Source organism: Rana temporaria, chromosome 12 (assembly GCF_905171775.1).
Source record: "Rana temporaria chromosome 12, aRanTem1.1, whole genome shotgun sequence".
Classification (NCBI taxonomy): domain Eukaryota; kingdom Metazoa; phylum Chordata; class Amphibia; order Anura; family Ranidae; genus Rana; species Rana temporaria.
The window spans coordinates 99,828,935-100,047,858 of NC_053500.1; the positions used below are offsets into that span (position 1 = coordinate 99,828,935).

The 218,924-nt window shown below is 45.3% G+C and overlaps 2 protein-coding genes across 4 annotated transcripts; both read right to left on the reverse strand.

Annotated features, from left to right (window-relative positions):
• Window positions 1–11,273: 11,273 nt before the first annotated feature.
• Window positions 11,274–158,686, reverse strand: PIP4K2B (phosphatidylinositol-5-phosphate 4-kinase type 2 beta). Of its 3 annotated transcripts, XR_005744364.1 has the most exons (11): window positions 158,163–158,686; window positions 140,704–140,801; window positions 127,733–127,829; window positions 127,478–127,630; window positions 115,788–115,934; window positions 115,673–115,711; window positions 82,188–82,301; window positions 58,787–59,039; window positions 55,474–55,535; window positions 31,343–31,446; window positions 13,030–13,118 (listed from the first exon to the last, which is right to left on the reverse strand). XR_005744364.1 is itself a non-coding variant. In XM_040329831.1 (10 exons), the coding sequence occupies exons 1-10, from the start codon at window positions 158,307–158,309 to the stop codon at window positions 13,038–13,040; spliced, it is 1,233 nt and encodes a 410-aa protein (XP_040185765.1). In that variant the 5' UTR covers window positions 158,310–158,686; the 3' UTR covers window positions 11,274–13,037. The 3 variants fall into 3 exon arrangements, 2 of the variants coding, with proteins under 2 accessions (XP_040185765.1, XP_040185766.1); XM_040329831.1 differs by lacking the exon at window positions 55,474–55,535 and having other exon boundaries at window positions 11,274–13,118; XM_040329832.1 differs by lacking the exons at window positions 55,474–55,535; window positions 82,188–82,301 and having other exon boundaries at window positions 11,274–13,118.
• A 35,662-nt stretch (window positions 158,687–194,348) lies between these two features.
• On the reverse strand, window positions 194,349–197,505 carry LOC120918313 (the record flags this gene model as incomplete). The annotated part of the gene is made up of 1 exon (XM_040329833.1): window positions 194,349–197,505. A coding segment is annotated over exon 1 (3,087 nt), but the record flags the coding sequence as incomplete, so codon positions are not given.
• Window positions 197,506–218,924: the final 21,419 nt, after the last annotated feature.

A 218,924-nucleotide genomic window follows, 5' to 3' on the forward strand; every position in this document is an offset into this window, starting at 1 on the left:
TGTTGGTCCATCACTTAAAATCCCAATAAAATACATGTTTTTGGTTGTAACGTGGAAAGTTTCATGGAGGTATGAATATTTTTTAAAAAGGCACTGTATCACTCTGTGTGTAATGTATCTATATAACATGAGTTTCACTTTATGAATTGAATATTGAAATAAAACTTTTTGATGATACTTTAAATTTTATGAGAAGCACCTTTATATAACTGAATATCCATGGCTTGGCTACAGATTCACTGCAGGAATCGCACCGCAAGGGCCTTTCACACGAGAGGACACATCGGGTCTGCCTGACAGTTTTACATGCAGACCTGATCAGACCCATCATTGTCTTCCATAGAGAGGTGGATGGAAATGGACATCCAGTCTGATCCGATCAGCTAACAGACAGATAGGGATCTATTCTCCATTTGTCTAGCAGATAAGATGGCAGTCGGGTGTAAAACGACAGGTGGTCTGCTTACATCCGACCGCCCATAGAGGAGAGCAGGCTGTATTCATGTCCACTCTGCATAAGCTGAGCGGATACCGAACCAGCCATCGCCCTGCTCAGCGAAGATCAGCGGACAGATTCCACGCTGAGCCGGCCGGCCGAATGAAATGACATTCAACTAACATATCTATTACACGTCACAGGTTTCAGGCATGTTAAAAAAATTGCCAAGTGAAAAACACCACAGGACAATAAATAACCAAGAACACTCATTTTTATTGACAATTTGTACATTTAATGAAGGAAAACAAATTTGGCAAAACTGCTGTCACTGGGATCATTAACACTGCCCCTGCATATACATAAAGTTACTGCTTCTGCAGAAGTGTGCAAATTTCCCCACTAATCTAAAGTCTTTCTACATTCTCTCTATAATTTTGCCCTCTCTTTGAAAGGATAATGATTTGGAGGACATTTAACATCAGTATTCAAATCACAGGTTATATAAACAAACAAAATAATTCAACCATATATACCATGATTAAATTGTATGTAAACCCTAACAACTCACGGCTCCCTTTTGGTCTGTTAAATATACCATGGAAAGCATTTTTGATATCAGTTCGACAAGTGCAAAAAATACCTGTTGATTCTGCCAGAAATCCAATAAGCTCATAGCTTCTTGTGCATGCTGCCTTTGCTGCATTGAAATCTCAAGTAGTATTAGCCTTACCCAGTTCTCCCCATAGTCTACAGAACACCCCTCTGTGTTATGAAGATGATGAAAAGGGGAGGTTTTCTGATATTAAAACCACACCTCCATAGGTGACTACACCTTCATAGATATAGTACAGTAAGTGGGCATCATCACCCTAGCAGAAGAAGTGTTATTGGCAGGATTTCTAGGGGAAAGTGGAAAAAGGCCTGAGAAAAAAAGTAATGCAGAACATTCAAGGACTGTTAAGCTGCAATTAATTACATTTTTGTTTTGGATCCAGATACAGGTTACTATTAAATAGGTTCATTTAAAAAACTAAAGAGGGCCAGGGAACCACCTACTCTGATGCTGAACCTACTATTCTTAATAAGCTTGTGTTATCCCAAATTACTTAAGGCACTTTCACATTGGGTTACTTCAAAACTGCTAGTAAAATGCCTATGCATTAATGAAGTGCTTTTGCTGCACATTTGGTGTGGGGTTTTAAAAGGACATGCGGCTCAAAAACTGCACCAAAGATTTAGTAGGGGCATTGTTGAGGCGGTTCCCATTTATTTCAATGCAGAGGAGTTATTTTGGTGCACTTGTTTTATCTCCCCAAACATGCTCCAAAGACAGGATTTTTTTCAACCCAACAAAAGAGACCTGCCCCAGCGTGAAAACATTCATCGATTTTAAAAGGGAGGCATTTTTCTTGAGCTTTTCAGGCACTTTGACACAAAAGCGCTTGAAAAACTTCTCAATGTGAAAGGGCCCTTAGTTTAGGAGCAGACACTGGTAAATTAAAATCACCAACTGGCGTCTTATATCTTGAAGAGACTTTTTCATTGATATCTACCTACCAAATCTGTTTCTGCCAAGGAGTCTCTCTCCTGACGTACTTTCAATAACTTGAAAAAAATCTCAAGAATCACACAGCTTGCAAACGGTCAGGGAACTCAAGTTCAGTGATACAGGCCATAAAGCTACAAGACTGTCACTGTGTAATTCAAGTCATTCCCATTTATTCCAAGAGGCCTGACCCCTTCATTAACATGACAGCGATAGGACCTGTGGCACCAGAACAGCCATTGTAATAGCCTGCTTTGCCCTGTACCCAGGAGGAGAGTAAAATAAAAATCCCTTTTTTTTTTTTTTAACAAAAAATATAAATAAAACAATTTCATTTAATTAATAAAACAATACTGTCAAAACATTATGTGTAACATTATGCTACTTTATGTGTAAACACATCACAAAATACTTCTATTAAACGAGTTATGGATTGGTGGCTCAAAGAAAAACAGGGCTTTATTATGGCAACAGTGAGTTTACATCATCTGCTGAGCAGGTTGGTTGGTGGTAATGTCAGCCAATCAATAGGCCCATCACCTACATAAATATATTAATATAAATAATCTGCAATATTGAATACATTTGTTTTGTTCAACATCATGAACTGCTTCAGCAAGAAAAACAATTAAGCTATAAAAATGGATAGTTTACTTAGGGCTATGCATACATTGCCATTTTTCTTCTCTGTTCCTGCTAAAATGTAAGTGAAGGAAAAAGATGAAACTATACAGAACAAGTACACCGTCTGTGCCCCTTGCTTCCAAACAAAGAAAGAAATGTATTTCCCTACTATGCGCATGCTATACGTTGACCTGTCTGCGCACTGGCTGACCAGTCTCGTTCCTTCCCATAAAGGAAAATGGGGTTCAGAAAAGAAACACCAAAAATACACAATTAGCAACCAACATATACAATTCGCATCCCTAATGTGGACCATCAGAATCTACAGAAATTCTGTACAGAGGACTACCATTGCCAATAATGTCCTCACAAACAAAACTGTAAAATCATTTTCTTGTCCGGTGAGGAACATAGGATTCTTACAGAACCATTTTATACTGCCATCTACAATAGGGCTGGACACTAATGCTGGACACACACTATAAAACTTTTGTTTTTTGATTTCCTTTAGATTGACCTTCAACTACCTGATCCTCTTCTTCTGGGGTCCCTCGGCGGCTGTCTCAGGTCCTTCGGCTTCTGATGGACAGCAGCGCTATCATCAATCTATCCAATGAAGAGCCGAGATCAATCACGTTTGACACCTTTTGAGGGCTCAGGTAAGTAAACCGGAGGGCTGCTAATCAACGGATGTTTTTTCACCTTAATGCATAAGATGCATTAAGTTGAAAAAAAAACATGAACCATTACAACCCCTTTAATAGACCCAGGTAAAAGGATTTTACAGCGAGTCCAAAAATCCTATTTTCTCCCTTGTCCATTACTGAACAATTGGGATGTCTAAAGGCAGTCTAAGGAGTTGGCAACAGACCCCAAAAAAGAAAAAGGGAATGCTTGCAGATAAAACAGCTGCCTGTAACACTTTTAAAAATTGCATCAGAAGAGGAGGCAGCAGCCTTAAAAACAAGGGGAGGGGGCAGTCTTAAAAACCTGGAAAGCATGATGAAAAGCATGATGCCATTCACAGTCTTGCTGGAGGTGAACTTTGCCAGTTAAGAGGGGAACCCAATCCCTAAGAACATGCACTCAATGTTTTAAGAGATTCACATAGAAATAGTGGAAAACTAGAAACCTGGATTGAAGGAGGCCATAGTGGTATCGTTTGTGTGAGGTGCTTTGCAGACATTTTGTATCTTTTAGATCTACTACGAAGTGGGAAACTTTTAAAAGGTACAATTCCTGAAATGGTCAATCCAAAATGTTATACATCTCCTTGAATGTGCATGCGAATTACAGTGTATGTAGGTCGCAGGAAGCATACCTTTGCTAATTGAGTGAAGAATAAGATTATTAAAAAAGGAAAAAGGAGTATAGCCTTTCATTGTTAAAAAAAAAAAAAAAGGCACAAGGATGTAAGGAATCTCAAATTCTTGGCTATTCAGCAGGTACGGAATTACTTTAGGGTGGGGATTCTATGTTAAATTGCTAAGACAGTGAATGGATGTTTAGACTGGGGCATTTCACTAGAGGGTTTTCAGTCCTGACCTTAGAGGGGTTATAAAGGTTTTTTTTTCCCCACCTTAATGCATCCTAAAAAAAAATCCTAAAAAAAAAAAAAAAAACTGGCAATGACGGCCCCCCCAGCCCCACGGTTTTACTTACCTAAGACCAGAAACTCCGTGGGCTCGTTCACGCGACGGTTTCCCCCAGCTTGAGTCGGCTCGTCATTGGATAATCATATCCAATGACGCGGCGCACTGGGGGATGGGGCCGAGTGATACAGCGAGCAGCTATGGCTGCCGGCTGTATCACGGGAGCCCGCACGCAAGAACTTTCCACCATGCGAGCTCACTCGCATGAAGGTGGAAAGTTCTTGCAGGGGGGAGCCGAGACAGCCGTCAAGGGAACCCAGAAGACCAGGTTCGGGGCCACTCTGTGAAAAACGAGCTGCACAGTGAATGCAAGTATAACATGTTTGTTATTTAAAAAAAAAAATGTTTTCTCTTTAGTGATCCTTTAAAGTATGGGGTTTATAACAGAAAAAGAAAAACCACCCACACATTCATTCATACTCGCCTCTATGCTGCAGAATCAGTGTGATCACGCTGCTTTAAGACTGAACAAGCGATAACATGACCGCTGATCGCTCAATTCTCACTCTACTTGTTCCTCCAGAACTCAGAGTGCCAGGCTGGAGAGGAGCTGGGCGCAGCTGGCTCCGCCTCTTAGGCCAGCGCGGTCAGTCAGCTGTCAATATTGTCTGGATCCTTTTAGAGCCTGGAGCGGTTAAAGAGCACTCCTGAGACCTACAAGAGAAGTATGGCCAAAAAAGCTTTGGTCATAATTTTTTTAATATTAATTGTTACCTATGATTTGCAATTTGATTTGTTTACTGAGGGAGTTCAAATGTAATGCTCCCTTGTAGTGGTTTGCTTTGGAAATCTCTATTGGTTATACCTGGCATATTTAGGACGAGGTCATTGGAAATTTTGCATTTGTATAACTTTGAACCATCTGTAGAGAATTTGCCTCTATTTTAGTTGCAAAGCAAGATCAGAGCAGATCGAGTTTAACCCCTTCCCAACTGTCACACGCCGATTTACGTTGGCAGAATGGCACGGGCAGGCAAATACTCAATGTTCTCCAGCGGCCCATGAACGTGACACGGATAGGCAGAACGGGGAGATGCCCATGTAAACAAAGCATTTCCCCTGCTCGGCCTAGCAACATGACAGGGATCTACTGCTCCCCGCCATCGGGAGCACTGATCTCGGTCATCCAATTATGGAAATGTCTTGTGAGTGTAGTAGTGCTAGCACCTTTGTGAAAATTTGCATTCTTGATGTCCACAGAGGCTAGAAAATCTCCTGGATAAAGGAGGATTTCATATGGGACTTTACTTCAATGAAAGCATTAAGCACTTCCAGAGTCAAAATGTTGTGAATACAATTTTCCTCTGGGCATGTTGAACAGGTTGGAGTAGAAATCCCTTTCCAGAACGATGGCGATGATTCCTTGGAATAAAAGATGTGACAGCATAAAGCGGCGTGGAGGTAAAGTTAGAAATCATATCTTGTAGCCCATGGACACCACATCTCTCTCCCATGCATCCACTATGTGTAGGTGATTGCAAACCAGACATATCCCAACTTTTAGAAGTGGAGGTGTCCCCTCACTGTAATGAGCACTTTCTCCCAAGTTTGGAAAGTTTTGGCACGCCAAAAGTTTGTGAAGGGGGGGGAAAAAATTGGCCTGTGTGTTAAGATGTCTGGTAGAAATTCAAACAACTCTTCTTAGTTCCAGAAGTAGGTGGTTTAATAGCCCAAGCCTTAGTTTACTCTTGCCGCTGTAAAAGGGGACCCTTTCTGCACACATTTCCAGCTAGCATAGCATAAGTTTCTCCTTGCTTCCGTACCAACAGATTCCCCTGCCTTCCCCTCCCCTCCTAGCAAGTGATCTACTTCAGCTGGAGCCCACGCTGCTTCTTTGTGCTTCCTATACAGAAGGTCAGGAAAGTGTAAGGAAAAAGAAAAAAGTACTGTGTGGGAAAACAAGTACTGAGAAATGTTTGATTATTTTAATAGTAAACATTTAAAATAAATAAAACCATTACTTCAAGGCAAAAATTTACAGGCACACAGGAAGGGCCTATTTAAACACTTCCTTAATAGGATATTTTTGAGCAAAAAAGGGCAGCTTGTCAGAAGAGGAACAGTAGCCATACAAAAATGGCTGTAGCAATACAATAGAAATGTTTGAAGGAAGGGTCGACTATTAAAAGGAAGCCCAGACTGGCAACTTTAGAAAATTCAGGTGCAGGTGGTTCAATATCTAAGAATGAACCTCCTCAAGCACAAAGTCATCCAAAACAGATTAGACTCATCCTTGGTTGCGTGTGCAGAAGCAGATATATCAGACTCTGGCGGAGAAGGTGTAGACTGACTATTGCGGCTCCTGCATAGTGAGTCAGCCATCAAGGCAGTGATTTTACCTATAAAAATCTGACCCCACACCAGTCAGAGTTAGGATAACTCCGGAGCATGTGAATCCAAGTAGGGTACAATGATTTAGGCAGTCAGCATTCGGTCCAAGAAAAGAAAGAAAAAGGCAGATGGCACACATATGGCCCAGGTACACAGGGCTGTATAGTGCAGGTGCACCAATATAGCACATGTGACGCATTATAAAAAAAAAAATAAAAGTGATGTTTAATGTCACTGACACAAGTATTGTGTTGCAGGACAGGAGTCCAAAGTGTCAGCCCCATTGGGAAATAGCAGAGCTTATGCACTTACTGCAGCACTGCTCGCAAGTATGGTGAGTGCCCTGCTTCTGACACAGCAGTAAAGTAACAGAATGCATCAGGGCAGGACCCAGTGAAAAGGTCCCTTAAAGCGGAGTTCCACCCAAAAGTGGAACTTCCGTTTAAACCACTCCTTGCCCCCTTACATGCCACATTTGGCATGTCATTTTTTTGGGGGAGGAGTGGGGGCTTCAGTAGGAGTGGGACTTCCTGGCCCACTTCCTCCTTCTGCCCAGGGACCGATTAGGCGATACATCATGATGGCCCCTCCTTGTAGGCGATCGCCTGGGACGTGTGACAGGTCCCAGGCGATCGTCTGACCAATCACACAGCGCAGCTCTTGCATGGGCAGTAAGTGCCCGGCCATGAAGCCAAAAGCGGTCACAGCCGAGTGCCCACACTAGGAATGAAGACGCCAGCTGGAGAGGGGGGGAAAAGAGCGGAGCGTCACTTGACCGTGGAGCAGGTGAGTATATGTTAATTTAAAGCCAGCAGCTACACTTTTTGTAGCTGCTGACTTTAAATAAACATAAAAAAAGCCTGGAACTCCCCTTTAATGAACGACTAGGTAATACTAATTCCCTGGCTATCTTTGGTCTACATCAGGGATATGCAATTAGCGGACCTCCAAATGTTGCAAAACTACAAATCCCATCATGCCTCTGCCTCTGGGTGTCATGCTCGTGGCTGTCAGAGCCTTGCTATGCCTCATGGGATTTGTAGTTCTGCAACAGCTGGAGGTCCGCTAATTGCATATCCCCGGTCTACATATTTTAAACCACTGATACTAAACACACATGCAGCTTTAAGGACACAACTTCTGACCAAAGTTGGTGTCTCAGAGTATTGCACCCTTTCCATCAACAGTCAGGAAACAAGCATTTCCATAAGAGCTCAGTCAACATTTTGTTAGTACATGTTTGCATGAAATGGATATTTTATGAAAGCATTGCAAGACCACATTGTAACACTGAGTGACATTAAAAAATCAAATGCATTCACTGTGGTGCGTCACCATTAAAGCAAAACCTTTCCTGCAAATGCTAGCTGCCTGGTTGTCATGCTGTACCTGCGTCTCTAGCAAGTATACATTGTAATTGGGTCTTTACTTATCTGCCTACTTTTTAGGGTAACTCAAAAAGCATCCAGCGAGTCGGCAAAATAGCCAACTAAAGGTTTGGGGTGGTCATCAGTAATAGCAGCCTTTGTGTTTCTACAGGACATAACTTGGTGGGTATGGTGAACACCATAGTTTAAACAGAGAAATCAGTTAGTAGCAACCCGTTTCTCGCAAATATTTATAAAAATCCTACTTAAAAATGAAGTATCACCACAAAGAAAAACAGGGCTACCAAACTCCTTACCTATTCAGAGTCTGTGTGGACTTTCAATATGAAAAACTAAAAATAATTCAGCATACACTACTTCAAAGTTTATTACAGAACCAAAATGTATAGCGACGTGTATAACAAATATTAAATGTAATCTACCAAAAATTTTCAACAGTTAAGTAATCTTTAAGCCACTTATTACACAAGTTGTACTTTTTCCATCCTTTAAAGAATAATTCTATGCATGGCTATAATATACATAGTTACATGAACACTTTATATTTATTGAGAAACTGCAAAGTATTTCCTGAATTGCACCCATGCCAAGCAGCTGACCTACTGTGTTCTGACTGCATAAGGCCAGCAGCTCCACGTGAGACCCAAAGTGGCGTCTACTTTAGTGATTTCCAGTTTCCAAGGGCATTAGCCAGGTATGGTATATACATAGTTTCATTGGTCCAAGCTGCACCAAATGTAACTATGTATAATATTGGCCATTATTCTTTAACCAACCCCAAGTCCACCGCTCTTCCCCCTAGGACACACATATATTTCATATAGTTTTGTGTTTTCCAAAGCATAGGAACACTCAAAAATTACCCAACATCCTCCAACTTGAATATAAATTGTAACCCCCAAGTGGTTACAGAATCCGGTGCTCTTATACAGGCATAAAGATTATATAATGCAATTTGTTCTTTTATAGCAAGATACCAAAAACAGTTATTGAGACAGCAGCTAAGCCAACAGTGTTTGCCTCTGTGCAGTTGTTCAGTTAAAATAACAGGCAAGTAACATGAAAACCCTTCTTTTATAAAGGAAACAAAATGGAACCATCTTGTATTTTCTGTGTAATAAATGGTCTAAATATGCTCTGTAGAGTGCATGACAGTTGTGAATTTTTGGTAGATTACAGTTGATTTGATTATATGTTTAGCTATACATTTTGGGTTCATTGTAGCCTTAATAATGGTGTATGCTGAATGTTTGGTATTTTCCTAAAACTGAAGTACCCATGTTTTGTATTATATAGCTACATCAAACTTACTTGAGTTTGCCAGCTTCTGTCATATATCATGACATGCCAATACAGGGTACAAAGCTAATGAGGTGCGATCCTTGTCACATTTTAGAGAAAAGTGTAATCCAATGGCATCTATCTCTGACTTACAGTTAATATTTAACAGGTATATATCTGGCGACCATAATCCGGTAGGCCAGGCCACAAAAAAACAAACAAACAAACAAACAAAACACAAGACCTATGCCAGGATGTGACAGAAATGAAAACATTTTATCATGTGTGCTTAAGATTTTTTTGAAAGTAAAAACCCAGAGCAAGACTCATATGCTGCTTTTGAAACGGTCAGTTTTAATGAATGAGTTCTATGTGTCGCAGATCTAAAACTGGCGTGAACAGAGAACAGTTAACCATAGTAAACCTATCCATATCTAAAATCCACTTTTGCTTCAGCTTTCATAAATTGCCTCTTCTCACAGTAGTTTTTGCATACACCATACAAATCTTTGTAATACTTTTTGGTTTGTATATTGTTCTTGGCCCAAACCCAAATGTATATATGATCTGTAAGAATTAAAAGGTTATTTTATCCAACACTGATGGCAAAAACTGCTCTAGAATCCACAGCAAATTACATTTAATTTACTGACTAAATTTTTAGGTCATAGTAAATGCTGCATTTTACTGTATGGTAGTGAATAAGGCCCGAGGTGTCTAAGCCTGCCACCAGCAGTGTTTGTATATAATGCCTGCACACATTATTAAAGATCTGGCTCAGGGTTGAAGCAGAGTATTCCGCACAGGTTCTCAGCCTTTAATCTGTATATAAAAAATAAAAAATAGCGGTACAGAATAGTGCATTCTCTTTAAAGGTCTATGGGCTCAAATTCCACCTTTTTGGTGAATATCACATTTTTAAAATATCATCTTAGCCACTTTTCACACTTGTGCTACTTAGGATCCAATTTTTCAGACCCAAAGTTGCAGGACATGTAAAAAGCCATGCATCTCTATGAGACGCTACTGAAGTCGCTGCGACTTCAGAAAAGGTTCCTGCACTACTTTGATTTAACTTTAAAACACGTGGTCAATGCCAGAGTGTGTAAAATTAGTATCAAAGTCGGACTCCAAAGTTGCACTGAGAATCGCACAACTTTGGAGTTGGATAGTGTGAAAGGAGCCTTAAACTAACTAAATGCACCCTTGGTTTTACCCTACTCCCAGCAAGACATGACTAGCGTACAGAGCAACTTGTCAAATTGTGCATTAAAGATTGAGAGGGAGTGCTGACGAAACTACAAGATAATTAACTGCAAATACATTTAAACACGCAATTTACCTTTAAAAAGTGTATGTAAACCCTAACAAATGTCTTTTTTGCTCCATTCAGTCTGCTATATATATTTATATTATATATATATATATATATATATATATATATATATATATATATATATATATATATATATATATATATATTTGAAAGTCTTTATTTATATTGGTTTGATAGAAATTTTTTAGCTCAGATTTTTTTGAACCTATGTGGTCTGCCTGTGCTCAAGATGGGGATATGGAGATGAGCAGAGGTCTGTTTTTTGTAATGCATTGGAAATTAAGTAGGCAGGGATGATAAAATGAATCAGAATTCAGCTGCAAAAATACAATGGAGAGAATTTACTAAAGCTGGAGCAGACAGAATCTGGAGCAGCTGTGCATAGCTTTTATCTTAAGCTTGTTCAGTTAAGGTTTGAAAATAAAAGCTAAAAGCAGATTGGTTGCCTGCTCCAGATTCCTTCTGCTCCAATCTTAGAAAAGCATACTTTAATTCTGGCATATCAGTTATTTTTCTGTACTTCGTGTTTTAAAAGGATAAAGCATGGGAAATTGTGCATATCTTGCAGAGCTGTGTAACATTTTTATTTTTGCTTTGGCACATGCTTTAAACCACCATTATGTTCTTGTGCTGATAAATGTGACCTTAGCTCAGTTAGAATCTCTAAAACACATGATTTTAGTAGTAGCCGTGCAGGTTTTTTTATTGGCACAGGGACGCACAGGTGCTGTGTGCATCCTCGTGCCAGCAGTCCCACAGCTGTCAATTGGGATGCAATGGCTGCATGCACACAATTGACATCTATGCAGGTGCATGGCCCCGAATGCACTCGGCTACCAGGCATTTTTTTAAAATGATAAAACAGATGTAACAAATCACTTTCAATACTATATACAAACAGACCAAAGGAGAGCAAATAGGATAAATATATTGTTGGAGTTAACATATACTTTAACCTAATCCCCCCCCCCGCCCCTCCCTTCAGATACTTGCTTACTTGTCCTGTGACCTCCCACAGTGTTTATATTATGTGCCCTAAACTCCTAACCAGTGTTGGCTGGACAGGAACTCTCCAACGACTCGAAAGAATGTTTTACAGCGTCTCCACTGTAGCACTACAGCCCAATTCAATAGGGAGTTACTGCACATGCAGCTCTGGACAAGACATTAAGACGCAGGATGTGAACACCGCAGGAAACTGCTGCTTTCAAAGAAAGGTAAGGGTGGGGAGTCCTAAGCTAGGGAGCTAGACAGGATGGCCTATTTTTAATAATGCTGTCTGTTTACCTGGAAAAGAATTCTAAGCAGAAACTCTATTTGGAAATGTTTTAATGGATTTCTGTTTTGCTTGTTAAATAATGTTTCGTTAAGCTGGCCATAAACTGATCAAAATTTGACTGGTGCAGAAGGGACCAGCCAAATAGTGATAAGTGGGTGGGCTCCCTTTCTTGACAGCAAGCCATATGAACAAAGACGGATATGATTAATTTACACACTCATCTCTTCCTGCTTTACAATCCCCTCTTAATGCAGAGAATAATACTTAAACATTTCAAAGCTGAAAAGCACAGAATTAAAGAAATGTACATTTAACAGTTGTTGCTGGAGGAAAAGTACATTGTTTGAAAAGTATCTGAAATTGGTAAAAACAAAATGTTTGTTTGTACTTTAAAGAATAACTCTAAGTGCTATAGTCATTTAAACTGAGAAAATAACATTGCAGTGCAATTCAAGAATAAAAACCCTCTGAAAAAAGAAAAAAAAAATACTGTTTATGGTATCCCTAGCCTCTAACAGTCACATACATGTCAAAGAAATAAAAAAAAATAAAGAGCCTCTCCTCCGTACGTGTTAGCTGTCATCTGTATGGGTAGGCACAAAAAACAGAATGCCTCCCACTGATCTTACAATACAGTGGGCACAGAAAAAAAATAGTTCTGGTTTAATAGTCCAGTTGATTTGCATATTAGCAGCCTCCCAGCTTTAGAAACAGACAATTGTTAGATCATTTGTTTTTTCTTTTACAGTAAGGAAGTGCTGTTGCTCCAGTCACTTAAACAGCTGCAAGTGATGAAAAAAAAAAAAAGGGGGTTTTGTAACAACTATTCTATCTCAGCAGTAACATAGTACAAAATTCTTAATATTTAAAAGGAATGTAAGGTTGGGGAGCACTTACATTGTGACCTAAAATCCTGGTGTAACCAGTTTAAAATTGTGACCTTGAAATGTAATATCACAAACCTTACAGTTAGAGGATGGGAAATAATTGATCTTTTAGCAAAATAGGGGGACAGGAGGTACAAATAGGATGGGCGTGCAAACACACCACTTCACTCAAACTCATGTAGACTCTTGCACACAGACCTGGAGGGTGAGGCTTATCCCTGCATAAAGGGAAAGGGCAAGTGCAGAGAAGGACGGACGGAGAGGGAGAGAAGAGCTATGCCAGGATATTCGACATGAATTCAATGAAGCGCTTGGAATACTGCTCTGGATTCACTGTGGAAATTTCTGCTCCAGCCTGAAAAAGATCAAAAAGATATACTAAACAGGGAGTTCCAGATTTAAAAACCCTAGTAATATAAATACATTTTGAAAGCCAACTTGAACATTAAAAAAAAAAAAAGTACATAGGTATAAGGGAGTGTTATGTCAGGTCTATTTAAAAGGGTAAGTTAAAAAAATAAATGCACATATTTTCGCAGCCCTGTAGCTTTTACTCCGTACCCTTATTCAGACTGTTTGAAAGCGGCAAGGCTTGGGAAATAAACCAGAGCTCCAGCTTTTCTCTGTGGAGAGAGGAGAACCTTCCAGAAGAACCACCATCTCTGCAGCACTCCACCAATCAGACATGTATGGTAGAGTAGGATCCAAAACCAATAGAGAAGAGAAGGGATCACCGCTCCAGGTGGGTCACTATGTAGAGATGGACTGACTCAGGATACCGTGGGTGCTGGCGATGCACTGACCGACGCGTTTCGCACTGAGCTAGTGCTTATTCATGGCCATGATTAAGCACTGGCTCAGTGCGAAACGCGTCGGATATCTACCTGTTCCTTTGTTGCACCTTGTGAAGTGATGTACTTGCTGTGTTTTTTTGAATAAAAGACAACCGTTTGGTCATTGGAGTGCGGCTATCCATCCTCTTTCTTCGTATCTTATGCATGTATGGTAGAGTAGCCAGACGGAAACCACTCCTCAGTAAAAGGCACATGACAGCCTGGCTGGAGTTTGCCAAAGTGCACCTGAAGGACTCTGACCATGAGAAACAAAATTCTCTGGTCTGATGAAAGATTGAACTCTTTGGCCTGAATGGCAATCCTCATGTCTGGAGAAAACCAGGCACCACTCATCACCTGGCCAATACCATCCCTATAGTAAAGCATGGGGTTGGCAGCATCATGCTATGGGGATGTTTTTCAGCGGCAGGAACTGGGAGACTAGTCAGGGTCGAGGGAAAAAATGAATGCAGCAATGTACAGAGACATCCTTGATGAAAACCTGCTCTGGAGCGCTCTGAACCTCAGACTGGGGTGAAGGTTCACCTTCCAACAGGACAACGACCCTAAGCACACAGCCAAAATAAAAGTAGTGGCTACAGGACAACTCTGTAAAAGTCCTTAAGTGGCCCAGCCAGAGCCCAGACTTCAAACCCAAATGAACATATCTGGAGAGATATGAAAATGGCTGCGCACTGGCACTCCCCATCCAACCTGATGGAGTTTGAGAGGTCCTGCAAAGAAGAAGAGCAACTTGGTGCCAAAGGTGCGTCGACAAAGTATTGAGCAAAGGCTGTGAATACTTATGTAAATGTGAGCACAGGAAGAGTCAAGGCAGAATTACTCACATTAGGGTTAACAGAGACAAAAAGGTTTCATTCTTACAGAGACTTGTAGAAGGGAAAAACCCTTTTGAATACAAAGGGGTAGACTCTGCATGGGAAGAAAACGCAAATGAAGAGAAACTTCCTGCAAGGAAGCGCATGACGAGTGCAAAGAAAAGGTGTTAGGAAGAGGATATGCAAGGCCTAACCAAGACCTGCCGATACCATGGGCTAGATTCTGTCACACTAGGTGAGAACTACCTAACACAACAAACTTCAAAGTATTGAGGAAGCATTCTGAATACCCCCAAGGAAAGAGGGCACCCAATCTAGAGGTTGGAATTTGCCTAACTGGCAGATATCAATGAATTCCAGATAGTGAAATATCTTTCAGAAAAAGTCTGTAGAGCAGCCATATAACTGGACGATTTTTGGTGAGAGAAGCAGGCAAATGTCATGACAGCAGACCACATGTAGAAAGGGAAAACATGCAGATAGGAAGTATAGAGCACATAGTCAATGTAACCTTTTCAGTACTAATCCAGTGTATGGAAGAAGACTGGTACAAAGGCCAGGTTTTTGAGAAGGCAAGAGTGTGAAAGGGAAAATTAGTAATATGCAACCCTGACAGGGAAGGAAAGAGATATCAGAACTCAGGGGTTTTAAGCCAGGGAAAAGTGTTATGGCAATAAGAGGTAAAAAGGTTCTAGATAGTGGAGCTACCCTCCCCACAACATGAGGATGGGAGCTCTAGTGAACCTGAGTGATAAAGAAAACAGAAAAGGACCAAGTCTGCAACAAGAGAGGCCATCAGCAGAACCTGAAGCGGCAACCAAGGTGTCAACAAGAGTATGTTTTGAACATAGGACCAGACACAGACAAAAATGCCACGATGAACAAAGAATGTGAATTAAAAAAAAATACATAAATCACAATTAGACCCACCAGATGATATAATGTCAGGGGGAGGAGCCCATGAAGGATATGTGATCAACCGAAAAGGAAAGCCTTGTAAAGGTCTCCAAGGCACCCTGGGATAATAATAATAAAAAAGGGCCAGTAGACGTCCCTACATCTCCAGGGGAGAGAGTGAACCGTCACATTGTGAAGGCGGCTTCTGAGCAGGTCCAGTGGGCTTAGACATGAAGGGTCTGCCAGGTGAGGAATGGACATGCAGTAGACGACATTGGAGGAGGCAAACATATATTCTCCATGGAATCTATGCAGCATAGTATTCTAAAGAACATGATTATCCAAAACCAGGGGAAAGTTAAGGTCTCTAGTCCAGTGCACCATAGTCTAAGCCAGCCTTTTTCAACCACGGTGCCTTTTGGGTTCTTCAGGGTTGCCTCGGCAAAATGCCTAAAAATTGCGTACAAGCCAGAAAGTGGATTAGGCCTTGTTACGCAAAGCCACAGGTTTTTACTGTGTAACATTACAACCCTAGGCACTGGGCAGGCCAGCCATCAGCATCCTAACAACTGCTGAAGTCATTGGTTGATAAGGAGGACATTGAGTACCTAGCACCCGCACAGCAGCCTTGTCTGCAGCCGAAACCCCACCACCCCACCCACCTACCTTTGTCAACACTGGGGACAATGTTAGCTGCACAGGGGAGAGAAACCTTGGTATTTACTAGTGTTCCAATATTTCTTCTTCCTGTTTACAAATGTGTATTTGCTTTGAAGGAGTAATTCACCTCTAATATTGGGTGTTCTGTGTGTATGGATGCTGCTGCTTAATGTGAAAACTATTTTAAAGGGTGCCTTGACTGGAAAAAGGTTGAGAAATACTGGCCTAAGCAACTGACAGAGTGAAGCAAAGAATTTTTAATTCCTCTACCATAGTTTTGAAGGCATAATACATGCCAGGAGGCGTCAATCTCTTGGAATTAGGCCAATCATCAAATAAAGCCTTGATCAGCTTGATCAAGAACAGGGAAAACGTGCTTTCTTCCTTGCAACTAAAAAAATGTGTGAAGGCTGTACAGAACTACATGTATCTAGACAGAGACTAGTATGCACTGAATTAACCATTCCACAGTAGGCAGAATATGGCGAGAAGCCAAAGAATACACTTTGCAAAACTTTAGTGGTGGTGAAAAACTCCCTCTTGCCTTCTGCAAATGTAAGTGAGCCAGGCAATTCAGGTTCCAGTGCATGAATATAGTAGGGGGGGAGAGAGACAGAATACCATTCACAGCAGCTGGCATTTGCCATTTCCAGGAGTGAGGATAACCTTTGGAATAGATCAGATTTACATATAAATATACCAGAATAAAGTGCAGCACTCTGGTAAAGATGTACCCAAGCTAAGAAAATTGGATATTGTCATCATACTTGCCTGTAAAAAGTACATCATTGGACACAGAATTAAGCCAATACTCATTACCTACTGGGTTATATGCCATCTCTAGGTGATTAGACACTGGTAGACAACGTCTTAGACAGGATGTGATCCCCTACATAATCCCTCCCATACAGGAAGTAATTCAGTTTTGTAGCAAGCACTGAATCCTCAAAAAAAGAGGGGAGGGATCTCTGTGTCCCATGATGTACTCAAAGAAAAGTATTTTAAAGGTAAGTATGACGAAAAATTCCTATTTTCTTTTTTATCATTCAAGTTTTTTATTTTCATTAGAATAGAATCATTAAATAGAATTATAAGATATCATTACAAAACAATGTACCAATATTATATCATAGTACAATAGATCTAAGGATATAACATTTCAGTAAAGAGACATATTCACTGAAAGACAATCATTTAAAAAAATAAACAAACAATTGATTTTTACACACCATAAAGGAGCATCTTAGTTTTTCTTTATTTTTCTTCTTTTTCCGTCCTCCCTCTCTCCCTATGTCTCCCCCCCCCCCCCCCCCTTATCCTCTGTTACTTTTCTCTCTCTCTCTCTCTCTCCCCACTCCCTTCCCCCTTTCGTATTAATCAATATTATAATATATTTTATATATTCCACGCTATATACCTATACAGCTAATAAGGAGATCCCCTGGCCCCCCTAGACACCCCTTAAAGGAGCATACTGTGTCTGAAATCAATACAATAACCTGAGAAGTCGTAATATAACAGCATAGAACTCTTATAGAAAAAAGAAAAGAAAGCCTACCTGCTCAATGTAAACATCAAAAGTCAGCGATTGGTGTTAGCAATTATATGGGGTGTAGATAAATTCCCATAAATTGAGCCCAGGGTTCCCATATTGCATCAAATTGTATGGTTTTATCTAATAAGGAACAAATAATTTTTTCTTGTTCCATAATCCAAGAAACTTTTCTCTTCATGGCCAAAAGGGATACTGTTGATGTTTTCCATGCTTTAGCAATGGTCATTCTGGCACCCGTCAAAATTAATAGAATACATTTTTGGGTAACTTTAGAAATATGTGGTAAAAACCCATTAAGTAAAGCAATCGCTGGGGATTGATGTATGGTAAAACCTGTGATTTTTCTTATAATATAAAATACTCTATTCCAAAACCCTCAGATCCTGGGGCACTCCCACCATATGTGAATCAGAGCCTAATCCTTGACAGCCTCTAAAACAAAGGGGTGAAGTAGATGGATACATTGTGGCTAATCTTGTAGGAACCAAGTACCATCTTGTAAACATTTTTCATTGACCTAGACATTTTTTCGTACCAGTCCTTCAGATCCCAATCATTTTGGAGTTCTTTCTCCCACGCTATCATATGAGGCAGTTTAATAGCGTTGGAAGCAAGTGATTTGTAGATCATGGAGATCCCTCCCCTCGACTCCACAGCCTGCTCACACCTAACCTCATAAGACGTAAATCCACCAAACTTAGAGTCGGCCCTCCAAAAAATCTGTAAAAAGTCATAGATTTGATGAAATCTCGATCTCTCAGAAGAAGGGAGATCAAGATTATCAATAAAATGTTTTAACGGAAGAGGGCCGAAATGAGAAAAAAAATGTCCAATGCGATACAGCCCTCTATCACGCCACCACTTAAAATTTTCAATATCCATACCTGACATAAAGAAAGGATTCTGAAATAGATAAGCTAGTGGTTGAAGCTTAGAGACCAAGAAGGGAAGACCCCAAAGTGAGTCCCATAAAGCCAGGGATTGCGAAAGAGCTGGTGACATAATGGCAGGCCCCATTTTCTTTTTCATACATCATGGGACACAGAGTCAGGCTAATATTCATTACCTACGGAGACGACCCAGAGCATTAGCCTTGAGGGGAGGGAGACACCTTGCCTAACAATAGCCATCCAACCTTATACGGCAGCCCACAGTACACTGCGACCGAAAGCCGCTTGAACATCCACCTGATAAAATTTTGTGAACGTATGCACTGAAGACCAGGTAGCAGCCTTACAAATCTGAGCCACAGATACCTGATGGCGAAACGCCCAGGAGGTTTCTACACCCCTGGTAGAATGAGCCATCACCCTAAAGGGAGGAGCTTTAAGTTTCAGACCATAGGCCTGAATGACCAATTGACGGACCCAATTGGCAATGGAAGCTGCCTGCCCCTTCTTGGGTCCTTTTGGTAAAACAAAAAGGGAGTCCATGGATCTCTGCATGTCTAGACAAATAAACCTTGAATGCCCGGACAACGTCCAAGGAATGCAGTGGTCTCTCTTCCGTCGAACGAGGCTGAGAGAAGAAAAGTTGGCAAAATAATGTCTTGATTCAAATAAAAGGCTGAAACCACACTTTTGGTAAAAAAGATGCAACAGGTCGTAAAACACGACCCCGTCGTGGTGAAGGATCACGTACGATTCCCTTCACGAAAGGGCCGCCAACACCCCTCTAGCTGAGGTGATTGCCATCAAAAAGGCTAGCATGCATAGCAGCAAGTCTAATGGAATTTCCTTGACAGGCTCAATGGTTGTTTCTGTAACACAGACAGCACCAAGGACACATAGGCGACCTAATGGGGGGAAGCAAACAAGTTGCCCCCTGCATAAAGATTCGGACCTGCAAATGGGAGGCTAAAGGCCTTTGGAAGAATACTGACACAGCTGAAATCTGACCTCTGATTGTACTCAAAGACAATCTGATTTCCACAGCCAAGTATAGAAAAGAGAATTCTCCCAAGGACGTATTTCCAAGGATGCCATTTTCTGGCTTCACACCAAGCAAAAGAAATCTTCCAAACCTTATGATAGATCTACCTTTAAATAGCTTTTCTAGCATTCACTAAGGTAGACACCACTGGTCCCGAGATGCCACGGTCCTTCAACACCCTGGCTTCAATGGCCATGCCATCAAATTTAGAGACTGTAAATTGGAGTGGAATATAGGACCTTGAGACCGTAGATCAGGGCGACTTGGAATCGTCCATGGCCTGTCTAATGTCAGGTCTCACAATCTCTCCAAGAACCAGGGCCTTCTGGGCCAGGCTGGCGCCACCAGAATGACTGGAACCCCCTCTCTCTGAATCCTGTGCAACAAATGTGGAAGGAGAGGGATCAGAGGGAAAGCATAAACTAGTACTGGCTCCATGGAACTACCAGAGCATCTGCGTCGATTGCCAGAGGATCCCTTGTTCGGGACACAAACTGCTGTAGCTTCTTGTTGAACCTGGATGCCAATAGGTCGACTTCTGGCCATGCGCAATGCTGGAAAATTTAATGGAACACCCCTGGGTGTAAGGTCCATTCCCCCGTGCAGATCTGCTGGCGGCTGAGATAATCTGCCTTCCAGTTCTCTACTCCCGGGATATGGACTGCCAATAGAATCGGCACACGTCCTTCTGCCCAGGCCACTGCAGTGGCATTGTCAGACTGAACCCTGATAAAGCAGTTCTGAAGCTCCACCGTCCAGGACTGTAGGGCCAGACGTACTGCCTGTAATTCTTGGACGTTGATGGGCAGGATCTGTTCTGTCTTTGACCATCTCCCCTTAACTGTGAGCCCCTCTATGGTCACTCCCCAGCCTGAGAGACTGGCATCTGTAGTCAATACTCTCCAAGTTACGGGAAGGAAGGATCTTCCCTTTCACAGGTTCTGATTCTGCATCCACCAGTTTAGGCTTAATCATGCCCAAGAAGATAACGAAGAGGTCTTGTTGTATAGGCCTGGAGTGGAACTGGGCATAGGGCACTGCCTTGGAGGACACCATTTGGCTCTTTATCAGTCTTCTAGGAAGGATGGAGGGTTGTCTGGTGCCCCTTATCTGATGTGAGAGCGATCCAGGATAAGGGGTCGGCCATTGGTTTCTGGCCACCCCCCTTGCGATCGCTCCCAGCGAATGACCTGCTTCCCCTTCCTGTGTAATGTAAACACAGGCAACGGGAAGTGATGTCGCGCTCCTCAAGGCGGTCTTTTTGACCGGAGCTTGAGGAGAGAAGACATCACAAGTGAGTTGCACCAACAGCACACTGACACATTACACATAGGCACACTTTCATCCCCCAAGTAACAGTGTCACCCATTGCAGTGATTTATTTACAGATCACTGCATTTAGTGTCATTTGTGACTGTAAAAAGTGTTAGGGACATTAGTGTTAAGACCCTTTAGGTCCAGGGTACCCCCCGTAATAAAGGTTTAACCCCTTGATCGCCCCCCAGGTAACCCATTCACCCCCTATCACCAGTGTCACTAAGCGATCGTTTTTCTGATTGCTGTATTCGTGTCGCTGGTGCCGCTAGATAGCCAGTTATTTTTTTTAGGTTCGCCGCCAGGTTTTTATAGCGTCAGGTATCCCCATATATTTTCTAGTAAAAGGTTTTAACCCCCTGATTGCCCCTAGTTAACCCATTCACCAGTGATCACCGTATAAGTGTTACCGGTGACGCTGGTCAGGTACTTTGCCGTTTATAGCATCAGGGCACCCGCCGTATATAAACCAATAAAAGGTTTAACCCCCTGATCGCCCGGCGGGTGATATCAATTAGGTTTTAGCGTCAGTCAGGGTCTGCCTTGCCCCAGGCAGTGTCAGGTTAGTGCCAGTAACGCCAACACCCACACGCAAAGCATACACCTCCCTTAGTGGTATAGTATCTGAACAGATCAATATCTGATCCGATCTATACTAGCGTACCCAGCAGTTTAGGGTCCCCAAAAACGCATTGTTAGCAGGATCAGTCCAGATACCCGCTAGCACATGCGTTTTGCCCCTCAGCCCAGCCAAGTGCAGTATCGATCGATCACTGTCACTTACAAAACACAACACACATAACTGCAGCATTCGCAGAGACAAAACTGATCCCTGCGATCGCCAACAGTTTTTTTTTGTAGCGTTTTCTACATTTGCTGACAGGCCAGGTACTTTTTTACCTGTGAATCCTTACTAATGTACCACTAAATTTAGAGCCCAAAATGGCAAAGCGAATGTACACTAGTAAAGAGGCCTACGAGTTTCGGAGCCTGACAGATAGTGAAGAGGAGGTCACAGATCTGTCAGATTCTGGCTCAGAATACAACCCCGTAGAAGACAATCGGCTCCATGTCAGATAGCTCCGACGACAACGAAGAGGTCCCTGCTAAGGGCAGGCGTACCCGACCCCATTCTGTTGTTGAGGTACAAGAACTGCAGGTCCCTCGTATGGAGCAGAGAGACAGTACTAGCGCCGCTATTCCTTCTGGTGAACTGGCAAGCACCAGCGGCCTAGTACATCCTGGTTGTTCATCCAGCACTGCAGTATCACGTGGTGACGTGGCGAGTCCCATAAGTGCAGTTCAAGCTGGCGAGGTGGCAAGCACAAGTAGTGTCCCGCTGCCACCAAGAAATCAAAGACAGGCCCGTCGTGCCCTTCCAGCTGCATTCGCCAATCCCGATTGGGTCCCCACCACCTCTGCAGCACCCGTACTTCCCCCATTCACTGGCAAACCCGGTATTTAGGTGGAAATATATAGATCTATTGTGGACCAGACTAATTTGTATGCTGGTCATTGCATCGCCATTTGTCCCCAGTCCGCCCTTGCCAGGGAATGGAAACCACTTACGCCTCAACATGGGCATACATAAATTCCCGAAGTTGCGGACGTATTGGTCCACATGACCATATGCCCGTGTTCTCTGCTTCCATGGCCAGGAAACGATACGGGGCAATCTTGCGGTTCATGCATTTCAACGACAATAAACTTTGTCGTCCACGTGGAGACCCTGAATACTATCGGCTCTACAAAATTCGGCCCCTCATAAACCACTTCAACAAATGTTTTGCAGCCTTGTATACTCCCCATCAAGTTGTCTGCGTTGATGAGTCCCTGGTTAAATTTTCTGGCCGCTTGTCTTTCAAACAGTACCTTCCCAGCAAGCGTGCCAGATACAGGGTCAAGCTCTATAAGCTTGTTCTTACCTCCCTTCACGCAGACACGACAGTACAAATTCGTACGGCGGCTGGTGTTGTGGAGGAACCCCTCTGTGTCCACAAATATAACCTTAATATGGGAGAGGTGGACCTCAACGACCAGTTGTTGGCGCCGTATCATATTGGCCGTAAGGCGAGACGCTGGTACAAAAAAGTGTCTCTATACTTATTTTCAATTGGCTTTGCTGAATGCTCATGTGCTATACAGAGCTTCAGGACGGACTGGATCCTTCCTTCAATTCCAGTATGAGATCGTCACAGCACTCCTGTATCCAGGCGGTTCTGCACCTCACCATTCCCAACCAAATGCAGGAAGTCGACTGCATGAGAGGCATTTTCCTTTTGTCCTGGAGAGAACCCCTACCCAACGAGCCCCCCAAAGAAGATGTTGTGTCTGTAGCAAGCGTGGATATAGGCGTGAAAACCGTTATTGTCCCTGCTGTCCTGACAATCCTGGTCTTTGCATTGGGAAAGGTTTTGAACGCTACCACACACTAGTGAAGTTTTAGCGTAGGGTACAGCATTTCACAGGGTCTCCCAAGAAGCCATTGCATTTTGAGAGACCCAAACCTGGAACCGAAAAGTTGAACAGTTACAAAAAAAAGTAAAAAATAAAAGACAAAAAAAAAAATATATAATCTCTCTCTCTCGCACTTTTTTTTTACTTTACTGTTTTCAGGTACGCCATTCAGTTGCAGCACAGTTTTTTTTTTATCTTGACAGCAACAGCGTTTGCTCCCACAAAACATAAAGCCATGACTCCAACGCTGTAGGAGGTGATTTCACCACCACATTTAAAAAAAAAAAAAAAAAAAGAAGAGCATATATACCGAAGCATGGGGGCGGAGGAGCGATTTTGCTCCTAATGAAGCGTACATGTGGTCGAAATTCCGACAGAGGCTTGCCCGTGGAAAAGATCGACCGTGTGTACGCGGCATAACTTTTTTTGTGGCCGAATGCCCCCATGCTTCGGCATATATAAATGGTGCATGTATGCCCATCATTAGAAGTGGGTGGATGAAGGGAGGTATCCTAATGGTGGGCATGCCCAACGATCAATCTCTTTTTCGCTCAGCATGAAAAAAAAAAAAAAAGGATTACATGTCCAACAAGGACCATCAATGTACTGGTATGTTGCTGGACTTTGAATGGTTATACCAGAATGATGCCTGGGGGTTTAGGTATCATCTTGGTATCATTCTTTTCAGCCAGCGGTCAGCTTTCATGTAAAAGCAATCCTAGAGGCCAATTAGCCTCTAGACTGCTTTTACAAGCAGTGGGAGGGAATGCCCCCACCCCCCGGATATAAACAGCGCCATTGGGAAATTGGGAAAGCATTTTATCACACAGATCTTGGTGTGGTCAGATGCTTTGAGGGCAGAGGAAAGACCTAGGGTCTAATAGACCCCAATTTTTATTTATTTTTTAAAAAGAGTACTTGTCACTAACTATTGCTATCATAGGGGATATTTACATTCCCTGAGATAACAATAAAAATAGTGTAAAAAAAAAAAAAAAAAAAAAAAAAAAAAATGGAAGGAACAGTTTTTTAAAAAAAAAAGCACCCCTGTCCCCCCCCTGCTCTTGCGCAAAGGCGAATGCAAGCGTCAGTCTGGCGTCATATGTAAACAGGAATTGCACCATGCATGTGAGGTATCACCGCAAAGGTCAGATCGAGGGCAGCAATTTTAGCAGTAGACCTCCTCTGTAAATCTTATGTGGTAACCTGTAAAGGCTTTTAAAAATGTATGTAGTTTGTCGCCACTGCACGTTTGTGCGCAATTTTAAAGCATGTAGTTTTTGGTATCCATGAACTCGGCCTAAGATCATCTTTTTTTATTTCATCAAACATTTGGGCAATATAGTGTGTTTTAGTGCATTAAAACAAAAAAAAGTATTTTTTCCCCAAAAAATTGTTTGAAAAATTGCTGCGCAAATACTGTGTGGAAAAAAAAATCCAACACCCACCATTTTAATCTGTAGGGCATTTGCTTAAAAAAAAATAGCTTTGGAAAGTAGACACCCTAAGCTATTTGCTGAGAGGCATGTCAAGTCCATTTTGAGTTTTTTTTATATATAATTTGATGATATATTGCTCAAACATGCCATGGGCATATGTGGAATTACACCCCAAAATACATTCTGTTGCTTCTCCTGAGTACGGGGATACCACATGTGAGACTTTTTGGGAGCCTAGCCGCGTGCAGGACCCCAAAAACCAAGCACCGCATTCAGGCTTTAAATTTGTGATTTCACTTCTCACTGCCTATCACAGTTTCAGAGGCCAAGGAATGTCCAGATGGCACAAAACCCCACAGAATGACCCCATTTTGGAAAGTAGACACCTTAAGCAATTTGCTGAGAGGTATGGTGAGTATTTTTGCAGATCTCGCTTTTTGTCACAAAGTTTTGAAAAAAATACATTTTTATTTTCTTTAATTTTAAAAAATAAATGAGAGCTGTAAGGCGGTGCTTGGATTTTGGGGCCCCATAGGTGGCTAGGCTCCCAAAAAGTCCCACACATGTACTATCCCCAAACTCAGGAGAAGCAGCAAAATTTATTTTGGGGTGCAATTCCACATATAACCATGGCATGTGTGAGCAATATATCATTTAGCAACAACTTTTTGTACATTTTTAATTTTTTTGGTCATTATTCAATCACTTGGGGAAAACAAATTAAATATTCAATGGGCTCAACATGCATCTCAGCAAATAGCTTGGGGTGTCTACTTTCCAAAATGGGGTCATTTGAGGGGGGTTGTGTGCCATCTTGGCATTTTATGGCCTTCAAACTGTGATAGGTAGTGAGGAGTGAAATAAAAAATGTATACCCTTAGAAATCTTGAAGGCGGTGCTTGGTTTTCGGGGTCCCGTATACGTCTAGGCTCCCAAAAAGTTCCACACGTGGTATCCCCATACTCAGAAGCAGCAGAATGAATTTTGGGTTGTAATTTCACATATGCCCATGGCATGTGAGAGCAATACATCATTTAGTGACAACTTTGTGAAAAAAAAAAAAAAAAAAAAAAGTTTGTAATTTTCCCGCAACTTGTGTCAAAATATAAAATATTCCATGGACTCGACATGCCTCTCATCAAATAGCTTGGGGTGTCTACTTTCCAAAATGGGGTCATTTGGGGGGGGGGGGGGGTGGCGGCTTGTGCCATTTTGGCACTTTATGGACTTTGAATAATGACAGTAATGATAATAAAAAAAACAGTTTCAATCATTTGGGACAAAAAATAAATAAAAAATATTCCATGGGCTCAACATGCCTCTCAGCAAGTTCCTTGGGGTGTCTACTTTCCAAAATGGGGTAATTGGGGGGGGGGGGTTCTACTGCCCTGCCATTTTAGCACATCAATAAATGAGATAGGCAGTCATAAATTAAAAGCTGTGTAAATTGCAGAAAATTTACCCTAGTTTGTAGACGCTATAACTTTTACGCAAACCAATAAATATACACTTATTGAATTTTTTTTTTTAAACTAAAGACATGTGGCTGAATACATTTTGGCCTAAATGTATGACTAAAATTGAGTTTATTCGATTTTTCTTATACCAAAAAGTAGAAAAAAACGTTTTTCAAAATGTTCGGTCTTTTTCCGTTTATATTGCAAAAAAACACGCAGAGGCAATCAAATACCATCAAAAGAAAGCTCTATTTGTGGGAAGAAAAGCACATTTCGTTTGGGTACAACATTGCATGACTGCGCAATTACAAGTTAAAGCAGCGCAGTGCCAAATAGTAAAAACACCTTGGGTCTTTAAAGCAGGGGTTCACAGTATGCCTGTCTTAATTTTTTTATCCCCGTACTCACAGTGTAATCGTACATAGAAGATTCCAACTGCCCATGGGGAATGGGCGTTCCAATCCAGACGGAAGGTGATTGACGGCCGGCTCTGGCGCGTCACGCTTCTCCGGAAATAGCCGAAATAGGCTTGGCTCTTCACGGCGCCTGCGCATAGTCTGTGCGCAGGCGCCGTGAAGAGCCGAGACCTACTCCGGCTGTCTTCGGGGAGCGTGACGTGCCAGAGCCGGCCGTCAATCACCCTCCCTCTTGAAAGGAACGCCCATTCCCCGCGGGCAGTCGGAATCTTCTATGTACGATTACACAGTGAGTACGGGGATAAAAAAAATTAAGACAGGCAGACTGTAGCTCGCGCTACTATGCCAAATTTTATGCTAAAAAGTTGTTCTGCAGGGTGAAACACCGCTTTAACCTGCATAATGGTCCGGGTCTTTAGTGGTTAAAAGACCCAGTACTGGTGCTAGGACATTTGTCAACATCCGGGGGGGTTGTGGCAAGCCCGAAGATTTAAGCCACAAACTGAAAATGACGTTCCTCTACTGCAAATCGCAGGAACCTCTGATGAGGCTGAAAGATATGTACATGTAAATACGCGTCCTTTATATCGATGGAGGCAAGAAAGTCTCCCGTCTGGAGTGAGGTTACTACTGAGCGGACAAACTCCATCCAAAAGGACTGGATTAGTAGATGCTGGTTCAGGGATCCAAAATGGGCCTTGTGTCCCCATTTGGTTTTTGAACCATAAACAGTTTAACCCTGTGCCCCTTTCGGATACAGGAACTTGTACAATCACTCCTTGATGCACTAAATGATGTAGTGCCTGAAACAGTAAGTTAATTTTTGGAGGATTCCAGGGAACGCTGGATCTTAGAAACCTCTGAGGGGGAATCCCCCACAACTCCAGCTTGTAACCGTAGGATAAATTTGAGGTGACCCACTCACCTTCAAATGTCCGCAAAGTGCAGCAGCCTTCCCCCCCACCCGATCGATTGGGGGCATCCCCTAAAAAGGAGGGATTAGTGCTGGGTTTAGAAGAGATTAGGACCAAGGGCTTTTTCTGGGCGCAGAGACACCTGAGAAAGCAGTCCCTGGTGTTTTAACCAAGGGACACCTGGTGCTTTTCTTCCCAGGAAGTAGAGAACTCTTCCCTCCGGAAATCTTTTGGATATATTTGTCAAAATTATCACCAAATAAACATTCACAATAAAAGGGGAATCCTGCCAATAACGAAGAAGCTCGGCTGACCAGTTCTTAAGCCCAAAAGTCTGTGCATATGTACAGACAGAGAGCCAAAAGGAGAAACCTACTATATTGAATCCTTTAAGGCATCATCAACAGTAAAACACAGCGGTCAAGGAATATCTGTCTTATTTTCAGCCAGTCAGTCTGGCATGCTCCACTTCTTAAACTTTTCATCCATGGGATATAAACAGGGAAAACCTCTTAAGAGGAACAAAAATCCTGTCAGGATGTTCCCAATCAGCATATGCTGCCTGTTTCAACAGAGGGTGTAAGGGATTGAAAGCCTGTGCTGCCTGAATAGGCCTCTGGGACCCCAAAGAGGACCAGGGGGGCTCAGAAACCTCTGCAGGAGGCAACTTAAAAGGCAGAACCGACCATCTCATGAAGAGTCTGGATCAAAAGCCTCTGCGACTGAGAGGCAGACATCAACTGGATATCTTCTTGTCCAGATTGCTCAGAAGCAGACTCATCCATCAGGCCCTCCACAGAATCCTGAGCTTTTAGCTCTTCCCCATCCTTAACCCATTCCTGCTCCAAACTAGGAAGCTCCGGGGAGGGGGATCTGTCAGGCTTCTCGCCACCCTGTGGGATGGAGGCAATCATGCCAGCAATCCTGTGCTCTATCCTGACAGTTCGTCCTTGGTGATTAAGGGTGAAGCAGCAGCGTTAGTCCCACTTCTCTTTTTGGAAGACATTTACAAGTCACAAAAAGGGAGTACCTGGGTGTAGTGTTAACACACCTCAGAAGGGAGAACCCTTAGTAGGGCTTCACCAAGTCCCTATGCAACAATCCTGCTAAGCACCTTAGCCCGTCAAGCAACACCTGGTGACTCACGTGACCCGGGTAAGGAGAAATTAACTGCTGCAAATGCCTGGTTCAGAGCCTGCTCTGTGTCCAACAACTGCCTTCTGGAAGCACTGCATGGTTGGCATACACAGCCTAAATAAGCTGGCTGTGCGCTGGAACGATCTGCGCCTGCATGCGGCCCCGCAAAAGGCGCGGCTGAATTCACGTATGACGCAAATCTTTGCACACCCAGGTAAAGGCTATGGCTACATTGTACCACTACCCATTTACCTAAAAAAAAAAAAAAAAGTTTCAAACGCACAGGTTTTTAAAGTAATTTATTAAGCAGCTCCAGCATCTCTTCGCTCTCTGGTTCTTCTCCCTCTGTCTTCTGCTCTTCTTCTCCCTCTGTTATTCCAATTATGACACAACGCTCTCTCCCTCTCTAATGGCAGGTGCACGGTGTGCATCATCTGGAGGCCCCACCTCCTTATGACGCCAGCGCCCGGGAGTGACATAAGGGGGTGGGGCCTCCGTATGATGTCACACAGTGACCCCAACCCCCTGGGTAAGAAGTGGCACACCGCGTACCTGGCATTAGAGTGGGAGAGCGTTGTGTCAACATCGGAAGAACGGAGGAAGAAGACAGCAAAGACGACCGGGCATAAGAGCGAGCAAAAAAGACAGCGGAGGAGACCCAGCAGAAGACAGCGGATAGAGGGAAAAGAACCGGAGAGAGCAGAGAAGAGGCAGAAGAGCAGGAGAGGGGAGAATAAATCGGAAGAGACGCTGGAGGTGCTTAATAAAAATTACTTTAAAAACCTTTGTAGTTTTACAATGTACCCCATACTCATTCACATAGGGTGGGGGACGGTGATCTGGGGGCCCCTCTTGTTAAAGGGGGCTTCCAGATTCCGATAAGCCCCCCACCCACAGATCCCGACAACCAAAAAGCAGGGTTGTTGGGAAAAGCCCCTTGTCCTTATCAACATGGGGACAAGGTGCTTTTAGGCACCCGCCCCCCCTTATGTTGAGGGCATGCGGCCTGGTACGCTTCTGTGTAGGGGGTTCCCCTTAAAATCCATACCAGACAAAAAAGGGCCTGGTATGCTCTTGGAGGGGGAACCCATCGTTTTTTTTTTTATTATTTGGCTTGGAGTTCTCCAACATCAGAGCACAAGTCGCATGCCAAAGTCGGAACAGTCAAGACGGCCATCGGACTTCAGTGATATTCAATGGGCTGAAGTAGGATCAAAGTCGGACCAAAGTAGTGCAGGGAGCATTTTCAAAGTCGGACCAGTTAAGACCGCTCTCATAGGGAAACACTGATTTTCACACGTCATGAGGTCCCAATGTCGGAGCGTTTGTCCCACCAGTCTGAACCCGGCCACACGGATATAATACAGTGGGATCGATTTACTAAAACTGGAGAGTGCAGCTGTGCATGGTAGCCAATCAGCCAACTTCAGCAGGTTCAATTAATCACTTACCCCCTTTACGACCAGGGATTTTTAGATGTTCAGAACTGCTATTTTAAAGGGGAGGTTAAGGTGTGTTTATTTTCCAAATACTGTAGGTTCCTTTAGGCTAGTGCATTGTTGGTTCACTTACCCTTTCCTTCGATTTCCCTTCTAAATGTATTTTTTCTTTGTTTTCTTTGTCTGAATTTCTCACTTCATGTTCCTCCTCAGTAAGCTGTTCAGTAAGCTGTTCTGGCTGACCAACCACCGCTTGGATGATGGTGGCAAGTTTACTGAGGAGAAACAGGAAGTGAGAAATTCAGACAAAGAAAAAAAAACACTTAGAAGGGAAATTAAAGGAAAAGGTGAACGAACAATGCACTATCTTAAAGGACCCTATTTAGAAAGAAAAAAAAAAACCTAACCTTTAACCCTTTAACTGGCAATTGCACCGCCATGCAATATTGTATGCAAATTACATTTTTATTTATTTTTTCCCCCCACACAGGGCTTTCTTTTGGTGGTATTTGATCACCATTGGGCTTTATTTTTTTGCGGTATTTAAAAAAAGAAAAAGAAGAAAACAAAGAAAACAAAATTTGATAAACAGAACAGTAGTTTCTATTTTAGGTCATAATGTAAAACAGAACCATTAAAATCAAATTTCTTTATGAATTTAGGCCAAAATGTATTCTGCTTTGACAAAAACGAGAAGCGGATTGGTTTCTAAGCAGAGCTGCACCAGATTTCGCACTCTCCAGTTTTAGAAAATCAACCCTGTGTACTACAGGTCCCAGCATCAATCCTACAAGATATGTATAGCTAGGAACTGCTATGTAAAAAGTACATGGAAACCCTGTATTGCCTTGTCCACATTCCTGGTTCCATCCAGGGTTCATGCTTCAACTGTCACAGTAGGCAGTCTTCTGGGTTAGGCACCACAGCTCTTTATAGCCCCCTCCGGCTAATTACAAGGTGAGTGCTGAACCAAAGATTGAATGCCCACAGTAAACTTTACTGGCTGGATCCACTGTCAGGGTGTCCAATTGCCAAGATAAACACTCAGGGTGCCCGATCAGGAAACTGCTAGTGAGCCAAAAGGCAAAAGCAGTCAGATCTTGACACAAGTGTCAAAAGAAAACTTGTGAAAGGGGAAAAAAAAAAAAAAAACACTAGCAAAATCCTGGAGCCAGTGTCCAACCACTCCAAGGAAGCAACATATAACCTATGGTCCAGGAATCGGGTCCTGTATTATTAGGATGTACTTTAACCCTGCAGTGATAAGGTTACTGCAGTACTTCTGCTTACCCCATGTTTAACTGTTTTGGCAGCATGTGCAGCTTTCTTCTTGGCATCATATGGTGTCAGGATGTCTATGATGGCCATGAAGTAGACTTCTTTCTTGGGTGCACCTTGGAGAAAAAAAAAATATATATAACTACCAGTTACATTGTTATATACTCTAATAATATGACATCAAATTAAATTATTAACAAAATATACACCTTATAAAAAGGTTATGCTTGGTATCCTGCCAAAATCTAAAGGCATACAATCGTTAACTTTAACCTTCACCCCCAACACACTTATTATTCAAGGCCTGACTGATCTCCTTAAATTTAGTATGTAAATTGTTTTTATTTTCACAAATGCAGAATTAATCATTAAAGCAAAGTTCCACTAAATAGTGGACCTTCCGCTTATCCGTCTCCTCTCCCCCTTCGGTGCCACATTTGGCACCTTTCAGGTGGGAGGGGAGAAAAGGGTACCTGTTTTTTACAGGTACCGTTCCCCACTACTGGGAGACCAGGCCGCGGCCCGGTCTCCCTGATGTTCGGCCCCCTCCACCAGACCAATTAGAAAGTACAGAACGCTTCACGCACGTGCAGTAGGGAACCGACACTGTGAAGCCAAAAGGCCATGGAAACCAAGGTATGCCATAGCAACCAATGTGCATTTAATTTCTGTGTCCAAAAAAATAAAAAAAATAATAGATTTTGCAAAGACAATGCATTTTACACCAAAGGGTGACAATTCAGTGCGATAAATAACGGCTGATCTTGTGCAGTAAAATACCGCATGCAGCAAAGCTTATGCAAGTTCAAGAAAGAATTGTAGTTAGTACCAAAACGCTGTATTTGTTCGATTTAGCGGTAATTACAACAAAACAATTTACCGCATTAAGTTGGCTGCTTAGTGTAACGGAACATCCCGCACTCCGCTTGAGTGCTTCCATCATATACCACTTTCCATCAGTCTGGATATAGATATCAGATATTCCAGCTGCCCTCAACACACAAGACGAGACTTGTTTGTGTGCTAAACATAGAGTGTTTAATAGAACCAAGAATGCAACTTTATATACAGTTTAATAAGAAGGTAACCAGAACATAAATTAACATGAGCTAATTAACTAATCATTTACCCAGACGAGGTGACTCCGAGATATGACCTTTCAAGGTAGACGTCCCATCTCCTCTCACATGCTATACAATACACATTATCATAAGTGTAAACACAGGACATCTTGACACAATAGCAGGGTCAATTAGCACAGAGAACAGAGAGATGGCTGGAGGCGAGGACATTAGCATCTAACAGTATGAAGGAGTCACTCTTACAATTAACCCGTTGAGTTCAGAATCAACAACCAGTAAATAGTTCTTTACAGATATCCTGGAATATATTGTGGATAATAATTACATAATCCCATCTCAGGTAGTCCAAGATATAATTTCTCAGTCATCCTATGCCCCTAGTGGACATAGGATGGTTTTAGACATAAGAGGGTCCGAGTCTGTCACACTTAGAAACAGGCCGCCACGTCCTTAACAACCGATGACTTATGAGGGTCCTACCCTCAGTACATAACAGGCTCTTATCCTGGCAAGCAGCCCAACAGGTCAGAAAAGGAGGGGGGTTTACAATCGGCTGTCAGTTGATGACTCGCCGATTGGTATGGACGTGGCAGCCAGCTTCCTGGCCCACTGCTTAGCAACCAGCTACGTGTCAAAAAATCAGGCTTGGAGTCACCAGCAAAACCTTGCTGTGAGTAATTATCGCATGCTTTTTAATGCTCTGCTCTGTTTTGTAAATTGGACGAAGAGCTTTTATGCGTTCTCCCCCCCACCGCATCATTTTTTTTTTCCGGTGAATTGGACTTCGTTTACACCGCTCCTAAAGTGCCTCAAAGAAGCTGCTTGCAGGACTTTGACATCCTGCCAGCGCAGCGCCCGCGTGAAAGCACTTGGGCTTTTTTACACTGGGATTGTAGATGAGGCTTTTTTCAAGGGCTTTACAGATGCTATTTTTAGCGCTATTGTGCCTGAAAAACACATGCATCATACATACTAGGGGGGGTACAACTGAGGGAATACATAGTGGAGAAGGATCTGAGGGTTTTGGTAGATCATAAGCTTAATAATAAATATCAAGCAATGCCAAGCTGCAGTTTCCAAAGTGAGCAAACTCCTAGAAAGAGATATTATTTTGCCCCTGTACAAATCATTAAGACCTCATCAGGAATATGCAGTTCAGTTTTTGGTACCAGTTCTCACAAAGGATATCAGGGAACTGGAGAAAGTGCAAAGAAAGGCAACCAAACTGTTAAGAGGCATGGAGAAACTCAGTTATGAGGAACGTTTAGAGGCACTGAATTTATTCTCTAAAGAGGAGATTTAGAGGGGATATGATAAACATGTATAAATGCAAAAGTGGTCTATATAGTGAACATGGTGTAGAGTTACTCACTTTAAGGTCATCACAGAGGACAAGGAAGCACTCTATATCCAGAGGAAAATAGATTTAATCTCCAAATACGGAAAGGTTTCTTCACAATAGGAGCTGTGAAAATGTGGAATAAAACTCCCTCCATAGGTGGTTCTGGCAAGCTCAGTAGATTGCTTTAAAAAACGGCCTGGATTCTTTCCTTAACGCAAGTTATAATATAACTTGGTACGAACATTTATAGGTAAAGTTGATCCAGGGAAAATCTGATTGACCCTTGGGAGGGGGGTGGGGGAATCAGGAAGGAATTTCTTCCCCTGCTGTAGCAAATTGAATCATGCTCCCAAACAAATTGAATCATGCTCCCAAACAAAATTGGCGTCCTTTTTTTCCCCACAAATAGAGCTCGGACCCCCCACCCGCGGAAAGGAGGGGACGTACATGTACGCCCATATGCCTGTACGTGCCATTCTGTGGACATATATATATACACATGCGGCCGGCGTTAAACGGTTAAGCTAATGCATTGTTAGTTACCTTTTCCTTCAAATTTCCCTTCTTTTTTTTAATTTTTTTTTTTTTTTATTATTATTAACAACATTCCATACAACCTTGTACTTTATAAAAAAGTATATATATCACTGTGATATATATATATAAAGGTGGGACTTTAAATGAGACCGCGACTAAAAAGTACACAGTTCTCCATCCCTAATATTTGATGGAAATGATCGATGAAAAAAGGGGGGGATGGAGTGGGCAGTGGGACTTTGTATGAAACACAAAAACTGAGGTAGATTGAATCAAATAAAAATGTCTTAGTTTATTAAAAAGGTATAAGAGAGCATATGCAGTGATGGTGTCAATAAAATTTCACTGTATAATACCGAATATAACCGTCAACATGATTGGTAATCACATATTTGTAATATCACGTGATTGGTAATCACATAATATTTAATAACATCATAAATAATAAAACAATTGGTTATACATGAAATTTGATAATCCAGCACTTACTCCAGCGTAAATGGTAAAACAATATAATAACAATAATACATTAATGATTCAAACATGTCAGAACCCATAGTAGATGCATGACTGTTGTACTGGGGTGACAACCAAAAGGGAGGCTCGACGCGTTTCGTGGACTCTATCCACTCATCAGGAGCAACTATACATTGGGGGTACCTAGAATAGATGACAGAATTGGTAATCAATGGTAATTGACTAGCATAGGAAAAGAGCACCAGAAACCTGGAGTCTGAGTATTCTTACCTATATATGATATGTAGAGGTAGGTATGTCATGGTACAAAATATAGGGAGCAAAGGGGAGTGGAAAGTACCCCTCCGGGAGTTGAGGTGGAGATCATGTAGCGACAGGGTGGCCAAAATTGGTGAGTGAGTGAGCTTCTTGTGAGAGGACAACACTCGTGCAGAGTTGGAGTGATTGATGGAGCAATAAATGCTTCTAAAAAAATTATATAATAATGATGGTATTAGCAGGTGAAAAATAAAGATTGGCTGAATAATAGCCCAGGAAAAGCCAGGAATATAAGGGTGGGAGACATTGGAAACCCACCAATGAATAGCCTGGTGAAGTGCAGAAGAAAATAAATTAGAAAAACCAATAGTGCATTTAGAAAGTTCAATCACCAAAGGAAGAAAGACCCGGGCATAATATACCTGAGAAAGTGCAGAAGAAAATAAATTAGAAAAGCCAGTAGTGCATTTAGAAAGTTCAATCACCAAAGGAAGAAAGACCCGGGCATATTATACCTGAGAAGTGGAGTGATGTGGAGACATTGAGGGAAGTGCTCCATGGTGGTGTGTTAAAGAAGTGGCCCATCTGTCGACAAAGCTCCACCAACGTCACGCAGGACGTGCACAGGGGGAGAAGGCAGCCCAAAACAAGCGACAAGCGCCTGTTAAATAGGCGCCTAGACTCCCTCGTGGTACACGCCAGATGGACACAGAGACGCCGATGTGCGGCGTCGGGGAATGACGTCACAAGTACGGCCTCTGGGCGTGGCGTCGACGCACAGCGGGTGCACGCCCCCAACCCCGCGGTCACAAGGATCGCAGCATCAGCGGAGAGCCGCGGTATGCGTCGCAACTCCCAGGAGTGACACAGACACTCCCAAAATGTAGCCCAATAGAACTGACCCAGTATAGTATATGCCTGTGCTGGCACCAATTGTCAATCAACAGAACGTCATGAAATGAAATAAAATAGGCAGTTTGTGTTTCCATCCCTAATAGCTTGTAAAAAAGTATATATATCACTGTGATATATATATAAAGGTGGGACTTTAAATGAGACCGCGACTAAAAAGTACACAGTTCTCCATCCCTAATATTTGATGGAAATGATCGATGAAAAAAGGGGGGGATGGAGTGGGCAGTGGGACTTTGTATGAAACACAAAAACTGAGGTAGATTGAATCAAATAAAAATGTCTTAGTTTATTAAAAAGGTATAAGAGAGCATATGCAGTGATGGTGTCAATAAAATTTCACTGTATAATACCGAATATAACCGTCAACATGATTGGTAATCACATATTTGTAATATCACGTGATTGGTAATCACATAATATTTAATAACATCATAAATAATAAAACAATTGGTTATACATGAAATTTGATAATCCAGCACTTACTCCAGCGTAAATGGTAAAACAATATAATAACCTTGTACTTTATGTTCCATCGTTTACATAATAGACACAAAACTAGACAAAATTGTCTTAAGAGCATTATCGATTATTCTACCGGCCCCCCCCCCTGCCCCCAAAACAAAAGAAAAATTAAAAAAGAAGGATTATAATTCACCTCCCCCTCCTCCACATCTCCCCTAGCTACGGTGGAGTATGTCTGTTCTAACCCTACACACTCCATTCCTTCTACTTGAATCGTGTGTTCTCCTACTGTGTCCTTCTATACCCCGAGAGAAAAAGCAGAAATGAAAGAGGGAAAGAGAAAAAAAAAATATAATAATATATATATATATATATATATATATATATATATATATATATATATATATATATATATATTCCCCACCATCCTACTACCAAGGAGGCCACTAATGGCCATTGTGTCTGATCTTTTTGTGTAAAAAAAAAAAGAGATTAAAATATTAGTTAAAAAAATAATAATTAAAATTGTGCCTCGTGTTTGACTATTGATCGCCGTGATTATATGTGTCGGCCCTCATGGCCTATTTCCTAAACTGGAATTACACCGCGCAAATTTAGAGAGAGAGAGAGAGAGAGAGAGAGAAAAAAAAAAAAAATATCCAAAGAGAAAGAGGGGAAAATCCCCTTACCTATTTCCATGTGATTTATTTGTCATTCCCCCCTCCACCAAAACCTCATAGGAGGCCACTAAAGGCCATGGTGTTAAAGATATATATTTATACTAGGGTTGTCCAGATACTGATACTAGTATCGGTATCGGGACCGATACCGAGTATTTGCGGGAGTACTCGTACTCGCGCAAATGCTCCCGATACCTAAATAGAATACTTTTTTTGTATTTATCAACATGTTCTATGAAAATTCTTTGAGTTTTTTACTACTGCGTGACAAGCAAATAAAACATTTTTATTCATTTTTACTCATTTTTATTCTTTTATAATGTCTTGAGTTAGAGTTCTTCATAATTCTAAAGAAAATATCCTTAGTCTGTATTGTGGTTTGAAAACTGTCACATGACATTTAAAAAAAGTATCGGTATTCGGTATCGGCGACTACATGAAAAAAAGTATCGGTACTTGTACTCGGTCCTAAAAAAGTGGTATCGGGACAACCCTAATTTATACCTTATGATGGAAATATCTTCAACAGTGTTTACCTTCCAACGGTCCTTCTGACCTACTTCCCCTCCCACTTTAAGTGACATACCCATCTCTAGTCCCCCCTCCCATATAATGGTTAAAAAACAAAACAAAAAAAAAACCACAATATCCTATTGGTGACAGTGTTCAACCTCTATCCTAATTCTACTTCAAGTCCCTCCTCTCTTATATTACCCTACTCCTATTACTCCCCCCCTACCCCTCCCTTCCATCCCTATGTCAACATTAGGTGCAGACATCCTACTCCACACTATCAAAGCTGTAAAAAGAAACTCCAAAGGAGGTCCGTAAGGTAGTAAAAATGAGAGAGTGAGGAAAAAAAAAAAAAAAATTAAATATATATATTTATTTCAATTCTGGTCAAGGTTCATGTTCTAGCTCCTTATTCTTCCGTAGCTAAAACCATATGCGACTACACTGGGGACCTCATGGATCTGTTGCGCCCCCAGCTTTCCCATTCCATTTCTCTTGTCCTTAGCCCATTTCAGGTGCATACTGTATCCAGCCTGCCCATGTCTTCTCAAATTCCCCCCTTTTGTCCTTTACTACTTGAATCCACCTTTCGGCTTCCATTTTTCGATTGACCTCCTTTTTCCAATCTACTAAAGTTGGACAGGTGATCCGTTTCCAAAATCTGGGGATTAATAATTTCGCTGCATTCAGTAAGTGTGGTATAATACACCTCCTGTAGGCTTTAATGTCCTTTACTACTTGAATCCACCTTTCGGCTTCCATTAGTGGTGGAGTAGGACACTCCGGACCTTCCGCTTCGAGTCTGCTCTCACCCAGGGACCAGACAGAAGCTAGGCAGGCAGGCTCCTGTAAACCCTGTGCTGCACGAGATAACCGCAGCTCCTAGGACCAGCTCCTTCCTCCCCTTGGACCCCCTCTTCTCCGCAGGTAAGACCCTGTCTCTCAGGGCCTTCCACCCCCGGGAACCATTGACTCAGATACACTGGATGCCATAAATGCAGCCCCATTACAGGCAGCCGACTTAGTTGCACCGAAACGCAAAGCCCGCATCCGGAAAAACAAGTCCAACTGGTTCAACAACCAGCTGTCGCTACTGAAGCAAGAGCGCAGAAGGGCGGAAGCCGCCTGGAAAAGAAGCGCTTCAGAGGAAAACCTCTTCATCTACAAGGCAATAACAAGAAAATACCATAAAGAAATCTTCAAAGCCAAGAAACATCATTTTTCTATGGCTATCAACAGCGCCTTAAACCGCCCCCGCGAACTCTTCAAGATGGTCACCCAGACCATGAATCCAGGATGTCTTGAAGCCCCCAACTCAGATTCCCAAGAATTTTGCGATGAATTGTCGGATTTCTTCATCAACAAAATTGAGGGAATCCGGGAAAGCATTCGGCAAAACAATACCCCCTTCAACCCCCCCCCCCTCAATCAACCATATAACACCCACGAAAACTTTCCACAATCTACAATGTTCATTCTGGAACCCACTTCCATCGATGCCACAAAAACTATCATTGGTGCTTTGCGAAACAGCACAGCACCTAATGATATTATTCCTACTAAACTGCTGAAGGAATGTGCCGACATCCTGGCACCACCCATCACGCAGCTTATAAACCAGTCATTTAAGGAAGGCACAGTGCCCTCCCTGCTGAAAGAGGGCACAATCCAGCCCATCTTGAAAAAACCTACCCTAGACCCTAAGGACCCAACTCATCGCCGTCCCATAACAGGTCTAAACGTTCTCTCCAAGGTAATGGAGAAAGTAGTGGTACAACAGCTACAACAGCATCTAGATACCCATAATCTACTTGATCCATTTCAATCAGGTTTCCGTCCCGGACACGGGACGGAAACAGCATTACTTAAAATATGGGACGACGCTCTTGAGGCCGCAGACGAAGGAGAATCTTGTCTCCTGGTTTTGCTGGACCTAAGTGCAGCCTTTGACACGGTAGACCATAAACTGTTACTGACGCGACTGGCTGAAGTAGCCAGAGTCGCAGAAGGTGATTTACCATGGTTTTCCTCCTTTCTAGAAAACCGATCACAAACAGTGAAACTGGGATCTTTCACGTCTGAAAAGCGCACGGTGTCATGTTGAGTCCCCCAAGGGTCCCCCCTGTCGCCGGTGCTTTTCAACATCCATCTTCGCCCTCTCTTTGAAATCATCAGTAGCCAAGAACTACTCTATCACTCATATGCAGACGATACGCAATTGTATTTTCGCATCTGCAACAAAAAGGATCATCATCTCAGTTTAGAGAAATGTCTCTCTTTGATAGAAAACTGGATGACTAAGAGCTATCTTAAACTCAACAGCTCTAAAACAGAACTTCTCATGTTTCATGCCAGCCGCAAGAGTCAACTGGCACCAACCTGGACACCCCCGCCCATTCTGGGCCAAATCATCACCCCTAGCTCCAAAGTCAAAAGTCTCGGGGTCATCTTCGACACCTACATGACAATGGACGCACAAATAGGGTCAGTAGTCAGCGGATCGCACCATTTGTTGCGCCTACTACGCAGACTTATTCTATTTATTCCCAAAGAAGACGTAGCAGTCGTGGTGGGAACAATTGTGAACTCCAGACTGGACTATGCAAATGCCCTGTACCTCGGACTCCCAAAGTACCAAATCTCTCGTCTGCAAGTCGTTCAAAATACGGCCGCCAGACTTGTGACTGGGAAAAAAACATGGGAATCAATCTCACCTTCGTTGAGAACCCTTCACTGGTTGCCAGTAAAGGACAGAATTGCATTTAAAGCACTCTGTCTGACACATAAGTGCATCCATGGGAAGGCTCCGCAATATCTTTGCGACAAGATAGAAGCTGGGTACATCTGATTTAACCTTACTGGTGTCCTATACCACCTTGTCATAAATGTATAGGCCATTTCCTGCACATACAAGCTTATACTGTAGATGTAGATTTAAACTTTTTTTTAATTTGTTCATCTGACAGTACCTTATTTAATTCTCTTTCCCATTCCCTGATAAAATATGGTACTTTATTATTTTGGGAGCCTAATATCAATCTGTACATCTGACACAACAAATGCTTTGCATTCCTCAAGTGCACACACTGACCCTTAAACTCTGTCATTGAGTTTGATGATCTCAATGGGGGTTTCATCTTGTTGAAGAATCCTGTCATTTGATAATATCTCCATCCTGCTGTGGGTATGTTCCCTAAAGCTGTAACCAAGTCCGGGTATGTTGCTAGGGTTCCCTGCAGAGCGAATTTACCACATGTGGTATCTCCCACCCAACCCCATGTCCCCCAGGAATCCCCCCCTGCTCTCCGTGTGGAAACCATGGAAATCCCTCCAGTGGAGCCAAGGGGGACACCCGGGGTGAATACTCTCCCCTTTTATTCAACCTATCCCATATTAACAAGGAATTCCTGGTCAAAGGGAATGTCCATTTTGAGAGTCCTCTTGACATACTCGGAATCCAGGGGGCCCCTGTCAGGTTCCTCCCCACTATAGTTTTTTCTAATGGGACCCACATTTTATTAGAGGAGTCATGGCACCAGTTCAAATTTTGGACCAACGACATTGCCTTGTAATATACTGATATATGTCTGGCAATCCCATTTCTCCCTCTACCTTACTTCTACGCAAGATGTCATAGGCCAGCCTTGGTCGTTTATCATTCCACACAAATGCTACAAATGCCTTCCGTATCTGTTTAAAAAAAGGTTTCTGGTAATTTAATCGGAACTGTATGTAAATAATTCTGGGTAATATACACATTTTAATAGCTCTCACTCTTCAAAACCATGTCAGATAATGTCCTGTCCATTTCTTTAGGTCCCCCACTATCCTGGCCAATAGGGATACGTAGTTAAGATTATATAAAAAAAATTGGATCTGCGGTGATATGTACCCCCCAAGTAGAACAAGGAGTCCTTCTTCCATACGAAGGGGTACGCCCTCCTCAGCGTCCTCGCCATCTCTTGAGGTACATGGCTGGGTAAAAGTATTGATTTTCCAAAATTAAATTTTGAAATTGGACAGATGCCCATATCCGTCCACTTTCTGCATTAGAGCTGTTAAAGATGTCTGTGGTGTTGAGGTGAGAATATCAAGTCATCAGCATAAGCCGATACTCTATGTTCCACATCCAATACTTGTCCCTACTATTTCCCCGTTACTTCTAGTCTTACAAAGAAATAGCTCTAATATTAAAGCAAATATTAATGGTGAAAGTGGACAGCCCTGTCTTGTTCCATTTCGTATATTAAGATAATCCGATATTGTGCCATTTACTTTAACCCTTGCTCTTGGGTCCGCATAAAGGGCCATTACCCATCCCATCATGCGGTCCCCCAGGCCCACCCCCCTCAAGACTTCACTCATAAAGCCCCAATTCACCCTATCAAAGGCTTTTTCAGCATCCATTGAAGAAGGTTAAGTGCCCTGATGGTGTTGTCCCTTGCCTCACGTCCTTTCATAAATCCTATCTGGTCCGGGTGAACTAAGTCCCCGATATGTTCTTGTAATCGCAGAGCTAGAATTTTGGCCAGCAGTTTAGTGATCAATTTCCCTTCTAAACATTTTTTTTTTGTTTTATTTGTCTGAATTTCTCACTTCCTGAGGAGAAACAGGAAGTGAGAAATTCAAACAAAGAAAAAAACATTTAGAAGGGAAATCGAAGGAAAAGCTAAGTCAACCAACAATGCACTAGCTTAAAGGAACCAACTTAGAAAATAAAAGACGAACCTTTACAACCCCTTTAAGCTGTCATTGATGTTAAAGGGAGCAATACACGGAAATTAAACTTTTGATCAGGGTCATTTGGGAAGTTTCTGTTGCAATTATGATTTAAAAAGAGTAAACACAGTTGGTTCATAATAAATGGCTTTAGCGAAACACTAACCATAAGCGAAAACTTTTTTGTGTTATTCATACTCTGAAAAATGGCCAATAAATCTAATTCTGCCAGGGTATGCAAAGTTATGAGCACAGCTATAAATAATCAGCTATAAGGCTGGGGAACAAAATATCTAATCCACTCTGAGAATAAGACAGAAGCGATGTATATACTATTAGAGGTTGAATCTGGTACATATCAGACTCGGATCAAAATTTATCAAAAAATCGTTTAAAAAAAAAAAAAAAAAAAACTAAAACACTGTTTTACAAAATTTTCAAAAAGGATTGTAATATAAATTATGCATGACATACTCCCTTGCTATAGGCAGGTAGCTTGATACATGCTCCCTGCACCTGCTTTCACTTATGCTGCTCATACACTAACATTTTTCCATCAAAATTTTTCATTTAAGAAGATTTGTTCGATTTTCTAATTGTTAGTGAGGTCAAATCAACATTTGTTTTCAAGCATGGTGACGAGAAAATTTGATGGGAGCAGAAAACATCTGAAACTAATTTTCAGACAGTGTATGTGGTCTTCGTTCAGAAATCTTATTGTTTTTAACCACTTTAGCCCTGGACCATTTGTCAGCCTAAGAACCAGAGGTGTTTTTACAATTTGGTACTGCGCGGTTTTAACTGGTAATTGCGGCAGTCATGCAATGTTGTGCCCAAACGAAATTTGCGTCCTTTTTTCCCCACAAATAGAGCTTTCTTTTGATGGTATTTTATTTCCTCTGCTATTTATTTTTTTTGCGATATAAATGTAAAAAGACCGAAAATTTGGAAAAAAAAAATATATTTTCTACTTTTTGTTACAAGAAAAATCTAATAAACTCAATTTTAGTCATACATTTAGACCAAAATGTATTCAGCCATGTCTTAAGTAAAAAAAAGTCAATAAAGCGTATATTTATTGGTTTGTGCAAAGGTTATAGCATCTACAAACTAGGGTACATTTTCTAGAATTTACACAGCTTTTAGTTTATGACTCATTTCTTGAGGTGATAAAATGGCAGGGCAGTACAAAACCAGCCCAAATGCCCCCATTTTGGAAAGAAGACACCCCAAGGAAATTGCTGAGAGGCATGTTGAGCCCATTGAATATTACATTTTTTTTGTACAAAGTGATTGAGTAATGACAAAAAAATAAAACAAACAAATTACAAAAAGTTGTAACTAAATGATATATTGCTCAAAAACATGGCATGGGCATATGTGGAATTACACCCCAAAATACATTCTGCCGCTTCTCCTGAGTACAGGGATACCACGTGTGGGACTTTTTGGGAGCCTAGCCGCGTACAAGACCCCAAAATCAAGCACCGCCTTCAGAATTTCTAAGGGCATACATTTTTGATTTCACTCCTCACTACCTATGACAGTTTTGAAGGCCATAAATTGCCAATATGGCACAACCCCCGCCCCCCCCCCCACCAAATGACCCTATTTTGGAAAGTAAACACCCCAAGCTATTTGCTGAGAGGCATGTTGAGTCCATAGACTATTTTATATTTTGCCACAAATTGCAGGAATATGACAAAAACATTTTTTTTGCACAAAGTTGTCACTAAACGATATATTGCTCACACATGCAATGGGCATATGTGGAATTACACCCCAAAATACATTCTGCAGCTTCTCCTGATTACAGGGATACCACATGTGTGGGACTTTTTGGGAGCGTAGCCGCATACGGGACCCCAAAACCAAGCACCGCCTTTAAGATTTCCAAGGGCGTACATTTTTGATTTCACTTCTCACTATCACTCAACGCAGACAACTTTATGGGGACTAAACAAGGCTTCAAAACGTTCGCTGAAGTGGTTTATGAGGGGCCGAATTTTGTAGAGCCTATCGTATTCAGGGTCTCCATGAGGACGACAAAGTTCATTGTCGTTGAAGTGCGTGAACCGCAAGATCTGCTTGTACGGGTTGTGGACATTACAGTGGGGGGAGACAACGTGGACATTACAGTGGTGGGGGGGGAGACAACGTGAACATTACAGTGGGGGGGGGGGGGGGAGACGACGTGGATATTACAGGGGGGGGGAAGACGACGTGGACATTACAGGGGGGGGAAGACGACGTGGACATTACAGGGGGGGGAAGACGACGTGGACATTACAGGGGGGGGAAGACGACGTGGACATTACAGGGGGGGGAAGACGACGTGGACATTACAGGGGGGGGAAGACGACGTGGACATTACAGGGGGGGGAAGACGACGTGGACATTACAGGGGGGGAAACGACGTGGACATTACAGGGGGGGAAGCGACGTGGACATTACAGGGGGGGAAGCGACGTGGACATTACAGGGGGGGAAGCGACGTGGACATTACAGGGGGGGAAGCGACGTGGACATTACAGGGGGGGAAGCGACGTGGACATTACAGGGGGGGAAACGACGTGGACATTACAGGGGGGGGAAACGACGTGGACATTACAGGGGGGGAAACGACGTGGACATTACAGGGGGGGAAACGACGTGGACATTACAGGGGGGGAAACGACGTGGACATTACAGGGGGGGAAACGACGTGGACATTACAGGGGGGGAAACGACGTGGACATTACAGGGGGGGAAACGACGTGGACATTACAGGGGGGGAAACGACGTGGACATTACAGGGGGGGAAACGACGTGGACATTACAGGGGGGGAAACGACGTGGACATTACCGAATTTTGTAGAGCTGATCGTATTCAGGGTCTCCATGAGGACGACAAAGTTCATTGTCGTTGAAGTGCGTGAACCGCAAGATCTGCTTGTACGGGTTGTGCGGGTGGTGGACATTACAGTGGGGGGGGGGGGGGGGGGGAAGACGACGTGGACATTACAGTGGGGGGGGCACAACGACGTGGACATTACAGTGGGGGGGCACAACGACATGGACATTACAGTGGGGGGGGACGTGGACATTACAGTGGGGGGGGGGACGTGGACATTGCAGTGGGGGGGGGGGGGAGACGACGTGGACATTGCAGTGGGGGGGGGGGGGGAGACGACGTGGACATTGCAGGGGGGGAGACGACGTGGACATTGCATTGGGGGGGGGGGAGACGACGTGGACATTGCAGTGGGGGGGGGGGGAGACGACGTGGACATTGCAGTGGGGGGGACGACGACGTGGACATTGCAGTGGGGGGGGGGAGACGACGTGGACATTGCAGTGGGGGGGGGGGAGACGACGTGGACATTGCAGTGGGGGGGGGGGGAGACGACGTGGACATTGCAGTGGGGGGGGGAGACGACGTGGACATTGCAGTGGGGGGGGGGAGACGACGTGGACATTGCAGTGGGGGGGAGGCGACGTGGACATTGCAGTGTGGGGGGGGGGGAGACGACGTGGACATTGCAGTGTGGGGGGGGGGGGAGACGACGTGGACATTGCAGTGGGGGGGGGGAGACGACGTGGACATTGCAGTGGGGGGGAGACGACGTGGACATTGCAGTGGGGGGGAAGACGACGTGGACATTGCAGTGGGGGGGGAAGACGACGTGGACATTGCAGTGGGGGGGGAGACGACGTGGACATTACAGTGGGGGGGAGATGACGTGGACAAAACAGTGGGGGACTATATATGGTGGTGATCCGAAAAATGATCCGATCCATGACTGATCCGAAGGAAAGATCCGAACCCTGATTTTTTTGATCCGTTGCACCCCTAGCTATCTGTCATGGAGCCGCTGTCTACAGGATCATATTCCGAGCCTGAATCTGACAACGAGTGACCTCCTCCTCACTATCTGTCATGCTCAGAAATGTGTAAGCCTCTTCACTAGTGTACCTTCGATTAGCCATTTTGGGCTCTAAATTTACTGGTACAACTAGTGTGATTCACAGGTAAAAAAGCACCTGTCAGCTACCAAAAAAAAACTTAGCGATCGCAGGGATCAGGCCTGACTCTGCGAACGCTGCAGTTATGTGTTTAGTAAGTGACCGTGACCGATCGATACTGCACTTGGGTGGGCAGAGGGGCAAATGCAGGTGCTATCAGGTATCTGGGCTGATCCCGCCAACACTGTTTTTTGGAACCCTAAATGACTGGGGATGCTAGTATAGATCAGATATCTGTTCAGATACTATACCACTAAGGGAGGTGTACGCTTCGTGCGTGGGTGTTGGCACTACTGGCACTAACCTGACGCTGCCTGGGGCGACACAGACCTTGACTGACGCTAACATTTTATTGATATCACCCGCCGGGCGATCAGGGGGTTAAATCTTTATTAGGTAATAAATGGCGGGTGCCCTGACGCTATAAAAAGCAAACCAGCATCACCCGTAACATTTATACAGTGATCACTGGTGAAAGGGTTAACTAGGGGGCAATCAGGGTGTTAAAACCTTTAATTAGGTAATATATGGGGGAACCTTGACACTATATAAAAACCTGACGGTGAACCTAAATAACTAACTGGCTAACCAGCGTCACCAGTGACACCAATACAGTGACCAGAAAAACAATCGCTTAGTGACACTGGCGACGGGGTGAAAGGGGGTTAACTGGGGGGGGGGGGGGATCAAGGGGTTACACCTTTATTAGGGGGGTAGGGGGCTACCCTGGACCTAAAGCTAACTGCCCTGACTTTTTTTACAGTCACAAATGACACTGCATGCAGTGATCAGTAAGAAAATGACCACTGCAAACGGTGACACTGACTGTGGGTGCAGGGGGTGATCTCCTCGAGCATGTCATACTTACCTGCTCTGTGTAATTGCTTTGCACAGAGCAGCACCCCATTCTTGTCTTCTGGGGTCCCCCACCGCCTTCAGAGTGCAGAGTATAGAGTGCACCTATAGCAAGGTACAAACAAAACAAAAAAACAAAAACAAACAAAAAAAACTTTGCCTTTAGAATCACTTGCTTCCTTGAGTGCATAGTGTCACCTTGGCTATCTTTAAAAGCTTTAATTCCCATTATGACATGTGGGACTAAAAACTCAACTGATATTAGTCTTTATGGGACATTTCAGTTATTTTTACATTTATATATTTGAAGTTATACACCTATAATATTGTATTATCGTCACTGTGGTAATTAACACATATTTCACAGATGTCTATGCCAGCTGATGTCCCATTTCTAGAGAAAATGTGTGTTGATATAAGCGCTGCACTGTAAGAGCCCTTTCACACTGGTGCGTTTTTGCAGCATTTTTGCGGTAAAAATAGCGCTATTAAAACGCTCCCCATGCATCTCAATGGACCCTTTCACACTAAGGAGTTGCGCTGGAGGAGCGTTGAGAAAAGTCCTGCAAGCAGCATCTTTGGAGCAGCTTTTGAGCGCTGAAAAAAAAACGCTCCTCTCCATTGAAATTAATTGAAAACGCGGTAAAACAGCACTAGTTGTGGGATGGTCACATGATTGCACTGAAGTGTAGGATGCTGGGTAATCAGGAAATCCTGTTTGTAGAGAAGTATAGAAGCAAGATGGAGCTTGTCAGAGACCAGCAAGCAGAAGAAATTTCTAAAAAAATTGGCCCAGAAGGAGACCATATGAACCAGAGGAGTTCATCAACACTATGAGGGGTTTTCCTGAACTATGGGATCTCAAAAACGATCATTTTTCAAATAGAATCAAGAAAAGAAAAAGCTGGAACATGATGGCACAAAAGGCACATACCCGACTGGGAAAAGCTAAACAAACAAAAAACAAACGTGAGTACCAGAACTGCAGAACATCCCTCTTCCACTAGTCCCAAATCCCCAACCCTAATCCCGCTCCCAATAGTCCCAAATCCCTAACCCCGCTTCCACTAGTCCCAAATCCCTAACCCCGCTTCCACTAGTCCCAAATCCCTAACCCCGCTTCCACTAGTCCCAAATCCCTAACCCTAATCCCGCTTCCACTAGTCCCAAATCCCTAACCCTAATCCCACTTCCACTAGTCCCAAATCCCTAACCCCGCTTCCACTAGTCCCAAATCCCTAACCCCGCTTCCACTAGTCCCAAATCCCTAACCCTAATCCCACTAGTCCCAAATCCCTAACCCTAATCCCGCTCCCAATAGTCCCAAATCCCGCTTCCACTAGTCCCAAATCCCCAATTCCACTTGTGCCAAATCCCTAACCCTAATCCCACTAGTCCCAAATCCCTAACCCTAATCCCGCTTCCACTAGTCCCAAATCCCTAATGCCGCTCCCAATAGTCCCAAATCCCCCTTTCACTAGTCCCAAATCCCTAACCCCACTTCCACTAGTCCCAAATCCCTAACCCCACTTCCACTAGTCCCAAATCCCTAACCTTACTCCCAAATCCCTAACCCCACTCCCAATAGTCCCAAATCCCTAATTCCACTTCCACTAGTTCCAAATGCCTAACCCTAAACCCACTCCCACTAGTCCCAAATCCTTAACCCCACTAGTCCCGAAGCCCTAACCCTAACCTCACTCCCAATAGTCCCAAATCCCTAACCCCACTCCCAATAGTCCCAAATCCCTAACCCCACTTCCACTAGTCCCAAATCTCTAACCCTAACCCCACTCCCAATAGTCCCAAATCCCTAACTCTAACTCTAACCTCACTCCTAATAGTGTCAAATCCCTAACCCTAATCCCACACCCAATAGTCCCAAATCCCTAACCCCACTTCCACTAGTCCCAAAGCCCTAACCTTAATCTCACTCCCAATATTCCCTAATCCCACGTCCACTAGTCCCAAATCCCTAACCCTAATCTCACTCCCACTAGTCCCAAATCCCTAACCCTAATCTCACTCCCACTAGTCCCAAATCCCTAACCCCGCTTCCAATAGTCCCAAATCCCTAACCCCCACTCCCAATAGTCCCAAATCCCTAACCCCAATAGTCCCAAATCCCTAACCCCAATAGTCCCAAATCCCTAACCCCACTCCCAATAGTCCCAAATCCCTAACCCCACTCCCAATAGTCCCAAATCCCTAACCCCACTCCCAATAGTCCCAAATCCCTAACCCCACTCCCAATAGTCCCAAATCCCTAACCCCACTCCCAATAGTCCCAAATCCCTAACCCCACTCCCAATGCACTAACCCTAACCCCGCTCCCAATAGTCCCAAATCCCTAATCCCACTTCCACTAGTCCCAAATCTCTAACCCTAACATCACTCTCAATAGTCCAAAATCCCTAACCCTAATCTCACTCCCAATGGTCTCAAATCCCTTACCCCACTCCCAATAGTTCCTAACCCCACTTCCACTAGTCCCAAATCCCTAACCATAACCCTAACCCCACTTCCACTAGTCCCAAATCCCTAACCATAACCATAATCTCACTCCCAATAGTCCCAAATCCCTAACCCTAATACCAATAGTCCCAAATCCCTAACCCCACTCCCAATACACTAACCCTAACCCTGCTCCCAATAGTCCCAAATCCCTAACTCTAACCTCGCTTTTAATAGTCTCAAATCCCTAACCCTAATCCCACACCCAATAGTCCCAAATCCCTAACCCTAACCCCACTTCCACTAGTCCAAAATCCCTAACCCTAATCCCACTCCCAGTAGTCCCAAATCCCTAACCCTAACCCCGCTCCCAATAGTCCCAAATGCAGAACCGAAATCACATTCAGTATTGATGTTTGAAATGTATTAATTATATAATTAAAAGAAAACAAATTTACATTTATTATGTTTATTACAAGACAAAAATAATCACACAATATACAGTATGTAGTACACTCAAAATACTATATACTCCAAAAGAGACAGAAGGATTAATATATTTTAAAGTATGTTAAAATAGATCTAATAATGAATATGTTTATACCACTGTAGGTTTATAATTTGGGACTATTGGGAGCGGGATTAGGGACTATTGGGAACGAGGTTAGGGATTTTGGACTAGTGGAAGCAGGATTAGGGTTAGGGATTTGAGACAATTGGGAGCGAGATTAGGGTTAGGGATTTGGGACTATTGAGAGCGAGGTTAGGGAATTGGGAGCGGGATTAGGGTTAGGGTTTTGGGACTATTGGGAGTGGGGTTAGGGAACTGGGACTATTGGGAGTGGGATTAGGGTTAGAAATTTGGGACTGGGATTAGGGTTAGATATTTGAGACTATTAGGAGCGAGGTTAGGGATTTGGGAGCGGGATTAGGGTTCGGGATTTTGGACTATTGGGAGTGGGATTAGGGTTAGGGATTTGGGACTATTGGGAGTGGGGTTAGGGTTAGATATTTGAGACTATTAGGAGCGGGGTTAGGGAATTGGGAGAGGGGTTAGGGTTTTGGGACTATTGGGAGTGGGGTTAGGGAATTGGGAGTGGGATTAGGGTTAGATATTTGAGACTATTAGGAGCGAGGTTAGGGATTTGGGACTATTGGGAGCAGGATTAGGGTTAGGGATTTGGGACTATTGGGAGTGGGATTAGGATTTGGGACTATTGGGAGTGGGATTAGGATTTGGGACTATTGGGAGTGGGGTTAGGGACTATTGGGAGTGGGATTAGGGTTAGGGATTTGGGACTATTGGGAGCGAGATTAGGGTTGGGGTTAGGGATTTGGGACTATTGGGAGTGGGATTAGGGACTATTGGGAGTGGGATTAGGGAATTGGGACTATTGGGAGCAGGATTAGGGTTAGGGATTTGGTACTATTGGGAGTGGGATTAGGATTTGGGACTATTGGGAGTGGGATTAGGGACTATTGGGAGTGGGATTAGGGTTAGGGATTTGGGACTATTGGGAGTGGGATTAGGGAATTGGGACTATTGGGAGTGGGATTAGGGTTAGGGAATTGGGACTATTGGGAGTGGGATTAGGGAATTGGGAGTGGGATTAGGGATTTGGGACTATTGGGAGTGGGATTAGGGAATTGGGAGTGGGATTAGGGTTAGGGATTTGGGACTATTGGGAGTGGGATTAGGGAATTGGGAGCAGGATTAGGGTTAGGGACTATTGGGAGCGGGGTTAGGGATTTGGGACTATTGGGAGCAGGGTTCGGGTTAGGGATTTGGGACTATTGGGAGCAGGGTTAGGGATTTGGGACTATTGGGAGCGGGATTAGGGTTAGGGATTTGGGACTATTGGGAGCAGAATTAGGGTTAGGGATTTGGGACTATTGGGAGTGGGATTAGGATTTGGGACTATTGGGAGTGGGATTAGGATTTGGGACTATTGGGAGTGGGGTTAGGGACTATTGGGAGTGGGATTAGGGAATTGGGACTATTGGGAGTGGGATTAGGGTTAGGGAATTGTGACTATTGGGAGTGGGGTTAGGGAATTGTGACTATTGGGAGTGGGGTTAGGGAATTGGGACTATTGGGAGTGGGATTAGGGAATTGGGACTATTGGGAGTGGGATTAGGGACTATTGGGAGTGGGATTAGGGACTATTGGGAGTGGGATTAGGGATTTTGGGACTATTGGGAGTGGGATTAGGGTTAGGGATTTGGGACTATTGGGAGTGGGATTAGGGAATTGGGAGCAGGATTAGGGTTAGGGACTATTGGGAGCGGGATTAGGGTTAGGGATTTGGGACTATTGGGAGCGGGATTAGGGTTAGATATTTGAGACTATTAGGAGCGAGGTTAGGGATTTGGGACTATTGGGAGCAGGGTTAGGGATTTGGGACTTTTGGGAGCAGGGTTAGGGATTTGGGACTATTGGGAGCAGGGTTAGGGATTTGGGACTATTGGGAGTGGGGTTAGGGACTATTGGGAGTGGGATTAGGGATTTGGGACTATTGGGAGCGAGATTAGGGACTATTGGGAGTGGGATTAGGGATTTGGGACTATTGGGAGCGAGATTAGGGTTGGGGTTAGGGATTTGGGACTATTGGGAGTGGGATTAGGGACTATTGGGAGTGGGATTAGGGTTAGGGAATTGGGACTATTGGGAGTGGGATTAGGGTTAGGGAATTGGGACTATTGGGAGTGGGATTAGGGTTAGGGATTTGGGACTATTGGGAGTGGGATTAGGGTTAGGGATTTTGGGCCTATTGGGAGTGGGATTAGGGAATTGGGAGCGGGATTAGGGACTATTGGGAGTAGGATTGGGATTAGGGAATTGGGACTATTGGGAGTGGGATTAGGGTTAGGGATTTGGGACTATTGGGAGTGGGATTAGGGTTAGGGATTTGGGACTATTGGGAGCGGGGTTAGGGATTTGGGACTATTGGGAGCGATATTAGGGTTGGGGTTAGGGATTTGGGACTATTGGGAGCGGGGTTAGGGATTTGGGACTATTGGGAGCGGGATTAGGATATAGATACTTACGTTGCAATGCTCATCCGAGTGCAATTTCTGAACTTGTCTGGGTTCACTCTCAAGTCCTCATATAGCAACGCAAAGCTCCATAAACCACATCTTCTTTCTGTACCTTCTCACCTTCACGAGATACCAGGAAGTAAACAGGAAGTGATGTAGAGGTGGCGGTTGTCCTTTGACGCCAATGCTTCAATAACGCTTGTAAAACGCTATTAAAACGCCCGCAGCGTTGTGGTAATTTTACCGCGAATGCGGTAAAAACGCAGTGTTTTACCGCTTTAACGCTCCGCTATAGGCGTTTTCAGTGTGAAAGGGCTCTTATGATTTTAGGTTGCAATAGTAGCCATGAAACCTTTTGGTCTCTGGAACCAAACACCCCCCCCCCCCCCTCATTTAAGGCTTGGGGTCTGGATTTAAAGGCTTGAGGCTCCAGCAATCTTTTCTGAAAATAATAATTTTTTGCTTTGCACCCAAGGACCCATTCTTGGTTACAGATGAGGATTAGTTCTGTCACCTCTTTAAAGTGGTAGTAAACCCTCATTTTGATTTGTACCTACAGGTAAGCTTATAATAAAGCTTACCTTAGGTAAAAAGATTATATCCTAAATGTGCACCATTTACAAGTTATTCTAGCAAACAGCAGGTAACATCATTACTACCGCTTTAAAAAGGCAAGGGTGCCCTTACCTCTCAAATATATAAAGAGAATTGCCAAAGAGGCGTTTGCCTCAAAAGGCATACATTCCAACTATTTTTTTAAGAGGAGATTTGCTGGCCAGAAAAGGGCAGGAGAGGGTAAAGTCACAAGAGCTCCTGTAGACATAAACCTAGACTGATTACAGCTGTACCGCCATAAATCCGCACCCAGGGACATAAGAAAAGAGTTTCCAATCACATAGGGGAAGTCCCCCCCTACAGCCCGCAAAACAAGGGAACAAGCACAGAAGGACCAACACAAAAGGGGCAACAAATGCTTCCTAGAGCCAGAAGACTGTCTTCACCATGCCCACATTAGGCATAACCTCTGCAGTGTCTTTAGAGACTGGGCTCTGCAACAGCATACTACGGACCTGGACCTTTACAGTACCCTGCCATCTAAATCAAGCAATACAACGGTCTGCCAAGGTGTGTGCCAAAACATGGGATTCAGTGCAGGCTAAACTTACAGTCCTTACCTGTTCTTCTATATGGGGTCAAGGTACAGCACCTTTAACCTCCTGGGCGGTGTTCCCGAGTCTGACTCGGGGTGAGATTTTTGGGCAAGGATCGGTAACCCCGAGTCAGACTCGGGCTCGCCTCGCTGGATGTACAGGGAGTTTCACTTACCTTGTCCCTGGATCCAGCGATGCCACCGCGCTGTGTGAGCGAGCAGGACCTCGCTCGATTCACACAGTGCCTCCGTGTGACGCCGATCTCCGTTCCCTGCGACGTTACGACGCACGGGGACGGAGAACGGCGCCAAATTCAAAAAAGTAAACAAACACTATACATACAGTATACTGTAATCTTATAGATTACAGTACTGTATGTAAAAAAAACACACCCCCCTTGTCCCTAGTGGTCTGTCCATTGCCCTGCATGTCATTTTATATAATAAAAACGTTTCTTTCTCCCTGCAAACTGTAGATTGTCCATAGCAACCAAAAGTGTCCCTTTATGTCAAAAATAGTTTTAGATCAGCTAAAAAACAGCGATAATAAATTATAATCACTTGCAGAATTGTGCGATAGCGATTTGTGGGGAAATTCGTCATAAAAAAAAAAAAATAATGACAGCAACAATTCTGCAACTGAGCAAATTTCAGTGATTTTGATTTGATTACATTATTGAATAATTTTTATTATAATTATATTATTATTTGTTATATTGATTTATAATTATTTATTATATTATAATTTATAATTTTGTTTTTAAAAAAATTTCATACCCGGGATGCCTATTAGAAGCTTGTTTGGTCAGATTTAAGTGAGTTATTTCTAAAAATGACAGACCTACAATATAAAACGCCAAATTTCCTTGCAAATAATGGTACCGCTTTCAGCATGTTTTTTCTGAAAGAATCATACCGCCAGGGAGGTTAAGAATCAGTAATCCATAGGTGCCAACCCAAACAACTGTAGAGCACTGAGGCTAAGCATCTCAATGGAGTAAAAGTGCGCATTACAAAACCCCTCTCAGAGAGAGACGGGTCCATCAACTACAAACACTAGCAAAAAAGTTAGGCAATGCCAAGAGTGGGAGGGGTTATCCTGGGTGGTGTCATGTCTTGCCAATTGCCAGTGTCCTGGAAGTAGAGCCTGACCCAACAGTCTAAGCATCATCTCTCCCCTTACCCTGTGATGTCAGATGAAGAAAAGATAATTAGGCTCTGGCACCCCGAGAAAACGCAAGAGGCTTGCGAGACCGATTTAGAGGTGAGCAGTTTGGCTGCCCAAGTAGCCAGAGTACATGCATTATTAAAAGGAGCGTCACTGTAGACAAAGCTGAACACCAGGCAGATATAAAAGGCACCCATTATTGCGACTCTGTAATCATTAAATGTATTCTTTAAAAGCAAGCTGTGCAAATTACTAAAAATTTAACTGATCAGCCTCTTGCAGTCAATTGTACAGTCTGTACAGGAGAGCTGAGTAAGGAAAAAAATCAGCAAAAGGAGATAAGTGCCCTGCAGTGCTAAGGGGTCATGCTGATAAGAGGAGAGAACAGAGTGGCAGAGATGACTTCAACAGTTTCTGCTGCTCATTTCACTGTCTAGTCACAGGGTGGGGGTGAAATTGAAGCAGAGAAAATAGAAGCTACACTAACCGATAACAATGTTTCCACAAAGTGTCCATGACAGCACAGCAGGAGATAGGGAATCCACCCACCTAAAAAAGGGACAGGAAACAGAACAGCATAAATTTGTAACTCCTCCTAAACTACCTTACTTAAAAAAAGGAAACAATTTAGGTAACAAAAGGAACACAACAGAAGGAAAGTAATTAGCTTGTATGGTTATTACTACTACATGTGGAAGCATTGTTACCGGCCAGTGTAAATTATATTTTACCCCATGCTCCATAACAACGAAGCACAAGAAACAGGACAGCAGTAAGAAAAAAAAAAATGCCCAAAATTGGCCAGTATATGCTGTAATGTCCAACTGGTAATCTCTAGGTGGAGTTTGACCTAAATGGCTACCTGGCAAATCTGCTTTAGTGGCACTGAAGGCAACAATGCCCAGGAAGCTGATCTTTTGGTTGTGTGTGCTTTAACAACCATGTTTATTAAAGGCAGTATAAGCCAAAGAAATCAAAACTTGTTAGGACAAAGGCTGGATATTCATAGACACTGGTTATAGGCTTCTAACTTCAGGCGATTGGACACTGGCAAAAAGGTTGATATTCCCCTCCAGCATCCCCCCTAAAACCCTACTCCAACTCATGAGAAATGCAGAGCAACACAAAAAGAGAAAGGTAAATTGTGTCCTGTACTGTACGCCAAAATATGGACTTTATGGACAAGTCAAATCTATTTTAATGCTCACACTAAATTATACAGTACAGACACAGGGTGGATATTCATAGACCCTGGGATGTCCCCTAGGCAGCAATCAGAAAGGTGGGCAACACCAATGGGCGCAACAAAAAAGAGACGCGTTAAAGACTTGACTCAAGAGTGCTATCGAATGAGCCTATGCGGCCAAAAGCTGCATCTGCATGGATCTACCTGGAGAAGTTGGAGAATGTATTGACTTTAGACCAGGTTGCAGCTTTACAAAACTGTTAAACAGATGCTTGATGCTGAATGCCCATGAAAGGCCCGCCTATCTGGTTGAGTGAGCATGTAAGGGTACTAGAGGTACCATTTCCTTAAGAGTATAAGCTATAGTGTACTTGGAAGCAGGGTCTTTTTTGGGACCCTGCTGGCAAGACCCAATCTGTTTTTAAAGCGGCGTTCCACCCAGGATTGGAACGTCCGCTGATCCGGTTCCTCCCGCATATCCATCGAATCCAGGTATTTGCTCCCACTTCCAGTGAAACAGCGTCGCAGAACCCGCGGCGAAGGACGCCATGTCCGCCCCCCCCCCCCCACAGGTCCCAGAAGACAGCATGGACCATTCAGAATGTGCAGTGCGACTCTCGCATGCGCAGTAGGGAACCAGGCTGCAAAGCCGCAAGGCTTTGCTTCCTAATTTCCTTACTGAAGATGCTGGTTCCTCCACCCGGAGCCGAGGGACAGGTCGGCTTTGGGTGAGGACATCGCGGGCGCTCTGGACAGGTAAGTGTCCTTATTTTAAAAGACAGCAGCTAAAGTATTTGTAGCTGTCGACTTAAAAAAAAATAAATAAAAAAAAACTCCGCTTTAAGATATAGGCTGCCACTACATCCAAACAACGGAGAAGAATTTCTTTGGGGGGTGTGTCTCAGAAATGGGCAACCCTGGATGTAGACAAGCTTGACCAATTTATTTGCTTCACCAACAGATGTGCCTGCTGGGAGCGCTGTATGAACTGTATGTAGCATTAGCAACAAATAGCAAATAGCAACAAACACTGTTTTTTCTGGAGACTTCTCTGTACTGTTCCCAGAACAAAATCAATTCATTCACAGGAAGCTTAAAGGGGTTGTAAAGGATTTTTTTTTTTATATATAATAAGCATCCTTTACCTGCAGACATTCCTCTTTTTTAACTTCCTCATTGTCAGTTTTTGCTCAGAAGTTGCTCTATTTCTTCTCTGTTCACTTCCTGCTTGTCTGATTTTACTGACCACCATGATGGGAGGCTTTACTACGGTGGTCAGTAATGTGCTCACCCCCTCCTGGGAACTACATCTGTGCGGCAGGACGCTCTCTACGTGTTAGAGACTTCAAGGGAGGTGAGAATTACTGGGCATGCCGCAATTCATACTGGGAAATGTAGTTCTTACATGAACGAGTGATGCAAACCAGGAAGTGAATGAGAGAACAGAAACTAGAATGCCGGAGGTGATATAGATGAAGGAATTTAATAGGTATTTACTCTTTTTTTTAAACAGAATCATTACACTATTCTGTCTGTCTACCTTGCAGACATTAATTTTAGGCAAACATTTTTTTTCCTTTACAACTCCTTTAATCCAGATTGTCCATTCCGTCTGCTAGAGAAAACAATTTAGAGGCTTCCGAGCAAAGCAGAAGTGAGGAGGCAGGAGGCTAGAAGCCTTCCACAGCCTCCTCTAACACTGCTTGTGGGGAAGAACACCCCTCCAGGCTCACCTGCCCTCTGCATATCCATAACAAAGCATGTGCTTCCACTGTGGAGGCTCTCAAAATTTGGAGAAAGGACTGCAGATAATACTGGGGTGCTGTGAAGTGGCTCTGCAGCTTATGCATGTATTTGCAAATGTGCGCAAACTAACCCCGTTTTTAACACAGATGGGATCATTTGGTTGGTTGCAGACTAGTTGGTAAGTTAAGCTGGGAATGTTCTTGGTTTTGTGACATGCTTTGCCCTTCCATGTACTTCTCGCTGCAAAGGCCATAGGTCGGGGAAGAGGCCATTTGTTTGTAAGGGTGAGGGTATTCCCCTGTGGGGTACTCACAGAGTAGGGAGCGGAATATAGGGTGAGCATGTCTGGAAGAAGTATGCAGTAACCCAGGTGTAGACTGTCCAGTAGAAAATTCCTCTTGATGAAAGGTCAGAAAGAAGCTCCTGAGTACCTTATAAGAGTTTTAGACAGAAGTGGTGTAAAAAGGCGAGACCAGTAGTATGAGGTCAGAACTGTCAGCGATAAAGGGTGATCCTGTCCATAATGCTGGGCTCTACTTAGAGTCCAAGCTTCACTTCTCACAGTGGACATAGAGCCGAAGGGGTCTTTAGGGTCTGGGTTTCATAGGGATGGACCAGAGCCCTGGATCTGTATAACAGCATACATTTTTCCTTTGAGTGGCTTCTAAACTTTGTTGTTTACTGAAGACTCCAGATAGTGAGTGGCAGAATTGTAGGTCTATTTTTTCAGGTTCCTTTTACTAGCAGAATCACCAGGTGAAAGGTGAACTTGAAATAAGAAAACTGCAACCATCACATCTAAAGACTGGCAAGCTATGATGTATTAGCATTTTTGCTCTTGGGTTTAAATATACTTTAGTGTACTCACTTTCATGGCTCTTCATTGCGTAAACATCCACAGATGGGTCAAATTCCCCTGGTCCAAAGAACCGAGGAAAGTTAAGGGGGTTTCCAGGGCTGTCTGGAGGAGTGCCATATGAGCATATGGGGATTCCAGTGCCATCTTCACATTCTTCCTCCTCAGCCCTTTCTTCTACTTCCATTTCCTCCTGCTCTGCCCGATCCACATCATGCAAACCAACTAAGAGGCTGTAATCCATTATCTTCAAAACAGAGAGGAACTAAATTTGGAAAGAAGGAAAACGGATTATAGGTGGTTTTGCACCTAAAGTACTGTTGGATAGGCAAAAAAAAAAAAAAAAAAATCATAATAGAATAATCATAATACATTTGGGAAATTCCTAAACACTGAAGAGAAAAGTCTAACGGAATTTTTAAGATGTCAACATTGTAATTCAAAAGATAACAGCATCTGCCGTGCCAAGGAGGAGGTGTAACAGCAGTGATTACATCATATCTCTCTACTCTCTCTACAGTAAAAGGAAACTACAGTTTACAACCACTGGGAATTGCAGTGAATGTAGGCAGGTACAGTAGGCCTGTTCATGTTGAATGTGTACTCGCCCACTTTAACATAAATCACGCCCCTTCACTCTTCAGCCACACTGCTCAGCACCACACAGCAGTACAGTTAGGCGACAATCTTATAAAATGTAAAGCATGCATGTGCAAAATGTTTATTTCCAAAATAAACATTTAAATTTGATCTCCTCTAGATTTTCCGTTTTTGGCTATGGTTGCGATCTTCACATGCAAAATCTATCCCTACAGCCACAACAGGAGAAAAAAAATGAACTGCCCTTACACGATTTAATCATTAAAAAACTGTAGACACATGGCCATAATTACAGTACACATTATACCCACTGTTTCAGTTTTATATATATTCCTCCTCCTGTAGCTTTGAGATACAACAGCATTCAGTGTAAGTATGTGAGCACATCCATAGTTACAACACAGAAAGAGCAGGGACATGCTGCTTCACACTGGCATGAGGCACAAGTAAACATTGGCATGCGTTTAAAAAAAAAAAAAAAAAAAGCAGCACTACCTTACTAATTTAACAATAATGGTGGAACCCCAATGTATAAAGGGTCACTGGCGCAAATTTTTTTTTTTAAATTGGATACCAAGGAGCTGCTGCAATAATATGTGCACCTCGAAGAAGTGTAAAAAATATAAGCGAAAATGTGTTACTGCGCCAATCCCATCATAGTAAAGTGAATTATATTTAACCACTTAAGCCCCGGACCTTTAGGCAGCTAAATGCCCAGGCCAGGTTTTGCGATCCGGCACTGCGTCGCTTTAACAGACAATTGCGCGGTCGTGCGACGTGGCTCCCAAACAAAATTGGCGTCCTTTTTCCCCCACAAATAGAGCTTTCTTTTGGTGGTATTTGATCACCTCTGCGGTTTTTATTTTTTGCGCTATAAACAAAAATAGAGCGACAATTTTGAAAAAAATTCAATATTTTTTACTTTTTGCTGTAATAAATATCCCCCAAAAACATATAGAACATTTTCTTTCCCTCAGTTTAGGCCGATACGTATTCTACCTATTTTTGGTAATAAAAAAAAAAATCGCAATAAGCGTTTATCGATTGGTTTGCACAAAATTTATAGCGTTTACAAAATAGGGGATATTTTTATTGCATTTTTATTAACTATTTTTTTTTTTACTACTAATGGCGGCGATCAGCGATTTTTTTCGTGACTGCGACATTATGGCGGACACTTCGGACAATTTTGACACATTTTTGGGACCATTGTCATTTTCACAGCAAAAAATGCATTTAAATTGCATTCTTTATTGTGAAAATGACAGTTGCAGTTTGGGGGGCGCTGAACGTGTTAGGCTTCACCTAGTGTGTGTTTACAACAGTAGGGGGTGTGGCTGTAGGTCTGACGTCATCAATTGTGTCTCCCCTATAAAGGGGATGACACGATCGATGCGCCGCTACAGTGAAGCACGGGAAAGCCGTGTTTACATACGGCTCTCCCCGTTCTTCAGCTCCGGGGAGCAATCGCGACGGAGCGGCTATAAACGAATAGCCGCGCCGTCGTCCCGGATCGCTCCCCGAGGTAAGCCGCCCGCCGCGGAGGGGGTCCCGATCGGACCCGCGGAAAGGCAAGGACGTATATATACGCCCATCTGCCTGTCCGTGCCATTTTGCGGACGTAAATAGTCGTGCGGCGGGCGTTAAGTGGTTAAAAGTGCTATAAACTCAATCCCCTAAAAAGACCCCCATAAATATAAAATAAGTGTTCAATATTATACAATATATACAGAATGTTTGGGGGAAAAAAAATATATAAAATATATATATGAAACGTCTCTGGAAAGTATCAAAAGTTAATCCAACATGGAAAAAATTCGAATGAATTCCAATTCAAATAAAGATCGAAAAGTCCAATGCTCATGGTGCTCCTTGTAGTGGGTATATGGATAAACGTGAAATTATTCTTCCCCTAAAATGGACACTCACCAGACCCAGATTAACAAAACGCCTCAAAGTATTCCTTTCCTTATAGCCACTAGAGCAATCCTCCTCCCTTGTGTTCATAGGGTTCATGATGGTGCCTTAATATCTCAAAAACAAGGGATTCGTCATAGTGCCGTCAGGTGGCACAATGGCACAATCACACACCCCCCCCCCCCCCCCAGCACAATCACCATCTAAATCCATTATTCCAGTCCGGCAGCAGGACCCGTTCACATGTTCTGCACCAGGCCTTCTTCCTGCCCTTACATCAGAGACCTCTGCAGACTGATGCAAGGGGAACTGTTGCAGACTCTGGTGTAAAGTTTAACTAAAATTATACATAGTTAAAATATTGAGGAACATAACCAGTGTATAATTTATGGGATTTTGGAATAAATGCATATGCATCGTTGTGATTAATATTCAAACACGCAAAAAAAAAAAAAAAAAAGTATAAATACATTTTAAGCATGCATGATCATTTTGGGGCTCTATATTTTTTTAGCAGCACTGCACTTTAAAAAAATCATAGTGGTGTGGAAACACATGTCACTGCTGGCCAGCTGCTGTTACATGTATTTTTGTATGTAACAGATTAAATGTTACAGAGTTTCAACCACTGAAGTTATTATAAAATAAAGAAACGTAGCACTACACCCATACACTGTATTGAAAAATTGGCTAACTGTCCACACGCAGACCAATCTTTAAGACTCCTTTCAGACTGAGGCACTTAAAAAAACTGCCTAAAAACCACTGAGCGTTTTTTCTGGAGTGAGGAGTTAGCAGTGTGCTTTTTTTGAAGGTCACGTGACTCAAAAAACGGCTGCAATAACCATTTGGAGGTGCTTTTGAAGCTCTTAATATTCATTTCAATGGAGAGGGGTGCTTTTTGTTTAGCTCTTCAAACATGCTGCTTGCAGGAGTTTTTTCACCTCTCCGCCAGCGCACTGCCCCAGTGCATTCATCGATTTTTTTTTTTTCTTTTAACCAACAAAATTTTATTTAGTTTGCAGAGGTACAAGGCATACAAAGTCCCCTCGACATTGCAAGGACAGATATGTAAAAAATAGAAAAATAACCAATACATACAAAGCATCTATAATCTGGAGGTAGCCCCCCCCCCCCCCCCAAACATTTCAAACATCACCCTCCTGGCACTTATCACAATCCACGCCTCACCCAACATTGATGCCCAATAGCCTATCCATCACCAAGTCCACCGGGGCCAGACCCGGTACATCCAACCACTTTGCCCACAACTTCTCAAACTTGTGGGGATTATCCCTGTGTTGATATATCACTTTCTCCATTCTCAACACTGTCCCAATATTAGCAATCCATTCAGCCAGGGTCGGAGGAGCCTCAGCCTTCCAGTGAACCATAAGCTTTCTTGCCTGGAATAGAACCCTCTGTATCGCTTCTCTGTCCGCCTCCTCCCATTCGTACTCCTCCAGAGCCCCCAAGAGACATGCCCTCGGGTCCTGTGGAAGAGCCACGCCAAATGCCGAGTTGACGGTACTCACAACTCCCGCCCAATACGTGTGGAGCTTTGGGCATCTCCACAGCATATGGATCAGATCTCCATGGTCTCTTACACCGTGTACAGGTAGGGTCGAGCTGCGGATTCATCTTATGGAGCCTGTGTGGGGTATAATAGGTTCGCAACAGAATATACAACTGGGTGAGCCTTTGTGAAACATTCAACGAGCACTTGCTTACTGCCTGAAAGATTTCCTCCCATTGTTCACCATCCAACTCCCCCGCGTCCGTCTCCCACCTTTCCCTTATCTTCAGGGGATGCTGCTTCATCACATACTGCAGCAGAATGGCATAGCACTGGGAAAAAAAAGACTTTTGACGTCCCAGCATCCCCCAAAAGATCAAAAACAGGGGTTGGCGACAGGCACCACTCCGAGGAGCGACCCTGTGCCGCCACTGCGTGTCTCAGCTGTAAATATAGGAGAGGTACATTGACTGCGGCAAGCCAAACGCCTCCCGCAGTGCAGAGAACGTGCGTAACACTCCATTACGGAATATGTGTGTAATCCCATACCGTTTACACCTGGTCCCCGATTGTAGCTTGGCCAGTTCTGTGTATGTGCCATTTTGCCATATAGGACTGTATTTTGTAAAGCCTTCCTCATTCTGAACATACTTGACCTTGTTCCATACCTTCTGGATTAGACTAAAAGTAGGAAGCTTCTTATGCGGTTTAGCAAAGGCTTGCGCCTCCAACGCCCCAGGGATCGGACTTCTGCCCACGGTGTGTTCCAGAAGCTTCTGAGCGGAGGATCGCACCGTCGGCCGAAACATACCGACCAGCTGCTGCATCTGGGCCGCTAAGTAGTATAGCCAGGGGTTAGGCAATGCCAATCCCCCGCCATCTTTAGGTCTCTGCAGGTGTTCCAATTTAATCCTAGGAGTCCTATCCTTCCAGATGAGACCGCGAAAGATACTGTTCACTGTATGAAAAACCTTTAAGGGGATAACCATGGGGGTGTTGTGAAGAAAGTACAGCAGTTGCGGCATGAGTATCATCTTGATTAGATTCACCCGGCCTGCAACCGACAGGAGCAGGGCCTTCCAAGTTTTAACTTTGTCCCTAAACCTCAGTAACAAGGGAGAGATATTGAGATGGATGAAATCTCGTGGCCTAGCCGTGATCTGTACCTCTAAGTACTTAAAGGATGAGGTAATAGGTATGGGGCATACGGGGTTAATAACCTGCGTGTCATCGCCATCCAGCAAAAGCAATGCCGACTTCGACCAGTTTATAAGCAAGCCAGAGAATTTTCCAAAGTCTGAAATTGCCATCATAGCCTCCCTGAGGGAGGTATCCGTGTCTCCCAGTAAAAGAAGGGCATCGTCAGCGTATAACATCACTTTTTCCTGCATGTCACCATAACAGAATCCAGTAATGCGGGAGTTAGCCCTAATACTAATGGCCAGCGGCTCGATAGCCAAAGCAAAGGGAGGGGGAGAGGGGACATCCCTGCTGCGTCCCCCTCCTCAATGCAAAGCCGCCCGACAAGGAGCATAATGTCCTTATTGCCGCCTGCGGCTGGCTGTACAGCAATCGCACCCAGGAAATATAAATAGGGCCAAATCCAAATTTCTGCAGCACAGTCCAAAGATAGTTCCAATCTATGCTATCAAACGCCTTTGTAGCATCTAAGGACAGCAGTGCCCTGCATTCATCGATTTTAATGGCAAGCAGTTTTCGTGACCTTTCAGACGCCTTTTTTAAAACGCAAAATCGCTTAAAAAAAAACTCCTCAGTGTGAAAGGAGTCTAAGCAATATCGAAATTGACAAAAAGTGCAAAGTACAGCATACAGTATAAAGTGTTAATTCTCTATACACAGACCAATCCGTAAATGAAGGCTCAATCTTTAATCAATCATATTCCAAAAATCTGATTCAAAGTGCAAATTGTCCATACAGTGGCCAATCTGTAAAATAATGAACGACCTTTAATTGCAAATAAACATTTGTAAACGGTGTCCAAAATAGTTAACTCCTGTGATCTCACTCCAAGGTGAGTTTCTGATTTTCACACTTCGGAAATATTTCACACACACACACACACACACACACACACACACACACTCTATAAAGTGAACACCAACACCTCCAATCTTGAGCAAATATAAATAAATCAACAAGCCACTTACCGAAATGAATTGACCATTAAATGTAGCATGGTCAAATAGCGCTTTATATAAACAATGCCTTCAGTAGGAGCCAGGTTTTGATACCGCTCACCAAAGCAGATCAAAATAAAGCACATAGTGTAGTATTTAGAAACAAACTTATTAAAAATAAAGTGTACACTCACATTAAAAATAACACATAAAAAAAACTCTTTCCTCCATCCAACCAGGCAGACTCAGAAGCCGATCCAAATCTCCAGTAACTGTGTATGACGTCACCTCACGACCAAATGAACTTTATATTTTCAAACGATTGAAGATTGATCGTTCACTCACTGATCGGTCTGTGTATGGATAATTAGCACTATATGTTACACTTTGCACTTGTCAAAATTTGGATATTGCTTACAGGGTGGCCAGTGTTTTGGGACAGTCTGTTTTTCAGTGTTTAATCACAAAAAATATATATTTTGATTAATTTAGGTTTTCAATATAGTGTATGGGTATAGCCTTCCTTTAGCTACAGTGGGGCAAAAAAGTATTTAGTCAGCCACCATAGTGCAAGTTCTCAGACTTAAGATGGGAGGCCTGTAATTGTCATCACAGGTATACCTTAACTATGAGAGACAAAATGTGGAAACAAATCCAGACAGACAAATCACATTGTAGAAAGAATTTATTTTCAAATTATGGTGGAAAATAAGTATTTGGTCAATATCAAAAGTTCATCTCAATACTTTGTTATATATCCTTTGTTGGCAATGATAGAGGTCAAATGTTTTCTGTAAGTCTTCACAAGGTTGTCACACTGTTGCTGGTATGTTGGCCCATTCCTCCATGCAGATCTCTCCTAGAGCAGTGATGTTTTGGGGCTGTCGCTGGGCAACACAGACTTTCAACTCCCTCCAAAAGTTTTCTATGGGGTTGAGATCTGGAGACTGGCTAAGCCACTCCAGGACCTTGAAATGCTTCTTACGAAGCCACGCCTTCATTGCCTGGGCAGTGTGTTTGGGATCATTGTCATGCTGAAAGACCCAGCCATGTTTCATCTTCAATGCCCTTGCGTATGGGAGAAGGGTTTGCACTCAAAATTTCACTATACATGGCCTCATAAATTTTTTTATGTACACGGATCAGTCGTCCTGTTCCCTTTGCAGAGAAACAGCCCTAAAGCATGATGTTGCCACCCCCATGCTTCACAGTAGGTATGTATAGTGTTCTTTGGTTGCAACTCAGCATTTCCTCTCCTCCAAACACAACAAGTTGTGTTTCTACCAAACAGTTCTACTTTGGTTTCATCTGACCATATGACATACTCCCAATCCTCTTCTGGATCATCCAAATGCTTTCTAGCAAACCTCAGACGGGCCCGGACATGTACTGGCTTAACCAGGGGGACACATCTGGCACTGCAGGATCTGAGCCCCTGGCGGCATAGTGGGTTACTGATGGTAGCCTCTGTTACGTTGGTTCCAGCTCTCTGCAGGTCATTCAGTAGGTCCCCCCCGTGTGGTTCTGGGATTTTTGCTCACCGTTCTTGTGATCATTTTGACCCCACGGGGCGAGATCTTGCGTGGAGCCCCAAATCGAGGGAGATTATCAGTGGTCTTGTATGTCTTCCATTTTCTAATTATTGCTCCCACAGTTGATTTCTTCACACCAAGCTGCTTGCCTATTGCAGGATTCAGTCTTCCCAGCCTGGTGCAGGTCTACAATTTTGTTTCTGGTGTCCTTCGGCCGCTCTTTGGTCTTCACCATAGTGGAGTTTGGAATGTGACGGTTTGATGTTGTGGACAGGTGTCTTTTATACTGATAACAAGTTCAAACAGGTGCCATTAATACAGGTAATACACAGAGGAGCCTCTTGAAGATACAGGTCTGTGAGAGACAGAAATCTTGCTTGTTTGTAGGTGACCAAATACTTATTTTCCACCATTATTTGCAAATAAATTTATTCCAAATCAGACAATGTGAGTGTCTGGATTTGTTTCCACATTTTGTCTTTCATAGTTGAGGTATACCTACGACGACAATTACAGGCCTCTCATCTTTTTAAGCGGGAGAACTTTCACAATTGGTGGCTGACTAAATACTTTTTTGCCCCACTGTAGATGGTAGCTCACCTCCTCATAGAATGTTAATAGATTGGTTTGGCAAGAACGATTCTTCATGAATCTTATTTAAATATTGATGCTACATTTGCTTTTCTCCAATCTGCTGGTACCATTCCAGTCAGTAGACGGTCAGTAAAAATTAGGAACAATGGTCTGGCAATCACTTGACTGAGTTCCTCCTTAAGGACCCTCGGGTGTAAGCCATCTGGTCTCAGTGATTTATTAGACCCCTTTGACACTGGGGCATTTTTCAGGCGCTTTAGCGTTAAAAACAAACAAAAAAAAAAACCCTGTAAAGCGCCTGAAAGAAGCCTCATCTGCAATCCCAATGTGAAAGCCTGAGGGCTTTCAAAGCCCTTTCACACTGCCAGCGCCCAAAAAACGTTGGTAAAGCGGCGCCAAGACCCCTTTCACACTGGGGCGTTTTTCAGGCGCTTTAGTGTGAAAGCACTTGGGCTTTCACATTGGGATTGCAGATGCAGCTTTTTTCAGGCGCTTTTTTTTAACGCACAAGCGCCTGAAAAAACGCCCCAGTGTGAAAGGGGTCGTAATTTTAAGTTTTTCAAGTCTATTTCTAATTCTATCCTACATTAGCCATGAAGGTGCTTCCTATGACATGTCAGGAGGATAAACATTGCAGTGCTGGTTACAGAATCCCCTGTTTCCCTCGTGAAGACTGAGGAGAAATATAATAAATTCAATACCTTTGCCATCTCTCCATCCTTAGTAACCAAATGCCCTTCATTATTCTTTATGGAAGCAATATGATCTGACCTCCCTTTCTTACCATTTATGTACTTAAAGAATTTCTTGGAATTTGTTTTACTCTCCTCCGCTATGTACTTTTCATGTTCTATCTTAGTCGCTCTGATTGCGATCTTACATTACTTGTTGCATTTTTTGTAAAGATGTAATGCCGATAATGATCCCTTAGCCTTGTATTTTTTGAAGAAGGCCTTCTTATTTGCTTTATATGCATTTTTACACTGGAGTTAAGCGATCCAGGACATTTATTAGCTATTTTAAACATTGGGATGCACTGGTTGATACCGTTATTTAAATATGCTCCTAAAGGGGGGCGTGGCCAGGCAGCAGATGTAGCCGGACGTGTCTGAAGTGAGCTCCGCCGAAAATCCTTCTAATCATCCTGCGGAAGAAATCTATACTCACCCACAGCCACACCGGAGGATTCCTTGTTGCTCGGGGAACACGTACATACCTTTCCTGGTGTCCTGGTCCCGCGATGTCGTCCGGCAAACGGCAGCTGGTGAACAAGCCAGCAGAGCTCATGGTCCAAAATGGCGCGTATGCAGGCCGCACAGCGAGGGAGAAGCACCGCGAGGCAGCCGAAAAGCTGTTCTCCAAGCCACTATTGAAAGAACCTACGGCTTCCTCCAGCACTCCGGAGGACTCACCGAGCGGAGGATCCGAAGCGGATGACACAGTGCCCCTGGAGGACTCGGTGCAGGCCGGACTACTATGGGACACAGTGAGTACTCCAGAGCAGGCCCCAGATAAGACACAGGGCCCAGGGAGTCCTACCATAGAGGGAGAACCCACGCTGAGAGACATATTTACTGCAGTCACTTCATGTAATGTATCCCTGGCAGTATTGACCACAGAAGTAAAAGGGATGAAGTCAGAAATCTCATTTCTCAGACAGGATGCCCAAAAAATGAGAGAAAGAACCTCGGCATTAGAGGAAAGGGTGAGCACCATTGAAGATGACATGGGGCCTATGCAGAGGGACCTAGCCTACAATAACCATTTAATAGACCAACACTCTTCTCGTTTGGAGGAATTAGAGAACAGGATGAGAAGAAATAACGTAAGGGCTATAGGCCTACCTGAGAAAATGGAAGGAAAAAATCCTGTGGAGTTCATTGAGAAGTGGCTGATCGCAGCTTTTGGAAGAGAAGCATTCTCCCCTATGTTTTCTGTTGAACGGGCACACAGGGTGCCATCTAGACCCCCTCAGCCTGGAGCACCGCCTAGACCATTCCTGTTTAAATTCCTACATTACCGGGACAGGGACGCCACTTTACACAATGCCAGAATTAATCCGGCAGCACTGAAGGTTGACAATACTAAAAACCTATTCCCAGACTTTTCTGCTGAGCTACAGAAGAAGAGAAGCAAGTTCCTGGAGGTGAAACGCCGCCTGAGGGACCTCGACTTGAAATACGCCATGTTGTACCCGGCCCGCCTTCGGGTAGAGGTTTTTGGTGCTGTCCAATTTTTTTGATTCCCCGGCCACTGCAGCACACTGGCTGGATCGTGAAGAGCAATCCATCAAAGAGGCGAGGGGTAGACGACCGGCAGACTGAAAAAAAGTTTAATCTGATGACCCAGCATATTATGTGCTCACTTTCCAAGTTGCCTTTGTAAGGCGGTTTTTGTTCACTTTGGTCACTAAGGCCCGGAGTTTTGCTGTTGAGAAGCTCTAAGACACTGTGGTGCGCTTCCACTGTTGCCCCCAATAGGGTTGTTTCAGGCCCTAACTTGCCCCCTGGAAAAATTTCGTTAGCCATGTTGGCTACACTACATATGGTACTAAAGAGCGATGATCCCGCCACGCTCTGCTCTCAGGAAACTGTTCTATATACTTTTTTGTTGTTTTTTCTGTTTTTTTTACTATTTTTTTCTATGCTCTCCCTAGCCTATAGCCCACATGATCACGAAATAGGGTTCCCTTACTGCAGTAGACAGGGGTCCCAGAATGGTAGTATGCTTAGTGCTTGTGATATGCCTCTAACCTCCAAGTTGGTCAAAGATGTTGCTTTAGATAATTTTTACTTATACGGGATAAGATTGTATTCTCCTGCTGATATTGAGATTCCGGTAGTATGTCTAATATAACTAGGTGTCTGTCGTGGAATGTCCGAGGCCTGAATAGTCCGGTGAAGCGCCTTGAGGTACTGCGCACTATTAAAAGACTGGGCGCTGAGGTAATCTGTTTACAGGAGACTCACCTCCCCCCGGGTTCTAACCCAAAACTGGCAACTAGGCAATTTTGCCACCAATACCATTCTACCCACACGGTTTACTCGAGAGGAGTGAGTGTCCTGATCCGTAGTGGTACACAGTACACACTTATAAATGTTAAGATAGATCCGGAGGGCAGATATGTCTTTTTATATTGTTCCCTTTATGGGGTTAAATGTGTGCTAGCGGGAGTGTATATCCCCCCACCATTCTCATCTAATGTATTGAAAACACTGGCTGAATTTGTGTCCTGTCTTCCTGGTATTCCAATCCTAATACTAGGGGACTTTAATAACCTAATGGATCACGAGAAGGACAAACTTAAGACTGGTGCGGGACAGGGGGGGGCAGGATAAGAAGGGTCCCACACCTTTTGCCCGTTTAATTGAGGAATTAGGCCTGTTTGATGTCTGGAGAATGCATAACCCTGATACTAGAGTTTATTCCTGCAGGTCAGCTTCCGTAGGGGGATTGTCAAGGATAGACATGGGTTTCGGTAATGGTCTATTACTACCATTGGTATGGAACTCGGCATATCACCCGAGACACACTTCCGATCATTCCCCGTTTACGGTAGATCTGGGCCTGGGTGTAAGAAGAGGTAAAACACTGTGGAAACTTAATTGTTCTGGCTGTCTCTTATTCCGGAACCAGACCCAATCCCGGCATTACTTGGGGAGTTCTTTAGGGATAACTTAGGCACGGCAGACATTCAGGTGGTGTGGGATGCGGCTAAAGCCTTTATGAGAGGCCAACTTATTAGAACTATCAACCAAATTAAATCGGGCACTAAGGAATGGGAGACACGTGTGTTAGAGGAAGCTCGCAGCTCAGAGGCAGCCTATGTGGCAGACCCATCTAATGATAGCATAAAAAGAAAGTGGATGGCCTCCCATACCATGCTTAAAGACCCATCGTTTCAACTTGCAGAAAACAAAAGGTTCTTCTTACAACAGAGACACTTTTAGGAGGGGGAAAATACAGGTCATATGCTGGCGATCCTGGCTAGATCGCAGCAACCCCCTTCTCATATCGCAGTGGTAGCGGATGCGGGGGGGGACACTATGCCATTCCACACGTTCCATTATAACTTGCTTCCAAGAATTTTTCCAAAACGTATACTTATCTAAGGTCAGCCCCACTAGCGAACAGCTGCACTCTTTCTTGGATAAATATCAGCTACCAAAATTTCCTGGGTCGGATGTAGCCATGCTTAATGCTCCCCTCACCAGTGAGGAACTTCTGGAGGCACTGGCGCAGGCACATAATGGGCGAGCGCCAGGTGCTGACGGTCTTCCCTCTGAGATTTATTGCAGATACTCTGAGCAACTCATCCCCATTTTGTTAAAAGTTTATAATACAGCTTTTGAAACTGGAATACTACCCCCGTCTATGAATGAGGCCCTGGTTGTGGTTCTGTTGAAGCCTGGTAAGGATCCTCTCTCACCAGACTCCTACAGACCGATCTCTCTCTTGACATTTGACATTAAATTGCTGGCTAGAGTTCTGGCCACCAGACTCTCCAAATGTATTCACCAAGTAATACATAGGGATCAGTCGGGCTTCATCCCTACGAGGTCCACAGCACAAAACCTGCGTAGGTTATTCCTAAATATACAGGTGCCGGTGGACAACCCAGGCAATAGAGCTATATTCTCTCTAGATGCGGCCAAGGCATTTGATAGTGTTGAATGGCCTTATCTTTGGGAGACTCTGCATAGATTTGGGGTGGGACCATCCTTTCTAAAATGGGTCCAACTACTGTATAGCTCCCCGACTGCAAGAATGAGAATTAATGGGGAGGTCTCTGACTCTTTCAGGCTCTTCCGGGGCACGCGGCAGGGGTGCCCCCTGTCGCCCCTGCTGTTTGCCCTAGCCCTAGAGCCCTTGGCAATACATATGAGAGCTTCACCCGACATTACAGGTTTCATCAGGGGTGCAGGGCGGGATGTCATCTCTCTATTTGCAGATGATACACTGCTGTATTTGGGTGACACTCAAAAGTCGCTGGGGAATGCGATGTCCTTGATCGCAGGCTTCGGCGAACTATCAGGATTCAGCATTAACTGGAACAAATCAGTACTTATGCCTCTAGACCCCCTAACAGACAGTCTGCCTGACTGCGCCAGGGATATTGTGGTAGTAAATGAGTTTAGGTACTTGGGAATTCTGGTCACGCCGGACCCCTCCCAATATCTCTTTGAATCTGGCACCATTGCTACAAAAATTCAGACAGAAATGTGCGTCCTGGAAAAAACTTCCACTATCAGTTACAGGCAGAGCGAACCTCATTAAAATGGTGTGGGCCCCCCAGCTTCTGTATGTTTTCCACAATACCCCGATTTGGATTCCCCACAGGTGGTTTGCTCAGATTGATGCCCAGTTCAGAGATTTAATTTGGGGTGGCAAGGTGGCACGTATAAAACTTACCACACTACAACTAGCCAAGGACCAAGGTGGTTTAGCTGTCCCTCATGCTCGCTACTACTTCATAGCATCACAAATACAGCATCTAGGAGACTGGGGGGAGGTAGACCTCAGAGACCCAATACGAGCCATACTACTCCCGTCGGGGTCAATACTACCGGCGGTGTCTTACTTGGAAGCAGGGCTCACACACCTGGACCAGACCCTACCTACAGTGGTGCTGCTGAATACGCTGTGGAAATACGTTCGTTCCAGTCTCAATGTCAGGGGGGTATGCCCCTTTACTCCCATTTGGAAAAATTCCTACTACAGGGAACTTTTTAAACTAGAAGGCTTCAGGACCTGGGTAAATGCAGGTATACACTATATCACACAATTGTTTAGTGGCCCAACCCTTAAATCGTTTATTAATCTGCAGGAAGAGTATGGTCTGGACAGAACTCAGTTCTATAAATACTTACAACTAAGACATGCAGCTCAGAGGGAAGTCAGGCTATCTCCAATTTTGCTAGTGAGGCACCCCCTTCATAATGATGTGCTTTTTAATGTAGACAAGAAGGGCATGATTTCTCTAGTATACTCCAGACTGCTTAATGTAACTCATGATGCATCGGTATTACCGTGTAGGAAAGGGTGGGTATCGGACCTAGGTCCCATCGACGGGGATACATGGGAGCTGTGTTTGACCTCTGCCCCACTGGTCTCGGTATCGGCGCAACACAGACTTTCTCATCTATTTCTCCTCCATAGAGTATATAGAACACCCACTCGTCTACATAAATGGGGTATACGGGATTCCCCAATATGCCCAAAATGTAATGTGCAGGAGGGAGATTTATTACACATGATGTGGAAGTGTCCAAAACTCTTCCGATACTGGAACTATGTTATTGATACTATATCCCAGGCTTATGGCTTTCCGTTGCCTCATGACCCGGTGGTGTGCCTGCTGGGTGGCCTCGAGATACCCTCGCTGTCTCCCAGTGGCCATACAGCCGTACTTAGACTACTGTATGTTGCTCGCAAGGCCATCGCCAGATATTGGATCACTCCCCGAGTGCCTTCAGAGGGTCAGTGGGTAAAGCTGGTAAATAACCTACTGATAAGGGAAAAGGTCACATACCAACATAGAAATGCTCTTAAGAAATTCTACTCATTATGGCAACCCTGGCTGGATGTGCCAGGCCTGGGACCCACGCAATTGATTATGGAAAGGCTATTGCAGGGATAAAGGGGCAGGATATGAGTGGAGATGGGCTGGCAAAACGTGGGATGAATACTGCTCAAATAGTTTTTGATCCTTGGAGCGGAGTGTGGGGCGAGGGATTCAGAATCAGGAGGTGGTTTAAGAATCAATGTGATTGTTACAATTGTAAATGTTATTCCTTGCATTATGATGGGGTAGGTTAAACAATTATTGCAATCAGAGGGTAGGGTAATTCAGGATAGCAGGCCTGGATGCATATTGAATAATATTGTATCCGAAGTACAGGTAGACTATGGCTTTTCTTGGCTGCTGTCTAGTGGGGGTAAGCCCCTCACATGTTTGATTTAGCTCATGTAATTATAATTGCACGAAGTTTACCTGCCTTTCTCTTAAATCGTCATAGGATTACCCTGAATGTAATGATACTGTCTGTGTATGTATCCTAAAGTATTGTTTGACTATTTTTTGCATCAATAAACCTTTTTCTTGATTTAAAAAAAAATATGCTCCTAAAGCATACCCATTTTTCCTCAGGTTTTTTTTTCTTCCCAAGATTTTATCCCATTTATATCTTCTAGTAAGGATTGCAGTTTAGGGAAGTTGGCTCTTTTAAAATTCAGCGTCTGTTTCAGATTTATGTGATTTATCCTAAAACAAATTGAGCGTTTCCTTAAAGGGGTTGTAAAGGTACAATCAGCGTTTTTCAGTGTGGCTTTTTTTTTTTTATGGATAAAAAACCTGCAAAAAAACGCTGGCACCGGAGTGTTTGAGCGGTTTTTGGCATTTTGCATTTTTTCCGCCGAAAAACAGCAAAAAATAAAAAGTTAAATTAAAAAGCCAAAACGCCAATAAACTACAGTTCATCAGCTTCAGTGTGCATGGAGCCTTAAGGCTTTGTAGCTTCAATATGTTAGCATTTTTTTGGTCTAGTGGATACTCTAAATATTTTGGAGTTTAATGTTAAAGCGGAGGTTCACCGCTAAATTGCTATTTTTACCCTTAGATGGATGCTCATTTAGTCTAGGGGAATCGGCTAGTTGTTTTAAAATCGAAGCTGTACTTACCCGTTTAGAGAGCGATCTTCTCCGCCACTTCCGGGTATGGGCTGCGGGACTGGGCGTTCCTTCTTGATTGACAGTCTTCCGAAAGGCTTCCGACGGTCGCATCCATCGCGTCACGATTTTCCGAAAGTAGCCGAACGTCGGTGCGCAGGCGCAGTATAGAGCCGCACCGACTTTCGGCTACTCGTGATGCGATGGATGCGACCGTCGGAAGCCTTTCGATTGTGACGGAGAAGATCGCCCTCTACAACGATAAGTACTGCTCGGATTTTAAAACAACTAGCCCATTCCCCTAGACTAAATGAGCATCCATCTTAGGGTATCTAAGGGTAAAAAAACATTTATGGGAGAACCCCCTCTTTAACCAATAAAGTGCAACAAGAATCATAGTTTGACTCCCATTTACAAGGTACCAAGAGATAGATAGATATAGATATATATATATATATATATATATATACACACACACATACATATATACACACACATACACACACACAAACACACACACACACACACACACACACCTTATAGAAAAGGGGTTAAAAGGTTTTTAAATCTACTGCTAGAAAATGGAAGTATATTGATGTATATAAATGGCAATAATAGGATTTTTTTGTACTCACCGTAAAATCCTTTTCTTTGTCGTCCATGGACAGATACAGCCTTCACAAGTCTTGACAAGTGGGTTATGTTCCTGTTCATAGGAGATGACTAGGCAGAACGTTAAAGTAACATGTTTTTAAATATCTAACAGAATTAAACAGCCCCGCCCAGGGGGCGGTCCCTCCGGACATAACCCTCCTCCCTGCAGCATGCAGCCTCAGTTTGTAACAAACAGTACAAACCTAAAAAAGGAGGAGGAGTGGGTGCTGTGTCCGTCCATGGACGACAGAGAAAAGGATTTTACGGGGAGTACAAAAAAAATCCTATTTTCTCTTATAAGTGGGACGTCCCCAAGCAGTGTAAAAAAAACAACAAGGGGTGGGAACAGTATCAGTAAAAACAAACAACTTCACCCCAAACAAGCAGAGCTCTCCAAAGGAGCAGGTGCAACTTTAAACAGCCGCCTGCAAAACCTTGTGGCCGAAGGAAGCATCTGAAGATGCACTCACAGCAACCTTGTAAAATTTGGAAAAGGTATGAACGGACTACCAATTTGCCGCCTTACACAACTGTGAGACAGACGCTTGATGTCGAAAAGCCCAGGAAGCACCAATTGCCCTGGTTGAATGTGCCTTGACCGGAAAGGGGGGTGCCCGCCCCTTAAGAGCATTAGGCCTGTATGACGGTCTGCCTGATCCACCGAGAAATGGTGGACGACGAGACCACCAGGCTCTTTTGTGGACCAGACACAAACACAAAAAGGGAGTCAGATCTCCGAAAATGAGCCGTAGCAGACAGGTACACCCGCAAAAATCGTACAACGTCGAGAGTATGTAGCGTAACCTCCTTAAGATGCGCTGGCCGAGGACACAAGGAGGTACAATGTCGTTAAGGTGAAAGGCCGAAACCACCTTCGGAAGAAAGGAAGGTTGTGGGCGCAACACCGCCTTATCCTTATGGAGAACCAAGTATGGCAGCTTGCAAGACAAGGCCGCCAACTCAGAAATACGTCTGACAGATGTAATGGCCATGTTCTGAGATAGTGTCAAGAGAAAAATCTCTCTGATGTTTTCAAAAGGAGGGTCCTGAAAAACCGAGAGCACCAGATTCAAATCCCATGGAGGAAGAGGTGGTTTAAGAGGGGGGAAGTATATGACGAACCCCCTGCACAAAAGGTACCCACCAGAGAATGGGCCGCCGAAAGAACACAGCCAAGGCCGAAATCTGTCCCTTAATGGTACGTAAGGCAAGTTTCTGATCCACTCCACTCTGTAAAAACAGCAGGACCCTAGAAACCGAATAAGTCTGTGGACACCACTCCATCTCTTCACACAAAGAGATGTAGGCCTTCCAGGTACGATGGTAGATCTTCCTGGAAGAAGACTTCCTGGAAGAATACCTGGCTTTCAATAGCCATGCCGTTAAAGCAAGCGACTGTAAAGCAGGATGAAGTATGGGACCTTGAGACAGAAGGTCATCCCGTATTGGCAACCGCCAGGGTACATTCGCCACCAGGCACACGAGATCGGCGTACCAAAGACGCCAAGGCCAGTCTGGAGCAATTAGAATCATCGAGATCCCCTCGGCCTCCACTATGCAGAGCAGCCGAGGAAGCAACTTCAATGGGGAAAAGGCATAAATTAGTCGATACTGTCCCCCAGGGCCACCAACGCATCTGCCCAGTGATCTCTGGACCTGGCCAGAACCACGACACCTTGCGGTTGAGGCGAGAGGCCAGCAGATCCACGTCCGGTATGCCCCACCTCCTGCAAAGGAGTTGAAACGCCTACGGATGCAATGTCCATTCTCCCTGGTCCAGCATCTGGCGACTCAGGTAGTCTGCCTGCCAGTTTTCTACGCCCGGAATGTAGACGGCCGACAGAGCCAGCACGCTTTTTTCCGCCCACCATAGGATGTGAGCAACCTCGGACGCTGCAGCCGAGCACTGTGTTCCCCCATGATGGTTGACATAAGCCCCCACCGTGGCGTCGTCCGACTGGATCTTGATTGGGCGACCTTGAAACCTCCTCGACCACGAGGAGAGGCATAGCCTGATCGGCCGAAGTTCCAGGACATTGATCAGCAGACAGGATTATTTTAGAGTCCAGCAACCATGGGCCTACTGGACCCCCCAGACGCCCCCCAACCCGTGAGGTTGGCGTCCGTCGTAATTACCGTCCACTGGAAGGGAAGAAACGACTTCCCGGACCGAAGAGCTGGGGATCTCAGCCACCAATTCAGAGAGACTGACTAGGTGGCTTACCTGAATCTGACGATCCAGAGACAATGGAGATTTGTTCCAGTTGGACAGGATCTCCTGCTGCAACACTCGAGTGTGGAACTGGGCATACAGTACTGCCTCGAAGGAGGCTACCATCAGACCCAGGACTCGCATGCAAAAACAGAGAGACGGCCATTTGCAGGATGCCAACAGCTTCACTGCAGGCTGAATAGTCTGCAATTTTTCCAGGGGAAGAAAGACTCGCCTTCGAGGAGTCCAGAATCAACCCTAGGTACTGCAAGCGCTGAGTCGGTACCAGGACCGACTTCTGGATGTTTAACACCCACCCGAATTCTTGTAGGGTCTGGCTGGCTATAGACACATCCACCTCTAATTCTGAGCCAGAAGCTGCTCTCAGAAGAATATCAAGAATTTGAGCGAGAGACTATTGAATTGGGCTTTGAGGGCACACAGTACAATTTGTATAGAAAACTAGAAATTTATTAATATGAAATATCATAAGATCAGACAGACCTAAAATCAAACCATAGAAATTAGGTCAGTAACTGGTACTACAAGGGTAATAGCAACAAGTATACAATCTTATTATGCACAAGCTTCGTTTACAAAGCACAGTTACAGGTACAGTGTTGAGTTGTATATCCCATGTAGTATTCCGGAGGTTAATGGAGGGCTTGCTCTACATGTTACGCGCTTAGCGCTTCCTCAGGAGCATAAGATATTGCATAAGTATTGCATAAGTAGTAGTGCTGAAAATACTGGGCTGGTTGCAGGTAAGGGAATAGGTAAATCTAATGAGGCAGTCTGTAAATCCTCATTCCATAAGGTAGAGGATATAGTATAGGACTACCAAGACAAGATCCTGCAGCCCAATTAGCACACGAGTCCACGCCTGTCCCCAGTGGAAAGGATGACGCCGATGTCATCCTTTCCACTTGGTAGTCTTATACTATATCCTCTACCTTATGGAATGAGGATTTACAGACTGCCTCATTAGATTTACCTATTCCCTTACCTGCAACCAGCCCAGTATTTTCAGCACTGAACCACCACGCATGCACACCCCTGGATTTGAATTTTCATTGCTTACCAGCAATTGACTGCCCGAATACCTTTATAAATCCGTGTTTATGATAATACCCCCACGTTAGACTGGACCGATACATTCTGTGTATACCCAGCCACTGTGGGGTTAATACACGATTGTCGCTTGTTTATTCCCAATGCGGCCTACTTATGCAATATCTTATGCTCCTGAGGAAGCGCTAAGCGCGTAACATGTAGAGCAAGCCCTCCATTAACCTCCGGAATACTACATGGGATATACAACTCAACACTGTACCTGTAACTGTGCTTTGTAAACGAAGCTTGTGCATAATAAGATTGTATACTTGTTGCTATTACCCTTGTAGTACCAGTTACTGACCTAATTTCTATGGTTTGATTTTATGTCTGTCTGATCTTATGATATTTCATATTAATAAATTTCTAGTTTTCTATACAAATTGTACTGTGTGCCCTCAAAGCCCAATTCAATAGTCTCTCGCTCAAATTCTTGTAATATCGGGGCGTTGGCACACCATTTATAGGTGCATTCGCAGTACCACCCTGCGACATATGCACGTTAAAACAGGCCCTGACGCTAGTCCAAAAGGGTCTTCCCCTATCGCAAAGCACATAAACCACTGGTGACCTGCGCAAATTGGGAAATGCAAGTATGCTTCCTTGATGTCCAAGGATGCCAGAAAGTCCCCCAGATGGAGCGCAGCCACCACCGAGTGAATGGATTCCATGCGGAACTTTCTTACTCTCACAAAGGAGACTACAAACAGATTTAAATAAAAACCCTGAAACCTCTCGGAACGGGTAAAATTACCCCGCAACTTAGCAAGTCTTGCACTGCCCCCAATAGGGCAGACCGACGATCCGGAAGGAGAGGGAGAATGAAGGGAAAGAATCTGTTCGGTGGAGAGGAAAGACACTATCTTGTACCCCGAAGAAATCACACCGCAGACCCACTGGTCAGAGCAGCGAGGTCCACCGGGCTGTGAACCTGCAAAGTCATCACCCCACCCATGAGTCGGGCAAGGGCAAAACTTCACACGGTGGCGGGCTTGGAAGCCGGTTTGTTCGGCTTACGCACCCAGCTGAGCCCTTGTTGGCCTGGGAGGGTTTACCCGTGGACACCGACTGACGAAAATACCTCTTCTGAGTGGGAAACGAAGGACCCGGCTTACAACGCGGCTATTTCCCCTTGGTGGACTGAGGGAGGAGAGTGCTCTTACCCCCAGCGACATCCTTAATGTCGTCCAGCGAGGTACCAAAAAGTCTCTCACCCCTGAAGGGTAAATCAGCCAGGGCTTTTTTGGATGCTTGGTCAGCGGACCAGCATTTCAGGAAAATCAGGCGGCGTAAAACCACTGCCGAAACAGAGGCTCTGGATATCAAGGGGGCTGCATCCAGCGTAGCATCACAGACATATACAAGGCCCTGGACCAACTGGTCGGCCAGTCAAATAAATTCAGGAGGGAGCTGGTGCTCCTCCACAGTCTGGTGCAAAACCTTTGCGCATTCAGTGAGTGTCTGAGAAACTAAGGTAGCAGCCACAATACGTTGCAATGCAGACCCTAGCATGGTAAACATGGAGCGGGTCAGCACCTCGGACCTCCTATCAGTATGGTCCTTGAAGGCAGGGGTCACTTCTATAGGGAGAGTGGTCACCTTATTTAACCGGGCATACGGGGGGCCAACCACCGGAGGAGAAGCCCGTTTTTTCAAAAGGCTGTCCTCAAAAAGGGACCGCCAAGCGCTGAGGAACCACAAAGGACTTCTGCGGCTTTTCCCATTCCTTATCAATGAACTTGTCAAAAAGGACACAAGGAAAAACCTTAACAGAGCGGTCCGACATGTAGGACCCAAAAAAAACTGAACCCTCAGTGGATGACTCAGCTGCACTATCCAGCTTAAGGGAGTCCCTTACAGCACTGATAAGCGCACTAACAAGTGCCCTGTCCTGTACTGACCCAAGTGAGGAGTCTTCCTCACAAGGAAGGTCCTGGACCACATCCTCTGACAACCCAGAACCATGGTTCTGTGCCGCAGCCAGGCCCCGGGTCTGAGTCAGAGCATTCCCCAGGAGATGGTGGGGGAGGGGGCACTTTTTACCCCCTTACGCCCGCACGCCGTTTCCACCATGGCAACAAATGTTTCCATGGGAACTGCAGGTGCAGGAGCACTGGCTGCCACCTCTGGCATGTTTGGGGAAGTAGAGCCAGATACTGACTCCATAACACAGGGACCTATTCAAGAACTGAAAAAGCCCACCCTCCTTGCTGCGCTGACCGGGGGGGGGGGGGTTACCCAGGGGACTCACAACCCAACAAGAGACTGCTTAGCGCCGCTGCCCGCCCTCTGTACAAAGCGTGTGCTGTGAGGAAAAAGCTGTGAGGTAAAAATCTGTAAGGAGATATGTGCTGCACGCCGTATAAAAAGCCAGCACTAGAGGCCAAAACCCCACACAAAATGGCCGCCGGACGCCTCAGAGAGAACAGGGCACGGCCACAGTAAAATGGGAATTTTCAATGCAAACAGCAGACTGCAAAAAAATGGCGCTGGCAAAATGGAGGCGAAACGCGATGTGGATGAGAAGGCCGAATGGGGCTTTCCCAAGGCAAAGCACACCCCCACAGCTAAAAATGGGCCCAGACACCCCACAGTCCCCCGGGTGGGAAAAGGAGCCCCCCCACAGGTCCACCCCAGTAGCAGCGGTAGCGCAGCAGAGGAAAATATGACAGAGTGCAGGGAAAGGAAGGATAGGAGGACCCCCTAACCCCAGGAAAGCGCAGCCGTACCGACCCGCCGAGGCAGGAAGGACTGTACTTACCCGTCCATGCAAGGACCCCCTGGCGCATTCCTGACAGGCATACAACCGTGTTGGAGTAGCTGTTGGCCCGGTCCACTGTGAGTGAGACAACACCACAGCCCAGTCATGTGTGGACCCTGAAGCAACAAGCTCACCGGCCACTCCCAGAGTCATGGGGTATGTCGTGGCAGACCCAGCCCTTAGCAATGGTGTGCTCACGCTCGCTGGCCGGACTGAGGAGACTACAAGGATCTATATTATCCAGCCTGTCACCCAGCCGGCAGTTAATAGAAGATTCTCAAATAAAGAAAATTAAAAATAAAATAAAAACGAAAAATGTCCTCAGGGCCCTGGGCCCAAAGGGAGCCACATCCTTCTCCTTTGCTAGGCAGAAAAAAAACTGAGGATGCATGCTGCAGGGAGGAGGGTTATGTCCAGAGAGACCGTCCCCTGGGCGGGGCTGTTTAACTCTGTTAAAGTAACATGTATTTAAATATCCAACATGTTCTGCCTAGTCCTCTCCTATGAACAGGAACATAACCCACGTGTCAAGAGTTGTGAAGGCTGTGTCCTTCCATTGACGATAATATAAATTGTGTTTTGAGCTTTCAAAATGATTGTAACAATGGCTAAACTGATGACACAAGGTATTTTGAGCTGACATGCATGTTGCTGTTGGTCATTAACACATTCCAAAGTTACACTTTAATAAAAGTGTCATCTCTCACCTCCACATCTCTTTTTAGCTTTTCAAGAAATATCTTCTTGTTTTCTTCACCTACATGCAATTTTTGTCCTTCGTTTAGGAAATCATTATCTTTTAATGTGGGCAGATCCTTGGCCTAAGGATTAAGCAAAAGTTAGAAAAATGTCAGCATAAGTGATTTGTGAAAGTAAAACTTTACTTTGAAACACGTGTCATTCTGAACATCAGTTAACTAGTAATATGCTTACAAAAAAAAAAAAAAAAAGTGTAGTCAATACAAATATAAATCAAATTTTTGTTCTCACCATACATTCTTCTAAGAGATCATTGAGGGATCCAGCCATTGATAGAGCAATTAAAATCAGTGGCGAATAGTTCCATCTGCAGGGGATACACTGCTAGTCACAAGTAAACAGCAGCTAAGAGGACTGCTGCATTTAGTGCTCTAGCTCGGGCAGTGAGTAGAACACTTTACAAAGAACCCACACATTGGCAAATGACCCAATAACAACAAGGAGGGGTGGGAGTGGTGTCCTCAAACTCAGAAAATTATTTGACGAATACAAAAATGTTATTTTCTTAAAATTCATCAAGGGCTAGAAATTTCGATCGACAGATCATACACAGCCATACACTGGGACATCCACCAGCAGCACCTAAATTAAAAAGGTACAAGAACGTTATCTGTGAATTTTTTTTTTAGAACACTGGTCGTATTTTTTTCCCTTTTTTGTTCCTGCAGGTAGGGCAGCCCACTGAAATGAATCTATTGCCCATCATGCAATACATAATACACACACAATTTTTAAAACATTCTTTACATCAAAATTGATCAGCATTTGATCTTTAACTTTTTTCTGTTTCAATGTATTTATTGGTTTTCATCATTCAGTGTAAAAGATTCAGTGTAAGCATACAAGTTGCCCACGCAGGGGGCAAGTATTGATCAAAAAGTACAAAAGAGCCCATAAAAAAAAATAAAAAAAATTATAGAGATTATAGAATTATAGAAATTATAAGATAACCATCGAATAACAATTATGTACTATAAATGATTGTATCAAAGAATAATGAGTGTTGAAGAAAACAGGCAATTTTTTCACGGATGTCCCTGGGTTGGCACAACTTCTGCCATCAATCCCAGAGGACAGCCTTGGTATAAACAGACAAGAGGAGGTACCAGAAAGAAGGTAGAAGAGAAGGAGGAGAAATAAGATCCAGAGAAAGAGCAAGAAAACCTTAGACTTGCCGGTAACTATTTCTACGAGTCTTTTAGGACAGCATCTGGAGAGAGCACAGCTCCACCCACTTCCCAGGAAACACTGCAATCATTCCTTTAGAGCCTGGACACTTCCACCATGGCCTCAGTTGTTATCGAGTACCTCTGGCCATGCGAAAATTATATAAGCAGAACATAGCAACCATACACATTAACATTTATAAACAAGGGTGGGCCATCGGTGCTGTCCTGAAAGACTCGTAGAATACCGTTACTGGTAGGTCTAACTAAGATTTTCTCACCTCGTCTTTCAGGACAGCACCTGGAGATGATAAATGAGTACTTACTCTTAGGGTGGAACCACCGCCTGCAGGACCTTCCTGCCAAACGATTGCTCTGCTGCCAGAGCAAGTCCATCCTATAAATGACGAGTAAAGCTGGATTAACTCGTCCAATTGACCGCCTTGCAGATTCGCTCTGATGAGGGCCCAGGACGTTGCTACGGCCCGTGTTGAATGGGCCACTCCCCCTGCGGGAGGATATATTCCTGCAGCCACATAAGCTTTGTGGATAGCCACCTACCAAACGTGCTTTTAGAAGCTCCGTAACCCTTACGAGGCCCAGAAAATAAAAGAAAGAGTTAGACCTTCCAAACTAATTTGTTACTTCCAGATAGCGTAAAGTGCATCTCTTGACATCCAGACTAGAGGTCGACCAATATGTTTTTTTCTCTGGCCTATGCAGATATTTAGAAATTTGGACGGCCGATATATGATGCTGATATTTGTGGCTGATATTTTAGGCTAATTAAAAGAAAAAACTCAGCCACTGCTTCCTGCTTGCTTCTGTCACTCTAGCACACACTTGATGTCCTCAGTACAGGTGGCACTGGCAGGTTTCACACTGAGGGGGGAAGAGAGAGAGAGAGAGATCCGCCCACCGCAAGCTCAATTTGACGGCTCTCCTCTGTTACTTGTCAGCTTCACACACTCAGTGCTTGATGCTTGCCAGAGCCGCCGAGTGTGGAGAAGGGAGGAGGAACGGCGGTCAGTGTTAAATATCGGCCTAATTTTGATAATAATCGGCCAATGCCGATTTATAAAAAATTGCCAAATATCGGCCGATATATTGGTCGACCTCTAGTCCAGACTATGAAAATCTTTCTTTAGGGCAAGTTGGAAACAGATAGAACGTTGGTAGGACTATCTCTTGGGATCTGTGGAAAACTGAAGCAACCTTCGGCAAGAACCCCGGGTCTGTCCTGATAACTACCCAATCTGGGAAAACTGTCAAGAAGGGCTTAATGATGGATAACGCCTGAAGCTCACTGATCCTTCTGGCCGAGGGGACTGCTACCAGCAGTGTTAATTTTAACAACCAAAACAATTGTGGCTTCTTCTGGTGGTTCAAAAGGTCTTCTATATAGACCTTGCAAAACAACTGATAATTCCCATTTGGGAAAAACACTCAAATGGTATCGAGCCTAGCCCTAGCTAGTGCCTTGAAAAACCTAATGATTTAAGAGTCTAGAGATAACCTTCTCTCTAGAAAAACCGATAGCACAGCTACCTGAACTTTTAAGGTGCTTGCTGCCAAACCCTTCTCCATCCCATCCTGGAGAAATTCCAGAATGGAAAAGGTTCACCTGGGAGACTTATTAGAAATGCACCAGAAATTGAAGCACTTCCAAGTCTTAAAATAAATTGCCCTTGTGACCTTCTTCCTGCTATTTAGCAGAGTACAAATGAAACGATCGGATAAACCCTTATTTTTCAGGATTTGCTCCTCCGTAACCAAACTGCCAGTTTGAGATGACCTTTGTTGGGATGCAGAAGAGGACCCCGAGACAGCAGGTCCCTTCGAACTCTACCGCCAACTTCAGTAGGACTGAAAACCACGGCCTCTTGGACCAATACGGGGCCACTAGAATTAGGGTTGTCCCTTTTTTTCCTGTAGCTTCCTGAGCACTAAAAAGGATCATTTGCACAGGGGGAAACGCATAACACAAACGGAAGGACCAGCGAGCAGTCAGTGCGTGCAGACCCTCTGCTTGGACCTTTGTGATGCAAAAAGGTCTACCTGGGGCGCTTTCCATCTGTCTACTATCCTCTGAGACACCTCTGGATTTAGGCTCCATTCGGACTCTAGTACCCTTCTCCTGCTCAAAGTCAGCTGGTTTAGGTTGCGCTTCAAGTGCACTGCGGTTAAAGATGCCACGTTGTCCTCTGCCAAAGTCAGTCTGTAGGGCCAAGCTTAGAAGACACCTGCTTCTTGTGCCCCCCTGCCTTAAAATATAGGCCACTGCTGTGGCATTTTCTGACAACACCTAGATGTGTTGGCCCCTGATCGTCTGTCTGAAGGCCCACAAACCCAGAAAAATGGCCCTTAGTTCCCTCCAGTTTGAGGACCTCCTGGATTGCTCCACTGACCAGGACCCCTGGGGCCATCTGGTCTTTGAGATGAGCACCCCACCCCCAGGAGCTCGCATCTTTTGTCAGGATTTTTGCTGTGGGGAAGGTCCATAACAGACCCAAACTCAGATTTGTTTGCCTTCACCACCATAGTTTTTTTTACTGGAGATGGGATCCTGATCCGTTTCTCCAGAGACTCCTTGAAGGTCCAATTCTGTAGAATAGCTTGTTGGAGGTCTCTCTCATGGATGCAGGCCCACTGAACAGCTGGAATTGAGGCTGTGAGAAGTCCCAGCGTGGACATGGTTGCCCAAACTGTAACAGATAGGTTTGTCTGCACTCTCTTTACTGCCGCCTGCACCTTTATAATTTTTTTCCTCTGGGGAGGAAAATTTTCTCCTGCACCGAGTCGATGACAAAGCCTAGGAAAATGATCACCCAAGAAGGAATTGGGTTTGATTTTTCTCTATTCAGAATCCAACCCAAGCTTTCTAAATGGCTCTGTGCCCTTTTCAAATTCCTGCACAACAGGTCTTTTGAACTGGAGAACAGGTGGACGTCCAGATAGGGTACTACAGATACCCCCTCCAACCTGAGCAGTGCCAACGCTTCTGCCATGATCTTCGTAAAGATCCTTGGGCAGGAAGAGAGACCGAATGGAAGAGCCCTGAACTGAAAGTGCCTCACCGCTCCTCCTGCTCTGATTGCCAGACGCAGATATTTCTGCGACGTCTGTTTTATTGGCACATGCAAGTATGCGTCCCTCAGATCTATGGAAGCAAGAAAGCACCCTGTGGGAAGAAGTTCTCACCGAGTAAATTGAGTCCATCCAAAACTTTTTGTATCGAATTGACCGGTTTAAGATTTTAAAAATTCAGTATTAACCTGAATTTTACCAAAGTTTTTTTCACTAGAAATACATGTGAACACCACCCTAGGACCTTGCTCCTCCTGGGGCACTGGGATGATTACCTTCTGTTGAAGGAAATCTTGTAATAGTGATGTCATTGCCAAAGACCTTTCCTGATCTCTGGGTAGCTGTGTCATATAAAACCGACACTGTGGGCTTTCCGAGAATTCCAGTGCGTAGCCCTCAGAGATTACTTTGAGAGAAAAACACACTGGATGTTGCCCCCTCCCACTGTGGAAGAAACGACTGGAGCCGTCCTCCCACAGTCGGGAGACCATCACTGAGCCTTTGCGGGTTGGCTGGGGGGGGGGGGGAATGAAACAATACCCCAGACTTCCTTCAACCTCTCTGGGACCGCCAAGGTCTTTTTTGTTCTGTTTCATTTGAGTCCCGGGTCTGGTAAAAAGGACGACATTTTTTAGGTTGTGGTGTCACATTATTGACTGGAAATTCTTTTTTCCCCCCATCTGCTGTTCTGTCCAGGGGCCGAATACCAGGTCCTCCTCAAAAGGTAGCCCACACAGCTTAGTTTTAGAAGCTGAATCGCCCGACCAAGTTTTCACCCACAAAGCTCTTCAAGCCGAATTAAGGCCGCCCCACAGTGCCCACCCCACAGTGCCCATCAGTGCCACCCCACAGTTCCCACCAGTGCCACCCCACAGTTCCCACCAGTGCCACCCCACAGTTCCCACCAGTGCCCACCAGTGCCACCCCACAGTGCCCACCAGTGCCACCCCACAGTGCCCACCAGTGCCACCCCACAGTGCCCACCAGTGCCACCCCACAGTGCCCACCAGTGCCACCCCACAGTGCCCACCAGTGCCACCCCACAGTGCCCACCAGTGCCACCCCACAGTTCCCACCAGTGCCACCCCACAGTTCCCACCAGTGCCACCCCACAGTTCCCACCCCACAGTGCCCACCAGTGCCACCCCACAGTGCCCACCAGTGCCACCCCACAGTGCCCACCAGTGCCACCCCACAGTGCCCACCAGTGCCACCCCACAGTGCCCACCAGTGCCACTCCACAGTGCCCACCATGAGTGCCCACCAGTGCCGCCCATCAGTGCCGCCCATGTGTGCCCATCAGTGCCGCCCATGTGTGCCCATCAGTGCCGCCTATGTGTGCCCATCAGTGCCGCCTATGTGTGCCCATCAGTGCCGCCTATGTGTGCCCATCAGTGCCAACTACCAGCGCCGCCAGTGCCACCTCATCTGTGCCCGTCAGTACTACCTCATCGATGTCCATCAGTGCCATATCATCTGTGCCCATCAGTGCCGCCATATCAGTGCCCGTAATTGAAAGAGAAAACGTACTTATTTACAAAAAAAAACTACAGAAAAAAATAAAAAACTTAATTTTTTTTCAAAAGGCCGAAGACAGAAGGATGGAAGAACAATGTCCTTATTCCGGTGAAAGGCTGAAACCACCTTCGGAAGAAGGGAAGGTCGCGGGCGCACCACCACCTAATCCCTATGGAGGATCAAGCATGGCGGCTTGCAAGACAAGACCGCCAACTCAAAAACCCCTCTAACAGAGTTGTAAAGGCCACTAAAGGGGCCACCTTCTGAGATAGTGTCAAGAGAAAATCTCTCTAAAGTTTCCAAAAGGAAGGTTCCTGAAGAGAGCACTAGAATCAAAACTCATGGGGAAAGAGATGGGCCAAGAGGGGTAGTATATGACAAACCCCCTGCACACAATAAGGGACCCACCAGGGAACGGGCCTCAAAAAGGCCACTGAAAGAACACAGCCAAGGCTGAAATCTGCCCCCAATCTGCCCCCAAACGGTGCTTTAAGCAATTTTTAGATCCACTCCAAGCTGTAAAAACAGCAGGACACTGGACACCGAGTACGTCCGTGGACGTCTCTCCATCCCTTCACACCAAGAGATGTAGGCCATCCAGGTGTAACAGTAGATCCTCCGGAAGAAGACTACCATGCCCTCAGCATTGTTGAGATGACAGAGTCAGACAGACCCCGGTCACTTAAAGTCTGGCTTCCAATAGCCATGTTGAGCAAGTCAGTGACTGTACAACAGGAGGAAGTATGGGACCTCGAGACAGAGGGACCTCCGCTACCAGGCGCCCGATATTGGCGTACCAAGGAAGCCAAGGTCAATCTGGAGCGATTAGAATCATTGGGATCTCCTCAGCCTTCACTCTGTGGAGCAGCCGAGGAAGCAACTACAATGGAGGAACGTCAAAAAGTTGCCTATACAGACCCCACAGGGCCACCAGCGCGACTAATGCGCCTGTACCAGATCACTAGACCTGGCCACTAACTTCGACAAGCACGAAACACCCCAAGCAAAAAGACCAGTCGCCCTGGTCAAGCATCTGGCGACTCCAGTAGTCCGCCTGCCGGTATACCCGATGGTAGACCGAAGCCACGGCCGTGGCGTTGTCCGGCTGAAACCAGATCGGACGACCTTGCAACCTCCTCGACCACGAGGAGAAGCATAGCCTAATCGCCTAAAATAGTAGGACAATGAATGGTAGACAGCACCTGGTATTCCCAGGCGGTCTCCCACCCAGGCACTAGCCAGGCCGACCCTGGGTAGCTACCCAGACCAGACGAGAGCGGGCACATTCAGGGAGGTGTGGCCGTAGATCCACGCAAGTCCAGCAACTCAGGGCCGACTGGACCACCCAGGTTCACAACCCGTGAGGCTGGCATCCGTCGTAAACACCGACCACTGGAAGGAAGAAACAACTTCCCGGACTGAAGAGTCGGGGATCTCCGACTAGGTGGCGCAGCGGAATCTGATGATTTTAGAGACAAGAGATTTTTACCACCTGGACAGTATTTCCCCTGGAAAACCCGAGTGTGGAACTGAGCATACAGTACCGCCTCGAAGGAGTCTACCCACAGGCCCCAGACCAGCAGGAGCCCGGAGAGACCACCGATTGTGTGATGCCAATACCTTCACCGCAGACTGAAGAGTCTACAATTTCTCCAGAGGAAGAAGGCCCTTCACCACCGAGGAGTCCGGATCAACCCTAGATACTCCAACACTGAGTCGGAACCTAGAATGCCCAGATAACACATCCACTAAGTCTGAGACAGAAGCTGCTCTCAGAAGAAAGTCGTCCAAGTAGCCAATAAGGCAAATCCTCGCTGTCCCAACAAAGTTAGGATAAGTGCGAGCTCCCAGCTGAAAACCCATGGTGCTGACGCCAGATCAAAAGGGAGGGCCACAGGCTGACAGAGACCCTCTCTCATCACGAAGCACAGAAAAAAACACTGAAATGCGCAAAACGGGACATGCATGTATGCGTCCCTGATGTCCGAGGATGCCAGGACGTCCCCCAGGTGGAGCGCAGCTACCATATAACTAATGGATTTCCAGCGGAACTACCCGACGTTCACAAAAGGTATTTAGGGCCTGAGGACCATAGAAAACCCCAAACCTCTCATCCTGCAGGAAAGGTAAAATAACCCCACAGCTTAGCAAGTCCCACACTGCCCAAGGCAGACCGACGGGTCGCGAGAGGAAGACACAAGGAAAGAACTTCGTTCTGTGGATAGGAGGAAACCCTATCTAGTACTCCGAAGAGACCACTAGTCGGAGAGCAGGGACCCACTGGTCAGAGAGCAGGGAGTTTTCACTGAATTGTGAACCTGCAAGCCACCTCTCCAACCTAGAGACAGGAAGGGAAGGCTACAAACATTGGCAGGATTTGGGTGCCGGCGTGATTGGCTTACGCACCCAGGGACGGATTAGTCCCCCAGCTGGGCCTTTGACAGCCTGGGAGGTTTGCCCCTAAATAATACACACACACATAATGTGTATGTATATTACGTAGGTGTATGCACACATGCCTTTGGAGGAAACCGGAGCACCCGGAGGAACCCACGCAGACACAGGGAGCGACAATGCAAGCTCCAGGCAGATTGGCGTCAGTGTCCAGATTTGAACCAATGACTCTCTTGCTGCCAAGTAATGAAGTTAACCACTACACCACCGTGTGCATAAAGCCATTCTGAAACAGAAGCCCTGGATAACAAGGGCGCAGCATTCAATGAAGCATCACAGACCTATATGAGGCCCTGGACCAGCTGGTCCGCTAGCCTAATAACTTTGGGAGAGAGTCAGTGCTCCTCCACTGTCTGGTGCAAAATGCTCATTCCGTGAGTTGTATACAGCACTAGGAGTCAGGACTACTCCAAGATGGCCGCCGAGCGTTCAGAACGTGGCCACAGGAAAATGGCCGACCGCAATGTAAGCTGCGCCATAGCGCGGCTACGACAAAATAGCCGACAATGGGAGTTTTCAATGTAATTGAAAAACCTCCCATAAAATGGCGCCAGCGCCGACTGAGACCCCAGAGTAGTGGCCACAAAAGGCCGCAAGTCAGACCCCAGCATGGTAAACATGGAACGGGTCAGTACTTCGGATCTTCTATCAGTCAGATCCATACAAGCGGGGGTTCCCGCAATAGGGAGAGTGGTCACCTATACATGACACCCAGAGGGTCCACCACCGGAGAAGAAGCCCACCATTTGAAAAGGCTCTCCTCAAAAGGGGCATTAAACCGCCTGGCGGTGAGGGACTACAAAAGCCCTCAGCGGCTGTTCTCATTCCGCCTCTTATCAAATTATCATAGAAGGGCACAGAAGGAAAAAACCTACACAGAGGGATCGGATTTGTGTGATCCAAAAAAGACCGAGCTCTCGGCGGAAACCCAGCTGCACTATCCAGCTTAAGAGTCCCTTGCAGCAGTGAGCAGCGCACCCATTAACGCCTTATCCTGCTTTTTTTTTTTTACTACCCAGGTACCTGGTCCATGGCTCCATAACAGAGCATTCCCCAGGGGATAACGGGGGAAGGGGGCACTCTTTTACCGCCCATCCGCAGTCCATCCCCACCCTGGCACAAAACGTGTCCAGGACTAACAATGAAACCTCTGTGGGAATCCCAGGTGCCAACACCTGCTGCCACCACCAGCATGTTGGGGGAAGGACCCAGATACTGACTCCAAATATTAATAATATTTACATAGTGTGTATGTATAATATGCACACCTGTCCTTACAAATAAACAAAAGCTCCTAGAGCCCTATTCAGGGCCTCTCACCCACTTGCTGTGCTGATCAGGGGTACCCAGGGGACTCATCTCAGGAGGAGACTGCCCAGCGCTGCCGGCCGCTCTCAGCACACAGTGTGTGAGAGGAAAAGAACCGTGAGGTAACTGTGCAGCATCTGCAGGGACCTGTGTGCCAAATGGTGGCAAAATGCTGTGTTTAAACAGGAAAAGCCTCCTAGGGCCTTTAAACAGTGAAAAACCCCTCACAGGAAAGCCCCATACAAAAAAAAAAAAAAAAAAAAAAAAAAACACAGGCCAGATAACAGTCCCCTCAGGAAGGCCCCCTCCCCCTGACAGCGGCAATGTTAGCAATGCAGCAAGGGAAAAGGAGCAGAGAAGGGAGGAGAAGAGGACCCCCGAACCCCAGAAATGCCCAGCCGTACCAACCCACCGAAGCAGGAGGGAATGTACTTACCCGTCCGAGCGAGGACTCGCTGACGCATTCCTGACAGAACTACAACCGCAATGGAGGTAGCTGTTGGCCCGGTCCACTGTGAGTGAGATAACGCCACAGCCCAGTCATATGTGGACCTCGGAGCAAAGCTCACCGGCCACCCCTGAGGTCATGGGTTATGGCGTGGCAGACCCAGCCTCTTTGCAAAGGTGTGCCCACGCTTGCTGGTTGGACCGAGTAGACTACAAGGATATATATTATCCAGCCTGTCTCAGCCAACAGTTGAAAGAAGATTCTTCAAAAAAAAGTAAAATTAAATTAAATTTCTCCTCAGGGCGCTGGGCCCAAAGGGAGCCATACGTCCTCCTTGCTAGGCAGAACGAAACTGAGGCTGCATGCTGCAGTGAGGAGGGTTATGTCTGGAGGGACCGCCCCCTGGGCAGGGCTGTTCAACTCTGTTAATGTAACATGTATTTCATTATCTAATTAATTATTATTACTTGTCAAGATTTAAGGAGCTGTGTCCGTCCATGGACGATAAGAGAAACATGCTTAGTCTTTCCTTTAGCTTTCTGAAATACACCAAGCCAACAAACACATTGTCAATATATACACATTGCATCTCCTCCCCAGCAGATCCCAAACAGTCAGTGAACAAAGCATACCCCACAAAACCACTGCTATAAACAACAAACACACTACCCAGAGAAGTCACCGTGTAGTGTGAGGCAGGCTCCCTTCCCCCACACTACAGGGGAGGGACAGAGAACATACATAGCCCAGGTAACTTAAAACAGAGACCACTGCCTCTTGCTACCTGGGCTGGTGCTCGTGGCTTCTGCTCCCACCACCGCTGCTGGTTCCTCTGGCTCCATTCTCCCATAGTGCAGCAGCCGTCTGGCAGCTTTTATTTCCGGTCTATTACGCCGCAGCGAGGACCAGAAATAGCACCGCCGAGGCCACCACCCCCTGCTGTGCTCCAGCATCTGTCTGGAAGCCGCTGCACACAGCCAGAAGTCCCACCTCATCCGGAAATGACATCACCCGACACTCGGACCGGTCTAGAGCAGACACAAGAGACTCCACACTATCCAGCATGTGGATTCCCCCAGCCCGGGCTCTCCGGCCTATCGGTGCGGGACCTCCGACAGCCTCTGCCCTCACCAGGCTTGAGAAGCAGGGAGACACCAGAACATCCCCCACCCATCAAGGGGAGTGTTGGGCTGGCCTAGAAAGAAACAAAAAAAGAAATAACAGATATGCACTTACCCCACTCCACCTGGAGAGAGTGCAGCACACCTAGTCCCCTGCAGCACACTCCTAGTCCCCTGCAGCACTTCCACCATGGCCGGAGGAAACACTACAACTGAGGCCATGTTGGAAGTGTCCAGGCTTTAAAGGAATGGCTGCAGTGTTTCCTGGGAAGTGGGTGGAGCTGCGCTCTCTCCAGGTACTGTAATGAAAGAGGTGAAAAAAAAAAAAAAAAAAGGAAGAAAACTCAGACTCCGGAGCTTTGCTGTTGACAGTGAGATAAGGCCCAAACAAGCCAATTGGAGAAGGAAAATTCATAGGATATCCATGGTTCCCAGATCTGGAGAAATTTGGAACAAGAATCATTAACAATACTGGACATCTGCTCATGAAGCATTAGAGCAGTAATAAGTGACTTCACCCACTGCCCTTCAGCTGCACGTAGAGACTTCCAGGCTTGTGCTATGGTCCGTTTGGCCGAGATAAAAAAGGTAAGTGGCCAGCTATCGGGCAATGCAAAAGGGCCAACTTAGCATCTCTGCGGAGCGTTAGATGGAATAAAGTCTAGAGCAACCCGAAGACCCAGGAGCAAAATCCCACCAGTCTGGGACATGACCACCAGGTATAGAGCACATCCCCTCTTTGTCTGCAGTTACGAAAGCATCTGTCACCACTTCGTGGCTAGGTAAAAACAAGTTGGGCAGGAGCCAAGTAACATCTTAAAAAAGGACCTAATTCGCAGCTTTAAGCGTATTTGTATTAAAGGAACATTTTGCAACAGTTTTCCAAGCCTTGCTCCAGTCTGCCAGATCTATTGGGGACTGGAGGTCCCGCTCCTATTGAGACATGTAGGAGCCCCATCCCTCTACTGATGGGCGTCCGTTTAAAGATGCATAAATAGCAGAAATTAGGCCAGGGGCCCCCAAGGCATGCCGACACATGCTTTCCCCCTAAAAAATTCCGATATGGGTAAAAAAGACATGAGGCGTAGGGCAGCAATCCAAGGTTTACATTGGAGAAAATGAAAGCGATCCCTTAGCGGGGGCCTAATGCGTCTCTCGGATTGCCTCCCAGGATGGGAAGGTGTGGGAGGAGAGAAAATCCTGTACCCGCCATAAATCCTCGGGAGATCAACCAGGAGAAAGCCTAAGGCTCCGATAAGCCCGGAGGAAAGAGGGGGTTGCGAGTAATAGGAAGGAATGACAAAAAGGGGACATCGAATTCCCTGAGTAGCGGACCAGTTCCCCCACCCTCAGACTATGCTACATCATGGGGTTCAAAGAAGGGGGGAGCCAGAGCAAGGTCTGTATTGAAGACAGATCACACGTGAAGCATAGCCAGCGGGGAAATATGTGCCACCGTATAATATCGCAAGACGTTAGGCACCCCCAAGCCATCTTGCAGCCCGTGAACATAAAGAATGGATCTAGGGACTCTAGGGTGTTTCTGGGCCCAAATGAATAGTATCTGGTTTTGTAGAGGGCACTCTCACTGGTAGCATACGGAAGTAATATAGGGCCTTAGGAAGGCTCGTAATTTTGATGGCAGAAATTCTCCAAATCCAGGAGAGGGAAGGATATTGCCAGGAATGCATAAGGAATGCTCAATAGAGTGCAGCAAAGGATAATAGTTTTTGGAGAATACGGTTTAGTAGGAAGGTGTCAATTTGATACCTAAATAAGCGTTTGAGGTGCCCAGCAGTACAAGAACAAAATAGTTGAAGGTGTTCCGTGCCCTCTGTAGGAAGGTAAATGTTCAGTGCTGTCAATTTGGAAGGGATAATCCAGAGACCCGTAAATGCAGCAATCAAGTGTGAGCTGCAGGTTGGGGAGGGAACAACCGTCAACTTTATGGTACAGTTTATTTTTAAATAACCACATTCTGTTACTTTGCAGCTCGAAATGGACACCGTTTTTTTATCTGGCTGTATTTACTAGTGCAATTCATGACATCCAAGCGAAAGATAAAAAACCAACATGTCAAAAAAAATAAAAAACAACAGAAATCAGAGTTGGTAAAAAGGATCACCCTCCTTATGTCTGTATTTTGTTGAACAAACTTTTGCTCCAATTACATCCTTTAGTCTGTCAGGATAGGTGTCTACTAACTTTGCACATCTAGAGTTCAGGTAAATTTGATGGTGACCATTTGTGGACTGCAGTCTTCAAATCATTTCACATATTTTCAATGGGGCTTAAGTCTGGGCTCTGACCAAGCCATGCAAGGACATTCACCTTTTATGCCTTCAACCACTGTTATTAATTTTTGCTGTGTGCTTTGGGTCATTGTCATGTTGGAAGGTAAACCATCTTTGACAATTTTCTGGCAGAGGGCAGCAGATTTTCCTCAAGAATTTGATATTATGTCACATCCCCGTTTTCTTATATCCCAACATATTTTTCAGGTCCTGCTGCAGAGAAACACCCCCATAACAGGATATTACCACTTTCATGCTTTACTGTAGGAGCTGTATTGGATTTCCACCAGATATTGTTTGGTATTGAGGCCAACCAATAAAATTTTGGTCTTATTTGATCATAACACCTTTATCCATGTGGCCTCAGAATCTTCAAGGTGTGTTTAACATGATCAGATTAGACTAAAATTTAATTATGTGCCAAATATTTTAAATTGGTGAATGGTTTGGACTGCAAGCAGGCCAGTTAAGTGCCCAGACTCTTCTACTACAAAGCCATGCTGTTTGTCATACATGCAGATTGTGGTTTAGCATTGTCCTGGTGAAATATGCAAGGCCTTCCATGAAAATGACATGGTCAGGGGATGGATCATACACTGCCTCGAAAACTTGGATTTATCTTTCAGCACTGTCTGTGCCTTTCCAGGGGTGCAAGCTGTCCCTATTCCATACGCACAAACGCCCATCATCAGAGATGCAGACTTTTGAACTGAGCGCTTCATGTTTCGCACATCTAACCTCATCAGGGGTTACATGTGACGTGTTGACAAAATGTGTTGGGTGTTGTCGAGCGCGATACATCACTTCCGCACATAGTTGAGCGCAGATCCGCGTCCCTGCTTCCACCTTCTTTTGCATTTATGTACACTTGTTCAAGTGGATTTTTTAGCGCCATTTTAAACAAGACATACGTACTTCACCATGGGAGATTGTTCCTTCTTTACATTTCCTTATTGATGTCTGGAGATCTGGTGACTTAACCCGATTTCATGTTAGGAGGCTTCAATGCTAAGCTACTGAGACAAACATCTTGAGTAACCCTATACCCATCTGCTGTATATGACTCCTGCAACGGGGGTCATGTAAATCTGGCAAGTAGGCTGTGTGACCGGTGTTGGTGGAGGAAGACCGAGTCACTCGTTTATTAACATCTTTAAGTTTTTTGGACACTGCACTTTATATTTGTCACCCACTGGAAATAGGTGGCAATTCCTATGCATGTTTGTTTATTAGCACTTATAGTATATTCATTTAATTGTATTACACCAGGGGTGGGGAACCTTTTTTCTGCCAAGGACCATTTGGATTTTTGTAACATCATTTGGGGGCCGTACAAAATGATCAACTTAAAAATTAGCCTAGTATAGCGGGGATTAAACGTGTGTCCCCCCCTGCATCACTGGACCCCTTTACATTACACAGCACCTTGCACCTCTGGACCCCTTTACATTACACAGCACCCTGCATCACTGGACCCTTTACATTACACAGCACCCTGCATCACTGGACCCCTTTACATTACACAGCACCTTTGGACCCCTTTACATTACACAGCACCCTGCATCATTGGACCCCTTTACATTACACAGCACCCTGCATCACTGGACCCCTTTACATTACACAGCACCCTGCACCTCTGGACCCCTTTACATTACACAGCACCCTGCATCACTGGACCCCTTTACATTACACAGCACCCTGCACCTCTGGACCCCTTTACATTACACAGCACCCTGCATCACTGGACCCTTTACATTACACAGCACCCTGCATCACTGGACCCCTTTACATTACACAGCACCCTGCATCACTGGACCCCTTTATATTACACAGCACCCTGTACCTCTGGACCCTTTACATTACACAGCACCCTGCATCACTGGACCCTTTACACTACACAGCACCCTGCATCACTGGACCCCTTTACATTACACAGCACCCTGCATCACTGGCCCCCTTTACATTACACAGCACCCTGCACTGTGCAGGACATTAATACATGAGTTACCATGACCATTGACCAGTGCAGGACATTTACCTAGGGTTGCCACCTGTACGGGATTGACCCGGACAGTACGGGTTTGAATCATGTGTCCGGGTCTCCTTCCGCCTTCTACCCGGACACATGATTCAAACTGTACTGTGGCTTAGCTGGTGGAAGAACACTAGTAGTTAAAGTTGGTAGGGGACTGTTCTTATCCTTATACAGCAGTTTGGACAATTTAATCTGAGCCCCAATGTCCTCTTCTATACAGATACACTGAGTAATGTAATTGCCGGGATCAGCAGCACAAGGATTACTCTGCAGGGACTATTTTATGGTTTTCGGGCTCAGGCGGAGTAATCCTTGTGCAGAGGTTCTCGGCAATTACATTACTCAGCCAGGGTATCTGTATAGAAGAGGACGTGGGGAGATTAGATTGTCGGGACTCAGAACTGCTGAATAAAGATAAGAACTTTCCCCTAATGACATTGTGATTTTTTTTAATATGCAGCATGGGGGGAGGGGGTAAATGTCCTGCACTGGTCATGGTAACTCACAGTGCAGGACATTAATACATGAGTTACTATGACCAGTGCAACTGTGTAGGTAGGACATTTACCCCCTCCCCCCCGCCGCCATGCTGAATATTAAAAAAATCACAGACAGTCATCACAGTTAATAATCTTCAGACTGCATACAGAATGATGCAGTCTGAAGATTATTAACTTTGAAGACTTTAATATGCAGCATAGCGGCGGGGGGAGGGGGGTAAATGTCCTGCACAGTGCACAGGACATTAATACATAAGTTACCATGACCAGTGCAGGACATTCAACCCCGCCCCCCCCCCCACATGCTGCATATTAAAAAGATCATATTCATCATATTTACATTTAATAATTTTCAAATTGAATCAATGATGCAATTTGAAAAAATTTGCCGTATTTTATGATGCTGTCAGCATATTTATGGCTGCCTTACTTGCTGCTGGAAATGGTTCCTCGTCTGTGGCGCTGGCTAGTGCCATCCCAGCCAGCCATGAATGTAATCCCCGCCCGCCGCGAGTGACGTCACGCCGCCGCCGGGCGGGGCTGTAAGCCTAGGGGAGCAGCTCATCAGCTGCAGTGTAATGGCTGGAGGCTGGCGCCGGCTAACAGGGGCGGGCGGAGTAAATGCTATTGGCTGGAGGCTGGCGCCGGCTAACAGAGGCGGGCCGCAGGAGCGGAGTAAATGTATTGCTAAACACACGGACAATGAATAAATGATCGCCATGATCATTCATTCATTGTCAGTGTGTTTAGCAATACATTTACTCCGCTCCATAGTGACAATCGGCGGCGCTTTTTTTCTGATCGCATGGGGGGCCGCATGGAATGATTTCGCGGGCCGCAGGTTCCCCACCCCTGTATTACACCTTTCCATAATTAATCCACTGGGGGCCTCTAGTGGTCATTTAGGTTATTGCACTCTTTGCACTTTATTGTTTATGTTGTGTTGATTAACCACTTACCCACTGTGCACTTAAACCACCTTTCTAACCAGACCAATTTTCAGGTTTCAGTGCTTCCACATTTTGAATGACAATTACTCAGTCATGCAACACTGTAAACATATGATTTTTTTTTCATTTTTTTATCCACAAATAGTTTTTTGGTGGTATTTGATCACACAGAAAAGACAGAAAATTCAGTAAAAAATAAATACATTTCTTCGTTATAAAATTTAGCAAATTAGTAATTTTTCTTCATAAATTTTGGCCAACAATTTATATGGCTACATATTTGGTAAAAATAATCCAAATCCATGTATATAATTTGGTCTTTGTGAAAGTTATAAACTAAGGCTACCGTGTCGACAGCGGTAAAGCACTGCCATTTTTAGCGGTGCTTTACCATCCTTTTTGTAGCGCCATTTGGCCGCTTTTAACCCCCGCTAGCAGCCGAAAAGGGGTTAAAACCGCAGGCAAAGCATCGCTGCAGTGGCACATTGCCGGCGGTTTAGCGGCCATGCCCAACGATTTCAATGAGCAGGGGCGCTTTAGGAGCGGTGTATACACGACTCCTACAGACCCTCAAAGATGCGGCTGGCAGGACTTTTTTGGAAGGCCTGCCGGCGCACCGCTCCAGTGTGTAAGCCCGAGGGCTTTCACACTGGAGTGAGAGGAGCGGCTCTTTCAGGGCGCTTTTTTTTATCTCTATAGCGCCTGCAAAGTGCTCCAGTGCGAAAGTAGCCTTAGAGTCTACAATCTATGGTGCCAATAATTGAAAATTGTTTGCACCTGATGTACCGACGACCCATCTAATTTCTTGAGACACTAACAAGTTGCAATTTTTTCCAACAATTCTTTGCAAAATATAGGATTTTTTATTTTTTTTTCCACAAAATCATATTAACAGGTTATTTCCCACGCATATGCATAACACATATTACACCACAAAACACATTCTACTACTCCCGAGTATGGTGATACCACATGTGAGACTTTTACACAGCCTTGCCACATACAGAGAGGTCCAACATGCTAGTAGCACCTCTGAGAGACTATCTCTTGCACTTTTGAAGGCCCTGGAGCACCAGGACAATGGAAACACCCAGAAAATTACCCAATTTTTGGAAAGCAAAACTTGACACAAAGCTGTCCATTTATACAAATGATTCTAACACATAGCATGTACATAGCCAAAATTACACCACAAAATATATTCTGCTACGCCTCCCAAATAGAACGATACCCAATGTGTGAGACTTTTCCACAGCCTGGCTACATACAGAAGCCCAACATGCAGGGAGCACCATCAGGTGTTCTAGAGTGCATAAAATTCAAATCCAATTTCCTACCTATTAGGCTTTTGTGAGGCACTGTAGTGGCATGGATGAGACATGGATGGGGGTGCATGAGCACAGTGCAGCGGGCACTACAGATCCAGCCCACATCCAGCCGATCTCTCCCCTCTCTTCACACTGTACCGATCCATAAGGAGAGGGTAAAGTGTAAAGCTGGGCATGCACCGGCTTGTTTACAACTGATCGCTCCATCATTTGACAGAGCGGTCACATGGTAAAGGGCCGCTGTCATCGGCCCTTAACCATGATAGGAAAAAATATTAAAATTTTAAATATGGAAAGGTTTCCTTGAGAGGAAAAAAGATTTCATCTCCAAATACGGAAAGGGTTTCTTCACAGGAAGAGCTGTGGAAATGTGGAACAGACTCCCTCCAGAGGTGGTTCCGGCCAGCTCAGTAGATTGCTTTAAGAAAGGCCTGGATACTTTCCTAAAATGTACAGAATATAACGGGGTACTAACATTTATAGGTAAAGTTGATCCAGGCAAAATCAGATTGCCTCTCGGGGGATCAGAAAGGAATTTTTTCCCCTGCTGTAGCAAATTGGATCATGCTCTGCTGGGGTTTTTTGCCTTCCTCTGGATAAACTGTGGGTATAGAATTTGGTATATGGGATTGTTCGATGTTTATTTTATTTATTCATTTTTTTTTTTAATGGTTGAACTGGATGGACTTGTCTTTTTTCAACCTGGCCAACTATGTAGCACCAGGTCCGGTTGCGGAAATTTCTAGGGCGGGCAGAAGTGCAATTCTGGGAGGACGTTCTAGTACGCCCTCCCATTTATACGACCACACTGCAGATTTTTTTTGGCTATGGCGCGGTCGGCAAGAGGTTAATAGGGTGCACGGTTCACTGGCATTTTTCAATAATATAAATCAAGATTATACAAGTCAGACCATTTGAGGGCTATTAAAATTTGGCAAAAGGGCAAGTTAACAGTGATAAGGTGAAAGAAAGGTACAAAGGCGTGCAACAAGTGTAAATAATGTCCATATAAACACCAATAAATTATTTAATAAAAAAAAAGGCAGATCCCAAAAAAAAAAAAAAAGTTAAAATAATTCCAAATGTAGAACTGGTAGCGAGATTGCCGTGTTCCAGATTTAAGCCCCAACCACCGTGCTCTCAGAAAGTGCAACGTGCATATTAAAGTACTTCACCCGAAATGACAATCAAAATGCGCTCACCAATTTAAAGCGGCAATCATTGACCTTCAGGCATATAAAGATTCTCTCAGGATCCTTCTTGATATCATCTCTCCCAAATAGGATCAATTTCCAATAGATCCAACACAGATGGCTCCTTAGTGATAAAACTGTGTGTTCCAATCATTCAATCGGGAAAAATTCAAAATGGCTCCATCGCAATGAGCCACAAAAACGGGGATAGTGTAATACCGTTTTTATTCAAAAGCTTTGCAGGGTAAAACAGTGCATACAGGCAAGTACACACAGCTATGAAGGCAGCGGCCGGGTTTTTCACAGTGAGCAATATACACCCCGGCATGCATCTAAGCTGTTTAAAACTTACAAACACATCGCTCCAGTGTGAAGGCATGCTGTGTCAAATCTCCATGCATTTTGCGTATCTCGCGTCATCAATTTTCCTTATTATTGGCACCATTTTCCACATTTCTCTCTAAACAGTGGTAAGTTGCCTTAGGGTTGAATTCGAGAAACCTGGCATCTCTAGTCCAGGATAAAAAGCCGGAGAGACGAAGAGTTGGAGGGAAATGCAAAATCCCCAAATAGGCCTAGTTTTGGTAGACAATCCCATACACAGAGTATGGGCTACGAATGTGGATAATGATTTCGTAGGGGGCCATGGATTGGGTAGGGTCTATCTGCTGACATTTAATTTTTTATTTTTTTTGGACTGATGATCCTTTTTAGCAGTCTAAAACTCAACCACTCCCCTTGCTCCCACCAATGCAGGTTATATCTGAACCCACTCCCCCCCCCATGCCCAATTCATCGAAGGATATGGAATGGATACTTTATAAAAGTATTCTAGTGGAACTGTAATGTGGTAATAGGGGATTCTATAATCAGAAGGACTGATAGAATAATTTGTCGCCAGGATCGCTTCAACCGAATGGTTTGCTGTCTCCCTGGTGCCAGGGTTCGGCATGTGGTGGACCGGGTGGATAAATTACTGGGAGGGGCTGGGCATGACCCAGCTGTCTTGGTCCACGTTGGAACCAATGACAGTATACATGGAAGGTGGAGGCTCCTTAACCACTTAAGCCCCGGACCAAAATGCTGCCTAAAGACCCAAGGGGTTTTTACAGTTCGGGACTGCGTCGCTTTAACAGACATTTGCGCGGTCGTGCGAAGTGGCTCCCAAACAAAATTGGCGTCTTTTTTTCCCCACAAATAGAGCTTTCTTTTGGTGGTATTTGATCACCTCTGCGGTTTTTATTTTTTGCGCTATAAACAAAAATAGAGCGACAATTTTTAAAAAAATGCAATATTTTTTACTTTTTGCTGTAATAAATATCCCCCAAAAACATATATAAATTTTTTTTTTCCTCAGTTTAGGCCGATACGTATTCTTCTACCTTTTTTTGGTAAAAAAAAAAAAATCGCAATAATCGTTTATCGGTTGGTTTGCGCAAAATTTATAGCGTTTACAAAATAGGGGATTGTTTTTTTTTTTTTTTTTTTTTTTTTACTACTATTAGCGGCGATCAGCGATTTTTTTCGTGACTGCGACATTATGGCGGACACTTCAGACAATTTTGACACATTTTTGGGACAATTGTCATTTTCACAGCAAAAAATGCATTTAAATTGCATTTTTTTGTGTGAAAATGACAGTTGCAGTTTGGGAGTTAAACACAGGGGGCGCTGTAGGAGTTAGGGATCACTGTGTATGTGTTTACTAGTGTAGGGGTGTGTGGCTGTAGGAATGACGTCATTGATCGTGTCTTCCCTATAAAGGGGATGACTCGATCGATGCGCCGACACAGTGAAGCACGGGGAAGCCGTGTTTACACACGGCTCTCCCCGTTCTTCAGCTCCGGGGAGCGATCGTGACGGAGCGGCTATAAACAAATAGCCGCGCCGTCGTCCCGGATCGCTCCCCGAGCGGACCCGACCTCCGCATGTATGGGGGGGGGTCCCGATCGGACCCCCCACCCACGTCTAGCAGAGGACGTACAGGTACGTGATTGTGCCTGTCCGTGCCATTCTGCCGACGTAAATGTACATGAGGAGGTCGGGAAGTGGTTAAGAATCAATTTAAAGAACTAGGCTGCAAGATGAAGGGAAGGACCTCCAAGGTGATATTCTCTGAAATATTGCCTGTGCCATGCGCAACACAGGAAAGGCAGGGGGAGATTAGAGAGCTGAATGCATGGCTAAAGACCTGGTGTAGGAAGGAGGGATTTGGGTTTCTAGAGCACTGGGCTGACTTTTCATTGGGGTGCAACCTATATGCTAAAGACGGTTTGCACTTGAATGGAAGGGGGTCTGCTGTGCTGGGGGAGAGGTTTATGGGAATGCTGGAGGAGTATTTAAACTAGGATTGAGGGGGGAGGGTGAATTAGAATTACATCGAGCAGACAGGTCAGTTAGTGGTCAGACATTAATGGAGAGTGGAATGGGGATAGATGGGGGGAGGGTTATGGCAGGTGACAAGAAAGTTCCCATGTTGCAAACAGCCATTGGAAATAATAGTGCCATTTGTACTACTATAAATTATATGAAAAACACCAGAGAAAAATGTAAAAATACATTTAAGTGTTTGTTCACCAATGCCAGAAGTCTGCCAAGCAAAACAGGTGAGCTGGAAGCTCTGGTGCATGAGGAGAGCTATGATGTAATCGGTATTGCTGAAACTTGGCTTCAATCCTCACATGACTGGGCTATTAATATTCCTGGCTATGCTCTCTTTCGGAAAGACAGGGTAAAAAGGAAAGGTGGAGGGGTCTGTCTATGTGAGAAGTGACCTCAAAGCAAGCGTGAAAGAGAACCTGGTTGATGGAGAGTGTGATGAGGCTGAAGCATTATGGGTGGAACTGCATACAGATGTGCGTAGTTCAAAATTAATCATTGGAGTTTGTTATAAACCACCCAATGTTAATGAGGAGGTGGAGACTCAGCTCCTTGCACAGATGGAAAGGGCTGCAAGGTCTGGGACGGTGATAATAATGGGGGATTTTAACTACCCAGAAATTGACTGGATTAATGGCACTTCTGGGACAGTTAAAGGACAAAAATTTAAAAACCTATTGCAGGACAATTTTATGGTGCAGTTTATTGAGGCCCCAACTAGGAATGATGCCCTGTTGGACCTGATAATCTCAAACCATGCAGAGCTTATTACTAATGTTCAGATAAAGGAACACCTGGGTAGCAGTGATCATAACATGATTTCATTTAATGTTAACTATAAGCAAGAAATACATACAGGAAATATTAAAACACTAAATTTTAAGAGAGCAAATTTTCCAAGGATGAGGGCTGCTCTCCAGGACTTGGACTGGGAGGGACTATTGGCACCGATGAACACAGAACAGAAATGGAAATTCTTCAAAAAGACTGTGTGGAACCTCACTGCAAAGTATGTTCCCATGGGCAATAAGTTTAACCACTTGCCGACCGCCCACCGCCGTTATACGTCGGCAAGTTGGCACGGCTAGGCGAGAGCACGTAGTATAACGTCCTCTCTCCCAGCCGCCACTAGTGGCGCGCGCCCCCCGCTCGCCCCCGACTCCCGTGCCCGCCGGGCACACGCGATCGCTCGGTACAGAGCGGGGACCGGGAGCTGTATGTGTAAACACACAGCTCCCGGTCCTGTCAGCAGGGGAAATGCTGATCTTCGGTTCATACAATGTATGAACCGAGGATCAGTGTTTCCCCTAGTGAGGCCACCCCCCCCCCCACAGTAAGAACACACCCAGGCATACTTAACCCCTTCCCCGCCCCCTAGTGTTAACCCCTTCACTGCCAGTGGCATTTTTATAGTAATCCAATGCACTTTTATAGCACCGATCTCTATAAAAATGCCAATGGTCCCAAAAATGTGTCAAAAGTGTCCGCCATAATGTCGCAGTACCGGAAAAAAAAACCCGCTGATCGCCGCCATTACTAGTAAAAAAAATATAATAAAAATGACATAAAAATACCCCCTATTTTGTAAACGCTATAACTTTTGCGCAAACCAATCAATAAACGCTTATTGCGATTTTTTTTTAAACGAAAAATATGTAGAAGAAAACGTATCGGCCTAAACTGAGGAAAAAAAATGTTTTTTTATATATTTTTGGGGGATATTTATTATAGCAAAATGTAAAAAATATTCATTTTTTTCAAAATTGTCGCTCTATTTTTGTTTATAGCGCAAAAACTAAAAACCGCAGAGGTGATCAAATACCACCAAAAGAAAGCTCTATTTGTGGGGAAAAAAGGACGCCAATTTTGTTTGGGAGCCACGTCGCACGACCGCGCAATTGTCTGTTAAAGCGACGCAGTCCCGAATCGCAAAAAGTACTCTGGTCTTTGGGCAGCAATATGGTCCGGGGGGTAAGTGGTTAAAAGGCTAAAAATAAAACCTATGTGGCTCACGGTCAAAGTTAAAAAAAAAGCTATAAACAATAAGAAAGTAGCTTTTAAAAAATATAAAAATGAAGGAACACTAGTGTTGTTTAAATGTTACAAAGAATATAACAGCATATGCAAAAAGGAAATCAAGGATGCAAAAATTCAAAACGAACGACAGATTGCAAAAGATAGTAGGACAAACCCCCAAAAATTCTTTAAATATATTAATAGTAAAAAAGGTGAAGTCTGAGCATGTAGGCCCCTTACAAAATAATCTAGAGTGGGTGACTGGGGACAAAGAGAAGGCAAATGTATTAAATGTTTTCTTCAGCTCTGTGTATACAATGGAGCATGGGGGAGCTCATGTCCAAAATGGGGGTGGGAGTGACACAGCCTCAAATCCACAATGGCTCAAAAGTGATATGGTCCAGAAATATTTAGACAGAATAAAGGTGGATAAAGCACCTGGACCTGATGGCATCCATCCACGGATCCTAGGTGAGTTGAGCTCTGTCATTTCAAAGCCACTGTATCTAATATTTAGGGACTCATTAAAGACAGGAATAGTACCACTGGATTGGCACAGGGCCAATGTGGTGCCCATATTTAAAAAGGGAACAAAGTCTTTACCAAGTAACTATAGACCTGTTAGTTTAACTTCTATAGTTGGGAAGATACTGGAACGTTTAATAAAAGACCACATGGATGAGTTCTTGCTGGAAAAAAACTATTTAAGCAGCAGACAACATGGATTCATGAAAGACAGAAGTTGTCAGACAAACCTGATTTCCTTTTATGAAGAGGTAAGTAAAACCCTGGACAGAGGCGTGGCTGTGGACGTGATATATTTGGATTTTGCAAAAGCGTTCGATATAGTTCCGCACACACACGGCTCATGTGTAAGGTAAGGTCTACAGGATTGGATATATCAGTTTGTAAATGGATAGAAAACTGGCTGAAAGACAGAATTCAGAGAGTCGTGGTTAATGATTCTTACTCTGAATGGTCCAAGGTTATCAGCGGTGTACCCCAAGGTTCAGTGCTGGGACCCTTACTTTTCAATATATTTATAAATGATATTGGGTCTGAGATCAAAAGTAACATTTCTGTCTTTGCAGATGACACCAAGCTATGCAGTGGAATAACGTCCTTGCAGGATGTCTCCAATTTACAAGCCGACCTCAATGCTCTGTCTAATTGGGCGACTAAGTGGCAGATGAGGTTTAATGTTGATAAATGTAAAGTTATGCACTTGGGGGCTAAGAATATGCATGCATCATACATGCTAGGGGGAGTACAACTGGGGGGATCTGTAGTGGAGAAGGATCTGGGGGTTTTAGTTGATCATAAGCTCAATAATGGCATGCAATGCCAAGCTGCGGTTTCCAAAGCGAGCAAAGTCCTTTCTTGTATTAAGAGAGGTATGGACTCCAGAGACAGAGATATAATTTTGCCCCTGTACAAATCATTAGTAAGACCTCATCTGGAATATGCAGTTCAGTTTTGGGCACCAGTTCTCAAAAAGGACATCGGAGAACTGGAGAAAGTGCAGAGAAGGGCAACCAAACTGATAAGAGGCATGGAGGAGCTCAGCTATGAGGAAAGATTAGAAGAACTAAATTTATTCACTCTTGAGAAGAGGAGAATAAGGGGGGATATGATCAACATGTACAAATATATAAGAGGTCCATACAGTGAACTTGGTGTTGAGTTATTCACTTTACGGTCAACACTGAGGACAAGGGGGCACTCTTTACGTCTAGAGGAAAAAAGAGATTTCACCTCCAAATACGGAAAGGTTTTTTCACAGTAAGAGCTGTGAAAATGTGGAACAGACTCCCTCCAGAGGTGGTTCTGGCCAGCTCAGTAGATTGCTTTAAGAAAGGCCTGGATTCTTTCCTAAATGTACAGAATATAACTGAGTACTAAGATTTGTAGGTAAAGTTGATCCAGGGTAAATCCGATTGCCTCTCGGGGGATCAGGAAGGAATTTTTTCCCCTGCTGTAGCAAATTGGATCACGCTCTGCTGGGGTTTTTTGCCTTCCTCTGGATCAACTGTGGGTATGGAGTTGGGTGTATAGGATTTTACTGTGTTTATTTTATTTTTTTATTTTTTGTGGTTGAACTGGATGGACTTGTGTCTTTTTTCAACCTGACTAACTATGTAACTATGTAAGTGTGAGAGTACACACACACATATATATATATTTTTTTTAAGCCTAACTATGTAACTGGGTGGCAGGATAACCTGACTGTATGCGGTGTCCCTTATCAGACAAGGAAAAGAAGAAAAAAAAAAAAAGTCTGACAATATCATGCACACCTGTCAATTGGTTCCTCTATGTAACTGGTGCATACAGTTCTTGTAGCTCTATTCCTGATTTTTTTTCCATGGACTACATATTTATGTTAGGACTCAAACTTTCAAGTCCTAAGCTACTATAGCCAGGCCTTAAGAGTTCATCCCCCACCGGATTTCTCACAAGCGACAATCTTAGCTCGCAAAAATCTAAACTCGATCACTAAAGTGCTGAGAAACCATGGCATAATTTACAAATGGGGCTTCCCCACAAAAATTCTGGTAGATTTTAAAAGCACCTCATACACTATTAACGGAATGGAACAGGGTCTGAAAATCCTTCGCTCATGGGGTCTACTCCCAAACCAAGAAAATACCAAAATGGACACTACTACACCTGGTCCCATTTCCCAGGACTGGAAAACAGCTTAAAAATCCTCTCATGGCGATTAAAAAAAAATCCTCTCATGACAAGTTTTAATGTCCAGGCACAAACTGAGGCCTCACAAATCTCTTATGCCCATGTTTAAGGGCCTTTTGCAGCTCAGGGAATCCAGATTTTGAATAATTCCTGACTGGACTTCTCTTCAAGTTTTTACCCCCAATCGATTGGAAGTACATAGTCATGTACACAGGAGTTGGAGCACAACAACTCCTATTCTTTTTTCACAGTTTTACTAAGCTTTTGTTGATTTTTCTTCCCTGGTTCGTTCACCATTTTCTTTTTTTTTTCTGCTGCCTGTACACTATTTCTAAAGCAACACCACCATCTACTGGCAAAACAATATTACTACGCCACAATGATATACCATCTACCCACAAAAAAACTATCTCCTACAAGACTGAATCTACAACAAAGCATCCTCAACTGATAAGATATGCCACTTAAACTCATGTCTTTCAATGTCAAAGGCTTGAACAGCCCTCATAAAAGAAAAGCATTGTGGACAGATGCAATAAAATTCGGAAGTGATGTTGTTTGCATCCAGGAATCCCATTTCGCTAAGGATAAAACACCTACCTTCAAACATCATAATTTTCCCCACATTTTCCTCTCCAGCAACGAAAGAAAGAAAAAAAAAAGGGGTGGCTATAGCTATCAAAGACACGGTCTCGTTCCAACAAATAGATCTCAAAACCGACACCCAAGGAAGATACATAATTCTGGTTGCCACCTTAGACAACGTGACATACACTATTGTCAATATTTATGCCCCCAATAAAAATCCCCACCAATTCATCCAAAAAGTGATTGGGAAGACAAGAAAAATTCAGAAAGGCCACCCCTCTTAATCTGTGGAGACTTAAACGCACCGATGGATCCTGATATGGACACCTCCAAGAAAGGAAAAGCTCCCAGAAAGGGTCTTTCCAACATTTTCTCAGCAGAAGACCTGTACGACCCCTGGAGATGCCTTCATACCACAGAAAAAGACTTTACTTTCTTCTCCAATGTTCATAAGACGTACTCCAGAATAGACTATTTCATCACAGATAAAAATCTCCTCACAAAAGTAGCGAATGCTAGTATTCACAACCTAACATGGTCTGATCACGCTCCAATCACTCTTGATATTAATTCGAACCAAAATTGCCCCAACAATTATCTTTGGAGAAACAATACATATATCCTCTCCCAGGAGAAACATAGATCTGTGATGAAAAAAGGTCTAAAATAATTTTTTGATGTAAATGATAATATGTCCGTTAACAACACTACTCTATGGTGTGCCCACAAAGCATATGCGAGAGGTCTCTTAATTCAAATCACCGCTAGAGAGAAAAAAAATAGAAACAACACGATGAACTCAATACTAGTAGAAATTTCCAACCTTGAAAAGTTACACAAAAAAAAAACCCAAAACATAATCTTAGAACGCCAACTCAATAACCTTAGATCTGATCTTAGATCCTTATTAATTGCTGACCATGACAAATATCTTAAAAAACTAAATTTAAAATACTACTCCCAAGGTAACAGAGCAGGTAAGTTAATGGCCTCCCAAATAAAACTTCGCCAACAAAAGGAACAAAATTCATAAAGTAACCCACCACACCTCAGGCAGAACAATCCTCAATCCTAAAGAGATAGCAGATACTTTCTCACTGTACTATGAGACACTCTATAATCTAAAAAATGACACTCTCACCCCCCAACCAAACGCTGATAATATCTCATCATTTTTAGACAATATTGTCCTTCCTTCCATTGATCCTACATCATTAGAATTACTCAACAAACCTATATCAGATAAAGAAATTATTAAGGTCATACACAAACTACCAAAAAATAAATCACCAGGCCCAGATGGCCTATCAGAATATTATACTGCCTTTGAAGAAACCCTAGTCCCCTATCTTTCCAACCTATTTAATCAAGCAGCTAACTCAGAAGCCCTCGCAAAAGAACTGCTAGAAGCAATAATTATCACTATACCTAAATCAGGCAAAGATCCCACTTCCCCTTTAAACGATAGGCCCATTTCCCTACTAAACTCAGATCTGAAAATCTACGCAAAGATACTGGCGAATAGACTCGTTAATATAATTCCCACTCTAATTAAACCAGATCAAGTTGGCTTTGTTAAAAGTAGACAGGCCCCAGATAGCACAAGAAGAATGCTCAATATTATTAACTCTATACACAATAATCGAACCCCGGCCCTGCTCTTAGCTTTAGATGCTGAAAAAGCATTCGACAGAATGCATTGGGAATATATATCAAAAACCTTAACTAAATTCGGCTTTAACGGTTTTATCCACTCAGCAATCATGGCATTATATACCCAGCCCAACGCAAAGGTCTACACTTCAGGTATCTTATCTATAAACTTCCCATTAACTAACGGAACTAGACAGGGCTGCCCCCTATCCCCTATAATTTTTGCCTTAGCTATAGAACCCCTAGCAGAATACATTCGATCATCCCCAAACGTCAGAGGTGTTACGATTGGCCAAGACGTGCACAAACTAGGACTATTCGCAGACGATATCATATTGACACTGACAGAACCTGATATATCTCTGCCTACAATACACGCAATACTAGAAAAATTCAAAGATGTCTCATACTATAAAATCAATCAGGAAAAATGCTTTATCCTACCTATGAACATACCAGACTCGACAATCAACTCTCTACGCACAACACATAAATACAATTGGGACAACAAATCGATAACATACCTAGGGATCCAACTCACATTTCCTCCAACAAAAATGTATGATGCCAATTTCCCCACACTTTTAGGCCAAATATCACGTGACTTATCACATATTCAAAAAACCAACTTATCCTGGGTTGGTAAAATAGCCGCTTTCAAGATGCAAACTTTACCTAAAATGTTATATCTCTTTAGATGCCTCCCCATACCAATTCCTGCTAAGTTCTTTAAACAACTAGACAGCAAACTTAGACAATTTATCTGGAAAAAAAAAAAAAAAACCAGAGTTGCTTTCTCGATCCTTACTACTAAAAAAAATTCCGGTGGAATGGGCCTCCCAGACATTAGAAATTATTATTTTGCTTCTATCTTAGATCAGATGAAACATTGGTTTAACCCAACAAATGACAAATTATGGGTTAACATTGAACGTCTAGCCACACACAATTTTGACCTCCCTTCTCTCGCAATAGCTAGCGCCATTATCCCCAAGATAACAATCCCCAACCTAATAAGCATTAGAACTACTTTATTCGCTTGGAAACACATTCTCTCAAAAACCAGACATGTAGAGAAAAAGGCTAAATTACATCTTCCCACAGAAGTCATTAATTATTGCAGAATCAGATTCTCTGTAAACGAGTGGATCAGTAATGGATATAATCTATACCAGAACCTACCCCCTAATGTTAAGAACATCATCGAGACTAAGATTGGTAAGTGTGCCCGACTGAAAGATTTCTCTCCCAGTAATTTGATCGAAATCCCTATGAACCTTTGGGAGTTCCTCTCTCCTCAGAAAAATGATAAAAAGAAAGGTATATCTTTCTTCTACGATGTGTTATCCTCCCAACTCTTTACCAAAAACACAAATATGCTGAAATGGGAAAAGGATCTGGACCAAATTTTTTACCCGACTCAGTGGATTAAAGCATTTCAAACAATAAGTAAGTCATCCTCTTGCATTGAACACTGGGATAATGCCTAGAAAATAATTAATAGATGGTACTTAACACCATACAAGTTATCCAAAATGTATCCAACAGCATCCGACATCTGTTGGAAATGTAACGAGCAAACGGGAAACCTCCTGCACACGCTTTGGAGTTGCAAGACTCTAAAAAGTTTTTGGAACTCTACTTCATCCTTTATCGCCAATCTTACGGGCAACCTTACCAAGCTTACTCCTACTAACGCATTATTAGATATAGATCTAGACAAATACCCCACTTTGTATAGGACTATTGTCTTACATATTTTGATAGCCTCAAGAATTACAGTGGCCTCTCTATGGAAATCCGCAGACGCCCCAAACCTACCAATGGTCATCACCAGATTAAACACCCAAGCTCAATTAGAACTATTATTAGCCTATAAGAATGATTCTATAATCCCCTATCGTAGAAAATGGAAAATGTGGTTAACCCACCCGAAAGCTTCCAAATATTTAAAAGATTCCTTACTTTAATAATCTTCCTATAGTCTGAAGAATAACAGTATAAAATACTGAATCTTTGGTATAGATAATGACTAACGGCAGCCTTTATTTCAGTTTTCTCCATCCCTTCCCCCCCTCCTTTATTTGTCTTTACTTTAGCTGTATAGGTGTACCTCTGATCATCTTGGTGACCTCCCAGTCCTACAGTTTGTACCCAATTGGGGTAGACTGGCCTAGGTCGCTGAGTACCGTATTCTTTTTCTGTTAAATGTTTGCCTGTACATGGTGATTTATACTACTCAAGTTGTATATTGAATGCAACTATCTCAAGTGTTGTAAATTGATAAACCCAATAAAAATGTATTGATAAAAAAAAGAGTTCATCCCCCACCAGTTTCCCCACCCAACCCACCCCTAAACACACCCTCGTAAATTATCTCATGAAATTATAGTGTTAAATGTTTTATGCAGAATTGTTACAAAATTGTTAACTTTATCAGCACTGCTTCAACCATGCAGCCTATCAGTACCCATCTGTGCAGCCTCAATCGGGAGGAGAGCCAGCCAGATCACACAGGGGGGGGGGGGGATCTCCCACGGCTCCCATTCAAACCTGCCTGCCAGTCGCACCCACCCCCAGCTTATTTCCCCTCGCCAAATGCAAGCAGGCACGTGGACATTTTGAGGGCTTATATATGTTACATTTACATCCAATTATACCATGAGCTTGTGTGGGATTGACCCTGAACATTAGTTCCTTGACATCGTAGCATTGCACAGGTTTGTACTTGGTGCCACAGATTTAGCATTGAATTGTGGTGCATTAGCCTTTGTAGAATTAATCAGACAGTGGGGTTGGAGTACAACCATAGCATGGTCACTAACAGCAGCTGCTCTTTAGGTGTGATCTGCAGGGTTCGGCTGTCACTAACAGCTGATCTTGTTCTGTGTATCAGGAGGGTTGACAACATTAGCTCCTGGGAGCAAGGCAGGCAAGTCAGTGTTTATAAACCTAGTGGCAGATTGGAATATTTGCTTATCAGAGCCTGCCCATTAAGTGATCCATTACTAAGCAGGCACTAAAGTTCTAGTAGTGACTTTGGAGTCAGGTGGAATGATCTCCTGCAGAACACTGCATAATACATCTCAGGTAAATAACCATTGAAACTAGGGTTGTCCCGATACCGATACTAGTATCGGTATCGGGACCGATTCCGAGTTTTTTCGGCGGTACTCAGACGCCGATACCCCGCCCGATACATAAATAGAATACTTGCCGCCGACCGCCGCCGAACGCCGCCCGTCCCCACGAAACGCCGTAATCCGCCGCCATTTGCCGCATCCCCGCTGCCGCCGACTGTGTAATACGGGCGGGAACATTACAGCTTTGAATAGCTGTAATGATTCGCACCACGCATAGACACTCCCCCTCGCTCGGATGAACTGTCCAATCCCGAGCGAGGGGGAGTGTCTATACGCAGCGCGGCGCCAATCATAACAGAGATTCAAAGTTGTAATGTTCCCGCCCGTATTACACAGTCGGCGGCAGCGGGGATGCAGGTAAGGGAGACGCTGGCTGCATGGGGGGTGACGCTGGCTGCATGGGGGGTGACGCTGGCTGCATGGGGGGTGACGCTGGCTGCATGGGGGGTGACGCTGGCTGCATGGGGGGTGACGCTGGCTGCATGGGGGGTGACGCTGGCTGCATGGGGGGTGACGCTGGCTGCATGGGGGGTGACGCTGGCTGCATGGGGGGTGACAATGGCTGCATGGGGGGTGACAATGGCTGGGGGAATACATTGCTGGATTGGGGGATACATTGCTGGATGGGGGGTGACGCTGGCTGCATGGGGGGTGACGCTGGCTGCATGGGGGGTGACGCTGGCTGCATGGGGGGTGACGCTGGCTGCATGGGGGGTGACAATGGCTGCATGGGGGGTGACAATGGCTGCATGGGGGGTGACAATGGCTGCATGGGGGGTGACAATGGCTGCATGGGGGGTGACAATGGCTGCATGGGGGGTGACAATGGCTGCATGGGGGGTGACAATGGCTGCATGGGGGGTGACAATGGCTGCATGGGGGGTGACAATGGCTGCATGGGGGGTGACAATGGCTGCATGGGGGGTGACAATGGCTGCATGGGGAATACATTGCTGGATGGGGGGAGACAATGGCTGCATGGGGGGAGACAATGGCTGGATGGGGGGGATACATGGCTGCATGGGGGGAGACAATGGCTGCATGGGGGGGAGACAATGGCTGCATGGGGGGTGACAATGGCTGGGGGAATACATTGCTGGATGGGGGGTGACAATGGCTGGATGGGGGGATACATTGCTGCATGGGGGGAGACAATGGCTGGATGGGGGGAGACAATGGCTGGATGGGGGGAGACGCTGGCTGGATGGGGGGAGACGCTGGCTGGATGGGGGGAGACGCTGGCTGGATGGGGGGTGACGCTAGCTGGATGGGGGGTGACAATGGCTGCATGGGGGGTGACAATGGCTGCATGGGGGGTGACAATGGCTGCATGGGGGGTGACAATGGCTGCATGGGGGGTGACAATGGCTGCATGGGGGGAGACAATGGCTGGATGGGGGGATACATGGCTGCATCTGTGGGGGGACATCGCTGCATTTGGGGACACATTTTAAAAAAAGTATCGGTATTCGGTATCGGCGACTACTTGAAAAAAAGTATCGGTACTTGTACTCAGTCCTAAAAAAGTGGTATCGGGACAACCCTAATTGAAACCTACCTTTTCTTTGTCACTGGCTTCTCTGCACACAGTAGAGCCCTGGAACAAAAAATGTAAAACATATTAGATGGCCACAATACTTGTCGTAGTAAGCAATTATATAGTGGCACTATACCTTTAAATCATATTTGCGGTGAACCCCAAGACGATGGCTGAACACATTCCTTGTGACAACCATGTAGGTCTCAACTCCATCAACTGTTAGCCGGTACATGCCAAGGAACTGAGGAAGCAGAGTGTTACCATGACACTCCACTATAAACTGTTGTAAAATAAAATGAGAAAAAAAGTCACTATTTTATGATTAATAAAAAAAATGTCTAGTATACTAATGCACCACCTTCTTGAAAGCCTATTAGTATAGACCCCACGTCTCATCACCTTATTGCTAGTGCCATCATCTAATCCAAAACCTATTTTACCAGTCAAGCGGTCCAAAGAAGACCCTCCTTCAGCTCCATTCCCACTTTATTTTTTTCTTTAAAAATACAATAAAGAAGAGAGCACACCAAATTGTACAGGTAATTATTAAAACAAGATATCAAAACAAAAACGGTGTCAAAAAGCTCTCCAAGTTCTCGACACTCCCTGCAAATGGATGAGACTGCGCAGATGGGTCTCACTTTTACAAGAACGATAGACCATGGGATGCTTGGCGTCAGGCGCATCTTTGAGATGTAGTGAATGTCAATAGGGACAGGTTAATCATAGCCTGAGATGCAAAGTGCCTCCACTTTTGCATTTTGGGCACGTCTTTCGATTAAGGTGTAGAAGCTAGAGTGAAAGGTTCTGAATTTAGAGACAATTAGATTCCATTACTATCTCCTGTGACAAAAAGAGGCTCTAGCATTGCTAAAATGAGGCAGACAGACCGAATACAGCCTCCAGAGCTGCCACAAACCAATGATGATCTTTAAAAAAAAAAAAAAAAAAACACGCACATGTGAGGTTTGTAGGATATGAAAAGTTTGGATATTTAAAATAGGAACACCACACTTGCATCTTGAAGCCTCGCCTACATGCAAGAAAAAAAAAAAAGAAAAAAAAAGTATCTTGCATAGCGCAACAGTCAATAGGATTTGAAAATTATCCAATGGCGATAAAGCGTCCTAATTATCCAAGCAGAGGTGTAGTTCAATATGAATGTTATGCAATAAATAGCATAACGTTTTTTTTTTTTAATACTGAGACGTTGGCCGAGGTAATGTGTAAAAAGCCACTGAAACCATTATGAAAAGACTTGTGATGTAGTGATAAAAAGGGCTGTTCTTGTTGGGGGTTATATTGCATGAAGCCTGCACTCAAAGTAATGTTCATTAAAGCGGAACTTCAGCTATGGGTGCTATGGTACCACCTACCCTACCCACATCCTCCTGAGGCCCATCAAGGTGATGTTTATTTAAAAAATAAAAAAAATTAACATAACTTTTTCTACATTCTTCTAGCCGGTCCAGTGACATCACAGGAGCTTTCCCTTCTCTGCGGTGGTGGGGAGGCACACATTCCCCCAATACAGAGCATCACTTATGTATTAGAATGCAAGCACCAGTCCTGAACGGTTTTTAGCCTGCGTGATGACTTGCTCCCAGGGATGTGTATGCCAACGACAGGCTGAACTCACAGGAAATAGGCTGTCACAATGACTTCAAAATACTGTGAAGAAGCCTCAAGGCAGCACCCAGACCCCCCTGCCTTATCCCGTGGTCCAAGCCAAGTCCCTGTGAGTAAACCTGCCACTTAACAGGTGAAAGACCCACCTAGGGACATGCCTCCGTGGATGATTTAAAGCAGGGGTGTCCAAACTTTTTTCAAAGAGGGCCAGATTTGATGCATGAGGACTGATCATTTTGCCTGACATACTTTGAACCATTAAGATTAAAAACGCAAATGAACTAATACACTGCCCAACAAGAATTTCCGATATTTAGAAATTGGGGCGGCCGATGGACGATATAAGATGCCGATTTTTGTGGCCGATTTTTTTTTTTTTTTTTTTTAATCGCCCTAAAATAACACACCTCACCCACTTCACTCCTTCCCGCTTACTCCTGTCACTCTAGCACACACTTGATGTCCTTAGTACAGATGGCACTGGCAGGTGGCACTGGTTTGGAACTGACAGGCACTGATTGGCGGTGGCACTGGCAGATTTCACACTAAGCCGAGTGTAACAGTATGAAACTAACGGAGAGGAGAGAGGAGCTGTCAGCTCGATGTCGGGGGTGGGCGGGACCCAGCAGCTAAATTACACCAGCCTATGTTTGGGCTGCTTCAGAAAGGGGGCGGGTCCACATACACATAGCGGCCCGCCCAGATACCATCCCATTGGCTGGTGTAATATAGCTGCTGGGTGCAGCCCACCCCGACATCGAGCTGACCGTTCCTCTCTCTCCTCTGTTACTTGTCAGTTTCACACTCAACGCTTGATGCTGCCAGAGCGCCCGAGTGTGGAGAAGGGAAGAGGAATGGCGGTCAGTGTAAAATATCGACCTAATTTTGATAACAATTGGTCGATTTATCAAAAATGGCCAAATATCGGCCGATATATCAGTCTACCTCTAATTTGGATATACCGTATTTAACCAGCGTATAACACACACCTTCACTTTAAAAAGGTATTTTTTTAAATTTTAAATAAAAGGACTGTGAAGCAAAATAAGGGTCAGTGCCCATCTGCAGCCTCACCAGTGCCATGCCATGAATGCAGCTTGATTCATATGCCCATCTGCAGCCTCGAAGGGCACAGGGAGGACGGTGGGACAAGCGCCAACATATTACATATAGAAGAATCTCCTGTTTAAATCAGTGGCCTCTAATACAAAGTCCCGCCTTCTATGATACAGAACGGTTCTCCAATGCCAGCCCAGGAGACAGGACTTCCTATTACAGAGGCCTCAGAGTAAGCAGGAGATTTGCCTGTATGTACTCTGATGGCACTCGTCACATCCCTTCCCTGTCCCCTCCAAGGCTACCAGAATGATAAATACGGTATATATATTTTTTGTGGCCCTGCAACGAATCCCCGAGCAGCGCTTTGGGATTTTTTGGGGGCCACAAAACAGGATTTTTGTACTCACCGTAAAATCCTTTTCTCTGAAGTTCATTGACGGACACAGCAACTTAAAGGGTCACTAAAGGAAAAAAAAAATTACGCTAAATAGCTTCCTTTACCTTACTGCAGTACTGGTTTCATGTTCTCATTGCTCGTTTTTGCTTTGAAGTAGCTGTAATTCTGCTCTGATCTCCACACTTCCTGGTTGTCTGGCTCCTTATGAAAAATCTCATGGGAGCTTCTCACTGTGGTCTAAGCTGTGTGTCTAAAACTCCTCAGAACCAATCAGATTAATTTTAAAAACAAAACACTGCCCTGGATTTGTTTGTTTTTGTTCTGTGGGTCTCTTTACTTCACATAAACATTAAACCAGGTTAAAACCGAAAGTGAAACTACAGGCACATTATATGATAGAATTTAATCTATTTTTAATCATTTTTAAAAGGAAATCGGTTAACTTTTATGTCTCTATACCCTGTAAACAGTCATTTCAGCAAAACAAATTTTTTCCTTTAGTGACCCTTTAAATCTTGACCTTAGGGTTATGTCGCCACCTTCAGGAGAGGACTAGGCAGAACATGTTAAAAACAGGAAAACTGCACAGTACCACCCAGATCCTACTGGCTATAACCCCTCACACTGCATCCAGCAGCTCAGTTCGTCAAAAAGCAGTACAAACAGAAAAAAGGGGTGGGTACGGTGTGTCCGTCAATGAACTTCAGAAAAAAGGATTTTACGGTGAATACAAAAAATAGGATTTTTTGTACTCCCCGTAAAATCCTTTTCTCGGAGTCCATGGACAGATACAGCTCCTTAAATCTTGACAAGTGGGTTATGTTCCCTGTTTACAGGAGATGACTAGGCAGAAACATGTTTGGTAATGTAACATGTATTTAATTATCCGAGTTGAACAGCCCCCGCCCAGGGGGCGGTCCCTCCAGACATAACCCTCCTCACTGCAGCCTCAGTTCGTAACGGGCGGGGCTGTTCAACTCTGGTAATGTAACATGTATTTAATTATCTAACATGTTTCTGCCTAGTCCTCTCCTGTAAACAGGGAACATAACCCACTTGTCAAGATTTAAGGAGCGGTGTCTGTCCATGGACGATAAGAGAAATCCTATTTTAAACATTACCTGTTTTCTGCCCAGTCCTCGCCTGGTTGAAGGCTGAATACCCACTTTGTCAAGAGAGTGCCGTGTTAGTCCATGAACGAAAGAGAAAATAAATTTGTAGAATGCTGGTTACTGGAACGCTTTGGTAAAGAGGCATTCACTCCACTATCCGCGGTTGAAAGGGCTCGTCGTACTCTGCCCTGTCTGTTGTCTCAAGTGTACCCAAGACCTATGCTGGTGCGCCTACTCAATTATAAAGATCGAGAAATTATCCTGCAACTTGCTACATGTCATGGCTGTCCTCAAGATCTTCGGTGCGAACATTGGTGACAGTACACCTAGTTTTTATAGAGCCGTTGCGATTTTTTTCAGTATGCAATTTCCTTTTTTTCCTTTATCCAGGAACTTATGCCCTCATGTACCATACAAAACGGAGACAAATCAGCGCAAACCAATATAATGAAATGAGCAGAGATAATTGCAAGCTGGACACCAATAGGTAATCACAAAGCCTAAAATAGATATACAAAACAAATGCTAAGTGCAGCGCAAAAAAAAGTAGAGAGAAAGTCCATTCAACAGGCAAAAGGGGACTAGAATAGTACCAAGGTTGAACGACAAGATCCCTCGTGAAGAAAGATGAGGTGTGATCCACTGATAAAAGTGCGACAGGGTCCTCCACCACAAAAAACTGTTGCGCTTACTAGGTGGACCTTTGTGCAACAAAAGGTTATAAACGCATATATCCACAAAGGGATGAGGATGGTGTTCAGCACAATTGAGATGCCTCCAAATGGGGTAAGCTGGATCTCCAAAACTGACCTCCAGTGTCAGTGATCTCCAATGTAGCGGTGGTGGACAAGCTGAAGATGGGACCAAATAATCCAAAGAATATAAAATCAAGGGAGAAAATCTCAGTGTACTCTATGAGGATTATTAAAAAGGCATGTAAAAACTGAGCACAAAAACAGCGCACTAGTAAAATGCCAATACACAGCAAGATCCGATGATCAAGCATAGAGAGATTACGAGTATATGAAAAAGTCCACCTCATCTGGTAAGCGCAACTGTTATTTGTGGCGGAGGACCCGTCACACTTTTATCATAAAGACTTACACCATCTTTCTTCACGAGGGATCTTGTCGTTCATCCTTGGGACTATACCAGTTCCTTTTTGCCTGTTGAACGGACTCTCTCGGCTCTTTCTTGCACTGCACTTACCATTTGTTTTGTATATCATGTACCATACATCTGCGATCATTTCTTTGGCTTTCCACCCCCCTTGCATCACCCTACCAGGTTTAAATCATCTGCTTGGATTTCTTGGATGTTGCTGCCCGCTGTATATCCACCCGATGTGGAGCGGTTACTCGACTGCCTACAGAAACTCTTAGTATTGATTACTTCCCATTGCTCTAATGTCTACACCCATAATCTCATGGCATGCCAGAGGCATGAATAACCCCTTGAGGCATACTAGGATATCCTCCTGCCTCCGAAAGTTTCATACTGCCATAGTCTGGCTAACAGGAGACTCCCCCAACTGAAGAGACTACACGTTGCTTGCAGTATTCCTGGGCCTGTAAAGTCTATCAGGCCACAAATAACGCCTACTTCCTTACGCTACTTTAACAGTAGCTCAATGCAAACAACTCAATGCTCCCATCACGTTGGAGGATCTTCAGAGGGAGACTGGTTCTTTCCGTACCCTGTAAGGCCCTGGGGGGGGGGGGGTGACAGTATCCCGATTAAGGTGCATAGCTGGTATTGGGGGGGGGGGGGGGGGTAGGGGATGTACTCTTACTGCAATTGTTAAAAGTGCTCAAGGTCTCCTTTGTAGTACGATGCCTTCCTGCATCCATGTCACGGGCTCTGGTGGTTCTACTTAAACCTGGCAAGGACCCACTAGACCCGAGCTCGTATAGGCGATTTTCCTTGCTACAAAGAGATGTTAAAATCCTGGCAAAGGTTTTGCCTCTTAGACTGAATGAGGTTATATTGTCTGTTGATCAATACCGAGCAGGCTTTATGCCCCAAAAATAAAAAGCAGTTAATTTGAGGAGACTTATTAATATGCAAACTCCAGCGGATAACATGAGCAGTAGAGCCTTGCTGTCCCTCAATGTCAACTAGGCATTAGATAGCATTGACTGACTATTTGTGTCAGGAGTTGGCCAGATTTGGAACACAGTTCATTTCTTGGGTACGTCTCCTATATCATGAACCATGTGATTCCATATGTCTAGCAGAAAGGACCTTAGAAACATTTACACTTGATAGGAGACAATCCTGTCTTGTAGCTCTATCAAAATGTATTTTAGCCCTGGGCATTGAGCCATTAGCAGCTCCTTTTTGGACCCAACTTATATCACGGGACTTAAATATGGGGATATACATGGGGGAAAAAAAAAAAAATGATGATACCAGTGCCACAACTCCTATAGCAACTTCATAATTCGCCTACTGCAATCCCTCTAAAAACCTTTAGGAGTAGTGAATTCTAATTTTTAAATGTCTGCTGTGGGGCAATCACCCACCAAGAATAAAGCTAGAACAATTGCAACACCCTAATGACTAGGGGGGGCCTAGCCCTCCCCAATCCTTGGCTTGATTATGCATCGGCTTAATTATAAGCACTTAATAGGCCAGGTGTTTGCCACTACACATTGCCCACAGTGGATAAAATTCCACCTACAAACCACATTGTAGTTGCCCACATTCCAGAGGATCTCAAACAAGACTAAAGTTTAAGGGTTTACGAAATATAGTCCATTATGGCATAACGGTAACAATGTGGAGGTAGCTAAATTACATCATAGTGCCCCCTGGATGGTGTATGTGTCACAGTTTTTTTTTAAAAGAAGGTGTATTGGTACCTTTTGCTTCCCTTCAGGCCACATATTCTTGACCACTCATATGCATTTCTTTTACATACAATTGAAATGTGCCATTAGGCTAAAGGCCAAGTGAGCGGGTGGCATCTGTCTCCTATGCCTATTTGCAACTTAATTCAATCAGCTGAAAGTTCCAAAGGTTTCATTGCTCTATGTTATAATATGCTTTTATCAATATTCCTTAAAGACCACCCTAAAAAGGCGAGAGCAAAATGGAAGAGGGATTTAGGGCCACTGACAGAAGACCAATGGGAGAACGAGTTCCAGACCGTGATCATGTGCTTACATGATCATGTGCTTAACCCCTGCCATACAGGGCATATTTTCACCCCCTTCCTGCCCAGACCATTTTTTTTTTCAGTGCTGTTGCACTTTGAATGACAATTGCGTGGTCATGCAACAGTGTACCCAAACTAAATCTTTATGTTTTTTCCCCCCCACAAATAGAGCTTTCGTTTGGTGGTATTTGACCATCTCTGCGGTTTTTATTTTTTTGCTCTATAAAACAAAAGAGCGACAATTTAAAAAAACAAACAAAAAAAAAAAAAAACAATATTTTTTACTTTTTTATTTAATAAATATCACAATTTAAAAAAAATAAAAAATTTTATTTTTTTTCCTCAGTTTAGGCCGATACGTATTCTTCTACATTATGTTATACTCACTGTGGAACCTCAGGGGTTAATCCTCTGCACTGTGTAAAAGGCTGTTTGATTCTATATGCACAGATCCTCCCTTCATGCATGGTCTCCAAAACATGTCCAGATAAGATGTCCAAGTGCTACTGAGGAAGACCTGTGATTGGCCGATACGCGTCTAGAGGGAAAGAGCTGATAACGCGACTTCTAGCCAGGCACCATGTGTAAGACGGCGGCGCTATTGTGGATTTTTTACATGTGGTTTTAAAGTTTTTATCCTGCAAGTGCGATTTGTTTTTGGGGGGCTTTAAATACATTTTCTATACAGAGAACACTATGGTATCTCAATCGTTTACATGCCCTGAAATCCCTGGAATCTTGAGCAAAAGCTGAGAGGTTGTTTGTTTCCCTGGAAGCAAATGTGCTGAGTTGCCAATAAGAAATAGCTGGATTACCTGCCATTGATTGTTTAAAGGAGGAGATCAAGTGAACTCGAGGGGAGATCTGTTCATGAGTTTTAACTCATCTGGGAGGTGAGCGCGCAATTTTATTGGTTGTGGTGTGCACTCTTTTTGTGGACAAACGATCACAATGGTGGATTAGCGTTGAAACACTGATCATAAGAAGAGCCTTTATTTATTCAATTTAATTACTCATGTTATAATTCACGATTATATGCACATTTATTTTATTAGATAGTAATAGGTTTATACACACAGCGCTACATTTATTCACAAATTTTTGCAACCAGTGTGGTGTATTACTTAGAATGTTAAGCAGATGTGCACGTTTATTATAGATTATTAAACACTAGGATTTAGTAGCATGATATTTATAGCAAATTTTGGCGCTGATTGTTTTCATTTATATGTCCAGATAACAGTTACTGGAGTTAGGCTGCACATGCTCAGTTTGGTGTGTATTGCTGGACAGTTATTTTTTTGGGAGAGATCTGCACTGTCCAGACAGAGGGTCAGGGGCCCTGCATCCTGAAAGGACAGTCAGTGCAGTAAGAAAACTCCTCCTACAAGCTTTAACCAGGCACCGATAGAAGTTACAAGACTGCTATATACTGCTGATGAGAAAAAGGTATTTAGCAGATTATATTTATTTATTAAAATGGTTGCATTTCCATGTTCTGTGTACTTTGGGAAACCAGATATAGTGAATGCAGGGTCCTGGGTTTAGTAACACTTTAACCACTTGCCGACCGGCCACCGCCGTTATACGTCGACAAGTTGGCTCGGCGAGAGCACGTAGTACGACGTCCTCTCTCCCAGCCGCCACTAGGGGGCGCGCGCGCCCCCCCGCTCGCCCCCGACTCCCGTGCATGTGCCCGGCGGGCGCGATCGCCGCCGGGCACACGCGATCGCTCGGTACAGAGCGGGGACCGGGAGCTGTGTGTGTAAACACACAGCTCCCGGTCCTGTCAGCAGAGGAAATGCTGATCTTCGGTTCATACAATGTATGAACCGAGGATCAGTGTTTCCCCTAGTGAGGCCACCCCCCCACAGTAAGAACACACCCAGGCATACTTAACCCCTTCCCCGCCCCCTAGTGTTAACCCCTTTCACTGCCAGTGGCATTTTTATAGTAATCCAATGCATTTTTATAGCACTGATCACTATAAAAATGACAATGGTCCCAAAAATGTGTCAAAAGTGTCCGAAGTGTCCGCCATAATGTCGCAGTACCATAAAAAAAAAAATCGCTGATCGCCACCATTACTAGTAAAAAAAATATAATAAAAATGACATAAAATACCCCCTATTTTGTAAACGCTATAACTTTTGCGCAAACCAATCAATAAACGCTTATTGCGATTTTTTTTTACGAAAAATATGTAGAAGAAAACGTATCGGCCTAAACTGAGGAAAAAAAATCTTTTTTTATATATTTTTGGGGGATATTTATTATAGCAAAATGTAAAAAATATTCATTTTTTTCAAAATTGTCGCTCTATTTTTGTTTATAGCGCAAAAACTAAAACCTGCAGAGGTAATCAAATACCACCAAAAGAAAGCTCTATTTGTGGGAAAAAAAGGACGCCAATTTTGTTTGGGAGCCACGTCGCACGACCGCGCAATTGTCTGTTAAAGCGACGCAGTCCCGAATCGCAAAAAGTACTCTGGTCTTTGGGCAGCAATATGGTCCGGGGGGCAAGTGGTTAATGTGTCCCAGAAACTCTCCGAGCTCTACATTCTTTTGAGGTCTTATTGTACAGTGCGGAGCCATACTGCCAAAGATGGAAAAGAGACAACAGGGAATTAATTTGTTTGCTTTGGCGATCCCCCAATCTCCATCTTTATTGAAGGAAAGTAGTGGACACTGAATACAGGGTTTCAGTTAAATAACCCTAATGCCGTCTAAGTGTCCTTGAGAAGGTAGTACAGGAAGACTGTCGCACGATAGCCATAGGTCACGCCATGCCCCAAAACAAAAAATATTACAACTTTGAAAATCCCCTGATCGCCCTACACAAAAATCTTGGGTAACCTCCATAGGTAATTCACTATGACTCGAAAGTCATATTTACCAACGCAGGGGCTGCCCTGGTAAATTTGAAAAGTTATGGGGACCATGGATCGATATCAATGGATTTCTATTTTGCTACAGTTGACCTCTAAGATGCATTTTAACTTTTTATATGTGGGTACAGCAGGTTTCTCATTGTAGAGATGTCCCGTTGGAGAGGTGTTAGATGGCATTACATTGTTTGTATCCACCTCTTTTACAAATGGCCTTATTTCCAAATTGAAATGTATTGCTCTGTCCTGGATTGCTGTACTGTTTATTTTTATTTTGAACAAACTTTCTGATTTAAAAGAAATAAAGGGTAATACAATTCCAGATGCTCCTGCTAAAGACCTGTGGGTGGCCCATTTCATTGAACTTTTTATGTTTATTTTCATATAGAAAGCACCTAGGAAAATGCAGGTGTGAGAAACTGCTGACTTTTGGCATATACATTATACACCTTTTCCTTCATTGGGGGTCTGGATTTGGTCAGTGGAGACCGGATTTAGAACCCCTATGTAGTTCTGCAGCAACAAATCACTTCCAATACTGATCTATTGCTGGCTAAAGTCAGCCAGCATATCACTTTAAAGCCTCATACACACAACAAAGCCGTGAAATTGTTCTGCACACAGACTGCAAAACGTTGTCAGGCAACAAATACGAAACGCAATTCCCGCCTGAAAATCTGATCAGGTGTATGAGGCATTACAGTGATCTACTATTGCAGGGAGAATATGGCTAGATCTGTAGCAGCTCTGCACAATCTCCATGTAAAAGGGACCATTGCATACCCTCCTACCCCCGTCCATTCTCTCGCCACTTCACAAATTCAAGAAGAGAGCATGTCAGATTACAAAGAACAGAACTTCATTTTTTTTATTCTTAACAACAAATTGGACAGGTTAAATTGTATATGACAGGCTGTAGCTCCTAAAGAGTCACCTTAAAACTCTGTGTCAAAGAGCTTTCCAGCTCCTCTAAATGGCTTTAAGTCAGACGGTATCTTACATTCACAATGCTTACTGCCATGTATCTTGGAGATGCAGTAAAAGATAGAGGGAGCAAGCCAATCACAGCCTGAATGCACAGTGCCTCCATTTACTTTTGGGCAAATGCCTCTTGATCAGAGTAGAGGCAGAATGTCTAGACTTATGGACCCCATCACCAACTGTGCCACAAGCAGGCTTCAAAATTACACACTAGCAAAGCATAGCTAGAATGAGATAGCCAGGATGTGGTCTCCACATCCTGGCTATCCGCAGCTGTATACACAAGGCTGCAAAATCCTTTAGCTGGCTAATCGTAGCTTTTTTTGGTAATCATCTGGCCTGTAATACCATTTGGCTGCAAAATATTGGTTTCGCTTTTTAAAATAGGACTGACTGGGATCATAGCTGTCATTTATCGCCACCACGCAGCAAGTTTGAAGTAGTTACTGAGATGGATTGTCTCAGCACATACATAATATGGGTGTGTGTAAAAGTTAGCAAAAAACTATTCCAGAATGTAAAGCTGACCTGAAAAGGATTTGTTGCTTCAAGTACAAAACTAATTTTAAGAAAAAAGTTTAACAAAAACACAGCTACCTGATGGTATTTCTTCAGAATATTGTGCATCTCAGCAACATCTTCACCAGATATCGTCTTTATAATAAACCTCCGGTCAAATGTAGTAAGAAATCGAGATCCAAACCGTCCCTGGTTTTCACTGTTTACAGGAGCACTGCGTGTCAAAGAGTTCTGAGAATGCAAAAGCCAGAAATAACACATTAAGAGAAAGCATGCTTATAAAAAGGTGTCTAAAAGCAAAACAAACAATCATTAATATCCCTACCCATGTACCTGGTAATCCTGATCATCGATCCCAAACCTCTCTCTTAAATTTCTGAACACCATGGGACAATATTCCTTAAACTTGAAACGACTTGGAAGGTTCTCCCTGGGGAAATAAAAAATAAATAAAAAATTCCGCTTCAAGATTTTATCTTCTGATATAAAAGCCGATTTCTCACGTGCAATGTATATAATGCAACAATGTGCAATGTAACATATGCTAAATTTAGTTAAATAAAAAATACATTTCAGAAAACAAGGTCAATTGAATATTAAATGCCTTGCCACGTTTTTATTATACAGGATTTATATAGCGCCAACAGTTTGCGCAGCGCTTTACAATGTAGAGGGGGGACTGCACAAATTACAATACAGAAGGGACAGTAGGGACCATGCTCATGGAGCTTTCATTTTAAAGGGATGGGGGGGTGGTACGGAAATGTAATAGCTGCGGGTAGCTCAGATACAGTTCTTAGGTGGGTGTGGGATAGGCTTCCCTGAATAACCAAGTCTTCAAGGGATCTCCTAAAGGTGGACAGGGTAGGGGCTGACCGGACATACCAGGCCAGGGAGTTCCAGCGAATGGAAGAGGCTCTGTAGAAGTCTCTAGAGAGCAGGAGGTCTTGGGAAGAGCGGACAATTTGGGAGATATTTGCAGATGAGGTTAAAGATGTAGCTGGGGGCAAGGTTTTGGATGGCCTTGTATGTTGTGTTTAGTATTCTGAATTTTATACGGTAGGGTAGGGAAAGCCAGTGAAGGGACTGGCAGAGAGGAGCAGCAGTCCCGGATCAGTTAGTGAGGTGTATGAATCTAGCAGCAGCATTCATAATAGACTAAAAGAGGGGCTAGCCCGTGTAAGAGTAGGCCATTGAGGAGAGAGAGTTGCAGTAGCTGAGGCAGGAAACAACCTAAAGTTGTGGTGTCGTAAGTCAGGAAGGGGCGAATTCTGGAGGTTAAGGTGGCAAGATTCAGCCAGCGATTGGATGTGGGGGCTGAAGGAGAGGTCAGTCTATACAGTTCACGTCCTAATCCATAAAATGTTCCTGCTGAACATACAGGGAGCAGGAATACAAGGTATGACATTTTTAAATAATTTGCATATCCAAATTTTGGTGGAAGTGCAAATTTTAACATTTTCATTCCCTGTATGTTCAACTGGAACATTGTACAGATTAGGACGTGAACTGTATAGACCAGATATGTTTTAATATTCAATAGAGATTTTTCATATATTGCTGCAACATAGTCCCATGGTAGATATCTTTTCAATGGTCCCAGAACAGATATACAGCATCTAGAAGTGACCAAAAGCTGAGGACCTGGTGAGAACACTTTTGGATCTTTATGAAGCCACATATCGAATAGGGCTTGGAGGTTATACCTCAAGGCATTGGACATACCTAGGTTGAAATATCTTTTAAAAGTACCAATATTTAAGACCAAGTACAACCCTAAAAATTCCAAAAAGTTGGAATAGGGGAACGAAGAGCTGGCAAATTACAACCCCCAATTTCCAAAAAATTGGGATAGGGTCATGTTTACCACATAGTGGCATCCCCTTTTCCTAAACACCACTCTACTCTGTAAATGTCTGGGGACTGTCGTCTCATTCTTGCCTGAGAATATGCAGCTATAAAACCTGTATCTTTTTTTAGCTTTGATAGTGGCTTTCCAGTGCAAGTTTCCCATTCCACATGCACCAATGAACCCCCCATACCATCAGACATGTAGGCTTTTGAATTGAGCACTGATAAGCCAGAAGGTCCCAATCCTCTTATCCACAGGATGCAGCACCCATGGTTGCCAAAAAAAGATGGTCAGTTTAAATTTGTATGACCACAGAACAGTTGTACATTTGCAATGGACCATTTAAAATGAAGTCTGGGGCCATGAGAAGGCAGCAGCAATTCTGGCTCATGTTCAGAAATGGCTTCTTCTTTGCATTATAAAGCTCCCAGTTATTGATTTTTGGAAGTATTCCTGGGCCCATGCAGCAATATCCAATCACAGAATTGTTCATGTTTTTACTGTAATACTGTCTACAGGGCCCAAAGATCATGGGCATCCAATACTGCGTTTCGGCCTTGGCCCTTGCGCACAGAGGTTTCTACAGATTCTCGTAATCTTTTGATCATATGTACTGTAGATGATATATTTGAAGTCTTTGCAATTTTATGTTGAGGAACATTATTCTGAAATTGTTCAACGGTTTTTAGATGCAGCATTACATGGATTAGTAAACCTCTGCCCATCTTTACTTCTGAGACACTGACTTTCTAAGATGCATTTTTCATACCCAATCAGGTTACCGACATGTCACCAATTAAGGTAATTCAGGACTTGACAAGTTTGCTTTGAATCTAGGAGCCAGCTAAAAAAGTTACGAGGCTGCACCGATGGTCACCTTATGGAGGCTGCACCGATGGTCACCTTATGGAGGCTGCACCGATGGTCACCGATGGCTCATCGCACTGGCTCCCGGCTGTCCAGACCCAACTGAGCCACAGTTGGGGCTGTCTGGGGGGAATCGAAGTGCCTGGGGGGGGTCCCCTGTGAGAGGGATGTCTGGCTCAGACATTTCCTCCAACAACTCATAAGGGCCCAACCTACCCCATACACTTTGACCCCCTTTGAAAGCATTTGCAGGGCCCGACCCCACTCTCCGGGATTAATATCCTTAATCTATTCCTCATCTCCTCTAGGAAGCACCCAGCGAGAGCGTATATTCAATGGGAGAGAGACCTGGGTAAAAAAAAAAAATAAAATAAAATCGGACCCAGAGGACTGGCAGATCATGACAGTATCCCTTATAAAGAGCTCCAGGAATGTCCTCACTCTGGAGAATGCATACAAAGTCTTTTATAGAGGGTATTCTACACCAGCCAGGATAGCTTGTTTTATTCCTTCCTACGCCCTAATTGTTACCGTTTTGAGGCAGTTAACTACTTGCCGACCGCCCACCGCCGTTATACGTCATCACTTTAGAGATGAATATCTCGGTAACGGTAGCAGCTGCTGCCACAATCGAGATATTCATCTCTTCTGTGGGCGGCCGTGTTAACGATAATGGCGGTCTCCGCGGCGAATCCGCCGCGAGATCGCCGTTATCGGTGGCGGGAGAGGGGCCCCCCCCCCTCCCGCCGCTGTTCCGCGCCCTCCGCCGCTTACCGGAGCCGTCGGTAGCGGCGGAGGAGATCGCGACCATCCGGCAGCTGAGCGGGGACGAGACTGAAGGAAAAATCTCCTTCGCCCGTCCCCATAGCTCCGCTGGGCGGAAGTGATGTCAAAACGTCAGTCCCGCCCAGCGTCTTAAAGAAACATTTTTTTTTTTGTCATTTGAAAAAATGACATTTCCAAATTTTTTTTTTTTTTTTGCATTTAAGCCTAAATATGAGATCTGAGGTCTTTTTGACCCCAGATCTCATATTTAAGAGGACCTGTCATGCTTTTTTTCTATTACAAGGGATGTTTACATTCCTTGTAATAGGAATAAAAGTGATAATTTTTTTTTTTTTTTTTCAGTGTTAAAAATTGTAAAATAAATAAAAATAAATGCGAAAAGCAAAAAAAAATTTTTTTAAAGCGCCCCGTCCCGACGAGCTCGCGCGTAGAAGCGAACGTATACGCGAGTAGCGCCGACATATGAAAACGGTATTCAAACCACACAAGTGAGGTATCGCCGCGATCGTTAGAGCGAGAGCATTAATTTTAGCCCTAGGCCTACTCTGTAACTCAAAAAATGCAACCTGTAGAATTTTTTAAACGTCGCCTATCAAGATTTTTAAGGGTAAAAGTTTGACGCCATGCCACGAGCGGGCGAAATTTTTAAGCGTGACATGTTGGGTATCATTTTACTCGGCGTAACATTATCTTTCACAATATATAAAAAAATTGGGCCAAATTTATTGTTGTCTTATTTTTTCATTTAAAAAAGTGAATTTTTTCCAAAAAAAGTGCGCTTGTAAGACCGCTGCGCAAATACGGTGTGACAAAAAGTATTGCAATGACTTCCATTTTATTCTCTAGGGTGTTAGAAAAAAAAATATATAATGTTTGGGGGTTTTAAGTCATTTTCTAGCAAAAAAAAATGGTTTTGTCTCGTAAACACCGACTCTGAAAAACAGGCCCGGGGCTAAAGTGGTTAAAAACCGCATGAATGAAATTATGATTAACGAGAAGACAACATCCCTCACCTCTGACACCCACGACAAATTTCACAGGGTCTGGCAACCATGGATAGCAAACAATCAAACCTTTAGGTTCAATACTCAACTTTCCAGGGGCCTCACAAAATAAACCCAAAAAACTTATTTCTCTGTTCCACATGTTCATTCTGCAGTTGATTTATGAATACAGTGCCTTGCAAAAGTTTTCAGCCCCCTTGAACTTTGCGACCTTTTGCCACATTTCAGGATTCAAACAAAGATATAAAACTGTATTTTTTTTGAAGAATCAACAAGTGGGACACAATCATGAAGTGGAACGAAATTTATTGGATATTTCAAACTAACAAATAAACTAAAAAATTGGGCATGCAAAATTATTCAGCCCCCTTAAGTTAATACTTTGCAGTACCTTTTGCTGCGATTACAGCTGTCAGTCACTTGGGGTATGTCTCTATCAGTTTTGCACATCAAGAGACTGAAATGTTTGCCCATTCCTCCTTGCAAAACAGCTCAAGCTCAGTGAGGTTGGATGGAGAGCGTTTGTGAACAGCAGTTTTCAGTTCTTTCCACAGATTCTCGATTGGATTCAGGTCTGGACTTTGACTTGGCCATTCTAACACCTGGATATGTTTATTTGTGAACCATTCCATTGTAGATTTTGCTTTATGTTTTGGATCATTGTCTTGTTGGAAGACAAATCTCCGTCCCAGTCTCAGGTCTTTTGCAGACTCCATCAGGTTTTCTTCCAGAATGGTCCTGTATTTGGCTCCATCCATCTTCTCATCAATTTTAACCATCTTCCCTGTCCCTGCTGAAGAAAAGCAGGCCCAAACCATGATGCTGCCACCACCATGTTTGACAGTGGGGATGGTGTGTTCAGGGTGATGAGCTGTGTTGCTTTTACGCCAAGCATAACGTTTTGCATTGTTGCCAAAAAGTTCGATTTTTTTTTCATCTGGCCAGAGCACCTTCTTCCACATGTTTGGGGCGTCTCCCAGGTGGCTTGTGGCAAACTTTAAACACTTTTTATGGATATCTTTAAGAAATGGCTTTCTTCTTGCCACTCTTCCATAAAGGCCAGATTTGTGCAGTATACGACTGATTGTTGTCCTATGGACAGAGTCTCCCACCTCAGTTGTAGATCTCTGCAGTTCATCCAGAGTGATCATGGGCCTCTTGGCTGCATCTTTGATCAGTCTTCTCCTTGTATGAGCTGAAAGTTTAGAGGGACGGCTAGGTCTTCGTAGATTTGCAGTGGTCTGATACTCCTTCCATTTCAATATTATCGCTTGCACAGTGCTCCTTGGGATGTTTAAAGCTTGGGAAATCTTTTTGTATCCAAATCCAGCTTTAAACTTCTCCACAACAGTATCTCGGACCTGCCTGGTGTGTTCCTTGTTCTTCATGATGCTCTCTGCGCTTTAAACAGACCTCTGAGACTATCACAGTGCAGGTGCATTTATACGGAGACTTGATCACACACACACAGGTGGATTCTATTTATCATCATTAGTCATTAAGGTCAGGGCTCGACAAATCCCGGGCGCCAGGTCGCCATGGCGACTAGAAATGGTGTCCTGGCGACTTGGCTTGGAAGGTGGGCTGGTGCCATCTGGTGGTGAGCCGTTGGTATTACAAGTTAAGCATTACAAGTTAAACAGCAATTCTAATGTAATTTTTTACTATTTTTCTCTGCCATCTTCTTCCCTCTAATTAGAACCCCCAAACATTATATATATTTTTTATCCTAACACCTTAGAGAATAAAATGGCGATCGTTGCAATACTTTGTCACGCCGTATTTGCGCAGCGGTCTTACAATCGCACTTTTTTGGGGAAAAAATTACACTTTTTTTTAATTAAAAAATAAGACAACAGTAAAGTTATCCCCATTTTTTTTAATATTATGAAAGATAATGTTACGCCGAGTAAATTCATACCAAACATGTCACGCTTCAAAATTGTGTCCGCTCGTGGAATGCCGACAAACTTTAACCCTCTAAAATCTTCATAGGCGACGTTTAAAAAAATCTACAGGTTGCATGTTTTGAGTTACAGAGGAGGACTAGGGCTAGAATTATTGCTCTCGCGCTACCAATCGCGGCGATACCTCACATGTGTGGTTTGAACACCGTTTACATATGCGGGCGCTGCTCACGTATGTGTTCGCTTCTGCATGCAAGCTCGTCGGGACAGGATGCGTTTTCTGGCACCTAACTTTAGCTGGCTCCTAGATTCCAAGCAAATTTGTCAAACCCTGATTTAGGTCAACATTGGATCATTCAGAGATCCTCACTGAACTTCTGGAGAGAGTTTGCTGCACTGAAAGTAAGGGGGCTGAATAATTTTGCACGCCCAATTTTTCAGTTTTTTATTTGTTAAAAAAGTTTGAAATATCCAATAAATTTCACTCCACTTCATGATTGTGTCCCACTTGTTGTTGATTCTTCAAAAACAATTACAGTTTTATATCTTTATGTTTGAAACCTGAAATGTGGCAAAAGGTCGCAAAGTTCAAGGGGGCCGAATACTTTCGCAAGGCACTGTATATGTATATTTTATTCATTTTTTCCTCTCCCCTTTTTCTTTTTTTATTTCCTTAATGTATTAATGAATATTGTACCATGTATATAATATCCCGTTATTGCAATTCTTCTCTTACCATATGTTTGATGTATCCATCGCACTTTTGCACTAATCTGTTGTGACTACTTTTCAATAAAATCTTTGTAAAAGAGAGGGATGTCTGGCTCTGGGCCATTGCCGAGCCTGTTCAGCGCCGCCGCTTCCTGCTCCTAGGTGAGGCCGAGATTCTCCCTGGACTACCCCCCCCAGCGATCCACTGTCATGGTGTCACTCTGAGGCTCCGCTCCTCCCCTGACCCTCCCTTACCTCTTCCCTACAGTCCCACATCTCATCTAACCTGCTCTTCACTGTCCTGCCCCTCCCTCTCCTTTAACCTGCCCTCACAGCATCGCCACTCCCCACCCGTGTCTCATGCTCAAACGAGGCACAGCGACACCTTCTGGTCCGCCACCCGGCTTTGACAGGACTGGCATCTGTTCCACCACTCCCGTTTAGTGACTCCCATTGCACGCGCCTGCCCCCCCCCTCATGCTGTGCCACTGGGACTGAACCGTCAAGGTGCCAGGACACAATTTCTAGTCGCCATGGCGACCTGCTGCATGGGGGTTTGTCAAGCCTTGATGCAATTGGCTGCAAAATGTTCTTCCAGCTCTTCCTTGTTAGTACCACTTTGGCAGCTTTTTGTTTCCCTGTTTCCAGCTTTGAGACATGGGAAACTTTTTCTAAAGATATATAAAAAAATATGTAATGTTTTCAGTTTAAAAATCTGATATGTTTTCTATTTTGAATAAAATTTGAGATTTGCAAACCATCGCATTTGGATCTTACACAGCATTCCAATTTTTTTGGGAATTGAGGTTGTCTATCAAAAATGCACCCAAGAAAACCAACCTGCCAGACAAATCTCAATATATGATCTCTAGTCTAGTGTCCAAAAAAGTCAGGGAGAAGCAAAAAAAACAAAAAAACTTGAGGATGATGTCCTGGCCCATTGTGTCGAGCACAGAAAAAGTCCCAATTGTCTTTATTCTTTGTACTACAAAATTAAAAATACATTTAGAAACTGTCTAGGCACACCAATTGAGTGGGGTTCAATTTGATCAATCATTAGCAGAGGGGGAGTGCTCAAAATCACAGTATGTTTTTACACATCCAGAGAAAGGGTGGGGTTGGCTTGGCTCTTTAGCCACAAATCTCATAATTGTAAATAGGAGAGAGGTGTAGACAGTATGGCGAAATGCTTTTGACCGCCAACACATGGATCGAATCCATCAAGCTTATAGGTGTATATATTTTTGAAAGCTCTCTTACTTTACAGTCTTGCTACACAGTACCAGGTGAATAAAAATCAATGATAAAGTTGTAATCAAATTTATTTTAATAAAATGATTTTGAAGATTGTTTTCTATTTAAGATACATAATATATAACATAATAAGATACATAATAATTTAGTTTATTCAGCATTAAATGGAGCTTAGTTATGTAGCACAAGGCTGTACATTCTGCAAGATTTACATTTTTTTTATAAACTCATTCCATGAATCCAAGCTCTGCAAGCTGAGATTTACAAAATTTCACAGTAACTAAATAAAACACAGTTCAGGAATATCCCTTTATCCCATTGTTTTGCAAATCTATGTACACTACAAACTGCACAATTATTTGAAAAGAAATGCATCTGTACCAGGCTCTAAGGCCCCTTTCACACGTGCTGACAGTATGTCCGTATTTCACCCATCCGGTTTCAAATGAAATACGGACATACATGTATCCCTATGGGATAGCGGGTGTAAGCGGATGAACATCTGCTGACACCCGATCTCATCGGTCCCCGCTATGCTCCGATTCTGCAGACGGAAGAAAATACTATTTTTACATCCGTCTGCAGATCGGGTGAACACAGACAGATGATCCATGTTCATCCGATCCCCCCCATAGAGGAGAGCAGAGATCTGACAGGGCGGTTCCCTGCACAGTGTGGACTGTCTGAACCCGAGTCCCACTGCGATCCATTATTTTCTTGTAAGTGTACATCTGGAGGAGGGGGTGGCTGTTTTAATAAAATTGTTATACAGTATTACACTATGTGCACCTCTCTTTTTTACTCTAAGTAATATCCAGATGGAATGGCGATCCTGCAGCTCCCGTAAGGATTTCTATACAGGCATTAATTGATCACCTGTCTGGCGAGTGTGATACCATAAGGGAGAGGATTCACTGGGTGCAGTGACAAGAATCTATTCAGATGCGTTTTTGAGAAAAGACAAACATTTGATGGACTTTATTAAATAAACCACTTTGGATTAAATAAGGACACATTGGGTGTAGATTCACAGCTCATACATCTCTGCTAATGTTGTACAATATTCTATGTAGTGATTTTGGAGTCATTTTAAAACATATTGTTTTTAAATTGTATCGTTATAGTAGCCGTTTGATGTGCATTTAAAAACATTTGGAAATACGTGTATATCTAAGCGCTGGGAGAGAGGATAATTTTTAACTGATGTTGATTGATCCACTTGCTTTTTTTAATTAAATAAAATAATTTGGAGTAGTTCAACCATGTGCGATTAACCTAAAAATCGGTTCCGATATCGCCGTTTTACTAACTTGATAGCTTATTATTCTACATAGAAAACATTTATTTTGTTTGCAAATATTAAAAGATTCTAACTACCAGCAAGAATGAGTCTTTACATTTAAAAGAGCACTTGTCATTTCAGATCCATCATGGCAGCACCTTTTAACGAGCATCAACTCACCTGCTACTGCCATGTCCTTGTGTCACTGCCGCATCACTAGCTGTCCCATTAAAGTGAATAGGACTGTCTGAGTCAACAGCAGGTCAGAGGAGGAGCGGGACAGAGATGACAGTTGCTCATTAAATAAAATCATGATTTAAAATCAACTTGATTTAAAATCAAATCCACCCTGCACAGTACTGTATGTAAACAAACAGTAAAGCACGGATATTTAAAAACGTGCCTCTTGTGGTACTACAGGGGAAAGGCCGACAAGTTTCTCACTGGAAAACGCAGAAGATTCGCTCAGCCTGGAGTGGGCCTGCAGTCCACCAGGTGGATGTGACGTCAGGTGGGATTTCTTGGCTGAAAGTCATAGGGGGTAGAAAAGGGCCAATATGTTTAAGGTGAACCATCTCCCACTTCATTATAATTAGTGGGAAATTAAAAAAAATGTGGGGGAGTGGTCTGAAGATGGCGGAGTAGAGAGACACACGCTCATACAGCCGAGTCCATCTTCCCGGCTATTCACGTTTCTAATGCAGCTACACCCTTGAGTTGTCTGGCCATTTCTGCCGACATCCAGCCCGGAATGAAGGGAACTCCCTTTTTTTGGTTTTGAGGGGGTTTAGGGCATTTTGTAAAAGATAAAAGAGGAGTGTTGGAGAATTCAGGAGGGAAATATGAGATATTGTGGATAAGAAGTTCAAGCCCCTGGACCACTATGCAGGTGAAAAATAAAGGTATATGTGTACATATAGGTGTAAACACTGTGGAATAGCAAGTAAGTTTGAATGTTATAAGGATGGGGGGAAAAAGATTACCGTATTTATTGCGGTATAACGCGCTCTGGCGTATACCGCGCACCCCCAAAGTGGCCCCCAATCCTGTGGGAAAAAAAGATTTTTTGTTATTTTGTACTTACAGTTTTGATGTCTTGCGCGGCGTCCATCTGCGGCCTCGTCGGGTGTCATCTTCGGCGGGTCCGGCGTCCATCTTCGGCGGGTCCGGCGTCCATCTTCGGCGGGTCCGGCGTCCATCTTCGGCGGGTCCGGCGTCCATCTTCGGCGGGTCCGGCGTCCATCTTCGGCGGGTCCGGCGTCCATCTTCGGCGGGTCCGGCGTCCCATCTTCGGCGGGTCCGGCGTCCCATCTTCGGCGGGTCCGGCGTCCCATCTTCGGCGGGTCCGGCGTCCCATCTTCGGCGGGTCCGGCGTCCATCTTCGGCGGGTCCGGCGTCCATCTTCGGCGGGTCCGGCGTCCATCTTCGGCGGGTCCGGCGTCCATCTTCGGCGGGTCCGGCGTCCATCTTCGGCGGGTCCGGCGTCCATCTTCGGCGGGTCCGGCGTCCATCTTCGGCGGGTCCGGCGTCCATCTTCGGCGGGTCCGGCGTCCATCTTCGGCGGGTCCGGCGTCCATCTTCGGCGGCGTCCTCCCGCTCGTTTCCCGCCACGACTTTGAATACTGCGCCCACATATAGCGAGCGCAGTACACTCGTGAATCTTCGGCCAGGCTCGGGCGCCTCTCGCACTGACGTCCTGTACGCTCAGGACGTCAGGACGTCAGTACGAGAGGCGCCGAGACTGGCCGAAGATTCACGAGTGTACTGCGCTCGCTATATGCGGGCGCAGTATTCAAACTCATGGCGGGAAATCGGGTATTGGCGTATACTGCGCACCCACGATTTTGCCCTGATTTTCAGGGCAAAATAGTGCGCGGTATACGCCGATAAATACGGTACATATGCAATTGATGGAATGTGAAGTGATAATGTATTCTTTACCATCCTTTTTGGATTAAAAAAAAAAAAGTAGGAACAGAAGATCAGTCTCCTCACCCCTACAAATGGAGATCTGTCCATTTACACGGACAGAACTCAGTTCTGTCCTTCGCAGGAGCAATCACGGGTAGCCAGCGGCCATGCACATTGGCTCCTACGTCACGCGAGCCCCCTATACTCCTTAAAGCGCCTGCCGTACAGCTACAGTGATTCGCGCAAGGGTGCCATTCTGCTGTCGTCAACGGCAGGCGGTTGGCAAAGGGTTAAATGTAAAGACTCATTCTTGCTGGTAGTTGGAATTTTTTATATTTGCAGACAAAATGAAGCTTTCCCATTGAGCTGCACGATTCTGGCCAAAATGAGAATCACAATTTTTTTTGCTTAGAATGAAGATCACGATTCTCACGGCATAAAATCTTTTACATTTAAAAAAAAAAAAAAAAAAAAAAGGGTTAACTTTACTGGCTATTTTTTTTTTTTTTATTCATTAAAGTAATTTTTTCCAAAAAAATTGCATTTAAAAAAAAAAAGACTTCTGCGCAAATGCAGTGCAACATAAAATATTGCAGCAACCGCCATTTTATTCTTTAGGGTCTCTACTAAAAAATATAATGTTTGGGGGTTCTAAGTAATTTTCTAGCAAAAAAAAAATGATTTTAACTTGAAGAGCTGTCAGAAAAAGGTTTGGTGTTTAAGTGGTTAAACGTTCCTAACTTACATACAGAAGTTTATTCCTTTGATGTACAAGTCAATGTGATACACTGTTTCCACTGATAAAGAAAGTTTTTAAAAACTGGCAGGCTTCCCAGACTTTGACTTTTGGCTGACAGCAGACAGGAAATTCTTTGCATACCAAAGTGCAGAGAGAAAATTATTTTCATGTCAAAGATCGTGAAACCCTGTGTCAAGAATCGCAAAGGAAAAAGATCGAACGATTCTTGACGATTAATTGTGCAGCTCTAGTTTCCCATTTAGAATAAGCTGTCAGGTTAGTAAAACAGCGATGTCAGAACTGATTCAATCATACATTTTGTAGTGTACATAGATTTGCAAAACAATGGGATAAAGGAATATTCCTGAACTTTGTTTTATCTCATGATTAATGTTATATGATATTGAGTGATTGCATTAATGCATTGCATTTACCAAAAGTGTAAATACTGCAGAATATACAGCCTTATTCTACATAACTAAGCTCCATTTCACGCTGAATAACCTAAATTATTAATGTATCTTGAATAGAAAACTTTTTACTCCAAAAGCATTTTCTTAAAATAAATTTGAATAAAAAAATAAAACAAATTGTGAAAAAAAAAAACACAAACACACACACACACCCCAACATTGATTTTTATCCACCCCGATTTATATATTGAATACTAGAATCTAGTAACCCCCTTGGGAAGAGCGCTTCCCAGAGGGGGTTATCAAAAGCGGGGAGGAGCCGAGACAGCCGCTGAGGGACCCCAGAAGACGAGGATTGGGGCCACTGTGCAAAACGAGCTGCACAGTGGAGGCAAGCATGTTTGGTTATTAAAGAAAAAATATTTGAAGCTTTAGTAACACTTTAATGTATCCAATCAAGAGTCGAAACAATGGGCAGAGGGTAATAGCGCATCTCCGGCATGGGAAATACAGGGTTTAGATGAGTAAACCTGGGGGGGGGGGGGGGGGGTTTAAAACCCCTTTAAGACCACACTTACTTGTTGAAAAGGTGGTTATCCACTTTGATCTTGCTGTAGGCTTTAAAATCATCCGGCATCAGCATAACAGGAACTGGAACATTACTTAACTCATTGATCTGAAACCCGAAGATGAAAGAATTTAACACAGATAGCAGAAATTAAATGGATTACATCTTATCTATCCAATCAACAAAAACTTATAATAAACATCTTTGCAGTCAATATCTATAACCCCCAAAAAATAAATCTACATTTATCATTTTTAAAATTCCATTATTAGCCATTTATCTTCATAACTGCTTGAGGTTGACCTGTCATGGCTCAATAAATTCTGGGCACCACACCTTTATTAAGAATGTTGGCAAACAGAAAATGGTATACCCCTGTGTCAGACTACAGTTGTAAGGAAAAGGGTGTCACTCATTCCCTACAAAAAAAAACTATTTAAGCTTCATGCTCTAAGATGAAGGATATTTTAGTTTCGTCAAGAAAAGACAGACAATCATTCAGTTTATTTAAGCGAATTTGGATGGAAGAAAATTAGCCTGCCAGTATATTTTTGTATTGGAGGGAATACACTGAGATGGAGACATCTTGTGATAGGAGTTGCTCTTCTTCCTTTACTTTCCCATAGGGCCAAAACAACTAATCGATTATAAAAATTGTAATCTATTAAATTTCATAATCGATCAGTAACATAATTAGGTAAAAAAAAAAAAAAGCAGCCCTTTATAGTACAAAGAGAGAGAGCAAATAATCGCTACCATAAATATTACTTTCACAGTTCCACAGTAAAAAAAAATGAACCCCCTACAGTAGCGATTATCTTTTTTTTGTACTATAAAGGGCCAATTTTAGTTTTTTTAACCCCATGTTACTAAATGTCTTAGGCCTGGTTCACACCTATGTGTTTTTTGGTGCTTTTTGCAGAAACGCACTACACTTCATTTACATGTCCTATAGGACACGTTCACATCTATGCTTTTTTCAGCTGCTGCGTATTTGGAAAGGGTCAGGAGCTTTTAATGCAGAACCGTGCTTTTTTTGGTTCAATAGATTTCAATGAAGAAACTGCAGAAAAGCATGTAATGCATTGTTTTGCAGCAATTTGTTTTTTAATCTGCTGAACAACAAATTGGGCAAAAAAAAAAAAATCACATTCGCAAAAATCTAAAAACGCACAGCAAAAACAGATCAAAAGCAAACTGCATAGGTGTGTACCAAGCCTTATGCTGGCCACAAGGATCAATTTTCAGACGAGAATATTCATACGAAAAATCTTTGTACATTCGCTGAAAGAATGTTTGAAATTTTCACTTGTTTTTAACATTCTATTTTTAAAATTAATGTTATTTCTGAATGAAAATTCCTTTGACCAAGAAGTTTTTCCCTCACTGTGGTTGAAAACAAATGTCGATTTGACCCCAGTAATGATTAGAAAATCGAACGAACGTTCCTAAAATATACATATTTTTTTTAAAGGAAGATTGTTTTTGTATGGCCAGCACATAATATATTACAGTTCTGTTTAATAGTATATACTGTATATATCTCCTCTAATAGTATATACAGTATCTCTCTTCTGTCTGTTATTCTCAGAGTGGATTGGAGACTTTGTTCCCTAACCATATAGTTGGTTATTTAGATTTACAACTGCATATTGATATTCAAGTATAAAATTGCCTTTATTTAAACTTTACATATTATTAAATAACTTTTTTTTTTTTTTTTTTTTTTAAGGTATTAACCAAAAATCGGCCAACTAATCAATTATGAAAATAATCGTTAGTTGCAGCCCTACTTTCCCACAGCTTTAGGCCACTACGCAATAGTCCTTTGTGAACTACAATTTCCGTCATGCGTAGGTATCACGCATTCGCATTGCCGCTTCCCCCCGCCTGCTTGATCGAGAACGAGCCTTGTTTTTGATAGCTAGTACAGCCTTCTGTTCACGCATACACCTAGCAGCCACAGCCCATTCCCACCTCCCCAGCACGCCCATCTTCTGCTTGACAGTAGAGCTGCACGATTAATCGCGAAAAGATTTTGATCTCGATTCACCCCCCCGCAATCTCCAGGCTGGATGACCTGCGATTTTCGGGTGTGGCCATAGTAAAGTCCCTGGCTTCGGCCTAGCTCCGGAGCGGCGGCCATCTTGGTACACCCGGCGGCGGCTGTCTCGTCAGGAAGGGACGTTTCATCGCCGCCATCTTGCTCCACCCCACATTCCTGCACAGTAATGTTAGTGAGAAGGGGGCAAGCGCACATCTTGTTACACTCAACGGAGTTTTAGCATTCACAGTTATTTTAAAACACAAAACGGAGCTTATGTGCTTAAATACAGTATATGTAAATCTGACAGACTGTTTACATGTTACATTTTAAAAGCAGCAGCAAACCTTACATGCTTGCTGATGTGACACAACACCTCTGATTTTCACATTTAGTTAAATGTGAAAATCCGAAGTTAGACTTACCGGTAACTTTTTCTAGGAGTCTTCCAGGACAGCCTCGGTGACCTTCCTCCCTCTGGGCCAGGAAACACGCATACCCATTTCTTTAAAGGGTGGTCCTCCAGGCTTCCTCCTCAGTTTACCTGAGAACTACCAGAAGGTCCTGAAAGACATAATACACTAACACAACGTCAGTTCATAACTCCAATACCAGTTACACAACAACACCGGGTGGGAAAAACCCTGGCTGTCCTGGAAGACTCCTAGAAAAAGTTACCAATAAGTCTAACCTTGGTTTTCTCAAATTGTCTTCCAGGACAGCCTCTGAGATGATAAGCAAGAACTTACTTGTTTAGGGTGGGGCTACCATCTGGAGGACTTTTCGTCCAAAAGTTTGTTCCTTGTCCGACAGTAGATCTAAACGATAGGGTCTTGCAAACGTAGAATAGGAAGACCATGCCTTACATATATCCTCCGGGGAGGCTCCGGCTTTCTCCGTCCAAGATACAGAGACTGCCCGGGTTGAATGTTCCTTAACCAAAGGGGGTTGCTTACCCTCTGACTGATAAGCTTCTATGATTGCCATTTTTAACCACCTAGCAATGGACGATTTGGATGCTCTGTACCCCTTGCGGGCACCCGCAAAATTAACGAAAAGTGAGTTGGAGCGCCTAAAACCTTTAGTGGCCTCTAAATAAATCAAAAGACTTCTTTTAACGTCTAGCAAACTTGATGATTCCCCCTCATCCTCTTCTGAGGTGGAATGAAAGGTTGGCAGGACAATGTCCTGGGTCCTATGGAACATAGAAGACACTTTCGGTAGAAAACTAGGATCTGTTTTTAGGATGATCCTGTCATCCAAAACTAACAAAAAAGGCTCCCGAATTGATACAGCCTGCAGATCACTCACCCTCCTGGCTGATGTGATCGCTACTAAAAAAAAATGTTTTTAGAACTATGTTCTTCAGTGAAGATTTCTCCAGAGGCTCAAAAAGGATTACCCGTAAGGGCCCTAAGGACCAAGGACAGGTCCCAGGTGGGGCAGGCTCTCACCTTCACTGGTTTGGATCTCATCAGGGCCTTGAAAAAAAATGTTACAAACAGATTTTGCTGGAGTGGAATCTGGAGGAAAATACTCAGGGCTGCTGTTTGAACCTTAAAAGGTACTGATAGAAAGTCCCAGATCAACCCCTGTTTGGAGGAAATCCAACACCACTGGAATGCCGGGATGATCCAACCCTTGCTTTGTCAGCCAGGAACTAAATTTCTTCCAAACTTTGGCATAAATTGCCCTGGTTACAGGTTTACGACATTTCAGCAGCGTTTTTAACCACCCTATCTGAGAACCCGTGATCAATTACAATGCAATCAATTTTAGAATCTCTACATGCAGGTGAAGGATTGGGCCTAGGGAGATTAGGTCCTCCCTGGCTGGAAAAATCAATGGAGGATGGATGGCCAGCTTCTTCAGGTTGGCAAACCACGGCCTCTTGGGCCAGAATGGTGTAATCATGATTAGGTCCATAGACTATGAGGAATCTCTGCAGAACCTTGGCTATCAGCCTCACGGGAGGGAAGGCATAAGCCAGACTGAAATGCCAAGGATTGGCAAAGGCATCTATCCCTGTGGCTTGGTCGCGCGGGTGGATGGAAAAAAATTGCAGTACTTTCTTGTTCTCGTCTGAAGCGAGGAGATCCACTTCCGGCTGCCCCCAGTGAGACACTATCTCTCTGAACATTTCCCTGTTGAGGGACCATTTGTCCTGGCTTAGGGGCTGCCAACTGAGAAAGTCTGCTAGTGTATTCTGGGAACCTTTCAGGTGAACCGCTGATAATGAAGATAGGTTTATCTCGGCCCAGCTTAAGATCCTGTTTGCTATGGACTGCAGGGCTTCTTGTGCCCCCCTGTTAGTTCACATACGCGACTGCTGCCGCATTGTCTGACCTCACCTGTAGGTGTTGTCCCATTACCTGGGATTGGAAGGCTTCTATGGCTTTTAGGATCGTGAGAAGCTCCCTTTGGTTTGAGGACCGATGGGATTCCATTGGTGACCAGGATCCCTGGGCTAAGTTCCCCTCCAAGTGGGCTCCCCAACCTAGTGCGCTGGCATCGTTTGTTACCACCAAGGCCGAAGGCGTGCTCCAGGACAAACCCTTCTCTAAATTGTGGTGGGTCCGCCACCACCATAAGGTTCTTTTGATTCTGGCGGAAATGGGTATAGGTAGGTCTAGACTTTCTTTCTTGCCGTCCCAATGACTCAACATGAAATTTTGTAGAGGTCGTTGATGAAGCCTGGCCCATGGCACTGCTGGAAAACAGGCTGACATCAAACCTAATACCCTCATCACATCCCCTGACTAGGGCAACCTGGTTGGTTTGAAGTTGGGCTACTGCCAGCTCCACCTTCTGAACTTTCTCCTTGGGAAGAAAAACTCCACTGAGGAGATTCCGTCTCAGGAGGTCCTGTACCTGGGATACAGAGTCAACTGGGACTTGTCCCTGTTGACCAACAAACCCAGAGACTGTAGAAAAATCTGAGATTCCTGGAAGTCTTTTTCTAATTGGGGACTGGAGGAGGCAATGAATAGGAGATCGTCCAAATAGGGCATCACAGTAATTCCTTTGGTCCTCAATGGTGCCAGGGCCTCTGCTAGAACCTTGGTGAAGATCCTCAGGGAGGAAGACAGGCTGAAGGGCAGTGCTCTGAACTGGTAGTGTATCACATCCGAACCTCTCTGTACCGCCAACCTCAGAAAGTTCTGCATTCCAGATGTATGGGAACGTGTAAGTAAGCATCCCTGAGGTCTACTGTGGCCATGAAACAGCAAGTTTGTCACCGAGAATATTGACTCCATCCTGAACCGTTTGTACCTTATGAATTTGTTCAGAAGACGGAGATTCAGTATTAACCGGAATTTTCCAGAAGGTTTCTTTTACGACAAATACGTGAGAATATACCCCCTGGCCCTCTTCCTCCCGGAGTACCTGAACCAAGACACGTTTGTCTAATAGATCCCCTAGTAACAGACCTAGGGCTTACGCTTTTTCCCGGTCTCTTGGTAAATGGGTGAGCAGAAACATTGGGGGGGGGGGGAGTTGCATCGAACTCCCACCTGTAACCGTTCCTTATAATGTCGAGGACGAACAGGCTTGGAGTTGATTTTGTCCACTGTGGAAGGAACTCCCCTAGTCTTCCTCCCACGGGGACACAGGCATCACTGGGGTTTGGGGGTGGCTTGAGGAGTATTAAACAGGATACCTCCTCTTCCACTCCCTTTTTGACCCGTCCAATGTTTTTTGGGCCGGGCATCCCTCTAATTTTGACCTTGTTGCCTGAAGCCACGAAAAAAAAAAAAAACACTTATTCTCGTTTTTCTTTTCCTTTTCAGGAAAAGATTTCTTCCTATCTTTCCTTTCTAGTGCCTCCTGGAGGCCAGGTCCGAACAGGTGGTCGCCTGAAAAGGGCAACCCACAGTTTCAGCTTGGAGGTTGAGTCGCCCGTCCATGTTTTGAGCCAAACTGCCCGCCTGGCCGCATTTAACAATGCGGCCGACCTAGCTGCCAGCTTGACCGACTCCGCCAAGGCGTCTGCTAGGAAACCTACTGCCTTGAACAGCAAGGGAAATGACTTCAGTTGCTGCTGCCTAGATGCAGAGATATGAGATTGCAATTGTGTGAGCCAGCACTCCAGGTTTCTAGCCACACAGGTGGCTGCAAGGGCTGGTTTCCACCCTATTGAGGAGGCATCCCATGCTCTTTTAAGCAGAACATCACCTCTCTTGTCCATGGGGTCTTTCAGTGACCCCAAGTCGTCAAACGCCAGGTCTGTTTTCTTAGACACCTTGGCCAAAGGCGCATCCAGTTTTGGAATTTTGTTCCACAAATGGGAAACATTGGCCTCAAAGGGGAACCTCTGCTTGAGACTACCCGAAAAAAAAGGGTCTCCTTTCCGGCTGTTCCCACTCCAGTAAAATTGACTCAATTAGCGATTTATGCACGGGAAACACCCTGGCTTTTTGAGCACTGCACCCCTGATACATCTGGTCGTGCTTGGAAAGTTGGACTGGCTCCTCACGAATTTCCAATGTGTCGTAAATTGCTTTCAACAAATCACTCACGTCATCAAGGGTTAACTTATACCTTGACCCCCTGGAGGAATCTTCTTCCGCCTCAGAACCGGACGCTGAGTCCGCCTGGAAGAGGTCTGTGATCTGGAAAGCCTCTCCCTTTCCTCCTGTGCTGCTCCCACCTCTGCGGGTTCAGACAGGGAGGGTGCACTGGCTGCCCTGGAGAGGGGGAGGGCATCTGCACCCTGTGCATCATACCCCTGAATGATTGGAAGATGGATGCTAGTTCGTCTTTAACCGAAGTCAAGATTTTTTTGGCACTCTGCCACTGAGTCATCTCTGACGAGGTTGTTGACACAATCCGGGCATAGTGGCTTCCTCCAATTAGATATAAGTGTAAAAAACCTGCGCTGGGATACCTGAGGTAATGGTCTGCTGCCTCCCTAAAAACTATCCCCTAGGGGACAAGAGTAAATATTAAATGTAAAGGTAGGGATGTTGGCGCTGCCTGGGTAGACAACTGTCCACTGAGCACCCTATGAGTGGTCTGCCTGCTAAGGGCAGCGGTGACAGGATGTCAAGTGACCCCAATATGAGTGGTGCAATCCCTAGTCACCTGATAGAAGCCCCCGCTTGGGGTAACGTGCATATATCTGGTGAGTGGGGAACCCTGAGGGGAGCACCGGGACCACACCGCATTGTGTTTTAGGAGCACCCTATCCACATCCAACTTACCAACTGGACTCCTAATGTTTCACCAACAATATCTATAAGTTCGTGTTATTCGCATGAAATATGATCTAGGGGCTACGGATGAACTACAGATGCAAAATCTTCTCTCTTAAATTAAGAATCTCAGACATTGACCTTTTATTGGCATCCGACACTTTGGTGTCCTGTTGATTATTGCATTACTGGTGTAGATTTCTCCCCTACAGGGGGCAGCAGCCCATACACTATCACTGCAACCGGAACTTATATCATACTGTATGGACTTATGTGGTATATTTTATTATATATATCTGCCATTCAGCATCCTTTGCTTTTAGGTTCCGGATTAAGTTTTATGATATGTTTTTTATGTAAGGCTTTTCCCTACAGGGGTCTCTTTACAGAGGGCAGTTGTCTGGGCACCTGCTTGATCCATTTATTTATTTTATTTTATTTTGTCTGTGTGATTTATAGGGTGTTGTTTAGAGGCAGAGTCCTCCTTTTGCTATTCAGCAATATACCCTGTGATACAAGGGTATCCCACATACCTTACTGACTGGTATCACACCGTTCTGTAGAGTGCATGGTCTTGTGCATATGGCTACATATTCTACACAGCACTAGAGAGCTGCAGCCCAGCCACCAGAACACAGTGCCTGCCTATAGCAATCCCAACAGGTCATTGGGGCCTCTATTTACATACGGCCCCATCCAGGTGACTAGGGATTGCACCACTCATATTGGGGTCACTTGACATCCTGTCACCGCTGCCCTTAGCAGGCAGACCACTCATAGGGTGCTCAGTGGACAGTTGTCTACCCAGGCAGCGCCAACATCCCTACCTTTACATTTAATATTTCCTCCAATTAGAGCCTAACTTAGCCCCACAGATGGCACATTTCTTCCTAGGTATCTGTACAGGTGTCTTGTCCTGGGCTTTAACCTAAAAGTCAAACAAACCAGAAGACAAGGTCTAATTAGAATACCTCCGTGACCCGTTCCACCTCTGTGTCTGAGTCAGTTTAGGAAGTGCCCCAACCCATCACCTTAGGTTCCCCACCCAGGGAGGGAGTACATAGGTCATGAGGACCCTGATCCCCCAGTGTAAGAAGTGTTCCACCCTCACCACCTTACCTGGGAGATGCCAGAGCCTGTTGAACCAGAGTCTGTAGCCTGCCCAGCTTCCTCCATGGTTCCCAGTGTCTGCGCAACCCCGCCGAGCCTTAAACACCGCTCCCGATGCCTGCTATCCCCTGCTGCGCCACTGATGGACAGGAACCGTGACCAAGTGGCGCCCTTTGATGACGTTGTTCCGCCGGCAACCGTCACTTCCGGCCGTTGGAACGCAGAAGCCCTGCCCTTCGGCGCCGTCACGGCGGTTGGATCGGCGTGGCCGGCCTGCGTCTCCCGCGCGCCGACCACGATACTCGGCACCACCGGAAAGCTGCACTACCCGCAGGTAATCAGGGCTGGGGGTCTTGTCAAAAACGGGTCCTGCTCCCCTGAGCAAACAACAGCGATGGGTATGCGTGTTTCCTGGCCCAGAGAGAGGAGCCCAAGGTCTCAGAGGATGTCCTGGAAGACGATTTGAGAAATCAGAGGTGTTCTTTCACATTAGCAAGCATGCAAGGTCAGCAGGTTTGCTGCGGCTTTTAAAATTTAACATGTAAACAGTCCGTCAGATTTACATATACTGTATTTAAGCACATAAGCTTTGTTTTTGTGTTGAAAATAACTTTAAATACATTTTTGAGAATCGTGATCTTCATCTCATGCAAAAGAATCACGATTCTCACTTTTCCCAGAATCGTGCAGCTCTACTGGACAGGCCTACACAAATTCATCTCTAGCATCCAAGATCATTCCCGCCTCCCCAGCACACCCATACTATGTGTAGGGCTGTCCAGCAGACGATGGGCATGCTGGGGAGGCGGGAATAGGCATGGCTGCTGGGATGTGCATTTATGTGTAGTACTTGGTATTTTTCTTATCTTTTTTTTCCTCTTTCAATTGGTTTTTCTACCTTGTATTTATTTTAAAATGCCAACTCTTTCTAATTTTTTTTTTTTTCTAAGCTGGACACCATGATTGACGCGGACTTTGACGGATGCCATAAGTGATCCATAGGACTAAGCTGGTTAGTGTGATTGATGCTGACTCACAGTATGTGGATGCTATGTTATGAAGATTACTTCACTGTATTGTGTGTACCTGTGTATTGTTAAAACCGGAGTATTGTGCGAGTGCACGTGGGCATTAGGGACCTGTGTATTGTAAAGTATTAGTGTCAGGAAGCTGCTTGTTAGTTCATTTGGACAGGGTATAATCTTCAATCGCCATCAAATTAGTAGGTATGATGCCCAGCGGATGTTGGAGATGCGACTCGGTGTACATCTTGCGGCAAGTATGCGTTCTTTGATCAACCGATTAAGGGCGAATACTGCTGTGCAAAATGTAAGCACATTGTTTTTCTGGAAGCCCAGGTTCTGAATCTAGGGATGCAACTGTCCCTGAGAAGACCCTCCACACTAAAAGAGTTGGGATCGTACCTAGCAGAGGCCAGCACAGAGGCGGGTGGAGATAAAGAGGGGCAGGCACCAAAGCAGAGTAGATGGGTTACAGTCAGGAAGGGTAGAGGGGAAAGTGCCAGGAAGGCCGGTTCTGGGCTAGAACATCCCAATAAGTACACCCAAACCTCACTGTTGAGTGACATTGGTGAAACCAGTCAGGGATCAGAACTGTTGGAGCCGAGTGACTCCCCTAGCTGCCAGGAAAATAACTCCTCCAGTGAGGCTGGGAGTAAAGCCAAGGGAAAGGAAAGATTGATTCTGGTGGTAGGAGACTCAGTTCTTAGGCAGAGAGGGCAATTTGTCACAAAGACCTAAAGCGCCGAACTGTATGTTGTCTACCGGGCACTCAGGTTCGGAACATCACGGATCTGGTGGACACATTACTGGGAGGGGCTGGGGAAGACCCGGCTGTCATGGTGCACGTTGGTACCAATGACAAAGTCAGTGGCAGATAAAGTGTCTTAAAGAACGATTCGAGGGACTAAAGCCCCTTTCACACGCTCGGACCGTTCAGGTCCGCCTGTCAGCTTTGTCGGCGGACCTGAACGGCCGCTCCATGCAATCCTATGGAGCATCAGATGTCAGCGGAGACATGTCCGCTGACAACCAACCGGATCCACCAATATCAGACGTATGGCGATATGTCCCCATCTGTCCATGGCAGATCGGATGAGATCTGATGAAAACTGACATGCTGTCCGTTTTCATCAGATCTCTCCAATAGGAGACAGCGGCGCTGCACAAGCCCCTCCCCGCTCTGTGAGCAGAGAGGGACTTGTCATCCGCCGGCTCAGCGGAGAGCCACAGAGAGATCTCCCGCTGAGCTTGTGTGAAAGAGGCCTTAGGAGCTAAATTGAGGGAAAAGGACCTCCAAGGTAGTATTCTCAGAAATACTATCAGTACCTCGAGCCACACCAGAAAGGCAGGAGTTTAGGGAAGTAAACAAGTGGCTGAGGAGCTGGTGTAGTAATGAGGGGTTTGGGTTACTAGGAGAACTAGGAACTAATAAAAAAAAAAAAAAAAGGATCCTCTATTTAAATGCATTTGACTATGTTCTTGCTGTGAATTGATGGTAGTGAACGCATTGGAGTCTAATACAAGAAGGATGTTTTTAAAATAAATAAAATCACAGCACATCAGCAAAAAAAATTAAGCCCAAGACAGATGTTATCCCAGGACCAGATGTATTTTCAGGTGTTCTACTTAACCAATAAGTTTTGGGGAAGGCGTGCTTTGGCCTAAATCTATTCATAGGTCAAATACTGTTGATCACTCAGTTCTTGGTCCTAAATGAGCGGAGAGCCAGTGACCAACAGTCATTGGCTTTCTGCTCTGCCCTGCCCTCCAGCGCTCACCATGTGTGCTGGGCTGTAAAGGAGGTAGAAGCAGCTGGCTCAGTATCCCAGTGGCTCGCTGAGAGGTCAAGCCAGCTGCCAGTCCCAGCATCTGGGTGGATCCCGACCAGTCGAGATCAAGCCAGAGCCTGGACCAGCTGAGTGATGTCAGTCGACAACAAACTTTAAACTGCAGCTGGCTGAAAAGGGGTCACAGAAGTGAAAAACAAAGTGCAGTCCTGTGGTCCCCAGAAGTAGGGCCAAGAGAGCTTTGGCCCTACTTCTTTGACCACTTAAGGACCCCTTCACGCTGATATACGTCTGCAGAATGGCACGGCTGGGCACAATCACATACCTGTACGTGTCTCTTTAAGCCCAGCCGTGGGGTCGCAAGCCGGCAACGCGCTCGCGACCCGGTCCGAAGCTCCGTGACTGCGCCCGTGGGACCCGATCGCCGCCGGTGTCCCGCGATCGGTCACCGGAGCTGAAGAACAGGGAGAGGCGTGTGTAAACACACCTTCCCTGTTCTTCGTTGTGGCAGTGTCATTGATCATCTGTTCCCTGATATAGGGAAAGACGATCAATGACGTCACACGTCCAGCCCCGCCCCCCTACAGTTAGAAACACATATGAGGTCACACTTAACCACTAGGGGGCGCTGTAGGGGTTAACTCCTAAACTGCAATTGTCATTTTCACAGTAAACGGTGCATTTTATAGCACTTTTTGCTGTGAAAATGACAATGGTCCCAAAAATGTGTCAAAATTGTTTAATGTGTTGCAGTCAGGAAGAAAATCGCTGATCACCGCCATTAGTAGTAAAAAAAAAAAAAAAAAAAAATTAAAAATGCAATAAAACTATCCCCTATTTTGTAAACGCTATAAATTTTGCGCAAACCAAATCGATAAACGCTTATTGCGATTTTTTTTTTCGAAAAATAGGTAGAAGAATACGTATCTGCCAAGACTGAGGAAAAAATATTTTTTTTTATAGATTTTTGGGGGATATTTATTATAGCAATAAGTAAAAAATATTGAATTTTTTTCAGAATTGTCTCTCTATTTTTGTTTATAGCGCAAAAAATAAAAACCGCAGAGGTGATTAAATACCACCAAAAAAAAAGCTATTTGTGGGGGGGGGGGGGGGGGGGGGGGGGAAGACGCCAATTTTGTTTGGGAGCCAAATCGCACGACCGCGCAATTGTCAGTTAAAGCGATGCAGTGCCGAATCGCAAAAAGGGGCAAAGTCCTTAACCTGCATAATGGTCCAGGTCTTAAGTGGTTAAACACTTAAGCTCTGGAAGGTTTTACCCTCTTCATGACCAGGCCATATCATGCTATTCGGCACTGGGTTACTTTAACTGGCAATTAAACGGTCATGGAAAGTTGTACCCAAACTAAATTTATATCATATTATTCACACAAATAGAGCTTTATTTTGGTGTCGTTTGATCACCACTAGGTTTTTTATTTTTTGAGATATAAATGGGAAAAGCCTGTGTAATTTCACCTTACAGATTTTTCTGTAGGGGGTGGACATACACTTTAATTCAACAAGCTGAGGTTAGAAGCTGGCCAGTTTCTATGCAGAAGTGAGCCTAATTTTGTGCTCTTCGGCTTTATTAAATAAACCCCATAGTGAGAACTGACTAACTGCCACTGACATCTCCGTGACACTAATACAGTGATCAGTGCTAATACTATACACTGTAACTGTTTTAATGACACTGGCTAGAAAGGGTTTAACTGTGTGCCTAACAAGTGTTAATATGTGTACTATGTGCTGTTTTTACGAAGCAGAGAAAAAAATAAATAAATAAATAAAAAAAACACACGGGACACTGCTCAGGGTCCTGTGTTGTTTACCAACACATGGCTCTCTTCCGTCATTTGCTCAGCCGATGCCAGACATAAATCATTGGCCAGGACCTGCTGATCGGCTTGTGCTGCAGCGAATGGCAGCTCAAGCCTCTGGGTGTGCATGTGCAAGCGGACCCGGAAGAAAGATGTCATGTGAGGTACATAATTGTGCCTGCAAGAGCCGACCTGCTGCAGTAAATGTACTGCGGCGGGTTTGGCAAGCATTTCAGAAACCGCAGGCAGCTAATGTGTTTTTTTTCTTTTTCTTTTTTTAAACGACAGAGGAAACACTAGTTGCCTTTCCCTGCTTGTCGGTGATAAAGTAGACTGAGCTGCACATGCGCAGCTCCGAGTACATTTATGGCACCTGCTCTGTGCAGTGATGAAGTGACACGTGGGGAGTGATGTCATCGCAATCCAGCCATTCAAGCAGCTTAACCGGTTCTGGACCGGCTAACGTACAGAGCAAAAGTTTGGACACACCTTCTCATTCAAAGAGTTTTCTTTATTTTCATGACTATGAAAATTGTAGATTCACACTGAAGGCATCAAAACTATGAATTAACACATGTGGAATTATACATAACAAAAAAGTGTGAAACAACTGAAAATATGTTTCATATTCTAGGTTCTTCAAAGTAGCCACCTTTTGCAGCAGACACATCTCTAGAACTGGTAAGAGGAGACTGTGTGAATCAGGCCTTCATGGTAGAATATCTGCTAGGAAACCACTGCTAAAGAAAGGCAACAAGCAGAAGAGACTTGTTTGGGATAAAGAACACAAGGAATGGACATTAGACCAGTGGAAATCTGTGCTTTGGTCTGATGAGTCCAAACTTGAGATCTTTGGTTCCAACCCCGTGTCTTTGTGCGACGCAGAAAAGGTGAACGGATGGACTCTACATGCCTGGTTCCCACCGTGAAGCATGGAGGAGGAGGTGTGATGGTGTGGGGGTGCTTTGCTGGTGACATTGTTGGGGGTTTATTCAAAATTTAAGGCATACTGAACCAGCATGGCTACCACAGCATCTTGCAGCCGCATGCTATTCCATCCGGTTTGCGTTTAGTTGGACCATCATTTATTTTTCAACAGGACAATGACCCCAAACACACCTCCAGGCTGTGTAAGGGCCCTTTCACACTGGTGCGTTTTCGCGTTAAAAATAGCGCTATTAAAACGCTCCCCATGCCCCTCGCCATTGAAATTAATTAAAAACCCGGTGTTTTACCGCGATTTTAACGCTCCGTTTTTACCGCGGTTTTTATTTCATTTCAATGGAGGGGGCATGGGGAGCGTTTTATGAGCGTTTTAATAGCACTATTTTTACCGCAAAAACGCACCAGTGTGAAAGGGCCCTAAGGGCTATTTGACCAAGGAGAGTGATGGGGTGCTGCGCCAGGTGACTACCTCTTGAAGCTCATCAAGAGAATGCCAAGAGTGTGCCAAGCAGTAATCAAAGCAAAAGGTGGCTACTTTGAAGAACCTAGAATATGAAATATATTTTCAGTTGTTTCACACTTTTTTGTTATGTATAATTCCACATGTGTTAATTCATAGTGTTGATGCCTTCAGTGTGCAATCTACAATTTTCATAGTCATGAAAATAAAGAAAACTCTTTGAATGAGAAGGTGTGTCCAAACTTTTGGTCTGTACTGTATATATACTGCGGCAGAATGGCACCGCTGGGCGAAACCCCGTACGGGTACATCTTCCCCTTTAAGAGAAGCCAGAGGGCGCCCGCTGCACGGCGGGGGACCCAATGCGCATGGCCAGCGGGCACAATTGCGTGCACAAGTGCCAGCATGGGGATTTGTATATGTAAACACACAAATCCCTGTACTGTCAGGGGAGAGGAGACAGATCGTGTGTTCCTACTAAGTAGGAACAAGGATATGTTTCCTCCCCCAGTCAGTCCTATGCCCATACAGTTAGAACACAGTGAGGGAACACATTTAACCCCTTGATCAGCCCCTAAATGTTAACCCCTTCCCTACCAGTGACATTTACACAGTAATCAGTGCATATTTCTAGCACTGATCGCTGCATAAATGTCATCGGTCCCAAAAATGTGTCAAAGGTGTCTGATCTGTCCGTCGCAATACTGAAAAAAAAAAAAAAAGCCATAAATCTTTCCCATAGTTTGTAGACACTATAACTTTTGCGCAAACCAATATACACTTATTTTTTGTTAAAAAAAATGCAATATGTGGAATATATAATTGGCCGAAACTGATGAAGAAATTTGTTTTTTTAAAAATAATTTGGGGGATATTTTAATATAGAAAAAGTAAAAAAACTATTTTTTCAAAAAATTGTTGCCATTTTGTCTAGGGGGAAAAAATAAAAACTGTAGAGGTGATCAAATGCCACCAAAAGAAAGCTCTATATGTGGGGAAAAAAAGAATGCAAATTTTGTTTGGGTACAGCATGACCGCGCAATTGTCCGTTAAAGCGACGCAGTGCCAAATTGGAAAATGTTCTCTGGTCAGGAAGGGGGTAAAATCTTCCAGGGCTGAAGTGGTTAAGGCCTGGTTCACACCTATGCAGGTTGCATATTCCAGGCGCATTTTGTATTTTTCAAAACACTTTTTTGATCCATTAAAGCGGGAGTTCACCCAATTAGGTTTTTTTTTTTCTTTTCCCCTTAGATTCCTGCTCGTTTTGTCTAGGGGAATCGGCTAGTTGTTTTAAAATATGATCCGTACTTACCGTTTTCGAGATGCATCTTCTCCGTCGGCTTCCGGGTATGGGTCTTCGGGAGCGGGCGTTCCTTCTTGATTGACAGTCTTCCGAGAGGCTTCCGACAGTCGCATCCATCACGTCACTAGTAGCCGAAAGAAGCCGAACGTCGGTGCGGCTCTATACTGCGCCTGCGCACCGACGTTCGGCTTCTTTCGGAAAATCGTGACGCGATGGATGCGACCGTCGGAAGCCGCTCGGAAGACTGTCAATCAAAATAGGAACGCCCAGTCCCGCAGCCCATACCCGAAAGCGGCGGAGAAGATGCATCTCGTAAACCGTAAGTACGGATCATATTTTAAAACAACTAGCCGATTCCCCTAGACAAAACGAGCAGGAATCTAAGGGGAAAAAGTATATTGTACTGGTGAACCTCCGCTTTAAAGTCTATGGAACCAAAAACCAGAAAAAAATCCCTGGTCTTCTCCATAAAATGCACAGATGAGAACACAACCCACAGAAAACCCATGTTAAAGCGGATGTGCGCTGAAAAAAAAAAATTATTAAAAGCCAGTAGCTACAAATACTGCAGCTACTGACTTTTAATATTAGGACACTTACCTGTCCTGGAGTCCAGCGCCGTCAGCAGCAGAGGACGAGCGATCGCTCGTCACTCTGCTGCTCCCCCCACCATCCACGGTGAGGGAACCAGGAAGTGAAGTGCTCCGGCTTCAATGCCCGGTCCCCTACAGCACATGCGCGAGTCACGCTGCGCCTGCCGATTGGCTCCCGCTGTGTACTGGAAACCGAGTGTTCCCAGCACACAACGGGGGGGGCGGGGGGTGACGTCATGCCCGCAGTCTGCCCGAGACTGTTGTGGCCGGAAGTGGGTGCAAATACCTGTCTTTAGACAGGTCTCTGCACCCCCCACCCCCCTGAAAGGTGTCATGTGACACCGGAGGGGGGGAGGGTTCCGATCAGCGCGAGTTCCACTTTAGGGTGGAGCTCCGCTTTAAATGGACTGTAGTGTGTTTCTGCAAAACTGAAAACGCAAAAAAAAAAAAAAAATGCATAGGTGTGAACCAGGCCGAACAGAGCAAATCCAGAAGAAAGAGTAAGAAAAGGTGGGGAAGCATCCGAACAATGGCAGTGCAATGCTTCCTTTGACAGGTAAATCCTAATGTGCTTGTATGTGGTGCATAGCAGCACAATATGACACAAGCCTACAGGGGCTCATTTATAACACACTAGGTGACAACTCATTTTTGCAGTGAGCAGCCCTACACACAAAATAAGCAATGGATCCCATTTTTTAAATTGGGGTGTCATTATGGAGCATGCATAGTATGTGCCAATGCGCTCTGACTGTGCGATTAAGCCCTAGTTCACACTGGTGTAATTTGACATGTCAAATCTGCGGCAATGGCACCAATTGGCGCAGCGCCACAAATAGTTTCTGCACTACTTTTTGCGATTTCCATTGACATGGGTGCAGAATGGCAAGCTTTGCACAATTTTTTTTTTTACGCCGTCTGTCAAAAAACGCATCACGTTTGGGGTGCCATTAATAATTGCCACCCAAAATGCACACGGTGTGTTTTGTCACAAAGTCTGTGCAATTTAAAAACATGCCGATTCCAAATCGCTAGGTGTGACTGGGGCACGATACACGACCTGCTTGTGTCTCTTCACCTGTATCAGGTGTGCATGAAGCCCAAGTACATCCATGTATATTATGCGTGCACATAAATGTAGCACAGCAGGTATAGATGAATTGTAGGTAGGTCTTGTGTGTACTTACCGTGTGGTTGACCCCCCACATGAGCACACTGAGGAGGGGCTCGCTGGCTCGGAAGAGCTTGACTTTCTGACAGACGAAATGTTTCTTCTTGGTTTTGGTTTTGCTGGCGCTGCCCGCGGTGGTGGTGGTGCTGCAGTTGGAGGCCATGGTGCAGGCGGAGGGATCCCGACTGGAGGTGCAGGCCTCTCCGCCACCCCCTCCCCCCTCCTTGGCACGAATTTAGAGGCCGGGAACCCCTCTTCGGAACATTGGCCGCTACTAACAAGAGCTCATGCCCCCCACTCCGGTCCAGCCGGTGTAATCCCCGGTGATGTCAGTGCAGTGTGCCGCCCGTCAGCTGTGAGCAATGGCCGTGCTCCATACAATTCCCCACAAGACGTGTTCTATAGACGTGTCCGCCACCTTCACACCGTAAGTCAGCTTTTTTTTTTTTCTGCAAGTCTGCGTCTGCAGGCCACTATACAGCCGGGTCCGGTCCCCTTTCCGGACAAGATGGCCGCCTCTGGTGGGCGGGGCTACCCGTGGTATGTGAAGTGGGGAGGGAGTGACGCTACATCCTCCGCACATGGAACAGACCTTTCACAGGGAGCGCACACACTCTACATAGGCCTGCTGCTCAGCCTCATTGCTACAATATGCTTTATACATCTCAATAAGGTCTTCCATGTGGAGTAGCAAGAAAAAGGAGGATTGCTAGCAGCCCAGAAAAAGACTGACCGACTAGGCTCCATTCAGACCTCAGTGTTTTGTAGCCTTAAAGTGGAGGTTCACCCTCAAAAAAATTTCTGACATCATACGGAGTCGCGCCATCCTACCGACAGAATGCCGGTGTTTTTTTTTTTTCTCAGCACATACCTCTTAATCCCGATTTTCACCTCACGGCAATCCCGCGGGAGTGGGCGTTCCCAAGCACTGCCTGTGATTGACAGGCTTCCGAACGGCGCATACTGCGCGTCACAGGTTGCCGACAGAACCCGAACGTCGGTGCGCAGGCGCCGTATAGAGCCGCACCGTCGTTCGGGTATTTTCGGGCAACCTGTGACGCGCAGTATGCGCCGTTCGGAAGCCTGTCAATCACAGGCAGTGCTTGGGAACGCCCACTCCCGCGGGATTGCCGTGAGGTGAAAATCGGGATTAAGAGGTATGTGCTGAGAAAAAAAAAAAAACACCGGCATTCTGTCGGTAGGATGGCACGACTCCGTGTGATGTCAGAATTTTTTTTAAAGGGTGAACCTCCACTTTAAAACGGAGGTTCACCCTAAAAACATGTATATACCATTACATTCAGCATACTTCCGACATGTACAGTATGCTGTTTGTTTTTTGTTTTTCGTTGTACATACCGTATTATTGTTCTTTTCCACCCGGTTTCCGTGTACTCGCTCCAGCGGGAGTAGGCGTTCCTATGCAGCGGCGCAATGTCACCTGGGACTTAGCCCAGATGATTGATTTGCTTGATAAAAACTTCCCCCCGGGGGATAAGGCGTGTCACGAGTTCCGAAAATAGCCAAACTAGGAGTCGGCTCTATACGGCGCCTGCGCAGTCAGCTCTACACGGCTTCTAGTCTGTGCGCAGGCGCCTTATAGAGCCGACTTCCAGTTTGGCTATTTTCGGAAACTCGTGACGCGCCTTATCCGCCGGGGGAAAGTTTTTATAAAGCACATCAATCATGTGGGCTAAGTCCCAGGTGACATTGCGCCGCTGCATAGGAACGCCTGTTCCCACGGGAGTGAGAAGCCGGGTTGAAAAGAACAATAATACGATATGTACAGCGAAAAAACAAACAGCATACTGTACATGTCGGAAGTATGCTGAATGTAATGGTATATACATGTTTTTAGGGTGAACCTCCGCTTTAAGCCACGTACACACGATCGGATTATCCAACGGGAATTGTGTGAGGACAGGCTGTTGTCAGACAAATGTGAGATAGCATGCTTTAAAATGGTCCGCCAACAAACGTGAGTTGTCATACCTCCCAACATTTTGAGATTGGAATGAGGGACACCTATCAGCAAATGTATGCAGGCATAGGACACCCCCCCTGGCCACGCCCCCTTAAAGGAGAATTGTACAAAAAAATAAGTTGGGTTAAAGCGGTGGTTCACCCACCATAACAACATTTTAGCATAAAATTAGGCATAGTAGCGCGAGCTACAGTATGCCTGTATTTTTTTTTTAGCCCGGTACTCACTGTGCAATCGTATATTGAAGATTCCGACTCCCCGCGGGGAATGGGCGTTCCTATCCAGAGGGAAGGTGATTGACGGCCGGCTCTGGCACGTCACGCTCCCCGAAGACAGCCGGAGTAGGTTTAGGCTCTTCACGGCGCTATACGGCGCCTGCGCACAGACTATGCGCAGGCGCCGTGAAGAGCCAAGTCCTATTTCGGCTATTTCCGGAGAAGCGTGACGTGCCAGAGCCGGCCGTCAATCACCTTCCCTCTGGATAGGAACGCCCATTCCCCGCGGGGAGTCGGAATCTTCAATATACGATTGCACAGTGAGTACCGGGCTAAAAAAATAAATACAGGCATACTGTAGCTCGCGCTACTATGCCTAATTTTATGCTAGAGGAAAAAAATGTTTTTTTTTTGTTTTGTTTTTTATAGGGTGAACCCCCGCTTTAAACCCACAAGTGCTTTTTTTTTACCAGCCTTTATATTGGCTTTTGGAATTTACAAATGCAGAAATTTAGAAATCAGATGAAAGGTTTAGCGCTGGAAAACACTTTTTGATAGATAAAAAGTGCATTTTATATACAACTATATAGATCAGACCAAAATTAGGGGCAAATGAGGAGGAATGAGGGACATTGATCCAAATCAGGGACAGTTGGGAGCTATGTGTTGTTGGATTTTCCAATCGTGTGTACACAAGTCCGTCAGACAAAACTCCAAAGTACAAACACGCATACTCAGAAGCAATGCTTACCATAACACAACATTAGTAAAAGTTGCCCAAAGGGTGGCGCTAAAGAGCTGAAAAAACACGTAGTTTCATGTTTGTTGGCTGACAATTCTTTGCCGTTTGTATGCAAGACAAGTTCCCGGCCGCCGCCTTTCAGACTAAAGTCCTACGCTTTGTCTGCTGAAAATCCGATCGTGTGTATGAGGATTTAGTTCACATGTATGTAATACGAGAAACACAGCAAATCCTGTGCATTTCCCGCACAACATTGCAATCGCATGGCATCCATACGATCTGCTGTTATCCCAAAGCAGAGTTCCACCCAAAAGTAGAAGCTCCGCTTATCTGCCCCCCCCCCCCCCCAGGTGCCACATTTGGCACTTTTCGGGGGAAATGGATACCTGCCAAATCGGTGGCTATTGCTGGCAATGGCACTGTCCAAATTGATGCAGCGCCACCAGTGGCGTAGAGTGGGCTGTCAGCGCCCGGGGCAAGGTAAGTAATTTGTGCCCCCCTAATCCGCTGACTTTTCGCACGCCCCGAGTCCATTCCTTTCCTACAATAGTACTGACCTGCCTGATTCCTATACTGACCACTACACTATACACTGACCTTATTCCTATACTGACCCTTACACTAACCCACCTGATCAACCACTACACTACACACTGACCTTATTCCTATACTGACCCTTACACTAACCCACCTGATCAACCACTACACTATACACTGACCTTATTCCTATACTGACCCTTACACTAACCCACCTGATCAACCACTACACTACACTGACCTTTCTACTGACCCTTACACTACCCTGATCACCTACACGACACACTGGCCTACCCGATTCCTATACTGACCACTACACACTGATTACTACACTACCCACTAGCCTACCTTATTCCTATACTAACCACTACACAATACACTTCCCACAGACTGCTACACAATACACACTGACCACTACAAAATACACACTGACCATAGACCACTACACTGACCGCTACACAATAAACTACCCACTGACCGCTACACAATACACACAGTGACCGCTACACAATACACACAGTGACCGCTACACAATACACACACACTGACCGCTACACAATAAACTACCCACTGACCGCTACACAATACACAGACTGACCGCTACACAATACACAGACTGACCGCTACACAATACACTACCCACAGACCACTACACAATACACACTGACACTACAGCATTGGTGCATTTTACTATAGAGGCATTGGTGGACTACAAGGCCCAGCATTTTACTATAGGAGGCACTGGTGGACTACAAGGCCCAGCAGCTGGGCCTTGTAGTCCACCAATGCCTCCTAAATTAAAATGCTGGGCACATATACTTTCCGGCTGCTCCCTCCCTAGTCTCCCCAGCAGGGGTGTACCTAGAGCATTTGGCACCCAGGCGGATCCTATATCTGGTACCCCCCCCCCCCCCTTACTTTAAAATGTAAAAAACACCCCACTGTGCCCCCTGCATACCTCTGCATCCCCCAATATCTCTTTGCCACTACTTTGTACCACCTCTTCACAACTGGACCCCTTTACATTACAAAGCCCCCCCCCCCTGCAGCTCTGGACCCCTGCACATAACACAGCCCCCTGTACATCTGGAACCCTTTACATTACACAGCCCCCTGCATCTTTGGATCCCTTTACATTACACAGCACCCTGCATCTCTGGACCCCTTTACGTTACACAACCCTCTGGACCCTTTTACATTACACAGCACCCTGCACCTCTGGATCCCTTTACATTACACAGCACCCTGCATCTCTGGACCCCTTTACGTTACACAACCCTCTGGACCCTTTTACATTACACAGCACCCTGCACCTCTGGACCCTTTTACATTACACAGCACTGCATCTCTGGATCCCTTTACATTACACAGCACCCTGCACCTCTGGACCCCTTTACTTTACACAACCCTCTGCACCCCTTTACATTACACACCCCCCTGCACATATGGACCCCTTTACATATCATGGTGATTACCTACAGATCCCTCACTTTATTTGAGGCAGTTACCTGATTGAAGTAATGGAAGATCTGGCTGGAGGATATATAATTTTACCCTTCACATTAACACAATTTCCATTAAGTTAACATTGCACTTTATTTTAAGTTATTAATATACGGTATGCAGGTCACATAAATATGTTAGGTTATCCTATCTTAGTTTTATTTTTTCCATATATATTTCACATATACCTATTCTTATGTTATGTAAGGTATTTAGGGCCAGATCCACAAAGCAGATGCGCCGATTTAACCCGAGATACGCGGCGTAATTGAAATTTACACCGCGCGTATTTTTGCGCCTGATCCTCTAAACGAGATACGCCTTAAAACAAGGTTTTTCCGTCCTACCTAAAATAATTACACCGGCGCTTCTTCGCACGCAAAATACGCTAGACACGCCGCTGTTTTGATAGGTAAAGATGCAAATGAGGGAGATAAGGCGATCCACAAAATTAAGGGCCTAATCCACAAAAACCCGGCGCAACGTATTTTTTCCTGTTTAAGTTACATTGCCGCAAAATCTCTACCTAAGTGCCCGATCCACAAAGCACTTACCTAGAAATTTTGAGCGGTGTAACTTAAATCCGTCCGGCGCAAGGCGTTCCTAATTTAATGGGGCGAGTCCCATTTAAATTAGGCGCGCTCCCGCGCCGGACGTACTGCGCATGCTCCCGACGTCATTTTCCCGACGTGCTTTGCGCGGTTTTACGTTGCGCCGGGTTTTGAGAATCGCGACGGGCGTAAAAAAAAAAAACGAGTTGCGGCGGGAAAAAAAAAGACAGCGACGCGGGATAGAAGGGTCTACTTTTACAAGGTCTAAACAGTTTAGGCCTTGTAAAAGCAGCCCTAATATTGCGACGGCAAACTAATACTTACAGAGAAAAAACTAAGCGTAAAAGCTTTGTGGATCTCCGTAAGTGCTAATTTGCATACCCGAAGTGGCATTTTGACGAGAAATGCCCCCAGCCGCGGCTGCGGTACTGCATCCTAAGATCCGACAGTGTAAGTCCCTTACACATGTCGGATCTTCTGCCTATCTATGTGAAACCGATTCTGTGGATCAGTTCCATAGATAGAAACAGGGATACGACGGCGTATCAGTAGATACGCCGGCGTATCCCTTTTGAGGATCAGACCCTTAGTGTGTGCGGCGTAGATTACGCCCTGTGCGCTTCTGTTAGTTTCATGGTGTAAATTTACACTTTATAAAAGGTGCCCTAATTTTACACAAGCCCTGTAAAGGTCAGCTAAAGCAACACCATTAAGGAAGAGCTGAGCGCACACACACTTGCAGGACAACAATCTGTATGCCAACATGCCAGGGGCATCCATGCGCATAGCTAGACTAGTGACTTTAGTAACCGTGGGTACCCCCTCTTCTGAGGGAACAGCAGTCAGGAGACGCCTCGCAGAATGCATCTTTGCACAGTAAACACACACATTAATTATGTCACAATGAGAATGCATGAATGCACACCCACTGTGGTCCCTAGCACAGACACATCACATGCACATCGAATTGGATTAGATCCAAGTACCCCCCCAATGGTACTTGGGAGCAGAAAAACGCCCCGCCACGGCTCCAATTATGTCACTGTGCAATCATACACCATTCAGGGACCTGGGATCACTTCTCCCTGGTCCTGGGGATCCCTAATCCACCAAAATTGAGGGTGACACCCTTATTTAATCAGGAATGCCACCCCCACATTCATACATCATTCACACACATAAAACAAATCATAAGTACAGTATACCAAACAAAATCATAAAAATAAAAAAACAAAAGTACCCCTGCAAACTTAACGGCGGCGGCGATTGCTACGCCTGGGCCACCCACGGGCACGGCCACGGCCAACCAGAGGAGCCTCCTGGGGGGGGTTGTGAGCAGGGGAAGGAGGATCATCCTGGGGGGGGTTGTGAGCAGGGGAAGGAGGATCATCCTGGGGGGGGTTGTGAGCAGGGGAAGGAGGATCATCCTGGGGGGGTTGTGAGCAGGGGAAGGAGGATCATCCTGGGGGGGGTTGTGAGCAGGGGAAGGAGGATCATCCTGGGGGGGTGGGTGAGCCCGGGAAGGAGGAGCCTCCCCTGGTGACTGTCCTCCTGCTAGCCTGCCCTCCAGGGCCACTGCTATCCTGGTCAGACAGTTTGTGAGGGCAGCCGCATTGGCCTGGCCAGCCCGGGTATTGTCCTGGACAGCCTGGGTCAGGGCACTCACCTCCTGGGCCACGCCTGTTGTGGCGGTCTGCAGGTCACACAAGCATGTGATGACCGCCAAGGAGTTTGTGGCCCCATCAGTGATTGCCTCCTTCATTGCACCCAGGCTTGTCTGCATCTGGCTCAGAGTCTCTTTTATCTGAGCCAGATTGCGGGTCTGCCGGGCATTGTCCCTCTGCAGATTGGCCGGCAGACGCTCGGCCACCCCCCTGGTCTCCTGGGTCGCCATCCTGCCTGCAGCTGAGGCTTGTGCCCTTGGAGGAGGGGAGAGAGAGTCCCTTGTGGGTTGAGGCCTGTTGGGGTAGGAGTGGGAGGGGCTACCCCTGATGGTGGCCTGACTGCTGCCAGCCTCAGGGGTAGCCTCAGGGGGAAACAACTCCGAGGCCAAAAGGACTTCCCTGCCAATCTGCATATCTTCCTCCTCAGCCTCCACCCCCTCATCCTCCTCCCCCTCAACCTCCTCATGAGGGGAGGTGTGGCCACTCCCCTCCCCTGGGGACTCCTGCCCTTCTTGGGACTCCTCAGCAGCCTGTTGTCCAGGGGATGGTGCAGCAGCCTGGCCTGATAGCCCAGCAACCTCCTGGTCATCTGTGGAGGACACAAAACAATCACAGGTTTGAGGATCCACACACTTGGCACATCTTCCCTTCCCCCCACCCACACATGCTAATCACCAGATAGAAAAACCAAAAACGTACCTGTCCTCACAGCAACATCGGATTGATAGCCAGGCCCACCACCTGCTGTGGGTGGAAACACCGGGCCACTGCCCATTCCTCCTCACTCAGCCTGACGGGGCAGGGTCCCCCTCCTCCAGTGCCCGTGGCATGGGCATTGATCCTGGCCATCTTCTCACGGACCAGGCTCTTAAGATTGTTAATCTTCTTTTGTATGCCACTGGTGGTCCTCGTCTCCCCCCCCCCCCCCCCGCCGCATTTATCTGATCCGTGATTTTTTTAATGATCTCCCTCCTCTGGGCCGGGGAGGTGTTCCGGCTCTCAGGGCCATGTAAAAAACGCCCATATTGGACGATGGCCCGACCAAGTATTTGCTTCTCTATGGTTGAAAAATTGAGCTTCCTTCCCTTCGGTGCCATCACACCCACCACTCAACACCAACAAAAAACAAACACAACAAACAAACAAAAATACTCACACAACAAACAAAAATACTCACAGAAGAAACACACACAAAAATCTAAACACACAAGCAGACAGCTACTACAAATTCAAAAACAAACACGCAAAAAACAAACAGAAAATACACTCAGAAAAAAACAAACAGAAAATACAGTCAGAAAAAAAACAAACAGAAAATACACAGGAAAAAAAAACACCAACTACAATCTACTACTCCTCCAAAACTTTTATCTCACACACAACTCACCAACACACACCAACAAACGACAGAGCAGAAGCAACTTGCTCTAGGAAGGGGAACACAGGGATATACTTTTGCAAGGGAAGTGTGTTTGTCTGGGGCTTTTTATACACAGGGCGATCCTCAAACTAAGTACGCTTGGCCTTTTACCTATCTCACTGATTGCGCCGAGCCAAGTTCTGCACATGCCCAGTGAGCAGCAGATTCGTGCACGCATGCGCAGTACGGCCGGCCCTTCATTTGCATGGGGTCACGGCTCATTACAATGAAGCACGCCCACTTCCTTCCCACTTGCAATAACCCCGCCTTACGTCTCGGAATTTAAGTTACACTTGCGCAATTTTGGACGCAAATGCGCTGTGGATACGGCACTTACGACACAAAAATTAGGGCGCCGTAACTTAAATGACATAAGTTTTGACTAACTTAATTTGGGCCGCTGTTTGTCTGGCCCATATCTGTTTGTCTGGCCTATATCTGGCCCATATTTAATATACACAGGTGCCCATTCACTTAGGGCTCTTTCACACGTCCTTTCAGTTTTTGTGTCCGCTCCGTCGGCTCAGCGGGAATCCCTGCTGAGCTCTCGGCGGATAGGGCGGTCCCCGCACACTGTGCAGGGACCGCCCTGTCTCAGCTCCGCTCTGCCCTATGGGGAACCGGATGCAGACGGACCGTATGTCCGTCTGCATCAGTTCCGTTCCGCCGGACGGAAGAAAAATAGGGTTTTCTTCCGTCCGAAAACCGGATCCCGACAGACGCGGACGCTAGCGGATGCTCCATCCGCTAACGGACGCGTTCCCATAGGGATTCATTACAAGTCCGTTAACGGACTTGTAATGAACGGACAGGCGGAGCGGACGTGTGAAAGAGCCCTTAGTTCACCAATATTTCCCTAAAGGAATATATCAGTTTTACCTCTGGCCACAATATGTTAAACATCTAGGTAATTAAAGCGGTGGTTCACCCTAAAAACTACATTTTCTTACTCTACTGCCCCCCCACATTACAATTCGATTAAGGCTCTTATTATTTTTTCCATGCTGTACATACCTTAGTACAGCATATTCACCCGTGCATCCGGGTTGTGAGTCCCGCGGGAGTGGGCGTTCCTCACATGTGTTTGATTGACATTTTGCCCAAAAACGAGGTCCCCCCTCGTCGCGTAAGCCGCGTCACGATTGGCGAAAGGAGGCGAACGGCGATGCGCATGCGCAGTATAGCGCCGACTCGCCGTTCGGCTCCTTTCGCCAACCGTGACGCGGCTTACGCGACGGGGGGAGCTCGTTTTTGGGCAAAATGTCAATCAAACACATGTGAGGAACGCCCACTCCCGCGGGACTCGCAACCCGGATGCACGGGTGAATATGCTGTACTAAGGTATGTACAGCATGGAAAAAATAATAAGAGCCTTAATCGAATTGTAATGTGGGGGGGCAGTGGAATAAAAAAATGTAGTTTTTAGGGTGAACCACCGCTTTAATAATAATAAAAATAATAAAATAATAAAAATAAATAAATAATAACAACAATAATATATAAATTGCATATCTATATAATAATATCCATGATTTCATCAGGACGCAGTCGATGAATAATTACTACTACCATTACCGTATTTATCGGCGTATATTGCGCACTTTTCCCCCTTAAAATAAGGGGAAAATCGTGGGTGCGCGATATACGCCGATAGCCGCTTCCGGCGCTTAGTTTGAAATCCTGCGCCGACATATACCGAGTGCAGTACACTCGGGAACATTCGGCTAGGCTCGGCTTCGCTCGTGCTCACGCATAAACGTCACAGAGCGTGAGCGCGAGAGAAGCCGAGCCTTGCCGAATGTACCCGAGTGTACTGCAGTCGGTATATGTCGGCGGAGGCGTTCGAACTGAGCGCGGGAAGCGGGGACTCGACTTGAGGCGTGTGCTGGAGAAGCCGGGAGGACACCACCAAGGCTGCAGACGGACGCCGGACCAGACGATGGACACTGGGAAGACACCAAAACTGTAAGTAATAAATCATATAACATTTTTTTTTACAGGAAATTCGGGGGCAACTTTAGGGGTGCGCGGTATACGCGGGAGCGCGCTGAACCGCAATAAATACGGTAATTGTTATTTTCAGACCTCCCTGTACCCAGAGGGGCTATTCATGTACAATATACCAAGGTGACACTGTGGGGATAGAACAGACTCTTTATAATCATAAATCATAAAGTCTCTTTATAATCAGGTACATGTTTGTATATTTATATGTATATACACACAAGTAAAAATATCTATAGTCCAATATATACCACCTGGCCACTTCATGTGGACCAGAATATGAATACACTGACATATGTCTAATTTAAATATTTTTACCCAGGTTGTACCAATTTATGTGGGTCATCCTGCATTTTTGTGTCCCCCAGGGTGGGTTGCTTCCCTGGACCGGGTTCTTGGCCACCTACCTGACACAGCATCCACAGTGAGATTGTCTTGAATAATGGTTATATATTGGCAGATGGATGTACTCTTATCTATATAACTGTAAATAATAATATATTTTCCACAATGTATAAAAATACAAATGTTTATTTCTTTGTTTTTAGTTTTGTGACATATTCCATATACATCGTTTAATAAATTATGTGCCCATGAGGAAGCGGACACCAAGTAACCGCAAAACATGCAACATGTAAAGTTTATATACAATGCACAATATTTGATGTTTTGTATACATCATTGTTAATACAATGTTAATGATAAGCTGATTTATGGTTGTCGCAATCAATATTTTATTGTAAATGTTTACTTTGTAATAAAAATATTTTGAATTATAAATTTGACTGTCTATCAGTTGCTCATACAATGCCAGTATAGTCCAATACAGCCTCCCTTTTCCTTACAATATGACCCCTTTACATTGCACAGCACCTCTGGACCCCTTTACATTACACAACCCCCTGCACCTCTGGACCCCTTTACATTACACAACCTCCTGCACCTCTGGACCCCTTTACATTACACAACACCCTGGACCTCTGGACCCCTTTACATTACACAACACCCTGGACCTCTGGACCCCTTTACATTACACAACACCCTGCACCTCTGGACCCCTTTACATTACACAACCCCCTGCACCTCTGGACCCCTTTACATTACACAACCCCCTGCACCTCTGGACCCCTTTACATTACACAACCTTCTGAACCTATGTTCCCCATTTACATTGCACAGCACCCTGCACCGTTGGACCCCTTTACATTACACAACATCCTGCACCTCTGGACCCCTTTACATTACACAGCACCCTGCACCTCTGGACCCCTTTACATTCCACAGCACCTTGCACCTCTGGACCCCTTTACATTGCACAGCACCCTGCACCTCTGTACCCCTTTACATTACACGACCGCCTACACCCCTGGACCCCTTTACATTACACAACCCCCTGCACCTCTGGACCCCTTTACATTACACAACCCCCTGCACCTCTGGACCCCTTTATATTACACAACCGCCTGCACCTCTGGACCCCTTTACATTACACAACACCCTGGACCTCTGGGCCCCTTTACATTACACAACACCCTGCACCTCTGGACCCCTTTACATTGCACAGCACCCTGCACCTCTGGACCCCTTTACATTACACAACCCCCTGCACCTCTGGATCCCTTTGTATTACACAACCCTCTGCACCTATGTACCCCTTTACATTGCACAGCACCCTGCGCCTCTGGACCCCTTTACATTACACAACATCCTGCACCTCTGGACCCCTTTACATTACACAGCACCCTGCACCTCTGGACCCCTTTACATTACACAGCCCTCTGCACCAATGGACCCCTTTACATTGCACAGCACCCTGCACCTCTGGACCCCTTTACATTGCACATCACCTCTGAACCCCTTTACATTGCACAGCACCCTGCATCTCTGGATCCCTTTACATTACACAGCATCCTGCACCTCTGGACCCCTTTACATTACTATACGATGCCAGTATAGTCCAATACAGCCTCCCTTTTCTTTACAATATGACCCCTTTACATTGCACAGCACCTCTGGACCTCTTTACATTACACAACCCCCTGCACCTCTGGACCCCTTTACATTGCACAGCACCCTGAACCCCTTTACATTACATAACCCCCTGCGCCTCTGGACCCCTTTACATTGCACAGCACCCTGCACCTCTGGACCCCTTTACATTGCACAGCACCCTGCATCTCTGGATCCCTTTACATTGCACAGCACCCTGCATCTCTGGATCCCTTTACATTACACAGCATCCTGCACCTCTGGACCCCTTTACATTACACAGAACCCTGCATCTCTGGACCTCTTTACATTACACAACCCTCTGGGCCCTTTTACATTACACAGCACCCTGCACCTATGGATCCCTTTACATTACACAGCACCCTGCATCTCTGGACCCCTTTACATTATACAACCCTCTGGGCCCTTTTACATTACACAGCACCCTGCACCTGTGGACCCATTTACATTGCACCTCTGGACCCCTTTACATTGCACAGCACCCTGCACCTCTGGACCCCTTTACATTACACAACACCTTGCACCTCTGGACCCCTTTACATTACACAACCCCCTGCACCTCTGGACCCCTTTACATTACACAGCCCTCTGCACCTATGTACCCCTTTACATTGCACAGCACCCTGCACCTCTGGACCCCTTTACATTACACAACATCCTACACCTTTGGACCCCTTTACATTACACAGCACCCTGCACCTCTGGACACCTTTACATTAGACAGCCCTCTGCACCAATGGACCCATTTACATTACACAACCCCCTGCACCTCTGGATCCCTTTGTATTACACAACCCTCTGCACCTATGTACCCCTTTACATTGCACAGCACCCTGCGCCTCTGGACCCCTTTACATTACACAACATCCTGCACCTCTGGACCCCTTTACATTGCACAGCACCCTGCACCTCTGGACCCCTTTACATTGCACATCACCTCTGAACCCCTTTACATTGCACAGCACCCTGCATCTCTGGATCCCTTTACATTACACAGCATCCTGCACCTCTGGACCCCTTTACATTACTATACGATGCCAGTATAGTCCAATACAGCCTCCCTTTTCTTTACAATATGACCCCTTTACATTGCACAGCACCTCTGGACCTCTTTACATTACACAACCCCCTGCACCTCTGGACCCCTTTACATTGCACAGCACCCTGCACCCCTGAACCCCTTTACATTACATAACCCCCTGCGCCTCTGGACCCCTTTACATTGCACAGCACCCTGCACCCCTTTACATTGCACAGCACCCTGCATCTCTGGATCCCTTTACATTACACAGCATCCTGCACCTCTGGACCCCTTTACATTACACAGAACCCTGCATCTCTGGACCTCTTTACATTACACAACCCTCTGGGCCCTTTTACATTACACAGCACCCTGCACCTCTGGATCCCTTTACATTACACAGCCCCCTGCACCTCTGGAATTCATCACCTTACACAACCCTCTGGATCCCTTTACATGACACCCCCCCTGCAGCTCTGGACCCCTTTACATTACACAACCCTCTGCACCCCTTTACATTACACAGCACCCTGCACCTCTGGGCCCCATTACATTACACAACCCTCTGCACCTATGGACCCATTTACATTGCACAGTACCCTGCACCTCTGGACCCCTTTACATTACACAACATCCTGCACCTCTGGACCCCTTTACATTACACAGCACCCTGCACTTCTGTACCCCTTTACATTGCACATCACCTCTGGACCCCCTTACATTACACAACCCCCTGCACCTCTGGACCCCTTTACATTGCACAGCACCCTGCACCTCTGACCCCGAAACATTGCACAGAACCCTGCACCTCTGGACCCCTTTACATTGCATAACCCCCTGCACCTCTGGACCCCTTTACATTGCACAGCACCCTGCGCCTCTGGACCCCTTTGCATTATACAGCCCTCTGCACCTATGAACCCCTTTACATTGCACAGCACCCTGCACCTCTGGACCCCTTTACATTACACAACCCCCTGCACCTCAAGACCCCTTTACATTACACAACCCCCTGCACCCCTGGACCCCTTTACATTACACAACCATCAGCACCTCTGGACCCCTTTACATTACACAACACCCTGGACCTCTGGACCCCTTTACATTACACAACACCCTGCACCTCTGGACCCCTTTACATTGCACAGCACCTTGCACCTCTGGACCCCTTTACATTATTGATTGATTGATTGATTTAATGGATTTGTAATGCGCCAAATACTGCGCATTACACAGCACCTCTGGACCCCTTTACATTGCACAGCACCTTGCACCTCTGGACCCCTTTACATTACACAACCCCCTGCACCTCTGGACCCCTTTACATTACACAACCCTCTGCACCTATGGACCCATTTACATTGCACAGCACCCTGCACCTCTGGATCCCTTTACATTACACAACATCCTGCACCTCTGGACCCCTTTACATTACACAGCACCCAGCACCTCTGGACCCCTTTACATTACACAGCCCTCTGCACCTATGGACCCCTTTACATTGCACAGCACCCTGCACCTCTGGACCCCTTTACATTGCACATCACCTCTAGACCCCTTTACATTACACAACCCCCTGCACCTCTGGGCCCTTTTACATTGCACAGCACCCTGCACCTCTGGACCCCCTGCACATTACCCCCCCCCCACAGCCCTGACTGGACCCCCTGCATATCCCCCCCCCACAGCTCTGACTGGACCCCCTGCACAATACCTACCCCCCCCACAGCCCTGACTGACCCCCTGCACTCTACCCCCCAACAGCTCTGACTGGACCCTCTGCACATTACCATCCCCCCACAGCTCTGACTGGACCCCCTGCACATTACCTACCCCCCCAAAGCCCTGACTGGACCCCCTGCACTCTACCCTTCACCCCCCCCAGCCCTGACTTAACCCCGCTGCACATTACCCCCCCCCCCCCCACAGCTCTGACTGGACCCCCTGCACATTACCCTCCCCTGTCAGGGAAATGGCCAAAAAAAGGACTGGCAATTCTGCCCACAACAATTATGGCCGCCATGGTGACTAAGGTGGGCGGTACTTCCTCCTTGTAACCTGAACAGATCACATGACCAACTCCCTGGTCTATTTAAGCCTGCTGCTGGAGCTGTTTATTGCTGGATTATCTATTCAGTCTCCTGTGTACCTTGACCTTGTTTGACCCACGGCCTGCTTCTTGACTCTGCTTCCTGACCACCCAGCTTGACCCTCGGCTTGTACCTGAACCCTGCTCGTGTATGACCTTGGCTCGCCCCTGTATATGATCTGGACTGACCTACCTGTGTTTGACCCCTGGCCTGGCTTCTGGTATCTCCGTTCATTTAAATACTACAAGTTCAGTTCTGCCTGTCTCAGCCATCCCTCAGTGGCTGAGCTCATCAGACAGCAAGCACCTGGCCTACAATGCTTCTGTGGGCACCGCGCTTCCTGTTCCCAACTCCAGGGTCGCGCTGCACTCAGCTGCAAGGGGAGCCCTCTTAGCATCTCGATCTCCATACTCGTTCCTGACACCCCCCCCCACAGCCTTGACTGGACCCCCTGCACACTAACCCACCCCCCCCCCCCCCCAAAAAAAGCCCTGAGTGGAGCACGTGCATAGCTCTGTCAGTTCCTACCTTACTCTGCACTTTTGTATTGAAAAGACAATGATTGGATGCTAGGACCACCTAGCAACCAATCACCTACTACTTTCCTATGCCCCACAGTCTCTTGCTCTTCCTCTCCTGCTGTACAAGTGAGCGAGAGACTTTATTTTTTTTCCTGCTCTGGCGGCACCCAAGTAGCGGTACAGGCCGCACCCAGCTCGGGTACCCCCGCACTCCCCTCCGCTGGACTAACCTCTTACTGTGCACCTCTTACTGTGCGCCGCGTAGTCAGCGTGTCATATTGCGCTGCAGTACCAAGCCCGGCCGCCCGCTGTCATTTTTCTATACAGGGGAGGGCGGGGGCGCAGCCTGACACCCCCTCCGATGTGTGTCACCCAGTGCGGAACGCCCCCCCCCTGCCCCCTAGTTAGTACACCACTTGTCCGGGGTAATTAAGATGGTAATTATACAGTGACCTAGAGTGTTCATCCTCATCCCTATTGGGAAATGGGTATGGGCCATAATGGGAATCGTATGCACCTTCATCATGAAGCAAAGCATAACGGTTTTGAGTACGTACAGGGTATTGTAAGCATACCCCCCTCTAAGCATACCCCCGATCTATCATCACGCCAAACTCTGGGCGGTCCTTCTGAGTGGTCATTATAGTGAGAATGACCCCTATCGTTGTAATTTTGGCCTCTGCCTCGATGTGGAAAACCTCTACCCCTGTAAGTAGATAGGTGTCTACCCCTACTGTTATCACCATACAAGGGAGGGTTAGGATTTTTATTTCTAACTGTATTATTGTTCTCCCTGTTGGCTGGGGATCCCCATGCGGGGGTTGTACTGGAGGCTTAAAGGTCAATCTCTTATCAGGGATAGTATCTGTAGGTTCAGATACTTCCATGGTTGGAGAATTCTCCATGGGGTTACTATTAGTGGCAATCTTTTTTTGCCAATTAAAGACCATTTTTGTCTTATAATCAGTAATATCTCGATTTTTTTTGTATTTTATTTCTCTGGTCTTTCTCCTCTTTTTCAAGCATATTTTTTAAACCGGTCGAGAGGGTGACATACTTAGAAGTACCACTAGGGGGAGTACGTTTTTCTCTAATCTCCTTGTCCAAAATGGATAGTCTGGCCTGTTTTCTCTCCACCAAAAATGCAATGAGTTTTAACCCTGCTTCATTAAAGTATTTATACCACATGTCTAAATCAAGTTCCCCTTCTTGTGGGAAAACATCCCACCTAAGACCCCTAGGAACCATGGGCCAGATCCACAAAAACCTGGCGCAACTTAAAAAATCCCATTTAAGTTACACTGCCTTAAAATTTCTACCTAAGTGCCCGATCCACAAAGCACTTACCTAGAAATTTCAGGCTGTGTAACTTAAATCCGGCCGGCGCAAGGCCTTCCTATTCAAATGGGGCGAGTCCCATTTAAATGAGGCGCGCTCCCGCGCCGGCCGTACTGCGCATGCGCGAAGTTACGTTACGCCGAGTTTTGTGGATCGTGCCGGCTTAAAAAAGTTGCGTCGGGAAAAAAAAAAAAATTGACAGCGTCGCTCGGCATGCATTCCTGAGGGAGAACTCCATGCCAATTTTCAAATAAAAAACCGGCATGGGTTCCCCCCCCAGGAGCATACCAGGCCCTTAGGTCTGGTATGGGTTGTAAGGAGACCCCCCCTACGCCGAAAAATCGACGTAGGGGGTCCCCCTACAATCCATACCAGACCCATATCCAAAGCACGCTACCCGGCCGGCCAGGAATGGGAGTGGGGACGAGCGAGCGCCCCACCCCTCATGAGCCGTACCAGGCCGCATGCCCTCAACATGGGGGGGTTGGGTGCTCTGGGGCAGGGGGGCGCACTGCGGGCCCCCCCACCCCAGAGCACCCTGTCCCCATGTTGATGAGGACAGGACCTCTTCCCGACAACCCTGGCCGTTGGTTGTCGGGGTCTGCGGGCGGGGTGCTTATTGGAATCTGGGAGTCCCCTCAAATAAGGGGGCCCCCAGATACCGGCCCCCCACCCTAAGTGAATGGATATGGGGTACATCGTACCCCTACCCATTCACCTGGAGGAAAAGTGATAGTTAGTAAACACACAACACAAGGGTTTTTAAAATAATTTATTAGTCTGCTCCGGAGGCCCCCCCTGTCTTCTTTATTAGCTCTAATACCAGGGGGGGCTTCTTCTTCCGCTCTCCGGGGGTCTTCTCCGCTCTCCGGGGGGGGGGCTTCTTCTTCCGCTCTCCGGGGGGGGTCTTCTCCGCTCTCCGGGGGTCTTCTTCTATCTTCGCCGCTCTCCGCTGTTGACTCGGCGCACCCCGGTTCTTCTGCAGCTGTCCGGTGCCTTCTTCTTCAGCGCTGGCTGCCTGCTATCTTCGTGTGTTAGCTCAATTACTAGCAGGCAGCCAGCGCGGTCTTCTGTGACGTCATGTTCTTCTCTTCTGTTCTTCTCCCCTCTTCCGATGGTGACTCGACGCCTCTTCTCACTGCAATGATGAAAGCGCGCCTTGCATCCCATTTATATAGGCATCACCGTCCCATCATGCTCCGGTAGGTACCCACGTGGTGGGTGCCTACCCACGTGCACCCACCACGTGGGTACCTACCGGAGCATGATGGGACGGTGATGCCTATATAAATGGGATGCAAGGCGCGCTTCCATCATTGCAGTGAGAAGAGGCGTCGAGTCAACATCGGAAGAGGGGAGAAGAACAGAAGAGAAGAACATGACGTCACAGAAGACCGCGCTGGCTGCCTGCTAGTAATTGAGCTAACACACGAAGATAGCAGGCAGCCAGCGCTGAAGAAGAAGGCACCGGACAGCTGCAGAAGAACCGGGGTGCGCCGAGTCAACAGCGGAGAGCGGCGAAGATAGAAGAAGACCCCCGGAGAGCGGAGAAGACCCCCCCCCGGAGAGCGGAAGAAGAAGCCCCCCCTGGTATTAGAGCTAATAAAGAAGACGGGGGGGGCCTCCGGAGCAGACTAATAAATTATTTTAAAAACCCTTGTGTTGTGTGTTTACTAACTATCACTTTTCCTCCAGGTGAATGGGTAGGGGTACGATGTACCCCATATCCATTCACTTAGGGTGGGGGGCCGGTATCTGGGGGCCCCCTTATTTGAGGGGACTCCCAGATTCCGATAAGCACCCCGCCCGTAGACCCCGACAACCAACGGCCAGGGTTGTCGGGAAGAGGTCCTGTCCTCATCAACATGGGGACAGGGTGCTCTGGGGTGGGGGGGCCCGCAGTGCGCCCCCCTGCCCCAGAGCACCCAACCCCCCCATGTTGAGGGCATGCGGCCTGGTACGGCTCAGGAGGGGGGGGGCGCTCGCTCGTCCCCACTCCCATTCCTGGCCGGCCGGGTAGCGTGCTTTGGATACGGGTCTGGTATGGATTGTAGGGGGACCCCCTACGTCGATTTTTCGGCGTAGGGGGGGTCTCCTTACAACCCATACCAGACCTAAGGGCCCGGTATGCTCCTGGGGGGGGAACCCATGCCGGTTTTGATTTTACAAATTGCCGTGGGGTTCTCCCTCAGGAATGCATACCAAATGCCGTCGCTTGAATGGGCTTTTACATGGTGTTACTAACTTTACACTTTGTAACACCAGCCCTAGTTTTACACTTGCAAACTAAAACTTACGGCGAAAAAACGAAGCTGAAAAGCTTTGTGGATCGCCCTAAGTGCTAATTTGCATACTAGAAGCGGCATTTCGACTCGAAATGCCCCCAGCGGCGGATGCGGTACTGCATCCTAAGATTCGGCAGTGTAATTCAATTACACATGCCGGATCTTCTGCCTAACTTTGGAAAACTGCTTCTGTGGATCAGTTCCAAAGTTAGGACAAGGGATACGATGGAGTAACAGCAGTTCGTATCTCTTTTGTGGATCTGGCCCCATGTGTTCCTTAATGTATTGTTCAAGAAAGGCAATGTCCCATTGAAGATGTAATTCAGAGACCATTACGTTCTTGAGCCTTACAAAGAGGCCACTGATTTCAGTGTCCATGGTATTAATAGTAAATATCCCATGAGTATTGAAAGACCTTGATGTCCTATACTCAAAAACATGCATTAAAGATGATAAGGAAGCTGCAGTGAATAATGTGTCAAAAGTAGAAAATGTGAAATTGTTATCATTTTGTTTCTACAAATAGATCTTTCTTTTGGTGGTATTTGATCACCTCTGCAATTTTTATTTTTTGCGCAACAACTAAAAAATACAGACATTTTTAAAAAAAAAACGTTTTTATTTTTTTTCTGTAATTCTTTTTGTAAATAAGTAAGTTTTCTTCTTCAATTATGGGCACTGATATGGCGGCACTGGTGGGCACCAATGAGGTGGCACTGATGGGCACTGATAGGCAGCGCTGGTATGCTGCACTGATGGGCACTCATAGGCGGCACTGATGGGCACTCATAGGCGGCACTGATGGGCACTCATAGGCGCACTGGGCACTCTTTGGCGGCACTGATGGGCACTCATAGGCGGCACTGATGGGAACTCATAGGCGGCACTGATGGGCACTCATAGGCGCACTGGGCACTCTTTGGCGGCACTGATGGGCACTTATGGGTGGCACAGATGGGCACAGATGGGCACTGATAGGTGGGCACTGGGCATAGATGGGCACTAAGAGGTGGCACTGATGGACACTGGGTGGCACTGATGGACACTGGGTGACACTGAGGGGTGTTTCTAATGGCATTGCTGGGCACAGTCAGTGCCCATTTGTGGCCACTGATTGGCATAGATTGCATTTAATTTTTTTTATTGTTTTTTTTTTAACTATTTGTGCTCTATTGAGCACTGGGGGGCACTCCCTGGTGGTCCAGTGTGGGTATCCGAGGGAGGGCTGCGCTGATAAACAATCAGCGCGAACCCCCCCTGTCAGGAGAGCTGCCGATCAGCTCTCCTCTACTCGCGTCTGTCAACGGCTCTTCCTGTTTACATCGTGATCAGCCGTGATTGGACACGGCTGATCACGTGGTAAAGAGCTTCCGCCGGAGGCTTTTTACCGAGATCAGAGATGCAGGGTGTCAGACTGGTCGGGTTGCTATGGTCTGGTTGCTATGAACTGGTTGCTATGAACTGGTTGCTATGGACTGGTTGCTTTGGATGGTTTCTATGGACTGGTTGCTATGGACTGGTTGCTATGGATGGTTTCTATGGACGGTTGCTATGGACTGGTTGCTATGGACTGGTTGCTATGGATGGGTTGCTATGGACTGGTTGCTATGGACTGGTTGCTATGGAGGGTTGCTATGGTTGGGTTGCTATGGTCTGGTTGCTATGGATGGTTGCTATGGAGTGGTTGCTATGGAGGGTTGCTATGGACTGGTTGCTATGGATGGTTGCTATGGACGGTTGCTATGAACTGGTTGCTATGGACTGGTTGTATGGACAATGTACTGCACAGACAGTATATCACAGGGGACAGGTGCAGTGCTGGTGAAATATGCAGATAGTCACCTATATATTTCTGTCCCTATAGCAAATAGCAGGAACCTAGCCCTAAACAATGTACTGGACACACACAGTATATCACAGGTGACAGGTGCAGTGCTGGTGAAATAGGCAGAGAGTCACCTATATATTTCTGTCCCTATAGCAAATAGCAGGAACCTACCCCTAACAATGTACTGGACACACACAGTATATCACAGGTGACAGGTGCAGTGCTGGTGAAATACACAGAGAGTCACCTATATATTTCTGTCCCTATAGCAAATAGCAGGAACCTAGCCCTAAACAATGTACTGGAAACACACAGTATATCACAGGTGACAGGTGCAGTGCTGGTGAAATAGGCAGAGAGTCGCCTATATATTTCTGTCCCTATAGCAAATAGCTGGAACCTCTCCCTAAACAATGTACTGGACACACACAGTATATCACAGATGACAGGTGCAGTGCTGGTGAAATATGCAGAGAGTCACCTATATATTTCTGTCCCTATAGCAAATAGCAGGAACCTAGCCCTAAACAATTAACTGGACACTGAGAAAAAGGAGTATAGAGAAATATCCTCACATGTAGTGTACATGTGCATATTAGGTCATATAGAAATGTGCCACGTCCTAGTATATATGAACAAGGAAATAACTTGGGGCGAGTTTATTGGACTTTTCAGGCACTATAGGTTGGTGAGAATATAGTCACACAGAGAAATTTTTCTCTAAAAATGTATTTTAAATTTATTTAAACATAAAAGATATACAATTCATATTAAAAAGGGGAAATTGCCATTCCCACAAGGCTAACTAGTAAACCAACTTAACAATGCAAGGTACCTCCAAAATAACACAGGAATAGATATATTAATGGTCATACGTGAACATACAAAGTTTCAACAGTAGGGTCAAAAAAGCTTTCTAGTCAAAAGCGACAACCCATTTTTGAAGGTTTGATTGTCCTGGATATTGATGGAGGTGCAGACATGTGAAATGTCTGAGAAGATGGAGCTTGCAGTGTTTACCGACTCGACCGGTTTCGCGCCTGGTGCAGCGCTTCCTCACGGAGTCTCAAAAGTATGGTTTGCTGCAGGGTAATGATAAAACACAACATCGAAAAACAAACATATACAAAGTAAATTAATTACATGATGAATAAATTCACTAAATGCATATAATAGATGAGCATGTGAACAGAGCCAAGGAAAAAATGAAAAAGGGGGTGAAGAAAAAGGGGGGGATAGAACAAAGTGAAGAAATGAAATAGAAATGGTCCTCAGAAATGGACCCAAGAAAGAAAAAGCAGTGTGAAACCATCACACTGGGCATTCATTCATTAGTATAGTGGGGGCGGGATATATCGTGGTATAAATATACTGTAATAGGAAGGAAAAATAAGATATGTTTATATATTGACATGAGAATAATTATTTTAAAAGGATTAATGTACTTACAGGTAATATTAAAGCATTTATGTCATCCAAATATAGATACATAATATAGGAGGGATAACTTCCTACACAGGGCTGCTGAACATTAGATAAATGTGTACAAAACCCTTTAGGGCAAGAAATCTGGAATGTAGATATGAATAGATAGTTATATATAAATGGAAACGTATGAATTTAAATATAGATCAAGGTATTGAGAATATCAATGTATTACCTTCAGTGGAGAAGAATAATGCCAGAGAGAAGGGGAGCCAGGACTGGCATCCCTGGTAGCAAATACAGGGGTAGTGTTAGTGCCTGGATATCAGCCTTAGATGGCTGCTGGGCCAGACGCACTAGTAAACCTGGTAAATTGAAAAGCAAAGACAGACGATTGCTGTCAGTATAGCTTTTTTAAAAAGGAAACACAGGAAATCGAGAGACAAAACGATGAAGCTGCAAAAGGCTAACCCAAGTAGTAATCGCGGTGGCAACCTTCATCCACAAGCCTCCCGGGAGACTGCAGCGGTTGGCGTCTACAAACTAGGGGCTTAAATAGAGCCCTACTCCATGCGGTGACGGCGTACAGCACGGCGTGGCCGTATGACGTCATCCGCAAAGGCCGCAAAGAGCCTTCCAACGTAGGCGTCGCATAAACAAAGGCGGCGCACTGCATGGGAGGCAATACACCAGGACGGAGGCTCCATCTAGTGGTGTAAAAAGATATCTCCAGCCCAGACCACCCTAGGGATGTAATTTGTAGGGTCCATTTTTATGCGATTAAGGATGCCATCATGCAGGCGGCTCGCACGCAGGAGGCTATTCTCTTTAATGAGACCCGTGTCCATCTATTACCTGATGTCTCCAAGCTGACCTTGGCCCTGCGTTGGGCCCTGAAGCCTCTCACTGGAGCCCTACAGGCTAAACACATCAAATACTGTTGGGGATTCCCCTTTCACCTGTCTGCCTCTCATGAGGGGAAGTCGGCGGTGTCCTGCATTTTGGGTGATCTCCCCAAATTCCTTGGGACTTTTGAACTGCCCCAGATGCCACTCCCGGACTGGCCACTACACGCAGCTACCCCCAGGTTTCAAGTTTCCTCCGGCTAGCGGAAACAAACCAAGAAGCCTAGACGTTCCAGATCGGAGGCCTCCAAGTCGACCGCCGGATGATTGGACTTAGCACATCCTTTGTTTATCTTTCTCATTTTTTTGCAAAATTTGGACTGCTGAGATCCTCCCTTGTTGACATCTATGGTTCTGTTGGGGGCGCTCCTTTACGCTAGGGACTGTTGCATTTTGTCCATGAACTAGGAATGTCTGCCCCTACACTAAGGGGGAGCATTCCTACTTTCTTTGATGGTGTCCCTCTCCAGCATAGTTGTCCTCCATTGATCTGATTCCCCTTTTTCTTTTCTTTTTTTTTAGTATACGGTTTATGCCCCCCCCCCCCGCCTCCTCCTCCCAGTTCCCTTCCCCAGATTATAATTTTTCATGCTGTTTTGTCGCGTCCAGATGTTTTTACCGGGACCCTTTGGGCTACTGAAATTCTATAGTATCTGTTGGGGGTTAAAACCCCCCTGACATATACGCTCAGTTCACTTTACTGTACAGCCCTACAGGGTCCCAGGTTGCTCAGCTTGCCGTTATTGTTCAATGTTTATTGTTGTATTTTGGTGTGCAATGACCGTGACCCCCACTTAGGACGTTCAGCTCTCCTTGTGGTAGTAGCTGACATGTTGCTAGCAACAATGTTACGATGGCGGTTCCGGCCTTGTCTTTTCACTTCTTTTTTCTTTCTTCCTCCTCTCTTACTTTCTTTCCTCTGGCTCTCTGTCTGGAGCTGTCCTTTTTCCCCTCCCCACTCCCTGGAGACGGCGTGCTCAATCCTCGCAGATGCTTGCTTATCCCCTTTACTGTTCCTTCCATGGCTACGCCTACTTTCTTGTCAGTCTCATCCCTGAACTGCAGAGGCTTCAATACCCCTGAGAAAAGGAGGCAGATTTTATTTCACTTTCATAAATTACGCACCCAAATCCTCCTCCTTCAGGAAACCCACTTTAGGTCTGACTCTATCCCTAAGCTTCTTTACAAACATTATCCCATATGGTTTCACAGTACCAATCTTTCTGCAAAATCTAAAGGGGTTTCCATAGCCTTCCACGCCTCATTCACACCAGATGTTCTTGACACTTATGTAGATGTTGCAGGGAGATATATTTTTCTTACATTGTCTTACAAGAATGTGATTTATACTGTTATTAACGTGTACTCTCCTAACCAGGATCAGCTGCAATTCTTCTCCTCTGTGATCTCGCGCTTGAAAAAGTTTAGCACGATCAACATGATCCTGGGTGGTGACTTCAATGCTGCTCTGATACCTCGCATCGACACGTCGACCGGTAAGTCCTCCACCTCCCCGGCTTCTCTGACCAAGCTGCGCGCTCTCCTTTCCGATCTTTCCCTAGTAGATGCGTGGAGGGTCTTACACCCCACTGCCAGGGACTACACATACTATTCCCCTGCACACTCATATAGCAGACTGGACTATATACTAATTTCACAGTCCCTGTGTGATCTCTCCCCTAGAGCATCTATTGGCCTCAAGCTTTGGTCAGACCATGCCCCAGTACACATGTGCCTGGGGAAGGTTCCCGCCTTCAAACCCAGATCCTCCTGGAGACTTAACGACAATTTACTCTCGGACCTGGTCTGTACTGACGATATCATTCAGACCATCACACATTTTAATGCGGACCATGCTCATGACGACACTAACCCGCTTACGAAGTGGGAAGCCCTCAAATGTGTCCTTAGAGGTAAATTCATCCAACATGGATCTAGACTTAAAAAAGCATGCACAGCGGATATCACTCGCCTTCTCGCCATCGTCGCCACCTTAGAGGACTCCCACAAGCGCTCCCCTGATGCTGCCACATTGGTGGATTTAGCTAACGCTCGAAGAGACCTCTTACAAATTTTCACAGATCGCTCTCTGGTAGCGAGAGACAAGGGACGATTTACGCACTACTCCCAAGCTAACAAATGTGGCTCCTAGTTAATACACTTCAACCACGCCAGACTAGGAAACATATCCTTTTCATTGCCTCCTCTAGTAAGGGAAAATTATTGACTAACTCGACCATCGCCGAAAAATTCCATCAGTACTATTCAGACCTTTATAATATATCCCCTCAACCACCTTCCTCCTCAACCCGGCCGGGTGATCCCCCATGCGATATATCGTCTAAAATCCAGGACACTGCTCTCCCGTCCATCCCAGCTTCCGCGGTTGAGGAACTGGAGTCCCCCCTGTCTGATGCTGACTTTCAACTGGCCATCAAAAAACTTAAAAATGGTAAGAGTCCCGGCCCAGATGGGTTCACTCCACATTTTTACAAGACTTTTGCACCCCAGTTGGCCCCTCTCCTTGCGAAAGCATTTAATGCCATTGATGAAAATCTCTCCCCCTCCTCTACTTTCCTCCTGGCCCAGATAATAGTCCTCCCCAAACCCGGTAAAGACCCTTCGCAATGCTCCAATTATAGACCAATATCCCTCTTAAATGTAGATTTGAAGCTATTTCCGAAAATCCTGTCTGACCGCTTGTCGCCCTTACTGCCGATGTTATACATAGGGACCAGGTGGGCTTTGTCCCGGGTCGCAAGGCCCGGGACAACACCACCAAAACTTTACACCTTATAGCTTATGCCCAACGTCACCGAATACTGACCTGTCTTCTCTCCTGTGACGCGGGGAAGGCCTTTGATAGGGTCAGTTGGCCATTCCTACATTTCACCCTTGCTCAGATAGGCCTAGGTCCGAAAATGCTCTCTCGTATCATGTCCCTGTACTCCACCCCCTCTGCTTCCTTCTTAGTTAATGGTGTTCAATCGGGAGTGCTTTCGATAAAGAATGGAACTAGACAAGGGTGCCCTCTGTCCCCCCTCTTTTTTGCTCTTGTAATAGAGCATCTAGCCCAAGCACTTAGAGCGAACCCGAGCATACACGGGATCCAAACCCCTTCATCCCATTGTAAGCTTTCCCTTTACGCAGCTGACCTACTACTTTATGTCACTCAACCCCACATCACTATTCTGTCCATATTGGCAGAGATCAACCGGTTTGGCAGGCTTAGTAATTATATATTGAATTTATCCAAAACAGAAGCATTGAATCTATCTTTACCTCAGTCTGTTCTTACCACCCTCAAAGCTAATTTTTCCTTTCAATGGCAGGCAAAGTCCATTTCCTATTTGGGAACAGCCATTCCAGCACAGTTATCAGAGATCTATGCCCTGAAATTTAACCCATTCTTGAATAGACTCCGACGTCTCAATGATGACCGCATGGACTTACCAGTGTCATGGTTTGGACGTATGAGTACGTTGAAAATTGATATTTTGCCCAAACTATTATACTTGTTCCAAGCGCTCCCAATAGCTCTCCTATCTACCTTCTTTCAGACCTTACGCTCTATGGCTATATGGTTTGTGTGGAAGGGGAACCGTCCAAGGTTGAAACATAAACTCCTTTGTTCACCCATCGCTAATGGCGGAACGGGTCTCCCAGACTTCGAGCTCTACCACACGTCAGCAGTGGTCTCTCGCAGGGGAGGGCTGGCAGGGGGGGCAGGGTGGAAATCTCCATCCGGGCTGTTGACACTATGCACAGCCACCGGCCGCCACTACCAAATGCTGTTTTTGCAGAGCAGGAATATGCCTTCTGGAGCTCTGTTAATACAGGTCAAGGCCGCTGCTCACCTCCCACTGTGCAGCCGTGCCTGTGTCAGCTCCGAGGTAGATGGCTGCAGAGCTGAGCTAGGTCTCGTCTCACACATAGCTCAGCCTCAGCGCACACCAGCGCTGACATCCTCTTCTCTCTCTGCACAGACACGAGGAGAGATAGAGCTCATCTGCTTCTCCTCCTTCTGAGTCTGCCCTGCCCACACTCCCCAGGCATGTGTGGGCACTGGACAGAAAGTTTGAACGTGCCTGTGCCTCAGCCTCCATCCTGGTAGGCTCACACTCTCTAGTCTCTCCTGCCTCCCAGTGTATAAAAAGGAGTGCTCTGTGGACTTTGTTAAAGGGGGGGGGGCAGGCTTTGGTGAGCAAAGACCCTCTTTACACTTTGTTGATACCTCTTCTGGCTCCTTTGTAACGAACGAGACTCCTGCGCCCTCTAAGGTGACCTGGCTCACTCGCTTACACTTGACAACTTACTGCAAAAAGCTTCATGACTCAGGACAGATTCATAGAGCCCTGACCAGTTTCGAACAACTGTTCGTTTCCGGAAACCCCCCACCATACTCTATCTTTGACCTATAAAATGATCTTAGGCCACACCCATAGCTCCTTACCTAAATTTGCTGAAGCTTGGTCGGAGGAACTAGGGAGGGATATTATTGAGGCTGATTGGCGCAAAGCTTTTCTCTATAGTCACAAATCCTCTATTTCAAGTTATGCTCAGGAAAAAAATTATAAAGTGATGTCACAATGGTATCAGGTACCGACCACCCTCAGGATCATGTTTCCATCGGCTTCTGATACTTGCTGGAGATGTTCCTTAGCAACAGGCACATACTGTCACATCTGGTGGGATTGTGATGTGATACGCCCATTTTGGAACCAAATCTTCCAAATATATTCTGAACTGTATGATAAACCTCTCGCCCCCTCCCCAACTATTGCTCTCCTCTCCATTCTCCTGGGTACTGTCAAATTCCAAAAACATACTGTTCTTAAATTCTTCCTTAGTGCAGGTTGACAGTTGATTTCTAGACATTGGAAAACCTCCCTTATGCTTATGGAGGAGTTGCAAGCCAAGTCCCTAGATAGGTATGCAAACGTCTCCTTCACCTGGAGCGTCTGGAGGCACTACTCCGCTTCGGATAAACTCAAGAGCAGACTCCCACCCAAAAAGGCCCTCTGATCCCTTGCTGAGCCCTAGCCTGAATCTCCGCATAGCGGCTGGGATAAGGGGAAGGAGGGAAGAGAAAAAAAAGCAGGGCATTCTGCGTTGGACCTGAGTTTGCCGTCTCCACTACTCCCCTCCCCCTCTCCCTCTCTCTGGGACTTTCCCTCCTCTCCTTCTTCTTTGTCTTTTACTCTTCTTTGGGCCACTTCTGATTGGCCGCAATATATATGCACATACACCCCGTAAGCCCTATGTGTTAGTTTTGGTTCTGGTGTGCTGTGCAAATTCACTGAAGTTTTGACGCTACCGGCACTACTGCCTCAGCTGCCTCCCTTTTACTTCCCTGGATCCTGGTTCCAGCAGGTTCCCATAGGGGCGCTAGGGCTGGGGGAAGTCATCATGGGATGCTGGTTAGCATTTTGTACATATATTGGCTTCGCCAATGTAATTATGTGGTAATCATTTGTACGCACCCACTTACGTGTTACTGAATGTGTATGTTTCATGTTTTGGGGATTGGGTAGCCCTTTGTCGGGCATCTAGTCCGGTTTCTTGTTTCTTTTGCTTTCTGTTTGAAAATTGTGTTTTATGAAACAAATAAAAACTTATTGAACCATAAATTACCTGTGTGAAAAGGCACCAACCCCCAGCTGGTATATATAACAACCCAAAGCCAAGGGCTTTATATACAAAGAGCCTCGGCAAATTAACTACAGATGATCAAACCAAACTTAATCAGATTGGTGAGGTCATCTCCAGAGAGTATTCTCCCCTGGCATGTCGATCAGCAATAGCATGGTAAATACAAAAATTCCTCTTAATAAAAGGAAACATTTAAAATTAATGAATCCCCCAAAATGGTATATTAAAAAAAAAGGGGGGTCATCAGGGAGCTCAGATCTGGTTCACAGACAGACATTTAGCTGTTATCTATAAAAAGCGTTCACATCTATGTCAATGTTGAGACCATATGGGGTGTAACAATGCACCTTATGGATCCAGGACATCTCCATTCTGGATATTTCCCTGATAAAAAAACACCCCTCCAGTGTGGACTGTACCTATCAATTCCCAGAAAAGTTGGATAAAGCACTTGGACCAGATGGCATCCACCCACGGATCCTAAAAGAATTGAGCTCTGTCATTTCAACGCCATGGGGCCAAATTCTCAAAAAGTCTGCGTAACTTAAATTTCAGCAGTTAAGTTACACTGACTTAAAATGCCTGATCGTCAAAGCACTTAGGTAGAAATTACACGCTGTGTAACTTAAGTGCCGCCGTCGTAAGGCGGTCCTCCTCTCCTGGGGGTGTTTAAAATTTAAATGAGGCGCGCTCCCGCGCCGGCCGTACTGCGCATGCGTGTGACGTAATTTTCCCGACGTGCAGCGCGCGAACGTAATTAACGCCGGTCGGCTTTGAGAATTTCGACGGGACACTAAAGTTGCGACGGGTGAAAAAAAAAGACGCGCCGGGAAAACAAATAATTATAAAAAAAAATGACAGCGTCGCTCAGCATGCATTCCTGAGAGGGAGAACTCCATGCCAATTTTCAAAGAAAAAACCGGCATGGGTTCCCCCCCCAGGAGCATACCAGGCCCTTAGGTCTGGTATGGGTTGTAAGGAGACCCCCCCACGCCGAAAAATTGACGTAGGGGGTCCCCCTACAATCCATACCAGACCCGTATCCAAAGCACGCTACCCGGCCGGTCAGGAATGGGAGTGGGGACGAGCGAGCGTCCCCCCCCCCTCCTGAGACGTGCCAGGCCGCATGCCCTCAACATGGGGGGGTTGGGTGCTCTGGGGCAGGGGGGCGCACTGCGGGCCCCCCCACCCCAGAGCACCCTGTCCCCATGTTGATGAGGACAGGACCTCTTCCCGACAACCCTTGCCATTGGTTGTCGGGGTATGCGGGCGGGGGCTTATCGGAATCTGGGAGTCCCCTTTAATAAGGGGGCCCCCAGATACCGGCCCCCCACCCTAAGTGAATGGATATGGGGTACATCGTACCCCTATCCATTCACCTGGAGGCAAAAAGTAAAATGTAGTAAACACACAACACAAGGCTTTTTAAAATAATTTATTATTCTGCTCCGGATGCCCCCCCTGTCTTCGTTATTAGCTCAATTACCAGGGGGGGCTTCTTCTTCCACTCTCCGGGGGTCTTCTCCGCTCTCCGGGGGGGGGGTTTCTTCTTCCGCTCTCCGGGGGGGGCTTCTCCGGACTCCGGGGGGCTTCTTCCATCTTCTCCCCTCTTCCGCTGTTGACTCGGCGAACCCCGGTTCTTCTGCAGCTCTCCGGTGCCTTCTTCTTCAGCGCTGGCTGCCTGCTATGTTTGTGTGTTAGCTCGATTTCAAACAGGCAGCCGGCGCGGTCTTCTGTGACGTCATCTTCTCTTCTGGTCTTCTCCCCTCTTCCGATGTTGCCTCGTCGCCTGTTGTCGCTGTAATGATGGAAGCGCGCCTTGCATCACATTTATATAGGCATCACCGTCCCATCATGCCCCGGCAGGTACCCACGTGGTGGGTGCACGTGGGTAGGCACCCACCACGTGGGTACCTGCCGGAGCATGATGGGACGGTGATGCCTATATAAATGTGATGCAAGGCGCGCTTCCATCATTACAGCGACAACAGGCGACGAGGCAACATCGGAAGAGGGAGAAGACCAGAAGAGAAGATGACGTCACAGAAGACCGCGCCGGCTGCCTGTTTGAAATCGAGCTAACACACAAACATAGCAGGCAGCCAGCGCTGAAGAAGAAGGCACCGGAGAGCTGCAGAAGAACCGGGGTTCGCCGAGTCAACAGCGGAAGAGGGGAGAAGATGGAAGAAGCCCCCCGGAGTCCGGAGAAGCCCCCCCCCGGAGAGCGGAAGAAGAAACCCCCCCCCGGAGAGCGGAGAAGACCCCCGGAGAGTGGAAGAAGAAGCCCCCCCTGGTAATTGAGCTAATAACGAAGACAGGGGGGGCATCCGGAGCAGAATAATAAATTATTTTAAAAAGCCTTGTGTTGTGTGTTTACTACATTTTACTTTTTGCCTCCAGGTGAATGGATAGGGGTACGATGTACCCCATATCCATTCACTTAGGGTGGGGGGCCGGTATCTGGGGGCCCCCTTATTAAAGGGGACTCCCAGATTCCGATAAGCCCCCGCCCGCATACCCCGACAACCAATGGCAAGGGTTGTCGGGAAGAGGTCCTGTCCTCATCAACATGGGGACAGGGTGCTCTGGGGTGGGGGGGCCCGCAGTGCGCCCCCCTGCCCCAGAGCACCCAACCCCCCCATGTTGAGGGCATGCGGCCTGGCACGGCTCAGGAGGGGGGGGGACACTCGCTCGTCCCCACTCCCATTCCTGACCGGCCGGGTAGCGTGCTTTGGATACGGGTCTGGTATGGATTGTAGGGGGACCCCCTACGTCAATTTTTCGGCGTGGGGGGGTCTCCTTACAACCCATACCAGACCTAAGGGCCTGGTATGCTCCTGGGGGGGAACCCATGCCGGTTTTGAATTTAAAAATTGCCGTGGAGTTCTCCCTCAGGAATGCATACCAAATGCCGTCGCTGGAATGGGCCTTTACAAGGTTTGGCTAACTTTCCACATTATAAAACCAGCCCTAGTTTTGCGCCGGCAAATTCGGAACTTAGGCAGAAATCAAAGTGCTGAAATGCTTTGAAAATCTGCTTAAGTCCTCATTTGCATACGCAAAGCTGCATTTCAATGAGAAATGCCCCCAGTGGCGGATGCGGTACTGCATCCTAAAATCTGACCGTGTAAGTGTCTTACACATGTCAGATTTTCTGCCTAACTTTGGAAAAAGCCTTTTGAGAATCGTTTCCAAAGTTAGGCACAGGGATACGCAGGCTGAACAGCAGTTAAGTCTGCGTATCTCTTTTGAGAATTTGGCCCATTGTTTCTAATATTTGGGGACTGTTAAATGACTGGAATGATACCCTTGGATTGGCGCAGAGCCAATGTGGTGCCCATATTTAAAAAGGGATCAAAGTCTTTACCAAGTAACTAGACCTGTTAGTTTAACTTCTATAGTTGGGAAGATACTGGAGAGCTTAATAAAAGACCACATAGAGACAAGTTCTTGCTGAAAGCAACAGACAGCATGGATTCATGAAAGACAGAAGTTGTCAAACAAACCTTGATTTCTTTTTATGAGGAGAGAAGTAACGCCTTGGACAGAGGGGTGGCGGTGGACATGGTATACCTGGATTTTGTAAAAGCGTTTGACACAGTTCCCCACACACGGCTCATTTGTAAGGTAAAGTATACAGGATTGGAAGGATCAATTTGTAAATTAATAAAAAAACGGCTAAAAGAGAATTCAGAGAGTAGTGATTAATGACTTGTTGTACCCCCAAGGTTTAGTGTTGGGACACTTACTTTGTAATATCTTTATAAATGATATAGGGTCTGGGATTAAAAGTAAAATTTCTGTCTTTGCAGATGACACTAAGCTATGCAGTGAAATAACGTCCTTACAGGATGTCTCCAATTTACATGCCAACCTCAATGCACTGTCTAATTGGGTAACTAGGTGGCAAATGAGGTTTAATGTTGATACATTTTAAGTTATGCACTTGGGGGCTAAGAATATACATGCATCATACATACTAGGGGGAGTACAACTGGGGGAATCAATGGTGGAGAAGGATCTGGGGGTTTAGGTAGATCATAAGCTCAATAATAGTGTGCAATGCCAAAGCGAGTAAAGTCCTTTCTTGTATTAAAGCGGTTGTAAACCCGCAATTAATTTTTTTTTTTTTCACCTGAAAGGCAAAAGCCATAATGAGCTAGTATGCACCGCATATTAGCTCATTATGAAATACTTACCTCGGAACGAGGTGAGAGGAACTTACCTGGTCGACGCAGAGCGAGATTTCATCTTGGCTCGGCGTGTCTTCCGGGTATCACCGCTCCAGCGCTGTGATTGGCTGGAGCGGCGATGACATCACTCCCCACGCATTCACGCGGGAGACTTCAATTCGGCAAGGTCCGGCGGTTGCCGGTCCTTTAGCCGACGATCCCCGCTGCGCATGTGCTGCTGCAATCTGCGGGGGGGAATATCTCCTAAACCGTACAGGTTTAGGAGATATTCTTTATACCTACAGGTAAGCCTTATTATAGGCTTACCTGTAGGTAAAAGTCAAAAATGTGGGTTTACAACCACTTTAAGAGAGGTATGGACTCCAGAGAGAGAGATCATTTTGCCCCTGTACAAATCATTACTTTTGGGTACCAGTTCTCAAAAAGGATATCAAGGGACTGGAGAAAGTGCAGAGAAGGGCAGCCAAACTGATAAGAGGCATGCAGGAGCTCAGCTATGAGGAAAGATTAGAGGAACTGAATCTATTCCCTTTATTCCCTCAGTAAGAGCTGTGAAAATGTGGAATAGACTCCCTCCAAAGGTGATTCTGGCAAGTTCAGTAGATTGCTTTAAAAAGGGCATAGATTCTTTCCTAAATGTAAATAATATAACTGGGTACTAACATTTATAGGTAAAGTTGATGCAGGGAAAATCCGATTGCCTCTTGGGGATCAGGAAGGAATTTTTTCCCCTGCTGTAGCAAATTGGATCATGCTTTGCTGGGGTTTTTCGCCTTCCTCTGGATCAACTGTGGGTGAAGAATTGTGTATATGGGATTGTATTATTTTTGGGTTGAACTAGATGGGCTTGTGTTTTTTTTCAACCTGACTAACTATGTAACTATGATATACACATTCAGTCTGCTGCTCTTGCTGGCTCTTCCTGATGTTCCCCTAGTCAACTTCCTGGTTCCAAGCACCTTAGATCACATCCACACGGAGGGGCTTGTTCACCATTGACAACCTTGAAGGTTGCCTGCTGGTGACCTATTTACACACTTTTTTATATCTTTTAAATGTGAACGCACATTTATTGTTTTTCATTTTACCAATATGTTTGAATACATGCTTTTCTCTAATTTTCTCTGTTTATACATGGTTTGCTGGTGGGAGCCTCCCCAGATCCTGCTTGGAAGAGAGACTGCTGACGTTGCAGTGTGAACTTCATGCCACAGTGACTTTTATGGACTTTTCTTAACGACTAAAAACACTCCCTTCATTCGTTTTTTCACTCCTTGCCCATTTTTTGGTTTTGTCAGTTGCATCAGTGCCCCCCTTTTTTTGCACCTGGGTACGTTTAGGGTGTTAATGCTCTTTACAAATCTCTTTTTTTTTTATTGTACAAAGGTTTTTATTGAGTAAAAAAAGGTGCATACAAGTCATCATGTCTGTCACATACATATAGGTGGCATGAGAAAATATCCATGAAGCAGGTAGTACTATCAGAACTGTAACGGCAGGTAATACATTCTACATTGAGTATAGAAAAGCTGGGAGAGTACAAAACAAAGAATTCAAACGAGTTAACATTTCTGACAAGCCTAGCGTATCGATTCAGTGGATGGTCACCATTAACTACAGGTCTCCGCGGCTTTCAGCCAGCGGTCCCAAACTTTATCATATTTGCCTGGGCAGCCTCTATTAATATTGTGACGATATTGGTATGATATCCCCGTCAACGTTCCCTTCTTCCCATAAAAGAAATCACAGCAGCATCCATACATGAGCCAAGGCTTAATGCTGGTATAACACAGGGTTTTAATAGTAAAAAACAGAGCTTATATGTGGTTACAACTGTTACAATGACAAATCTCCGCCCCCCCTCACACAGTGGGGGGTCTTCAATACAGCTCCTTTGAAATAAAGATATTTCTTTGAACTACTCAGTAGCTAGCCGGTTCGGCACCGCATATAGAGAGATAATTATCACAAGGAAGCAAGCAGCATAATTACCATGAGCCACTTATCTAATCACAGTAACCAGTAAACACAGGGCTAAAACAATTAACATTTGAAACAGGGCTAGCTGCAGAAGAGTAATTACAATTAACAGCCTTAAACAAGCAGGGAGGATTAAACTGAGACATATAGGTAAAAAGTCCATCACAATGGCCCCCCTTCTTCTCCCTGCTCCGGAAAAGCCGGTTGGACCTTTCCTGGTCCAGTAGGGTTGACGGGTTCAGAGCTTTTAGTCCGAGGTTAACTCCGTTTGGCGTGACAATCCATCAGCATTCCCGTTTTGCTTGCCTGGGCGGTAATGAATCGTAAAGTCATAGGGCTGTAAGGCCAAGCTCCAGCGTAGCAAACGGGCGTTGTCCCCTGAAACCCGGTTAAGCCACACCAAGGGGTTGTGATCGGTGATGAGAGTGAAAGCCCGGCCATAAAGGTAAGGTGTGAGCTTTTTGAGTGCCCATACCAAGGCCAAACACTCTTTTTCAATGGTGGCGTAACTGACCTCCCTTGGCAACAGCTTCCGACTCAGGTATGCCACCGGGTGCTCTCCTCCATCCTCCCCGATCTGGCTTAGTACTGCCCCCAGTCCAAACATTGAAGCATCTGTGTGGACAATAAATCTTTTGTTAGGATCTGGGGTAACCAACACCGGAGCATTAACCAGAGCAGTCTTTAGGGTTTGGAAAGCCACCTCGCATTCCGGGGACCACAGGACTTGTCGGGGTAGCTTCTTTTTGGTCAAGTCGGTCAGGGGTTTGGCCAGGGCACTATAGTCGGGTACAAAGCGTCTGTAATAGCCGGCTGTGCCCAAGAAAGCCATGACTTGTGTCTTGGTGTGGGGAGTGGGCCAATTGGCAACGGCCTCGATCTTGGCCGGCTCCGGCCGTTGCTTACCACATCCTACTCGGTGGCCCAAATATTGTACCTCTGCCATACCCAAATGACATTTGTCGGGTTTCAGGGTCAGCCCGGCCCCCTTGATCCTATCCAATACTACCCCTACGTGCTCTAGGTGCGCTTCCCATGTATCGCTGTAGATGGCGATGTCATCCAGATAAGCGCATGCAAAGCTCTGGAGACCCCCAAGTAACTGATCCACCATCCGTTGGAAGGTGGCCGGGGCGTTCTTCATCCCGAACGGCATAACCCGGAATTGGTATAGGCCGAACGGGGTGATGAAGGCCGACTTGAGTCTGGCATCTTCTGCTAGAGGAATCTGCCAATATCCCTTGCATAGGTCTATTGTGGTCAGATACTTCCCTGCAGAGATACGGTCAAGCAGCTCGTCCATCCGTGGCATCGGATAGGCGTCCGTAACTGTCTTGTCGTTGAGGCGCCGGTAATCTACACAGAAGCGGGTTGTCCCATCCTTCTTTGGCACTAAGACTACCGGCGAGGCCCAAGGACTTTCTGAGGGTTCGATTACGCCTAGCCGAAGCATCTCATCTATCTCCTTCCGCATTCCTTCCCGGACTGCTTCGGGGATACGGTAAGGAGGCTGTCTCAGGGGTGTCTGTCCTGGAGTCTCCACCTTGTGTACGGCTAGGCGTGTGTATCCAGGCTCCTGAGAGAATGTGGCCTGTTTTATTTCTAGTAAGCGGCCAGCTTGAGCCCGCTCTTGCGGCTCCAGCTGTTCACCTAGCTGGACTTTCTCTATCTGGGTCATCCCTTTGCTACTGCCCAATAGGTCGGGAAGGGGTAGGGTCTCTGTGTCTTCTCCTGCTGGTGCACAGATAGCGGCTACCTCCTCTGCCCGTTCCTGATAGGCCTTGAGCATGTTGATGTGAAAGGTTCGTTTCACATCTTCATCCTCGCAACTGGCTATCGTGTAGGTAGTGTTGCATATCTGTCCTATAACTTTATAGGGGCCCTGCCAGGCAGCCTGGAGCTTGTCAGTTCGGACCGGCCTTAATACCATGACCTTTTGGCCTATCTGAAAGCTCCGGTGCCTAGCCCGTCGGTCATACCATACCTTCTGGCGCTGTTGGGCCGCCTGGAGGTTTTCTCGCACTGTCTGGGCTAATTCCTCCATGCGATCCCTCAGCTCCAGGACATAAGGTACAACCGGGGTCCCCTCAATTTCTGTTTGCCCCTCCCAGTGATCCTTGATGAGATCTAAGGGCCCCCTCACCCGCCTCCCATAGAGAAGTTCGAAGGGTGAGAATCCGGTCGATTCCTGCGGTACCTCTCGGTAGGCAAAGAGAAGGTGCGGCAGGAATCGCTCCCAATCCTTGTACGCCCCTGTGAACGATTTCAACATTTGCTTTAGCGTTCCATTGAAGCGCTCGCACAGGCCGTTAGTCTGGGGGTGGTATGGGGAGCTAGTCAGGGATTTAACTCCACAGGTTTTCCATATCTGCTGGGTTACCTCGGCCGTGAATTGGGTACCTTGGTCGGACAGAACCTCCTTGGGAAAGCCTACTCGGGAAAATACTTTAACTAGGGCCTCTGCTACAGTCTCAGCCTGTATGTTAGAGAGAGCTACCACTTCGGGGTAACGGGTGGCGTAGTCTACTACGGTGAGTATATACCGCTTGCCGGAACGGCTAGGTTGGGCCAGGGGCCCTATAATGTCCACGGCTACCCTTGTGAACGGTTCTTCAATAATGGGCATGGAAACTAGTTTAGCCTTTGGGTGGTCTCCCTTTTTACCTATCCGTTGGCATACCTCGCACGTTTGACAATACGCCCTGACGTCGTCGGATACCCCAGGCCAGAAAAAGTTCTGGGTTATCCGATACCCTGTCTTGCGTATTCCCAAATGGCCTGCCAAGGGTACGTCGTGCCCAATCCTCAATAACTCCTGCCGGTACTTCCGGGGAACTACCAGCTGGCGTTTTTGCTTAGGCCCTGGGGCATTACCCCGGGTCTCGGTGAGCCTGTACAAGCGGCCTTCCTCCCAGATAAATTGCTCCTTCTCTAACCCCCCTTGGCCCCTCCTGGCTTTCTCTCGATAATTTCTGAGGGAAGGGTCTCCGGTCACCTCCCGCCCAAAGTCCTCTGGGGTGTCCCAGGGTAGGGGTTCCACAGTCAAGGGTAGGTTGGGTTGGCTTACCTGGGTCTCAGTAGGAAGCGGATGGCTCTCGGCAGCGCGACTTTGTGCTCTGGTGGTTACTGCGTGGGCCTCCTGAGCGGTGGTAGAGGCGAACGCCGAAGTCAGGGGCCCAATGTCGTTGCCCAAGATGACTTCAGAAGGTAAGTCTTTCATGACGCCCACATGAACATCGCCAGCTCCCGCACCCCAGTCCAGGTGTACCTGTGCAGTAGGAATACGGTATACTGCCCCCCCTGCCACTTTCACAGCAATTGATTTCCCCGGTTTCTCTGATGCAGTAATAAGGTGTCTTTGTACCAACGTGATGGTCGCCCCACTGTCTCTTAATCCTCGGGCGGTTTTTCCGTTAACCATGACCAGCTGACAATGGTGTTTCCGGTTGTCCGTAATAACAGATTGTACCGTGAGGGCTTCGTAAAGGGGGCCCAATGGTTCTTCCGGACCCAGCTCCTGGGGATCCCAAGCCGAGTCTACACAATGGGCTGCTGCTGGTGGGCGGTACCCAGGTTGAGACCAATTTGACCTGGTGTTGTCGTTCATGGGGCAATTTTGCTTGAAGTGACCGAGCTGTTTGCACCGGAAGCAGCGTTGTTCGTTGTCCTCCTGGCGTGGATAGCGAGGGCTAGATGTCATCGGTCTGTTAGGAGGTTGGTATCTAGCGGCTGGTGGGTGTGAGGGCGCCGTTGGTCGTGGAGGTTGTACCCGTGATGTGACCTGGTTTGTCTTGCAAGTATCCGCATATTCATCCGCCAACATCGCGGCCTCTGGTAGAGTCATGGGCCTGCGATCTCTCACCCAATCTTTGACATCCGTCTGGATGTGATTGTAAAATTGCTCCAGGAGCATTAGTTGCAAAATGTCCTCTGCGGTGGTGGCCTGGCTGCTGTTAACCCAGTTAGAGGCCGACAGGGACAGCTGGCATGCCCATTCTGCGTAAGAGTCTTTCGTGGTTTTGCGTGAGTCCCTGAACTTCTGTCGGTGGGACTCTGGGGTTACTGCATAACGAGCCAGGAGCGCTTCTTTAACCCTGGCGTAGCTATGGATATCCTGATCTGGCACGGTCCGGAAAGCATCAGAAGCTTTGCCTGACAGTTTGCCTGACAATATTGAAACCCACTCTCCTCTAGCTATTCGGTGCAGGTTACATTGTCGCTCAAAGTCCGCCAGGTAGTTATCAATCTCACAGTCCTTTTCATCAAAAGCTTTAAAAGCGCTAAACGGAATCTTCCTTGCGTCTGCTGTGCTGTACTCACTGTTCGGAGAAGGTGCGGCTGCTTTTTGGACTGCTGCCAGTTTTAACTGTAGCTCTGCGTCCCTTATTTGTTTATCCTTCTGTAGTTCTGCGTCCCTTATTTGTTTATCCTTCTGTAGCTCTGCGTCTCTTATTTCTTTAGCCTTCTGTAGCTCTGCGTTTACTAACATGTCCATCACTTTCAGCACCACATCCGGCGTTGGGTTCGGGCCGAACCACGCTAGCTTCTCTCTCATTAGCTTGTTGGTTGGTGACTCCTCCTGAATCACTGGTGTCTCCATCTCTTGTACTGCTGGCGTTGCTGCAATCCCGTTCTCCTGGTCTAGCTCCATTAATTCTGCTATGATGACCCGCTTGGTTTTGTTGCTAGCAATCCTTCCACGAACTTCCAGTAGTTCTTTCAGTGTATTTCTTTTAAGCAGGGTGTAGCAGCCTTCCATTCACTGTTCCCAGTGTCTGCTTGGAATCCGGGTGTGAAGGGGAATAGAAGGGAAGATCCCGCTGCTGCCAACCAATTTGTGACGATATTGGTATGATATCCCCGTCAACGTTCCCTTCTTCCCATAAAAGAAATCACAGCAGCATCCATACATGAGCCAAGGCTTAATGCTGGTATAACACAGGGTTTTAATAGTAAAAAACAGAGCTTATATGTGGTTACAACTGTTACAATGACAAATCTCCGCCCCCCCTCACACAGTGGGGGGTCTTCAATACAGCTCCTTTGAAATAAAGATATTTCTTTGAACTACTCAGTAGCTAGCCGGTTCGGCACCGCATATAGAGAGATAATTATCACAAGGAAGCAATCAGCATAATTACCATGAGCCACTTATCTAATCACAGTAACCAGTAAACACAGGGCTAAAACAATTAACATTTGAAACAGGGCTAGCTGCAGAAGAGTAATTACAATTAACAGCCTTAAACAAGCAGGGAGGATTAAACTGAGACATATAGGTAAAAAGTCCATCACAAATATATACACATTTTTTGTAAGGAAGAGTCGCATTAACCTCTGCCTTCCACTCATCCACCTCATCCACTTTCTGGCAATGATCTTTCTGGCTGAGAACAGGGTTTCATGTAAAAATATCTGGGTATATTTGTCCACAATTCCAGGGAATATCCCTAGTACACATTGTTTTGGGTCCAAAGCTATGGGTGAGCCCATGACGTCATGGAGGAAGGTTACCACCTGCCTCCAGAGGTCCTGGATCTTCTGGCAAGCTCAGAGGAGATGGTAAAACGTGCCTGTCTCCTGACCACACAGCGGACACAGGGTGGACTGGGTGCGCTTGTATCTAGCCACACAGATAGGGGTAAGGTATGCTCTATGTGTTATGTAGATTTGGGAGAGCCTATCTGAGAGTTTAGGGGACACTGCTTTGCAGGTCTCCAGTGCATCCTCCCACTCCTCGTCCTCAATCGGGCTCACCTCCCTCTCCCAGCGAGGTTTCAAAGCAAACGCTAATTTAGCAGATTGTGGGGCAGAGAGCATGCGATAGAACTCGGATATCAATCTGCGTGGATCTTTACTCTTGACCATGGCCATGATGGGGTGTGGGGTGGGCTGCGGCAAGGCATGCGGAAATTGAGTTTGGGCTGCATGTCGGACCTGGAAAAACCGGAAGAGCATATGGTTAGGGAGGGAAAATTCCTCCTTGAGTGTTTGGTAGGTTTTATATCTTTTAAATGTGAACGCACATTTATTGTTTTTCATTTTACCAATATGTTTGAATATATGCTTTTCTCTAATTTTCTCTGTTTATACTGTACATGGTTTGCTGGTGGGAGCCTCCCCAGATCCTGCTTGGAAGAGAGACTGCTGACGTTGCAGTGTGAACTTCATGCCACAGTGACTTTTATGGACTTTTCTTAACGACTAAAAACACTCCCTTCATTAGTTTTTTCACTCCTTGCCCAATTTTTGGTTTTGTCAGTTGCACCAGTGCCCCCCTTTTTTTGCACCTGGGTACGTTTAGGGTGTTAATGCTCTTTACAAATCTCTTTTTTTTATTGTACAAAGGTTTTTATTGAGTAAAAAAAGGTGCATACAAGTCATCATGTCTGTCACATACATATAGGTGGCATGAGAAAATATCCTTGAAGCAGGTAGTACTATCAGAACTGTAACGGCAGGTAATACATTCTACATCGAGTATAGAAAATCTGGGAGAGTACAAAACAAAGAATTCAAACGAGTTAACATTTCTGACAAGCCTAGCGTATCGATTCAGTGGATGGTCACCATTAACTACAGGTCTCCGCGGCTTTCAGCCAGCGGTCCCAAACTTTATCGTATTTGCCTGGGCAGCCTCTATTAATATATACACATTTTTCCACCTCATCCACTTTCTGGCGATGATCTTTCTGGCTGAGAACAGGGTTTCATGTAAAAATATCTGGGTATATTTGTCCACAATTCCAGGGAATATCCCTAGTACACATTGTTTTGGGTCCAAAGCTATGGGTGAGCCCATGACGTCATGGAGGAAGGTTACCACCTGCCTCCAGAGGTCCTGGATCTTCTGGCAAGCTCAGAGGAGATGGTAAAACGTGCCTGTCTCCTGACCACACAGCGGACACAGGGTGGACTGGGTGCGCTTGTATCTAGCCACACAGATAGGGGTAAGGTATGCTCTATGTGTTATGTAGATTTGGGAGAGCCTATCTGAGAGTTTAGGGGACACTGCTTTGCATGTCTCCAGTGCATCCTCCCACTCCTCGTCCTCAATCTGGCTCACCTCCCTCTCCCAGCGAGGTTTCAAAGCAACCGCTAATTTAGCAGATTGTGGGGCAGAGAGCATGCGATAGAACTCGGATATCAATCTGCGTGGATCTTTACTCTTGACTATGGCCATGATGGGGTGTGGGGTGGGCTGCGGGAAGGCATGCGGAAATTGAGTTTGAGCTGCATTCAAAACCGGAAGAGCATATGGTTAGGGAGGGAAAATTCCTCCTTGAGTGTTTGGTAGGTTTTAAGGTTGCCATTTGCAAATAAATGATGCAGGTAAAATACTCCCTGTGCAGCCCATAGCTCAGAGTTCTGAACTTGAAGGAATTCAGCCAGCTCTCTATTGTGCCAAAGTGGCGTGTAGTCAGTTGTATGGGGTATGTTCAATTTAGCAGAAGTGATATCCCAAATTCGCCTATAATGATACAGCATAGACTTCCCATCTCCGTTCGACTCAGCACTCCTGGAGCCCGCCGCAACTGCATCGAGCGGGTACCCAGTGCGCCGAGCCCTCCGTGGGCAGAGCAGGAGCCGGAAACGAACGCCATCCGTCTTGTCAATATGAAACAGTTGGGTCAGCTGGGATGCAATGTAGTATAGGTTGAAATCCGGTAATGCCAGTCCCCCCATATCCGTCTGATTTTTGAGCACTTGCCAAGCGAGTTTATGCCTACTGGTGCCCTAAACAAAGGGTTTAAGAAGAGATTCTAGGGACTTAAAGTATTTGAGGGGTAGGTATATGGGGGCGTGCCAAAGGACATAAAATATCTTGGGTAAAAGCACCATTTTAACTAGGTTAATGCGCCCCCACACCCCCAGAGGCAGACGGGCCCACACTCGTATCTTGGCTCTAATCAACGAGAACAGTGGTTCTACATTTAGGGTAATATAGTCAGCCGGGCTCCTAGCAATGTGTATTCCCAAATATCGAATGACATCTGTTCTTTGAAGCGGCAGAACTCTCTAGGACACAGATGGTGAGAAACTATCAATCAGGAGAATCTGTGACTTCTCCCAGTTGATCTTGTGCCGCCCAAACCGCTCAATCGTCTGAACTGGAACTTATTTTTTGTGGTTGAACTGGATGGACTTGTGTCTTTTTTCAACCTGACTAACTATGTAACTATGTAAGTGCAGCCTGGAGGGAGGGACCCGAATCAGCGAGCTACAACAGCGTGTCGTCCGCATACAAGCTAATCTTTTCTGTCAAAGGTCCCATCTGAAGGCCCCGTATCCTCGGATCTGTGTGGATAGACATAGCCAGTGGCTCGGCCGCAAGAGCATACAGGAGTGGGGAGAATGGACAGCCCTGTCTCGTGCCCCTACTAAGGGCAAACACTGGAGACGACCACCCATTCGCCACCACTCTAGTCGTGGGGGCCTGATAAAGAAGCCTGACCCACCTGTGGAATTTAGGACCAAAACCATAGCGCTCCAGACAGTTCCACAGATAGGTCCATTCCACAGAATCAAACACCTTGGCCGTGTCTAGCCTCACCACGACCCGGGTTCCTACAATTTCATGCGTGGCTTGTAGATTGATAAATAATTTACGTACATTAACCACTTAAGCCCCGGACCATATTGCTGCCTAAAGACCCAAGGGGTTTTTACAGTTCGGGACTGCGTCGCTTTAACAGACAATTGCGCGGTCGTGCGACGTGGCTCCCAAACAAAATTGGCGTCCTTTTTTCCCCACAAATAGAGCTTTCTTTTGGTGGTATTTGATCACCTCTGTGGTTTTTATTTTTTGCGCTATAAACAAAAATAGAGCGACAATTTTGAAAAAAATGCAATATTTTTTACTTTTTGCTGTAATAAATATCCCCCAAAAACATATATACATATTTTTCCTCAGTTTAGGCCGATACGTATTATTCTACCTATTTTTGGTAAAAAAAATCGCAATAATCGTTTATCGGTTGGTTTGCGCAAAATTTATAGCGTTTACAAAATAGGGGATAGTTTTTTTTTTTTTTTTTTTTTTTTTTTACTACTAATGGCGGCGATCAGCGATTTTTTTTCGTGACTGCGACATTATGGCGGACACTTCGGACAATTTTGACACATTTTTGGGACCATTGTCATTTTCACAGCAAAAAATGCATTTAAATTGCATTCTTTATTGTGAAAATGACAGTTGCAGTTTGGGAGTTAAACACAGGGGGCGCTGTAACATTTAGGGATCACTGTGTGTGTGTTTACTAGTGTAGGGGGGTGTGGCTGTAGGAATGACATCATCGATCGGATCTCCCCTATAAAGGGGATCACCCGATCGATGCGCCGCCACAGTGAAGCACGGGGAAGCCGTGTTTACACACGGCTCTCCCCGTTCTTCAGCTCCGGGGAGCGATCGCGACGGAGCCGCTAAAAACAAATAGCCGCGCCGTCGTCCCGGATCGCTCCCCAAGCGGACCCGACCTCCGCATGTACCGGGGGGGGGTCCCGATCGGACCCCCCACCCATGTCTAGCAGAGGACGTACAGGTACGTACATGTGCCTGTCCGTGCCATTCTGCTGACGTATATGTACATGAGGAGGTCGGGAAGTGGTTAAAGGAGGTATTGCGGCCAGGCATGAATCCCGCTTGGTCTGCCTGTATGAGTGAAAGTATGTTTTGATTGAGGCGGTTTGCTAAAATCTTGGCGAGTATTTTAACGTCAACTTGGAGGAGAGAAATGGGGCGATATGATTCTGGGCACGTCGGGTCCTTACCCGGTTTGGGGATGAGGACTATGGTCGCTTCCCGCATGGACGACGGGAGTGAAAATGTTTAGAATAAATGGTTATATAGGGCCAATAATTTAATGACAAGGACCTCACTATATTGGGAATAAAACTCAATTGGGAGACCGTCTGACCCCGGGGACTTAGACCTGGCAAACCCGGTTATAGCCTCCACCACCTCCTCCAAAGGTGAGCGGGGCCTCCAACTGCTCCACTTGTGCAGAGGTCAGCTGGGGAAACATCAGCCCCTCCAGAAAGGAGTCCATTGGACCCGTATCCGCCGGGCTCATGGATGTGTATAGATCAGCATAAAAGTCCCGAAACATAGTGCATACTGCGGGTGGGTCCGTTATTAGGAGCCCGTTAGGGCCACGTAGGGAAGTCACCACTGGTGGCCTGTCTTCATTGTGAACTAAATAGGCCAAGAGTTTGCCAGTCTTTTCCACGTGCTCAAACCCATTCTGTTTAGCAAAAAATAATTTTCGTCTAGCCTTTTCATATTGGAGTTGGGTGACCACTCCTGCCTGCAATTTTTGGGCATCTGCGTTCGTCGGGGTGGGATCAACCGTAAATCCCTGCTCTGTGATGGACAAGTCTGCCACCGCTCTATCTAGGGTGTTAGCTGACTCCGCCTTTATCCGGGTGATACGTGAGGTCAAGTGCATGCGGGCATGGAGATTGAAGGTCTCCCAGACTGTCTCCGCCGGGGCGGATCGGTCATTCTCCCTAAAGAATGTTTGCCACTCGGTGACGAGTTCATCCTCCTCTGGCAACAGAGATAGCCAGAATGGGTTCAACCGCCAAGTCCGCATGGGCCTGTCAAGGGGCATAGCTATGGTGATCCAATATGGGCTGTGATCCGACAGCAGCCTGGGGGAAAAAAAACAGCCTCCCCAAGGCGTGGTATTAGAATCTGTGAGAGAAGGATAAGGTGAATTCTGGACATGGAGTTATGTGTAGATGAAAAACAAGAGTATGATTTTGCGGTAGGGTATTTATGCCGCCATGTATCAGTCAGGTGGAAAGAGGCAATTAATCGGGAAAATTTAGGCTGGGATTCACAAACGACTTATGCCGACATATCTATTGATACGCGGCGTAAGTTCAAGAATGCGCCGTCGTATCTATGCGCTGTATTCAGCATATAAGATACGCCTGAATTTTGCCTAGATACGACCAACGTAAGTCTCCTACGCTGTCGTATCTTTGGTGCATATTTAAGCTGGCTGCTAGGGGCTAAAGGCTGCCGAGCGTTTCACTTTCTCGCGGAGACCCCTGACATTCCAGGTCAGGAATTTTAAAGACGCCATGGATCCGCACGCGAGAAATCATGTGATCAATTGGGTCTAAACGCCCAGCCTCGCCAGTCACAGCCCAAATAATCATGTGGTGCATCGACACCAGACAGAGCGTACTAAGTATATGACACAAGGTCTGTAATCGCATGAGAGTATGTTGTATTACCTTTACCCAGAACATGACATGCACAAATTCACTCAATAAAAAAACATCATCCCCCACCCCGCCCTGCACCCCCTACAACCGGTGCGGGCATCATCCCTGAACATTTTGAACAATGCAAATAACAGATAAAAAAACAGTGTTACTTGGTGATACACAAAAAAACAACAACCCTGCCAAGCGGAGCCACCGAGGCAGATAGGGCTGGGGTAACAACAAGTCCCACAACGTGCTGGCAGCACAAAGAACTGGTGCATGGCAGCTCCACATGACATAGCAGCAATTCCTATTGCAAAGTGGGGGAAAGTCTTGCTGCGCTTTGCATGAAATGGGTAGGGCTGCTAAAAACCTGAGGCTCCTGCCTCTGTCACAGTATAATGGTCACGTCAGACCAAGGAGTGTGCAGAAAAAAAGAAAAAAAAAGGGGGGGTGGGAATGGGGAAAAATCCACAGGGTGGAAGGATGGAGGTAGGGGAAAATAAAACTAAAAGGCAAATGGTTCCCCAGTACAGTTTTGGCTTGACTCACGAAGCCGCATAGGTTATATTCAGACTGTTACGTGGTTGTAAAGCCATAAGGAGTTCCATAGTGTAATGAGCATAGGCGGGAAGTACTGCATAGCAAGCCATCAGAACCAAGGGCAGCAGGAAGATTCAGAGAGAGACAAGATAAGCAAAAAAGTAAAACAGGCACAGTAACTGTGTGGTTTGGCGCCCAAACATGGCGCAAGGCCCTGATCAATCCAGTGGGGAGGATAGGAAACAGCCCACTGACAACTGTAGAGGGGATGGGTCAAGGTATGTACTCACGGCGGTCTCAGTCGGCATTCTCGGGGGCCATTCTGCGTTCCAGCCAGTTAATCACCTCCTCAGGATCCTCAAAAAAGAGTGCTCTGCCCTCGTGTTCCACCCGAAGGCGGGCAGGGAATAACATGGCATACTTGAGGTTCTTTATGCGTAGCCTGCGGTTGGCCTCCATGAACCCCTGGCGGCGACGCTGGACATCTGCTGAAAAGTTTGGGAATATGGGCACTTTAACATTCCCCAGTGGGATATTGCCCTTTTCTCTAGCCAACCTGAGTACTGCATCTCGGTCCTTATAATTAAGGAGTTTGGCTATGAAGGTGCGGGGGGGCTCCTTGCAGTGGTGGTTTTGCCAGCATACGGTGTGCTCTTTCCACTGTCAGCAGGGGGAGAAGGCCTCCCTGCCATATGTAGTGACGAGCAGTTGCTCCAGAAATGTAGTGGGGTCTTTTCCCTCCACACCCTCGGGTAGGCCTATGAGCCGCAGGTTACATCGTCTCAATCTGTTCTCCATTTCGTCCTGCTTGGAGAACAACTGGGAAATCTGGCATTGCATGCGGTCGGTGCAGTCTTGCAGGGGGGGGAGGGGGGTTGCATTCTCCACAGAGCTTAGCCTGGTCTCAGTAACCTTAACGTGGTCCCGGAGCTTATGCAAGTCTTGTCTGATTAGGGAGATATCTACCTTCACCTCCTTGATTTGTGTGGTGAGTGAGGTACGGCACAGGGTGCACCGCGGCGCCATCTTCGTTGGCCTCCTCTCTGTCTTGCCGGCGATACTGATCCAGCTTCGCTACGACCGCAGACTTCTGGCTTTTCGGCTGAGACATGCTGGGAATAGTCCACTGATGTGTGTGAGCCAAAGCAGGAGTACTGGGGTCCGTAGGTGATTGCAGGATATCAATAGTTAGGAGTAATGGACGGAGCTCTTCTCCTACTCCATGCGGTGCCAGGCCACGCCCCCACAAATCTCTTTTTAGTTACTGTGACATAGAGGGGGTGAGCTGACACAAGACAAAAATACTGTTTCAGACCAAAACTATTTAAAAAAACATTTAAAGACCTCCTCTTACGATTGATATAGGGCAGTGGTCTCCAAACTGCAGCCCTCTGCTTTCTTTTATCCGGCCCTTGGGGCAGTATTTTATTGACTGATACCAACGAAGGGGCACAGTTCCTCCCAATGACACCAACAATGGGGCCCAATAATACCAATGATGGGGGACCATTCCTTCGAATGACACCAACAATGGGGCCCAATGACACCAATGATCGGCACTATTCCTTCAATGACACCAACAATGGGGCACAGTTCCTCCCAATGACACCAAAGATCAGGCACTATTTCTCCCAATGACACCAACGATGGGGCACAGCCCCCCCTCCCAATGATCTCAACAATAGGGCATCATTGCTCTCACCAACACCAAAAATGGGGCATTGTTTACTCCAACTGATACTGGGACAATTTCTATGATGGCCACAGTCCGGCCCCATATAGTCTGAAGGACAGTAAACTGGCTCTTTATTTATAAAGTTTGGAGACCTCTGATATAGGGGAAAGATTTGATAAAAGCTGAAGGTTTATTACTATTTTAAGGTAGATCTGGCCAATCAGTAGCTCTGCCTTGATCCTGATCTTACACATTGGCAGAACATTCTCAGTTTTGTAAAAATTGCACTTTTGATAATAGCATTAGTTTAAAAAATATATTTCTTTATCTTTTGAGTCATATAATGTTGATTTAAAAAAACAAAACAAGTAAAACGTATTCATTCATTTATTATTCATTGATTCATTACACTGGATTTCTTTTTGGCCCACAAATATTTGCAAAATATACAATTTCAATACCCCTGGTCTAAAGTGTTAAAGCAAATATCTCAGTATAAAAATATGAAGGCTGTAATTACTACCTAGTTATGTACTACCAAACTTCACAACTTTCTTATATTTTATTTATTTATTTATTTATTGCTTCATATAGCAGATCTGGAACAACCATGTGTCCTAATGAAATGCAGGGCCAGCTTTCAGGCTAGGTAACATGGCCATGTGTCATAAACTTGCTTCCATGCCCATCCATTATGTGTCATAAACCATGAATCAGACCGAGACAGAAGTACAGTTAAATCACACTTGTTTAATAATATAAATAAAAAGGTAAACAGAGTAAGTGTAGTCAAAACATAGCCAGAAACCGGATCAGGTAGTCAGCCAAGCCAATGTCCAAGAGCCAGCGATAAAGGTAGTTGTACAGCAAGCAGGATCTGTAGCCAGAGGGAACGTAAGTCAAGCAGGTCTTCAACAGGAACACAGGAGAAAGTATCTTGTGATGTTAACACAGGCGAAGGCAAAGAGAAAATGAACTGGAAGGCTTTAAGTAGGCAGAGCGGACTAGTAGGATCATCAACAGGTAGATCACTGTGGAGAGATGGGAGCTGGCAATTAGCTGACAGCTGAGCTGCCAGCACAGAGAAGGAAGGGCTGAGCCCAGCCCTGACAGTACCCCCTGCTCAATGACCCCTCCCCCTCGGGGGACCACCGGGCTTGAGGGGAAAACATCTATGGAAATCACGGAGGAGGACAGGGGCATGTACGTCAGAGGATGGGACCCAAGAGCGTTCCTCCGGACCATACCCCTTCCAATGCACCAGGTACTGTATGCGCCCACGGAACCTACGGGAGTTAACAATGGACTGTACTTCATACTCCTCATGGTTCTCAACCTGTATAGGGTGAGGACGTGGCGGCGAGGTGGTAAAACGGTTGTAGACCAAAGGTTTTAATAAGGAGACATGAAACACATTAGACATACGCATACTGGAAGGAAGGTCCAACGCGTAAGCCACTGGGTTTACCCTGCAAAGGATACGGGAAGGCCCAATAAACCAAGGTGCGAACTTCAGAGAAGGAACACGAAGTCAGAGATTGCGAGATGACAGCCAGACCCTGTCCCCGACCTGGTAGGAAGGCGCAGGCAGGCGTCTGTGGTCAGCATGGAGTCTGTACCTCTTGTTAACCTGTTGCAAAGCCTCCTGGACTTGTACCCAAGTGGAACGAAGATCACCACAGAGATGTTCCTCTAACGCAGGAATACTCTGAGGAACAAATGAATCAGGCAACATGGAAGGTTGGAAACCATAGTTCGCCATAAATGGGGAAAAATAGGAAGCAGAATTCAGAGCGCTATTGTGAGCAAACTCCGCCCAAAGTAAGAGGTCTGACAAGTTGTTGTGATGGTCAGAAATATAGCAACGCAGGAATTGCTCCAAGGACTGAGTGGCTCGTTCTGCAGCCCCATTGGACTGCGGGTGATACGCAGAGGAAATTCCCAACTGTGCACAAAAGGCTCGCCAGAACCGGGACATAAACTGACTTCCCCAGTCAAAGAGTTGATTCTTCCCAGGGTGGCCAGCAGCTTTGGGAGAATGGTAAGTCTTGAGCATGGCAGTATGGAGACTCTCGGGAACAAAGTAGCGGTCACAAGGTTTCTCAGGAGGGGCATTGACCTAAGCAGCAAAAATTTTGTCTCCCAAAGGAGAAGTGAGACTGGTGTGAACCGTAGCCAGAATATGATCAGGAGGAATCACAGGAACCAGAACCGTCTCCATCTTGGAAGTGGAGGAAAATTGTTGTGACAAGGCGTCAGCCCTTACATTCTTAGTACCGGGTAAGAATGAGACAATGTAATTAAAACTCGACAATAAAAGAGCCAATCGTGCCCTTCTGGGAGAGAGGCGCTTAGCCTCAGACAAGAATGTGAGATTTTTATGGTCAGTAAGAATGAGAACCAGCACAGTGGTACCTTCGAGGAGATGTCTCCATTCTTTCAGGGCTAAAATGATCGCCAACAGCTCTCTGTCACCAATCTCGTAATTGCACTCCGCAGGTGACAAATTCTTGGAAAAGTAGCCACACGGATGCATAGCGCTGTCAGAGCTAGGACGTTGAGACAGAAAGATGCCAACTCCAGTCTCAGAAGCATCAACTTCAAGGATAAAAGGCAATATAAGATCAGGATTTGCCAACACAGGAGCAGAAACAAAGGCAGCCTTAAGACTCTCAAAAGCCTTAATGGACTCTGGAGACCAACTCTGTGGGTTACCGTCCTTTCTGGTCATATCAGTCAGGAGCTTGACCAGAGACGAGAAGTTACGAATAAACTTCCGATAATAGTTGGGAAAGCCAAGAAATCGCTGCAGAGGACGTAAACCCACGGGTCAAGGCCACTGTAGGACAGCAGAAAGTTTCTCTGGGTCCATCGAAAAACCAGCCGTGGAAATGACATAACCCAGGAATTTGACCTGTTCCCGATGGAATTCACACTTCTCCAGCTTACAATAGAGAGTGTTCTATCTTAGTTTCTGAAGCACTCAACAGACATCTGTTTTCCACTCGTCGCCATCCTTAATCCTCACAAGATTGTATGCCCCTCTCAAATCAAGCTTTGTGAAAACCCTTGCTCCCTTGAGGCAGTCAAATAATTCCACAATCAACAGAATCGTATAGGCATTCTTAATTTTGAGACAATTGAGACCCCTATAGTCAATGCAAGGTCTCAGTTCACCACTCTTCTTCACAAAAAAGAAACCAGCACTGGCAGGAGACGAGGATTCGTGGATGAAACTTTGAGAGAGTGCGTCTGCAACATACTCCTCCATGGCCTTATCCTCCAAGACCGACAAAGGGTAAACCCGGCCACGAGGGGGTATGGCACCAGGTTGAAGGTCAATTGCGCAATCATACGACTGGTGTGGAGGCAAAGTACCGGCTTGACCTTTGTCAAAGACATCGCTAAAATCGTTCTACTCCTCTGGCAGGGAGGAGAGTGAAGAGGTGCACAGGACCTTGGCTACCTTCTGGAAGCATCTCTTACTGCATTGTGGAAACCAGGACAGAACCTCAGCATGGAGCCAATCAAAAGAGGGGTTGTGCCTCTGTAACCAAGGATAACCAATAACCAGCATAAACTTAGGTGAGGAAATAACTTGGAATTGGATTATCTCATGGTGAAGAGCCCCTACGGCCATGGACAACGGAACAGTCTCATGAGTCACATGGGCAGGCTGTAGAGGTCTCCCATCAAGAGCCTCAATGGCAAGTGGAGTGTCACGCAGCTGCAGCAGAATCGAGGTCTTTCGATACAAAGGCAGCATCAACAAACAGGTCTGCAGCCCCGGAGTCGATTAGAGCCTGTAGCTCGACGGACGACTCAGCCCACGAAAGGGTAATCGAAACCAGGGGCTTATCCTTCTAGGAAACTGGAGACAAAACAACGCCACCTAAGGTCTGTCCATGACAGGACCTCAAGACTCGGGCGTTCCCTGGACGGGTAGGATAAGACTTCAAGAAGTGACCAGCCTTGGCCACAATAAAGGCACAATCTCTCCCTCCTCCTAAGGGCTCTCTCGTCCGCAGAGAGACATGTGAAGCCCAAGTGCATGGGTTCATTTTCACTGAATGGCTCGTTATTAGGAGGCATAGGATGTGAGGGAGGCAAGGGTGGGACTGCAAAGCTCAGAGACAAATGTACAGGAGGCTTTCGCAAGCCCTCCTTAGCATCCTTGGCAAATGTGATCAACTTCTCCAGCTCAGTGGGTATATCTCGGGCTGCTATCTCATCCTTGATGTTATCCGAGAGACTATGAGAAAAAGCAGCCACGAGGGCCTCATTGTTCCAAGCAACCTCTACTGCCAGAGTACGGAATTCAATGGCGTAATCGGCAACCGTCCTCGTACTCTGTTTGATGGACATGAGGCACTTGGCAGCAGAAGTGGAGCGTGCTGGAACATCAAATACCCTTTTGAAGGAAGCAACAAATTCTGGGTAACTCAGGACCACTGGTTTTTGCATCTCCCATAGAGGGTTTGCACAGGCCAAGGTTCTGTCAGAACGCAAAGATATCACAAACCCCACTTTGCTTCTGTCTGTGGGAAACGCCTGGGGCAGCATCTCACAGTATATCTCAACCTGGTTGAGAAACCCTCTGCACTGAAATTGCCCCCAAATCACTGGGGATAAAAATAAAAAGGTAAGCGTAGTCAAAACATAGCCAGAGTTCAGTAACCGGATCGGGTAGTCGGCCAAGCCAATGTCCAAGAGCCAGCAATAAAGGGATGGGAGCTGGCAATTAGCTGACAGCTGAGCTGCCAGCACAGAGAAGGAAGGGCTGAGCCCAGCCCTGACACCATGGCATGGGTAAAGGTCTGACCATCCTTTGACACATTGACATAAGGAGTGGTCACCCCTGCTAATCTTACATTTTTGCTGCAACCCACTGGTAGAGCTTTCTTGGTTCCAGTTCCCGGTTTCAAGCCCAGATAAGGAACTGCAGCCACCTGATACAGCTTTTGAGCTTCAGCCGATTTATAAGCATTGAGCTGCAGCAGTTCACAGAACTAAATACTGTTAAAATTGTGAAAAACTAATGTACCACTGATAGGAGTTCCTTCAATGGCCAGCTTTTATTTATTTATGTGATATCTTTATCCCAAAAGAAAAAAAAACAAAAACTGTTTGCTGTAACAGCTTGTAAAGTATTAACTGGAGCTTGGCTTCAATTTGTTAGATTTGTTATCCAAATCTTTTAGTACATCTAATACTCCCCTCCCACAAGACTGACAATCCTGCTGCCGAAGGTGCTTCCTGTGCTCCTTGATCCAGAGAGGGGGTACTCCAATACAGAATACAGAAGGTGCGTTACTGTCCAGATCACCATATGAAAAGGGAGAAAACAAGCCTAAAAAAGAAAACAAATGCAGCCACTACATCTAATGAAGTAAGCTGCGATAGGTTACATTTTTGGGACTGGATTTAACACTGCTTTAAGTCCCAACCTGCATCAACTTTACCAACCATCACCAACCTGCATCAACTTTACCTGTACACTCTTTGGAAGTGGCACAGTATGGAATGCAGTGCATCTAGTGAGCTCCTTAGAGGGGGAAAGAGCTTCCCCGAGGGGGTTAGCTTTAGCAGGGAGGAGCAGGGACAGCCGTTGTAGGACCCCAAAAGTCGAGGATCGGGGCCACTCTGTGCAAAACGACCTGCACAGTGGAGGTAAGTATGACATGTTTATTATTATTTTTATTTTTTTAATCAAACCTTTACAACTTCTTTAACCCCTTAAGGACCGCCTCACGCCGATTTACGTTGGCAGAATGGCACGGCTGGGCACAATCACGTACAGGTATGTTGCCCTTTAAGAGCCCACGCTCGCGACCTGGTCCTGAGCTTTGTGACCGCGCCCGTGCCGACAGTATCCCGCGATCGGGTCACAGAGCTGAAGATCGGGGAGAGGTAAGTGTAAACAAACCTTTCCCCGTTCTTCCTAGTGTGAGTGTCACTGATCGTCTGTTCCCTGTCATAGGGAACGACGATCAGTGACGTCACACGCCAAGCCACGTCCCCACACAGTAGTAATCACTTCCTAGGAAACACTTAACCCCTTCAGCATCCCCTACAGGTTAACCCCTTTACTGCCAGTGTAATTTTCACAGTAATCAGTGCATTTTTATAGCACTGATCTCTGTAAAAATGACAATGGTCCCAAAATAGTGTCAAATATGTCCGATGTGTCCGCCATAATGTCGTAGTCACGATAAAAATCGATGATCGCCGCCATTACTAGTAAAAAATATAATATTAATAAAAATGCCATAAAACTATCCCATATTTTGTAGATGTAATAACTTTTGCGCAAACCAAAAATATGTAGAAGAATACGTATCGGCCTAAACTGAGGGAAAAAATAAATTTATATCTTTTTTTGGGATATTTATTATAGCAAAGAGTTAAAATATTGCATCTTTTTCTAAATTGTCGCTCTATTTTTGTTTATAGCGCAAAAAATAAAAACTGCAGAGGTGATCAAATACCACCAAAAGAAAGCTCTATTTGTGGGGAAAAAAGGATGCCAATTTTGTTTTGGAGCCACGTCGCACGACCGCGCAATTGTCACTAAAGCGATGCAGTGCCGAATCGCAAAAAGTGGCCTGGTCCTTTAGCAACAAAATGGTCCGGGGGTTAATTGGTTAATGATGGTTTGGAAAAGGATTACCTTTAGAAGTATCAATATTTTACAAATAATTAAATGAAACCCCCTCCAACTTCTACTCTATAGTCTCTAGCGAAGTCTTTAGTTTGCATCAGTAAAGTACTGATTTTGTTTGCAGACACGCTTCTGTGTGTGTAGACATGTTTCTGGTTGTGTCAGTACAGTATGGATTGTGTTGGTGGACATGCTTTTCATTATGTCAGTACAGTATGAATTGTGTTTTTGGTGGTGTCAGTACGGTGTGGATTGTGTCTGCAGTCTCTGGAATCTGTTTTAGTTCCTGTCAGTGCAGCACTGATTGTGTCTCTAGACATGTTTTAGGTCATGTCAGTGTGGTACATCTGGTGTCTGCAGACCACTTTCTGGTTGTGTTAGTACAGGACTGACTGTGTCTCTGGACATGTTTTTAGTTATGTCTGTATGGTACTGATTGTATCGGCAGAAAAAAAAAATGAAACCTAATGATTAGGTTTTGTTTGAAAAACGTTTTTTATTTTTCAGTCACGTATGTATATGAAACATTGAATATCAATATTCTGTAGTCTTTTATCCAGCTTTCACTTGGAGCTCTAGATTCCTTTTTACATTGTTAGTTTGAAAAAATAATATAAAGGCATCCCTCCAAAAAAAAAACAGTTAATCACTTGACCGGCTGTCGGGCCACTAAACTCCACCACTTGGAAGATCCAAGCTTGATAAAACTGAAAAGCTGTACTCAGTTAACTGCAGTTCCTTTTCTGGACTTGAACCTGAGAATGGGAACCAAGAAAGCTCTGCGAGTAAGCTGCAGCAAGAATGTATTTTGGCATTATTAGAAGTAGTGTCCATTCTTCTTAACAATGCTCAAATTCACATGTCAATGAGTGGCAAGATTTTAAAGTGATCTGGGCACTCAAGTGCCACCTATGGCAGTCTTGCCACCTAATACTATGTACTATAATACTATAGGCCTATGTGGCCTATACTGAATTCCAGCCCTACATTTAGGCCTGTTTTACATGGTCTTCAGCTAATAGAGGAGCAGTATGAACAGTTTCTTTCAGCAAGAATTTGCAAGCTTTCGGCAAACTTTGAGTAGCTGTCTTTAAGCCTTTAAAGCATACTTCAGCTCCTGTTTGGAAACATTGGCCCGGATTCAAAAAGGAGATGCGACGGCGTATCTCCTGATACGCCGTCGTATCTCTGAGTGCGGGCCGTCGTATCTATGCGCCTGATTCAGAGAATCAGTTACGCATATATTTCCCTAAGATCCGACCGGTGTAATGCCGCGTACACACCATCACTTTATGTGATGAAAAAAAATGACGTTTTTAAAAACGTCACTTTAATTGACCGTGTGTGGGGGAAAACGTCGTTTTATGTCTTGTAAAAAACGACCAAAAAAAATTGAAGCATGCTTCAATTTTATGTGTCGTTTTTCAAAAGTGCACTTTTTACTTCACAGAAATTGACCGTGTGTAGCAAAAAACGTCGTTTTCTAAGACGTTTTTTCATCCACGCATGCCCAGAAGCTACTTATGAAGCAAGCTTCAATGGTAAAACGTGGTGGAACGTAACCTCACTTTGCAAGATCATTGTGAGAAAACGATGGTGTGTAGGCAACTTCATCTTTGAAAATTGAAGTTTCAAAAACGTCATTTTTTACTTCACAGAAAGTGTCGTTTTTTTTCATCACATAAAGTGATGGTGTGTATGCGGCATCAGTGTCTTACACCGTCGTATCTTCGGCTGCATATTTACGCTGGCCGCTAGGTGGCGCTTCCGTATAGTTACGCAAGGAATATGCTAATTAGGTATTTACGCCAATTCAGAAACGTACGTCCCGCCGGCGCATTTTTTTACGTTGTTTACGTTAGGCTTTTTTCGGCGTATAGTTACCCCTGCTATATGAGGCGTAGCTAATGTTAAGTATGGACGTCGCCAATAGGGCTGGACATCATTTACGTTCACGTCGAATCCAATACGTCCTTGCGGCGTACTTTGGAGCAATGCACACTGGGATATTTCACGGACGGCGCATGCGCCGTTAAAAAAAAACGTCAAAAACGCGGGGTCATCTTCAATTTAAATAAAACACGCCCACAACATCCCCATTTGAATTAGGCGGGCTTACGCCGCCACACATACGTTACGCCGCCGTAACTAAGGGTGCAAGTTCTTTCTGCATACGGAACTTGCGCCCAAAGTTACAGCGGCTAAGATACGTTACGCCCGCAGATAGATAGAGCATTCTATCTAAATCCGGGCCATTGTATGCAGATCCTAATGGAAGTGCAGATTGTCACTTTAGCAGGCTTTCAACAATCTTCAAGTAGTGCTGAGGCCTGCTAGCAGCTTGTTTAAGCTGGTGAACAGCATTCCCATTAGGATCTGTGTTTAACATTTACATACTGGAGTTGAAGGCCGCTTTAGAAGCTTCAGCAAAGCTTGGTGAAAGCTCTGCTGTTCACACTGCTCTTACACAAGCTGAAGTCCTGTGTTAACAAACAATCTTACATATTAGTTAGGACACTTGTTCCAGGTTTTGCTGAAGAATTTTCAGCGATTGACACTTACAGGAGTGTCAGATGCTGGCATGCCTGCTAAACTCTGTAGTCTCCTCTGTTGGCTACTACAGGTATATCACTTCAGGAAACAGTAATGATGTAGGGGCAAGAAGAATTAACCACAGAACGCAACAGTGGGCTAGCACTCAATTCTCTGCTACTTTCATCACATTCCATAACCATATCCAGTGTTTCAGGCTGAGGGGGAGCATGTGACCTCCTCCTATGTGAAATTGCCCAGGTCAGCAGGCATTGGCTATGCCCAAGCACTATTACATTACTGAAGGATTGTCACTGCTTCCTCTAGAAAATGACACCTACCAAGATCAGGGGTTTTAGTGCCAGATGCAACAGAAGAAGTGTCAGGAGAACAATGGTAATGTGAGTATTGGTGGGTTGAAGCAGCCTGCTTATAAAGACAATGCCACCATGATATGAATGAGCAAGGGGACAGTGTCTCTATAGGGAACATTGGGGAATCATTTGTATGATTTTCTGAGGTGCAAAACAAAAACTGATGCAGTTAAAGAATCTTTCTATTTTTCCATGGTAATAAATGTTCATTAGATGATATATTTAGGGTTACTATACTTACTTATCATTTGATTGCAAGCTAAATATATATTTTTTTTTAAATAAAATTAAAAGAACAAAATAAAAAGCTGAAACAGCAACAGTAATCTGTGTACAAAATTCCTATTCTTAATCTTATATAATTGGCACTGTGCATTTCCCAGTCTGCACAGAGCTAGAGCTAAAATTTGCTGATAAACTGGGAATACCCCTACAGAAATTTGCAAATGCATAGTTTTTCTTTTGACAATTGGGCTGACCATATCTTTAGCGCAGGCAAGCCCTTTCACTTAGGCCGGGTACACACGAGAGGATTTATCCGCGGAAACGGTCCTCCGGACCGTTTCCGCGGATAAATCCTCTGGCGGATTTTGATCTCCTGGTTGTACTAACCAGGAGATCAAAATCCCCGCGGAATTCCGTTCGCGGTGACGCGTCGCGCCGTCGCCGCGATGATGACGCGGCGACGCTGTGATATAAGGACTTCCACGCATGCGTCGAATCATTACGACGCATGCGGGGGATGGATTCGGACGGATTGATGCGGTGAGTCTGTACAGACCAGCGGATCAATCCGTTGGAATGGATTCCAGCGGATAGATTTCTTAGCATGTTAAGAAATTTTTATCCGCTGGAAATCCATCCCCGGGGACAAAAATCCGCGGAAACAGATCCGCTGGATTGTACACACCAGGGGATCTATCCGCTGAAACCGGTCAGCGGATCAATTTCAGCGGATCGATCCTCTCGTGTGTACGGGGCCTTAGCAGGCATTTAGAAAAAGTGACTGAAACCAGCTTTGTCAGTATCTACAGAACAGAGGCAGGTATGAAATGTTAATTCCCTTGAAATGTGTAGAACCGGTTCAGTTATTTTTTTTTCAAATGAAAAGTAGATTTTTACTTTAAATCAGTATGGCTGCATAGTTTTCTTATTTAGGCTTTTTCCTGTCCTTTTTTTACCTGGTGATCTGGCCAGTAACATGCCTTGTGTATTAGCCTGCCCCAACTATGGAGGCATAAGCATTGTAAGTCTGGGGGGAGGGTAGTGTTAAGTGTACTAGTGGTTTTAGATACACAAACAAATTAAAGCCAAATTACAACTCACAATGCAGTTACAGCAACCATTTGACATGAATAAATAAAAGCTGATCATCGTAAGCATCACTATCAGTGGTAAATGGTTTGTCTCAGCATTCTGAACTGATACATTTGTAGAAGAGTCTGTTGATGAAACAGAGAGTAATGCCGCGTACACACGGGAAACATGTACGATGAAACCGGTCCGCCGGACCGTTTTCACCGTACATGTCTGCCCGGGGATTTCTGTACGATGGCTGTACTAACCATCGTACAGAAATCCGCGCGTAAACAATATGCAGGGCGTGTCCGCGCCGTCGCCGCGACGATGACGCGGCGACGTGGGCGGCCCTGCCAGTTAAATGCTTCCACGCATGCGTCGAAGTCATTCGACGCATGCGAGGGATAGCGGGCGCTCGGACATGTACGGTAGGTCTGTACAGACGACCGAACATGTCCGAGCGGGCAGGATTCCAGCGGGCTGTTTTAAAACAAGTCCAGAAATATTTGCCCGCTGGGAAAAGGCTCGGCGGGCAAATGTTTGCTGGAATCCTGCACGCTCGGGCCTACACACGACCGAACATGTCTGCTGAAACTGGTCCGCGGA

Bases quoted from the DNA above. Each gene is read 5' to 3' on its own strand.
- PIP4K2B (XM_040329831.1), bottom strand. From the start codon at position 158,309: ATGGCCTCCAACTGCAGCACCACCACCACCGCGGGCAGCGCCAGCAAA. The intron at 115,935-127,477 runs GTAGCTGTGTTT...ATTTTACAACAG, and splicing joins TTCTGAAGAAATACCATCAG to TTTATAGTGGAGTGTCATGG. The intron at 82,302-115,672 runs GTAGGTTTCAAT...CTTAATCCTTAG, and splicing joins AAGCCAGTGACAAAGAAAAG to GCCAAGGATCTGCCCACATT.